Source organism: Pituophis catenifer, unplaced genomic scaffold (genome assembly GCF_029215685.1).
Source record: "Pituophis catenifer annectens isolate HBS135680 unplaced genomic scaffold, rPitCat1.0.hap2 SCAF_8, whole genome shotgun sequence".
Lineage (NCBI taxonomy): Eukaryota > Metazoa > Chordata > Lepidosauria > Squamata > Colubridae > Pituophis > Pituophis catenifer.
This window is the reverse complement of record NW_027256888.1, coordinates 38,193,521-38,430,362: the sequence shown is the minus strand read 5'-3', so window position 1 is coordinate 38,430,362 and position 236,842 is coordinate 38,193,521. Positions and strand designations below refer to the sequence as shown.

The following is a 236,842-nucleotide window of genomic DNA, read 5'->3' as shown; positions in this document are numbered from 1 at the left end:
ATCTATTTCGCCCATCCTCTTTTTATAGTCGGGCATGTTTAACAGGAGCAGGCAAGGCAAGAATCGCGGGTAACCAAATTCAAGAAAAGCAAATGTAACTTCCAGGCAGGGTTTTCACGACATCCCAGCCGCATTGAGTCCCACCGTCACACGGGATCTGCGGTAACGTCTGAAATGAGCGAGAGTGAACAAACGAGCATTAAGTCGCCTCATCCGCTCCAGATCGAGCCTCAAACTCCTCCTTGATGGCAAGAGTTAGGCCTCCTCTTCCCCCTCTCGTCCCACACCCCTCACGGACCCCGGCTCTAGTTAGGTGGCGCGATGTAATTAAGTCGAAAAAGGAGCAAAAAAGGTAAAACGATGCTGCTCTTAGGGTTCGGGAAGAGAAAACTAGCGAACTGACAGTTTTTTCTGTGGATTTAGACTGGGTTTTTCCTCTAATCAGCTTCCCGGGAAGAGTAAGCCGTTTGGTCGCGAGCTACCTCCGTACATTGTTACATTTAGCCATGGTTTTCTCTGGCCTGACTAGGGAAGGTAGCCGAAAAAACAGGAATTCCATGTTACACAGTAAACAGTATTTCTAGAGCAATATTCAGAAGGCTGCCAGGCTCCCTGGGACTGGAGGAAGGCGTGCCATAGACATAGACCTAGGTCAACCTGCTCTGGCAGATTTATGTTTTATATTCCGTCATTCGGAGAAACATCTCCCAAACGCGCTGACAAGGAATATAAAGTTACAAGATTTTAGTGCAAATATTGTTTGTCCTGTACACATGCAACAGCCCCTAAAACACGGACAAAACCCTTGCATTGGCTAATCGTAGAAAAATACAACCGCAACGATTCTACAATGATTCTTTCTACACTTTCCGGGACCGATTAAAAAAAAAAACATTGCTTTACAAGACCTACGTGGTTGCGATGCAGAAGTCGCAGTTAAGGCTCCGCAGAGGCAGCGGCCAAGAGGAAAAAAAAAAAAAAAAGAAGCGTCCTAAGAATGAGCCCCGTTTTGTTGGTGCGACCGCCTCCTTAGGAAAGGAGCACATGCGCACTACCTGCGTAACTATGGAGCTGACGAGAGCCCCTCCCGCACTCACCCGCTCGGCCCTGAGGGCTTCTTGGCGGAAGAAGTGTGAGTTTGCGAGAGGGTATAGCGCGCGTGAAAGCACGCGGCACTCTCTGCCCGGGGTCCGGGGACTTTCCCCTAGGCGGCGAGGAAGCCCAAGAGGAACAAGTCCTCCGCAAGTAGCCTAGAGAGCAGGTCTTCAGAACGCTGATATAGCAACACTACCATTTTCAGATTTATAAAACTCCGTTGGACTGGTTATCTTGTAGGTTATAGTGAGCAAAACGAAAACAGCGAAAGTAGAATATATTTTCCGGTTATTTGATTTCTCGAAATACGGGCTACTTCTTAAATCACGGTCTTTTGTTAGGGAGTGAGGAAGGACACAGGAGAACAATTCTGAGCAGAAAACCTCAGATTCTCATCTGTCATTTGCCTGCATATATTATGCAAATATTCGAGTCTTCTCTCCCCATTGCTTGAGTCAAACAATGACGTGCAGGCGGGTTTGGGATTGGTTGAAGAATGTAATTCCTGAGCAATTAACGAACTAGAAGGGTGGTTTGAAGGTTTGTGGCTAGAAAAGGAGAGTAAATGTGAAAAGTAAATTATGTTAAAACAATTTAAAATAAATGAAAACAAGAATAAAAAAAATAGCATGAAAACACGAATAGGGTGCATTCCATTAATAGCCATATAATTACCTGACAGGATCCACTTTTTCATGGGGTCCCCAAAGCTAGATGACAAAACCTTGTTTTGAGGGCCTTCTGGAAGCCCAACAGGGTTGGGGCCAGCCTCATCTCAGGGGGAGTTAGTAGGATAAGATTAATGAGAAACAAGCATTTCTCCTTGATCAATACATATTTTAATTAGAAATAGGGCTTTTATTCAGATAGTAAGATTGTCACATTTTATCTTCATAAAGGTTTTAATTTACTAGACTTTCAAACTAAAAGTGGGTACTTATTTTATCATCTATATTTATGTGGAATGTCAATTTAATTGAATATCAAATCATTATAGACTTCATTGAAAAGGTATGATAATTTTTATTACAGCCCTAGGACTAGAAATCCCAATATAATTGAAATATCTACAGGTAGTCCTCAACATTAATTTAGTGGCAGTTCAAAGTTACAATGGCACAGAAAAAGTGATTTATACCATTTTTCACAATATGGTGTAGCATCACCATATTATCCAACATATTTAAACTCAAAATTACTAATATTTATAATTATGAAATAAGTGGTTGGAATACCTGATAATGGAACATCAATGAATGCAAGTTTTAAAAAAATGTTAAGTTTGTATGTTTGAATTCCTCAAATATGTGCAAAAGATGGATTGTAGATTTTCTTTTGTGAGTGACATATGACATTTAAAATACATTAATTCATATTTTTTGGTCATGTCTGATTTGGTTTCTTTTTGGAGTAATGTTATATTCCAAAATTGTAGAATCTGACCATTGTTGAGGAATATTACCTATGTTAGATCCAGAGAATAGCCAGAATTGTATTGAGGGACTGATTTGGATATATCAGAGTATAGATTCAAGTAATGTGTAACTTATCTATTTTTAAGACATATTTTTACTAACTGAAAAAAATGTTATTTCATAACCATTTAGAAGAACAGACATTCTCAAGCCAAATTAGATACATTGATATGGATATAAACATGGTATATTTAAATGGCCTAGGATGTTTTTTCTTTTTTGCTATTATAATAATTACTATAGTGGATGGGTGTGCTTTTGTATATTTTTTTCTATTTTTTTAAAAAAATGGCAAGGTTTTTTTTAAAAAAGCACTTCCAACCAGGCTTAGCATTTCTGATATTGGCTGAGGTCTGTAAAGTGCTGCCACCTACCTTTAGGATATTGTAAAAACAACTGAGTTTTTCTGGAATCAAAGGAAATTACTAAGGTCATTTGGCTCTCTCTTAGGTAATGACAGCTACAAGCTACAAAGTTTACTCCTTAGACATAATGGAATAGAGCAGATAGCGAAAATAGAAATAGGATTTATTCTTTAAAACCATGTTGAAATTCATTTAAATTCAACTTTAATATAACTTTTAGTAAAGGGAATTGAATTACATGTTTAAATTCAAGTTTTCATCTTTCCTTATTTGTGCTTTCATATCATATATGATAAATGCCAATACTTTCCTGTCATTATAATTTCAACCACTGCTTGCAATACAATTTTTTAAAAATACCAACACACAAGCTTCAACCTGAAAGACCAAAAAATAAAATAAAATGCAGAGGCCCATGCAGCTCCTTTGAGTTTTCCCTGAGCATCACCAAGTTCTACATATGAAGCAGTTTTGGATAGAATGTCTAGCTCATAAAGCATTACTGGAGGAGGATCTTCTCAATTTAGAAATTAAGCAATCCAAGGCAAGAAAAAAGTATCTCCAACTTTTTTGAGAACAAATGGTTCTCAATTTCATCTGTTCTCACTACTTAAAAGAGTTCCTTACCTCATCGTAGATGTTAGGCCTGTAAACCAGTAGAAGACTGCTTCTTATTCCAGAGGCAATCTTACAGAGTAGTGAAGATATAACCCACTAAATATTTCTGGGGCCTAGTTCTTTTCAACAATAGGCAAAGGGACGAGAGTGTGGTAGATCAGCAATTCTCATCTCATGGATGTATGAAATAAGTCCTATATCACAAATCCTATACGGATACAGTATTACTATAATACAGGTATCTTCACTGCATCATCTGTTAATGGTATACTTTTGCATGTATATTGAGACAGAAGTTTTTGTTGAGATAAGAACATAAAAGTGGAAATAAACTGTATATTGTATTAAGCCATGGTTTGCTCCATTGAAGAACCTCAAATTGGCCTGACCCATACATGTCTATCCTTGTTTACAAACCACAGGTGCTCAATTTGCACAACACATAAAGCCAAAATGAAGCAAATCATGTTACAGTTTAATTCAATATATGAAGCCAGGCATTAGGGGTCTTAAAATATAGTGTACTCTAGTCTACTACCTTTATCCATTTATTTATTTATTTGATGAGTTTTCAGCTAGCATACCTGTCACAAAACTCTTAACACAAGGAAACATCTCATTAAAAATTACCATTCCATGACTATTCCTTGCATTCATTAACTCATTTTCATATAAACAAATATAACAATGGGAACAAAAGTATACATTTGTAGCAAAACATAGGTACAATCTGAAGTGCTTTTCACTAAAGGCACTGTTTTTCCTTTTTTTCTACTCTGATTCAATGTTATATATATATCTGATTTCAGGGTAATACACCTACATAAGCACTTCATTCAGGCACCGAAGGCAGTATTTATAGCATACCATTCTCCAATGTTTGTCTACATCATTAAATGGGTTAGCTTGAACAGAGAGATAGGGACTGGTCTGAAGTGAAGCACTGGGCTTCCCTGACTGAGAGCATCCCCACTCAGTCGAACACAAGTCAGATTGATATACAAGTCTTTTAGCAGAAAAAATGCCACAAAATATCACTAATCCAGAGCAAGTAGTATCTTTATCTGGCTTATGAGTCCATAAATATTTAAATTTCTTAAACATTTGTTTAAATTTGAACAGGAGCCAAACCATAGAAAATGCCTTTATTTAAGGTAATTTACACTGGATGCAACTTTAAAAAAAACAAAATGATCTCTTTTCTAGTATTCCTACACAATACTCATTTTAATTTGATTTGGAAAGACTGTTAAAATACTGCTTTGGATTATGAAGTTAAACAAAGTTCATTGAAGGGGTTTCCTATCCTTCTCTAAACCTTTCCAAAGGATCACAAATCCTTCTGAACAATGTGGATGTCCAAAAAGGTTACTGACAGCAAGAAATTGCCAAAATGGAATCTTAACATTAAATCTTAATAGAAAAACTATTCCAGTCCTTTCTTTTGCTAGTAGCTCCCATCTTCCTCTCATTTTTACTGCTTCTGACACACACACCCAAATTCTCTGGAAAGGTTTCCAGGGGCACAGGGCATACATGTAGGGACAAGCCAATCTGTTTCTAGAGGTCAGATGAACTGCATTATATTAGCAGTTCAAGCAATACTTTGCTGTAATTTCTACTTGTGTTTCATTTAAAACATGAAATGATAATATACTGTTTTTGTCAACATTTATATCCTATCCTTGATGTTCAAATCACTAATAGGCTATTCCTTAGATTACTTTAAGAAAAATCTCAATGTTAGGTAAAACTACTGATGGAAGTCTTATTTGTTTTTGTCAAAAGATATTCATGGATCATTCAGAACCTCCCAAAATAAATTCATTAAAACCAAATAGAATACACTTGCAAAAAGAATGCTTTAAAAATATATTGAATTTAAACAATAGTTTCCAAACTTTGACAACTTCTAGATTTATGAACTTCAAACCCCAGAATCCTCTGGCAGCCTAGCCTTTGCTAAGATGTGGGAGTTGGTCCACAAATCTTTAAGTGGCCACTGAGAAACATTGTCACTTAAATCAAATTTCTGAAAATCACCAAATCAATGACTAAAACTCAAGAGAAGCCATAATTCAATTCATAATTTTAATATTTAAAGTATTAAACTTTAAACTGAATTAAAAGAATGGTAGCGGAGGTCATACAGAGGATCCCCAACCATTGCAAAAAATCATTCCTAAAACCAATTCTTAGTGCTAACTACTTTTAAAACGTATCAAATTATATCAACAGCTACTAACTGGATCAGGAGACAAATAAGAAACTCTGATAAATGCTTGTGAATTACTGAATCACAGCCTGGGTCAGTAACATTGCTCTATTTTTCAGGAGCTGTTGCACAATGAAAGTGGTATTTGATTTTAATTTATAGAGATATGCTTGAAATGTAATGACTCTAGAATAAGCCAACATTGCAGAGAGAACACAATATATAGATCTGCTTTAGAAAAAAAGCACTGCCAGACATTTGTAACTACAAGCAAAAACAGCACTGCAGTGTTTTCACTCTTGCACAGTAAATTAGTGCAACAAGTTTCATCTGTTAAATCCTAGAAAACATATTTGAAAATACACAGATATAAGATTAGAACACAATGCAGATGTTTTAATAAAACTAGCACCTCATATTTGTTGAACTTGTTAATTTACAGCACAAGATTTAAGTTTTTAAGCAAATATCAAAGTTATAAAAAAGGGTTGAGATCATTAAAAGTGCTCAGTCAAAACAGTACATTACATAAATGCAAGAATTTTCCCCTAAATTATTAGACATAAAAATTTGCTTAGTATAGAAAGCTGTATTTATTTGAAAAAGTGAATGAGAGATTTTTCACAAATTTGGATATTAAATTTGAGGAACTTTAGTAAAATAAGAAAATTGAAGATTTAATGACAATTTGTAACTTTGATATTAAAAAAGGACCAGCATATACTACTTTGAATTAAAATTTAAATACCACTACTTAATTAAAACAATCCAAATCAATAGCTTGCTTTTTAAACAGGCATGTGAACAGTATGACCAACACATGAAGCAGGTGATTAAATATTTCTATTTTTAAATAACATTTTACCATCTAGGTACAATGGTTGTTGTTTGCGTATTTTATTAACGGTTTATAAAGGATCAGGGTTCAAAAATGAGCAATACTGTTACCAAATTGTAGGAGTTACAAAATGTGACCGCATTGACCAGCAAACTGTACCTTGATTAGTTAAAAAATATAAGAGTTCAGTAGACTATTTAGCAAATAAAACAGCACACTAGTGTGCTAAATTTAAGGCATATCTCTGCACACTTTACATCTTTAAAGAATTATTTACATTTACTACTGAGTGAAAGAACAATAATGGTATTTATTCTGCAAAACAGAACCAAGAAATAAAAAATATCTGGGACTCCTTTACTGTTCAAAGATAACACAGTTAATTGTGATAAAACATCATTTGCTAGTATAGGCTGTAACAGATTCACTGTTATGCAGTATTTCTTGAGGATTTCGTAGAGCAGGAGGTAAATTTAATGGTTTGGATTCTTCATCAAGAAGCACCAAATCTTCAATTTCTCTTCCTTTGTATTTCCTTTTACATAATTTCACAATAACTTTCTTCTTGAGAAATAGTTTCAGGGCTTCCCTTGAAGCAACTGCTTTGGCATTTTCCTTGCTTTTCCCGCAGCCAGTACCCAAATACACAGATTTGCATCTCAGTTCACAAACTATACTTTCCTGAGAGCTTTTATTTTGAGGTAAATCTGCAAGCTCTTTCAGTGGAACAAATTCAACATCTAATGTTGCCTTTACAGACTGAATGGATGAGTTTAAGAGTTCTACATGGTTGACACTTGGACTAAATCCTCCAGCAGCAACTAACTTCCAAGCAACAGCTTTGTAGAGTCTATTGAAAAATGGTTGCCTTTCTTTTGCATCTTCATGTGTCAACAATTTGCAGGGCACTTTAACTGGGGCTACACTTGTATGTGAACTACTTTTTGAAGCTAATACTGTAGTACTTTCCAAGCCAACCTTCTTTTCAGCTTGTAAGACATTTTCAGATTTGTGCTTATTAGCTGGTGTAGATTCATAATTAGCAGCTTTGCTTTCTATTCTTCCTCCAGTTAAAGGTGCTGCAGGAGCAATTTTCTGGGTCACAGTTGAAGCTGCTGCAGGCACTACATTGGGAGTCAATTTTGAAGTTGAAGCAGATTTTGCCTTCTGAGATACAGTTGAAGCTGTTGTAGGCTCTACCTTTTGGGTCAAGGCCAAAGCTGCTGTAGGCGAAGACTGAGTCTTCTCTGGGGTTTCTGATATATCTTTTTCTACGTTCTTTAGAGATTCCTTATCTGTTTCCACCTTCAGCTCTGCCTTTGTGGACTTTTCGTTATTAACTTCGAACGGTTTGTCAGCACCAACAGCCTGTTTCTTGCAAGGACCTTCTGGAAAGTATAAACAAATTATGTATGTAATTCTGAGTAAATACAAGTATCCTTATTACCATAAAACACTACCAAGAGAACTAGAGCCAAAGAATCTACTTACTTTTACCTTAACCGTAACTCTAATTAAATTTTGCAAAAAGTTTACATTTAATACAAAAGATAAATAACCTCTCCCATGAATTTATAATTTGGATCAAAAAAGATGGAACTTTTTCATGGAGGGGGGATAAAAAACCAAACTGAACTATGAATTGTAACTATTTAATGCTAGTTAACACCACCAACTTAAAAAGAAATCACCTTACAAACTTTAGAAGTTTTAAGAATTATCAGAGCAGTAATTAAATTAAATAATTTCTGAAGTATTAACAATTTTAACAAATAAGCTAACATGTATTTGGTTAAATATATTCCTATGTGTATTTGCCAGCTATGATCTGCTAACCATTGCTACTGGATATGCCTCGTTTCACCTTGGCAACCAGTTCATCTCTCAGAGTGTGGGTTGGAGCATTGGTCACTGTAATGCCTACAGCCATGTCCATCACCTTTTCCATCACTTGCGGAGAATATCTAAGCAGGAAAAGATAGAAATTAGCACTTTGAGGAAAACTGATTCTATATTCATAACATTTAGAGCATCAATGGCTTCTAAAGCAAAAGCATTGGGTTGGTGCATGTTAAACTATTTAGTTAAGCTATTTAAAACATATTTAGAATTTCAAGGTGATGTACAATTGTTAAATCTATATAAAGCACAATACATAAAAGCTCAAAGCCTTGATTTTTAAAAAAACAAATTTCAAGTCTAAGTACTTAGGCTAATAAAAAATACAGGTAGCCCTCTATTTACATCCACAATTGAGCTCAACATTTCTGTTGTTAAGTGAGACATTTAAGTGAGTTTTGCCCCATTTTATGATCTTACTTGCCACAGTTAAGTGAATCCCTGCAGCTGATAAATTAATAACCCGGTTGTTAAGTGAATGTGGCTTCCCCACTGACTTTGCTTGTCAGGTTGCAAAAGGTGATCATATGACCTCAGGACACAGCAACAGTCATAAATATGAGTCAGTTGTCAGCATCTGAATTTTGATCACATGATCATGGGGATGCTGCAAAGGTTGTAACTGTGAAAAAGGGTCATAAGCTACATTTTTCAATGCTGTTATAACTTTGAACAGTCACTAAATGAACTGTTGGAAGTTGAGGACTACCTGTATTAGGCTCACCCCAAGAGAGTACAGTGGAGGTATTAGACAAGCTACTACATGGATTTCTACTCATTGAATGTTGATTCAAAGATTGTGCTATAGTAAAGATTTCTATTATGTGAACAGAAAACATTTAGGATGACTTATCAAAGGTAACACCAATAGATCAAAAGCAAGAACCAAGCATTTAAGTGAAAAGAAAAATGCAATCCTCAAGTCAGTGGGGATAGTTTAATTGTAGGTGCCCCATAAGTATTATTACAGCAATACTTTTCCTACAATTCTCTAAATCTGGGCATAGAAGAAAAATAGTAAACAGGAAATTTATTTGGGAAGATTACCCAAGAATTATAATGTATTATTATCATTATATTCTGCAGAGGTCAGTTATACCAAATAACGGCATTGTGCTTTATCATTGTAGCAGCTGCAATAATTAGATGCAGTTGCACCAAAGATAGAAGACCACGTAGGATTTCCACATTTGCCACTGTGACTTTTGTAAGAAAAAGCAGAAGAAAAAAATGACCATCTTGCAAATTTTCAAAATGTGGGAGACTTCAAAGCAATCTTTCAATCCCTCTCACCCACCCGCTCCCCAATTGCAAATCTCATATGGTAAATAAGAGAGCTGTGGAAGCATTTGTATCGGGCTAGAAAAGACAGAACGACATTTAAAACAGAGAGCCAGTTCTATTGGCTAGAAATTAGGAGACTGTGAGCTCTAGTCCCGCCTTACCCGTGAAAGCTGGCTGGGTGACCTTGGGCCACTCTCTCTCTCTCTCTCTCTTTCTCCAGCCAAACCTTATAGGCTTATGGTGGCGAAAATAGGAGGGAGGGAGGAGCATTTGGTATGTTTACTGCCTTGAGTTGCTTATAAAAATACTTTTTTAATATTAAAAACATTTTTTTAAAAAACCCTAAAAACATCTATCAATCTTCTTCCCGCACTACTTTTACTACCCTAAAATACGCCGTTTCTTGAAAGCACATTACATTTGCAATTCTTCACCAAAAATATTACCGCCACCAACTTACCGACAACCCAGGAAGACGTGGTTGGCCCACACCCTGGAGAAAGAGACCAGGCGACGGAGCTCCGCGCGGTCGGCGTCGTCCTTTCGGCTCACGGACAGACCCTCCGCATTGCGAATCAAGAACTCCCGCCGGTACTGCCAGTGCTGCTCGGGCTCACACTCGTCGCGCAACTTTTCTACCCAGTCCACGCCGGCATCGCTCGCTTCTCCCGCTTTCTCGTTCCCTTGGCTAGACGCCGCGGCGGGCCCCGCTACCGGGGCGGCCTCCCCTTCGGCCATGGGCCGCTGGGAAGTGGCTCTTAACAACCGGCAGCTTGCAGCTCGCTCTCCGACAGAGGAGTATTTACTTCCGGCCTACGTTACCGCGACGCGAAGGAACTGACTTCCCGTTTAAACCGGAGGTAGCGCGAAGATCACCAACATCCCCCCTCCCCTCCGGAGGTGATCAAATCAGAAGCTGCCGAATTATCATAGACAAGTTCCGGCTATCTATTTATGACTTCATTTCCGCGCGACCCGCCGCTTCCTGTTTATGAAATTTTCTGCCCTTCCTTCCCATCGTTCCTCCCGACTCGATGTTCTTTCCGAGGGACGGAGGGTAGTAAGCGGTTGCTTTTTGACGGCTTCCTCTCCGGATTGGCTATGGGCTCTCTCGAGCTGTAAAGGCGGGGTGTGTAAAGTAAATGATCAAAGTCTCTGGGTCCACAAGTCGCTTTGGTTCCCCTTCAGTGTCTTTTGCTGAAAGTCTGTTGATTAAAAGGTTCTCTTAAGGTGTCTTTGGATCCCGCGTCTTCTTGGTGGTAGGAATGGGACTTTACTGGAACAATCCAACCAAGAATGTTTTTCTTTTTTTTGCAGACTTGAGCGAATAGAACCTAAAATTACAGACAACTTTAAGAAAGATTTTGAGATACTTAAACAGGAGCAGCAAAAGATAACAAGGATAATTAGGGGAAACTATGAAAATGCTTATCTCAGAATATACTCAGGTAGAGGCTGGGAAGACAGCTGATGGAGATCCTTTAATATTAATAACATACTCGGCAGGAAATGCAGTTGTTCTAAATATACTTTTCCAACTTTCCCTTTCAAGCTACAACACAATGGCTTTATTTCAGAGATACTCTATAAATTTCTGACATTTTAAAAAAATTATCTAAGGCTTCTATGCCAGTCCCTTCACAAGATTCTGAGCAATTTATGTTTCTACATTCAGTAATAGGTTAAACTAATTCAAACAATAAACTGCCTCAGTTCCAGTAGTCAGTTGAACCTGCTCCTAATTCAACTTTCCAACTTATGCCAACCATTTCCTGACAGCCAGATCTTCAACAGAAACATTGTACTGACAGGGCAGTCCTTACATTCAGGGAAAGACTATTACAGAGAAGGAGGGCTATCACTCAGAAAACTCAGTATTTGGATTGTTTTTTTTAATTTGATTTATATGCCGCCCTTCTCCGGAGACTCAGGGGGGCTTACAATGCGTTAAGCAATAGCCTTCATACTTTTGTATATTTATACAAAGTCAGCTTATTGCCCCCACAAACTGGGTCCTCATTTAACCTACCTTAGAAAGGATGGAAGGCTGAGTCAACCTTGAGCCTGGTGAGATTCGAACTTACAGTAATTGCAGACAGCTGGTGTTAATCACAATCCTATCAGTCTGCTGAGCCACCAGGATTTGTGTTGATAATCTTCCTTTGGCAATGGAAACCTTAATTATCTTTCTGATCTCACCAGGTAGGTATTCCACTTGGAGCAAGTGCACTTGGGGACAGTCAGATTCTGAGCTACGTAGGGCTTTAAAAGAATAACACCTTAAATTATACCTTGAAGTTAATCAGCAGCTATTGCAGCTTCCCTAGTAAAGGGGTCACAAGACAAGCCCGGGCAAACCTATAACTATTTGGGCCCCCATATTCTAAATCATTTGCAACTTCTGAATGTTCTATAGCTGTGATGGTGAACCTACGGCATGCATGCCACAGCTGGCATGCAGAACCCTCTGCGGGTTGCCTAGTTCAGCTCCACTGCAGATGTGTGCGCGGGCCTCCCGCCGGCCAGCTGATTTTTGAGATGCGCAGGGGCTGGGGTGCATGTGGTAGATATGTGCGCATGCGTGGAGTTCGCGTGTGCATGTGCAGGGGCGTGAGCGTGGGGGGGGGTGAGCCCCCCCACACAACCCATTTTTGGCCCAGGAGGCTGCAGAGAGGCCTTCTAGGCCCAAAATGCACGCATGCGAGGGGAGGAGCGTGGAGGAGTTGCATGTGCATGCACGGAGGGGCACGCATTGCATTATGGGTGCCGGCACTCGCACGTGCTTTTGGCACACAAAAAGAAAAACAAAAAAAGGTTATCCATTACTGTTCTATAGGAACGGTTCCATGTAAAATGAGTTGCAGTAATCCAAATCTAAAATGACAATGTGGCAATCCAGCAGTGTCTCCTGATTCAGAAATGGTTACACCTGACAAAATAGTACAAAAACCTTCTTTGCCATGGCCTCCAATTGCTGTTCTAGACAGACCTCTGAGTCCAAGAAAAATCCCAGATTACAAGCCAGCTGCATCTTGCAGGACACAATCCCACTTAGAATTACAGATGAATCAATCAGTCATTCTATCTTGCTGGCATTAAGCCTAGGTTTGTTTGAAACAAGTTAAGTATTCAAAATAACTATCAAAGGCTGACTTCATAAATTGGGAGTGCATCACCATCTCCTTGCCTAAAGATGCATTAATCACTCCTTGTACCTTGCCACTAACAACTCTTCAAGGCTTTCACCAATCAAGGACAACAATGATGTAATCAATAGATCACAGACTTAATCACACAGAGAATATTGTTCATTTTTTTCAGGATTGACAGGCTTAAATCAGTTCCAAATCACCTCAAAAGATGTTGCCTCTATCATCTCAGCTAGACTTGCCTGACCAGCAACCACTTCTGAGCAGATGCAAATGATGTTAAGAGCCAGATGTTTTGCAAACTTAAATTTCATTTGATTTTATTTATATAGCTATCCATTTCAGATACATCTCTGGGTGACTCACAACATTCAAACAAATAAAATATGTAAAATATTAAAATGAAACACATAGCAGCCAAACAATCATAAAAAGCCCTTGTCATAGCCGATAAATAGAGTCTGGCATAGAACAGTCTTCAAAGTCTTGCAAAAGGCCACTCTCAGGGAAAGGATGCAACAAGTGGTGCATGCCCATGGAAGGAAAAGCTCTTCTACAAGGCCTGCCAACTGATACTCCTTGGCTGATCGTACCCGCATATGCCTCTCCTGCCTTATCAGACAGGATGAGTAGGAACTGAGAAGAGATGGACTGTAAGTAACTTGGCTTTAAAGGTAGGTTGGTGAATCTAGAAAAACATTCATGGACATTATTTTACCAAGAATATAAAACTTTACTGAATAAACCACATTGGCACAGAAGAAGTGAAACCAGTTCTGGGTTTCCGGCACAAAAGCAATCATAGTTAATTCCCCTTTTTCCCTTTGGGCCACCCACAGTCCAATAGGTCCACCAATCGCTTCTGTTCATTTTGTTATGGGAACCAGCCAGCCCTGCTAGGACATCTGCTCTGTGTGTCCTTGAGATGCCAGCAATGTCTCACAAAAGCCAACAAATGCTTGAATACCATTCTCCCACCCTTGCATTCCATCTACCCCCTTCCTTGTTATTGTCAAGCTGTGAGTGAAGCAAAATGTAGATGAAAGTGCGAATCAGCCTTGACAAGCACCTTGAATTACATCTGGAAACAAACTGGTAGCCAGTGCAGCTCATGAAGCAGTAATGTCACATGTACCAAACAATTGGCACCTTTAACTGCCCATGCCACTGCAATTTGCATCAACTAAAGTTTCAAATACTTTAAAGTGGTAGCTCCATGTAGAGCATGTCACAGTAGTTCAAATAGGAGGTCATGAGGATACTGTTAAATCTATATGCTGCCTGACTCCCAGTGACAAAAGTTATAATTGCTCATAAACTAATCTAGCTTGGCATTCCCCATGTAACCCAAATAAAATGCTGCAGGGTGGCTATTTACAGATGCAATAAAAGCAGCAGACTTACTATTCAGTAGCACAAATCAGAGTATGGTTTGACCTAGTCATGAGATAATGTCAGGGGCTACATGCGGGAACTGATCTCAACTTTCCAATTTCTCCTTTCCAAAGCGGTCTTGTACCTTTGTCTCCTATCATATCTTTCAACTACCGTAATCTTTTAACTTCCTTTCTATTTTCTTTCTATTCCTCACTTCTTCAAGGCAACCTATACAGATGCCTGTTTTACTCCAGTCCCTCCAATTTCCAACACTCCATTCAATCCAGAACATCCATTCTTCTTGGGGCTGCTGTTGACAAAGTCACTCAGCAACCACCTCATATCTCCAACTATACCACTTTATACCTAGAAATAGCACCTTTCCTTTCACTTGTCTCTCCAGAACAAAAATCTTCCAGACCATAATCTCACCAAAATCATGCTGTGGTGGATCTCCCAAACTTTCACTCCAGGTGGGGAGCATTTCATTCCCACTCTTTACCTTTCATCTTGAGTTTTGCTTTTCCCCAGTAACTTCCCAACATCTCCCTGGAGTCCCATGACTTCCAGAAATCACTTCCAGGATTTCAAACATAGCTCCTACTACTTTCCAGTCTTTGCCTGCTTCTAATGATATCTTTTTTCTGGCAAGCAAACCAGTACTATGGAACAATGTTTATAGAGTATTTGGCTTATAATATGTAAGTAATTATATATACTATGTGCTGCATCTGAAAAATCATACAAATCAAGCAATCAAAAAATACAAGAATACCACTTTAATTTTTCAAAATTAAGGGATCATGAACAGAGAAAGATCTATGATACAAATTCTTTTTAGTCCCATAAAATATTGGAAATTGGATGCTTGCTTGCTCATATGCAAGCATAAATAAATGCATAAATAAACAATGTTCTCTAATCATGGTCCTTTATATTTCAGCTTTCTGGAAATATAAATAGATGCAGCTGTTTGTTTTTAGCTAACTTCAGGAGAAATAAATTTGTTCCATTCCATGGAACTGTTTTGTATCAGAAAAACAAGCTGCAATGATATAGCTTGTGTTGGTTGTAGGAACAGTTGAATGGGGGAGGGGGTATTAAAGTTCTAAAAGCTTGTCTTAAATTCTCCTATTCTCTGTGTACAATACAGCTTCAAAAGATGTGGCAATTAAAATTACCCTAGATATGGGCCATCAACCATGTCAGTTAGAATCATGCAGATAAACAAGTATAAGCAGTTTCGCTATTCATCTTACAGTTTAGGAAGACATTCTTTGTGTTTAAATAATCAGAAGTGGTTGGTAATGTGCTTATAGTATATATAGCTATATACTTCATAGTATAGCTATGGACTAGGCCCGTGATGGCGAACCTATATATATAGTAATAATTTTAATTAGCAATTTTATGATGTTTGTGTGTCTATATTTTTCTTGACTGTACACCGCCTTGAGTCCTACGGGAGAAAGGCGGTATAGAAATATAATAAATAAATAAATAAATAAATAAATAAATAAATAAATAAATAAATAAATAAATAAATAAATAAACCTATGGCATGCGTGACACTTGTGACCATATCACTGGGCACACGAGCTTAGCTCCGGTGCGCATGTGTGCACCGCCTAGCTGATTTTCGGGCCTTTTGGGCCCACCAGAAATAGGGAAACAGGTTTCTTGCCTCCAGAGGGCCTCAGAGGATGGTGGGGAAGTCCCATTTTTCTCTCTCATCTGGTTCCAGAGCCTTTCTAGGAGTCTGGGGAGGACGAAAATGGCCTTTCCCAGCCCCCGGAGGTCCTCCAGAGGCCAAAAACAGAGGCTGGACGGTAGGACTGGAAGTTGGCAAACGGGCTGTTTCTGGCCTCTGGAGGGCCTCTGGGGGGGGTGGGGAAGGCCATTTTTACTCTCCCCAGACTCCTAGAGAACCTCTGGAGCTAGGTGAAAGAGAAAAACGGGCCTACCAGGCCATCATGTGTCAGAAGCGAGGGGAGCGGGGGGGGAGTCATGCGCATATGCACGGGGGCAGGGCGCATATGGCAAAAATGGTTAGCCATCACTGCACTAGGCATAGTAGCTTTGTGGAAGAGTGACCACATTTTCAATATATAAGAATCCAATATGTGAATTGTTTTGCATAGGGCTTGTCTTAAGAATTCTGATATTTTCTTCTTTCCTTTAAAAATCAATTCATATCACTCATATAAACGAAAGTGCTTTCATAGACCCACTTCACAAGGCCTCACCTGATAAAAATACTGGTCTTTTTTATGTACAATTGCTGTTATCAGTTCAATATGAGGTAATTTCTTTGAATGTGGCTAAATTTTGTTATATTGTCTGTAGAATTAAATAGACTTTGACTCCCCAATGACAACCCATCACTAATTGTGATATCTTCTCTTTTTTCCTTTTTAATGCTTTTTATTTGTAATGCTGGTCTGTGACCATAATAAAAATTATATCAGTATTAATAATATTTCTATTTACAGAGAAACCTCTTCTACATTTCCTCTCATAACCTAATAATCATATATAATGCTAAATACTAGATGTCTGTGCCAATCTAGTAGGGATGGTATTGGGAAAAAAGTGAGTGTTGTGTTGGCTCAGAATGCATTTTAATGGAAGTGTGTCATCTGAATGTGTGTATTCAGACTTTGGGAAATGGGACAGGTAATGCACTAAGCCTCAAGGTAATTTATTTAGCTTAGTGAAATATGTAAACCAAAGTATGGGTTATTCCTAAATATGTTGTTTAAATCCAGCCAATAATATTTATTTAATACAGTAGATCATTAAGCCATGGATTGTAGAGGGCATGAACTCAGTCGTTAAGTCCCGTAATTCTACATTCTTACTTTTCTTTCTTTTGGCATTTGCCAACAAGCATCATTTATTCATTAGGATTTGAAGATAGATCAAGGTAGTATAAAACTTTCCCTTATTCTTTTTGAGGATAGTAGAGTAAAATTTAGCCAACTATTTAATTTCAGGAAAATGAACTGCCATTGATTGTTAATCATTTTTAAAATACAATTTTTCACATTTTATATCTTAACCTTGTACAACTGTGATATACATTTATTCCACTGGATGGCACTGAAGGAAACTGGATCACATATATACATTACACTGTTGAAGCTGAATTCAGGGGTTACACTTCATTTACGGTGCTGCTCGACTACCAGGCAAATACGATCTGAAGTGTAATTCTGCTAGATTTGTAATAATAAATATTGACATGATCTCCAATCGACTTGATTCCTGGTGACTTAATGGATGTATGCATGCAATTTTCCTGGCATCAGGATAGGCATGGCTTGCTATTGTTTTCTTCTGAGAGGCTCTTAGATCTTCCCGGTCTTCCCAGTCTTCCCTACAGGCTGGTATCCCCTGACAGTCTCCCATTCACCTATTAACCAGGATGACTCTATTTAACTTTCAGTCCCAGAAAGGTCACCTGGGGCTGCCCCCTGCTGTCTGAAGAATAGGAGTATGAATTGTGGTTTCCAGGATATCAATGTATACATACTATATGAGAATTAGTTCAGGCTGGATTCATATTTAACATTTTATAGCATATGTGTAATATAGCATAATCATTGTAGGCTACCTTGTAAGCTTTTATGTCTTTCAAAACTGTGGCATTCATTCTAGAATACATATTATATTTGTAATGGGATGCTGTATAAAATAACAGCAACATTATGAGTTCTCTTTCCCTGCCGAATTAGCAAGGAATTCTTCCTCTGTGCCACTGTAGGAGAAGGCATGCAAAGTTTTTTCCTTAGCTTTGCCATTGTAATTCAGGCAACCCTTCACTGAGACTGAGAAAATACCTAAAGTTCAGAAAATGACACAAATTGCTAACACTACTCTTTCCCCCAGATTATCAGAGATGCCCTATTTCCCCTATGCTTCTAACCCCCTGATCTATTAACTGACTGAGCTTTTTCAATACAAGTAGCAGAGGCCCAGACTTAGCATGACTCACCGGAGAAACAACATCCCATTCCAAAAGGAATTAATTAGGGAGAAAAATCAAGTGTACACTAACACACACACCCCTTAAAACCCTGTAAAAATATAGGCCAGTTTCACTAGCTGGCAAATTTGGGACATTAAGAGCTTTGGTGAAGCAGAGCCATGGTGGCACAGTGGTTACAATGCAGTATTATAGGCTAATTACAGACACGGCAGTGGTGGGTCTTATCCAGGACGACAATGAAGATGCTTATAGGTAAGAGGTGAAGGCTCTGGTGGACTGGTGCAATAAAAGTAACCTGTTTCTAAATGTTAATAAAACAAAGGAGGCAGTGGTGGGATTAAAGTAATTTAACAACCGGTTCTCTGGCCTAATGATTTCTTCCAACAACCAGTTTTCCAAACTGCTCAGAAAGATAACAACTGGTTCTCCTGAAGTTGTGCGAACTGGCTGAATCCCACCACTGAAAGGAGATCATTGTTAAGGTGACCAGATTTTAACATTGGTAAAGAGGGACATTGTGGGCGTGGCTTATTTTGTGGGTGTGGCTAGCTGGTCATGTGACTGGGTGGGCATGGCTAGCTGGTCACGTGACTGGGTGGGTGTGGCTAGCTGGTCATGTGACCGGGTGGCCATGGCTATGTGTATAGGGTAAGGTGAACAGATTTTAACATTGGTAAGAAGGACACCATTGTGGGCGTGACTTATTGTGTGGGAGTGGCTTGGAGGCCATGTGACAGGGTGGGCGTGGCTAGCTGGTCATGTGACCGGGTGGCCATGGCTATGTGTATAGGGACTACTCAGAGGGCTGAAAAGTCATTTCTGACAGGTCCTCACACTTTTGACTGGTCCTCACACTTATGACCATCCTCACATTTATGCCCGTGCAGAATTCTTAACAACCATGTCACTCATTTCACAACTGCTTCTCTTCACCATGGTGACAAGATAGGGCAAAAACGTAAAATGTGAGGACAGTCGTAAGTTCGAGGACTGGTCAAAAGTGTGAGGACCAGTCAAAAATAACTTTTTCAGCCCTCTGAGTAGTCCATATGCACAAAAGGACTAACCAGAGGGCTGAAAAAAGTCATTTCTGACAGGTCCTCGCACTTTTGACTGGTCCTCACACTTATGACCATCCTCACATTTATGCCCATGCAGCATTCTTAACAACCATGTCACTCATTTCACAACTGCTTCTCTTCACCATGATGACAAGATAGGGCAAAAATGTAAAATGTGAGGACAGTCGTAAGTTCGAGGACTGGTCAAAAGTGTGAGGATCAGTCAAAAATAACTTTTTCAGCCCTCTGAGTAGTCCATATGCACAAAAGGACTAACCAGAGGGCTGAAAAAAGTCATTTCTGACAGGTCCTCGCACTTTTGACTGGTCCTCACACTTATGACCATCCTCACATTTATGCCCGTGCAGCATTCTTAACAACCATGTCACTCATTTCACAACTGCTTCTCTTCACCATGATGACAAGATAGGGCAAAAATGTAAACTGTGAGGACAGTCATAAGTTCGAGGACTGGTCAAAAGTGTGAGGACCAGTCAAAAATAACTTTTTCAGCCCTCTGAGTAGTCCATATGCATTAAAGGATACAGCAATAGAGAGGGATGAAGGAATGGAATTTAGAGTAGGAGTGAGGGTAAGAGAGGGAGGAAGAGAGGAGGAGAAGGAGAAAGGAAGAGGAAGTAGGGAGGAGAAAAAGAGGGTGGGGGGAAGAGAAAGTAAGAAGGAAAGAAAAGAGAGAGGTAGTAGGTTTGAGGAGAAAGATTGCTGTACAATAAAAAAGATGAAAGGGAAGAAAGCCAACCCCAAGCAAATATAAAGATATTAAGATTAAGAATGAATTGTTAAACTTTAAAGAATAAAAGAGAACAAATATGAATAAATAGCAATAATTAGAAACACACATACAAACATACAATGTATTTTCTTTGAACAGAATATTTGGCTGGTTCACAAATTTAAACAGCATTTAGTCATTTCAATTAAATTTACAATTTCTATATTTCCTTTTTGCCATATTTATTCCTCATCTATTTTTTAAAAAAAACAGTATTACCCTTCATCCTCATCTCTAATCTTAATCAAATTCAATTTTTCCCTTCTATTCTATATTATACCCCTTCCCATTGTCATCTATTTTTATATCCATCCTCATATTGGTTAATTATGTAATTATGTAATACAGTTGTTTAATATAAATTCAACATTTTAATATAAATCAATTAGTTATATAACTATCTTTTTTGTATATTAATCAATATGAACATGAATATTCCAATTATTTCCATGCAATCCAATTTCTTACAAATCAATTAATTATATTTACCAATAATAATAAACCAAATAATTTCCCCCATATATTCCTCCAAACCACAACTTAACCATTTCTGCTTTCAACACAATATACAATTATTAATAGTATCTCAATTATTACAATTCCCTAGTTAAATAGAGCTTTTTTTCTTTTGTGTTTTAAAATCTTGAACTCTGCTCTTTTGCCCAAAATTTCCCATTGTTTGCAGTTTTGTACCTACCTTTTTTGGTGAGGAAAAAGAAAAAGAAAAAGAAAAAGAAAGAAATCTCTCTCTGCCTCATTTTGTCACCTTGCAGCTTTACTTTCCCTTTCGCCTTTGTTTTCAGCATAGCTAGGGGGAAAAAAATCTGCTCCAGGAACTTTTTGCAGCTTTTTGCAGCTAATTAACCTAGCGGAAGCTGTTAACAGGGGCTGTTTTTTCTATTTTTGCAGGCATGGGTCTACTCATTTTTTTTTTAACACTGATCAGCTGTAGGTCGGCCCTTTGAAGCCCTGCGGCAAGAGTTTAAACAGTTTTTTTTCCCTCTAGCCATCAGCGGGGATTCAGGAGGCAGCCGGGACTCAGGAGGCAGAATGAAAAATCGGGACTTTTTTAAAACGCCGCGGGACGTGGGACAAATTGCTCAAAAGCGGGACTGTCCCGCCAAAAGCGGGACGTCTGGTCACCTTAATCATTGTAGATTTTAGAAAGAGCCGGCATGGTCATACTCCACTCAGTATCAAGGATGTAGCTATAGAATTGGTCAACAGTATTAAATATCTGGAGTGCAGATAACTAACAATCTGAGCTGGTCTCTCCACATGTCATCCTTAGTGAAGCGTGCAAACCAGAGTCTGCATTTCTTGCATCTGATGAGAGCACATCTTTCTCCTTCTATCCTGGCCACTTTTTACAGAGGCACAATTGAGAGCATTTTAATAAACTGCATCACTGCTTGGTTTGGTGGCTGCAATGCCTCAGAGAGAAAGTCCATTCAGAGAGTGGTGCGGACAGCTGAGAAGATTATGGGAATTTTCCTCACTTCCTGTCATTCAGGATACTGCTTATAAGCGCTATGTGCTTAGAGCTCAAAGCATTGTTAGAGACCCCACACACTCACCTCACAGTCTGTTTCTGTTGCTCCCCTCTGGGAGGAGGTTTCGAAGTATTTCTAGCAGGACTACAAGATTCTGTAACAGCTTTGTTTCCTATGCCATCCGTCTGGAAAAGTCGCAAGATTTGCTTCTCTCACCATGTACGTATATAAATCCAAATTAAACTTTGTTGTTTCTCCGTGTCATGTAATATAGGTGGGTATATGCAAAACTTATTTATTTATTTATTTAGTCATGTTTATGTAGTGTATATTAGAGGTAGAGACCCTTGAGAGCTGTATGCAACGAAATTTCATTTTAATGTATGCCGATTAATGTATATTCAAAGTGACAATAAAGTTATTCTAAGTCTAAGTTCTAAGTCTAATTTTGCTGCCTGCCGGCTGCCTGCAATTTGGCAGTTCAAATCTCACCAGGCTCAAGGTTGACTCAGCCTTCCATCCTTCCGAGGTTGGTAAAATGAGGACCCAGATTGTTGGGGGCAATAGGCTGATTCTGTAAACCGCTTAGGCTGTAGAGCACTGTGAAGCGGTATAAAAAAGTCTTAAGTACTAAGTGCTATTAAGAGATCCATGTCCTTGGCTTTGCTGTTTTCAAGAATACTTTCAAATGCCTTTTCATGGAAGCATGAAGAAAATTTATTAGCACTCTTACAACAAGAACAACACCCCTACCTCCACTTCTATTGTAAACTAACACAACAAATGAAAAATTAATAACAACTCTTTCCTTTCGTTTATTGACTCTCAGCATGTTTTAAAAAGAATCTATTTTTTTTCAAGGGAAATGGTTAATGTACCGAAAGGCACATTTCAGCAAATTCAATTCATATAAGGGAAGATTTGTTTGAAGTGAGGATTTTGTTGCAATGTGCTGCAATTTTTAAAAAGGGGAATTCGTGAAAGCTGCTTTTCCAAAATTGTACAATTTTTCCTCTTTATTTTAGTATCTGGCCCATAGGTGTTCCATGTTTATTTTTCTGGAAGATTATCTAACTCTGGGGCAAATTTTGGAAAGACATTTGAGTTTTTTTTTTTCCTTTTTAGAGTAACTGAAAGTGGGAACATCCTTTCTATGAATAGAAGTCACAGGATACTGCCTAGAGTTTAATACTACAGTAAGATGAGAGACTTACTACAGTAGTAAGAGAAACAAAAAACAACAACTATTTTTCAAAAAGAGAATTGGAGGATGATCTAAGAATGTTTTCATGAGAATGTGTTGGTATCATATGATTATGTGCCATTTTCTCCATACTTTCATAGTAGTCTGGTTCACACCTTGTAATAAATCTGGTTATTTTTAATCCTGTTTTGAATTAGGCCAAATCCATACATTACATTAAGCATGCTGGTGGGCTCAATACTCTAAGACAGGGGTGTCAAACTCACGTTGTCATGGCAGTGTCACGTGATGTATTGGGACTTTTTTCCCATTTGCTAAACCAAGCGTGGGCACGGCTAGTGCATGACGCATCTGGCCCATGGGCTGGGAGTTTGACAGCTCTGCTCTAAGAAAATACCAAAGAAACCATACTTCTCTTTAACATACTTTAGGCTATCACAGACTAGAATAAGCATAGCATGTAGTTTTGTTTTAAAACTGTGTTGCACCAACTGCGAATCATGTAAAATATAAAGCATTAATAAATTGATAACACTTTGCTGCAAATCATTACACTATTGCTTTGGGAATAAGATTATGTCAATATCACAGACAAAAATGTCAGTAATTAAATTATGGTAAATATTTAAAAATAGTTGTTAGCTTTAAAATTCATCACTTAGGACTTTTCTCATCTTTCAAAGAAAACACAGTGGTATTTTTAGGAAACAAGCTTGCATTTTTGAGCAACACTTTTTGATATTTCAAGGAGCTCTGCTTTTTTATTTATTTTAAAGCCTAACTACAATTGATACATACCATGTGTAATTCTGTTTTACAATCAAAGCCACAAGTATCTACCTTGTAGATTGGGATCATGTCAGTGATTGAAATAATTCTGTTTTGCATTTAATTTCTCACAGGAACTGGGGTTTTTTTGGTCCCTTTTTCCCTTCTCAGTGAGACATGACCTATGACTAAATTATGGAAACATTCAGTACTGCAAATTACTGCTGAAGCAGCATGAAGCTGAAACTACAGAAGAAATCAGAAGCTTAATGCTTTGATAATACTGTTCTATTGTTTTAGAAAAGCCACTGTCGTCCAATCCTATGTCTATTACACAGTGTTGTTTCTTTCCTTACTCTTCTAGTTATCTAGTTATTTAGCTTTCTTGACCATAATTATATCAGGCAGCATTCAACAATTCCCAGTGAAGTTCTGCCTCCTTTTCCAAATGGGTGACACTGAAGAAGTTTCTCAGGTTGAATCCTGTTACAGATATGATCAGTACCGTAGTCTGGATTTCCCTTAGTCCTGCTATGTGATGCTCTCCAAACTCTTGCCACTCCAAATGGAAAATAGAGGAGCAAAGGTAGAAAGAATATCTGCAAGAAGTTTTTATTTAAACATGGCATTAAAAAAAGAGGGAAGAAATGCATTGAATATACATAAACAAGAAAAACACAAATATTTTGAGTGTGAGAAAAGAACCTGAGAGATCTAAAACTCTCATAGCTTTAATTGTGGCTTGATCTAGTTAATTATCTGGAACAGCTTGCTTCTCAGAACCATCCACAGACTTAGTATGGGGCACAAACTGCATTAATATGGACACTTGTGACTTAAGTCAATAGTAAACCAGTAGAATGTCAGCATTACATTAACAATTTTTTAGGATGAATAATAAGATCATCCTTTCAACATCTGAGACCTTTGTTTCATATAGAAACCAACCATGAAGATACTGCAGGGGAGAAATGCTACCGGTTCACACCGGTTTAGGCGAACTGGTAGTAATAAAAGCTACCGGTTAGGGTGAACCAGTAGTTAAAAAATGCTACCGTTTGTTTGAACCTGTATTTCCGATGATGAGCTGTGCTGCGTGATTTATATTAGCTAGAAAGCAGGAAATCCTACTTTCTAGCAAATCTAAATTGCATGGAACAGTTTCCCCCCTCGTGTTCTACTTACCTTCTTAAGACTCTTTTTTCCGTGCGAAGCGTGTACTTGGTGCATACTGTGCACGTGCGCGCAGCAAACCAGTGGCGAACCTCAGAGGATTTCACCACTGAGATACTGGTTGGAAAATGCATGTTACTGCTAAGTTTCGGGTGTGGCTTTATGGTTCCAGAGTTACCCCCCTTTTCCACACTTGCGAGCAATATGATTTATTTATCCTGCCATGTCCATATGCTACTATTTTTATTTCATCCCAGCCCATGAATGAGATAAACATACATTACAGAAGGCTTTTCTCTTTAAGCTACCTGCCTCCAATTACAGCTGCAAGGGGTATACAAACCATCTCTACATACGGGCTCAGAGAGGCACTTACTGGCTCTTTTAGGCTGATCCAGGTATATTCACTCCCTCATACACTGCTATTCTACGGTCTTCCTAAAAATGTGGATGGGGAAGTGCATGGAATGCAAAGGACACTTTGCATATTGGTGAAATGGTGAAACAGATTATCCAGGGATACTCCTCCCCACACCCCATCCTGAAATAGATGTGTTGCTAGCATAAAGAAAGAAAACTAATCCTAAATAAAGTGCTTCGTTTTATAACTCTTTGTGCTGAGGAGTTTAAAATAGGAGTCATGTAAACTAAGATGATTGAAACTATTGGGGATTCAATCTCTTCCTTAATATATTTTATTACTGTAAACATTATCTTATAAAGGCCATGAACCTGCCATGATTTCAACTGAACTGATCTATAGTGATTGTAAAATCTTCAGTATATTAAGGGTGCTAGGGAGGAAATATTCTCAATCAAAACTATGCTGTGAATTGTTTTCTCCATCCTGGAAGGCTAGCTTTTATAAATCTGGGGTTTATATCACCTATTTTTATAAAATCCTTAGGGAACAAAAATAAGTATACTTGTTTTTATATTTGACAGGAATCAAACCTCCTACAGAAATGTTATTATTTCTCAATCAGGTTATAGATCTGGAGCTTTCCCAGATTGAAACTGGGGATCAACCAGGAAGATAATTTAGTTAGTTTCAGGGGACCCATCTTGCTTGAGGCAGCACTAAAGTTACTAAAATGCTTGACCCATTTATTTTTCCAGGGGAATTTGGTGGAAGGTGACATTCCTACCTATCCGCAGTAGTCCAGGGAGGTCATTACAAGGTTTGCTTAAAAGCCTTGCTTGGGTGATAAGCTTCCAAATAGGATGGGCTATGGCTGAATTGGGGTGGGGTAGGATGTGGGGAGGAGGGAAACAATACTAAAAATTCACATATTTGAATTTTTCACACATATGTGAATGAGAAAGGAATGGAGTTTTATTTTACTGACTTAAATATGAATACACTATTTCTTAACATTTTAAGTTACTCAAGACTTTTCAAGGCAGATTACCAAATATATATTTCAATCGATGATTCATCAATTTTATTTGATTAATAAATATTTTCACCAAATCTTTAGAAAACTATGTTAAATAGATGAACAGGCAACAGCAATGCTTTTTTTCCTGTTCCTCTTTCAATAATTTTGACTGTTAGGAGGATGAAAGAGATTTTATAAATCAAAATTAGCTCATGGCAAGTCAATAGAGAGATATGCAACATAATATACTGAAACAAAGCTGGATCAAACTTTGACACCTGCAGTATTTTAAGAAAAAATTAACATTAATAGCTTACTGATATTGAGTTGGTGGTATCTTTTGTTCCATTCATTTTCTTCCTTGTGTTTGTTAGCAACAGAAGGGGTGATTATTAAAGTAACAACTGAAAAAGAAAATGAAGCTTGATATTTTTTCATCTATTTTCAACAAACCTTCCAGATTATATCTTCAGCTAATTATTTTCCACTGTTTCTGCCAGGAAAAAATATGCAAGCATGAACTGCTGACTATTGAAAAGGAGGTTGACAGGAGAAAGTATGTTGTTTGTATTACCTTTACTTATCACAAATTTTAAAGAGACATAGTTACAACTGAGTAAAAGGGAACACAGTTTATCTATGGAGTAGGAGCTGGTTTTTTGGCATGTTGAAATTGAATTGGAGAGTCATATCAGAATCAATAATGTCTTTTTTTAACTACTTCTGACAACTTGACAGATGCCTCTTTTTTTCTTTGTAAAAGCTCCAGCAGGTGACAGGCTGTGATTCATACGTCTTGATTCAACATATTATGTTGAATCTTAGAGGTCTGACACTTGAAGCTATTTCTTTCATCAATGATCCACTCTCATTCTGCTCTTCATGACTACAATGCTCTGGATTGAATATATAGAGGGGGTGGTTAAAGTTATTTTTTCCTTTAAAAAAAAATCCTGATATTGTATTTCATTAATTTCATGTCAGTGCAGGCCAGGGAAAAAAGAACCTGAAATAAAAAGATACACCCAGACACACAAACTGTCAGACATCCTATGAACAAAGCCTTCTTGAAAAATGTGAAAATACTGCATTTTGAGCCTTATCTCTAACAGACAATTTCCTTTTTGGAACCAAACATTTCTGAGTAATTTAAAGTAAATGCTGAAGGTACTTGTAAGATCACACAGGTTTGAGTCTTTATTCTAGCAGCATGAAAACTAGTTCTCCAGAATCTTCTGTGCTTCCAGAATAAATAAGAAACGGATCTTACAGGCAACCCTGGTTTAGCTACCACAATTGGGATCAGCAACTAAGTCATTGTGAAGCAGTTGCAAACAGTGACTATGCTTATGATCTTACTTCAGCTTTCCTTTGCTCTATAGACATAAAAAGTTGTAAATGTGAGAATGGACATAAATTTTTTTCATAACTTTTTCATAACTTCAAACGGTCTCTAAACAAGGCAGTCAATAAATGAGATCTACTGTTAGTCCTTGACTTATGACCATTTGCTTATAACAGCACCGAAAAAGAGATTTAAGGCCAGTTGCCACATCATTAATGACCAACACAGTCACATGATCATGGTTCAGGTTCTTGACAATTGGTATGTATCTATGATGGTTGCAACATCCCAGTCATGTTATCACCATTTGCAACCTTCCCAGCTAGTTTCTGACAAGTAAAGTCAATGGGGATTCTGGATTTGCTTAATGACCATGGCAAAAAAAAAAAAAAAAATGACTTCAGCAACAGAGTGGTCAATGCCTGGAATGCACTACCTGACTCTGTGGTTTCTGCCCTAAACCCCCAAAACTTTAACCTTAGACTGTCTACTGTCAAACTCACACCATTCCTAAAAGACTTTAAGGGGCATGCATAAGAGCACCAGCGTGCCTACCATCCCTGTCCTAATGTTCCCTTTTATTTGTATCCATTTCATGTATTCATAATTATGTTTATACTTATATCTGTAATCTAATACATGTGTGACGAAATAAATAAATAAATAAAAATAAAAATAAAACTCATTAAAATCAGGCACAAACACAGGATGACTCTTTTCAGGACTGCATCGCTTAGTGATTGAAATTCTAGTTCCAATTATGGTTTTAAGTCAAGGACTATCTTTACCTGCATTCAGAGTCAGTCATGCTCTTTGACTGAATCATCTGTGCTGTCATAACCACATTGAAACGGTTGCTACATATATTCATATTTTGGTGGCAATTCCACAAGGTTTGGACCCTAACATCTCCATATCTTAAAGCTTTGCTACATCTTGAAAATACTGTAGTATCTTTTTGTTTGAATTGGCATTTAGCATATGTGTCCATTCATGAACAATACATTAATCAGTGCCTAAGTTGGTTTGTTCAGTTGGTCAATAGCTTTGAGAACAATTGACTAGGCTAAGAAAATGGAGCTGCATATGATTGTGACAGTCACTGTGGTGTTGTGTTTAAGTGTTGGATTAAACTGGGAAAACCCAGGTATAAGTCCACCCTAAAATGTGGAAGGTTACTGGGGGAAAATAATTTTAATATTAAAATAGCTAAATTCATTTTTAAGCATTTAAAAGTAATGTATTTTAACATTGTGCATCTTGTAATGTCTTCCGGGCAACATTTATCGCTACCTGTTAATCCTTTTGCCAAAAAATAATAATAATATTAGTTTGTAACAAAATGGCTCATACAACTGCTACTTTCTTGAGAGCTGAACATCTTCCTAACCCAAAGAATCATGGCAAAGCTTCCCCTCTGTCCATATTTCTACTGATTTAAAAATAATAATAACTGGAAGTATACAAAAAATATTTTGAATTGAAATGTTTTCAATACCAGAGCAAATCAGGTAAGATTGAAACACCTTCAAAACATTTCTGAAGAGATCAGAACAGATGTTTCACTTTGCATACCTCATTTAATAAGTTATTTGATCAGATTTGGTTTGTCTGGGATTTGCAGTAATGATGTCAGCCCTTTGAGGTAGACCAGATTAGGAAACCAATAATCTAGTCTAACGCTACTGTTATTATTAGGTTAAAATAAAAGAATCATTTAAGTCTCAGTGTGCTTTCCCCCTTTCCCTTTATCACTGTGAGAACTAGAAAGGGTTGAATATGAGACGCTTACTCAGGTTACAATTCTAGCTCAGAGTCAGATTTCTTTTATCTGGTCACTGTTTTGGTGGCAGCTCATCCTTATGTTCCTTCTGCCTCTTACAACTAAGTAGGTGTAAGGCAGCACTGGTTGGAGTTGCTAGGCAGACAACCTCAGATATTAATAGGCCAAACAATAGTACGACTCCACTGAGTTAGAAGAGAAAAAAATACAGGGGTTAGAATACCTTTACTCAAACTAATTCTGGATTTCTATATTCCATTATCCTCATTGCTTACTGCCAATACTGAATTTCAAACAAAGGCTTTTTCTATCTATCTATCTATCTATCTATCTATCTATCTATCTATCTATCTATCTATCTTCTATCATCTATCTATCTATCTATCTATCTATCTATCTATCTATCTATCTATCTATCTTAGATCTATCTATCATATCTATCTATTTTAGATCTATCTATCTTAGATCTATCTATCTATCTATTTTAGATCTATCTATCAGATCTATTTATCTATCTATTTTAGATCTATCTATTTTAGATCTACCTATTTTAGATCTATCTATCTATCTATCTATCTATCTATCTATCTATCTATCTATCTATCTATCTATCTTAGGGAGAAATCAAGGGGAGAAAACTGCTTGTTGGGCAGAATGAACTAAATTCTGGCCACTGCAACAAAAAGTATTTAATCTTTGTTGTTATAAAAAATAAAACTGATCCAAGAACTGCTAGTAGTTAACAATTTGGAATACAAATTATATATTTTTAAATCTTCATCCTCTAACAATTTTCAGAGAATAAAGTACATTTCATGATTACGATAATGGACAGGCTCCAAGAAACCATGTGAGGGAGATGGAAAGATATGTGGGTGAGATCATTACAGGCAATGGCAAATTCAGGTGGAACAGAATTGACCTCCTGAGGTTTTTTTTTTTTTTTTTAAAGCAAAACAGTCTGATCAATTGTTAGCTTTCTTCCCGGTATTATATCCCAAAAGCAACACAGTTCCATGTAACATTTTCTTTGGTCTTAAGAATGGTTGCTAAGGACAAAAGTTGAGTGAGATAGATGGATGAAAGTAAATGAAAAAAGATTTAATATAGATAAACATAAGGCAGCACAACTAGGAAAAAATAGTCATCATTGATACAAAAATGGGACACAGTTTAGAAAACAATGATATAGGGAAGCCCTGGAAGATCTGTGAATAATTAATTGTTGCCAACTTGAACAGTAGCCTGATTCCAGAGTAGGTTTGATTTTTGTGCGTTTGTCTAAGAAAGCATAGAACAGATATATTTGAATAATACTGCTATAGTACCAACAGAAACAGAGAGAATTGTAAGAATTATGTTTTGCCACAAAAGGTTCTCCATGTATGACTTATTAATTCACAATTGCTGTTGTGTGCCTAGTAGTTTGCAGAATGCTGTAAATGGTCCTGCTTATTCAATACGTTCAAGAAATTACAAATTTCTTAATAGAATGGTACAAATTGCATCTGAGAACTGACATCTAGAGTAACATCAGCTCTAAGGCATTTTCTTCTCTTGCATTTTTATATATTTAAACGTGTGTGCACACACACATTCATAATGCGCAGTGAGGAAACACTAACACCGAATCAAAATATTTATTGTATCTCCACCAGTATTCATCAGAACCTGACAGACTATTTTTATGTCTATATATAAAAGTTAATCAGAAGTCTAGACATGTATTTTCTGTATCTTGTGAGATGATGATAATGTACTGATGATCACTTTTAGTCTGGTACAAAGAGATTTTTTTTTTGGTAATTTATAAATTAAAGGTTAGGACTGGCATGAGATATTGCTCTTAGAGTCACTATTCTCTACTAGCTGCCTAAAGCATTCCTTACAAATAATGGACACAGTTCTATTTCCCCACTTGATTGATGCATGTTTTCCTTTAGAGGGTTGGTCAAGTTTGTGCAATCCATATTTTTCAGATATATTGGATTCCAACTTCACTGATTTTCAGCATATCCAGAAAGCAAGAGTTTGGGAGAGCTACGTTGCTCTTTATTTAGACATCCCCAGTTAGCTCACATCCTGGTAACTGAGTTCCAGCCTCTTGTTTATAGTGTCTATCTGGGCCTATTGTTTAAAATATATTTTCCCCTCTTCTCCTCTTAGGTTCCCATAGTGGCTGCTAAGAAAGTTTCAAGGATACTCTTGTTTCCTCTTTATAGCTTGCAAGAGACTTTTAAATGCAGAAGAAAGTCAGATTTGCAAGTTTTCCTCATTGTAATTAGTGAAGGATATTTTTTACAAGCAACTCAAAAAAACATACATAGAAGCGAGGAGGGAGATGCTAGAAATGTATTTTCTTTTCTCTTTTTTTGTATAATGAGGGGTGAGAAGAAGGATCAGCAGTAGCTCAGAAGGCAGAATATCACTTGATTGTACTTTTTTTCTTACTGCTGTTCATTGCAATAAGAGGCGAATGCTGAATAGCTCTTAAGTGCTGCATATTCTTGGTATTTTGAAGCTATAAAAAAAGGTTCGCTTTAAGCTACTTTGGAGGGATTGAGGAATGGTCCCAGTGATTATGTAGAAGTACCCAAAATCAGCTAAGGAATAACCCTATTTCTAGCCTGATGGGACCTCCTGTAGAAGTTTTTTAGTTGAGCTATATATAGCTGACTGGAAGTTGAGTCATAGTAACTGGACTTTTCTTGTTGGTTTGAAATGTTTTGGTACTTACATAAGTAGCTTCTTCAGTCTGGGCAAGTAGGTTAGGGGGACCCTATACAATAGATTGATGAGGTGAGTAGAATGGAGTTGTTGGGATATAGATGTTCCAACAGCTAAACTCCTTTACGCCCAGATCATTAAGAGTGGCCTCCTTGGTGAAGTGGTCTTGATCTTCTAGTTCTGCCTTTCCTCACTTTTACCATTCTTTAGGTGGAAGACGATAAACACATTTAAAATTAGGACATATTAATTATATCTGAGCATTATAGTGTTGTTCTAAGTATCTGATATCTCTGACAAATGTAAGAAGTAGCCAGTAAGTCTGTCCTGCACCACAGGTATTCTAAAGAAGAAAAAAAAATGGAAGGGTGTGGAACTCAGAAAAGTTGATGGTGACCTGGAACTAGAGCAAAATACTTCTCAGTTTTTCAGAGATCTTCAGAAAGAAAGGCTATCAGAGGATATATAAGCACAGTGCAGATAATGGAACTAGTATTTTTAAAAGCTTTCATAATCCTAATTAAATAATTAAAATCTAAAATACTGTAGATAACACTAATTGAAACATGTCAAAAAATCTTAAAACCACTACATTTTCATTATTAATAAAACACAATGGCAACTCTTTTCTTTGTTAATTATGGTCACTTGATTATAAGTAAGTAAACTTATAAGTTAAATTCATTTACCTTTTGCATAGAAGTCAACAGGGCTAGTTAATTTATGGTTGTCAACCTCAAATCTCAGTTTAATAAAGTCAGAAGAAAGAGGGTTTTTATCCCAAGCCTGCTTATTTTCTGTAAAAGCAAAAATCAGACTTTCAAAAAAATGTTCTAATTGAAGAGGTTTTATGCCTTATTGTAGGTCTCCTGCTCTGTGTAAAAAATACCTAGAGCCATCTTCAAATACAGTTGTAGACTTGTAAATTGTAATCACTATAATGCTGAAATTAAGGGCAAATATAGTTCGTATTTCAGTCAGAAAATGCTGTTTTGTGATTCAGTTCAATTATTCTGCATGTGATCTTTGGGAATATAAATACCTTACATAATGCTCCTTTTGCATAGAGTTAAAAGAGATACAGTTGAAAATCATAGAATCAATGATCTGATACATTTATGGCAAAGATATTTGAAAACTTGAAAAAAAATAATGGAAATTATTATTACAAACCATGATACTGTAGTACCAATACTTTAGACCTCCTTAATAGACTCCTAAAATGCCATAATATGAGATTTATTTTCTTTCATTCAATTGTTGGAATGAAGTAGACACATTTCTTTCAATGTAAACCTGGAAACTTTGCAAAAATGACCAGAGCTTATAAACAATATGAAAAGGAAAGGTTGCTGGGCAGCGACCTCATTAATTATCTTTTGGCATGGCTACCATTTCATATATTAGGATTTCCATAAAGAAACCAGGCTGACTGACCGTTCTGGAATTCCAACCAGGTATGAACTGTATTATTGAGATTTAGATGATATAGACATTATTTTGTCTTGAAGGATCTTGTTAGTGAATAAACCTGTCATAGACATAGAAACATAATTCCCACAATCTTTCAACCATGACATTATATTTTTAGCCACATGCAGTATCATATTTCTAATGCTCATTTTGGTTGTTAAAACTAAGTACATGTCCTCCTGCATCTCCCTAAGAACAGATGACATTCTGTTTTCTTACCATGGAAATGGTGGCCAGAAACAACTCAACTACAAGGCTTTGTTTATTTATTTATTTATTTATTGGTTCGATTTATATGCCGCCCTTCTCTGTTAAGGTGTTTCCTCTGTTTTCATGTCTCTCTGTTAGGATAACTAGGATTTCAAGCTAATAATAAAAGTAAGGAATAGTAAGTCTGCTACTTGCCTGCTCCTTTCAGTCCCGTTGCACTACTAAAAAAAAAAAAAAAAAGAATAGTGCCCCATAACAGACAATAATTAGTAATCAACAAAAAATGCAGTAATGGCATCATAACATGTAATATTAATTTTTTTTAATAAAATCCAGCTTTCTGGATTATGACAATAATCCTGAGCATGCAGCTATGTGGATATACACGGACCATCACCAAAACGACACCAATTCAAGGCCAACCCAGTTCTGTAGCTTAGGTTGCGGCAATTGACATTCTTATTTCATTATTTCTGCCATATCTTATTTTTTCACAACCCTTATCTGAGATGTGTGAAGCATTGTGCTGTTATGCTGGTACAAGATCTATTATGACATTACATCTATGCAGTTTCAATCCCTTCCAGGATGCTTTCCAGATGAAGGTGCTAGCCTGATACTTGTGCGAGATGAATTTCTGTTTATCTCTTGATCATAAACAGAAATTTGCAAATATAAGCTATTTTTATTATATTCCTGCCCCAGTGGGAATATATCCATGGACAAGAAAATGTTGTTTCAAGGAAGTAAACGTTACTTCAGGAATGGTATGCCTTGAAGTGTTAGTTGGTGTTCTTACTGGACACGATATGTCTGCCTTGCCTCCTATTAGAGATTTACCATTTTGAGGAGACAGAAGTCCAATTGTCTAGAAGTGTCCTGTGTATAAGCTAACAAATCTATTTATTTGCACCCATTTATTTGAAGATAGTATTTTTCTGTCAAAACAAGGACAGTTCTTGCCATCTTAGACGGGAAAAGAGGAGCGTGTTATTGCTATTTTTGGACTAGATTGCAATTCACATTAAGCCTTTCATCAGTTAACAAGAAAAATTGGACTGAATGTATTTATGACTCATTTTTTTTACCTTTAGAGCACTTGGATTAATCCTTTGAAAGCCTTTGATATTTATTTTTCAACCACCAAGAAGAAGAACTGATCTGTACCTTTACAGAGCATGTGTCAATGGAAAGCTAACACTGCAAAGAGTGTTGTAAGAAGACAGGACCATCTTGCAAAAAAAATAATTCATCTTGCAGTCTTAAGCAGGTGGGACATTCTTCCTCTCCATTCAGAAGAAAGCTGCTCTCTTGTGAATGCAACTAATGAAGGCTGTTATTCTGAAAAGGAAGAGATTGCATTTCCTATAGATAGGCAGTATGTATCAGTTTACTTTTTCAGTCAGAGGCTTTGGAATTTATACAAGTTGATGCCTACCACTTTTATTTCACTTTAAATTCTACTACAACAATAACAAGGTTGTGTTTATAAAATGGGCTCTTTTCTCCCCTACGGGTTATCTCTAAGCATGTGCATTATCATGCGTTCCAGTTCATTCAATTTCAAGGAAGTGCTTTCCTTCCTTTGATAAGTTTTCTTGCAATGCAGACATTTTCAAACAAAAGTTAATTAAATATTTTCCACCCAAATTAGCAGTCACAAAAAATAATTATTTTCTAAAGCAAGGCGTAGATAGATACTATAGGTCTCCAAAAAGCAGAACAGTACAATTCTGAAGAACCCAGAATGCTTTAAAAATATCATTGTTTTGAAATATAACAGTCATACTATGATAGCATTCAAGAATATAAAGCAAAGATAACAGCATTTTATGTTTGCCTTTAGAGTGACATGAAAAAAATGAGTTGTAATTTTTTGTAGCACTTATTATAGAACAATAAGAACAACAATAAGATAATTTTGTTTTTTCTTATTTGAGGTATATTATATTCAATAACATATGTATCACATTTGCAATCCTCCTTCTTTAAAGGTGATTTAAGTTAATATCCTATATCAGGGCTGTCAAGCTCCCAGCCTGTGGGCCGGATGTGTCACATGTTGGCCACGCCCATGCCCATTTTAGCAAAGGGGGGAAAAGTCCCGATATGTCACTTGATGCTGCCGTGACGATGTGAGTTTGAAACCCCTGTCCTATATGATTTTTTAATAGGATTGATTGTATTGATCAAAACATAAGAATTTTATTTCCAATTCCATAGCATTGGAACTTGTGAGTCAGATCATTGATCCATATAACATTGTATTGATTATCTCAGCCTTCTCTAACTTGCTGCCCCAGAGGCAAGGGCATTTGTACGACAGGTCAAATCAGTCAAGATGGTATCAGCATCAGCATCATCCAACAGTCTGATTCCAGAATGATTCTAAGTGGCCCACAGTTGAAATCCATAAAAACAATAACGAGAAAATCTGAAGTGTTCAGACAGCCTCATCCCATATAACAAAAAAAGAACAATTAACACGAGTCATCAAGCACCATATCCCAAGGCCAAAGAAAGAAGGCAATTTTTAAAAAGACTTCTGGAATATTAGGGTAGGAACTGCATAGATCTGTACCTACATTTATATGTGATTGAACCCCCCCCTCTTTTTCATGTGCAGAGCAGTGGTGAAATTCAATTTTTTTTACTATAGTTCTGTTGGCATGGTTTGGTGGGTGTGGTGTGGTTTGGTGGGCATGGCAGGGGAAGGATATTGCAAAATCTCCATTCCCACCCCACTCTGGGACCAGCCAGAGGTGGTATTTGCCGGTTCTCTGAATTACTCAAAATTTCTGCTACCGGTTCTCCAGAACCTGTCAGAACCTGCTGGATTTCACCACTGGTGCAGAGCTTTGATCGTACAGTTGAATCTGTGTCATCTTGGTGTTTTTTGACCTCTTGTGGATGCCACATCCCAAATACCTTAAGACAACTGGTCCTTGAGTTGGCCATATTAATTGAAAAATGTGGCATGTAACACATCTGGAGAGAATTGTATTAACAAAAAATGTCCTCACTAATTAACAAATCTTTAGCAGAGATCTTTTTCAGCTGTGTGACTAACCATAACTTAAAGAAAGATTAATTAAATATTAAATAGAGATGTCTGGTAGTTTTCCAAACATATGATCCCTATAAAAAGTTAAAGTTTGAATCTCCACATTCATTACAACTTAACCATTGTGTGTAACTAAATCATAATATATAAAAGTTAAAAAATGATCAAAGACTTTCTTACCTCAAAAGTCATCAAAGTTAGGATGTCAATGAACTAGTTGTGACCTAGGCTTACTGAATCATTACAATACACAATTAGTCCCAAACAAACCTATTTTATTGTAACAGCTGAGAATTACGTTCATTCCCAGCTGAGTCCCAATTAGTTGCAAAACAAGTCCTTCGGAAGAATTCCTTCGGGATAATCACCAACTGTTTATCTTCTTTGACACCCTGCCAAATGCCTTACTTGACAAAGCCCCACTAAGTTCAGAAACAAACAAGAGATGCCGACTGGAAACAGAGTTAGCAATGTTGCTTTCCTGCAAAAGGCCCAAGTGCCTTTGTTTCTCTTTTAAGCCTTATGGAAGGAACCAGTCATTTCCTAGCTTTACTCCTGAGTCGTCCCTTTTGCTTTAGCTGCTCTTGCCTTCTGGCAGCTCTGCACATACGTGCACTAGGAACAGACTCCTCCTGTTTCTCTGCCTCTCTGCTGTCCAGCTCTGGGGACTCCAGAGTCTGCGCATCAATCCCAGATGGCCCTGGCCCCATCTCTGCCTCCGACACAGAGCCCTCATCTGGGCCTTCCTCAGACTCCAGGACTGGTCCATGTTCCTTCCCAGCCTCCTCACTGTCCAACTCCACTGCCAGCTTCTCAGGCTGCTGGCAGACTACAACAGAACTCTTCCAAGGTAACCCAGTTAAATTATTAGAAATGAAGCAGAAACAGCTTTGCATAAATTAATAAAACAAGTGGTGTGTCTCTAAAGTAAGAAAAGAAGTAAATATAATAACCATTTCAGAAGGAAAGATTCTATTTGTGTAACTAAATTTGGTTTGTTTCAATTCCTAGAATCTTCAGTTCCCATAAGTTTGCTAAACATACTGTCTTTCTTGAAAATCATAGCTTTTTCTATACTCAGAAACTGAAAATTTGAGGATATGATGTGTGAGAAATGTCACATCTGGAAACTAAACTTGCCACATTTGTCAGATATATCTTGGACTGATAACCCATTTAGTCAACTTTACCTCAGCTTAGCACCAGCATCTTTTCTGCTTACTGTCAATATGTTCATAAAGTGGGATAAGCTTTAGACCTTCCTTTATTCTTTTTAAAAGACAAATATTTAACTTATAAAGCATTTAAAAGTCAAATGACATGTTGCAGAAATTGCTAATGGGATAGTGCCCCCCCCATCCCCAATAAAACAAGGGGAAATTTGTGAGAACAAGAGGCCTTGTTTCCACCAAATGTGTCAGGGCAGTAGGTTTTTTTTGACACTACTTCTCTCCCCCTTTTTTTCCTTAACATTAACTTTAGAAACAGGGGTGGTCTCAATTCATGCCATTGAACCAATCGCTCTGCTGGAACACAGATTACAAAAGGTAATTGTGTACAGTTTTCAAATCCCATTCATCGCCAATGTTTCTTTTCTGTAAGAAATGACTTTTTAATATAACAGGAGTGATTCCTCACAGCTCTGGTAGGATAATAATGAAATAAAAGGCTTCTTATTCTGCACCTGAAAGCATAAATTTCCCAGTGACCCATCCACCCACTGGCACTTGACTTCAGATCTGGCAGGTACAACAGCAGGAGATTAATTAAAGCAAGATCCTCTTTTCATATAAATGGCCCCAGTGTAATGCCCAGCTGTGCTTTCTAATGACTTAATATTGCTCCTTTCGTAGTAGCAGCTGTGGAGTCATACTATGAGAGTTTGGGTAGGAAAGAAAAGGAATCCTATTTCTAAAAAGTAGTTGCAGTGGGAAGTGGAGTGAAGAATGTGGATAGTATCAACATTTTAGAAAACTCAAGACTCCTTACCCCTTCCACAAATCTTAAAACTGACAACCAGTAGGCCATTTCATTTTGAAAGACAATGACAGCCATCAGATCTCCCCAAATTGGGGCTTGTAATTTCTCTGCATTTCACTTAATCCAGGAAAAGTCATGCCAAATCTATGTGGATACAATTATGCTTTTGTATGGTTGTATTGAAGTAAATCAAGATTAGTTAAACCAAATCTAATCTTACTTTCAGGGTGCATTCAGGAAATGAACTAATAAATTATGAATTATTCCATGCGACTTCTATTGGTTAATCATCTATGCCATGGGTGTCAAACTCACGGTGTCATGTTGCCGTCACGTGATGTTTTGCAACATTTTTTCCCTTTGGGGAGCAGGAGTGGGTGTGGCCTGCACATGACGCATCCAGGCCATGGGCCACCAGTTTCACACCCCTGATCTATTTTATGGTGGGAATACAATACACAGCCGTCTTCATTAAACCAATCTCCCAATGAGGTAAGAACAGGCCCACTATGTCTTTCAAACTGATATACCGTAAATACAACATAAATAAAAATAATGGGTGAAATCCAGATTGACTTCTGTTTATAGTAAACTCAAGCCAGTTTAGTGTAGTGGTAAGGCATCAGGATAGAAACAGGGAGACACAAAGCCAGCTGAGTGGCCTTGGGCCAGTTCTTTGTCAATCCTGGGAAGCAATCAATGGCAAACCACTTCTGAAGTCTTGCCAGTAAAGTTTTGCCAGGCATTTACCAGGAGTTAACAGTGACTCAAAGGCATAAAAACATGGTAAACTCACTCGATTTGCAGGATATTAATATTTCTAATATATTAGCACTATGTAGTACTTCATACTTGAACGAGAAAAAGTGTTTTTGGATAATGCAGGAATGCTCCTTTAGTGCCTTTGGGCGACTTAAAGCAAATATAGTTTTTGCCAAGATCACATTGCCCTGCAGTTGTCGAAGGTAGCAATCTGAAATTGTCAGATACCTGGGAGACTACTGAATTAAATGCTAAACATAAACAACTAATAGGGAGTAAGAGAATCTGCTGGTAGTTTATCTCTTAAAAGGCAACTCCAGGCAAGAAACCTGGGAAAAATATTTAATACTCTCTAAGAGATTCCACATTGATGAATAAATGGGAGGTGAAGATATCTCTTCCCACTTCCCCAAAGCAAATCATCTTGGAGCAGGAAGAACACCCTCCTCTGAATGGTTTAACCAGTTGTACTCACCTTCAGAAGTTACTCAATTGATTCTTGGAGAGTAATGGTTTTTTTCCCTATGTTGTGTCCTCTTTTTCCTAAAGCCTTTCTTTCCGCAGTCTGGCACCTTCCAGCTATATTGGAATAGGAAGGTTGCTTTGAGCATATTCGTTCAGCAGTGCCTTTATTCATTCAACAACCAGACAGCACTGCTATAATGTTTAAGAGCAATTAATATCTACTTGTTTGGCCGCTTATCACCTTACCGGAGGTGTTTGTTTACTCTTTTAAAATTATATTATATTATTGACTTTATAAATAATTTAGAGGGTGTCTCATATTGGAAAGGTCAAGCAGACAGTAAATAAAAGATTGCTCAAAGCACAGAAGCATCTTTCTCCTCTGCTGAAAAAGCTGCTTTCTAAAAGCAGTGAAGATTTTCAGAGAGTGAAAACCCAGCAGACCTGGGAGGGCAAGGAGAGATACGAAGCCTTCATTCTGAGGTTCCAATTACATTCCCATTATTTCTACTCTTGCTATAATATGGGAAAGAGGATAAGATATTTTCATGTGGCTCATCCAGTCCTAAAGTAAACATGGATATAAGTCACAGCTACTGAATGCTCTTGTGCCACTACCAATGCCTCATTCTATTAGAGCATCTTGATTGATAAAATGGACTATGCCAGACTTTGCTTTCAGGTGTAGCAAGCTGGCTGGCAAAGAAAATACAGTACTGCCAATGCTTAAGGGCTATACGAGTTGTGGCACTGTTTGATTGAAATAGGTTGCATTTTTGTCTCAACACCAAATTACTAGGTTTGGTGCTAAATCTTATTATCAAAAAAAATAACTGAATTTTCTGCTGTATTTTAGCCATTTTTTCTCCCAGAGATGCTGTCGGTAAAGCCTACCTATACAAACTCAGTTAATTGGAAGCACAGGTAATCTTGCTTATCTGTTATCCAGTGGTGAAATCCAATTTTTTTTACTACCGGTTCTGTGGGCATGGTTTGGTGGACATGGTGTGGCTTGGTGGGCGTGGCTTGGTGGGTGTGGCAGGGGAAGGATACTGCAGGGGAATACCCATTCCCACCCCACTCTGGGGCCAGCCAGAGGTGGCATTTGCCGGTTCTCCAAACTACTCAAATTTTCTGCTACCAGTTCTCCAGAACCTGTCAGAACCTGCTGGATTTCACCCCTGCTGTTATCTCAGCCCAAACTCATTTGGACCAATGGGTATGGCAAGAATGTGATATATTGTATCATATAACAGCCAATCACTTCTCTACAAAACTAGATTCTAACTCTAGGTTTGTTCAGTTCAGCCATTCTTTTCCTTGTTCTTTTGATGTATTGCCTGAATTAATCTGGGCAAGATGCACTTTTTGAAATGCAAATGTAATACTATGTTCTTCAGATAAGAGAAAAATAAAATGAAATACATTATATCCTTTTATAAATGCAAATAAATGCTAAGGGTTGGTACTTTCTGTCAGTTGGTTTTGAATAAACATTCTAATCTATTTTGTATATATTCTGAAAAAATAAAAGGCATGTTACTACCACAAATTCATGAAAACATTAATGTTCATGTGAAAGAATGCAAAGTTTGCTAAAAACAGTTTAGAATGTGGGAATGTTTTTAAACAGTTCACAAAACTAGGATGAATCAAGTGGCCTTTTCTCTGTTAACTAACACTGAAATCTGATAGTTGTGATATATTTTAAGTGGTTAAAGAAGACGGATTCTGACTTGTCTCTTTTGAACAAGGGGAAAAAATAGTTGAGTGGCTTCCCCTTAAAAACTGATGTTGTATTTGAAGAGCACAAAGACCAGAGATTTAAAAAATCTAAACTGTTTGTTTCTTTCACTATAGTCAGAGATATTTCAAGTTGAATCATTCATCTTTTATCTCTATGCTTTAAAAAATTCTACTCAGGCTGCCAAGGCATTCATAGACAACATAGTACTTTTACAGCTAGTCCTCAACTTATGACCACAATTGAGCCCAACATTTCTGTTGCTTCCTTGCCGTAGTTGCTAATTGAACCACTGCAGTTGTTCAGTTGGTTGTTAGGTGAATGTGGCTTCCCTGTTGACTTTGCTTGTCAGAAGAGCACAAAAGGCGATCACGTGACCCTGGCCATGGCAACAGTCAAAATATGAGTCAGTTGCCAAGCATTTGAATTTTGATCACGTGACCATGGGGATGCTACAACAATTGTGTGAAAAATGGTAATAAGTCACTTTTATCGATGCTGTCGGTTCAAACAGTCACTAAACAAACTTGTAAGGCAAGGACTACCTGTATTTTTCTTTTTGAGTCAGCACTGTGGCACCTTTACCTTCTTCCCAAGCCTCTGTATGATTTGCAAATCACATCAGAAAAACACTCTTTAATTTCCTGCAGAAATCCTCAGTGTGGCTGGTCATATTTAAAGATATTTGTAAAGAGGGAAACCAAGCAAAGATTAAAGTATTTGTGGTATCACATCCAAAGAATAAATTAATGACATAGTATTAATGTATACTAACTCCAGTAGTATCTCTGAAACTCTTAGCCTCTAACAGAACATTACCAGAAATTATAGATTATAGTTAATTCTATGCCCTAACCAAATCTATATATTATTCTCTTCTGGTTCATTTATGTCATAAATTTTGCTTGTCCATATCAGAATGGAATCTGTTGGAGTCATTCAACCTATGAATGATGGCTACTGTATCTACAGTTTAAGATTCTACATTATGAGAAAATGGTTCCTTTCTAGGTTCCTATAGAATGGCAATGCACTCACTATCATATACCATGAGCATTACCATGTATTCAGCATGAAGCACATTCAATATTTTGAATATTTTTACACACTTAAAATAGGATTCTAGGAAAGGAAAAATGCCAATAAGGAAGCCTACATACATGGAAGACTTCTGCCTAAGCAGATCTTTACATTGTTTCCCTCTTTGTCAATGACAGCAAAATAAACATGATTAGGGCATAGGGCCAATTGGGACGATTCTATACTGTCTCCTATGAATTCATTAAATGGTTACACATAGAAGAGTTGCCTAAAGATTTTTGCAATGATCAAAACAAAAGCTAGCTTTAAGCAAACAAGACTTCTTAATATGGGTGAATAACTTTTTAATGTCTGAAGCAATGCATTTAATGGCCTAGCTCAATGGTTTGGGGATGGCCAACAGCTGCAGAGAATGGACTGATGATGCTAAGCTTGCATGTATACATTAGTGGAGCCAGGATTTGATGCAGGGTGGGGGTGGGGGGGGTGTCTATGTTAAGTCTATTTTAGGTTTGTGCTACATTTTCTTCCACTTCCCATTTTAAGTTGGCAAAGACATTTAGCTTGTTCACAAAAAACAAAACTACAAATAATCCTTACTCATTTTTAAAACAATCTATAATAATAAAATATTTGAAATGAGTTCAAATTATTAGATTTTTTTTCATTTAAAGCTCCCTCAATCCTTTTTTATCTCACAATATAAGCAATTTGGTAGTGGGAACTATCATTTTTCTAAACCTCTAGTCCAAAGAATTCTTGGATGCCTGTAAAAAGTATCTTTATGGTATTCCTTGTTAATTTTATGTTATTATCATTTAATATCAGTGTATTTTTGAACAGGAGAAAACTGAAATGATGGCCATCTATCTGGTCTGAAACAAAAATGTACTTTTAACACCAAACTTGTTCAAACACACATTTTAGAAGCATTGATTGTAGTTTTTTGCTATTGTAGCTTTCCACTTACTTCCTCTGAAGGAGGCAAAGGCAAGAAAATGACCTGGTAAAAACATTACACTCAGAAGATCAAGATGCTCTAGGAAGTCACACTTTTGTTCTTGTAATGTCCTGTGGTGCCACTTATATAAAGTTTTAAGACCATAGCATTTTCTTTCTCTTCTGGTAAAGAAATTCTTTTACTTTTTCTGTTAAAAGACTTTCACAGTGTCTCTTTGAATGGAAGATCTATTTCTGATGCCCGGGGCTAGACAGAGTCACAAGGGTACAATATTAATTATTGAATACATACGGTTGCTAGTCTTTCAAATAATCTTTGGTATGTTTCAATTTGCTGTATTTTTGTAAGACACTTCAATGAAGTCACACTTGGATTTTTTTCATTTCACCATCCTGAAGTGAGTTTGATGGATGGATAGATGGATGGATGGAAGGACTGCTGCTGTTGGACCTTGAACATATTGTTTTTGGCATTATCTTTTAAATCTAACATTTTTTGATTGACCTTGGCAGACATATCAAAAGTATTGTCTTGATCTCGCTGAATATAGCTGTCTTTTCCCTTTTTAGCGAATATTTCAGTTGGTTTTGGTGGTTTGAGTTTTTCAAATATTTCCAGTTACAATGAAGTACTTAACAATGTCAGCCCTGTCTTGGATCCTCTTATGATTTCCTTTCATCAAGTTTCAAAAGATATCAAGTCCTTCCTTTTTTCTGCCCCTGGAAAAATTTCTTGGCTCTTTTCCATGAACTTCATTATTTCCATTCACATTGTTGTATGCTGTCATCAAACGAATGGACTATTCATCATGTGTAAACAGTGAGTTACAAATGGGATTTTGACTATACTAACCTTTGTGTTTTACTAGTAGAGCAGAAAATACTGTTTCTGTATGAAAGGGGGAACTTACATATGCATGATGGTGCCTTCAAGTGTTCCTTTGGATGCATGAAATGTCTACAGATCAAATGGAACAAACCAAGCATCATCTTACATAACTCCAAATACATCTGAATGAAAAAGTCAAAGTACTGGTGGTCTCACAAAATAAAGCACTGGCTCAGGGCTTCTTCAACCTCATAATCAGGATATCAAGACAATCTGGAGAAGGCGCCCAAAGATTCTATTTAGTTGACTTACAGACAATAAACACTGAAAACCTATTTGATAAATAATTATATAATTTGGCTAGAATTTTGTCATCCGTTTATTGGAGTACGATATGGCTGAGGAAGTAGTTAAAGAACCGATGTTAGCATGGGCCAAAAATATCAGACAGAATATAAATCTGAACAAATGGGATTCAATATGGAATAATAATCTTAAAATGACAAAGGCGATGGCTTACAAGGAAAACCAATACAAGCTGTTTTATAGATGGCATATGGCCCCAGCTAGGATAGCGAAGATCTACCCAATTCGAGCCCTAAATTTTGGAAATGTGACCATCAGCAGGGTACTTTCTATCACTGCTGGTGGACTTGTAATCAGGCACAAAAATTCTGGAGGATGATATGGATGTGGATTAGAGAAATAATAAAAGAAAATTTTGATTTCGAATCAAAAGCCTTTCTCCTGGGAATTCTGAAAATTGAATATGCAAAAAAGAAAAAGTACTTAATTATACATATTCTGACAGTTGCTAGAATTTCCTTTGCCCAGTATTGGAAAGAAAAACAAATACCACGTCAAGAACATGTTATTGGGAAAATACTGGAGTGCGCCGAAATGAACAAATTGACTTCAGAAATTAATGACAGAGAAGATTCGGAATTTTATAGGGTGTGGGACATGTGGTATGAATGGATGGGGAAAAGAAATAAAGAAGGAAATAGAGTATAGAGATTAAGTATTAATTAATCAACAAAATCCATGGAGAAATGAACAGTATTACATTTAGTCTTAGAGATTAGAGCACTATTATCCTTAAATGTCTTAAAATTAAATTTGGCTTTAAGAAACAATATCAAATAAAAGACAAGTTAAAATGCATGTAGATATATATATGTATATATTTGCACCAATGAACCGAAAATGTATTGAATGTATCACTATATGTTATAATAAAAAATCAAATAAAAAAAAAAAAGAAAGAAAAAACCTATTTGATAATTTACTTACAACTTAGTTATATTAATTGGATCTAACACTTAAGACTGTGAGACCCAGGGGGCAATGATCATTCAAGGTAGTTTGACTCAGCCTCTTCCCAAATACCCCCTTGACAGAAAAAAGAAGCTTGTTTCTTTTTTCAGAGATCTAAAAAACAAGAGCTGGATTATACTGAAAAAGTAACAGGGACAACGGTTTATCTGTTGCAATATCAATGCCACATATCCTCTGGTGGTGAAGGTATCTATAATGGATTTGTTTAATATTCGGCGAATATAACTAGTAGTGTGCTGGACCAACTTACATTATGTCATGAAAGCTGATAGTTAATTTTCTGCCATTTTGTTAATCTGCTGAGAGCAGAGCTGAGCCTTGACATCTAGAGTGCCAGTCAGCTCTTCCTCATCTAGTGATGCTGTGTGGCAGCAGCAACGGTGCTAGCAGAGCTGATTTTTGAACATTTAGCAGCACACCACTAAGTATAACTAACCCACATAAAATATATAGAAGTTATTTTGAATATCTGTGCAATATTTCATCAATAATTTTTATTATTATTATTATTATTATTATTATTATTATTATTATTATTATTATTATTATTATTATTATTATTTTGAATTTGTATACCGCCCTTCTCCCTGAGGACTCAGGGCGGTGAACAGCCAAGTAAAAACATCAAGTACAAATATTAAAATACAGTTAAAATATACATATATAAATTTGGCCCCATTAATTAAAAACAATAAACAAAACACTTAAAAACACTTAAAAAAATTAGGCCAGCCCGGCTTGCTGGAAAAGGAAGGTTTTAAGGGCACGGCGGAAGGCACCGAGGTCTTGGATACTCCTTATCTCTGGAGGCAATTGATTCCAGAGGGTAGGTGCCCCCACAGAGAAGGCCCTCCCCCTGGGGGTCACCAGCCTGCACTGTTTGGCTGATGGCACCCCGAGGAGGCCCTCTCTGTGGGAGCGCACGGGTCGATGGGAGATTGTCGGTGGCAGCAGGCGGTCTCGAAGATAGCTAGGCCCTATGCCATGGAGCGCTTTAAAGGTGATAACCAACACCTTGAAGCGCACCCGGAAGACCACTGGGAGCCAGTGCAGCTCGCGCAGGAGCGGTGTTACATGGGAGCGCCAGGCTGCTCCCGTCACTACCCGCGCTGCTGCATTCTGGACCAGTTGGAGCCTCCGGGTGCTCCTCAAGGGGAGCCCCATGTAGAGAGCGTTGCAGTAGTCAAGGCGAGAGGTGACGAGGGCATGAGTGACTGTGCACAGGGAATCCCGATCAAGAAAGGGCCGCAACTGGCGGATCAGGCGAACCTGACAAAAGGTCCCCCTGGTTACAGCCGTCAGATGTTCCTCCAAGGACAGCTGCCTATCCAGGAGGACTCCCAGATTGCGAGCCCTCTCTGTGGGGGCCAACGACTCGCCCCCAATAGTCAGTGATGGAGTCAACTGACTATATCGGGATGCCGGGAGCCACAGCCACTCAGTCTTGGAAGGGTTGAGCCTGAGCCTGTTCCTCCCCATCCAGATCCGCACAGCCTCCAGGCACTGGGACATCACTTCAAGGGCATCGTTGGGGTGGCCTGGGGTGGAGATGTACAGCTGGGTGTCATCAGCGTACTGGTGGTATCTCACCCCAAAGCCACGGATGATCTCGCCCAGCGGCTTCACATAAATGTTGAACAGGAGGGGCGAGAGGACCGACCCCTGATACTATTTCATTTAATAGTAGCCACGCCAGCAGAAGTAGCAGCCATATCACCAGCAATGTTATTCAACATCATTACTGGTATTCAATATTGCTAAAGATGAGCATATGTTACATGTATGCATTTCACATTTATTCACGTGTCATGATAAATGTGGGATACCAGGCCTTTTCCCAGAGATGTGATGGGCATATTGTCCATTGTACACTGCATTTCTGCAAAATGAATATATAATACGTTAGCTAGAGAAAATTAACTTGTGATTACTCAGAGTAATCGTTGTATAACAGATTTCATAACAGATACCTTAGAGAACAAAGCAGGGTTGAATATTCTGTAATCCTAGAATATGAACTTGTGAATTGGATAATAATGACAATGTCAGGAAAAAAAAATAAAAGCAGGCAAATTAACATTTTCCAAAGAAAAACTGTGAAAATATTAAAGAAATAACATGAACGTTTTGGAGGAGCTCCATGAGGACCCAAGTGTTGGCAGTGATAATAAACCATGTGGAATAGAAGCTTTAAATTTAGAGCAAGGAGAAAGATAAAGAAACAGACACAAAGCAGTTTTATTTTCAAGGAAGGATCTCACGGTTATTTGGGAGCACACAGCAGCTACAAGCTATTTTCTGGGCTCCAGCTTTTGATTACAAATTTAAGACTAGGTATTAGCTTCAATACATGCCAGGATTTTTGTGCAGCTACAGGCACTGAGGATGATGGGAGGAATAGATGCCTAGGCATGCAATTCTGGGACCAGGGTAATGTACAGCAACACATAAAAGAAGGATGGGACTTGGTTTGTACAGTTTTGGCTATCATCTTGTCTTTTTTTTTTTGTTTGGTTTTTCTTCTCCACCCCAGGTTGCTGCTGCTGGAGACAAACCAAATGGTTGCAAAACATGTAATTTAGAGTGGAGAATCTAAAAGTGAGACTTCTGGTACATTCTAAATATTCTCAAGAGAATAACAATGACTTGGAGAGAAATGAGGAACAGAAACAAAGAAGAAAACAAGCAAAGAAGAAAACAAGCTGCAACAAAGACTTTACATACCTGTGAATTTGTAAGAAATTGAGCTCAACTTGAAGACGACTTCATGTGACTTCCACGCTAACCACGGCAATGCACAGTTAACTCTCATTATAGGAGTGTATTATGTTCTCAGCATTTCCAAGAGATCAATCACAACGCTAATTATTCTTAGGCTCACCTTAAAGAGAATTGTGTCATATTCTATGTAATGGAATCTTTTTTAGGATAACAACTTCTAATGGCTAGTCTAGATATAAGGAGAAAAACAAATAAATGTGTACTGAAATTAATGCAAGCAAAACCAACATTTCTAATATTATTAGAGGTATAATTTTAGCCTTTAAGCATTTCATATGTTCATCAAATTTTTCTGAGACTTTAGTTCCTTACTACAAACTACAGGATTTTATACAGAATTTCAGAAGTTCACAACACAGGATACAGCATTACCGGTGAAGGTTTTTTTTGTTTGCATTTGCCTCCTGTTATATAAATTTATTTATTTACTTACTTACAATATTTCTATAGTTCTGTGTGGTTCCCAGTGGTTCACATATTAGGTTATAAAAAACAAGAACAAAATAAAACTGTTAAAACAATTGCATCAGTTAAGAATAATCTATATCTCTGCAGGGGCTGATCGGTGACCATAACAAATAATTCTTGAATTACATTGTCTTTACATCCTTTCCAAAGGACATCAGCATGGGCACTAACCAAATCTCAGAAAAGAGGCACTTTCAGCACTGCAGAGCAGAAGCATTGAGTCTAACATCCCTCTACAAGATGAGAGCATAAGATGTCTATTTGCAGGAGACAAACTGGACTGTTTGATGGCCAAGCTGTGATGGGCCTTATAGCTAGAGCCAGCATTATGAGTTGTACTCCAAAGCCTACTGGTGTTTTAGAGCTGTTGTAGCTCTTACTCACTAGAAACGCAGGCCACAATATTTTGCTCCAATTGCAGTTTCCAAATAATCTTCAAAGGCAGCATCAGATAAAGTAGATTGCAGTAATCTATCCTGGAAGTGATGAGAATGTGTTTGATTTTGATCAAACAGGATCTCTATCTTGGCAAATATTCAATTTCCTTAAAGACAATTCTAAAACTTCACTATGCAAATATTATACTGAAACCTAGTTGTAATCCTACGCTCAGTAGTAGGGCAATATCATGAACTCTAAAAAAAAAAAACCCCAGTACTATTTCTATGAGATCTACCACAACCCCGCAAGAGAGAATGGGCAACAAACAGGACAAAATTTGCTATCACTGCCAGTATTATGAAGAAGTGGAAATTGTGAAATTCTTCCTCTCTTATCTTAAACTTAAAGAGTGTTTTTTTTTAAATGAAGAATTTAAAGCCATTTTAGCCACTTTTGCTAGCTGCCATTGCAGAACGAAATAAAGCAATGACACAGTCCTTAATCTAAAGTACATTCTCTGTATTGAGTTAACATTCTTGATGATGAAGAGCCTGCTTTTCCTATGTGTTAGCAAGTATAAGCATATTATTAAAATAAGAAAATCAGTTGTGCATGCATGCCCTAATTTGCATAGCTCATTCTTTGCACTCCTAGTAGAAAAGTTTTAAGGTGTTTTTGTGACAGTAATATAAACGAATGAGACCTTAGTTATACCTGTTGAGGAAATGGATTACCAAACAGTCACAAATGCCTCTGTTTCAATCTCTAAGATTTATATTTAAAACCTGCTAATGAATAATCTTTGTCAATGGTAGATTCTTGAGTACTACTAGACATCAGTTGTATTCAAACTTCTATTTTTGAAAAAGATATTTATCTTGCATATTATTTCACATACAGCTCAAAGCAGCAAATATACCAATACTCCTTCCTATCTTCTCCACAACAATAACCTGTGATATGAGTTGGGCTGAGAGTGATTGGCTCAAAGTCACCCCCCTGGTTTTTCATGCCTAAGGTGGGACTGAAACTCATAGTCTGCTGCTTTCTAGGTCGACATCTTAACCAGTACACCAAACCTTTTGTTCTTGAAGTACTCAGATGTAAAGAAAGCCCATTTAAAAGTAACTTCAGACAGAACAGAAAATCAATATATCTCAAAGCTTTCTTTGCAGAAAAATGATGAGAATGAAAGATAAGACTTAATGTATACATTTAACTAAGGAAGTATAGTAGTACAGAAGATAGAAAAACAGGATCCCTTTTTCTACAAGGCCTTGATTTGAAGCCCTGAAATCTCAAATTTAGCTATTACAATGAAGGCCTGTTGCAGACAGACCTGTTTTTTTATCACCACTTAAAATCTAATTAATCCGTATTGAAGCACAAAGATTTCTGTTGTTTTTTTTTAGGTGAGGGGTCATAGAGCTTTCTTTGTTCATCCTCAGACTTGCAATCATCAGGCATTGGGATATAATTTTACCAAGCAAATTGAAAGGTAACAGATCAAATCCTTATCACAAAACCCAACTCATGGTTAAGCAGAGTCCTTCGTCCTTTGCAAGAAACCTTATATTCAGGAAGAACAAAAACATGTTTCAGAGTTCTTAAAGGGTTAATAGTTAAAGCTTATATCCAGGAGAGCAAAGAGCAACCATCATTGGAGCTGCAGCCACTATATAAAGTCAAAGTTCCAAAAAACCTGGCCAAAAGATTTTCCAGCCAGTCGATTGCATCCTTTGCAATGGCTTTAGTGAACCGAACCATAATGCAGTTAGCAGGGATTTTATTTTGCCTGTTAGGATGGGTCTTATCCTGCCTCACTACTTATTTACCACAGTGGAAAAATCTCAATTTAGAATTGAATGAATTGGAGATCTGGACAATGGGACTCTGGCAAGCTTGTGTGGTCCATGAAGAAGGGGGAATGCAGTGCAAAGAATTTGATTCCTTTTTAGCGTTACCCCCTGAGCTCCAAATTTCTAGGATTCTGATGTTCATATCCAATGGATTAGGACTTTCTGGTCTCTTACTCTCAAGTTTTGGATTGGATTGTTTAAAGATTGGAGAACAACAACAGGATCTAAAGAAGCGGTTATTGTTGCTGGGAGGAATATTCTGCTGGATATCAGGAGCTGCAGCCTTAGTCCCAGTGTCTTGGGTTGCTCATACCACTGTGCAGGAATTTTGGGATGAAACTATTCCAGACATCGTTCCGAGGTGGGACTTTGGGGAAGCACTTTTTATAGGCTGGTTTGCTGGATTCTGTCTCATTTTTGGAGGCTCATTGCTAAATTGCAGCGTCTGTTCTGTTGATACTCAATCGTCCTCGGTCCATTATACAGTGGCAGGTGTGCTAGATGCTTGTCAGCACTTGGAAAGTAACAACAGACCCCGAAGTCTAAGAGTCTGAGAGACACAGGAGACCCTATTTTTCCTTTCAGGCACTTAAACACAGTGTGCAGAACCTTATTCCAATTAAGATTAAAGGACACTTTGTTCCTTGCTCGATTAATTACACTTGAGTTTCTAATATTTTTCCTGAACTTTTTATTTCAAGAGTAGTGTTATCCTTCTTATTACAAGGCTGGCTGGCTTCACAACAAGAGTAGATTAAAATGACTATAGAAAATGTCATCATATATTTTTGTCTACTTCAACTTAAAATGTACTGTAAAAATAAAAATGCCCAAAGCTCAAATAAGTCATAAAAATATGAATCCTCATATTACACAATCATACCCTGCTAAATTTGGTACTTGATTTTCAGAAAATGGCTGTTTTTGTTTCTCTACTGTCTTAAAATTCAAAGACTATTCTCATTTAAACTTTCTGCTACAAATTCAAATATGCAGCAAAATCTTTAAATAAACCTTCAATTAGCAATACTGGTTAATAGATTCCAGTTCTATCTACAAACTAGGATTCATGTTAAAGCATGGAAAACACCAAGTTTTCCCCCCTTATTTGTATGCTGTTGCCTCTACCTATTTTTAAGATATAAGGGAATAGCTAACAAAATATTTTAATTAGATGTGAAATACTGGTACTGTAAAGAATCGGTTCTGTTGTGTTATGTGTTGATATTTGAGTGTTAAGTATATATATGATCCCAATATACTTTCTAAAGTCTGAGAAAGACTGTATTAATTTTACTGTGTGATGACAGCATTCTTTTTTTTTTGTTTACATCTTTTAAAAACTGGATTGCTTCTGTGCCATCCATTTATAATGTGTAATGTCTTTTATTAAGCAGCTCCAAGTTACATAATTGAATTTACAAACTTAAGAGTGTTAGGTTAATTATATTTGTACTTACCTGGAGGAAAACATTATTGAACTCTGTGGATTTGCTTCTGAATGAATATGAATTCAATTACATAGTTAAATCTATCCAAGTAAGGATTGACTATTGTTTCCTAAATAGAAGTAAAATATTAATATTTGAACTGTATTTTCAGTGTAGAATGGCTCTTATGAGTCTAATACTTTTGAAATCACGATTTGTCATTTTTCTCTATTAAAATATCATTGGAATGAACAAATAATCTAAATGTGAGAACATTTACTGTACCTATTTACAAATAGTAATAACACAACATTTCTTCACTGATCCTCAAACTCAAAGTATATTCACAAATGCTAAAACTTGTATACTTCTGATTATATTGCTTAATAGAAAAGTTAATGGTATTTTATAAGAAAATATTGTTAAACCTATTAAGTGGCTTGCAAGGCTAGAATAGCCTTATTTTTTATGAAATGAAGGAAGGTGCTCTGGAAAGCTACATGGGTAGTACGAAAAGGAAAGAAAGGATATAATGTAAAATGTATTTTTTTTCCTTTTAGCTTTGCCTAAAGAAGTCAAGGTTTACAGAATTTTAACACTCTTCACAAATGGACAATTGTCTGATGACAGAACATCAAGAGTAAAAGCTACAAAAAGTGCTAGTTGTATAAGCATTGATGTGCTCTATTTCTCTGAAGTATGCCCATTGTTGAAATTTGATAGGCGGCTACTCAAAAGATAGCTGTCAGATGGGAATATGGGAACACACTGTTCATTGGTTACCAGTGGATTTCTACTTCTCTGCACAGAATTGATCATAATTCTTTTTGTTAGGCCACAGAAGAAATGCACAGAAGAGTTAGTCTTTTTGACAATAGCTAAATCATTTTAAACTAAAAAAAAATCTGCCAAGTATATTAAAATTAAATTTAGGATGAAAATTACATCTATTCCTTTTTAGGATAATCTACATTTATGTAGTTTGATTTGTATTATTAGTTAAATAGACACGTTTCAATGTATTATATAAACAGATTTAAGATATTATTATCTTATCTATCATATACATATCTGTTAATATTGGAAGAATCCAGATTTCCAGTGTCATAAAATGTATTTTTAAAAATGACTTCTCTGTATTACAAAGTCTGTTTCCCATTCTGAAAATAGGGATGGACCTCAGTTTCCATGAAAATCTGCATTTAGTAATATAAAATGAAAACAGAGCATGGACTTGCTGCATTTCAGAGTTTCAGATCCAGTCAGTTTTATATTATATCTTAGTGTGTAAAATGTTATCAGAAAAAAAATCATTCACTGTCATGGATTATGGTTTGTGTAGGACCTCACATAAGTACAGTTTACATAATCATTGTTACTCAAGAAACCACCCATCCATAATGCTGATTAATGGACCACCATTACTGGTGAATGTTTTATGTGAACATTTGCACAAATCACATAAACTTGATTTAACTGGTATTGGTAAAGAATAGAAGCATGCAAAAGTTACTGTTAAAAAACTGTATTTTTCCAAATCATTGAAACAATTGAAAAGTGCAGAGACAAAGGTTAATCTGGATGATGTGTACATATACAGGCAATATTAGGATAGAAGACATTTGTGATACAACTTGATTAAATATTGAGTTCAGTTCTGAGCATTTAATACTTAAATATAACATAACTGTATAAAAATTGAAGTTTAGTTTCATCCAATAAAAGATTTGCTAACTTTGTTCATTTGGCTAAACAATATTGTATAATACTTGTAATACGACGTGCAGGATTGTACTGAAGTAATGATAATCAAGGTATTATTACATTTGTTCTATTCTCTGATAGGTAACTTTTATGATAAAAATGATATTAGTGTAGTATGAGACTTGACTGGTATTTGTCCATGATCACAGTTTTCAAAATTGTTTCAAATGCTAAACAGACTTTGTGTAAGACTTCCAGGACTTCAAAATGTTTTCTTAAGTATTAGTTAAGGTTGCTGCAATTTTAGTATGTGAAAGAAGACATGGATGGAAGATCCTTTTTATAAACATCCAACAAAATTTGTCTTGCCAATATATTATTCTTTTTGTTTCTCTCTAAATATTGTGGCATAACTTCAGAAGAAAAAGAGGGAAGTATATTTGTATGTGTCCCTAAAACAATTTGCACAGTAGCTTTCTTTAACCCGCAAATATAAATGTGCAGAACTGAACTATATTATGTTGTACTATACATAAATAAGACTGAAAATAAATAAATCACAAGATACAACTCTATACATCATTCTAAAACATTATTATACTGTAATGTCAAACTGAGAAGCTGAAATTATCAGCCTTCATTTCTATATTAAATAACTTTGCGACTTCAGCTTTTAGACAATTGACCTTGACAGAGTAAATGGCATGTACATGTTTAGTTCACTTCTAAAAGATGGGTTAAAAAAAAGAGGGGCACCCAGGAAATATTAAGCAGTTTCCTACTTCCAAGTAGAAGCAATATTGAAAAGATCTGAATAATTACACATAGTTGTGCATAATAATAGGACCCTTTGGGAGATTTACAAAAATAAATTAAGACACAATAATTTATTTCCTTTTGTAATTCTAAGGTTGGCAATGAACATACTGTAAATGTTCTCCTATTTTTTTCAACAATACTATTATATCCTTGAAAAATAAAATACAGCATGTCAATGTACAATTATGTTGCAAAATGAACAAGTACACAATTAGTCTTTTTGTTTCCTCGGGGTCTTTTTGTGTGTGTATGTGAATATGTATCACATACAGAACTATATGTCACTTTCATCAAATGGCTTTAAAACTGCATAAATAACTTTTATTCTCTCATTATCTTATGTTCCATAGCTTGGAAGCAATAGTTACATTGTTTAAATAGCCTGTTCTTATAAACTGAGAAGTTCTAATTTAGTCAGTGGGGAGTATGGCATGCAGATTAAATTTAGTAAAGACACTTATCACTACTAGTTCTTCAATCCCTTCTTAAATAATTAGATGCCTTGCTTTGGTCTGTTCTACAAAACTGTGACATCACCACTGAAACAAGGCGTTAATCACCATGTGTTCCATGATGATGACATCAAAACTAATCAGTGCCTGGTTATCAGATGAGAATTACCAAGGGAAGTGAGGATGCCAAGAAAACCTGTCCCTGTACTACAGCTATGCAAAACGCCTTGATGGACTGAATGAAGCAAAAGTCCTTGAAGAGATTCTTCCAAAGTTTTGGCACAGATTTTCTAGACTTTAAACTTGTTCACAGACTCTGCACATGTGGATACATGCATGATAACTGAAGGTCAGCTAGAAAAGTACCTCTACCTAGAAGGATGATTGATAAAGCAGCCACTTCCAACTTGAGCCTCCTGGAAGATGTGCAGTAGTTTCCTCAGCAATTTGAGAAAGAACAATTTGGGGTGGGATTTCAGATGTGCCCACATGGGCTTTGTGAAGCACCTTTTAAAATCAGAATGGGACATCTCGCCACAACCAATTCACCATGGCCAACTCGCCATGGCCAATTAACTATGGCCAACTCGCTGCGGGACAATTTGCCATTTAACAATTCAATTTAATTATTTAAAATAAATACTTAAAAATTTTTTTTTGCCATTCACACTTCATTTTGTCTGTTCTTTTTCATCCTTTCTTTAATGATTCTATTCCACAATTTCTTTGATATTAGTGTAACTCTTGTCCCACAATGAGTTGGCTGCAGCGAGTTGGCCAAGGTGAGTTGTCCATGGTGACTTGTCCATGGCAAGTTGGCATCAAGTTGGCTGCAGCAAAGTCATAGACCCTTTTCAAATACTTTGCCTAGAACCTATTGTAAACTTGTAGCCAGAAGCTGATTTTGGAGAATAACCAATTAAAAAAAAAATCACCTTGTATTAAACCTGTTGCTGGTTAAACAAACTAAGGTTATTGATCATGTTTAATCCTTATTGTGCCATAATTAATTTAGGAACCATTTTACATGGTCTATTTAATCTTAATCCAACTAATATTATTTTAAGTGCTCATTATCAAGGTTTCTTAGAAGAAATCTCTATAACAATAGTATACAATGGGTGTTTAGATCATTGTTTCTCAACTTTGGCAATTTTAAGATGCGTGGGATTCATTTCCAAGATTTCCCCAGCATTCTGGGAATTGAACTCCACGCATCTTAATGTTGACAAGGTTGAGAAACACTGCCTTAGAGAAATAAATTTGTTAAGAACAATTCTTGTGAAAATGGATATGTTTGGGCTCCATGAATGTAACTATTTTAATAAGCTCTTACTAGATATATTTACATATTAGTTTTAATTTTCATTCTTTGAATACTTAGGTTTAAAAGTGAATTTGAGTCCATTTTCCTAAAACAGCTGCCATTTGGGTATTATCAATTTTAACACATGGAGGGTTATACATACTTCCCTCATATTCTCTCCAAGCTCTTAGATACAGTGAGATTTGAAATACAGCCCCAAATTCAGTACATTCAAAAAGGATACTATTCCAGCTTAGTATTCTAGGTCTCTTCCTTCATTCAAGAAAAAAAAAAGGTAGAAAGGGAAAAAGATTTTTTGTCAGAGTTGAAAGTTCCCATGTAGACAGCAGAAATCTAAACAGAACCTGTATGCACTAAACAGACCTGCTGGCATGGAAGAGGACTCAACATTTCCTGAAAGCTATGTACATACTACTACTACTACTACCACTTTTTTTTTTTTGCAAAACCTATTAGATGGCTCAACAGCCATTTTCACAGTCTGTCCTTGTGAAAAAAAATAAGCAGGTAAATGAAACATATGGGATACATTGCATGATATAGAGCAGCAGTGCAGTTCATACATACTAGGATTTCCTTTGTTTTTACATATACAAACTGTACAAAGTTAGACTCATTGGTGTATCAGTGTATATTTTGCTTTATATTTCTAGAGAAAAGACAAAGGGAACAGTCTGCACATTTGAAATGTTACATTAGAGAATAGTATATGCATTTTATAAACAATATCTACAATTGAATTCAAAAATATGTCTTTAAAAGATTGTAGAACAATAATATAAAAGCATTCACTTAAAAAATGAACAACACCTTTGATGCAAAATATTGTTAGACATCATCAGCTGGTAGAGCTGGTATGCTTATTTTCGCTCTTGTGAAGTATGCCATCTTCTCCCTTAAAAATAAATATAAGGGAAACAAAAATGTGTTTAATTTATAATAGACTCCAATACTAGATAACATATAATAGACTCCAATACTAGAAGATAAAAGAATAAAGAAGCAATTTGCCTCAAAGCACTATATAACAAATCCTTAGGCTTTTAACATAGTGATTAGAAATACAATTTAACTGAGTTCAAGTAGGGTAGCACTCAAATGATATTTCTGTAAAAATATTTAGTTTTGCGATAGGCCACTTAACTAGTTTAGAAAGTTATGGGAGACACAATGTGCCTTTCTTCTACCAAGGGCTTCCATAGTTTCTCTTCCTACCTGGTGACAACATGGTGAATAAGAACATAAATGTTGATTTTACACATCAAGAGTTGGGATTTGTTTTGGAAGTCTGCTTTGTAGATTGGATGGATGAAAAAAATGAGATTACAAGTGTGTTGCATTCCAAGGAAACAGAAGAGACGGAGGCAGGAGGCACTTAGTAACCGGGGAAGTCAATATAGAGGAGGGTGCAATGAGATATGCAATCCAGCAGAGTCAGCTTCATTACTCACCACATTGGATTCTGTTAAGTACTTGGGCAGCATTTGGAATGTAATGGTGGTGGTGGAGGTTCTTGTCTACCTTAACTGGCACTAGCTGGTAATGATGCGCTAGCTGGTAATGATGGCAAGGTTTGCGTAGAGCAGGGGTGTCAAACTCACATTATCACTGTGGCATGATGTGATGTATCGAGACTTTTTTGTCCTTTGCTAAACTGGATGTGGGCGTGGCCAGCACGTGATGCATCCGGCCCATAGGCTGGGAGTTTGACAGCCCTGGACTAGAGTGTCTATCTTTATGCATAAGAACAGAGTAGATCCAGTGCAGCAATGCCACTAAGTCCCTTGTTACCTTTGCTCCACTTTTGCTACAAGAAGCAGTGCAGAGTAGAAACCTGAGATATGGCTGGAGAGAGCTGGGGCAATTGGAACAGAGACAGCTTGAGTCACTCACCTGAGCCCTGCTAGGGCTCAGATATTTTGCTGTCTGGGATCTGGTCCAGGGTCCTGTTCACTGAAGTGGTCTTTTTTTCTATGTGCAGACTTGGAGTGTTGGCAGACATGATCAACCGCCCACTTGGGAATGGGCTTTTTGGACATGGAAAGAGAGGAATGCAGATGTAGAAATGGATGGTGAGGCTAGTTACTAGGATCTATGGTGGGGAATGACAGTGGTTAGATAGGTTCATTAGCCAAGAAGGGTGGGGTTGAGGGGGAGTGGAATTGAGGGAAAGTAGAGGCAGATAGTAGCCTTAAGGTTGTAATGAGAAGAAGAATTTTTGGTAGACTAGATCCACCATGGAGGGAACAATTTTGACCAGATCTCGGAGTTGCTTGGTAATTCTGAACGCAGCCAATCACTATGATCTAGAAGGATGCAATGACCAGATCCCATCTTTTGTTTTCATGGGAACAACCACACCAAATTCTGAGTCGGGAAATGGACAATTTTCCAGCTGGAGCTTACCAATGGGACTAGTGACATCATAGAAGAAACTTATACAAGGACAGTATTTCTTGAGACAAAATCAAAACAAAACACTCCAACTCTTCTGTTCTCTGTAGCAGCCAAAGCAGAAATGGCCATGGACATACAGAGCCCCATGGTCAGATGGAAAGGAACAGTCCTGCAGTGGGTCAACTGCAGGTCACTGACCCTCTGAAGACATTTATCTGACATAAGAAGTTCATTTCAGTCTTTTTCTGTTTTCTGATGGAAAATACTACTTTCCTGCCAAATTACCTTGGTCTGACTTCAGCCTCCTCAGCAGCAAGCTGTCTCCAAGATGGAAGATCCATTGTTAGAACATTTCTTTCCAGCCACCTTGGGGGCTGGGTCAGAGAGGTAAAAGCATTTACTGTGAATAGGGTCTCCTAATCCTGTACAGTAACAGTTCCCTTATCTAGTGGTTATAAAGAAGAATGGCTAACATTTAGGGAAGAGGTCAGGGAAGTTTTCTAATAACCAAAATGGCCATGGTTTTAATTTGAACTGTAACCACTATTTCATCAGAGAAAGGCAGACAGATAGATAGAACTTTATTCTGGTCATCAGTTTCTAGCCAGGTGAATTACTTAGGAAAAACTGACTATTGACAGTCAGGATGCTGAAAACAAGTGTAAATAATTTCTGGTGTAAATAATTTGTTAATTGGACAGAAATGTCCTAAGATCGGCCAAACTTTTTTCTCTAATCCTATTCCCGATAGAAATAGTAGATATATTTCTTTAAGCTATCTCTGAATATAATACCTACACATTCAATTTATCACATTCATATGCAGAACTGATATGATCCTTTGCCCACCCCATAAGTATTTCAGAAAAGTTATAGTGAATTTATTTTTAATAGACAATAGACATAAAACAAGAGTATTTTACTTTTATTGAAAAAAACTAGTTCTTTATCCAAAGAGTTGGTTTAGGACATGGGACCCCAAAGCTAAATCTTGGATCTTTGATCATTTACTTCAGAACATTTGAATTAATTTATCTTGTAAATGATTGAAACTCTGGTGAAATTTACCACAGAGCTGTCTAATTCTAGAACGATATGCTGCATAGTGAAACTGAAAATTTCAATGTAGAAATTGCTGAACAGTTTTACAAAACTCATAGAGATACAAATTCTCCTCACCTGAAAGACTGCACCTGTAATGGCACTTTCTGGCTTTGCTCTCGTAATCGGCACACGTCTTTTGAAACTTTCCTCATCAATTTTTCTGCATTTAATCCCTGTTTCTTTTTGTCCTTTGACTGTTCGGCCTAATAAAAAAAAATTACAAGCCACATTTAATAACTCATAATATTATAGAGGAGTTAAGTAAGCACCTTGCAAACCATCTTCAGCACAAATAAAAGGAAAGGCATCTTGGCACTGCAATTCAAATGACTTTGGTCTGATTTAATTAAGATGTTGATGAATAAAAAAGGTCTACCTAATTCTTGACAGTTTCTTTAATGCACTGTAATCCGTGGGCAAATGTTTGTACACCAGAAAGTGATGCCCCAAATAGAAGCTCTATTAGCATGCCAACCCTTCCTATTAGCACCTGTAGATGGATTAACAGCATCTAAAAAAGACAGCAGGTCACAAAAAACCTTGCATGGCAAAGTGGCTTTGCATACCCAATAAGCTATCTAATTATCCTTTGGATGAGCTAAGAAAAAAATACCACTGGAATTTTATAATCAGTTTTTAGCTAAGGGTTTAACTTTTTTTCTGACAATTAAAAGTATATAATACACAGTCTAAATTATATTTTTTATCTGCTCCCTGTGATGTTGATTGGTTTTGTTAAATGCCCTCCTTTTGTGTTAATAGAATACTCCACTGCTTTAATACTTCCCTTAACTTTTTATATTAGTATATTAAAAGCCTTTAAAGTGTCTACTGACTTCGGCATTGTAATAGGTATAGTATTTCTGCAGTAGGCTGTTTCTGTAAACATATTGCAACTGAAGAGGGCACCCTAGGAATGCTTTTAACTATTCAAAGCAGTACACGACCATGAAAATATTTAAAACAGATCTGGCCCTGCTATCATGTGCATTTCCAATCTGGTCTGGTCATTTACAAAGAGAGAGACTCCTCTTCTCATAACTTAAATGGACTGTGGGTAAGACAACAGGAATTTTCTATAGTAGCCCCCATTTTATGGAATTTTCTTCTGTCATAAGATCATGAGGCTCCACTTTCCTGGTTTTTTTTTTTATAACATAGGAAAATAATCTTATTTCACTGGGCCTTTGACCTAAAATGATTGTGAGCATCATCAGTGCAGATTAAGAATAATCTCATATTGATGAAGTCATGTCAGGGAATTATTTTTTCTTTATCATTTCTGTCCAAACAAGCCAGTCTGGCATGGGACAGGGTAAAATTTTTGCTAAACAAACAAACTAACTAACAAAGAAAAACCCAATCTAGGTTTCAAGAGATGAGGATATGCGGGGGGAGATACTTTTAAAAATATTGAGTATGGAATATAGAGGTGTACAGGTAATCCTCAATTTACATCTATTTGTTTAGTGACCATTCAAAATTACAATGGCTGTGAAAAAAGTGACTTATAATCATTTCTCACACTTATGACCGCTGCAAAATACCTCTAGTCATGTGATCAAAATCTGAGTGCTTGGCAACTAGCATGTATTTACGATAGTTGTACTATTCCAGGATCATATGCTCACCATTTATGACCTTTTTACTGGCTTCCAACAAGCATAGTAAATGGAGGAAAATGGTTTCACTTAACACTTGGTTCACTTAACAACTGCAGTGATTTCCTTAAGCACCATGGCAAAAAAAGATCATCAACTCAGGCACAATTCATTTAACAATTGCCTTGTATAACAATGGAAATTCTGATCCCAATTATAGTTGTATATTGAGGACTACCTGTGTTCTGGATCGCCTATATGTCAAACTCACTTTAAGTATATCAGCAAAAATGTTTATATTCCTTTTCCTGCCAGAAAGGCAAATCTCTTATTAAGCAAGATTTTGCCAGAATAGGATAATGTACAGTATTTCCATGGTAGGCTTGCTTCTGTAAACAAATTACAACTGAAGATGGCACTACGTGAGTGCTTTTTAACTATTCAGAGATATACATGACCATGAAAATATTAAAACAGATGTTGCACTGTAAGAGTGTACATTTCCAATCTGGTCCAGTCATTTTAAAACCAGAGATCCTGTTCTCATAAAGTAAATGAGGTGTGGACAAGGCAACAGGCCATCATGGGGCTGATGATACCCCACTGCCTAGGGAACAACATTTGGTGGGCCCTTGGCAGTGGACTATTTCTGCTGTGGTATCCACATTGTGGGATCTTCATCCCTGAGGTGAGATTGGCCTTATGCTTCTGAAAGTCCCTCAAGTTACACCAGCAGGCCTGGGGATCCCAAGGAGATGGATGAACTAGTGAGGTAGTTCCATTACTATTAACATCTCTTTGTCTATTATTTCTTAGTTTTAGCTTTGTTTTTATAATTTTTAACATTTTAAATAATCAACATTGACTATTATTTTAGATATTTATTATTTTAGCTTCATTGTACACCACTGTATATTGTTTTGTGATATGAGCAACTATGTAAACTGGATAAATAAATAAGATGATGTGAGTTTGGTTATAATGAAATTCCTTAAGAATCTAAAATGTCTTGTGGATTTTGTAGATATTTAGTCATTTATAGAAGTAGAAAGTTGTTTAATAAAAAACCCAGCTTTAATTATCTGGTTTTCCTAAATTTGAGGCAACATGATCTTTCTATATTTAGAATGCAACAGTTTTACAACCAGTTCTGCCATATTCTTAAATGTTTTTAAAAACTAGGAAGCAGTTTCTTAAAGGCAGAATGGAAATAACTTTCCCTCCCCCCCAAAAAAATAGCTATCCTCTTGGTTAAATATAGAAACCTCCTGAGACCCTGTAACATCTAAAATTAATCCTCCTAAGGCAATTCTGTGATTATTGATATCCAAAGGCATTTAATTACTAAATTAATTTTTAGCACCATCATGATTATTGGACTCAATAATTTGAACTATACTAATAAGTTCTGAAGTGTTAGAAAAAACAGGAAAGTTCTCAGCAAAAAAAAACCCACTGTAGGCTGAATGGAATGTGGGGGGGGGGATGCTTTACCACATTAAACCAGTATCCATTTTTCTGAACAATTTGTTTAAATGCCTGCACTCTTCTAAGACAATAAGCCAGTGACTTCTGAACATTTAAAACCACTGAAACCCCATGCAAATCAGTACCTGGCAGTAGGAAAAAAAATTACCAATAATATAGAGATAGTATACATTCTGAGCATTTCAATTTTATATGAACACTCGGTCAAAACTGTACATGCAGACACTAAAACATCATACATTTGCCTCTTTATTAGTTCATGTTCATACCTCTTTTTCAGCTTGCTTCAAAAGCTTTTGAAATCTTTCATCCTCCAAAATACATGGAGGAAGGTCCGTCTGCCCTGTTGCTTTCATGTCTTCTAACTTCTGCCTAAGAGCACGAAGTGTCTGTAGTTCATCATTCAGGCGACTCTGACGGGTCCGGGATGCCTGAAGATCCAGCTCCAAGTCAAGAGAAGTACGCACCAGGCGCTCTCGCACTGCTCTTCGCAAGTTGGACTGGCAACTGGGCTATAGTTGCCAGGAATTCCATAAAATAAGAATATAATATAATACATGCACTGCATGAGAACAGCCCAATACTCGTGTGAAACATAACAAATTTGCTATGGGCACTAAGATACTATTTTTGTACAAATGAAGTTGCAGCAGACTAAACTCTAAGGGGTGGCTATTCTGCAGTTGTTTTTATACAACTGGAATATTTTTCAGCCCCTATAAGATAAGAACCTGTCATACAATTTTCCTTAGGCAACATAAATGAGATAACACAGTAAAAACATATTCTGCAACATCTTTAAACTTTATTTCAATATCAAAACACAACATTTTTGGTACAACTATGATGAGGGGTATCCCTAAGGGGGGGGAAATAGAAGCTTGTAATATTTCTAACTCTGAGATTTTAAAAGCGGCTGACTTTTAAAAAAAGATTGTGAACATCTTGCTAATGCATGCAAGTAAAATACATTACTATAGCAAATGGCAGGACAAAAGCTGAGAGATTCTGAATTCTACCCGCCATCATAGAAAGGCCTCTAGTGCTATGCCTATTTATGGGAGAGGAAAAAATGTTATATAATGTTATAGAGAAGATTCAGGACCACCCGGAGGACAATATTTTATAATAGTTGTACTGGAATTCACTGCTAGCAGTTATGGAAGATTGTCAAATTGGAAGATTTCTTAAAAGGGATTAGACAGGTTCACGGAGGATCATGCAATCAACGACCATGAATAGGCATAGTTTTTTATTACCCCCTGAATCCTTAAGCAGCATGACTTAACTGCATTTGGTTGGACAACATCAGGAAAAGAGAGTTATAGCCCTGCAGTCCAAGCTTGTAAGCTTTCCATGGGCCATTCCATGACAGAATGCTGGAGTAAATGAAACAATGGCCAAAGGACTTTTCTTATTAATTCTGTGTCTGCTACCCAGTCTCCTAGAACGGTTTTTGCTTAGGGAAATATTAGTGGGAACACTGCAATTTAGCAGTGCAACTCTAGCAGCAATTTATTAAAGATTGAGGGAAGGTTCTGGTATATGCATATATAGTGTTAAGAAAGAAAGAAAATTTTGGATTTTCAGGGTTGCTTCTCTCTCTCTTAACACTGGCTGTACAATATGTGGCTGCTCTGAAATTCATGTATTGTCGTGTATTGTAAAGAATTATGTTATAAAGTTATGAAACTCTTGAATTTATTTTAGAAAGCAAGCCTATGGGTAAATTTGTGCTAAATACATCATTGCATAATTAAAGAAAGCCAAGGAATGTATTTATTTTTTTGTTAAATTTTCATCCCACCTTTCCTTCACAAATGGTGCTCAAAGTGATTAGCTTGTTCTGCCTTTTAACTAATCTGGAAGGGTTCCATGTAATTGAAATTAAGCATAAATCTATAACAATAAAACATTGTTTGAGGACATATCAGTTTCCTTGGGATATATTTGGAAGTAAATTGTCTGGATGTTAACTTTACAATCTGAAAAAAATAAAAGAATATACCTTGTTTTGAGATGGATCTATTAATCTTAGTAGCAGCTCTCCAATCTGCTATGTCACTAGAACTGGAAATGACAGGCCTGTTCTCTGACACTATCTGAGACAATCTCTCCCTTTTTTAATTAAATGTGTAAGAGGATATAACATTCACAGTTCCAGGAACAAAACACAATTCTAAGAATAGCTACGAGTATAAATTTGTTAGTTGATGAGAAAAAGTGTCTGATGAACAATGTGAAAGTTAAAATTCTGGTCAAGAACATTTCTCTCCACCTCAATTTCTTTGATATATATATAGTTGTCTTTATGATTCTTTTTAATTATAAATTGTCCAGACTTGCGGTGAAATCAGGTGGCCTCAAAATTGAAATATAAAGTTAAATTAAACTAAAAAGAATTTGCCACTGACTGCTGTGATAAATGTCTAATTTGAAGGAAAGATTTCCATCAGTTGCAGAGTCTTTGCTTTGCATGCTTAGATTTAATCCTTAATCTCTCCAAGTAAGGCTGGGAAAGATTCCAATCTATATCTCTGGGGAGAAAGGATAAACAATAGTGAACTTGGACAAAGATCTGAACTAACATGTAGCAGTTTTTTTGTGTCCAAGTCCTACATTTTTCTTGACAAATTGGGTTGCATTGTCAAATTTATGAAAAAGATTGCCAGAAAAATGTCCACATACAAAAACAACTGTAAAGTATATTGTGGCAAATTAACTACAAGTTATGATCATCCCCTATATTGCAGCCTCACTCCTACCCTGGAAAAATCCTTTAGATGCCCAGTTTTACTATGAAAGTTCTCAGAAAAGCAGAAATGCAATGTCAAGAAACTTCCTTTGCTACTTCTTGTTCTCAAAGAAATAAATCGTTGTTTTTTTGTTTACCAGAATACAACCTTGGAATAAGAGAAGAGGCAAGATAATGATCTACATCTTCAATAAGAGATTGTACATGCATGCACATCAATCTGTGTAACATGCAAAGCAATGCTTTATAAATAAACCTTTATTATAAGTTTGAATATATTTGATGAAAATAAAGAAATGAGTAATAAATGATCAAACAATACCTACCCTTTTGACTCTCAAGCTCCGCCGTTCTGTGGAATTTCTCACAAAGAGAGTTCTTTTGGCCAATGTTGAGCTATCGCTATCGCTTCTATTCAGCTGTCAAAATAGAACAGACAGTAATTGAAACAGAGTGGGTAGAACTAAAATAAAAAAGCTACTGGTATTAAAACTAGCAAAAATAACCACTGCATATTCTGTTGGATTTGACTACAGTTTTGCATAAGAGATAATTAATGTAATACTGATAAAACAACACAGTTCAAACACCAATAACTTAATATACAGAAAAAATATTCACTTCTTGATCTTTAATGAGGCAGATGCTGTTAACACTACTGTTTTTTTGTGTTACTAATGGCAACAATGTAGGATCCTACTTGGAAGGGTGTGATCTAGGATTGACATGGCCCAAGGGGATGATATATGCAGTGAGTGTTGCCATTAGTAATTTTATTTTTCAACTGGACTGATTGCTATGAACGCATACCAGATAAATCCCAAATTGCTTCCAGTATGGAATGAAATGTGCAAGTGATCTGAGAGGAAAAAGAGGTTTTGTCTAACAAGGATTCCCATTATTAAATAAATGAAAGCACAAATAAAAGGAGGCAGGTGGCTATACAGAAAATCTGAACCATACAAAATGATTGTCCTTGATTGTCTTTTTCTTCTTACATTTGAGTTTTTGATGTTTACAGATCTTGGTTGAGACTGATTGATCATCCTGGTACTGGAGGGAGTTTGGATGGAAGAATTCATTCCACTATGAAGCCCTATCAGGAAATGATCAATTCCTCCCATTCTGTTTTGTAACAGCCTGAGGAGGAGAGTCAAGTCTCGATCACATGGTTTCCTTTAAGTAGATGTGTGTATCAGGAGAAAAAATTGCTGTTACAGTGTCAGAGAACTCCTGGAGGGGTACTACTACTGCAGTCAAAGATAAACTGCAAGGACAATGGAAGACAAATACACAAGTCTCTTTCAGCTTTAGAAAATTCTCAAAAGAGCACTGTGCAAGGCCAGATACCAATAGGAACGATTCACAGACTACAATGAAGAACCGTCTTTTGCATTGGAGGGCAAATAAATGTTGAAAATACTGAAAAGCAAATTACTTGATGACTCATCTGCAGCATAGAGTTTTTGATATTTTGTCCCTGTCGTATGAACATATTGTTCCAGATTACGCATGCACACAGCACTTTATTTGAAGTATTTCATTTTTGTCAGGAAATTAAAAAGCAGATAGATTCTAATTTGTTGAACCTTCTTCCTTCTTTCTTTGGGAAAGTATTCTTAGAAGAAGTGCTATTTTCATTTGGCAAATCATATTTCAAAAATTGCATGCTGCTAGACATGTCATAAAACAGCAAAATGAATATAAATATTTGCACTGAAATGGGTATCAACAGTAAAAAAAAAACACGAAAAAAATATTTTTGGCGTCTGCAAGCCAATTCTACACATGACTATTGAGAAAGAATGACTGGGTTCATATATTCCACTAAATGTAGCATATGGTGCAAACACAGTCAATTGCAATTGTCTTCAGTAAATCATGGTTAAACAATTCATGCCTTAGCATCCTGTTCAAACCATGTGTTTGCATGTCAGTAAGTGGAAGAGGGGAAGAGTGAAGGAATGTTAATTGTGACAACTTTATTCTAGCTTAATACAAAGAGATAAATGCTAACATCCAAATAGCTGAGAAGTTACATATTATTTTATAGGTGAAAGCAATAATTTTCATAGCCTCATAGCTGACAGATGGACACTAAGTTCTCTAGAGGTGGCCCACTGCCAGCAATGAGCCACTGCCAAAGAAATTAAATGAGTCTTTAGTTAGCAAGAGTTCATTGAGAACACTCTTTATCTTACCCTACAGATGTACTGGTTCCGCTCGCCTGGAGAGAACGTCTGTGAACGTACTATCATGCTGTTTCTGACAAAAGGATGCTGTTGAGACTTCAGGCTGGCTTTGTCCTTGGGTTGCATAGCTACACACTCAATCCTATCTTCTGTATTTGTTTCTCTATCAACCTGTGGATATATTATACATCATTTCTAATATTGAAAACCAAGACCTGCTCCCCAAATTATATCAATTTATGCCATTAGGACACTAAGTTAAATTCAAACCAAAAAACCAAGGCTCAAAATACATTAATTTCTTAAGAAATAAAAAATAGACAGACATTTAATGCTCCACAAAAATCTTTCTTTTATCTGGACACTGTATATTTCACTAGATAAAGCACCATATACTAGAAAAAAAATCTTTTCAGGATTCTTAAAATGAATTCATTCTAAACAAACAAATCCCTTGTCCATTTAAAACTACAACTAGGCTTTCTTTTAAATGGTGATTATTATTGCACTTTTAGGAATGTCATATGGACCGAATGTAGGACTTTTGTAGCAATGCTTGAACTCTATTTTTGACTACATCCTTTCCCAAAGAAAAGATTTAGCTAACCTAATTTCATGTGATCCTCATTTGTGACTTTCCAATCCAGTTTCTGACAAGCAAAGTCAATGGGAGAAGCCAGATTCTCTTGCATGATTTACTTAACTGCAATGATTCACTTAACAACTGTGGCAAAAAAGGTCGTAAAATCAGGCACAACTCACTTAACCAGCGCCTTGCTTAGCAACAGAAATTCTGGTACCAAGTCAAAGAATACCTATAATATGTTTCTTGGATTAAATATCAGTATTTAGGATTCTGGCATATGGAATGCCTGAACAATGTACATTTGAAGAGAAACAAATTGATTCACACTTTCTGGTGAATTAAATTTCCATAATTTTCTAAATGTTGTATTGTAGTTCTAAATTCCAGGCTTTAAAAAAAAATCGCAAATCATATAAAATATGTTTTTTTAGAAAAATATAGCCAATGTAAATATTTAAATACAGATTTTCATATGGATTATTTTTTAAAAATTCAGTTTAAAGAGGGAGTAGGGCAGAACAGATTTAGAAATGAACATATGTAAAATTTATAGTTCATGGACTGAAAATGAACTGATTCATCCATCCATCACATATATAACCGCCCGCCCCCCTTTCTAGCACTGTTTTTAAGAGCTTGGCCCTTGTTATTAAAACTTCAAAACAGTTGCAAAAATAAAAATATTAAGTGTGTATGCTAGTATAATTTAAACATTAAATAACTTATTAAATATTTAAAACATCCATTATTAAACATGAATTATCGAACAAATAAGCATTAAATGTTAACTAGCAAGCTAAATATTTTCTGTGGCTGCTCTAAGGACTTTTTTTCCTTGCTGCTACTCTTTTTTGTACTATGCAACAAAAACAGTACCAATTCAAAATCACTACATATATTAAATGCTATACTAAGTTTCTACATTTATCTGAAAATGTTTTGAGAAGTTTGCAATGACAAATATTATGGCTCAGCTATAAAAGGCATTCTGGGTAATATAGGAAATGTAATTTAAAATGCTCACCAGTATTGGGGATACTATTGTTTTTTTGTTGAGATCTACTTCTGTAAAGTTGTTGCCTTTCTCATGTTCAGTACCACCTGCCTGTTCCAAATTAAAGCTCATTCTCTTGCTATCTGTGCATTTGTCTTCTTTGGTGTCTTTGATTTTATTCTCTTCATTCATTTCTCTGGATACTTCTGCCAATATTCCTACCCTGGGAGAAGAAATCTATCCTTAATTTACTAAGGTATTTGGAAAATAAAATACCAGCATATTTGGAACCTAATATTCATACAATTAATGTGACATTATCAACAACTTATTTTCGCCAGAGGTAAACTTCTACTGAAACATTTCTATGGTTTCAGTATTCTCTTCTTTGGAAAAAGCAGAAGGATCTGTTATAAATTTACTGTGTTAGAACATCATAAAATTAAATGTAAATTTAATATTCAAGGTTATTTCTGAAGATAGATATTGCACCCTCTGCATAGTCACTTGGTGGAGCCCATGGATATTGCAAATAGATAAAATAATAACAATATCCTGAGTGGATAGAAAGTCAGAGCATCCATTCATCTGTGAAAATATCTCACCCAGCTAATTATAACCCAACAAGTCAATCATCTTTCAAACAACTTTACAGTAAAAGGAAGGTCCAAAAATTGAATCAACTATAATGAAATGTCTGCACCTGTCACATACCTTTTTTTCTTACTCTGAATATGGAGCACACAAATGGTAGGAATACATTGAAATTTGAAGAATGATATCATGTTGAGATCATGTCAGCTTTTGTTCACTTAGGGATTCATTGAAACATACACTTTGACCAAAGTAGCTTAAAGTTTGTATTTTTTATACACCCTGCACCTGTATTTTTTAACCCAGTTAATTCTCCACATGGTAAATTGGGGGGGAGGGGGGAAGCTAGGATGTTTCTATATAAAAACTTGTTAATCCAAGTAAATTGACACATTTTGGATTATATGTTTCATGAAAGATCCACATTCCAAATTGTGGTTAACAAAAGGCTGCTTAGAAACAACTGATTCACATTTTCAGAAACAAATGCTACCAATAAGCATTTCTTAAAAGAGAAGAGGCAAGAAAAGTCTACTGCCTTCATGCCCAGCTTAAATTTACCAGAAGTAAGATACTATATGAATGTTTGTTCTGATCAAAAATAAAGAAGCTCATGATAACAAAAGCAAAAGCATAATATAGACAGGATACATCCCCAGTTCATACCTTTTGCACATAGTCTATATTTTGTTAGCTAGATGCACGCTCCCCTTACTTGCTGGCTCCTATTTAAGGAGAATGATTATGCATATTCACCAGGCTGTATCCTTTTGAGACAAGAACACAGAACCCGAACATTGGATTGGAGACAACAGCATGGCTCCATTCGCCAAGCTGCATAGAAACTAATATTATTCATTATTTTCCTTGTTGCTTTCCCTATAATATTTGTGTTGTGTTTCTGTCACTGAGCAAAACAGCAGAAAAAAATATTCCTCCCTAAATTGCCAAAGGAATAATAGGTTTTCTTCCTATTTTTCTTACCTACCTACTGCGGAGGTCAAGCAACATTTTCTGTATTTTGCTTTTTTATGCTTCATATTTTTAAATGCTATTTTGTGAACGACCAATAAATAAAAATAGTTCAGCTTACCAGTCTTCCTCAGAACTTCGTGTTTCCTGAGTATCCTGTGCTTCCTCCTCTTCCTCCTCCTCCTCTTCCTCTTCCTCCTCCCCTTCCTCTTCGTTCTCTGCCAATTCTTGTTCTACAGCTTGTAGCTCAGCTGATGTCCTTTCCAACAATGCTGAGACTGCATCCTAACGAAGACATGGAAAGCAGCTCTACTTATACTAAAATATGTAAGAAGTAATGCCAGTAATACACCTGGTCTGTAATGATAGTGTAGATGGACCGAGCCCAGAAAAATCACAAAGCTGCTGAAACCTTTCAGATTAAATTTAATAAGCACACACGTATCTACAGAGAGTAGGATTACATCATGAAACACTCAAGACTGATTTAAACCTTGAATTGCTGCATGACATCATCTTAGAATTCATTAAATATATTGTGAAAATTATACCCTATAACAAAACTTTATATTTAAATATAATAAATAAAATTATTTTCAAAAATAGCATAGACAACAAAAATACTGACATGCAGATTACTAAAGACTAAGTTCTAATTCACAAATTGTAGGCAAAAGCAACAAGTTATATTGGTTTCTGACATTTACAAATCATTAATCCAGATTTTACAATTGATTTTCTAGTTTAAAACTGGGAATTGTCTGTATTATGAGATTCGTATGACCTAGATTTTGCATATACATTCTTTAAAACAATATTTTGTTTTCATTCCCTATCATTCAAAGGAAACAGAAAAATATATTCACTAATTTGAAGTCTGGTGTAAATGAAGTACTGTATTAATCTACATTTAGTTGTATGGAATAGACGCTCAAGTATAATGAAATTTAAATGGGGAAAATAGAGTAGACCATAAACACTTATGTTACATTCTGTGAAAAAAATAATCAGCTGCTTGCCAGCAGAAACATAGCATTTAGAAAGAGCAGTTATATTTCACTACTCTTCATTTATTGATTTATTTGATTGATTGATATTTCATTTTTCCATTGTTGTTGTTCCATTGGTTGATTGTTCTCACCATTAGGAAATTTCTCCTTAGTTCTATGTAGCTTCTCCTTAGTTTCCAGCCTTGTTTTGCATCTTGCCTTTTGGTGCTTTGGAAAATAGTTTGACCCCCCTCATCTTTGTAGGAGCCTCTCAAATATTAGAACATTGCTATCGTGTCTCCCCTAGTCCTTCTTTTCATTAGACTAAACATACCCAATTCCTGTAGTCATTCTTCATATGCTCCCTAATCATTTTTGTTGCTCTTCTCTGCACTTTTTCCAGAGTTGGAAAGGATTGAGAGTAGGATTGCATTTGCTTTTTTGGCTGCTGCACAACACTGTTGGCTCATATTTAAGTGATTGTCTAAGATTCCTCTCACAATTATTGGCACTAAGCCACGTTTCACCTAATCTTTATCTATACAGTTGGTTTTTCTTGCCTAAGTGTAGAACCTTACTTTTATCTACGCTGAATTCGTTTTTGTTATATAGGGCCCAGTGTTCAGGTCTGTCAAGATCTATTTGATCTTGAGCTTGTCTTCTGGTGTGTTGGCTATTACTGCCAGCTTGGTGTCATCTCCAAATTTTTATGAGTTTTCCTTCTAGTCTCACATCTGGATCGTTTATTTAAGAGTATTGGGCCAAAAGCAGAAGCTTGGAGTACCCCACTGCTTACTTCCCTCCATGTAGATGTAGTTCTGTGAAGGACTACACATTGAGTATGATTTGTCAGTCAGGTACAGACCCATCTAGTGGTGATGCTATCCATACCACATTTTTCTAGCTTGCCAAAGAAGTAGGTTGCATTACACTTCATCAAATGTTTTCCTGAAATCTAGGTATACAGTGTCCACAGCATTTAGTCACTTTATCGAAGAATGAAATAAGATTTGTTTAGCATGATCTATTTTTGATGAACTCATGTTGACTACTGGTTATACCTTTATTTGCTTGTAGATGTTCAATGTACAATGAACAACGTACAATGATGTAGGTTGGACTAAAAGATAAAAAGTGGTCCAAAATTAGTCAGTGAGTTGCCTGACAATGGACTTGAACCTGAGTCTCTGCAGTCCTCTCAAATCCCTCAACCATTATACAAGTGAGCAAACTACTGACAAAGAAAGTTTAATGTGGCAATATGCATTTTACATGTGATTCCCTTGTACTCCAACAAATAATGTTTGAATGTTAAGATAAGCACTCTGTTCCTTATAATGAAGAAGTTGTACATAAGCTTGACTGCATTTGCTTCTGTTTTTTAGCAATACATTCTGACAAGGAACTCTGGCTTATTGCTTTCCTCATAATCAAGATTTATCAATTCATTTCTAACGTTCATTGTTTGTTTAGCCATTGCTGCAAGCAGAAAAAGTCAACCGGAAGCCTAATTATACTTCTATTTATGATAATGAGACATATAGCAACTGGAGGCTACACATAATAATGTAGCACAACTATTTAACTGGTGCCACTTTTTTTTCTAGCAATCAACTTACCAAGGAACCAGGTGATGGATTGGCTGCCACAAAGACTGAATACTTCTTTGGCTTCACATTCCTTTTTCCAGCAGTGTGCTTAGAAGATAGCAAATTATACCACAGAGTAGATATCTCATTTGAAAAGGACACATCTCCCAGACTTATCTGGATTCCACCCTACAAAACAATGTATATTTGTTACAGAATTTTAATTTATGTAAAAACAAATATCATTAAAATGTTTTGTTTGTTTTGGCAGTCAAAAATTATTCTCCAAAGCCTTTTTATATTAGAATTATTAAAAACTTCATTTATATATTTATATCTTTCAGATTAAAATACAACATTTAAGATTAATATTACAACTGAAGTCAAATAACAATGCAACAAAGTTTTAAAAGTATTAGGTAAGGAAGACTTTCCACGTGATACACTTTTTATTATGGTTATAATGCAATGTGTGAGGTAGCCATTCTATAAAAGCCTGATGAATAGGATTCATCTATCTCTCAAGAGGGAAATTGCAGAAACATGTTTTAAAATGAAAAGTGAAGGGGAAAGCACAAAGATAAAGAAAGAGGGAAGATGAATGGGATTTACTTGGAGCAGTTGGCACAAGTGTTAAAGTAATTCTGGTTCATGATAAATCTTGAGGGATTAAGGACACAAGAGTCCTTGGCTTGTAAGATAAAAGGATGTAAAGCATTAAAGTGCCAAGAGAGTAGTCAGGAGTTGCAGGTGAAAACAGAAAAGATTATGATATTGATATTTATCTGGTGATTTTATTTGGTAAAATTTTTGTTTTTGTTCTTACTTGTTGCTCAATCTGCATTAAAATGGAAGTTTAAGGGGCATATTTTTTAAAAAAATAAACAGATCATTTGTTTAATTATAGATCAGACATACAATACATATCCAAAAAGAAAACAGAGTTATACACTATAAATCTGATCTACAGTGCAATAGATCGATGCAGGAGAAAGCACTGGCTAGGTTAATGCCTGAGGCAAAATATAGTTGGCCTCAGTCCATCTTATTCATGAGGAAAAAAATGGCCTTATATGCAAGAAAAGAAAATTTAAGCTCATATTTAGAGTCTTCGATAGCTTTATTGTATAAAAATGCCTTGGGCACCATCAATTTATATTCTGTCAATGTCTGAAATTATTAATCATTACACTTCCATTTTACAATCAACTACAGGTAGGAATAATAACTTGAAGAATATTAAGAAAAAAAAAGTCTGCTTCTAACTAGTAATGTTATATACAAGAAGTGGAACATTTTCGCTGGATGCACCTTTGCCATTGAAGTCAGATACAGTTTTGCATGAATGAGGTCCTAGGTTCAATGCACTCGCATGAGAAATCCCAAGCATGGAATTGTTAAATTTCCTGGCTAATATTTGGGTAAAAGAACACTTCTCAAAAATAGTAACCATAGTTTCCATGGACGAAAGTCACTGCAAAACACTTTCAAATAAATTAAGCACAGTTATGGATGGATGGAAGTTATAGACATTCAATTGGCCACATTGTATGTCCTGACTGCTCTTTGAAAAGGTTCACCACAATAAATATTAACCCAGGAAATTGCATCATCATAAAACCCACAGAGAAAATATTTATCTTCTTCCTTTCCTCATTTAAATGAAGCCTATAACAACCAAAGCCTTGCAGTTTTTCTCTGCAGTGGCATCAGAAGTGCTTCCTTCATTATCTTGAGTGTGAAAAACTATTCAAGCATTTAGCCTCTCAAGTAAATGGGGCAAGGAAAGTAAATTCAATTTCTATTTATTTAGATATTTGTATACCATTTCTCATTTGCATTAATACCAGAAAGAGTTAATGCTATAAAACAGTGCTAGAACACTAGTTATTAAAAGGACTAAAAATATTAATAAAAATAAGGTGATTGGTGAAAATCCCCCCTAAAAAGAAGAATGGATTTTTAAAGGAGTAAATGGTTGCATAGGAGTGATGTTTTGCAGAGGACTGCTGAGAAGGTTTACTTATGCTGTGCGCGGTAGAGAATGTAGGACCTCACCTTGAGAACATTAAGTGCCAGGAATATTACATACATGAGGATGCTAAGATAACATGCTCCCTTTTTAGGAATAATACTAATTTCATCATCTTGAATCTGTTTATTATCAGAACAACAGGTAATACAGATTTGGTATAGGTGTGATGTATCTACAGTATTCCAATCAGCAGTGGAGCTGCTATATATTAGATTAGTTGTAGCTTCTAGACCAGCCCACAGTGCAGGCCTAGGAACAGTGCAAAACATAGCATAGGAAATAAAACATGAAGTGCAAGTGGGGGAAATCACATTTAAACCATCCTGCTGAAATATTTACACTAGGTCCTTGCTATTTAGGAAGTGTAGTTCCCATGAAAATGGCAAGAAGAATCACCTAGGATCAAAGGTGACTATGCCCAAACCCAGGGGTGGGCAGCTATGGCCCTTTTATGACTTGTGGACTTCAACTCCCAGAATTCCTGAGCCAGCCATGTTAGCTCAGGAATTCTGGGAATTGAAGTCCACAAGTCATAAAAGGGCCATAGTTGCCCACCTCTGCCCAAACCTATAAAGATTGTTAATACATTACTCAAAAGACTCTTATACATCCCAAAAAGGGAGAAAAAGATCAAAATAAATCAAAATATTAAGTAAAGATACTTACTAGACATTCTTCTTGGTGACTTTTACTGACAGAGCAGATATCTACTCTTAAAGTTTTTTTCTGCAAGACTGCCTGGGAAAGAACCGTTCTGAACATCTCACTAAATAAAAGAGGTTCAGTAGCAAGATGGAACTTTGTACGGAATAGACAGCTGATGTCAGCTGAAGGTGGAAGAAGTGCAAGTCTAAAATATCTAAAGGTAAGAAGAAAAATAACAGAAAGGTAACTTAAATTCATTATAAAGTGTCTTTCCATATTATGTTATGCAATATACTTATTTAGAAATGACATAAACGTATTTTTCCCATTTAAGGATGAAAAAATGATGGGAGACATCAGGCAGGAAATATAAGCTTCTTCCTTCTTCCATAGATACACTAAGTTTGAGTTTCTATTTATTTCACATTCAGCATGGGTCCTGTCAGATACAAGTGGTTTCCTACAGAAGAAACAGAATCTGTAAGATGAACATAAAGCAGCTTGATTTAAGGAGGTGAGCTCACTAAGTGAGCAAGGAGACTTAGCATGCTGGGGAGTTTCGAAGTTCAGTCCCTATTAAATTATCCCACTAAATTAGAAGGGAAGGAAAAGTTCCTGCCTCATTTTAACAATGTTCTAGTCATTGACAGTTGAGAGCATTGCTGCTATAGTCAACAGCAATAGGAGCAATGCTTGTGTGAGAGTAGCAACTCTACCACTTTGTCACAATAACAGGTGCATTGTGAATCAGTTTTCAAAACATACTTTCCTCCTTTCTTGAAAACAGCAGGAAAGCACATTCTCTGGGGGTTTATGGGTAAATCTCCAGAAGAGTCACAGTACTTAATGATTCACCACTACAGGGAATTAAAATAAATGTATGACAGATCAACCAATTGGCTTGTAAAGTCTTCTGTCTGTCAGATGCCAGGGTTAGGAACATGACAGAACAATTTCCAAGACTTATCAAGTCTACTAACAATGATCCTTTCCTGCCAGTACTGCTCAGGATAAACAATACTGCAAAGAATTTGTACAACAGTATTCTGTGTCACTTGAACATCTCTGCAGGAAGCATAAGACACTGCATCCTGTAAATACTGAGGAAATGAAGGAACTTTATGTTTTCTCCTCTCAGCACTCCTGCAGGGCAGGTATGATAAAACCTCAATAGCACATGAATGTGTACATGTGACAATGGAAAAGTTGAAGACATCTCACATGTCTTATTGTTTTGTGAGCTCTACAGGGACATCAGATCAATGTACATACTCCCTCTATTAGAGAGATTTCTCGGAAGAGCAGATAATTTCTATGCGCACCATCTTCTCCAGGACCCAAATCCAAACTCCACTCACACAGTAGCCAAATTCTAAATAATTTTAAAGGACATATATTTTAATGCATACTTTTATTAGATTAGAATTATTAGTGTTATGTAAATAAGTATATTATTATTGTAATATGGATGTTCAGATATACCATAGTTGATTTATTTTATAGTTGCTGATATATACAGTAATTACATCCAATTCTCCCTGTCAATCCTGGTTGTAATTGTTATCTTTTATTTCCTTTTTATGTTGCTGATCATTGACTGACTAACTAACTAACTAACTAACTAACTAACTAACTAAATAAATAAATAAATAAATAAATAAATAAATAAATAAATAAATGTTTTAATTGGAATTAGAAAGCAAAAATTAAATGCAGAGTTTATAGGATAGTAACAGAACTTCTGAAAAAGTTTACTGAAAACTGAAGATGATCCAGCAGTGTGATATAGCTGTAAATTTTAGGCTGCATCAGTGGAAATGCAATTTCCAAAGCATAAAAAAAATGCATTCCCTTTTTATAACCCTGTCATTCCTTAATTTGGGGTAGAGTCAGGATGACTGGATGGAGCTGAGCATTTACTGGCTGGATGCCCTTCCTGACGCCGCACAGTTTGCAGCAGGTATTTTTTCGTTGCGGCCTATGAGAGAAAAATTTGCTGCTACCTAGGATTGAACTTTCAAACTTCCAAGTGGGAGGTAAGTTCTATCACAAGAATTGGAATGAACTTGAGAAAAGACAACTGAAAGGATGCAGGATACAGAATAATGAACTGATTATTACATGAAGGCACATTCTGACTAATGTCAGAAAAACTTTCTAATAAGTAAGAGAAACATCTCTAGTACTGATTACTCATGGAATTGGTGAGCTTCCCTTCATTGAATGTTCTTAGATAGAAATTAGGCAGATAGCTATCTGTCTGCAGTAATTAAATTTGATTCATGTCTATTTTATGAGAAACAATGTACCGTTTTACTTCCAATTATTGTCAAAATGACAGAGGTATGCTGTGTCAACATCACATCATGGTATGGCTACTTGTTTCCACATTACAATTTAGCAATATGGGAGTACTTTTCATGTATTATTGAAAACAAAAGAGGGAATATGAAAACAAAATCAAACACATGTCAATGAAGATCTGTGGCTTTCCTATCTTTTTTCAAGCTCATGAAACATTTTCCAACATGAAATGAAGTTGGGGAGCAGACCTGTATCATATTGCTGTGTAAATAGTAGCTCTCACAATATTTGTAGACATTAAACCATCTAGGCTGAAATAAGTGCTCCTAGTAAAAGCAGAATTTCATGCTTTGCTCTTCAAATGAGAAAATGAAACTGTGTTTTCTTTGAAATGCAAATACAACTCAGACATTCAGACAAGGAATGCTTAAAATGTCTCCAGGTAGCATACAAATCTCAAACCCAACGCAAAAGTTTGTACACTTTAAGAACAGCTCCTTCTGGAGAAGTACTGTTACTCACTTTCTGCTCATTATCAAATGGATTTTATTTAAAGAGTATTTCTTGGAATCTATTAAAAGCCAAAAAGTCAAAATGCTCCTGACTTAATGATTATAAAAGATGAAAAAGCTGATGTGTTTTACCCATTTCACTCTGTTTTAATTTAGGTAGATTCAAGCACACCTTCCTACCTGCCTTTTGACAGTTGCTGTGGAGAGGCATGGAATACAAATCCCCAAAACTTAAAAACCTTATCACAGCAGACAAGGTTATTTATTTGAGGAAACCAGGAACTGGAACTGGTAGTCTTCAACTTGTACTGCAATTGGGAGTGGAAATCTGATCATGTCATTACATTCATAGGTTGAGGCACCCAATTGACCAGAAGTGTTTTTATGATATTTTTCTCCATAGCGGATAAGTGAACATGGTGGTGTTTAAGTGAATCCATTTGTTCAAATGGTGGAAATGAAAGAAACCTGGAAAAATCATAGCAAATTATAGTCATGTGACCGCAGGATGCCACACCAGATCTTTGCCAAGCATCCAATATGTGATCACGGGGAGGGGACAGTGCAATCATTTATGTCTGGAAAGTGCTTTACAGCAATAGAGCACTTGTTCTGTGGCTATCTTAAATGTGAATAGTCATTAAGCAATCAGTCATAAGTCAAGGATTACCTGTATGTGTCTGGACTGAAGAGAAAGAGTGATAATTCTTGAGAAAAGAAAGGAAGAATAAGAAAGAGATTTTCAGGAAAAAGAGGAACATAAACTTAAATTGGTCAGGTTTTTTTCCCATTCAGAAATTGCATACATTTTCATGTGGTTCAGTAATATGCAGTCATTCTTTACAGCAGCAGTTCCCCGACTTTTCTGGCACCAGACAGAAATTTTGTGAAAGACAATTTTTCCACAGGTTGCAGGAAGGAGATGGCTTCATGTGCAACCTAGATCCTGCGCATGCTCAGATAAAGCTTTGCTTGATTGGCCACTGCCTGTGTGGCTCAGTTTCTTACAGACTATGGACTGATACTGATCTGTGGCCTGGGAGTTGGGGACCCCTGCTTTACAGAATAAACCACAAAAGCAAAGGAAGACTTCAGGAAAACTATTGTGGATAAACTCAAGAAATATAAAAAGAAATGTTAATGTGGCAAATTTCCATTCTTTCCATTCCTGTCAAGAAGAATTATTCAACAATGGATGTTGCAGAGATATTTATAACAGAGACTTATGAACTTTGGAAATGAAATGCAGTTGTTGGGAAAGTTCCCAATTAAAAACTTAGGGAAAGGTTTCATTATTAAGAACCATACAAGGGTAGTTGATCCTGGATCCTGGATCCTGGATTGATCAGAGATAATAATAGGGTTATTTGTAGTAAATAAGAAACCATGCCACTTTCTATGAGTAAATACAATAACAGACTATTAACAGAAAGCACTGTTAACAGAGTGCTTTGAACTTTAACTTCATTGCTGTTTAACCTGTTAACTATTTTTTCTTTCATATAAGTACTGTATGGCAGGTCAGTTGGGTTGCAAATAGATGTAGGAGGTTATAAATTTTGGACCTGTTTTGCAAGGGTAGCGGGAAGCCATTATTGTTGTAATAGATTTGTCAGTGTTCAATTAGGGGGAAATATGTGTTTTTGTCTTTTGTTTTTTGTTTTATCACATTTTTAAAATCCAGTTTTGTTTTGTCTCTGTTTAATTATTATTGTATTTTATATTTTAATCTTCTGGATAAAATAAAAATGGTAAAGGGGACATTCCTGTCCTAGCTAAGAATGAATCATATCCTGTGCTCCAATTAGCCAGCAGATGTCTAATAGGCTCATGAAAGCACTGATAATCCAGATGAAGGTGGTTGGTTGGATGCACATTCTAGCAGCCAACACTTGCAGCACTTAAAAGATGGAAGAAAATTCAAGCTGACATATGCTCCCTGCAACCTGCGTGTTATAAATGCACTTTGATTTCCTGAAAAGGTAAATGCTTAATAATGAATTCCTAGACTTCAAAAAGTACCATTGTCAAAAAAGCATTTTACTTACATTTTGTTACCAGGGGATATTGAAAGAGCCTGAAGATTTTGTAACTGCATTATAACGATCACAAAACTTGAGCTCTTTGTATCATACCTGTTGAGAGGGGAAAAAACCTGCATTAGACACCACATATTTACAATGGTCATTAGAAACTTAATATCTTAATATATGTAGTGACTCACCGGAGCCCTATTTGTACTTGAGCGGTTTCCAGCATTGTGGTATCATTTTCACTACATGCGGCTTCATTGTTATTGGGTCTAGGGAACAGAGTTTTAAGATAGATCAATGGCAATGACAGAAATACTTTTGCTGACTGGGAATTGAGGTCAAACATATTAAAGCCCATAATTGGTAAATGCTGGTCAACATTTTATTTTATGAACGTTAATATATTTTATTTTTACTACATAGAAATAAATTTGTGTGGGGAGTTTTCTTCATAAATACTGAAGCTGTTGAAGTGTGATATTTAGGAAACAATGCTAAAGATTGTCTCACTAACAGCAATTTATTTGAAGGCCCTATCCTTTAAGATCATAATAATTTACATGATCTGCATATTGTTTGGCTATATAAAATGAAACTAGTTTATTTATTTATTTATTTATTTATTTATTAATCAAATTTCTATACCGCCCTACTCCCGAAGGACTCAGGGCGGTGAACAGCCAAGATAAAATACAGACAATACAAATATTAAAAATCCCTTAAAATTATTAAATATTTCGGCCGAAACACAGATTAAAACACCCAATTTATAAAAACACGAATTAAAAAATTTAAAATTTAAGAATTTAAAAGAGGGGAGTTAGGCCAGGCCAGCTTGCTGAAATAGAAAAGTTTTGAGAGCACGGCGAAACGTGCGCAGGTCCGGGATCTTCCGTATCTCTGGGGGGAGCTCGTTCCAGATGGTAGGTGCCCCCACAGAGAAGGCTCTCCCCCTGGGGGCCGCCAGTCGACACTGTTTGGCCGACGGCACCCTGAGGAGCCCCTCTCTATGGGAGCGTACTGGTCGGTGAGAGGCTATTGGTAGCAGAAGGCGGTCTCGTAGATACCCCGGTCCGATGCCATGGAGCGCTCTAAAGGTGGTAACCAAAACCTTGAAGCGCACCCGGAAGACCACCGGGAGCCAGTGCAGCTCGCGCAGGAGGGGGGTCACATGGGAGCGCCACGTCGCTCCCATAACCACCCGCGCGGCCGCATTCTGGACCAGCTGGAGCCTCCGGGTGCTCCTCAAGGGGAGCCCCATGTAGAGAGCATTGCAGTAGTCCAAGCGGGAAGTGACAAGAGCATGAGTGACCGTATTTAACGAGTCCCGATCCAGAAAGGGACGCAACTGGCGAATCAGGCGGACCTGATAAAAAGTCCCCCTGGCCACGGCCGTCATGTGCTCTTCTAAAGACAGCCGTGAGTCCAGGAGGACACCCAAGTTGCGAGCCCTCTCCGTGGGGGCCAGTGACTCGCCCCCAATAGTCAGTGATGGCACCAACTGACTATATCGGGATGTCGGAAACCACAGCCACTCGGTCTTGGATGGGTTGAGCCTGAGTCTGTTTCTCCCCATCCAGATCCGCACGGCCTCCAGGCACTGGGACATCACTTCAAGGGCATCATTGGGGTGGTCCGGGGTGGAGATGTACAGCTGAGTATCGTCAGCGTACTGGTGGTACTTCACCCCGAAACCACGGATGATCTCACCCAGCGGCTTCACATAAATGTTGAACAGAAGGGGCGAGAGGACCGACCCTTGTGGCACCCCACATACAAGGGGCCTCGGGGTCGACCTCTGCCCCCCTGTCAACACAGACTGCGACCGGTCAGAGAGAAAGGAGGAGAACCACCGTAGGACGGTGCCCCCCACCCCCAACTCCTCTAGCCGGTGCAGCATGATACCATGGTCGATGGTATCAAAAGCCGCTGAGAGGTCTAATAGGACCAGGACAGAGGAACAACCCCTGTCCCGAGCCCTCCAGAGATCATCAACCAACGCGACCAATGCCGTTTCCGTGCTGTACCCAGGCCTGAAGCCCGACTGGAACGGATCCAGATACGACGATTCATCCAGGTACTGGGGGAGCTGTCGCGCTACCACACTCTCAACAACCTTCGCAATGAAGCGAAGGTTGGAGACCGGACGGTAATTTGCCAACACTGCCGGGTCCAGGGAAGGTTTCTTGAGGAGAGGCCTCACCACCGCCTCTTTCAAGGCAGCAGGGAAGACACCCTCACTCAAGGAAGCATTTATAATCCCCTGGAGCCAGCCTCGTGTAACCTCCCGAGAGGCCAGCACCAACCAGGAGGGACACGGGTCCAGTAAACATGTGGCTGCGCTCAGTCTGCCCAGTATCCTGTCCACGTCTTCGGGCGTCACAGAATCAAACTCTTCCCAGATAATACTCACAAGACCTGCCTCTGTCCTCCCCGCTGAATCTACCCAGTCAGAGTCCAGATGTTCCCGAATCTGAGCGATTTTGTCATACAGATACTGTACAAAATCCTCGGCTCTACCCTCCAAGGGGTCCTCCCGCGCTTCCTGGTGGAGCAGGGAGCGGGTCACCCTAAACAGGGCAGCCGGGCAATTATCTGATGACGCAATAAGAGTGGCAAAATAGTTATATTTCGCCACTTTTATCGCCACCAGGTAGGTCCTAATATGAGACCTTACCAGTGTTCGGTCAGATTCAGAATGGCTGGCCCTCCAACCACTCTCCAGGCGTCTTTTCCGGCGCTTCATCTCCCTCAGCTCCTCGGTGAACCAAGGAGCCAGGCGAGATCGACACCGGGTCAGAGGCCGCAACGGCACGACCCGATCCAAAGCTCCAGCGGCCGCCCTATCCCAGGCGGCCACCAGCTCCTCAGTCGAGCCGTGTGCCAGAGCCTCAGGAAATGGCCCAAGCTCCGTCTGGAACCTATCAGGATCCATCAGGCGCCTGGGGCGGTACCACCTCAGTGGTTCCGCCTCCCTGCGGCGGGGTGCGGCGGTTCGAAGGTCAAAGCGAAGGAGGGAGTGATCTGACCATGACAAGGGCTCGATCACTATATCCCCTATCTCAAGATCACTCAACCACTGACCAGAGACAAAAACCAGGTCTAGCGTGTTTCCCCCCGTGTGAGTAGGGCCATGAACTAACTGGGTCAGGTCCATGGCCGTCATGGAAGCCATGAACTCCCGAGCCACCTCAGACGCCTCACCGACGGATGGCAGGTTAAAATCCCCCATGACCATAAGCCTGGGGGTGTCAACCGCCACCGCGGCTATAACGTTGAGCAGCTCGGGCAGGGCTGCCGTCACGTGGCAGGGAGCCAGGTACGTAACCAGCACACCCATCTGCACCCCATGACCCCACTTCACAAGGAGGGACTCACAACCAGCCGTCTGAGGAACAGTGACCTCCCTCGAACCAAGACCTTCTCTAATGACAACCGCCACCCCCCCCGCCCCTCCCCTGTGTCCTCGGCTGATGGAATGCGCGGAAACCGGGTGGGCACATCTCAACGAGGGGAACCCCCCCCTCCTGGCCCAACCAGGTCTCCGTAATACCCGCCAGGTCCGCTCCCCCCTCCTGAACAAGATCACAAATGAGGGGGGCTTTATTTACCACGGACCGGGCGTTGCACAGCATCAGCCGAAGGCCCAGGGCCTGAGGGTCTGTGCAACCTGGGGAACGAGAGGAGCATTGGAGGCCGGAGCGCGCCACCGCTTGGAGCCAGCGGGCGCGTGCTCCCACAACCTGATGTGGCCCCCTGCTCCCGCCATATCTGCCCCTCCCACCCACCGTACTGATGTAATGACCATCCATAACACAAGCTCTAACCCCCACCTTGACCCCGGTTCCCGCATCTCTAGTGCCATGCTCTTCAGCCGGCTCTGGCCTCCTCCCCGACAGGTTCTCCCCCAAACCCACCGAACCCACCCCCCTCCCAGAAACCTTTAAAACCTTATCTAAAAATTTCCCTAAAAAACCCCACAACCCCCTCCTCGCCGCATCCTAGTTTACATACTTTAATTACAAACAAATGGAATTTGAAAAAAAGACATAATAAAATGTAGTAGTTTGTACAGACATGATCTCATATATTTGAAATTACTACACTGGGATATAAGATTACTGCACTGGGATATAATTACTACATTGAGATATAAGATTACATTGGAATTTTTAGGTCAATATTGGAACAACTTTTCTGTTTTCTATTTCTTTGCTTAAATTAATGAATTACTTTTGCTATGTTTGTTAACCTTACTTGAGGTACTGTCTCATCCTGATGGGAGTGGCCCGTACCACCTGCGCTGGCAGAGGGGACATGCTGCAGATCGTGTCAGCCAAGGAATTTCAGCTGATGGGCTCCAGGAGGAGAGCCTTCTCTGTCATGGCTCCTGCCCTTTGGAACATACCATCCTCCTGTAATTTTGAAAGAGCCTCAAGACCTGGCTCTGCCAAGTGGCTTGGGACCCAATAGGGGAGCTTCATACTGGAAGTGGGTGATTAATTAATATCTAATCCCATCTCCCCACTTCTTGTGTGTCAAGCTTTCCCATCTGGTTTTAACAGTTTGCAATTGTGAATTTTATCTGTTGTGTGCCATGACTATTAATTTTAATGTCTTTTTTCTTTAATGTTTTATGCTGTAAACTGCCTAGAGTTGTTGGATATGAGATGGGCGGCAAATATTTTTTTAAAATAAAATAAAATAAAATTATTGTGCCTTATTTAAATGTTATTGTCTTTCAATAAATTAAAGCATGTACTCTCCATTATAAATGCCTGCATAATTAAGACTTGTTAAAAATTTATCTGAATACTTATTTTCTAAACATATTAGAATGTTCCATAATGAAGACTGATCAGTTCTCGAACTCTTCAATTGTATTATTTTAAAATTTAAATTAGGTCTATGGAGAATGTTTTCCAGTATTGATATTAATACAAATTTACACAGATTTTAAGGTGTCATTTTTACCTAGGAGAATGCTCATTCTGTTCCACTGACTCTTTATTCTCCTGATTGTTAATTTTTCGGAATCTTTCTTTTTATTATTCCTTGCCCTATTTGTTTGATTTGTTCTGAAATTGCTGGAGGGTACAAAGCCAAATGTTTGAATGTACTGTTAATTTTGTTCTCTGACAAATAGGAATATTCCTGGCTTTAAACCTACTGTTTTACAGAAGCTTCATATACACCACTGTCTCCAGCCATGGACTCATCAGATACAGCAGCAGATACACAGCCTGTCTTCTCATCAAGCAAAGGAGTTCTTGTTCTTCTTGAAAAGTCAATACCTAGGTAAAGGGAAAAAACCTTTATTTTGGGCTGTGAATAAGAAAAGCATTTTCAACTCCTGGTCAAACTCACATGAGAGATTCTGGGTTCCAAAAGTGTAATTAAATTTTATCACAAGCATTACATGTATTGAAATAATATTCAAATTTTTCAGATTTAGAATGAGGCTTCTTTACCACTATGTGCATTTTATAAGGCTGAAAAAAGCGACATATTATGGTACTTTTCTGCAACTCTTAAAAGTAAGGATCCCTATCATTCAGCCATCAATTTTTCCTCTTCTCAAAATCCAAAAAGCAAGAGGAGAATGTGTCAATTGAGACAGGTCCTAGCATTAGGTAGAATAAGTTGGCAATTTCAGAGTAAGGGACTATTTTCAGAGCCAACAGTGCTGAGCTCAATGGATTTTTTGGCAACAGAACTATCTTTATGCACTGTGTCTCGTCTTCCAACCATTAACCTGCTATGCAGACATATAGTTGCAATTTTGTTCCATAGCTACTATTGAAATTTCTTGATTTTTGCACACACAATATAAAAACATGCCTTTTTATCTCAAGCAACAAACATTTTAAGCTGTAATGCACCCCAAGTCCCAATTTACTGCTTAATAGGAAATAGGAACATATGATTTCATCAGAACATCTATACAAAATTGTTGAACTTCTGAGATTTAAACAGTTATGGCTTAAATTGGCTACAAATTTAAGTTCACCTTTATTCAGAAATCTTTCTCTGTTTCATTGTTGCCATTTCAATCATATTGGAGAAACACTGCAAATCACAAAGTTTGAGAGTGCTCAAATGGAATGCAGAGTGCCTAAATAAACTAAAGACTTTTGACAACAAGCAAATTAGATTCTAAATACTTTAAGTTTTTTTAAAAAATCTTTTCTGAAATTTCTATATGGTAAGATATAAATCCCAATTCTGCTTTGGATTCACCAGTGACAGAATCTAGGACTCTACCACAAAATTTAAGAGAAAATTCAAGTTTCTTTCTCCTGATTTGAAAATTCAATTCTTGCTAGTTTTCTTGCAGAAACCATAGTACAATCAATGCAAGCAGCACATTGTAATGTAATAACTTGCAAGTGCATGGAGTCCTTTTATCTATCAAGAAACTAAATGTATTGGTATGCATTACACCCCCCTCCTGAGTCATGACTTTACATCTTGTTAAGATGTTTAAATTTTAAGGCTTCAGATTAGAGGATTGATTGCTGCATTTTTCTTTTCATTTATAGCAGTAGGGATGCTTTTTCCTTGATGATGAAGTGCTTTTTCTTTCACCACTTTGAGAGAGGTGAAGGTGATGACATGATTTATTGATTACTCTCAGGAATAAGCACAGCGGTCTGGAATCGACTTTGACAATGACAGAGTCTATCTATGAAAGAACTTTACAGTTATTCTAAATCTGTTATTCCAAAAGATGCTCTGCGCAGAAAAAAAGCTGTGTGCAGGAGACAAAGTTTCCTCTGCCTGAAATAAAGATGCAGAGAAAATACAAGCATGTGCACCATTATCAAAGCTCTGTTCAAACCAAGTCTAGAACTGATTGATTTCAATGTGAGCAAAACTAAAAATCAGGTTTTATTGATCTATCAAAATCAATAGAATTACAAGATATAAATTTGAAACTGGACATAATCCAAATATTTTCATAACTTTTAGGAAGCTTTTCATTGCATTCGATTGATTATGAGACAGGAATTATAATAACCTTTCGTAACCTAGTGCTCTTTACCTACATTGGCACATTCAGTCCATCAGTAGGCCTGTAATAATGCCTGGTGTACAAATAATCACCAAAGTAATGTCTCAAATTTGAGAGCAGCTGTCTGTTCAGAACTTAAGTAAACCGCATTGCATTGCATTGCATTGGCATATACAGTCCATCAGTAGGCTTGTAACTGAGTGAGACCCTTGCAGGTTCAGGAATTTTAAATTGGAGGAGATGGTATAATGAATAATTTTTTCCAATGACAGTTAAAGAATTTTTACCGAATTCAAGAAATTAGAGTTTGTATAATGGAGAATGTACATTAAAAATACAGAAATAAAAGTCTCAAAGTAATTTTTAATATTAACATTAATATTGATACAAAAATAATGTTTAAGAGTCCAACCTCCGGACTTTTCGTCGGGCCCTAAAAACTTATCTCTTTCAGTTAGCCGGTCTCTCTTGATTTTATGATTTTATGGTTGATTTTAAATTTTGATATGGATTTTAAATTGATAAATTTTAAACTATGGGCCAAATTTAATTATTTTAAATCTATTTTTAATCGTACTTTATGTATAAATGTTTTATTTTGGCTGTTCACCGCCCTGAGTCCGAAAGGAGAAAGGCGGTATAGAAATTTGAATAATAAATAAATAAATAAATAAATAATATCCCAAAGTATATTATCTGACATGGGGGCTTTGTAATTTTAAGAATTAGATAAAACTTATTTATGCAATCATGTCTTCTAAATGTAATGGGTAGTTCTGAATGAATATACATGCAATTGTACTGCTATGTTCCAAATTGTTCTCTGACATTTCACTTTCTTCTCCCTCTCTGGTTAGCCTGCAATTAAAACTCAAAACTAAAAACAAGCAATATCCCATTTTGGAATTTTCATGAATGATCATGTGTTGTTGTTATTTTACAATCTAGGCTAACCTATAGTAAAATTACCTGATCGTCTATGTTCAAGAATTGACCATAGCTGACCCTGCTTAGCTTAGGTACCAGGCTAAAGACTGAGAGACCATGAGTTCTAGTCCCACCCACAGGAAACCAGATGGGATGACTTTGAGGGCGCCTCCCTCTTAGCCTAGAAAGGTGACAGTGGCAAACCAAATCTAAAATCATTGCCAAGAAAACAGCAGGGACTCAATGAGGCAGCTGCTAGGAATCAACATGGTCTCAAAGCCCCTTGACCCTAAAAGTTGACCACTATAGCTGCTGCCAACTGATGTGATAATTAACTAATCTAATAACTGTTATTAATGACAAATCATTTACTGTATATTTGTGAATGTATGTTTTATATTTTTGAATAAATCTTTACTAGTGGGATAACTCAAAACCTCAGATTGGGACATTTTGTGTTATCAGGGGAAGAGTCGGTAAAACATCATTAAACATTAATCTTGATCTGGCCAAGGGTGAGGGGAAATAATTATTTGTTGTGCTTTCATGTCAGTATTGACTCCTGATGACTGCCTGGACAAATCCCTGCAGTTTTCTTTGCAATATTTCATGGGTTTTCCTCCTGCCTGTTTCCTATGGCTGAAAGAGAAGGACTGGCCTAAGGTCACTCAGCTGGTCTCATACCTTGGACAGAACTTGAATTCATGGTCTCAGTTTTTAGGCTGGTGCTTTAACCACTACACCAAAAGTGGCATATTCATGGTCCCTTTAAACCATCACTCTTTCTCTCCTTTGTTTTGGCAGGATGTAAAACCAATCATCCCCTTCATGTATTACTGCCTTGTGCTGAAGGGGCTTGCGTAGCTCAATGAAGCTATGAGCTATGCCATGCAGGGACACCCAAGATGGACAGGTCATAGCAGAGAGTTCTGACAAAACAGGATCCACTGGAGAAGGAAATGGCAACCCACTCCAGTATCTTTGCTATGAAAACCCCATGGACAGTACCAAAAGGAAAAAAAGATATGACGCTGGAAGATGAGCCCTTCAGGTTGGAAGGTGTCCAATATGCTACTGGGGAAGAGCAGAGGGCTAGTACTAGTAGCGCCAGAAAGAGTGAAGCAACTGGACCAAAGCTGAAAGGATGCTCAACTGTAGATGTAACTGGTGGTGAAAGGAAAGTCCAATGCTGTAAAGATTTTTTCTCCATAGGAACCTGGAATGTAAGATCCATGAATCAAGGCAAACTGGACATGGTCAAACAAGAGATGACAAGACTGAACATCTACATCTTAGGAATCAGAGAATTAAAATGGACAGGAATGGGTGAATTTAATTCAGATGACCATCAGGTATACTACTGTAGGCAAGAATCCCTCAGAAGAAATGGAGTAGCCTTCATAATCAATAAAAGAGTAGAAAAAGCAATACTGAGATACAATCCCCAAAATGACAGAATGATCTCAATTCAAATCCAAGGCAAAGTGCCATTCAATTTCACAGTAATCTAAGTCTATGCCCCAACCACTGGTGCTAAAGAGGATGAAATTGACCGGTTCCATGAAGTCCTACAGCACCTTATAGAATTAACACCCAAAAATGATGTCCTTATCATCATGGGGAATGGAATGCTAAAGTAGGAAGCCAAACGATAACCGGAATAACAGGCAAGTTTGGCCTTGGAGTACAAAATGAAGCAGGGCATAGGCTGATAGAATCTTGTCAAGAGAATACAATGGTCATAGCAAACACTTTTTTCCAACAACCCAAGAGACGACTCTACACATGGACCTCACCAGATGGTCAACACAGAAATCAGATTGACTATATGCTTTGCAGCCAAAGATGGAGAAGCTCTATACAGTCAGTAAAAACAAGACAGGAGCTGATTGTCACTCAGATCATGAGCTTCTCATTGCAAAATTTAGGCTTAAATTGAAGAAAGTAGGGAAAAGCACTAAGCCACTCAGGTATGAACTAATCATATCCCTGATGAATATACAGCAGAGGTATACTACTAAATAGTAGTAAACTATACTACTAAATAGATTTAAGGAATTAGATCTGATAGACAGAGTGCCTAAAGAACTATGGACGGAGGTTCGCAACATTGTACAAGAGGTTGCAACTAAAACTATCCCAAAGAAAAAGAAATGCAAGAAAGCAAAATGGCTGTCTGAGAAAGCTTTGAAAATAGCTGAGGAAAGAAGGGAAATGAAAGGCAAGGCAAAAAGAGAAAGATGCACCAAATTGAATGCAGAATTCCAGAGAATAGCTAGAAGAGATAAGAATACCTTCTTAAATGAACAGTGCAAATAAATAGAAGAAAACAATAGAATAGGGAGGACCAGAGATCTCTTCAAGAAAATTGGACATATGACGGGAACATTTCATGCAAAGATGGGCATGATAAAGGATCAAAATGGCAGGGACCTACTTCTACTTCACTGACTATGCTAAAGCCTTTGATTGTGTGGATCACAACAAATTGTGGCAAGTTCTTAAAGAGATGGGAGTACGAGACCATCTTATTTGTCTCTTGAGAAACCTATAGGCGGGTCAAGAAGCAACAGTGAAAACTGAACATGGAACCATTGATTGGTTCAAAATTGGGAAAGGAGTCTGGCAAGGCTGTATACTGTTACTCTGCCTATTTAACTTATATGCAGAGCATATAATGAGGAAGGCGGGGCTAGATGAATCAAAAGCTGGAATGAAGATTGCCAGGAGAAATATCAACAACCTCAGATATGCAGATGATACCACTCTAATGGCAGAAAGTGAAGAGGAACTAAAGAGCCTCTTGATGTGGCGGAAGAAGGAGAATGCAAAAGTTGGCTTGAAACTCAATATTAAGAAAACTAAAATCAAAGCATCTGGCCCTCTCAATTCCTGGCAAATAGATGGGGAAGAAATGAAGGTAGTGACAGATTTTATTTTCCTGGGCTCCAAGATCACTACAGATGGGGACTGCAGCCACGAAATTAAAAGACACTTGCTCTTGTGTAGGAAAGCTATGGCAAATCTAGACAGCATTCTAAAAAGCAGAGACATCACCTGGCCAACAAAAGTGTATATATCAAGGTTATGGTTTTCCCAGTTGTAATATATGGATGTGAAAGTTGGACCATAAGAAAGGCTGAGTGCCAAAGAATTGAGCTTTTGAACTATGGTGTTGGAGAAGACTCCTGCGAGTCCCTTGGACTGCAAGGTGATCAGACTGGTCAATCCTAGAATAGATCAACCCTGACTGCTCTTTAGAAGGCCAGATCCTGAAGATGAAACTCAAATACTCTGGCCACCTAATGAGAAGGAAGGACTCACTGGAGAAGAACCTAATGCTGGGAAAGATTGAGGGCAAAAGAAGAAGGGGACGACAGAGAATGAGGTGGCTGGACGGAGTCACTGAAGCAGTAGGTGTGAGCTTAAATGGACTCCAGAGGATGGTAGAGGACAGGAAGGGCTGGCGGAATGTTGTCCATAGGGTTGCGATGGGTTGGACATGACTTTGCAACTGACAACAACAACAAAACCAATCATCCTTTTTGGATTATTGGATTATATATATTTTAAGTACATATAAGATTTGGGAAACAAAAATGAAACTCTACTATGTTCCAATTGATGTATAGTATATGGTAGAAATGGTCCACACTGGAGCAATTATTGCTGAATGAGAACTAGAGAAGGTTAGAGTTTGCCAATTAAAGTCTCATGCTGTAAAAAGTAGACATCTACAATCTTCCTCATCCCTTTCCTTGTAAACTAAATGAAAAAAAATTCTATCCCAAAAGTATCTGTCCTCAACTATCTGCAGATTCTACACTGTTAGCAATTTTGTGATAAGCTACAGAATGTACCATTTCATACCTAGTACATTCACCAAGTGTGTTAAACTCGAGCTAAATTATTATTATTATTATTATTTATTAGATTTCTATACCGCCCTACTCCCGAAGGACTCAGGGCGGTGCACAGCCAGACAATAAAAACACATACAATACAAAATTTAAAAAATAGAATAAAATCAAATTAAATAATTTTGGCCCCGACAAATTTAAAACCCCAAACTTTTAAAACCAATTTAAAATTGAATATATAAATACTAAAAGATATTTAAAATTTTAAAAATCTTTTATAAAAGAGGGGGAAAATTAGGCCAGGCCGGCCTGGTGAAATAGTAAGGTCTTTAAGGCGCGGTGGAAGGTGCGCAGATCCGGGATCCTCCGTATCTCTGGGGGGAGCTCATTCCAGATAGTAGGTCCCCCCACAGAGAAGGCTCTCCCCCTGGGGGCCGCCAGTCGGCATTGTTTGGCTGACGGCACCCGGAGGAGCCCCTCTCTATGGGAGCGTACCGGCCGGTGGGAGGCTATTGGTGGTAGTAGGCGGTCCCGCAAGTACCCGGGTCCTAAGCCATGGAGCGCTTTAAAGGTGGTAACCAAAACCTTGAAGCGCACCCGGAAGACCACCGGGAGCCAGTGCAGCTCGCGCAGGAGAGGTGTTACATGGGAACGCCATGTCGCTCCCATTACCACCCGCGCGGCCGCACTCTGCGCCAGTTGGAGCCTCCGGGTGCTCCTCAAGGGGAGCCCCATGTAGAGAGCGTTGCAATAGTCCAGCCGGGAGGTGACAAGGGCATGAGTGACCGTGCGTAAAGAGTCCCGATCCAGAAAGGACGCAACTGGCGAATCAGGCGAACCTGATGAAAAATCCTCCCGGTCACGGCCGTCAAGTGCTCTTCTAAAGACAGCCGTGAATCCAGGAGGACGCCCAAGTTGCGAGCCCTCTCCGTGGGGGCCAATGATTCGCCCCCAATAGTCAGTGATGGCGTCAACTGACTATATCGGGACGTCGGAAACCACAGCCACTCAGTCTTGGATGGGTTGAGCCTGAGCCTGTTCCTCCCCATCCAGATCCGTACGGCCTCCAGGCACCGGGACATCACTTCAAGGGCATCGTTGGGGTGATCCGGGGTGGAGATGTACAGCTGGGTGTCGTCAGCGTACTGATGGTACTCCACCCCGAAACCACGGATGATCTCGCCCAGCGGCTTCACATAAATGTTGAACAGGAGAGGCGAGAGGACCGACCCTTGCGGCACCCCACATATGAGGGGCCTCGGGGTCGACCTCTGTCCCCCTGTCAACACAGACTGCGACCGGTCAGAGAGAAAGGAGGAGAACCACCGCAACACAGTGCCTCCCACCCCCAACTCTTCCAACCGGTGCAGCATGATACCATGGTCGATGGTATCAAAAGCCGCTGAGAGATCTAACCGGACCAGGACAGAGGAGCACCCCCTGTCCCGAGCCCTCCAGAGATCATCAACCAACGCGACCAATGCCGTTTCCGTGCTGTACCCGGGCCTGAAGCCCGACTGGAACGGATCCAGATACGTCGTTTCATCCAGGTGCTGGGGGAGCTGTTGCGCGACCACACTCTCAACAACCTTCGCAACAAAGCGAAGATTGGAGACCGGACGATAATTTACCAACATTGCCGGGTCCAGGGAAGGCTTCTTGAGGAGAGGCCTCACCACCGCCTCTTTCAAGGCGGCGGGAAAGTCACCCTCACTCAGCAAAGCGTTTATAATCCCCTGGAGCCAGCCTCGTGTCACTTCCTGGGAAGCCAGTACTAACCAGGAAGGACACGAGTCCAATAAACAAGTGGTTGCGTTCAGTCTACCCAGAATCCTGTCCACGTCCTCAGGGGTCACAGGATCAAACTCATCCCAGATAACATTCTCAAGACCTGCCCCTGTCTCTCCCCCTGAGACTACCCAGTCGGAGTCCAAATCTTCCCGAATCTGAGTGATTTTGTCATACAGATACTGAACAAAATCCTCGGCTCTACCCTCCAAGGGGTCCTCCCGCGCTTCCTGGTGGAGCAGGGAGCGGGTCACCCTAAAGAGGGCGGCCGGGCGATTATCTGATGATGCAATAAGAGCAGCAAAATAACTACATTTCGCTGCTTTTATCGCCACTAAGTAATTCCTAATGTGGGATCTTACTAGTGTCCGGTCAGATTCAAGAAGACTGGCCCTCCAACTACTCTCTAGGCGTCTTTTTCGGCGCTTCAACTCCCTCAGCTCCTCGGTAAACCAAGGAGCCAATTGAGATCGGCGCCGGGTCAGAGGCCGCAAAGGCACGACCCGATCCAGAGCACCAGCAGCCGCCCTATCCCAGGCGGCCACCAGGTCTCCAGTCGAGGCGTGTGCCAGAACCTCAGGAAATGGCCCAAGCTCCGTCTGGAATCTGTCAGGTTCCATCAGGCGCCTGGGGCGGAACCATCTGACCGGCTCCGCCTCCCTGCGGCGGGGTGCAGCGGTTCGAAAGTCGAGACGAAGGAGAGAGTGATCTGACCATGACAAGGGTTCAGTAACTATATCCCCTATATCAAGATCCCTCAACCACTGTCCAGAGACAAAAGCCAGATCCAGCGTGTTTCCCCCTGTGTGGGTAGGGCCATGAATTAACTGGGTCAGGTCCATAGCTGTCATGGAAGCCATGAACTCCCGAGCCATCTCTGACGTCTCACCCACGGACGGCAGGTTGAAATCCCCCATGACCATAAGCTTAGGGGTATCAACCGCCACCGCGGCGATGACGTTGAGTAGCTCGGGCAGGGCTGTTGCCACGTGGCAGGGAGCCAGGTACGTGATCAGCAAACCCATCTGAACCCCATGACCCCATTTCACAAAAAGGGATTCACAGCCGGCCGTCTGAGGAACAGTGGCCTCCCTGAACTGAAATATTATTGTATGCATTGCAAAGTTTTTCCGCCCCTTCATTCTACTCAGGGAACTGAGCAAATGGCAGACTGTCAATACTGGGAGCCAAGTTTGGACAAATTGGCAAGTGACACAGTGTCAGAAGTGTAAACCAGCCTCTTTCACTACAAATATTTGCTTGCTAAACAATGTACTTTAATCCCAATATTCCCAACATCAACCTACATAATTAAGCAACAATGTCAATGACACTTCCATCCTTTACTCGAGCCACAAAGAGCAGAGTTAAAGATATAGGTGCTTACTTTCAAAGTACAATGGCTTGAGTTGAAATACTTGAGGGAACACCTGTTCTTACAATCTGCTTCCTTTGGCTTTGAGTTCATTGCTGCTCTGGGTATTATTGCCATTTGAACTGAGGCAGGTTGCTGCTGGACCAGGGTTTCTAGAATTCCTCTCATGGTATTCATTATACTGCCTTTATGGCAAACACTCCTTTCTTATTTCCCCATGCTTTTAAATTTACATATTTTAATTATTTAACTGACACACCAAGTGACAGTAACTAGTCATTCTCAACTGATTTGGGGAAAGCTAACAAGGGTCCCAACTGGTCTGTACGTAAAGGGAACCATCAGGAAACCACAGAGTGGCAAACTTCATTAGGAAATTAAAAAGACATCCTGTATTTTACCAAGCAAATAGGATGGCATGTTCATGTAGTCACCAAGAGGTCAGGCTTCGCTCAAGAGAGACTTTGAGCAATACTGTATGTTACATGTTACTACTCATTCATTATTATTGTTATTACTAATTCTTATTATTGTTTTGGGAACACCATTTGATTGAAGGACACTATAAAATGTAGTTTCGCCACTATATAATGTTCTTATTTCTACACATGTAACTAAATAACAGCGATTTCTAACTAAAAGAATTGTATGTGAAAAGGTTTATATTTGGTTGAAGTATTCAACCAAAATATGGCAATACATTATTCAAAAACTTGGGGTAAAGGAGCAAAAAGGTTTTGAACATGCATCTTCGATCTGTTTAAGTCAATATACTGATAAATCAAGTTCTTAGTAAACAACACAGGTGAAATATGCAAAACAATAATTCACAGCTATCAAAAAGTTTACTGGACACAGTGAGGTAACAGCTGGTGCAAGAAAAAAATGGTCCTTGCTGGCAGCCATGGGCATCATTTACTACTGTTAAAACTAATCTAGCATTGTTTAGAATATTTCTGTCATAGATTTCATTATGTTATATACTTCTGCTACCTTCCGGCTGCCTGCAATTTGGCAGTTCCAATCTCACCAGGCTCAAGGTTGACTCAGCCTCCCATCCTTCCAAGGTGGGTAAAATGAGGACCCAAATTTTTGGGGGCAATATGCTGACTCTGTAAACGGCTTAGTGAGGGCTGTAAAGCACTGTAAAGCGGTAAGTAAGTCTAAGTGCTATTGCTAAAATTTTAATCTCAACCATAAGTATAACAAGCACATTCTAAGAAAGTTCTATACTATGACATTTCCAGAATGGTTTACACTTAAAAATACATTCATTTTGGGACACATTTTACAGTGGGAAAAATGGCTGTTATTGGTTTTCTTCCTGTTTCCTATTTCCATCCCTGCAGCAGCCTCTCTGACTGTTCCTCCTTCCTGATTTTAAATAGGCCAATGGGATAAGTTCATTCACAATGACTTCCATTGAGATCAAGAACTTCCTTTGAGATACAAAGATACAACAATCTCCTCTTTCTTTCTATACCCTTTTGGTACAAGATGTGAGGGGTGGGAGCAAATCTCATCTCTATACATTTACATTGATCTTGTAAAAAGAAATAAAAATAAAGATCTTGTGATGTCAATTAACAAATCCAAATTCACTCACAACAAATTCATGCAGTTTACTTAAGTTCTGAACCGCCAGCTGCTCCCAAATTTGAGACATCACTTTGTGTGATTATTTGTACACCAGGTATTTTTAAAGTTTTCAAAGAACTGTCTGTTAAACTATTGTAAAAACTACAAAGAATCTTGCAGCATTTATTTATTGTGATATAATTTGTTGTAGAGCATGTGGTGCTTCATCAGATATATTAATACGAGGAAGAAATACATACAACCCTGAGGAATTGAGGGGGGATTAAATTTGAACAACATTAGATTTTTGAAGCTTTTAAAAAAGATTTGTAATACTTGGATTTTATGGCTGTTTTTAATACATTGTTGTAGGCTGCCTTGAATTACTTTAAGAAGCAGCATACAAATAATTCATACAAAAAAATAACCATGGCTAGAAGTAAATAATAGAGTAAGAGAGAAATGAAACGCAGAAATTGCAGACAGAAATGGAAACTCCTTGGTCAGTCACAATTGGAAGTCTGAAATGCATACATACTGTGAGATAAAACAAATATCTTGGAAAATGAAGGAATATTTGGAACTCCACAGAACACTGTGACTGCCTTAAAAGTGGGTATTTTTCAGCAGAATTACTAACTTCATTAAAATAGTTAGGTTTAAATTAAATTAAAAATATTGGTTTTGTTAATCCACTAAACACCACTTACCATACTAATGAATTTATAAGATTTCTAGAATGATTATGTCACATTCACACTTTTTTTTTGAATGACTGCTTTCAATATATACTTATAACCTTCTCTGCAACATGCCAATTCATTCCCCCACCTTTGGCCAGTCCTTGAAACCATGGATAGTATGTTCTCATCTGTCGACATCATACTTTATTCATTTAATGAAGTGAACAGTAATGAAGAAAAATCAAGCTATAATGGAAGTGTTATTTGTCTTTTAAAATGTCTTCCTTATTTTTAATTCCCTTTTGCAAATAGGTCAGTGGATACCCGAATAGGCTGCCAGACTGGAAGAATTTATCTTTTTCTTGAAGTTTCACTGCAGCAGGGAAGGACTATTAAACCCAGATAGATACCTGATTATTTTAACTTCAGTAATTAGTAGGTAGAAACAGATTGTAGAAAATGTGGGGAAAACGATGTGCAGCTTAAGATCAGATCTTTGGGGCACAAGCTTCCCTACCTGTGCTGTTAAATGAGCTGATTGAAACTACAGAATAGTGAAGATATTATCAACAGCACTGGCCCTCAAGGGATTCTATTTTGCCCATGGCAGCTCACTGGTTTTGTGAACATCTTCCTGTTATAAAGTTATCCAGTGTCTCTGTCTCAGTGCCTCTATTGTCAGTATATCTTCTTATGAGAGTGAAGGTTCATTCTCCGAGCCTTCACTTAAATCCTGCACCTGAGCTACAGATATTCACCACTATATCATATCTTCCTATTGCTGTGATATCCTTTCTAGTACATTTACTGCCTGTTTTTTTTTTTTTGTTTGCTTGTTTGCTGTTGCTGTTTCACCACAATTTTTAGAATTCTACCCACTTTATAGTAGTTTCTCAAGTTTAATCTCCCTGGATCTTTCATATCTAGTCCTACTTCTTAAAGTTTCATATAGAAGTGATGTGCTGAGCTGATGATGATTTTATTTGTTAACAGTGACTTATCAGCTTATCAGGAAAAAATGCACAATTTTTTGAGGACATATTGGCTGCTAAGTGAGTAAGTAACTGAGTTTGATCCAGAGAGGGAGAATTGGCTGAGTTTGAACAGCAAGACATATTTACCTGTATTTCTTGAATGTGATATGCTCTGTGAAACACTTTCATTGCGATATTTATCATTAAGTGATTGAGAAGATATTCTAGTTTCAGAATCCAGGAAAATTTGTTTCTCACAGGTAGTAATGCCTGTAAAGTCACTGGGTAAATCGCAGTCATCAAAGTCCGCGGTGAAATGATGTAATGGAGAATCTCGAGGAGGGACTGAAAAGCCACCTTCTAAAACCAAAGGTGATTCAGGAGGAGATAATGATGAAAGGGAAGATCTTGAAGAGAATGATGTGACAGATTTAGGAGGTTCAGTTATTTTAGGTGGATGCCTTGCTGCCAAAGAACTGGAAGAGTCACTGTATCCCATTTTCTCATGGGAGCTGGCCACTTCATTTTCATGAATGGTGGTAATAGGGCCAGAAGGAATATAACCACATTTCTCTTGTAATATGAAATCCAATTTATATTGATAGTCTAAATCTACAGGTTGATCACCTTGGTTGTAGTAGAGGTCTGTAGAGTTAAGAGAATTCAGTGACCCCCTACTAGATGTATTCAGGGACCCTCGACTAGATGCTAAGGATCCCAAGCTGCTCCCTGAAGACACTGATAACGTACTGGCAGAGAGGCTGCAACAAAGAAGCAAAGAGCTGTCATTCTATTCTATCAGTAGTATATTCAGATGATCTCAAATCACAGGTAAAACTTAAAATTTAATCCATGTTAGTCATTAAATTGACAAGTATAATAATATCTTTTAAAAGGAACACATTTTGCAATGTCTGAATACTACCAAAAAGAAATTTCAGATGACAGAGTATTAACTATAGCAGCAACATGACTTCCTTAGATGGCTCTTTAAAAAAAAACATATAAGCAATCATAAAAAAATTCAGTTATTTTAATTATAATTCTTTTTTTTAAAAAAAACCCTGATTTTTAAATATATCAATTTTGTGTAATACTGCACAAAATTGTGCGACAATCTCTACCACTTTAAAATATTGCTGATTACTGTAACAGTTTCATGAGGACACATTAGAAACTACAATTAGAACAATAAGAAAGTAGTTTTGTATTTAGCAATCCACAACTCCTATCTAAATTTAGATAGTCTTAGATCACTGTTTGAGATACCTTATTTTTCTCATTCTGGTATTTTCTACTCAGTTGGTAGGTAAAGTATATGAACATTTATTTATTTAGCATATGGCAAATACATGGACTTATAGTGGTTCAAATGGTAATGTCCAGTCCACCCAGCCATTCAAAGACAATTCAAGTATATGAACAAATAATACATAATACCTGAAGAGAAAGGAAAACAAAATACAGTACAGAAATGTCCATATAACATGGACATTTCTGAGTTTAAGGAAATACTGCTTTGTTCACTGGTTATTAATCATAGTAAACACTCTCTCAATAAATGGAATCACATTAGTGCAGTGCTGCCCTTAAAGAAAGACGGCACTATGAAATCAATAAAAAGAACATTAATACAAGCTATTCCTTAGTGATTGTCATTTGCATCTGTGCACAGATGTGTTGAGAAAATGAGCATTTGAAGTAAGATGCAATGTACTTATATTCATGATTTATATCTTTCATTTTTGCCTAAATGGTTTAGGTAGTCCTCAATTTATGACCACAATTGAGCCCAAAACTTCTGTTGCTAAGCAGATAATTGTTAAGTGAATTTTGCCTCATTTTATGACCTTTCTTTGTAACAATATTTCCATGTGCAAAACTGATTGTTACTCATAGTAGAAACAGCCAACCTATTTGTTTCACAATTTTCCACCAATGTAGCTTGAATAATATAGGGAAAGGGCTATAACAGATCAGTCATATATATTCTTTGCTGGGCAAAAAATTTGCAGTTCAGTACTTGGTTAACCAAACTTTTAGTAAGAAGACATTTGTGTAAGACAGCTTCCAAGTTAATATTCCACCTAAATCAAAATAGACAATTCAGAAATACAGTATGCCAACAGCAGTTTTGGACAAACTGTTATTATCATTTGTCAAAAATCTGGTGTAAACAAAGTTATCTTACCTTTTAAGCTGGGAATGTAAATGGGTGGTTAGATGACTAGTTTCTTCAAGTTTTTTAACCAATTTATTCTTTCTATCTTCTAATTTCAACCTAGAAGATGAAAGAGTTTGTCTGTCAATATATAAATGCATATACATTGTAAAGAGAACCTTATTTTAAAAGCATAATGACAAACAGCTGAAGGCAACTTATTTAAGTTCAACCAAATCACAAGTCAAATGGAAATTTTCAGGGCAGCTGAAAGATTATGGTACAGAAGTATATTTGTACTATACCATTAATATGTTTAATTGATCAGTGTTAGTGAATGGCCAATACATATTCTCTCTTTTGGGGGGGTCTAAAAATCTTTCAAAATATTTTCATTTTGTTCTCTTTCTCAGATTCTGACCATGAACTGTTTCTGGAAATATATTAGCCCTGGCTAATGGGTAAGGATATAATAATTCTCAAACTGCTAAAAATTAACTGATCAAATGAAAGTTATAGATGAAGAACAAACTACCATCAATGTTGGACTGTGCAGTCCATTAGCTAATAATCATTTGAAGGTACCTTACATCTATTATGCTTGCGCCTGTTTGTAATTATACTCTTATTTATCCTGGAGGAGCTGGTGAGCTACTAAATTAATTTACAATATTTTTAAAGATGTGGGCTGGATACTGCCAATTCTTGAGAACCATATTCTCAAAGATACTGTCCTTGTAATCCTATCTCTTAGTTTTTGTTTCGCTATTTATCTAGCTCAGTTATATCTATCCTTTACTGGATAGAAAACTCTCATTTGGATATTGTCCAACCTGCACCCTCCCTTCCCCCCAGAATATACCAACATTAAGTGAGACTATACTATGAGGTGAGAAATTCAGTTTTCTACAAAAACTATGATTTATTATTGCATCCAGGTATTTTTAAACAAACTTTATTAGGTCAGCCTGTAATTGCAGTGATATACTGAGACACACCACTCACTTGAAATACTTTTGTTTTGTTCGGAAACCTGGGCCAAAATATTCTCAAATACAGGTGTCTTATTTCCTAATCCAGCTGCACTGAATGAAGGAGTTATGTTAGGCGTCTGACCTGACTATAAAAGCTTAATGGCAGCCCTTGAATGAAAAAAAGAAAAAAAAAACTTTCAACCTTCTGCCTACAAAGAAATGAGCTTTCCAATTTCCAGTTGAAGAGAACATAATTGCTGAATAATTAAAATATGGCACTTGCTCAAGTCTCTGCCTATTAATAATCCACTTTAGGCTTTGGAGTCTTTTTGCAAACACCAAGTTCTTTGGGGTTTTTTTGTATATTCATCTTAGCTGCAGATGCTGGTATTTCCTATAGAAGAAGAGCATGGATTGAAATGTCCTATTTAGTCTTATATGTAATAGTGATACAATCACGGTATCATCTACATATAATACTACATACACCTATCTGAATTCTGCTTTTGATAAATAATTGACCATGGAATTTATGTGATAATTAAATAGTATTGGATGATGTTAATTAAAAATAAAAATGATGAATATAATGATGTTAATTAAAAATAAAAAAAATTATAATACACTGAGCAAAGGGCTGAACTGAAGGTAAAATTGAAGGTTGGAAACACCATCAAAACCTTTAATGACTGGGCCATACATGTGATATGATATACAAAGTGAACCAGGCAGTTTAGACTGCAAAAAAAAAATATTCATGATTATTCACTATACTACATTCCTACAATGATACAGATAGATTATATCTGCTCACAGAAATGAAACAGAAGTTTACTTCAAGTCAAACAAACTGTCAAAGAAGAAAAACATGCACAGGCTGATTATGTCACAGACAACCAAGAACAAGCATTGATGCAAGTTAAAAATTAGAACTTATTGAATGTGTAGGAAATGAAACATGAACCTCTAAATAATGTTTAGAAAGCTGACAAGGAAAAGCATTACATGGTCAATTTCTACAAGAGACTGAGATGAAAGTGGATAAAGATAAAACCTGGCAATGGCTTTCAACTGGAACAATTAAAAAAACCCTTGAAGGCTGGATTTTGGCTGCTCGAGAGTAAGCTATTCAAACTGATGTAATTAAGACCAGAACTGAAGAACCATCAAAATCAAAGAACAAGTAGTTCCATCAAAATCAAAGAACAAGTAGTGCAAAGGAGCAGAAGAAACAGTAGACCATATATTTGGCTCTTGCAAAAAGATTAATCAGACTGATTATAAACAATGACATAATACACTCACCAAAATGATTCACTAGAACACCTGTAAAGATCATCATGCACCAGTAGTGAAAAACTGGAATAATATAATTGGAAAAGTAGTTGAAAATGAGAAGGTTGAAATATTGTGGGATTTCTGAATTCAGTCTTGAATCATAATACTCAGATCTAACTGTGACTGAAAAGAAGATAGATGGATAATTGATGTGGCAATACCAGGGGATAGTATGAGCCATGGTGGCACAATGATTAGAATGCAGTATTGCAGGAAAACACTGCCGATTGTCTGGAGTTTGATTCTGATGAACTCAAGGTTGATTCACCCATCCTTCCAAGGTTGGTAAAATGAGGACCCAGATTTTTTGGGGCAATATGCTGATGTTATAAACCGCTCAGCGAGGGCTGTAAAGCACTATAGAATGGTATAAAAGTCTAAGTGCTATTGCTAGTAGAAAGGAAAACAAAGAATTGGGGGGGGGGAATCACAAAATATCAAGATCTGAAAACTGAAATTGAAAGAATATGGCCTAAATTGGCTATGGTGGTCCCATATTGACACACAGGGTACCAATACCAAAAATTCTTGGATGGCACTTAGAAAATATACACATTGACAAAATGTCCATCTGTAAATTGCAAAAGGCCATATTGCTTGGATCTGCACATATACTATGCCAATACATTACGACATCCTAAATTCTTGGGAAGAACTCAATGCGTATGAATGCCAACACCAGCTAAGAACTGGCAGCTGTGACTTCACGTATTTGTAAACAGATAATAATACTAGCAGCACTTTCCCATTTTCTTTCAGCAAAGCCACAGAAGGAGTTTGGAAGCTCTTATTATCATTTTATTTCCACACTTCTTTTGCTGCCACAAATGAACAAACCAGAGATTAACTTAAACAATATAATTAGTAAAATTTGAAGTGATATTTTCTCATATAAAATATTTTAGTAGTATTTCTGGATTTCAGAAAAGCCAATGTTGCAAAGGAATAGATTTCATTTTGAATTTAAATTTAACAAGCACTTTTAACTTTCCATTCTAATGTCTATATATCACAAAAAGCAGACTGTAACAGTTGAGAAGCTGGGTCGACAATAGTTGCCAAATGAAGGAATATTCAAGAGTGAACAGAATATGATTGAAGAGTACAATTTGTCTGAAAGGGACTGAAGAAGTAGAAAAGACGATATATCCACATCTATAGAGAATATTTAGATTAAAAGATATTATAAGGGTCTATTGTTGCTCATTCAATCAAGAGCAGATGAAGTTGCTATCTTTAAAAATAAGCAGATCTTCAAAGAGACATGGAATTGTAGAGATGGAGGACTTCAATTATATCTATTTGGAAAGAAAGTCTCTCATACATGTCCTTTTTGGAAAATTCCTACCCTATTTTTCTGATAATTTCCTTCTTGAAAAAAGTCGAAAAGGTATAAAACAATCAGCTACCCTTTACCATATTAAATAATATGGAAGACTTAATCAAGGAAGTCAAAGTAGCATTGACACCAAGGGAAAATGAATATTTAATTCATGAATCCTGATCATTAGGAAAACTAAAGCTGAATGTAGTCAAAAATATATCTTGGACTTTCACTGAGCAATGAAAATTATATACTATATGTAATGTTAATAGGAAAAAACCTGAAGGTAAGTGAGAACTCTTGAAGAAGGACACACTACAGTAAACATATATAACAATATCAAATAATTCCAGTGAGGGGAAAAAACAAAACAAGAAAAAACAACAATGCGGCTACTTGTGTTGTTTCCTTTTTACGATTTGGTGAATACAGACCATGGCAAATTAGTCAATGCTGTGACAGTCCTGTCTTGATGTCTGGAGGCTGTTGAGGTCTGGATGGGGAGCAATGGGTTAAAACTGAACCCTGGCAGGAGGGACGTTGGGAACAGGGCTCCTTGGCTCTTGGGGAATTATCAACTTTGGCCATGGATGGGATTGCACTGTTCCAGGCAGATAAAGTCCATAATTTGAAAATTCTCTTGGATTTATGACTCTTGCTTGAGGAATAGGTGGCCCCTACCTTGTTATTTTTTCTGAAAGGCCTAAAGACATGGTTTTGTTAGTAGGCTTGTAGATCCTACAGAATTAATCAAGTGCCTTGTTTATGTTTGTTACCATAGGGGAGAGGGTGGAGTTTGGGGGAGGATTCAAATTGTGTTTTTTTATTGTTTTATGCCAGCAGGAGTCACTGTGTATGATTTGGACAGCTATAAAAATCTGTTCAATAAACAAAAATATGCCATATAGAGGAGGTGGAAATAAATAAATAAATCATTTTTCTCAAAAATATTCATAAATTATATTCTAAGTGCATTTTTAAGGGCAACAATTAAAAAACCACAAAAGCAAAGATGAATGCCCCTCCCACCCACCCATGTTTATTTTCTCCTCAGGGTAATGTTTCATCTATGCTTGGAAAGCCAAATTTAATAAGGCTGAAATAACACAAAAGCAACTGTCACAGAATCAGCTATATAAGAACATGCATAAGAATGCTAAGCTAATACTTAGTTTCAATTGTTCTTTTTCTCAAATATTTGCTTTTTTTTTCCCAAAAAAAGAACTATATATATTTATTAGCCATTGAGTTAAAAATCCATGTCAATAGGTTTAAAGTTATCAAGTTCTATATGCATTATGAGCAAATAAGAGTTAGGGAAGAGATATATTTCTTTTTCAAGAGGCTCTTCAATTGTTTAGTCTTTGGCGTTCTTACCTGCCATAAATCATGTGTGACAATTTTTGTTAAAATATTTAACTTGTTAACTTTAAGATTTGTTCATTGTTGTAATGATTTTACACATACATAAACACACCCACACCCACACCCACCCCAGATTGTTATCTTTTTGCTGCAGAAAAAAATCTAAACCAAATAGATATTATCTTGAGGTTGATTTTTTGCTTTTTGCTTTTTGGTGTCTTCAGGTTAGCTTTGACTCCTGGTGACTGCCTGGAATTGTCCCTGCAGTTGTTTTGGCAAGATTTCAGAAGTAGTTTGCTGTTTCCTTTTTGTCGTGGTTGAGAGAAAGTAACTAGCACAAACTCACCCAGATGACTTTATATCTTAAGTGAGACTACAACTCATGGTTTCATGATTTCTAGCCTGGTGCCTTAATCACTACACCAAACTGGCTCTCGTCTTTATATTTATATATTGCAAGTTGAAAGCTCAGTGCTTTTCTGTCATATTCTTTTTATTCCATCTGCTCCTGGTTAGATACACAATCTTTCTTCAAAATTAGCCATTTGGTCAGGGCTAATCTGCTAAGAGCTGAAGATGGAATGGTATGAAGCAGAAGATGTATCTTATTTTGAAAGTTAAAGAAGCAAATTGCAATCTGGAGGTTCTATGAAATTCTTCTGGATCAGCTGCAGGTTGGACAAAGTAAAAGCTTGGAACAATTTTGTTGTTCCTAGTTTCAGTCAAAACAAAATCCTGAAGATTCTAAAAATATTTCATGGTGAGGTAGCAATGCTGAAATACATCACCCCTTTATATATTTAGACTTAGACTTATATACAGCTTCACAGTGCTTTACAGCTCTCTCTAAGCGATTTACAGAGTCAGCATATTGCCCCCAACATCTTGGGTCCTCATTTTACTGACCTCCAAAGGATGGAAGGCTGAGTCAACCTTGAGTCTGGTGAGATTCGAACTGCCAAACTGCTGATAAACAGCAGTCAGCAGAAGTAGCCTGCAGTACTGCATTCTAACCCCTGTGCCACCACAGCTCATAAAGAAGGAAATCCTTCAGAAAAAAGGATACATGGAGCTAATATTGTTTATTTTATATAATTGGTTCCTTGATGGTCTCAAAAATTCTCACTGTGGCATATTCCACTAGCCCAGTGCCTTCCTTTCTGTCCCTCCTTTACCTCACAGCACAGCTATTAATACAGTGTCCGTGAATGCATCTCACCAACCCATCTACTTCCTGATCCTTTTCCTGTGTCTTTCTTCCTCTGCTTCCCTTCAACCACTGCAACCTGTGTCTATGTGATGAAAAGGGTCCATGCCAGTGGTGAGATTCTATCAGTTTGCCCCGGTTCAGGCAAACCGGTAGTGATGGCAGCGGGAGGCTCTGCCCACCCACCCGGACGTCATCACGGACGCTCTGCACATGCACAGAAAGTTCTGCGCATGTGCAGAAGCACTGTGCGAGCTCACAGTTCCGAACCGGTAGCGAAGGTAAGTGAAAACCACTACTGGCATGTTATACAAAAGCAATGTGAATGGTTGGAACCTCCCCAATTTCATATTTCACTCCTTTCCTTATTATCATTGGCATCAAAAGCATTAGATTCTTCTAGCTCACTCTTATCCACTGTTTCAATTCATATCTAGACCAATCATGGTTGCTTCGATTTATGCACAAATCACATGAAACCAGTTGCTCCATTAATAAAAGTGTTCATGCACAAACTGTTTTGAATCTCATTAGCTGAAAGATAAGGAAAGCTGAAACAAGCAGAGGATTCAGACTGAGTCAAAAGTGAGTGGTGCACTGTTCTCTCTCAATCATCCCCCCCCTTTTTTTTGCAAAAGACTTATTGCAAAAGAAAGACGAGTTTCCTTTTTTTTCTTCCTCCACTCTTAATACTTTCCTCTCAAATGGTATTCCATGGTTATAGTCAGCATCCCCCTCTGGCTCAAATTACATTCATCTTCTGCTTTCTAAAATCCATCAATTGTTTGTACTCTTTAGTAATAAACAAAAAACATTTCCATAAAGTTCTGATCTGTTTGTATGTTTTAATTCCAATTTGTTCAAAAGCATTTTCATCAAAAAGTAACCTTTCTTATAATAATCAAAAATTACTAAGCTCTTTTTCCATTTTAAACTTTCTTACATCCAATCTTTGTTAAGCCTTTTGCCAAAATTTTTAAAGCTTTGAAACCTGGTTTTTCCTTTTAAACCAGAAAAAATGTTGACTCAATAAATGAATTTCTCTTAGCATACTGCTTAAAAAATCTCGTTAGCTGTAAATTGATTACAACTGAAACTGTTTAAGAAAGTGAGGCTTCTGCTAACCTTGTGTCCATAAAAGATGCATTAGAGCTGTGAGCTTGACTGAAATGCTTCAGCTCCCAGCTGCTCAATTCATGAGTTCACCACAAAAACCCCAGTTCCTGTAACATCTGTCCAGAGTGCAAGTGGGAGATCTCACTTTCTTTCCTTATCTGGTGAAAGAAATTCACTGTCTGGTCACTGTTATCCACCACAATGCTATCCCCACTCTTTCAGGAATGTCTAGTCTGCCATAGATCTTCATTCAGAAGCAGAACTACCTGTTTTGCTAGCAGACCACCTTGCCTCTGAAGATCCCAGTCACAGTTGCCAGTGAAATGTCAGGAGGATCAATACTACTATTGTGTTTCCCCAAAAATAAGACTTATCACGAAAATAAGCTCATGCCTGGTTTTTAAGCATGTGCCTAATATAAGCCTTATCCCCAAAATAAGCCCTCGTGAAGATCGTCATCAGCCTGGAGGATGGGTGTGGCAGCATTGGAGGTGGCGACGGTGCAGGGGGAAATGCAGGTGAGCTGATTACCTGTCCAAGCAGCAAGCGGAGGCAGAGGTGGGGGGAAGGCAGGTGACCTGGCCATGCCACAGAAAGCCAAGAGTAGGTGGGCTAGACCAGGCGGACGGCTGTGGGAGGTTTGTCTTCACGTGGTGGCACCTGCACCAGATGGAGGCAGAGGCACCCGGGGGAAAGCAGGTGATCCCGACACTCCATGCTGGCTGTGGGCAAGCCAAGAGATGCGAAGATAAGCCTCCCATAACCAGCCACCCACTCTGTCCCACTATCTCTCAGCTTGCCTGCGGTGCATCTGGATTGCATGCCTCCCCCCGTGCCTCTGCCTCCATCTGCTGCCAGTGCTGCCACGTGAAGATGGACCTCCCATGGCTACCCGCCCACTCCGTCCTACCATCTCTCAGCTTGCCTGCTCCATTGCGGCTGTGAGCAAGCAGAAGAAGTGGACCTCCTCACTTCCTGTTTGCTGCTGGCCGCCGCCAGACGTTCCTTTGGGATCGTCAGCTTCCACTGCCTGTCAGAGCCGCCTTCACAACGGAACGGCGGCTCGAAAAAAACTCCGTTTCCATGAGGAAACGGAGATAGAGCCGGCAGGGGTGGGTAGAACTCTCTGCAGAGTCCCAAAAGTTTTTCTTTTTCTTTTGGGACAGAGCGGATGAGATGCCCCATATCCCCAGCCGTCGCTCCGGGCTTTGGGAGACCTCTGCTAATGCAGAGCCAGGCGTCAAGAGCAAGCCTGTGAATCTAACAGATTACTTAAAGAAAATGTGAGCTGGATCTGTAATACTGAACCGCAAGTATTTTACTTATCTTTTAAAAATAAAAAATAACTTAAGAGAAAAGAGGAAAGGAAAGGAGGGGAAAAAAGTTTTTTAAAATGGCGCTTGCAGCAGCTGGAGAAGAGGCAGAAAGGAAAAGTCTTTCCGTTTTCTATTATTACAATGTAGCGGAATAAATACCACTGGCTACATTTGTAGACAAAACCTCGCTCCTGTGTTTTTTTTTCTTTTTTTTTCCTGGAGACTTGATATTGTTGTTGACTGGAAAGAAGTCTTTTTTCTTGCTTTTTTTTTTCTTTTTTTTTCTTTTTAACAAAGCCTGCCTGGGCGGAAACATGGCACTGAGACTTACAAAGTCAGATAAACAAGAAGGGGGGGGGGAATTCCCTCACCCACAATTTAAAGGAACAAGTTTTAACTCTTCAGTCTCAGAAACCTGATTTTAATATAATAGAATTTCTCTTAGAGGAGATTGAAAGAAGGGATGAGATTGTGAATCAGCATCTTGAAGAATTTAAGCAGGAAATTAAAGAACTGGTAAAATCTAAGTTTGACTTTTTGGAGCAAAAAATTTTAAAAGTGGTTAATGGTTTTTCAGAATTTATGATACAGTTGGATACAAATACTAATTTACTAGAGTCTAAAATGGATGAAATTCAAGATAAATTGGACAATAGAATTCAAAAAATTGAAAATGATTTGATAAACATTCAGGATAATAGCTCAGAAGAAAAACCTAAAATGGATGCTGACCAAAAGTTTGGTAATGTAGAAAATCTGCAACAGAGGATTGAAAAAGAGGTTCTAATGGTTCAACATAATTTTACAGAATATGCGATAAGACTGAGAGGTTTGCAGGAAAATAATAGAGATGATTTAAGGAAAATATCTTCTGAAATTCTAGCTGGGATTTTAAAGGTTCAACCTGACGAAGTGTTTTGTAGGATTGACAGAGTTTTCAGAATAAATTCCTGGATTGCTAAGCAAAGGCAACTGCCTAGAGATGTGGTGATTTATTTTACGGACAAGGAAATTAGGAATAATATTGTGCAAAATTCCTTTAATTCTAATTTGCAATTGTATGGAAGAAAAATATGGATCTACAAGGAACTCCCACCTAAGATATTAGCAGAAAGGAAGAAATTTGGTTTTCTGGTGTCTGAGTTAAAAAAGAGAAATATCTCATATAGGTGGAATGCCCCAGTTGGTATTATACTGAGACATCAAGGAGAAAGATATCAGTTAGATACTATTGAAAGAGCGGAAGAATTTTATCAAAATAGGTTGAACATGAATTTAACATCTTCAGGAATGATACAGGATAAGCAGAAGGAGCTGGAAATAAAGGGAAAATATCGAATTACAGAGACTGTACCAGATAAATTGCCTTTGGATTTACCGGACACCCCAGCTGGATTATCTACAAATTTGAGAGAAGTGCCATCTGATTTTAATGTGATGACTTATCAAGGCAAGCATGGAAACCAATTAGGGGATATACAAGGGATAAAAAAGAAACATGAGACACCAAAACAAAATCAACACGACCAATCTACAAAGCAGAATGAAAACCGACCAGTTGACACACAATCTGTAGAAAGGAAACCAGGATGGAAGTCAAACCCACAAAAAGAAAACAAAAAAAGAAATAGGTTGTATAAAAATAGAAATTTCTAACTCAAGCAACAGTGAAGCCAGTGACTTTAAAATATGAATAATTATGTGAAAACATAGAGGAGGCGACATATTGGTCAATATCATCCTGAGGATAGTGGCAGATCTCTGCATTGCCGTAATTTTGGGACGTGGAAAGAGCCTCAAACTGATGGATTTGAATTATCTACTTTGAAATTTCTTTTTGTGTTGATAAATATATTATAATTATCTTGAATCATAAGGCAAGAGAATCATGCTGGGGCATGCAGAAGATCCGGTTGTTACCCACTACGATGATGGAAATCAATAATCCTGATGAAACCCACAATTATTATTATATGGAATATAATTATAATGTCACTCGGGTGGTTGTTTTTACTTTTATACATATAAGAAGATATTTATTACTGATGGGGGCAGATATGATTGAAGATCTTGAATAAACTGTTGCATCAGTAAGCTATGTTACCCTATTATGGATGTTGGTTTTAACAATCCAGCGGAAAGACCTCAAAGAAGATATTATATGGACTATAAATTTAAAGTTATTGTCTTTTCTTTTTTTTTATTTAGATATAATGGAATATATATATATATATATTTAAGTAGTGTGGGCAGTGAATTAAAGATATTAAGAATTGTTGTGTATGGTAAATTTGCAGGACAGTGGGTGAATAAGCTAACTACAGACTGATTAGTTTAAGAAAAGGGATTTTTAAGTGATATATTTAGGGGAGTGGAGGAAATGGATAGAGTGGAATAAATGTTAAATTAGATTTTAAGGGGAGGCCGCTTTGAAATGTTATAGTAATATATATAGAAGATTAAATATTAAAGTAGGATTTATCGTATAGTTTTAAAGTGGAAGGTGGTTTTGAATTGTTGTAATAATATATAGATATAAAACACTATTATGTTAAATTAGAAGTTATTTTATAATAGTTATAGTATAATGTTTTTTTTTTTTTTTTTGTTCTCTTCTTTTCTGAAACGTATGGATAAAGGGGGATGTTATGATATTTATAATATTTTTAGTAAGTAAAGGTCAGTATTTTGAGGAGGGAGTAAGTAATCTGTTATGAATTAGGGGTTTTTTTTGTTACGAAGAAGTCACAGGGGGGGATGGGTGGGGAGGGGGGGTTAGGGAGGGGGAGGGAGAGGGGGGGGAAAAAGGGGGAAAAAATTTGTATTTGAAAACTTTTTCAATAAAGAAGTGGACCTCCTGTACATGGGGAAAAAATAAGACATCCCCAAAATAAGGAATGTCTTAGTTCTTATTTTGGATCCTAAAAAAATATAAAACCGGGTCTTATTTTTGGGAAAACACAGGATAACAGATACCAGCCATGGAAGCCAACACCAGTACATTTCACCACAGTTTTTAAAATTTCATGACTTTAAATTACAATTATTTACTTTAATTATAATTACCATGGTCAGCTTTATGATAATACAGTAAGCCAAGGATTACATCTTAACATACCAACAAGTGAAGGAGATCAAATTGCATGCTGCTTATTAACCTTCTCTTTACATAAGTGGGTAAACAAACTAGACAGCTTGGTATAACATCCAAGCCCAGGATTACATTTATGGTGTCCAAACAAGCCAGAAATGTGTTTAAATCAAGGTTTAAAGTATCTATCTTATTTGTGCACAGCAACTATACAAAGTTCACACTAACCTCTCCTTGTCTTTTCTTCACCAACAGAGAATAGAAGGAAATAGGCTGCATTTATAGACAAAATACAAAAACCCATGGCGTATACTGTAAGAGCATGATCAGTGTGCAAAACAGGCACAGCAGATAAAACGTGACACTTCTACAGTCATCATTCTCCCTTTATCAAAAGTTCAACATTTACATGCAGTACTTAAGGTTTTATGAACATGTCTTAATTAACATAAACCTACTCTGCAATTCTTAATATTCTATGGTTTTCCAATCCATTTTCTTCTTAAAAATACACTGTATTCTAGAAGGCTGAAGCATCTCGGTGTGGACCTTGATATAAATGAATAGAATCCAGCTGCCACAGTATACACCTTCTGAATTTAGTTAACTCCTTTGCACGTGTGTGGAAAAACATCTCTATCAACTATAAGTGGCTCCAGTGCAGAAGCAATGAGAATAATATTTGCAGTAAGAAGTTCATAAGGTCTCAGCTATTATCCCAAAACTTGCCAATGATATATTGCACTCTGCTGACTTCCTTCAGCTATTTAACATCAGGACTTGCTATTTTCATGCTGGTCGCAAATGAAGAACAACAGAGAGCTTGAAATAATATGAACTCTGTGCATTCTGTCACAGTGTGAAGGTCTTTCTGTATTACTGCCCACTAGACTAATTTTAAATTTAATTAAAATGTACATAGAACAGCTACTGAAAGAAAATGGCCCATTAGGGCACAACTCAGGCTCTCCAATAAGTATAAAGGTTAAGATGAATGAATAAAGAAATGATAGAGGGAAAGGATTTTTTTCTATACCTTTCTGTAAGTTCATCACTAGGTGTGCTTTTCATAGATAGTTCCTCTTCCAGTCTCTTCCTTTCTGCTTCTAAATGTTTCAATTCATCTTGCGTGCGTTTACATGAGGTGACAAATTGAAGTTCTTTCAGAAGCTCTTCCTTTTCATTTATCAGCATCAACTTTTCCTTCTCAATTTCCAGTGCCCCGGGCCAAGCTTCACTTTTTAACTTAGAAAGTTCTATTTTTAAGTTTGCCATTCTAAAAGAGACAGATAGACACAAAGAACAGATAAACAAGGACTTCAAAAAGACAAAAACAAAGGAAAAGCCAGAAGGTCTCTTATCTCCTGGCCTCCTCCACTTTCAGGAGCTCAATAATATAGTAGGACTATACTATACATAATATTTTATATAAAGCCTAACAAATGCAGGCCAAAATCATGCAGAGCATTTCTAATTATTTTTCTGGTTATTTATTTATTTAGGGCATATGGCATTTTTACAATGCTAATGCAGAGTAATAATTTGGCAGCCTGTTTAGCAGCTCTGTTAGGTACACACCAGTGGTGGGTTGCTACCGGTTCACCCCAGATTGGGCGAACCGGTACCAGTAGCAGTGGGAGGCTCTGCCCACCCGCCCGGACATCTCTGCACATGTGCACGCCCACAAGCAAACCAGTAGCGAACAAAATTGAAACCCACTACTGGTACACACTTGTGTGCTTCCCAAGGTGCACCACAGAAGGTGAACTAGCTTTGCACCAGAAAGAAAGATGAGTGGCTTTTCCTGAAGCACCATCCAAGGTTCTCTCCCTCCATCTCACAAATGGGTGTTGCAACCTGGAAAGTTGGGGGCCAATAGGATTTTAACTGCTGCATGAAGCACCGGCTTGTCTCCCCACCGAACAGGTACCTATTTATCTATTTGCATACAACATGCTTTTGAACTGCTAGGTGGGCAGAAGCTGAGGCGAGTGATGGGAGCTGATCTCACCATGCAGTGCTAAGACTTGAACCGCCAGAGCAGAGACCATATCCAGTTTCATTAAGCCACTGAGCCATCACATCTCATTTTTCTAGCAAGTCAATATATAAAAATATTTGAAACAAACATATCATGTAGCATCCTTAATTCTGATCAAGTTTTTCACGGTAATATAGACAGTTGGTGGAGTTAAAGGCCAGAGAATGAGAAAAAGTGCGCTTTTTTCACATGAAGTGAATGAATCAAATTCATATCATTTATTATTTATTTGATTTTATATCACCTTTATTATTTTTATACATAAAAATAGACAACACAACAATGTTGTGCTATGAGGTGGGTTGGTTGAGAGTGTGTGTCTGGCCCAAAGTCATCCAGTGAGGTTTCATGTCTAAAGTGGGACTAGAATTTGACTAGAACTCTTAGCACCTTAACCACTACACCAAACTAGATCTATAATCTGATCTGTCCAGGGCTATCTTAGTTAACAATTAGGGACAGGAAAAATAAGAATCCTTTATAAGTTCCTGAGAGTCGAGTGAAGTGCATTATTTACATGATGGTTGGTTTTATTACAAAGTGATTTACCCATTGATAAGGTTTTTAATTGCAAGACAATGAAAAGTTTTAATGAACAAAGGGTTTCATTTTATACAGTAATTACTACCACAGGAAATAGCAGCTGTCAGCCTTCTCTGACATTCATTTTATGGAATGTTCTCCTAAAGAGGTAATGTTTCAAATTCTTTCCAGCATAAAAATTCAAAATGTGTTGTTGGCATAGACTAAACCAAAAATCTGATCCACTATTCCATTTACATAGCCCCCCCTTCCTCCCCACCCCCCACCCCCATGGTGAAACTTAACAAAAGGTCATGAATGCACCAGTATTCTTACTCATGGATTATGGTATTACAGGAAATATATGGAGTTCTAATGTAACCATTAAGGCATTTATAATCCATTGATTATATAATCACTTTTAAAGTTGGTATCTACTATGTAGCAGTGATATCTACAGCTTAGCCTTCTAATTTTGATTTCTTAAATAGCTAAGTGGCAGTTCTAAAAGCTATGTACAACTAACATGGAAAAAGATAAAAATCATTCTGGCTTACTAAATAAAGGCCCATATTGATGGAATGCATCAGGTTTATTTCATTTTATCAATGGTTCGTATTTAGCCAAGCTTGGCTAGAAATAACCCTGACTATTCAGTGACATGCAAGGTGGGATGGTGTCTCAAAGAGTTTTTTTCTTCTTTAAAATGTTACTTATCAGTAATTGTTACTGACTGATCATCTCTCCAGCTACCAGAGTATGCTTCTTAGTTTCTTATATTAGATGACTAATGACTTGCCTTTAATATTGTACTTGATCACTGAATTAAGTTTTCAAGTCTTCTTCACTGATACTGCTTGTCAATTCCACATTTTATTTTAATGGCAGATTTCTATTATATTTGAACCATTTATATGTTTTGAATAGGATGTTGAAGGCTTCCTGAAGCCTTTTAGAAACAATATTCTCAATTTATTAATGTGATGAGAAAAAAGATGGTGAGCTGAAAGTATCATTTATGCTGTATACTTTACATTATTGTACATGTAGACCTACCGCCTTGTGTAGTGACTGTTCAAAGTTATGACAGCACTGAAAAAGCAATTTTACAACCAATCTTTGAATTGAAAACTCATGCGACACCCTTGCGGTCACATGATTTATATTCAGGCACTTTGCAACTGGCAGGAATTTACACATTTACATGGTCACATTTACATGATCGCCATCTGGGGCTTTGCAGAATCAATAGAGAAGGCAGCAGTAGACAGTCAGTTTGGTATTGTGGTTGAGGTGCTGGCCTAAATCCTAGGCGACTGTAAGATGACTCTGGGCTGATCACTCTCTCTCAGCCCAACCCCCCACACATGATTGTTGTATGTGGAATATAGAAGGAGGAAGGAGAATTATGTATGTTCACCACTTTGAGTTATTTATGAAAGTGAGTTGGAGAGACTGAGCAAGAGTGGATTGGCAAAGGTGTATGAGGAAGCCGTGTGAATCAGGGATGGCACAGAAGGGTATGGCATGAACACAGAGGTGGCTAGAGCAGACTGTGTGGGAGGGGATATTTATCCCAGTGATTTGCAACCTTCCCTGCCAGCTCCCCAATTAACTTTCTCAGGAGGATGGCAGTGAAGGTTGTAAATAGCAATCATGTGTTTATAGAGTGCATCAATTGATTATAAGTGTGAACTGGTTGCCAGATGCCCAGATTGTGATCACATAATTTCAGGGTTGCTGGGATGGCCAGAACTCCAAGGACCAGGTGTATCCACATTTGAACAGTGCTGAATTGAATTGAATTTGAATTTATTAAATTTTTATACTGCCCTTCTCCCAGAGGGACTCAGGGCGGTGAACAGCCAGGATTAAAATACATACAATATGAAAATTAAAATAATTTAAAACATAATTAAATCCGTGTGGCTTCCCCAATTTAAAAGCCCTTACCCATAAAACAATTAAAATTTTTAAGCCAGCCTGGCTTGCTGAAAGAAGAAGGTCTTCAGAGCCCGGCGGAAAGTACAGAGGTCCAGGATCAATCGTATCCCTGGGGGTAGCTCGTTCCAGAGGGCGGGTGCCTCCACAGAGAAGGCTCTCCCCCTGCGGGTTGCCAGTCGACATTGCTTGACTGACGGCACCCTGAGGAGACCCTCTCTGTGGGAGCGTATTGGTTGGTGGGAGGTTGTCGGTGGCAGAAGGTGGTCTCGTAGGTACCCAGGCCCTAAGCCATGGAGCGCTTTAAAGATGAGAACCAATACCTTGAAGCGCACCCGGAAGACCACCGGAAGCCAGTGCAGCTCGTGCAGGAGAGGTGTTACATGGGAGCACCATGTCGCCCCCATAATCACCCGCACAGCTGCATTCTGGACCAGTTGGAGCCTCCGGGTGCTCCTCAAGGGAAGCCCCATGTAGAGAGCATTACAGTAGTCCAGGCAGGAAGTAACGAGGGCGTGAGTGACTGTGCATAAGGAGTCCCGATCCAGAAAGGGGCGCAACTGGCGAATCAGGCAAACCTGATAAAAAGCCCTCCTGGCCACGGCCGTCATATGCTCTTCTAAAGACAGCCGTGCATCCAGGAGAACGCCCAAGTTACAAGCCCTCTCTGTGTGGGCCAATGACTCGCCCCCAATAGCCAGCGATGGCACCAGCTGGCTATATCGGGACTCCGGCAACCACAGCCACTCGGTCTTGGAGGGGTTGAGTCGAAGCCTGTTCCTCCCCATCCAGACCCGCACAGCCTCCAGGCACCGGGACATCACTTCAAGGGCATCATTGGGGTGGTCTGGGGTGGAGATGTACAACTGAGTATCGTCAGCATACAGATGGCACTGCACCCCAAATCCACGGACGATCTCACCCAGAGGCTTCACATAAATGTTGAACAGGAGAGGTGAGAGGACCGACCCTTGCGGCACCCCACAAACAAGGTGCGTTGAGGTCGACCTCTGCCCCCCAGCCAACACGGACTGCGACCAGTTGGAGAGATAGGAGGAGAACCACCATAACACGGTGCCTCCCACTCCCAACCCCTCCAGCTGGCACAGCATGATACCATGGTTGATGGTATCAAAAGCCACTGAGAGATCTAATAGGACTAGGACAGGGGAACAACCCCTGTCCCGAGCCCTCCAGAGATCATCAACCAATGCGACCAATGCCATTTCTGTGCTGTACCTGGGCCTGAAGCCAGACTGGAACGGATCTAGATTGACAGTTTCATCCAGGTACTGCGGGAGCTGTCGCGCAACCACACACTCCACAACCTTCGCCACAAAGCGAAGGTTGGAGACTGGGCGGTAGTTTGCCAAAACAGCCGGGTCCAGAGAGGACTTCTTGAGGAAGGGCCTCACCACCGCCTCTTTCAAGGCGGGAGGCAAGAAACCCTCACTCAAAGAAGTGTTTATAATCCTCTGGAGCGAGCCTCATGTAATCTTCCGGGTAGCCAGCACCAGCCAGGAGGGGCACGGGACCAATAAACATGTGGTTGCGTTCAACCTCCCCAGCATCCTGTCCATGTCCTCGGGAGTCACAGGGTCAAACTCACCCCAGATAACATTCTCAAGACCCGCCTCGAACATCCTGCCTGAACCCACCCAGTCAGAATCCAAGCCTTCCCGGATTTGAGCAATTTTATCATGCAGATGATGAGCAAAATCCTCAGCTCGCCCTTGCAAGGGGTCTTCCCGCGCTCCCAGATGGAGAAGGGAGTGGGTCACCCTAAACAGGGCGGCTGGGCGATTATCTGCCGACGCGATAAGAGCGGAAAAGTAGTTACACTTTGCCGCTTTTATTGCCACTAAGTAGGTCTTGATATAAGACCTCACTAGTGTTCGGTCGGATTCGGAACGACTAGCTCTCCAACTACTCTCTAGGCGTCTTTTCCGGCGCTTCATCTCCCTCAGCTTCTCAGAGAACCAAGGAGCTGGGCAGGTTCAGTGCCAGGTCAGAGGCCGCAAAGGCCGCAAAGGCATGAAGTTGCTGTCGCAACTTCAAACAATCACTGAAAGCATGATTGAAGATCTAGGACTATCTATTAAATTATGACTTCTAGTAACATTTTTTGTTGCTTTTTAATGTTTCAAGTAGCAATTTTTTCATCATTTGCAATTTCTGTAGGTATCAATAAGGATTTCCCATGTCATCTGATAAACAATTGCTATTCCTTTTTAGGTTGAAAAGCTCACTTTATTCAGATCTGACATTGCCTTTGAGTACGTGGTATGTATTTTGCACCTTGGTTCTAGTATTGAATTTAAGATTACTGTGTTACATTTTATGTCATTACAATTAAGATTATGTTCTTAAAGCTACTAGTTTATATATCCTAATTTTCCTGTTATCACCTAAACATACAGGCAATTCTGAACTGTTTGTTTTGCAAGTGAGGAAACTGCTAGTAATAACCTGTTTCCCTAAATTTGCTGTTTAATTTGGTTCACATTCTTTTGCTTACAATTCTTTTGTTAGTGGAAACAAAATAGCTCCAAGTATTCACTAATAGTCCAATATACAAAAATAAATGATCCAATATACACAAATAAATGATCCTGATAAGAATATTAAACTATGTTTTCAAGAGATGCATCCAGTAGATGTCACTGCAAGCATTATATTGGCTACATGGCTTTATAGACTGAGATACAAAATGTATATTGTAACAAAGAAATAAACTGTTTCTTTACCTTCTTTTAGCTTCTTCATACTGAAGACTCAATCTGACCTTTTCAGCTAAATTGGCCATGTTCTTTACACTGACCTGTTGAAAGAATCACCATCTCACAGCATATATCATTAAGGATACATGAAATAATTCAATTTATTTAGCTAAATAAGCTAAATAAATAGAAACACATTTCAAAACACTAATTGCTATTTTGTCAGCTCAACGGCTAATTCAAATGTTTTCTAAAAGAATATATGTTTATTACTACTAAATAACCCTAGGATATATTTTAATAGAAGAAAGTACAGTTCTATTAAGGCCAACTTTGAACCTCCATTTAATCCCAAATTGTTGTTTAGCACTTTGAACTCAGAATTTAAGAGATCGATGAAGCTCAAAGGAGGACTTCAATGAGACTGAAATTGTTAAAAACCACATTTAAGTATGGGCTGCTTCTAAGAAAATCCTAGTACAATCATTCACAGAGCCTTTTATGATTCCACCTTAAGAAATAGACCAAAGTTTGGAAAACATTTGTGAATATAAACCTATAGCAATCATTCCAGTCACTGAGAAATATTTTAAAGTGACTAAATTGGACTTTTTAAAATTGGACTTTGGGGTTTGATCATTGCTTTTTGGAGAAAAAAATAAATAAGGTTCACTTATATTTATATACATCAATATTCAATGAATACATGTCATTTTGGATAAGACCTATTTGACATAATGTGTTCGATGACTTCAAAAATGACTTTAGATTAAATTAAAATGTTTTTGAAATGTGATACCAATAGAGGGAGATGTGGTTAGACTGAATCTCACATTGTTAATCTAAATTGAGGATATCAGGAAGCCAAGAAGAAGAGGGGAGAAGAAGGCAGGGGAGGGGAGGGAAGGGAAGCTATCCAATGAAATTCTAGACTTAAAATAAATAATAGAAGATGATGACGTATTCCATAGTATAGTAGTATACTATACTACTATACTATATATATATAGTATAGTAAAGGTTTGTTTTTGTGCGAATAAGAAAAAAATGCAAGTTTTTAATGTTGTAGCTACTTTGCTAAATTAAAATCAACTTGGATTACAATTAATATTCTAGAATAAAATTTATATCTGATATATTGTCTAACATTTGACTCAGATCTCTTCAAGAGTATTCCATAGTTATTTTTTTTTATCCCCACCTTTAAATAATAGGAAAAACATACATCACCAGAAATGTCTGTCTGAGACCCTGCATCCAAAGTTTGCTTGGAGAGAGACCGTTGGGAATGTGCCAGGCTGCATCTCAAGTCTGATTCTGATTGGGCAATAGTTTGACCAAGAAGGAATCTTTCTCTCAACTTTGCAAGGCTCTGGGAACAACAAGAAACATCATTGCAGCTTTGTTATTACAAAAGAACAACAACACACAGCAAGAAATGCATAGGTAAAAGTGAGACAGAATAATTTAGAAAGGAATATCTTATAGTTGTTCATCAACATTTACCATATCTATTTTGAAAGACAACTAGATGCATGCTTTCTCCTCTCTGTCTCTCAAACAAGGTATTTAAAAAGGCATGGCGAGAAACTTTAGTTAGCTATGTCAATACTATCTTGCAATGGTTTCCAAAGCCTGGAAATGAAAATGGCAATCGGCAAACATTTTACAAGGCCAAAAGATATGCTCATAACACTGTAATCAATAAAACAATGCAATCAAAATACCCCTACCCTACCAAACGTATAAGAGATACTAAAATACACATATCCAGTTTCCAAGATCCAGTTCTGTAACTTAATCTCTCTCTTTTTTTCTTTTCTACAAATTTAGTAAGACCTTAGAAAGTACCTCTCTTACTTATTATGATGGCTATTAGGGCCTAATGCACCCTTATTCCCAAAAGAACACCACTACAAATGCTGAACAAAAATGATATCAAAATACCTTCATTAAATCTTGCTTTTCTTTTTCACCAGAGTTTATAGCTTTTTGGATAGACTTCAATTCATTCATAATAGCTTTGGCTTCACTTAACTCATATCCATTCTGGCCTCCAGACATTTTTTGGTCAATTCTGTAAAATAGTACATTGATAATAACTCTTAAAAAAACTGTTGTTCCTGGCATTTAGAAGAATAACCGATTGAGGGAAAGAGAAACAGGCAATTCTAATAATATTACCTTCCATAAATAGCAACTATTTTCAATCAAAATATAGGAGCATCAGAGAATACTTTAATCTTTCCAAATTCTATCCCTACAAATAGATACTGTAAAGTGGGAATAGAGATTTTGGCAAACTGACAGCACAAAGCTTCAAATCACCCGGAAATTAAAGCTACATTCTTATATGTACCTCCCTAGGAAAAAGCCTTTTTAATCCTAGTGAATTTTGCTTCTAGGAAATAACATAGTATTGCACAAGAAATTAGAAATGATTATAACCTCCGTAATGTGATTTTTGATTTGTTAGACCAATTTATAACACACACAGTAATATAGGATTTTTTAAACTTATCATTTCCTGGCTTGCTTCCCACAAAATACTAAATCATACTGAGTAACTTGAACTAAGGTCTCCTCCCAAAATTAAATGCTAGTATTACTGCGTAGATTAGACTTTAGTATCTAGTATAACGTATCTTCTTGAAAGAATGAAAGCAAAAAGAATTATGAAGTGTTTTACATATTGCTGATCAATTATTTTAAAGTATTCATCCGCATCTATAACATTAACTCCCAAAGACACATTTTAAAAAATAATTGGAATTTTAAAAGATTGATTTGTAAAATTTACAATAAATATCTTTATTCATAACCCCTGCCCCTGGTTCTGTCACTCCTTTTCCTACATCACCCTCCCCTTCAAAAATAGTCTCCCCCTTCTTCCATGGCATCATTATGCTTCCCCCTGGATATGCCCACTGAGGCTTTCAGCTACAGAATCCTCACATGGTGAAATGGGGGAGCCAGCAGCTTGGTCAGAAAATGGTGAAACTGCTGAATCAAGTCGGGGGACATAGACATACCTGGCATTCTCCCAGTTCATTGAGATTCTGAGTACCTTTTCCAATGGATCAGATACTGTGTGCTTTTGCCCCTTTGCCTAGAATCCTGGATTTCTTATACTTGGTATTCCTTTTATCCTTTCACAATTACAGACGGTGAGAGTGGGTGCTGGGAGCGTAAGGTGCTAGAGGGTTTATCTTTGACCAACAAGGATCAGTGAAAAACTGGATGCACTTTCATGGAGATATCTGTGATATACCACTTTCATGGTGGTATCTGCAAATTAAATGCTTCAGGACTGATCTGCTGGATGACCTTGAAGGGTCCCAGAAATTTAGCATTCAGTTTCTTAGTTGATTTTGTTCAGACAAAAAAATTGATAGAGAGCCAGACTTGGCCTATTCAGCTCTCACTGGCCCTTCCTGTCAATGGACGTCTGCCAGCTTCTTGTACAACTGCTTCAACTTGTTCTAGCTGCAGTTTCAACAGTGTTTGTGCAGCTGCTCTTGCAAAAATCCACAACTCTGGGATGGACTCTTCCTACCTTGGGTTCTCTGGTAGAACTCTAGGATGTGTGTCATACAAGGCTTGAAAGGGAGCAATTGATATGTGGAGACAGTTATTATATGAAAATTCTGGCAACAGCAGTAATGAGGACTAGTTATCTTGGCTATAGCTGCAGTAACATCTTAAATATTGCTGCAAGAATTGGTTTGTTTTCTCTGCCTTGCCATTCATTCTAGAGTGGTGGGCTGAAGACAAGATAACCTGAACATTCAAAAGTGGGAACAGTGCCCTCCAAAATCTGGAAGCAAGTTGACTTCCTCTAGTGGAGACTACTCGGGAGACCATGCCTCTATATTGATAGATGTGATTCAAAAAGAGCTGAGCTGTTTCCTTGGTAGTAAGCAATTACCCTTTACAAAGGATGAAGTAAGCCATTTTTGTAAAAAGATCCACTATGACTAGTATGGCTGTTTAGCTGAGGACTGAGGGTTAATCAACATCAGTCAAAGGGAGTTGAAAGTAGTTCATTTGTGGCTACGTAGTGATTTTAGGATGATCCCTCTTTTCACTTTTCCCTCAGGCTCTGCTAGTCCTTTTTCTATAAGAAGGAATGCCATGGTTTTATTTTTTCCAATATAATCTATCATTCTTACTTTACCAAGTTATATTTTCCAAGGAAAAGATTTACAAAGTTTAAAACTCGAAAGGTTTTACCTATACTCTTACAGAGGATTTTTGCATTGAAAATAAAATATTTTCTTGACTTTATTATGGGCTTCCAATTAAAATAATTACTCAAGAATTAGCTTAGAGCAAAATTATCCACATAATTTGATTTGTTAAATTTCATTAAAGAAAAGAGCCTTTGCACTGTAATGCGGGAAACAAAAATGACTATTTGTTGCAGAAACAGGAGATTAAAATATTATCAGTTAAACGACATATATGATGGAGATTAGTTTACCTATCCCAAACTAGAGAAAAGAAGGGAAAACACACTAGTCCAAAGCTTGTAACACTAAACCAGAATTTAACATTATGTTAAGCATGATCTACACCTGGATTCTATTTAAATATGCTATTGACAGCAGAGTATTTACTTCCTAATCATGTTTGATTTTTGTTACATTATCATCCAACTTGGATTAACTGCACATAAAAACAAGTGATACGAATCAGAGCTTTTCCAGCATGCTGCAGTTTTTGCTTGCTATTGCTTCAAAGTATTACATTTTAAGTTGCAACTACTTTTATAACAGATATGGCAGAAATGAATAAAGGGTCTTTCCAATATAAAATGTATTCTGACTCCCTGCTTTCAATAAATAGAATTAGTGCTAGTCATAAACTGACAGCCACAATTTTCATAACAAATGTTCATTGTTTATTTGTAGTACGCTGCTGAATGTTTCCCAAACTTGCTTTGGTTTCCTAATGAAATTACTTGCAAGCAAGTTGGTTTTCAAACAACATTTCATTTTACATTAATGTAACACAACCAGTGTGTTGGACTAACTTTAATTTTAATAGAAGCAGAAATTCTACAGCTTTAGGTATACATATGCTTTAAAAGAAAAAGCCAACTGGGAACAAAAAAATACCAGCATTTTTTATTATCTCCAACACTCATTTAAATTTTAAAAGTCTGTGGTTGTGAATTGCTTAAACTTTAATTCTATTTAATTTCATATTTTAAGATCATTTGGTATAGTAACAGGAATTATAGGAAGATTTAAATTCTTAACCATTTAAAAAAATGAAAAAGGAACACTTGCAAGAAATCTGCTCAACTTTCTTTTAAGTACATTTATTTAGCACTGGGTATTCTGTAATATGCCATCAGAGTTAATATAGCTGCTATTTATTTGCCACCCAGCCAATTTAGATGATTGACTTTTCTTTTTGGGCAGGGCAATCTTCAAGCAGATATTCGTATTATGCTTGTCTAAACTTTGCCAAATACAAGTAGAGTGAGCAGGCACTTAGGGAATGCATAGATCAGTGGAGCAAAAAGAACATGGGATTTCTCCAATTTCTGATTTATATCAGCCCCATCTTTCCTCTGTTTCAACCTTCTCACTGAAGCTTGTCCTTTTCCATGACAGTTAAATATTCAGTAAAGGTCTAATTATACTTAAAGGGCGCATGGTGCCAAATAACCAGCCTACAATACTGTTTCTCTTGTCTTTTTTGCTGCTTTTTTTGCTTTTCTCCATCACACAAGTGGCAGACCGGGACCTATTCAATTCTTTCACTTTTTACACCTTTTAAACAGCTTTCTACTTTTCTTTCTTAATAACAGGGCATTCTAAAGATGCTTAGATTTTCCATAGAAAATTGGTTGTAGATTTTTCTTACCTATTTCAAGAGAAATAATTATTCTATTTGATTTAGTTCTAACCAATGGGATGAATTATTTAAGTCAATTTCAATTATTTTCTTATACTCACTGTTGCAATGTTTCATAGCCTTGCTCCTTATATAATAATTCTTGCTTCATTTGCAAGAGTTCCCTCTTCAGTTTTTTAACCTTGTATGTAAAAATAAAAGTTTAAGACATTGCTTTTAAGATAGTGTAAAATAGTTCAGAATAATTAGCACCTTTAAACATGAACAATAAATAATACCTGGTATCTCAAATTGTCCTTGTTCCTGCTTTTTAAATACTACCACCATACATGTAAGACCACATGAAATTGACTTTATCACATGATATTCTGTGGAAAAAATGTTTTTCTTTCAAGTTTCTGCTGACTTGATTCAACATCATCTGATTTATAATATTAAAATGGCCCACAGCTATAGATGGTATCATAGGGCAGGAAAGCTCTTCCTTTTAACTCAGGGGTGTCCAATCTTAGCAATTTTAAGACTTGTGGACTTCAAATCCTAGACTTCTGGGATTTGAAGTCCATAACTCTTAAAGTTGCCAAGGTTGGACACCCCTGCTTTAACTCCTTTTCTGTGATTACACCTGCCCTGTGAAACAGCATTCTCCCTTCCAAGATATAGGTGCCCCAATCCTGTTCTTCTTTTGTAATACTTCTTTTGTAAGACCTGTTTCCCCAGGTGTTTGGGCCAAGAGGCTAGGTGAGCTCCCTAGTTTTGTTGTTGTTATTTTGAGGGTTTTTGTTTTAAAAAGGAAATGAAAGGTTGTATTCTGTAATGGTGGCTTTAATCTTTGTACACTGCACAGTGTCACTGCTGTGAGAAGTTAGCTTTATAAATCATACAAATGAATAAATCAACCCTTAACTAAAGATTAACTAAATCTTCAGGACTATTCTTCTCTCTGCAGAATTTTTTTTACACAAGAGAAGACTAACAGCAACCACTGACTCTAAATGGAAAAAGGAGGAAATCCTTTAAATATGAGAAAAACAATTATTTTGTGTTTCAACATGGAGAAAAAAAATAAGAGGCCCAAGAAGAACAACAACTATATATCAGGTGATTGGATGTATGTACTAAAATTGTGAGGGAACTATTTTGAATCCTGTTCCACATACTATATATGTACATTATGGTTTAGACATTTTACTAAACATATTGTATCTTCAAATACTAGTTACCCTGTTTCCGCGAAAATAAGACATCTCCTGATAATAAGCCCAATCAGGCTTTTGAGCACATGCGCTAAAATAAGCCTCCCCAAAAAAATAAACCCTCCCCGAAAATATTTAAACGCAGAGCTGGAAATCAGGCAAGAGGAGCCCCATATTGCTCCACGCAATAATAAGACTTCCCCGAAAATAAGGCCAAGCGCTTATTGCAGGGTTCAAAAAAAATATAAGACAGGGTCTTATTTTCGGGAAAACACGTTATCTCAAAGATTTAAATATTTAGTCAATCACTAGTCCAGCATTTTTTTTGGATTACTATTTTCAATCACATTCAAACTCATTTACCAAGGGTGCTAACAGTCAGCAATTCCAAACCAGATAGCTACATATATAAGTAATGTTCTTATTAAGTTCTAATAAACATGATGAGCAGGTCAAAAGAAATGCTTTTATAGGTCAGTGCTTTCTCCAGCAGACATACATAGATTAGACATAAACACTGTCTCTAGATTTGCCTATTAGTGTTCAGAATTCATTTCTACAGAAAAAAGGACCATTACCACTGTGGATATGCTAATGCTTACTAATATTCTGAAAATTAACTATTCATAAATAATTAATTAGTCTGAAAATAATTCTTCATATATGTGTACCACTGTTCGGCTCTGAATGCTGGCATAACTTGTGTTTCAATAAAGTCAGCACCACGACCTCATGTAAATAAACCATTATTAGCATTTGCTGAACACCAAGAAATTCTATTGTCCTAATGTTCATGACAAGCATCTGGTATGAGAGATATGCTGGATTAAAAGATGTATCTTTATTTGGATAACATCATTTACCATGAAATTCATATTCACTTGCTAAGTTAACTTGTCAATGCCTGTGTGTCTAAGGAAGCTATTCTTATTCAAAAGAGGATTTATCATCAATATAGCCATAGGGAGATAGCTTAAGACAAAAAGAGCACAAATAAGATCAGGGGAGAACTCCTGACAGGCATCAATGTGTGGGCAGAGGAAAGGAGTTTGCAGGGAAACAGAATCTATAAAAAGAACAAAAATTTCCAAATGGGCACACTAGACAATGTTCATTTCAAACATAAATCCTTAAGCAGATATCTTTGGTTTAATACTTATCTCCATATGTTGATCATGAACAAGTCCTAAAGCAAATATTACTTTAAAAATTATTAGCACTACAAATGTCCACAAAAATATAGGCTTGTATGTGTAGACTATTAGAAAACAATTTAGTTGAGTTATTGGGAGATTTCAAAGCATCCTTACCCTTAATCTTGTAGTGGAGATTTCTGCTTTCAGAATATCAGGATCATACTTTGTGCTGGAAGAGGAGCTGGAGAAAACTTATTAGGGGAATAAGGGGGGAAAGACAATGAACCATTTGGGAGATCATTTTATGTTTCAGTTCCCTAAAATATTCAAAACAGCAATTCAACACAGTTATAGAAAGCAAAATAAAAGATTGGTTACTATATTACAATGAAAACTACAAAATGTAAGGAGCAATTATTCTAAGTATTTTCACTTTTATCATTTGAATAGCATTATTTGTTTATTACCTTTATTTACTCATTTTCTCTAAGAGCTATTAGTGGTGCATGCACCTACTTTTATTCCCATAAAGCAACCCTTGAAGTAGGATGAACTAACAGATAGGCTCAGATTAATTCAGTGACAACTACAGCTGAAGGTAGCCTTGAATTTAGGTGTATCTTTCCAAATTTAGCAATAACCAAACAATAAACTCTCATTGATGCATTTCATCCAACTTCATTTTCAGAAGACTCGTTTGTTCATGGGAAGGCATTAGCAGAATAATTCAGAATACCAGAATAAATAATTACTTCTGCAAGTAGAAGAGATATTTATAGCAGAGGAATGGACATTTGTTTAGAATTATGGTGCTAAATCAGGACTAAATCTTGTGTGATTCGACATCTTCATTATATTCATGAACTTTAGTGAAATTAGGCACAAAGAGCCAAAATCCATCCTTCTGATCCCATTCATTTTTTTCAAGGAGACAAAGATAAGTTACTGTCCCACTCTACAGTAGTTTTCCTTGTCATATGAAGTGTGATAACATGTAGGATAAAGTCAGAAGTGCTGGGCTCCCACTTGTCATATGGAATTTTCCCAGAATTCTTCTGGAAAAATGTGCAAAAATGCTGAAGTCTTTCTGGGTAAACTAGATGAAATACCGCACCTAAATCAGTGGTGGAATTCTAATTTTTTTACTACCGGTTTTGTGGGTGTGGCTTGGTGGGCATGGCACGGGAAGGATACATTCTCACCTCACTCGAGGGGAAGGATACTGCAAAATCCCCATTCCCTTCCCCGCTCCTGGGGGAAGGATATTGCAAAATCTCCATTCCCACCCTACTCTGGGGCCAGCCAGAGGTGGTATTTGCTGGTTCTCCGAATTACTCAAAATGTCTGCAACTATTCTCCAGAACCTGTCAGAACCTGCTGAATAGCACCCCTGACCTAAATGTACAGCTTTGCCTGTCACTGCCACTTGGCATTTTCTCACATGCTTATACGTGTTCTAGCTAAGGTGTTTGCATTCATGGCTATAGCAAACATTTTGCATGGCACTTTTCTCCTTTTAAGAAGACCCAGAGTAGCTAAGATAGATTTGCCCTTAAAGATCCTTTGGCTTGGGCACTTTCAACATGCATTCTGACTGATAAGAATTTGGAAGATTCTCATTTAAGGATCTCATTTAAGGACCACAGCCAGAGTGTTATACCAGAGAGTCAGATTTGGCTGAGGGTCTCTATACATGCCCTGCAATGTCCACTAATTTAATATATAAAACCAACAGAGTCTATACTATAGTGTTTATAGTATAAGGCTTCTGGGAGACTTCCTTAGCAAACCTTTGATACAAATAGTCCTCGACTTACAACCATACGATCAATGATTGTTCAAAGTTACAAAAGTGCTGAAAAAATGGACTTAGGACCTGTGTCCAAGTTACAGCTGTTGTACTGTGCTTGTAGTCATATGATCAAAATTCAGGCATTGGGCAGCCTGCCCATATTTACAATTGCGGGGTACTACAATATCCCACCTCCCTCTCTCTTGTACCCTGTCTTGCAACAGGGATTGATGGCATTGCCATTGTAAATCATTGTGATTATGTGACATCTTGCTTTACAACTGCATCACTTTGTGAAAGAAACTCCAGTCCCAACTGTGGTTGCAATTGTATAATGTCTCCTGTTAATTCACTATTATCCTGAATCTAGCCTGCCCTGGATATCTGCTTTTCCAATCAAACAATAAAATTGTAGACTTTGACATTATATTAGTTTGCAATCTCAGGATTGGTTTCTGGAGGTCTGTTTTCCAGAACTGGTCAACACCATTTTTTTAAAAAATCAGCATTACTTCTGCCCCAATATCTGATCTCAGATCTGAATCTGAATCTGAATCTTCCAACCTTTCACCCTACATGGTGAAATAATTGTTTGTATAGGTAATCCTCAACTTACAACCAGTGGTTTAATGACCATTCCCACTCATGATAGTCTTGGAACAGGTGTTTTATGGTCCATAAAGCACATCTAGCTATGATAAAACCTTGTGCTAGGCACCCTCCCATCACATGACCACATTTTGCGTGCTTGGCAATCTGCTTGCATTTACAACTGGTTGCCAAGGTCCCTTGCAATCATATGATCACCATTTGCAATCTTCTCTTTCGGTTTTCCCTGAAAGTAAATAGGGAAGTGGAGGAAATATTGAATTTGAGATCAGTTCCCCCAATGAGTCAAAGAATTTCCCCTCCCCTCCATGCAGGGAGAAATGCTGGCAAATGCAACATTTTGCCCATCCAGAGGAGAAAACTCAAGTCATTCAGACCCTAATCATCTCATGGTTGGACTATTGCAATGCTCTCTATATGGGGCTACTCTTGAAGAGTATTCGGAAATGAGAGTACAGCGGTATGGGCAGTTGTGTGGCCCCAAGAATGTTCAATATAACACCACTGGTCTGTGAGCTGTATAGTCTGTCAATCTGCTTCCTGATGCAATTCAAGATGTTGATAATCATCTTTAAAGCCCTTCATGGTATGGGTCCAGACTACTTGGGGGACCAACTCATCCCACTGGGATTGGCCTATTCCACCGGTGCTGGCAGAGGAGGCATGCTGTGAGTCCCATCGGCCCAATTATTCTGGCTGGTGGGGTCGAGGAGAAGGGCCTTCTCTGTCATTGCACCTGCCCTCTGGAACATCTTGTCTCCTGAAGTGAGGTCGGGTCCAATTGTCCTGACCTTCTGTAAGAGCCTAAAGACCTGACTCTACCGGTTAGCTTGGGGCTCTAACAGTGAGCACCACAGTGGATGTGGTTGATTAACATCAGATACCACCTCCCCACCATCCTGCTTCCACCTTCCTCATCTTTTAATTGTGCCGCAGTGTTTGATTTTTTGTACTAACTTATTTATATTTTTAATTTTTATAATTTTTATCTTTTATGATTGTAAGTTATCTAGAGTTACCTTGAGGTAAGATGGGCAGCCAATAAATTTTAGAAATAATAAATCAATAAACAGATTTCTCTCCTTTCAGATGGAAACATGCTAGCTAACACAAGCCTTCTGAGCCTTTCAGAATAATGGCATTTGCTCACAGTTTTGCAGATTGGAAGGTCCATTCTTCAAGTGTACCAAAGGTTTATTGGTACCCCTTTGGTTTATTGTGGAGGTGAAATCCCTTGGTGTGCTGAAGGAATGCGCCTCACATCTGGTGAAAATACTAGTGAATGCCATATTTTTGGTGATTGTTTTTCCCAATGGAGCTGAGACCATTGGGAAGAGACAGAAGGCTTCCAGGGTGTGGTGGGAGGCCCAGGCACTCCACTTAACAATTGCAACTAGGAAAGCAGGGGATATAGTCATTGAATAAAACAGTCATGTAGCATCTCATTTAATGATCATTTTGCTCAACGACTAATATTACGGGCCCAATTGTGGTTGTAATTGGAGGACTATCTGTATGTATTTTATACAGATAAAGAAATGTTCAAATTCTCTGTAAAACTGAACTGGTTAGAATATAAGGACCCTCTGATTTACCCTTCCCAAATCAGTTTCTGCAGCTCCCAGGACTGGGATAGTTTAACTACGGCTGGCCACAATTGTTTCTTGAAGATAACCCAGATCTTTTAAAAAACATGAAAAGAGACGGATAGTATATTTCACATATCATACATATGTCTTTGATACATACGGCTTGTATATGAGCTTGATTTTTCCTTGTAAACATCATTCAGCCGTACATATTCACCCAAGGCAAGAGCCAGCCTCTGTTCTTTCACATGGAAAAGTTCTTTCTTAGTGCTAAGTGCATCTTGAGCTACAGTAAGATAATCTTTTAACATTTTTTCTTGTTCTTGTCGCCACTGCTTTCTTGGATCTTCTATCTGTGTAGTTTCTGTAAAGGTACAACAAGAAACGCTTCCATTCAGTTAAGACCCCTTAAATCTGTTAGTGTCTTAAATCTAAAACAAAACAAAATGAAAAACCCACCATCCACTTTTATTTTGGTACATGCATAAGGAACAAATTGTTATTAGGTGTTGACATGTTAAACTAAATTATTTATCAAATATCTTAGGACAGTGATGGCTAACCTTTTCCAGACTGAGTGCCCAAAATGCATGCGCCCACCTGCCTGAACCCCCAAAATGCAATGTGCGTATGGTCCCTGCGCATACGCCCCATCCCCTGTGCATGCGTGCGAGGTGCTGAACTGGGGCCATAGGTTCACCATCATGGCCTTAGGAAAACATTTGTACATGTCTTAGAGAAAAGAATCATTTTTATTTGTATTCTTTGACACATATTTTAAGATGATTCAAAAAGTACAATATCAACTCAGACCCGGCAATAACTAATGCTTTTTTGAGTTTTGTTGTTTCTGATTATTTGTAAATAGCTTTATTTCTTGCTCCCTATTTCTTTTCTTTGTTTCATTTATTTGAATCCTATTTAGGAAAATGAAAGCAAACTTTAATAGAGAAAATAAAAGTGCCGTCATTCAACTGTACTGGAGAATGTGTGAATTTATGTAGATAAATTGTCTGTTTACCTTTTGCAAAACTATTTCTTGAGAGTTCATTCAGACTGGAGTCTATATAAGTCACATCTATATCAATCCAAAATGCATTTTAAGCACTGGCATTAGCTTGTGTATAACAGTTGTTTGCCCAAGCAGTTTGAGAGGATCAGAAAGGAGAGACAACTCCATAATCAATTCAGAAACTTTTATTTTGTAATAAGATCAAAGGTGCAGGAAATCTAGTGTATGCCTGCACCTCATTTGCTTCCTATCTTTGCTATTGAAAATGAAAATAAATAGAAATCAAAATGTTGCCTCCCTTTTGTTGTTGTTAGTTGCAAAGTTGTGTTCGACCCATTGTGACCCCACAGACAATTTTCCTCCAGGCTTCCCTGTCCTCTACCATCCTCTGGAGTCCATTTAAGCTCACGCCTACTGCCTCAGTGACTCCATCCAATCACCTCATTCTCTGTCGTCCCCTTCTTCTTTTGCCCTCAATCTTTCCCAGCATTAGGCTCTTCTCCAGTGAGTCCTTCCTTCTCATTAGGTGGCCAAAGTATTTGAGTTTCATTTGCAGGATCTGGCCTTCTAAAGAGCAGTCAGGGTTGATCTCCTCTAGGACTGATCAGTTTGATTGCCTTGCAGTCCAAGGGACTCACCGGAGTATTCTCCAGCACCATAGTGAAAGGCCTCAATTCTTTGGCGCTCAGCCTTCCTTATGGTCCAACTTTCACAGCCATACATTGCAACTCAGAAAACCATAGCTTTGACTATACACATTTTTTTTGGCAGGGTGATGTCTCTGCTTTTTAGTATGCTGTCTAGATTTGCCATAGCTTTCCTCCCCAGGAGCAAGTGTCTTTTAATTTCTTGGCTGGAGCCCAGGAAAATAAAATCTGTCACTACCTCCATTTCTTCCTCATCTATTTGCCAGGAATTGAGAGGGCCAGATGCCATGATTTTAGTTTTCTTAATGTTGACTTTAAAGCCAACTTTTGCATTCTCCTTCTTCTCCCGCATCAAGAGGCTCTTTACTTCCTCTTCACTTTCTGCCATTAGAGTGGTATCATCTGCATATCTGAGGTTGTTGATATTTCTTCCAGCAATCTTAATTCCAACTTGTGATTCATCTAGCCCCGCCTTCCTCATGATATGCTCTGCATATAAATTAAATAGGCAGGGTGACAGTATACAGCCTTGCCGGACTCCTTTCCCAATTTTGAACCAATCAGTGGTTCCATGTCCAGTTTTCACTGTTGCTTCTTGACCCGCATATAGATTTCTCAAGAGACAAATCAGATGGTCTGGTACTCCCATCTCTTTAAGAACTTGCCACAATTTGCTGTGATGCACACAATCAAAGGCTTTAGCCTTCAATAAAGTAGAAGTAGATGTTTTTCTGAAACTCCCTAGCTTTCTCCATGATCAATTTGATCTCTAGTTCCACTTCCTCTTCGAAATCCTGCCTGTACTTCTGGTAGTTCTCGATTGACATATTGCTGGAGCTTCGCTTGTAGGATTTTGAGCATAACTTTACTAGCATGTGAAATGAGTGAAATGGTGTGATAGCTTGAATGTTCTTTGCCTTCCTTATTGTTGAATAAAACAACAACAGAGGAAAAAATTCTGAAACTACACTGAAAATTTCAAGATTAAAATACCACGTATTTAGATATTCAGCACTGAAGAAAACTTTTTAGTAAACTTTAAACACTGCACTATAAACATTGCATTCTTAGATTAAAAATTAATGCCAACTTGTTCAATGTAAACTTAGATTCCGAAGTAATACCAAAAGACCTATACAATACAGATTTTGTCTTTATTAATAAATTATAAGAAATACACAATAGAGTTTCAGTGGGCTCCCCTTAACTCGGCTAATCTTTTTTTTTTTTAAGCTTTAACACCTGGAGAATTTCAGAGAAAGATTCAGATTTCTAATAGATTTCAGTCAATGGGTTTAATTTCAGCTGATGAAAAGCATTCTAGCATATAGCTCTTAGGAGATATTTTACATCTTCACAACTCTCAAGAAGGCATTAATCTAAGCTACTGATTTAAGTTCCTCTCACCCCAAAAACATTAGTTACACAACCGCCACTAAGACACTTTTCTCTACTTTTGACTACTTAAATTATCCAGAGCAAACAGTAATTCAAATATGCTACAATAGTCTTTAAACATATGTTTGGTTAGCTTCTGCTGTGGCAGAGAAAGGTCCCTGGTGGTAAAAACTGCCAATAATGCTTGATAGTTCCACACACTTAATCTTTCTAGTGCAACATTTTGATGTGAATTCAAGAGGCAAATGAAAATAAGACAGTAGCTCTAAAGAGAGTGAGAGTAATAATCAGAATGCCTTTTCTTTGTCAATGCTAATAAAATATATTTTAGGTGTGCACATTTCTGTGGAAAAGATCTTTCAAAATTCAAAGAAATAGAGAAAAAAAGCTCATGCATTTTTACAGGTTCATAAAAGAAAAGTAAGCCAACTCAACTTTCTGATGTTGACTCCTAAGTGAAATCAAGTGTTCTTCTCTATATAAATAATGTTGGGGTGTGTGTGTGTGTGTATGTGTGTACAGTCATGTGAAAATGAAAGTACTTCCTCATCTGGTCCTTAGCAGTTCTTAAAAGTAGGTAAATATAACCTCAGGTGAACAACAAGTGACATATTACACCATGTCAACATATATTTTACAAAAAAAAAAAAAAAAAAGCCAAAATGGAGAAGCCATATGTGAAAAACTAAGTACTCCTTATGATTCAATAGAACTACTTTTGGCAGCACTAACTTGAAGTAATCATTTTCTGTATGATTTTATCAGTCTTTACATCGTTGTGGAGGAATTTTGATCCACTTTTCTTTACAACATTGCTTCACTTTATTGAGGTTTGTGGGCATTTGTTTATGCACAGCTCTCTCTCTCACAGCATTTCAATCAGGTTGAGATCTGGACTTTGACTGGGCCACTGCAACATCTTGATGCTTTTCTTTTTCAGCCACTCTGTTGTAGATTTGCTGGGGTGCTTGGAATCATTGTCTTGTTGCATGAGCCAATATCGGCCAAGCTTTAGCTATCAGACAGATGGCCTCACATTTGACTCTAGAATAGGAGTTCATGGTCAACTCAATGACTGCAAGGTGCCCAGGTCCTGTAGTTGCAAAACAAGCCCAAATCATCACTCCTCCACCACTGTGCTTGACAATTGGTAGATGTTTGTGCTGATATGCTGTATTGGGTTTTCACAAAGTGTGTGGCACTGTGTGCATTGTGGCCAAACATCTCCATTTTGGTCTCATCTGTCCAAAAGATAGTGTTCCAGAAATCTTGTGGATTGTTCAGATGAAATTTTGCAAATATAAAATATGCAACCATGTTCTCTTTAGAGAGAAGAGGCTTTTTCCTGGCAATCCTTCCAAACAAACCATACTTGTTCAGTCTTTTTCTAATTGCACTGTCATGAACTTCAATATTTAACAAGCTAACTGAGGCATGTAGTCTGAGATGTAAATCTTGGATTTTTTGCAATTTCTCTGAGCATTGCATGATCCAACCTTGGGGTTAATTTGCTGGGACATCCATTCCTGGGAAGATTGGCAACAGTCTTGAATGTTTTGCACTTGTGAATAATCATCCTCACTGTAGAACAGGGGTGTCAAACTTGCGTCGTCACGGCATCATCACATGACATATCAGGACTTTTTCCCCTTTGCTAAACTGGGTGGGGTGGGGCTACCACATGATGCATCCGGCCCGCAGACCGCAAGTTTGACATCCCTGCTATAGGACAATGACTTTAAATAAGTTGTAAATGGGCTTACAACTTTTCCCAGATTGATGGGCAGTAACAGTTACTTCTCTAAGATCATTGATGATTTCTTTATTTTTTGGCATTGTGTTAACCCACATTTCAATGCTGGAGACCAGCAAACTCCTAAAATTTCAGCTTTTATAGAGGTAGTCCCACTTGCTGATGATCAATTGATCAAAGGTACTTGATTAGCAGCATCTGGCTGCCACTTAGCCTCTTCATATCTATGGAAGAGTAAAGATGTATTTAGTTTTTCACACATGGCTTCTCCATTTTGGCTTTCTTTTTGTAAAATGATGATGATTATGGTGTAATATGTCACCTATTGTTGTTCATATAAGATTGTATTTACCTACTTTTAAAAAACTGCTAAAGACCAGATGGTTTTTACTATGTCCTGATATGTAAAACCAGAGAACTCAAAGAGGATGTACTTTCATTTTCACATGAAAATGAAAACTTTTATTAAGGTCTTTGACCAATATGTAAAATAGTGTAATAGCAAACATAAAACACTTGTGTTACTTAATGAGATTCACAATGAAACCTCCACATAACAAAACCATGTCATAATAATAAACATCAGGGCACTTCCTCTACATCAGGGGTGTCAATCTGGTGGTCTGTGGGCCAGATGCATCACGTGCAGGACATGCCCATCCTGGCTCCGCAAAGGCAAAAAAAGTCGTAATATGTCACGTGACATCACATGATGCGATCGAGTTGACACCCGTCCTCTACATAAGTAACTTTTAGGATTTCCAGGTGCCCTGAAATTCAGCTCCTGATTATTCAAATGGAGATACATGAATAGTTTTGGATCCCATCTTCCACAAGCAGGATTTTATAACTTTAAAAAAAAAGTTCTACATATCTCTTGTCAGGTATAGTTTAAGGATGAAACCTGACTGCCCAAGACTGATAATAAAATAAAAATAAAAATATTGCAAGTGTATCCTCCTATTTTATCCTACCCCATTTTCTCATAAGATTCCAGCCCTTTTTATCCTAACATTGAACTTATTGAGAATGAGCATAGTGTAGTGGTTAGAGAATATCCAACTACAGTTGGAGAATCCCAGTTTCACAAGAGTCATAGGAAATATTTGGAACATGCTGCCATAAGAATAAAAGTCAATTCATGCAGCAATGCCTATGTATTTGGCGTTAAGCATTCTGGAATAAAGATAAACAGAAATATTATTATTCTTCCACTGCAATTCATTCTTCTGTCAGAGGCTTAGTAGAATTATTCTGATATTGCAAAAAGAAATGATGGGAGTTAAACTTTGAAAGATAGGTTTTATGGAAAATAGGATCTGCGTCTCTAAAAATTTTGTTATATACTCTTGAGATTTTTAGCTGCTCCCTTAGAATCTTCTGATTAAGCAGTTAAATCTGAAATATCAAGTTAGAGCATGGGCTACTAGGTCAATCTATCAATTCTTTATTTCAGCATAAAAACAAAGCAAAACAGAAACAATCTAGGAGCCACACTATACAGACAGCATCAATTTTGATTACTTTCTACTTGTGGGTATGATATACGGCAAGTTTGGTGAGATAGTTAAGGCATTAGTTTAGAAAGTGGGAGGCTGTGAGTTCTAATCCTGCCTGAGGCACAAAGCCACATGAGTGAACTTGAGAGAGTGACCTGTGACTCTCACAAAGCCCTAGGAAGCAGGCAATGATGAAGCACTTCTGAAAAATCTTACCCTAAAAACTGAAGCGACTTATCCAGGCACTCACTAGGAAACATCACTGATTTGAAGGTACTAATATAGTGCATATATCTATATGATATATAGACATAACATACTATTGTTAAACAAAAGGGACCCAGAAATTTTGCTTAGAATAACCTTACAAGATGAGAGTAAAATTATGGTGTTGTTCAAAACAGTGACCTTGTCAGTAACTAAAGTTACATGGCAAAAGTCTGGAAAACATACTCAGATGAGGCCAGCTCTGTCTAGTTTTAAAAGCTGTAAAATACAATTTAGCAATATCAAAGAAATACAGTCTTATTGGTCTGAAAGGAGGATCTGCATGTAAAAAGAATTCATATACCTGGGGTATTTTGATATATGAAGGTAGATGAAACAAACCTGAATTCCTGATAGTAGCTGCAATATAAAAAAAAAATACAAGCAGTAGATTCCACACCACCTGTGCCACAGATTTGGTTAGTATAGACTATTTTTATACAGTATATGCTTTCTAGGATAGTAGATGGCAGAGCATTAAATTAGAGCCTTTCTTATCTTGGAAACTGATAGAATTTAAATAACCCACGGGTCTGAGTGAAGAAGATCAACTACTTCAGAAAATATTTTTGAGTACTGTAGTTGAGAAAATTCTAGTTGTTTTTCTGTGTCTAACACAGCGTATGTACATGTATCTTTTTAACTTGTTCGTGCCCTAGGAAAAGAAGAGCTTCTCTGGAGTATCCACAGAAGTATCATTTTTCAACGAGGTATCTCCTCCATTTAGTATTGAAATTATTTGCTATTGTCAAAGGTGTCAAGTCTAATCCTGAGCAGTTACTATGGAGCTCAGTTGAGCTACAGGAACTGACAGCATATTTTGGTCAAGAATAAATTTAAAGCAGCAGGAATGGGTAAGGAACTTCTTAAACACAGTAGAAAGTTTTGATTTTGGGAATTATAGACTACATAGTTTGAGCAAGCACTTCTCTCACCAAAGGCCTGAAAAGCAATTCTATTATATTTAAAAATCTTTGTTTGCTCATTTTTGTGACTGCTTAATAGTTGGTGGATTCTGGGATGTTTAGCAAATACTAGGACTTTTGTTTTTCATAATTACTAATTTTCTGTCCTTGCAATAAATGGTAAGGGATCTCAAAATGCATTTTAGCCCAACTGAGGTCTGATACAGAATGACATCACTGGTACACATATGCCCTTGAGCTAACATTGGGGAAAAGGTCAGGGCTATTCTATTGGTCAACCAAAGAATTTATATAAACATTGAATAATAAAGGTGCCAGTATGGAACCCTGGCTCACTCCCCTTATTGTAGCAACCTGTTTTAGTTAAATACCCTTGTGGAACAAAATTAATTTTTAACATAGAATTTTTAGTATATCAGGAATAATAGGGAATTATCTATCATGGAATTGACCAATTTGTCCCATAGCCTAATTCTCAATATTGAATCAAAGGCGAATCTAAAGTTAATAAAAGCAGCATATAAAACAGATCCTGTTTGAGCTGTATACTCCTCGCCCAGATGTTATAGAGCCGTGATGGTGAACCTATGGCATGTGTGCCAGAGGTGGCATGCAGTGCCCTCTCTGATGGCACGTGAGCAATCGCCTCAGTTCAGCTCTGCTGCGCATGCGTGTGCATCTTCCATCGGCCAGCTGGTCTTTGGGTGTGTGCCGCACATGTGCGGGGGTGCGTGCGCATGTGGGGGAGGTACTGCGGAGGTTGCACGCATGCATGGGGGCAAGGCGCATGCGGGGGGCTGCACACACATACATGGGGGCTGAGGCAAGTACACACATTGCATGTTGGGGGTTCAGGCGCATGTGTGCATTTGTGCGCACATGCACTTTGGGCACTCAGTCCAGAAAAGGTTAGCCATCACTGTTATATGATGACAGCAGAATATACAGGAAATGATGAGCTCTAAAGCCAATCTTTTCCTCTGCGAGGATTTGTTGTTTTCAAACAAATCATCAATTTTGCATTTATATTTACTGTCCAGTTTGCTGATGATTCTTAATAAATTGATAATTATCTGATAAGTCTCTTTTCCCCTCTTTATAAATAGGGATGATAAGAGCTGTGCCCCCAAACTTTTGGAACCATTGTAGTCTAATCAATAAAACAGAAAAGGAAGACTAGTACTGGAGTCCACCAATCTAAGTTACGGATATTAGGTAATCATTACCAGGCACCTTTCCTGGTTTAAGTTGGTTAACTAAATTTATGATTGATTTAATTTCATTTCTCCTTGTGCATTAAAGATACTAAATTGTGCGTCTCAAATTTCAGCTGGAATGGTAAAAGTGGGGCACCTTGTGTCTATCTACTGAACATTCTGAGAAGGAAACTCAAACCTAGAATTTTAGAAGAATTCTACACAAAACAGGATATATCTTGTTCCTACATCTTTTCAAGCTAATTGTGCCTATATATGCAAAGTAAGTTTGTTTAATAGAAGCAAACACAAAGTAGCAAATGTGATTTATAACAAATAGTCAAAGAGACTAAAGTCAGGAAACTGATGTATTTGCTGTGATTCTACTTTAAGAACAGCACTAACTGTAATGGAAAATAATCTTACCAGAAAAAACCATATCTGAACACATTTCAGGTAATTGCCCAGTAGGTTTAAGTTGAGATTGCTCAATATGTGGCCCAAACTGCAAGAATAGCCCGCAGAGTCCTAAAACGTGGCCCACAGCAACACTGTCCTTGTGATTGCTGGACAAGGACAAAGCACTTTCAAGGCAAGTGATGGGGATGGGGATTCAGTACTAACTGACTCAAAATCAAGCATTATATTTATTTCCACCTCTCTGTGAGAGCTCATACAGCCACAACACTTGTCTCCGAATGTGAAGAAAACAAAATCAGATATGGCCATCCAAAATTTGAAAACCTGGCAAGGAACTCTTTGAAATAAATACATACTAGGTTAGGGGAAAAAAATAAGGATCTTTACAAGAACTATTTCTAAAGCATGTTTTCTAAAGATGATTTTCATTCTGCAGCTGTTCAGAGAAACAGCATGGCCAACAGGTATATGAATTAAGGCTATATGGAAGAATTTCAGCCTCGTGGAGATTTTGCAGGCCGTCCATTCCTAACAGCAGGCTAATGTACTTCTATATCCATGAAGCAGCAGGATGAATGCCAGTTCTGCCTGCATTAAAGAAAAAGGTTTCACTTCCACTTCAAGATAGCTAACTCAAAGCTGAATATGACACACTGTGAGCATCTGCAGAACATTTCCCGCAACCTTGCTTTCCTTCAGATAAAAGCAATTGAGATGGGTCAGACATAATTCAGGTTTCCTTAGGTAGCAGGGCAGTTAGCACTCTAGTTATGCGACAGCAGAACTGCTATTACTAGGAACACTTTAAGACTAGCGGTGATAACAGAAATATCTTATTCTGTGGCATTTTTAACAGTTGCTAACACTCATATTTATAACTGACACATCCTTCTTTAGGAAAAAACACTTTTTCTTCAAAAAAATTGGGCAAATACAAAAAATGATAAATACAATCTAACACTGTAAGGCAGGGGTCTTCAACCTGTGAGCCATGGCCCACTATCAGGCCACAGCCTATTTGCAACTGGACTGTGCGAGCGGCTGACTGGTGTGTGCGCATGCATGCACAGTCCCACTTGCATAAGGTGACCAGATTTTAACATTGGTAAAGAGGGACATTGTGGGCGTGGCTTATTTTGTGGGCGTGGCTAGCTGGTCATGTGACTGGGTGGCCATGGCTATGTGTATAGGGTAAGGTGAACAGATTTTAACATTGGTAAGAGGGACACCATTGTGGGCGTGGCTTATTGTGTGGGCGTGGCTTGGAGGCCATGTGACTGGGTGGGCGTGGCTAGCTGGTCATGTGACCGGGTGGCCATGGCTATGTGTATAGGGACTATTCAGAGGGCTGGAAAGTCATTTCTGACAGGTCCTCACACTTTTGACTGGTCCTCACACTTATGACCATCCTCACATTTATGCCCGTGCAGCATTCTTAACAACCATGTCACTCATTTCACAACTGCTTCTCTTCACCATGATGACAAGATAGGGCAAAAATGTAAAATGTGAGGACAGTCGTAAGTTCGAGGACTGGTCAAAAGTGCGAGGACCAGTCAAAAATAACTTTTTCAGCCCTCTGAGTAGTCCATATGCATAAAAGGATACAGTAATTGAGAGGGATGAAGGAAGGGAAGGGAAATTAGAGTAGGAGTGACGGTTAAGAGAGGGAGGAAGAGAGGAGGAGAAGGAGAAAGGAAGAGGAAGTAGGGAGGAGAAGAAGAGGGGGGGAAGAGAAAGTAAGAAGGAAAGAAAAGAGAGGTGGTAGGTTTGAGGAGAAAGATTGTCATCTATTTTTATATCCATCCTCACATTGGTTAATTATGTAATTATGTAATACAGTTGTTTAATACAAATTCAACATTTTAATATAAATCAATTAGTTATATAACTATCTTTTTTGTATATTAATCAATATGAACATGAATATTCCAATTATTTCCATGCAATCCAATTTCTTACAAATCAATTAATTATACTTACCAATAATAATAAACCAAATAATTTCCCCCATATATTCCTCCAAACCACAACTTAACCATTTCTGCTTTCAACACAGTATACAATTAATAATATCTCAATTATTACAATTCCCTAGTTAAAAAGAGCTTTTTTTTCTTTTGTGTTTTAAAATCTTGAACTCTCCTCTTTTGCCCTAAATAATTTTCCATTGTTTGCACTTACCTTTTTTGGTGAGGAAAAGGAAAATAAATCTGCTGCCTAATTTTCCAACGTTGCAAGCAAACCACAAAGCCAACAGCCTGTTTTACTTTCAGTTTCGTTTTGAGCTTGGTTTGCACAAAGAGGAAAAAAATACTGAGCAATTTAGCAAGAGCAGAGCCCTGTACAAATCAGCTGAGAGGGGGAAGCCGAGCTAATTAACGTAGGGCGGCCCTTTGAAGCCCCGCGGCAAGAGTTTAAACAGGTTTTTTCCCTCTAGCCATCAACGGGGATTCAGGAGGCAGCCGGGAACCAGGAGGCCGAATGAAAAATCGGGACTTTTTTAAAACGCCGCGGGACGCGGGACAAATTGCTCAAAAGCGGGACGTCTGGTCACCTTACACTTGCACATGGCAACCGCTTGAGGCCCCACTCGTACAAGTGTCGTGGGTGTTCAGGGCCCCACTCATGTGAGCGCTCGGGGCTCCACTCACATGAGCGCTGGTGGCCTCACTTGTATGAGCATTGCAAGTGCTCTTGGCCCCACTCAGGTTGGTGCCTGCCCCTCCCACAAAACTTCTTCCTCCCTCCCCGGACCACCAACTCAGAAAGGTTGGGCAACTCTGCTGTAAGGTACTTCAATCAATCTGGAGAAAATTCAAGGCAAAAATCACTCTGTAATGAAGAGTATTTCTCTTTACTGTCTTAAGCTAAACAGAAATGCTATAACATGGAATTGATAACCATTCTTTGAGTTAACTGCTTTGAATAAAATATATAGTTTTCCTGGGGATCATTAACAATATTCTTATTCTTGAAGATAGTTCTAAACAGTTGGATCTATTTTCTTTCCTAAGCTTCTGATTCTAATAAAATTCATATGTGCTTATTGCAAGCAATGAGTGATGAGTTTTTCTTTCCTGTAAATAAAAGAAATAAAAGACTTGTTTTAAACAAGAATAATAGTGCTAGGTAAAAGACTAACTGTGCAGTAGCAATGGAATTAAGCCTTTTAAAATTAGGATGTCTACCTTATAGTTCCAGAGACAGCAAAGAAAACACTCAGATGTTATTGATTAACATGTTTAAGTGATGGCAGAACGAGTGATTTAATGGCACTTGATGAAGCAAATTGTGTTTCTGATGAAGTACATTGTGCTCAACCAAAATTAAACTTGCTAATTTTAAGGCATTACAAGATTCTTTGGGGATTCTACTGCAAAGGACTAATAAGATTATTCGATTGGAAATTGTTAATATTGCCTAATCTCTGTTACTTCAACTGCATAAAAAGAATATCTGCTGCACAGCTTCCACTCTGACTGGCATCCTATGCACAGATACAAATTATTATTTCTGCATACACTGGGAGGCACATATTTAGCCAAGCTATGGTTTTGAAGTCACAACAGCCCCATATAGCTGACTTTGGTTAACATTATGCTGGATTAGATCTGGTTAATATTTAGAATATTATACCATAAGTGGTATAAGTATACCACTTGGAAATCCATGGCTATAAAGTCAAATTGGTGCAAAAACATCCTAAAAGATAGCAATAGCAAACAAGTTCATGTTCCTAGAGAATAGGTCCAGATTTTACATGTTCTCCAATTCCCCCCTGCTACCTTTTCCCAGCATTTATTGACTGTGGCCATTTTGTCTTTCTTCACAAAAGATAAGGGCTACAAAGTTTCACACCACATGGTTTTTGAGGGGCACATGACAGGGATTTTGTAAATTGCTAACATGATTACTTTGTATTTTAATTTGATTTATTTTCTCTCTTTTAAAATTATACTCCTCCATCACTGCCGCATCCATCCTGTCCTCCATTCCCACTGCCATCCTCTGAAGCTCCCCTCCCTCCTTGCAACCCCAGAGGGTGAGGTGCTGGCTAGGTTTGTATGGAAAAGTAAGGAGAACTAACTTACTGTCATGTTCCAGCATTCAGCAGACAAAAAATGCAGACAATTATTATATAGTTTTATAGCGGAAGGTTGTTTTTAAATGATAGATTAATATACATAAAAGATTTGATTTATTATTATGCTAAATTAGGAGTTATTATATAATGTTATAGTAGAAAGTCATTTTGAAATGTATAGTATAAGGGGGATATGATAATCTTATTAGAAAGAAAGGGTCAGCATATGGGGATGGAGTAAGGGGATGGTAAAGTATTATATAATCTGTTATGAATTTGGGTTTTATTATGAAGAAGTCACAGGGGGAGGGGAGGGGGAGGGGGGTTAGGGAGGAGGGGGGAAAAAAAGGGGGAAAAAATTTTGTATTTGAAAAACTTTTTCAATAAAAAAAAAAAGAAATGCAGACAATAAAGTTAATTCGGTACTTTGTATCTGGCAATGTGGAAACCCGGCACAGAGTGACAAACAATAAGGAAATAAAGTCAGTGCTACTGTGGTTTAACCCTCCACCCCCCCCCCCACAGTTCCATTCCCTGGGCCCTGCCCCATATAATTCCCACCCTCACGTGCCGCCACTTCGCCAATGTCTCTGCAGCTGCAGAGCTTTCCATCTGGCACATCCTGACACATGCTTTTTTCTGGTATGCCAGGCTCCTTGCACCTGCAAGTGCTCCGTCACCCATCTGTTCTGCCGCACATCAGCTGTGTATGAATCCCGCAGCCCAGCTGGCCTTCTGCAGGCTCCATAGATGTGGCAGGCTTTTTGGGGATGTGCCTGTCCTCCCCGCAGCTTGGCAGGGGCCCCACGGCGTGTACACCCTCTGTAAGGCTCAGCTGTGTGGCTTCCGGGCTGTTGGTGGGCGTTTGTTGGGCGTGGTTTCGGAGGATGTGGACGCACGACCCAGCTGGCAGCTCTCCTTCCCCGCCTAAATGGCAGCCCCGGCGGGCTGGTGACCCAGGGATGACATGCGGCCCCCCCTACCACGGGGACAACACCTGGAAGGCAAAGGACACCATGAGACCTCTCCTGGGTATTTCTATAGCACAGTCTGTTGGAGAGTAGGGAGGAAGGACATTACACTCTTTCTCACTTAAAACTTTGGCTATATCTCTGTATAGTGCTGGGAAGGCCATTGCCTCTCCTGTGGCTTTGGCCCTGAGACTTGGGTTTCACACTTTACTGAATCCCCCCGACCGCAGTTGTTCATTTTGCGGTGGGTTGGGGCTGACCTCTATACACAGGTATCGACAATCCCCACCACCAGATGGTTGGGCCCCATTTATCCAGCCACGTGAGCCCCAGGATTACTTCCTCCGTCATTTTTGGGACCACTATAAAGCAGAACAGTTCCCAATGCTGGCTGAACTCCAGCTTCATCCATTCTGTGACATGTGTAGCCGGGGCGCCACCCAACAGCGATCCATCCATCTGCTCAAATCACATGGGCCTTGACAGTTTTTCACCCTCACCCCTAAATTGGCAACTGTTGCTAAGCTCATCAGGCATTGGGTACACCCCGAATCGATGAGCGTGTCGCAGAGGTGTGCTTTTGCTTTTGGAGCATGGGTGGTGCATTCAGCTGCCCGGTGGCCCAGTTTCCCGCACCAAAAACATAGCATAGGTGGCCGGGTGGGCGCAACCTTCTCTGGTTGGGCCACCCAAGGGGGTGGAGGCCCTGGAATGCTACAGGTGGTGTGGTCCAGGAACCATCATGGCCTCACGGGCACTTCCCCTTTTGGCCTATAGTCATGTAGCTCCACCTCCAGTTCCGTAGCTGCTTGGTACCAGGCACCCAAGTGGGGAGGTAAGCCCCGGTAGACACAGGCCTGGCACATGTGAGGTCAAGGTCTGTCTAAAATTGGTGCACCAGCAGCCGTTCTGGCCAACCCTGCAGCTTACCAGACAGCCATTGGAATTCACAAATGTAGTCCATGGCTGGCCTACCTCTTTGCCATAACGCCAGCATCTCTCCTCTGCTCTCTGGGCCCTGGTGTGGTCTTCAAATATCTCACGCAGTGCCTCCAAGAACAAGCCAGCATTTCCCAATTCCCGGCCATGTTCGCTATACAGGTCAGCCACCCAGTCGGCAGCCTCATCATCCAGCACCACTGCTAGGGCCATTACCATGGCCCACTGGGAAGTGTAAAGGTGTGTGTATCAATCCAGATGGTCTATCACCTGGCAGAAGAAGAGAGCCACTTTATACAGACTGCCGTCGAACGTCACTCGCACTGCTGGGGGTCCCAGGGTCCCATGCCCATGCCCGATCCCAGCCAGCCAAGCATGTGCTGGTAGTGGGCTAGCAACATTGAGAGGCAACCACTGATGACCACTTCTCCCCTTTGGTGTTCCCCTAGGTAGTAACTCGGGTGTCCAGCAGTGGAGGAAGGCTCTGGCGGTTGTCCCCTCATGGGCTTTCTAGTGCATTCTTGAGCTGGCTCCAGTCGCAACTTTGGGCTGGCCAAGCGGAAGAGCGCAGGTAGAGCCGTCGGTTATTAGGTTGATAGTGGCAGACATCGGCCAGTCGGTCGGTCCTCACCCTCCCCAGTCCTTGCTGTACCAGGACCCGCCATCTTGGAAACTGGCCTTTCCAAACCTCTTTCTCAGCCAGTCCATGGTTTGGCTGCCCAGTGCAGTGGAGTACCTCCATTCCCCTTCATCGTCCCACTCCATCAGTTGCTGCTCCTGCCATCGGGTTAAATGGCAATGGAACCCCAGAACCTGTAGCCACCGATGAATTCTTCCACCACTCCCCTGCAGGAGCCGCCTTCTGATCTGCATCCCTCATAGACTTCACTGTTGTTCTGACCTAGGCTCCCTTAACAAGCAAGAGGCAGGAATTACTGTCAAAACCTCTTTTATTTATACGGACTGTGAATTACGTTCATTCACAGCCAGCAAAGTTTGTCCAAACGGTTTTTCAAAGGAATATTTCTCAACACACCTTATCTCGTTTGGCAAGCTGCCACGTAACTTGTTTCCAACTGCAGTACAAAGCAAAACCTGTCACAGAGTCTCTCAGAGTCACGGAGTGAACTAATTGTTTCCTGCAAAAGCCCACTCCCTGTTCGCTCCTCTTTTATTTCCAGGAGCCCAACCCACAGCTGGGCTCCTGACCAGCTGTGGGTTGGCTTGAGCCTGCCCGCTCTTTGGGATGCACATCCAGGGCAGGGTCGTCTCGTGGTGCTGACAAGCCTTCCAGGATGGATGGCTCCTCCATCATTGCCGCATCTGTCCCAGCCTCCGCTCCCTCCGCCATCCTCTGAAGCTCCCCTCCCTCCTTGCAACCCCAGAGCGTGAGGTGCTGGCTAGGTTTGTATGGAAAAGTAAGGAGCACTGACTTACTGTCACATTCCAGCATTTAGCAGACAAGAAATGCAGACAATAAAGTTAATTGGATACTTTTTATCTGGCAATGTGGAAACCCGGCACAAAGTGACAAACAATTAGGAAAACAAAGTCAGTGCTATTGTGGTTTAACCCTCCATTCCTTAAATGCCCTCTACCCCACCCCGATTCCACCCCCTGGACCCGAACCCATATAATTCCCACCCCTCACACTTTGCCAACGTCTTTGCAGCTGTAGAGCTTTTCATCCGGCACACCCTGACACATGCTTGTTTCCGGTATGCCAGGCTCCCTGCGCCTGCGTGCGCTCTGCTGCCCAACTGTTCTGCCGCACATCAGCTCTGTACGAAGCCCACGGCCCAGATGGCTCCGTTGATGCAGCAGGCTTTTCGGGGATGTGCCTGTCCTCCCTGCAGCTTGGCAGGGGGCCCGCAGCATGTACGCCCTCTGTGCGGCTCAGCTTTGTGGCTTGTGCACTGTCGGTGGGCATTTGGTGGGTGTAGTCTTCAGCAGATGTGGATGTGCGTCCCAATTGGCGGCTCTCCTTCCCCGCCTGAATGGCAGCACTGGTGCGGCTGGCGACCCAGGGCTGATATAGCTTTCACCATTCCCAAACTGATAAACAGGTTGGAGACTAGCTCCGGATAAGAAAAAGATTGTTAGTACAAATTGGGGTCTGGTTTATCTCTTTTGTGAACTTCAAACAACTTTTTTCCTTACAATTTACATCCTTTCTGATTTCAAACCTCCATTTAATGAACATGTGTGATATTATGGGATGCAAATATGTAACATGTTTGACTACATGTAGCTGATTTTCTATGCAAAGGGGAGGTTACTTTTATCCTGTCCAATCAACTTTCCTTTTGCATTTTCTTTCTTAGGTTAACTCTAAAAAGGAATGTAACATGAGGCTCCTTTTTCATAGAGAGATCCCACTTTATCAGGGTACCCCAATAAACTGTTTTTAAATTATCTTCCAACTTGGTTGCTTATTGGGAAGGTAAACCGAGGCAGAACCTAGGGCTATATTTGGCTATCAGTTTCAATCTTGCTTGCAATAAAATGTTTTTTTCTAGCTAAGCTATTTTAGTGAGACTTGTGCCAGCTCTAACTGTTAGACCAAACTAAGCCATAGGAAATTTATGGTTTTCTGGCAAATTGTAGTCATGGAACTTGAGAAATTTATATAGTATCTTATTCACTCACTCACGCCCAGTTCCTGGACATCTCATTTGAAATCCTAAAACTATAATAGGCTAAGAATAATAAATTAAAGCAAACAAATGAATAACTAAAATGACCCCATGAAAAACACCCTTTAAGCCCAAATGCTTGAGAGTTGATCTTTATTGTCTGTCTGAATGCCAAAATGTTTGACATTCTACCGGCCTTCAAAGGGTGAACTGTCTGAACAGATAAAAAGGCTGCAGAAAAGGACTGTCTCTTCCCGCCATCTCAAGGAGACAGAATCCAAAACATTTTTCTCTCAAGATAGTTGCACAGGCAGATTAATTCTACCTGCAAAAAATAAAATAAAATATGGTATTGGATAACATGGGCTAGTGCCATAAAGGACTTTATAAATCAAAACCAATAATTAGAATTGCATCAGAAACATATTGGCAATCAATCCAGGGGTACAAAATATGTGTTGTTATGTTGAAGCACTCTCACCCATCAGCAAATGGATTACCATGATTTGCACCTATGGAAGCTCTCTTCAAAGGTAGTGCCAAATAATGCGTAATTGTCAGACACAAACAATCAAGTGGCTCTGGAAATCAGACTCAGAGGTTCCTTATTGTTGACTCCACTGTAATACAAGAATGTCGCTAGACTGCCTGCTTTCCTTTGGGCCAGATATAGGCCCAAGTGTTTGATTTCATATGGATCCTCCCACCTATAAAATCCAGACTGCCATATCTCTTAACTTCACCCACCAGGGCTTTCTTCCTTCAGCTGTTCATTCCACAACAATAATGCAATAAACCAGTTTTGAGTTTAAGAGGGCATGACTATCTGTTACTCTCAATCCAAAAAGGGCTGCAACTGATGTACCAGTTCCAGCTGTGCAAAGGCCACTCCAGGTTTTGCTGTTCAATCAAAAGTTATGAATCCAAGAGAGCTCTGAAGTCATTGACCTGTTCCTTCAGGGACGATACTGTATGGCACAGTCCAAAGCAAATGTGAATAGGAACTAGGTCTTGCCAGTGACCTATTTCAGCATATTTTACCCCATCAAATTCTTATAGCCTTCAGACACCAGGTGACCACATTTCTTGTATCCCCTGTTCAACCCATAACAGAGATATGTAACTGTACATTACCAGCATATACTAGATGTCTCATCGCAAACTAAAGAAACAAGCAAAGCAATGCATTTATATTGCACTTCTCACTGAGGCACAATCTAACAACAGTAAAAATTAATAAACAAGTATTAACCACCAATTAAAATTATACAAAAAAATATTAAAATTAATGCCTACCATAATATACAGTATTTACAATTATAATAAAAATATTGCCACACAATTATAAAAGGCTACACGTAACTACTACCTAGTTTTACTGATTCAATTTACAATAAAATAGCCCTACTAAATAAAGACAGACAGACCTCCCATTGGGACTTCATGGGTTAAACAGCTTAGACCAGTGTATCCAACCTCTCCAGCTTGATGGCCTGGCCCAGCACGAGAAGGAGGGGAGGAACGTGTGAGTGGTAGGCTCACACACATGTGCACAGCTCCAGTTGTGTGAGAGGCAGATGGGCGCACTGTCCACTTGTGCAAATGGAGCTTTACCCGCAAGCAGAGGACATTTGCTCTCATGGGTGAAGCTGCACTTGTGCAGAGTGCTCATGTGCAAAACTCCATTTGCGCAAATGGAACTTCTTATACAAGTGCCCTCTGCTCACATGAAGGGAGCTGCGCACATGAGCATGAGTGCCTTTCACTTAATCAAGTGGAGTTTTTTGCAAGAGCACAAGGGCCCACCCACCATTCGCAAGAGTGAAGCTTTGCACCCATGCCTTTGCCTGCGACTCAGGTGAGTGGAGCTTCACACACATGTGCTTGCCCGTTGTTTGCATGCCCCAGTTTCGAACAAGTGGCAGCCCAGTAATGGACCATAGCCTGAGACTTGGGGATCCCTGGTTTAGACCTGGCATTTTGCAGTCCCTGGGCCACATCCAGTCTTTGGCTATCCTTATTCTGGCCTATGTGAGGTCAATTGAAAAATTAGAAATCAAATATAAATAAGTTCACCGCAGGGGATAGAAGAAGAAGTCGAACCAGGTCCAGCTCTATGCAATTGCCATGTGCTCCTTCAGTTGGCTGGTGGCCATAGGTGGTGAGGGGAGAAATGCTTTTCTGTGCCTACACAGCACTCATCCCTCACCTGAACCAGCCTGAGGAGATGGCAATGGTGGTCATCACATGAAGGACCTCAGGCATGGTAATCCACTGCCTCAGTCAAAGTGTAGCCTTGCAGGTGAGTGGGCAGAGCACAGCCAGGAGCTATCAGTTTGGCCCTGCACAACAATCCCAGTTCCTCTGCGGCCCCTTGGGAAAATTAATTGCTCATCCTTGGCTTACAAGAGAGAGCCAAATTCTGTTGCGCCCAATATAGGTGTGATCAAGGCCTTCAGTACTCACCCAGCCATAGAAATGTCCTCATTAGGAAGAAGTAAAAACACTGTACTAGAACATTTCAAACCACTACAAGTAGTCCCTGAGGACTACTGAGAGTTTTAATCGGACCAGGTAAGTGTGTTCACCCAGAGTCCAATGGAGATCATCCACAAGAGCAAACAATGCCATTTCTTTCTCATATCCAGGTCTGATGCCTTTCTAAAATGGTTTAACATAAAAGACTTCATCTAATTCTCTTCTAATAACCTTTTGTGAAATCTTGCTTTATAAATGGAAAATTGGGCAGAAATTGTATAATACTACCAGACTGAGAGGTGGCTTTTTTAGCAGGAATACTCCACTTCTTTAAGACAAAAAGTATTACCACTTCCTCAAAAAAGCATTAATTGTCTTGCGAAATTTGCATATGCTACTCAAAAGAATAAAATATGACAAAAATCTGGACTTGTTTAAGGAGATTCTCAATCATCTAGGTCATAGTTGTCCCAAAGGTGCTTTTCAAGAGACAACTGGACTTTCTGGTTATTCTTTGAAGATTTTTCGCTTCTCATCCAAGAAGCTTCTTCAGTTCTGACTGGATGGTGGGGAATGGAAGGATTATACTCCTTGCAGACATCTGGTCATTTACATTCTTTTGGTGAGTGATTAAGGTCATTTGAAGGTTTATCTGTGTCATCAGGGTTACCTGAGAGGTGCAAATGGGTGGAGCCTTCTTGGTACTGTTGAAAGGACTGTGTTGTAGACCAGAGATAGATGATGTCGTATCCCTCACTCTCTGCTGAGAGAGGACTGTTTAATTTTGATATGGATGGGCTCTTTGACCCTTCTTTCAAACCAGCGGTCCTCTCTGTCCACAATGTGAACTTTGCTGTCTTCAAAAGAATGGCCTTTGTCTTTTAAATGCAGATTGACTGCTGAATCTAGCCCTGATGTGTTTGTTCTTGTATGTTATGCCATGCATTTATGAAGTGTACAGACCAGAACATGGCTCACTGCATTGTACTGCATATACCACATTGCTCAGTTTGTGTCTGGGTGTTTTATCCTTGAGGTGGACAAGCTTCTGTCTTAGTGTATTCTTGGGTTTGAAGTGTGCATGTATGTTGTGTTGACTGAAAATCCCCCTGAGCTTTTCTGATATTCCTGCAACATATGGAATGACAATGTTGCTTCCTTTATTGTTCTTTTTGTTGTTTGTTATGGAGGAGCTCCTGTAGGGTCTTTTTTGAGATTTGATGAAGCCTCATTTGGGATAGCCAGATATTCTGAGGGCTTCCTTGATGTATTTTAGTTCTTTTTCTTTCCCATCTTTGCTGGTAGGCAGGCCTTCAGCTCAGTATGTAGGCTTCTGATGATTCCCATTTTGTGCTGCATTTCCCACCCTTGGGCTTATACTCGAGTCAATAAGTTTTCCCAGGTTTTTGTGGTAAAATTAGGTGCCTCGGCTTATATTCGGGTTGGCTTATACTCGAGTATATACGGGTAAGTTATTGTTTACAGACGTCAGTCAGCTCATTCCTCCCAAACCAAATAGTCAAAGAACAAGATCTTATTATACATATCATAATACTAGCTGGATACCTGTGCTTCGCTATGAAACTATGTGATGGAGCCAGTGGTGAAATGTAAAATTTGTTACTACTGGTTTTGTGAGCATGGCTTGGTGGGGGGTAATGTGACTGGGTGGGTGTGGCCAACTTTTTTTTTTTTTTTTTTACTTTTAAAACCATTGTTTCTACAACCTCTTCGGCTGAAGAGGTTGTAAAAAAAATATGCTTTTAAAAGCCTCTGACGATCAGGTAACTCAGCTTGTAGAAAAAATGTTTTTAAAAATAATTTTAAAAAAGCCTCTGATGATTATGTGGCTCAGATGGGCATGGGGGGGACAAGGATGTTTCCTACCGGTTTTCCAAACCACCCGGCGCCCTTGCTACCGGATCAGGCGATCCAGTCCGAACCGGAGCATTTTACCCCTGGATCGGGCTTGATAAATTGACACTTACAGCTTGAAAATTAATGAGTAGTTACAGATCGGCCTCTCCTCTCCCCTTCTCTCCCTCAGCCTTGCCCCACAGAAACCTCTCCTATCCTATCCCCTTCTCTCCCTCAGCCTTGCCCCACAGAAGCCTCCCCTATCCTATCCCCTTCTCTCCCTCAGCCTTGCCCCAAGAAGCCGCCCCTATCCTATCCCCTTCTCTCCCTCAGCCTTGCCCCACAGAAGCCTCCCCTATCCTATCCCCTCCTCTCCCTCAGCCTTGCCCCACAGAAGCCTATCCTATCTCCTTCTCTCTCTCAGGCTTGCCGCACAGAGGCCTCCCCTATCCTATCTCCTTCTCTCCCTCAGCCTTGCCCCACAGAACCCTCCCCTAATCTATCCCCTTCTCTCCCTCAGGCTTGCCCACCGAAGCCTTCCCTATCCTATCCTATCCTATCCTATCCTATCCTATCCTATCCTATCCTATCCTATCCTATCCTATCCTATCCTATCCTATCCTATCCTATCCCCTGGTTGCTGTTGTGAAAGTAAAACTGAAACTTCTCTCCTCTGCTTTGCATTTGGAACAGATTTCATTTGAGGTGGGGAGGGGGAGTAGAACTCCTTAGTATCAGAGGGCTGTTTGGAAAGTGAAACAGTATTTGTTGTGTGAGCAAGGAGGAGACCGGAAGGAGCCTGGCCGTGGCTTAGCTCAAGTGTTCTGTTTAAAGCTGCTTCCTGCTGTGAAAGTAAAACTGAAAGTGAAACTCCTCTTCTCTGCTTGTGTTTTGCATTTGGAACAGATTTCTTTTCAAGTAGGGAGAGGGAGTAGAACTCCTTAGCATCAGAGCGTGTTAATAATAATATAGGAAATACTAATGCTCTGATGGTCATTTTGAAAAATCCTGTCTTAGTGAGCACCTAGAGGCCAAGAGGAATATATGTGGCAAATTTCAAGTTTGGAGGCTTTATGGTTCTGGAGATTTTGTGATTACAGCGTGAGTGGTTTTCGCTTTATATATATAGATTTGCTAACAATAGTTTATTTGTGAAAAATGGCCTGTTTGATTTATTATTTTTAATCTTCAATGGAGCCTGTGAAGGGGCAGTGAATAACAATGGACACAAATAACCAATGTGTGTTTACAGTTCAATACCTGTGTTTTCATTTGGATGAGAAGACATCCAAATGAACAAACACCATTTATATACCACGATCATAAGCTAAGATTTGCCTACTTCCAGTAGAATCTTATGAGCTGTAGTGGCACAGTGGTTAAAATGCAATATAGTCTAACTCTGTCCACAGCCTGGAATTCGATCCTGATGGGGCTCAAGGTAGACTCAGCCTTACATCGTTCCAAGATTGGTAAATTGGGGGCCCAGATTGTTGAGGGCAATATGTTGACTCTGTAAACTGCTTAGACAGTGCTGTAAAAACTATATAAGCACTATTGCTATTTATAAGCATTATAAATGGTATATAAGAACTATTGCTATTTCTATTTTTCACATGTACAGTATGTGAACATGTGGAACAAGACAGTTGTTTTTCAAGAAACCTCAAGAAGCAATACATGCTAAGCATGTTTTAACATACGTTAAAAGTGGCTTATTTGGCCATAAACCATATTATATAATACTTCTAGTCTATTTTGGGTGAGTCTGAAACATTAATAATTGCATGTAAAAATTTAAGCATAAACAAATGATATTTTCCAATGAATCCTTAGGTGAACAGAAACTAATTCAACTTCTACATTTTTTCCAACGTTAACCTTTTGAACAAATCCACTAATTGCTGTATGGTTTATTCAGTAAATAGTGGTTAAACAAAGTGAAATTGTAATTTACACATCATAACTGAAATAATGTTTCATAACTTTCAATCTTAGCCATGATATTATAGTTTATAAGCTGTCACAAAACAATGTAGGCTACAGAAAAGTTTGGTATGAATTATTTTCTTAGGGAAGATTAAGAGGTTTCTTTTAAAAAGCAAGTCATTCATACACTAAAAGAAGCAAGAGTGAAATATTTCTGGAGTTGAAACAGTACAATCCTTAACAGTTGTAGCAGTAACTGCCAATGCAAACATATATGATTACACAGGTAAAAAGGTACTTTCCCTTAAATCACTATTTCTACAGTTAAACTTTAATGAAACATTTCGTAAACTCTTGAGCAGCGTAGTTCATAATTATCAGACTATTGCATTCCAGTCAGGTGAATTAAAAGCTATAATCTCAATTTTAGCCTGTAAGACATGTGACCTGCCTCTGACCCTTATCACAGGCAGCTTACCTTCCACTAACTCAAACAAAGGGTGTTCTCTTCAGAGCACCACTCCTATAGCCAACATACCGATGGTGACTGCACTCCATAAAAAATTCACTCAAATTGCAACATCAAATGGATTAATGTATCACTGAGAATGCTTTAAGTATCTGATTCTTCAGTCTGAAAGGATGAGGAAAAACCAGTTTAACGGAAAAAAACCACACCAATCTACCACCCTCCTCAAAATACATCTACTAAAAGCTCAAGTCCCTCTTTTCCCAAAAGCCCACAGTAGGTGAGGAGATAATTCTCCACAACTCTGATAACTCTCCACATTAGAACTCCACAATTCTGTTCTAATGGTTATTATATCCAATGAAAACAAAAGCAAAGAAAAATTCAAAGTGTAATCAAATTCCAATCTAGCTTTTTTATTTATCTATGTGTAATTCATACTACTACTGTTTGCTCATCTTCTAAGCTTTAAGAATGTGGTGTAAGATCTCGAAAACATTTGATTTTACATTTAATGTTTTATTTCTAGGGTCAGTCTAATATTCTAGAACAATATCTCCCAGCTAGTCTATTGCTGTCCTTTTTAATCTGTAACCCTAAATATATAACTATTTTTTGTCAACTTTTGAGTATTTATTTGAATCAATTCCATTAAAATATTTTAACAACTCACATTCTTATACTGGTGTTTTCTTTAAATAATGAAATTGCTGTTATTCACTATATAATATAATAGTTCTAGTCTATTTTGGGTGATAAAAGAAATTATGTTAATTCTTTCATCTATTCGTTCAAATTATTCCCTGAATTTTTATTCTGATGAGTATTCAAAGTAGTTAAAAATAATATAAAGATAAAGGTAAAGGTTTCGCCTGCCAGTCATGTCCTAGGGAGCAATGTTCATCTCTGTTTCTTAGCCGAGGGAGTCAGTATTGTCCAAAGATACTTTTGACAGCATGACTATAAACTGAGGTGCACGGAATACTGTTACCTTCCTACCAAAATGGTACCTATTTATCTACTTGCATTTGCATGCTCAGATTGCTGTAACAACTTCTTTGTTATGTGTTTGGTGCCACTTTGACCATCTCTACAATCATACTAAAAGCCTAAAGAACAAGAATATAGGGAATTTGATATAACTGTAACACAATTTTGTATGAATATATTTCTTAGAAGGTTCTTCAACATCTCCTAGTTTTGTCATTGAGGAAAAAGTAGATTTGCGGGATTAATTAGAATGTTTTGTCAAAACCTGGGGAGTTCCTTTCACAAACAGAAAACATAATGTTTTAATTGGTAACATGAAAGTTTAAGGTTAATAGACAATTCTAAGTAATTCTGAAATCCACTTGATAGGATATAACAGCACTAACAAAATGAAGTAGGAGGAAAAGCAGCAGCAGTAGAAGCTATAATGTTTTTCCTAAGGAAATAAACCAAGTGAATTGCTGTGGGGAGTTTCAACTGTCTCATAAGAAATCTTCTGTTTTCAAGTCCTTGTTAAGAGTCTAACAGCAGAGTCTAATCTGGATAAGCCTTCTTATATAATCAATACAGCACTTACAGAAAACACTTACGGTTTATGTGGTCGATATAGTAGACACCAATCTGACGATCGTATGCAGCTTCCCATCCCCATGGTAGCTCATCTCCGACACAGTCTGCAAAGGATAATGGCTTTGTTAACCTAAAAACAAAATAACAAAATAATTGAATTAAGATTATAGAATTTTTTCCTCGATACAGACATAGAGAAAATTAAGCAATTTAATTCAGAAGTGCCTCTTCAGGCACGACCCTGTTCAATATCTCCACTTTAAAGAATAAGTGAGAAAAGGTTGATTAAGAAACATTGACAAGGGCTAAATGCTTTTTTTAAAAAAAGATCAGTATGCAGAAAGGATAGTCCATGCTCTTTCCTGCATTTTATTTTTAGCTGAACATTAACTGTTTTATTTTTGCATATTTTTTTCTTAATAATTCCCAGCACTGAATTCTTTTTCATTACAGCTCTCTTGGGCTGTGCTCTAAGTCTACAAATCCTGAAGCCAATGCACAATTGGAAAAATCAGGGTGTTTTTCAATTCCTTCAAGGTGGAGCCATTGTCTCTAACTCACCTTGTCTCAGATTTTAAATTCTTCATGGTCTTCATATAAATAAATTGCCTTTGATATATAAATCAGAGCTTAGCATTTCAGGGAAAAGAAGGCATCACATGCCATCATGGCTGAGAATTTTTTTTTAATGCTACCTTTTGACCTTTGATGGAAAATAGAGAACAGAAGTGGATTCAATGAGTGGTAAGTCTGCCCCTGTAATCATACAATATACAGACATCTATTGCTTGCCCTAATCACAGCATCTTGGTAAGTATACAGGGAGAACAAACGGAAGATGGTACTAGACATCAATAGGAAAACTCTTTTCCTTTTATTCTCCTAATCTGAATAACATGCATGTAGAATGATGCTTGTGACCTGCAGAGGTTATGCCATATTCAAATGCTGCAAGTAGACGCTAACTGGTTCCCCCTGGAAGAAAAGATGAAAAGGCTAGAATCAAACCTCCAGTTTATCTACAGTGAAGGGAAGTAAGCAGTGGGGTATCCCAAGGTTCCATTTTAGGCCCAGCACTCTTCAACATCTTCATAAACGATTTAGATGAGGGAACAAAAAGGGAAGATTTAGATGAGGGAACACTAAACTGGCAGGAATAATCAACACCCCAGAAGATAGGCTCAAAATCCAGATGGATCTCGACAGACTTGAACACTGGTCCTTATCTAACAAAATGAAATTCAGTGGTGAGAAATGTAAGGTTTTACACTTAGGTAAGAAAAACCAAATATACAGGTACAAATTAGGTGAAACCTGGCTCAATAGCAGTAACTGAGAAAAGGATCTTAGAGTCCTAGTGGACAATCACTTAAATATGAGCTAGCAATGTGTGGCAGCAGCCAAAAAAGCCTATACAATCCTAGGCTGCATTAACAGAGGGACAGAATCAAGATCACATGAAGTACTAGTACCACTTCATAAAGCATTAGTAAGATCACATTTAGAATACTGCATCCATTTTGGTCACCATATTATAAAAAAGATGTTGAGATTCTGGAAAGAGTGCAAAAAAGAGCAAGCTGAAAGCTAAAATATATGAAGAACGGTTGCAGGAATTGGGTATGTCTAGTCTAGTAAAAGAAGGACTAGAGTGACATGATAACAGTATTCCAATATTTGAGAGGCTCCCACAAGGAAGAAGGGGTCAACCTATTTTCCAAAACACCGGAAGACAAGCCAAGAAAAAATTGATGGAAACTAATCAAGAGAGAAGCTAACTAGAACTACAGAGAAATTTCCTAACAGTGAGAACAATTAACCAAGGAACAGCTTGCCTTCAGAAGTTGTGATTACTCCATCACTGGAGGCTTTTAAGAAGAGACTGGATAGTCACTTGTCTGGAATGGTATAGGGCTGTGATGGCGAACCTATGGCATGCGTGCCACAGGTGGCACATATAGCCATATCAGTGGGCACACGAGCTCAGCTCCGGGGCACATGCGTGTGCCAGCCAGCTGATTTTCGAGCCTTCTGGGAAACAGGCTGTTTCCTGCCTCCGGAGGGCCTGGGGGGTGGAAGGCCTGTTTTTCTCTCTCACCTGGCTCCAGAGCCTCTGAGACTGGGGAGGGCAAAAACGGCCTTCCCCAACCCCCCAGAGGCCCTCCGGAGGCCAGAAATGGCCCCTTTCCGAACAAGCTGACCAGTTGGTTGTTATCCGGATCCTCTTTTTACTCCTGTTTGAAGACAGGACTATTTTCTCTTCTCTGCCCCTCAATTCAAACCTTTTCCTTGTCCAAGCTCATAATAAAAGTGCTGTGAAAATAGTTTATTGCAAAGATGTTTTGGCATGAAAGAGCCTTTCAGAAAGCAAGGAGTTTTTGGTATAAATGAAGTTATAAATGAAATGAAAGAGAGAGCAAATGTGCAGGTACTGTATAGAGGAAAAATGTACCAGTGAGGAGAAACAAAATTGGAAAGAAAGTGGAGAACATAAAAGAGAAGGAGAAGAAAAGAAGGTCTTCTTTGAACACCAGAGAGAATCAACTCAGCAGGTATAGATAAAATACAAAAAAAAGCATGTTGTATAAAGACAGAAGTGGAAATAGAAGAAAAAGATGGATTGGAGAAGTGAATACAATGTGGAGTCTACAAGAAATGAGGCAGAGTGGAACCAAAGAACGGTGGATGAATGAGACAAAGAGCTGAGTAAGGAGAACCAGAAGAGGCTTCAAAATGGCTTGAGTTTACAATTTATGGGTGTGAAGTAAAAAAGAACCTTGTCTTACCTGAACGTTCCTTTTCAGGGCACTCGACTGCAATCCATATCTGGGTTGTTTTCCTCATCGCTTAACTTTGACTGGGTGACATTTTTTAATTGTCTCTCTCTGTGCTGTGGCCACGCCCCACTTTCCCATGATGCACCAGTCTTTGAACAAAGGCGTGACCACCTAGGTAAAGGACACAGAATAACCGGCAAAACGTAGAAGAACCAAGAACTCAGGAACCAGTGTAATACCAGAACAGACAAAAAAACTAACAGGGTGGGAAGGGATTGCAGTCGCAGTGCCCTGAAAAGGAACGTTCAGGTAAGACAACGTTCTTTTTCCAGAGCACTGCTCCTGCAATCCATATCTGGGATGTACCAAAGTTCAGATCCCATGGGTGGGAGACAAATTGGACCCAGAGTCCTGGACCACAAGGACACTTTGAAGAACACGCCGGCCAAAGGAAGCTTCGGTGGAGGCAAAAGCATCAATCCTATAATGCCTGATGAAGGGTGTTACAGAAGACCAAGTGGCAGCCCGGCATATATCCGAGACCGATGCCTGCGTAGCCCAGGTGGCTGACATTGCCGCACTACGGGTAGAGTGGGGTAAAATCCAACCAGGAACAGGTCGTGACTGTTGTTTGTATGCCGTAGAGATGCACGCCTTAATCCACCTTCCCACGGTGGATGGAGAAATCTTTTGACCCAAGGAAGTCGGATGAAAAGAAACCAGAAGGGCTTCAGTCTTCCGGAATGATTCAGTTCTGCGAATATAACGACATAGAGCCCTGCGAACGTCGAGGGTATGCCAGTCCTTTTCGCGTTGGTGTTTGGGCGACGGGCAGAAATCCAGGAGGATGAGCTCCTGAGCACGAAGGAAATATGAGTTCACTTTAGGCAAGAATGCAGGATCCAGGTGCAGTATCACTGTGTTAGGCTGGAAAACGCAGAGATCCTTTCTAATCGACAAAGCTGAGAGCTCAGAGACTTGTCTGGCCGAGGTGACCGCCAAAAGGAAGGCTATCTTGAAGGATAAAAACTTGAGGGGAATTGATCCCAGAGGTTCAAAAGGAGGAAACATAAGGGCCTGAAGGACAAGAGGAAGGTCCCAGGTCGGGTATTGATGAACAGGTGGCGGCTGTAGATTCATAGCCCCGTGAAGAAACCCTTTAAGTAGTGGATGCAGAGACAAAGATGAGTAGGGTGGACACCTTATGACTGTAGACAGCGCATCAGTCTGACGATGAAGGGTAGATGGTAACAAACCCTTGTCTAGACCGGATTGTAAAAAACACAAGACGTCCTCAATCCGAGCCGAGGTAGGGTCCACCAGGTTGGTAGCACACCAGGAACAGAAAGACCTCCAGGAAGACTCGTATATCCGCGATGTCGATGGTCGTCAGGAAGCTTGGATCGTATCTATGACAGAGTCGGGGAGACGGTCCTTTCGTAAGAAGACCCGCTCAAACGCCAGACGGCCAATTGGAGCCATTCTGGCTCTGGATGGTCTATGGCCCCCTGACACAGGGAGATACGGTCCGGCGGAATCAGTCACGGTGGAAGGGTTGATAGTGCCACAAGATCCGGGTACCATTGTTGACGTGGCCAGTTGGGAGCCACAAAGAGCAGCTCGGCCCGTTCCTCCAACAGTCTCCGAATCACCTGAGGGATTAAGGGAATCGGGGGAAAGGCATACAGGAGCCCGGGAGGCCAATGGCACCTGAGCGTGTTGTGATCCTCCGCTGTGTGGCACGGGTAACGAGTTACATAATGAGGAAGTTGGGCGTTCGATGGGCTGGCGAACAAGTCCACGAGGGGCACGCCGAAGATGAGAGTGGCCTCTCAAAACAGGCTGGGGTGTAATTGCCATTCCGATTGATCGAGACTTTGTCTGCTGAGCCAATCGGCCCGCACATTGTCCACTCCCGAAATGTGATCGGCCCTCAACGAAAGAACATGGGACTCCGCCCAACGGAAAAGCTTTTCCGCTTCCAACATCAGAGGTCTCGAATGTGTGCCTCCTTCTTTGTTTATATGGGCCTTGGCTGTTATGTTGTCCGTGAGGACAAGTATGTGATGGCCCTCCAACTGAGACTGAAAGTGGCGGAGGGCCAGTCGGATGGCCCTCAGTTCCAACAGGTTGATGTTGTGACCTTTTTCTGAATGAGACCAGTGCCCCTGCACAACTTGATTGTGGAGGTGGGCTCCCCAACCCAGAAGGCTGGCGTCTGAGGTCAGAGTCTGGAGCTCCAGAATCAGAAAGTGCGAGCCTTTGTGAAGAGCCGGACCCATCCACCAATGGAAGGATAGGCGAATCTGAGGGGGAAGAGACACCTTGTGGAGGGAGTCGCTGCGGCCCGATCGTTGGAAGGGGAGCAGGAACCATTGTAACGGTCTCATGTGACAACGTGCCCATGGCACTATTGAGAAGCATGAGACCATTTTCCCCAGTAGTTGGGAGAGATGGAGGAGAGGGACGGACCGATGTGACAGAATTTGACAGATCAGTTCGCGAATGCTCAGTATTCTGTCTGGGGAAAGAAAGACCTGTCCTTGAATAGAATCGATCACCGCTCCCAGATGCAGTAGCGAGGTGGATGGATAAAGGTGACTCTTCGGAAAGTTTATTGAGAATCCGTGGTTCTGGAAGACGTCGATGACGAACTGAAGATCTTGAGATGCTTGAATCCTGGAAGATGACAGAACGAGGATGTTGTCGAGATAACATAAGACCCTCACTGGGATTTTTCTGAGGGAAGCCGCTACAATAGCCACTAACTTGGTGAAAGTCCTTGGGGCCGAGGACAAGCCAAAGGGCATCGCGCAATATTGATAATGGTCCTCCCCAATCTGGAAACGCAGAAACTTGCTGTGTGCGGCAGAACCGGGACGTGCAGATATGCCTCCCGGAGGTCGACCGATTGAAGGAAGTCGCCATGACGAACCCCTGCCAGAATGGACCCAAGGGAGTGCATCTTGAATCTGCGGTAGCAGACGGAGAGATTGAGATGTTTTAAGTTCAGGATGGCCCTCCAACCTCCAGAGTGTTTCGGAATCAAAAATAGAGTTGAATAGAAACCCTTGCTGTGTTGATCCGGCGGGACCTTCTCTATTGCCTTGATGCGCAGGAGGTGGAGTACTTCCTCCTGTAACAGGCGTTCCATTTCGAGCGAACGTGAAGCAGGGCAAGAGATGTGGCGAGATGGAGGGCGACCCAGGAACTCGATGGACAGGCTGGAGGACACCATACGAAGAATCCACGCATCCGTGGTCGACTGCTCCCATTGGTGACGAAAGAGTTGCAGGCGACCGCCGATGGGATCTTGCGACCTGTAGTCATTTTCCCCTGCGGAAGTGTCGGTATCCGGACCCACGGAAAGGATGCTTGGCTGCAGAGGAGTTTCTGGACCGGTCACAAAAACATTGGCGATCAGATGAATGGTCGGATCCGAGAAATTGCAAGCGTTGTGAGTAGGGATCCCCTGATCCCGACAAAGCTCGAAAGGGCTGCCGCTGGTAGTATGGTGTATAATGCCGTTCAGGTCTGCGATAGGAAGATGTCGGCATAACCTTCTGTTTGTCCTTGTCCTCGACAAGGACAGGGTCAAGGGCGGAACCAAAAAGATTTGGAGCCTTGTATGGGGCCGCTGCTAATCTCCATTTGGCTTTGGAGTCGGCTCTCCAGTTCCGAAGCCAAAATAAGCGTCATGATGTTACAGACGAAGCCAGGGCCCTTGAGACGAATTTCACTGAGTTCAAGGAGGCATCCGCCGAATACTCCGTAGCAGCCACGATTTTGTTTATATCTTGGTGAAGGCGGGTATCTTCCGGTGGTAGTCTATCCTGAAGTTGCCTCAGCCAAAGCAGTGTGGCCCGATTAAAAAAGGATGTAGCGGTTGTGGTCTTGATCACCCATGCTAAGGCTTGATGTTCCTTACGAAAGGAGAGCTCAGACTTCCTGTCCTCTGATTTGAGACCGTCCAGGGAGTCGGTGGACAGCAGCAAAGACGAAGACAAATTGGCAATTGGTGGATCCACCACGGGCAGAGTCAACATGGCATCCAACTCCGGAGCCGCACAATACAGCTTTTTATCTATGCTATTGGGGCCCATCAACGAAGCAGGTTGAGACCAGGGAGACTGCAACACGTCAGAAAAAAGTTGAGGACAGGGGATGCAGTCTCTGCCCGGCTTGGATGACGAGAACAGAGCCTCGTGGGGAGCTGACGAGGTCGCAGGCTCAGAAGGCAAAGGGGCTGAAGCAGACATGTTAGTGGTTTGACGTGCTTTATGTAGGAGGGACTTAAACAAGGAGGGCTGAAAAAGGCCAGCAAAGGCAGGGGCATCAGGAGTTAGGCCCTCATCTTCCAAAAACTCTAAGTCTTCCATTGCTTCATCCCCATGATCAGACTCATCCGATGACTCGGGTGCCAAACGAGAGGGAGATTTTGAAGGAGATGGCACAGACGAGTGAGGCACCTGAAGGGGAGCCGCCTGAGCCTGTAGAAGAGAGGATTGGTGGATCCCAGCGGCCAACAGGGAGGACAAGGCATTAGAGAGTAAGGACTGCAAGACCACCTGGGAAGGAAGTAACTGGCCATTTGAGCCACGAAGGCCGGCAGCGGTTGGTGTAAAAGTCGCCTCAGGTCGAATAGGAGGCTGAGGGATGGATCCACCCAGGCCCACTGTTGAAACATCAGGCAGCGAAAGAGAAGTCCTCTTGGACAGCTGTCCAGAGGAACCTGACTGTACTGCAGTGGTGGCAGATTTGAGAGTGGTCAGTAGCGAAAACAGAGGCCAAGGTAGCCTGTCTGGCCTTGTCATATTGATGCTCAAGTGCTTTGTGGCGTCGTTGAGCATCCTTATCTGCCGCCGACGATGATCTTCCCGTCGTCTGGCGGGAATCATCAGAAACGGAAGCTGGTCTCCCACATGACTTAGACTTGGGTTTGGTTGGAGCCCTAGGTGGACTGGGCTCGTGTTCCATATCAGATGATAGGTAGGCATCCGCCATGTTAGCCGAAGTGATGGTTTTTTTTTTAATTTTTTGCCGCTAAACACCGCTGAGGTTATCCTTTTCTATTTACCTTGTTGTTGTTGGTTTTTTTTTGTAATATTATTTTACATATATATATATATTTATTTATTTATTTATTTTTTGGAAAAAAAAGGAAGTAACTATTTACAATCAGACACCAATAATGCTGAGAGGTGATGAAAAATAGTCAAACACAGTCTAAAAAAATGCTCAACTGAAGCAGCTAAGCAAAATCCGCAAAGGTAGGGAAAAAGGAAAAATGCTGCTTAAGGTGTCAGAGTATGCCTGAGGACCCAAAATCCCTGGGACAACAAGGCAACAGTCACAATAAATGAAGTAATTGAGCAAACGGGATGGCAACGTAAGCAGGCCCCAATCCTGTATCGAAAATGTTGGGGCGACACAAAATGGCGGCCGATGTAAAGAAGGCAATCCCGATCCTGCTGCTAGCTGTGAGTCAGACTTGTTACAAAATGGCCGCCGAAAGGACAAACAAAATGGCGGCCGCCAGTAATCAACAGACACAAGAAACAGTTGCCGATATCACAGGCGAATGGCCGCATCTGAGGAAGTCCCGAAATAAAACGGTTGGCCAGAGGAAGCGGCAAATGGCCCGGTGCCGCCTGAAGGATGGGCGCCAACAATGCTCACCACTGGTAGAACGACAGCGCTCTGGGATGATCTGGCTGCAGGCTTGGTGTTCCTAAAGCTGCCTCGAACTCCAGAAGCTCAGAACAAAAGGCTTCAAGCCGGAGGGCTACAGCAGCGTGGTCTCTCACAGGAGAAAAACGGTGGAGGAGATTAAACATCAGAGCCTGCAGGGCAAACCATGCGGAGAGCTCCGGAGCCGCCCTAAGAGAGCCAAACAATATCAAAAAAGAAAAAAAGGCATCGAGAAGCAATCGGCAGAGGTGTAAATGGTGTGGGGGGGTAATATGGCAAACCGCAGACCCCATGCACACACCGGCGGCTAGAAAAAGACAGGGAACCGCCCCGAAGGGTCAGAATCCCGAGCTGCAGGCTGACAGGTGGCAGGAACCCGGGCAAAGGACGGGCTGGAGCCCCAGACACGTCCCACCCGCCCTGCAGCTAATCAAAGGGTTCTCACCGAAAGAAAAAGGAAGTAAGACAAAAATAAATGAAAAACCTAAGCACAATTGAGCTAAATAGCAGAAATTTTCACCACGAAGAGAAATCCACACCAGTCAGTCAGCGACTGGTGCATCATGGGAAAGTGGGGCGTGGCCACAGCACGGAGAGAGACAATTAAAAAATGTCACCCAGTCAAAGTTAAGTGATGAGGAAAACAACCCAGATATGGATTGCAGGAGCAGTGCTCTGGAAAAGCTATAAAGGGTTTGTCCCAAATAGCCAGCCAGCAAACATAGGAGAAAAATTTGGGCCAAAGAGAATTTTCTTTTGTACAGTTGCTTGCCTAAAGTCTTCCATCATCTCTAAACTATGACAGTACTTCACCGAAGGCTGTTGTGACTTACTAACCAACTAGGAGACTTGGTAGCGATGCTTAAAAATCTGATGCCTTGACAACTTACCATTTTATATATGGGAAAGATTCTCACAAGATAATTACATTTCAGTATGTTCACTTTAAGTAATCCTCTCAATTGTTATTCTCCAAGATGAACAGAAAAGGGAGAAAGTTCAAGAACTATACCGGCTGAACAGCATACTTTAAAGTCCTTAGCGCAAAAAAAAAAAATTAAAGAAAGGAAAAGAAAACTTTTTTCAAGCAGATAATTTTTTTCCTGGTAATCCTGAACAGACAATTGATCATAATCACATGCACTGATTGAAATAGTAGACTGATACTTTGCCCCCTGCTTTATCCAAGAAAAAATCAAAATGGTGGAGGAGGGTGTCCTTGTAGCTATGATACAAAGTACTCATATCATTAGAAACTGAGTCACACGGTCTGAAAAAAGTTTTCCAGAGAAGAGTCATGGCCCTGAAACATAGGACTGTGAACAAATGTTCTTGAAAAAATGTAAAACTGGTGTTTAGAAAATTGTAAAATCATTGTGTAGGATAAGTAAAATTGAGAAAGATTCCATCCTGTGTAAACACCATAATATATATATATAGTTAAGAGAATATTATTTTTTTTATTATTTACTTACTTATTTGTCAAGAACATATTAGGTAACTTATATAATTATAAGCATGAATTGAATACATAAAATAGATACAAGTAGAGGAAACATTAGGACAGGGACAGTAGGTATCATGAATTTACATATATACACCAAGATCTAAATTTTTAGGCAGATGCTTTCATGTAAGAATTTTATATTGTATGAAATGAGGTTCAGAGTGAAAAAACAGCACTGAATCAATTAGGGACCAAAAAATGGGGATAATATTTCATTGCTATGGGAAAAAAATTAAGCACTTCCAGTTGAGTAAAGGAAACTTTAACCAGAGATCAGATATAAATACACACATCTAAAAAGGAGGCTTGATTAGAGTTTAATATATAACCTATTCTTGACATGGGAGCTGTAAAAGCATTCATGTGTTGACAGACTCTGCACAGAATTCAGCTTCCAATCTCTCTCAATTCTATTTTTATACAAGTTATCAGATCTTGCAGAAAAGAATTAATTTAAGTCTCAATTAATATGTAATGTGCTAGTTTTCAATCATACTTTAAAGTGTATGATAAAGATAGAAGACGGATTGCTATATTTCAAATTCATTAGTATGCTGAAGCCAGATCCTGAGAGACTGCTACAAAGATTATTGAGAAGATATTTCATTGTACTGTATGCAAACAAAAACTAATCTGATTTCTTAAAATTCCTTACCAACACAATCCACTGTTAGCACATAGAGTGAAACCCTTCACTTACACTTACACACTTAAAGAATATTCAGTATTCCTTTAATTAAGTAAATTATGCATTGCTGGCACCTGCAAAAAATTTTAGTGCCAGTAGGTGAAATCCAAACATTTAGTTTTCCAGTATGGTTCTAGATTCTAGATTCTATGATTCATAGATCAGCTATGCTGATATAATAAAAGTGGTCAATTCTTTTTATAGTTCAGATCATTGCTGAATCATTTTGCCTTGTCTAGGTCATCAAAATTTTCAAGGACATAGTAATACAGTATATATTAAAGGTAAAATAGGATACAATTGGTAAATATTGTAGACATCTTTATAAAAAATAACTATTGTGTCAATTAGCTCCTGTAGTTAGATGGAATCTTTATGTTCCCATCTTCCAGGACATGGAATACCAAGAGATTTGAGGCATTTCAGCTTGGGAAATGTAAATTAAGAGGAGAGCTAGATTGAGCCATTTTATAAATTTACTATAAACTTTCAGAGGGTTATGGCTGTTTACTTTTGGAAACAGAATTCTGAATTAAATTGAATTTTAATTCTTTCCAATCCTGCAGGTTATGATAACACTATAGCAATAACGCTTAGATTTATATACCGCCCCACAGTGCTTTACAGCACACTCTGCGTGGTTTACAATGTGAGCATATTGCCCCCAACTGACCTCAGAAGGATGGAAGGCTGAGTCAACTTTGAGCCCATCAGGATCGAACTCTAGGCTGTGAGCAGAATTTGCCTGCAATACAGCATTCTAACCCACACCATACCACCCACAGCTCCTGCATTACCAGGGCTCCTCCACAATGTTCATTCATTGCGCCAAACAATGGTGTGGTTAAACCAAAATGGAGGACATTATGTGTTTTTTGAGCCAAATCATATTCTTCTGATACTGATTGAAGAGTTAATTCAACTTTATGTTGCTTCTAATTCACATTAGAATTCATCTAATCATTTTGAAGAAAGGAAACAGCAGGTTTTGCTAAAAGTATTTTTTAATTGCTATCAAAATAGCACAAGCAACTTAAAATACAGAAATTAATTTTGATGGTCTGTGTTACCGTAATAAAGATGGATCAATTGACAGAAATTAACACATATTATAAGATTATGTTATAAACACTGGAATCAGAGAATCATAAAACTGGAATAAATCTTAGACATTAATCTACCCCTATTAAATATAGAATCCACTACCATCTCTGACAGATGACCACTCAGACCTTTAGCAAAGGAGAATTTACCACTTCATTGGGCAACCTTTTTTACTAACTAAAAATTGGTAGAGTCAGGAAGTTCCTCCTGATGGCCACATGTTATCTTGTAATTTAAATCCACTCTCTCTCCTGCTTTTAGACCACCTAGTAAGGAAGGGAAGGGCCCTTCCATCTAAAGGGATTCACATGTTTAACATCTTGTTTCGATGATAATGTTAATACACAATCATTTGTATATTAAAAATGGGGGGCATACAGATGCTGTCCCACCATCTCTAATTAAAAGAATATATTGGATCAACCTAAAATGTCAGCATATGTTTTCCTATCTTCTTCCATGAATCTTTTCCCCATTTCATAATCTAGTCTAGAATCTGTGTAGTGCACCTGGAAGTCTTTTATCCAAATACTGATCAGATTTGAACTTACTTAGCTTCAAAGCTCAGACAATGTAATCCATTTATTGAAATTACCCTTGGTGGGCGGGTGGGTGTTGGGCTGCTTTTTTGTTTAATGTATAAAATACCATATTAATTATAGTTTTTTTAAAAAATAAAATAAAACAGTGATATGGAAAAATATATTCAGCAATTAAATAGACTAATTATCAGAGCATAACCAACAATAAAGTATGAATACAAGATCAGTTAATTAAAACTTGACGCATTTGATTATGTTGTTCAATATGAAAAAGCAACATGTATACTATAAACATGTCAGAAAGGGTTCTCTAATATTCAGAATTCTTCTGAATGAAAGGAAGCAATAGTAATATTGTTTATCTCCTAGGATTCCATATAACAGTGTGAAGTAACTTTAATTAGGATGAACACTGAGAAAAGGCATATGATCAGTTTCAGCCATTTTCTCATCTTGTTTTGCACAAGGAAGCTATAAAACATTAAATCCTTCCTTTGTTTCCAATTATCACTGCAGTTAGGATGTCAAGAAACAGCATGTCTCATCATCCAAACAGGTCAGGGAACAGTATGTCTAATAGCCCATCTAGGATAAAAGTCTATTTGACTGAGATTTGGCCTCATTAATTGGAAGAAAAAATGAATTAAAAACATGGTTATTGTCATCCTCCAATCACAAAACACACTGGATTGGAAACAGGAAAGATATGCTGACATTTTAGGCAAGGATCCAATGTATTCTTTTAATAACAAAATTTAGACCCATTTACATGACAGGTTTTTTTGACGTAATTATTGCGTGATAACACTACAAACACAGCAAGATATAATAGAAAAGGTACTGTCAAATACCGGCTCTTAATATTTATATATAAAATTAAGCCAGGATTTTTAAAATCTTGTTTCATTGAACAAGTAATGTCTACTTGTCGGTGTTTTTATTTATTTGCTAGCAGCACCCATGGCAATTAAAACTAAACAGCAAATCATAAGCAATTAGAATGTCACAGAAACAATTAAAACTGCTGTTAAAACTAACTTAATTGAAAAGCCCTGGCTGAAGAAGAACTTGATTCCTTCCCTAAAAGCATAAAGAGTGGCAATTGAATACAACTCTGGAGGGAATGCAATCCATATTACACTAAGTTGTAATATAATGCTAAGTTGTAATGGATCTGATCACGTATCACACTAATCCCAAACCAAACAAACCACATTAGAGGTTGAAGTTATGTGCTGATGAGACTAATGTATTTCATCAGGGAAGATAGTACCCGTCATATTTACTGATGAGAAATTTCAAGGACTGCATTCTCTCATCTGATTTTTATCTACAAACTGTACTTTGACTGGACAGCTCTTAAATCACAACAGAAGTGGGCAAACTATAGCCTCAGCTCAATTTTCCAAAGCCTTCTGCAAGCAATCACTTCTGTTATCCATACACTGCTGCATGGGAATACAGAGTAAAACAGATAAAGAAGAGAAATACAAAACTAGGAAACCAAACTGGATTGCTAGTAAAAATCTTTCTAGGCAGTTCACAAAAAATTGGACATATTTAGATCTTGCTACAAATGAAAAACTCATGCTTGTGAAAAAGAAGATCCATATCAAATTATTTTGCAGAACTTCTAAGCACCGTAAGCACATGAAGGATTATAAGGTTCTCTTTTCCCTCTTCCATTACTGTTTTATTTCCCCCTCTCTCATTCTCTCTTCTTTTCACAAAGAATGTTGGAAAGAACTTATGTAATGTGTTTGGGAGTCTTTCTATTAGGAGGATAATTTCATGCAGTGAAACAAAAATTGGGTTAAAAATGGTATAGAATGTAAATTAGGCTAGAGGTTTAGAGGAAAAATTCTAAAATTCCCCTAATGCTGAGTGCTCCTTTTTAAACCCCCACCTCCCTGTTTACAGGACAGAATATATAGAGCCTATCCTGTGTTTTTCACTGCACACATACAAATACTGAGACGCCATCGAGGGAACAACAGAAACATTCATACATGCACAGAGGCAATATATACAGTCCCTATGATTAGACACTCTCTCACACCTACACAGAGACAACACAAATGCACATACCTAATCAATCTTTGGGAGCAAATATACAACTACTCATAAATATATGTATATGCATATGCATATCCATATGGGGAGAGAGAGAGAGAGAGAGAGAGAGAGAGAGAGAGAAAGAGAGAGAGAGATAACAAAGATTTTGAAGTACAGATTACTTCACAACAGAAAGACAAGCAATTGTCACATTATGTAAAAGCTGTCAAGTTTTTATACACAATAACATTGATACCAGGGGCGGGTTTCAAAATCCGTCGCTACCTATTCGCTTGTGGGCGTGCATGCACAGAAGCATCCAGGCAGGTGGGCGGAGACTCCCGCTGTCACCGCTACCGGTTCACCAGACCTGGGGTGAACCGGTAGCAACCCACCACTGATTGATACATACTGTATGTCTATCCAGTGGTGAAATGTAAAATTTGTTACTACCGGTTCTGTGTGCGTGGCTTGGTGGGCGTAGCTTAGGGGGGGGGTCATGTGACTGGTAGGCGTGGCCAACTTTTTTTTTTTTTTTTACTTTTTTAAAGCATTTTTTTACTACCGGTTCCGGCGAATAGGTAGTAAAAAAATGCTTTTAAAAAGTAAAAAAACGGTTCCGACGATCACAGCTGTGCCGCACAATGCTCAGAACTTTTTTTTTTCTTTTTTAAAGAATTTTTTTACTACCGGTTCCGGTGACTAGGTAGCAAAAAATGCTTTAAAAATGTAAAAAAAAAAGGTTCTGATGATGTGGCGCCATCGTCGGAACCTCTTTTTTACCTTTTTAAAGCATTTCTTTACTACCGGTTCGCCTGATCCAGTAGTTTTTATCACTACATGGGCCTGGTGGCTCAGCTGACTAATAGCATTGTGATTAACACCAGCTGTCTGCAATTACTGTAAATTCGAATCTCACCAGGCTCAAGGTTGACTCAGCCTTCCATCCTTTCTAAGGTAGGTAAATTGAGGACCCAGTTTGTGGGGGCAATAAGCTGACTTTGTATAAATATACAAAAGTATGAAGGCTATTGCTTAATGCATGAGTCTCAGGAGAAGGACGGCATATAAATCAAATTAAAAAAATAAAATAAAATAAAAATAAAATAAAATAAAAAACTACCAGTTTGCCTGAAGCGGAGCGTACCAGTAGCATTTCACCCCATGCCTATCCTTTAAAAAATAAAGTAATTAAGGACTTACTCACTTTGCAACCTCTTCCTCCACAACCTTGTCTACTCTTTTAATTTACCAAGACAGAGTTCACATGTATATAAAAGGTAAAGGTTCCCCTCACACATATGTGCTAGTTTTTCCCAACTCTAGGGGGCAGTGCTCATCTCAGTTTCAAAGCTGACGAGCCAGCGCTGTCTGAAGATGTCTCTGTAGTCATGTGGCCGGCATGACTAAACGCCAAAGGTGTATGGAACGCTGTTACCTTCCTACCAAAGGTGGTCCCTATTTTCTACTTGCATTTTTTACGTGCTTTCAAACTGCTAGGTTGGCAGAAGCTGGGACAAGTAACGGGAGCTCACCCCGTTACGCAGCATTAGGGATTTGAATCACTGAACTGCCAACCTTTCGATCAACAAGCTCAGCGTCTTAGCCACTGAGCCACCACATCCCTCACGTATATATATTTGCATGTATATATTTGCAACACAAACGCTTAAAACAAAATGAAAAATTAAGTATGCTATTTGACACTGCATGCAAAATTCAAGAGTTTTGCTCCATTATTTGAAGATAAACATTGTACTATGCATGTAGAAACTTCACACATTAATGTAGATTTTAGATTTAGATTTTATTGAACTTCTATACCGCCCTTCTCCCAAAGGACTCAGGGTGGTGTACAGCCATATTAAAACACATATAAACCACAAAATTTAAGAACAATTTAAAAACAAATATATAAAATTTGGCCCACGAAGTTAAAAACTAACAAACACCCAATTTAAAAATTCCTATTAGGCCAGCCCGGCTTGTTGGAATAAAACAGTCTTCAGGGCGCGGCGAAAGGTACGCAGGTCGGGGATCATACGAACCTCTAGGGGCAGCTCATTCCAGAGGGCTGGTGCCCCCACAGAGAAGGGTCTCCCCCTGGATGTCGCCAGTCGACATTGTTTGGCTGACGACACCCTGAGGAGCCCCTCTCTGTGGGAGCGTATTGGCCGGTGGGAGGCTATCGGCAGCAGAAGGTGATCTCGTATATACCCCGGTCCTAAGCCATGGAGCGCTGTAAAGGTGGTGACCAACACCTTGAATCGCACCCGGAAGACCACCGGCAGCCAGTGCAGCTCACACAGGAGAAGTGTTACATGGGTGCACCATGTCGCCCCCATAATCACCTGCGCGGCCGCATTCTGGACCAGTTGGAGCCTCCGAGTGCTCTTCAAGGGGAGCCCCATGTAGAGAGCGTTACAGTAGTCCAGACGGGACATGACGAGGGCATGAGTGACCGTGCTCAGGGCATCCCGGTCCAGAAAGGGATGCAACTGGCATATCAGGCGAACCTGATAAAAAGATCCCCTGGCCATGGCCATTATATGATCTTCCAAAGACAGCCGTGCATCCAGGAGAACACCCAAGTTGTGAGCCCTCTCTGAGGGGGCCAAGATCTCGCCCCCAATAGTCAGCGATGGAACCAGCTGACTATACAGGGACACCGGGAGCCACAGCCACTCAGTCTTGGAAGGGTTGAGTCTGAGCTTGTTTCTCCCCATCCAGATCTGCATGGTCTCCAGGCACCGGGACATCACGTCAAGGGCATCATTAGGATGGTCCGGGGTGGAGATGTACAGCTGGGTGTCATCAGCATACTGGTGGAACTTCACCCCGAAACCACGGATGATCTCATCCAGTGGCTTCACATAAATGTTGAACAGAAGGAGTGAGAGGACTGACCCTTGTGGCACCCCACAAACAAGGCACCTCGAGGTCGACCTCTGTCCCCCTGCCAACACAAATTGCATATGGTCAGAGAGGAAGGAGGAGAACCACCGCAAAATGGTGCCCCCCGCTCCCAACCCCTCCAATCGTCGCAGCATGATACCATCGACCATGGTATCAAAAGCCGCTGAGAGGTCTAATAGGACCAGGACAGAGGAACAGCCCCTGTCCCGAGCCCTCCAGAGATCATCAACCAATGCGACCAATGCCGTTTCCATGCTGTACCCCGGCCGGAAGCCCGACTGGAACGGATCTAGATAGACAGCTTCATCCAGGTACTGGGGAAGTTGTCATGTCACCACACTCTCAACAACCTTTGCAACAAAGCGAAGGTTGGAGACTGGACGATAGTTTGCTAATACAGCCGGGTCCAGGGAGGGCTTCTTGAGGAGGGGCTTCACCACAGCCTCTTTCAGAGAGGGAGGGAAGAAACCCTCACTCAAAGAAGCATTAATAATCCCCTGGAGCCAGCCTCGTGTGACCGCCCAGGAGGCCAGCACCAACCAGGAGGGACACGGGTCCAATAAACATGTGGCAGCACTAAGCCTACCCAGAATCCTGTCCACGTCCTCGGGAGTCACAAGGTCAAACCCCTCCCAGATAACATTCACAAGACCCACCTCCGTCACCCCATCTGGATCTACCCAATCTGAGTCCAGGACTTCCCGAATCTGAGTGACTTTGTCATGCAGGAATTGCACAAAATCCTCAGCCCTGCCCTGCAATGTACAAGGCAGAAGTTCTATTACAACATGAGATGCCTGGTTCTTTCCTCCCTGGATCTACCTCAGTTGGCTCCTGAGAAAAATAGATTTTATTTAGCAGTCTTAACAGGAAAATGAGATTAAAAGAAGTGGTTGAAATGATGAAGAATGGAAAATCTGGTAATATATAGATTTCCCAATGAAGTGTATAAAAACACATGTTAGCCCACAACTTTATTTCCCTAAATCAGAATGCTTTGAAACATACCACATTAAGTCTCTCTCTCTCAATCTGCAATGCCCATAATATAGTCATCCCTCTACTGGCCAAATGTAATATCAGAACCTGAATTATAATAACATCTAATCTTCCTTATTAATGGGGATTTAAAGAGTCTAATGGCTGTTTTAGTAAAAGATTTGATTGCCACTCTTATCCACTCCAGTAAAGCTGGTTAATTTGTTAGCATCAGACTGCAAACAATTTAGCTGCCAACAAATTTCATAGCTCTAAATGATTAAAGCCAGGTGCTGTAACTTTGAGTGTTTGTTTTTTAAAAATGAAAATGAAAACAGATTATTTAAAAATGCATTCTAAAACACTTTTAAAGCTCTGAATCATATGCTGTTATCCTATACCTCTACCTCCCCCAGTTACAAACTAAGCCAAATAACATTCTTTCATCTCCTTTGGGGAAGAAAAAAGGTATTAGATAGGGATGCTCATTTTTTTTCTTCATTTTTTTTCAATCTCTAGAACTCTAGTTTGCACCAGTTGGCAAAACAACAAGATCCAATCATGGGTTAGTATATAGAGAATTTAATATATTATTGCACACATGTGATTTTTATATATACAGTTTTACTAGTATACTGGTAAAATATATACAAATAACCACGATTTCAAGAGTGAAATAATTGGGGGGGGGGGGTGTCAAGAAATTATTATACATTTATTTGGAAGACAGGAAAGAACACAATCTCCCCTCTGATATTGATCCTTCTTCTGATTAAATAGAAATTAGCAAAGATGAAACATTCAAAGTAAAGTTTCAGAAAGAGGCTCTCATCTATCTCTTAGTAGAAACAAGCAGCTAGTATAATGGAGCTTTAATGAGGAAGTGGGGGTATAACACAACTAGCAACTATAAGAAGCTGTAGAAAGTCAGCGCCAGCCCCCTAGAAGAATGAAATATTTGGGAAATATTAAAAAAGGCAGAATATTATATTTCCCAAAAGGGAGAATTGAAGAAACATGTTTCTTTAGAGGCAGAAAGTAGCTCCCACTTTCCTTAATGGTCCACAGCAGATGTCAGCACTTAAAAGATAAAGAGCTTATTGAAAGAGGAAAACAAGTATCTAGATAGCTCTATTCATAGGCAAAACAAATATTCAGGCAGAAATCCATTCAGGACAGGATATTTTGAAACTCCCTGCAGCAAAGTCTGAACAAAGGCAGAATGGTAGGATTAGAAGCAATCCCCTCACTCAAGATCCAAAACAGGACGAAAGCCATTAAGCCACAATAGGAATTGCCCAACACCCTTTCAGAACACAAGTTCCTTCATTGTACCATCCCAGAGCAGTCCAAACTTCACCTGGGAGCTCAGATAAACAATAAACCAGAGGCTGACCAGATTAGCTCAGACAAACACCTAGTATTTGCATTTCCTCTTTTGCCTATAGAGCCAGCTATGACCCCTACATAACCCCATAGGAATCTGACAACAGCCAATAGAATACATGTGCTTGCATAGGAACAGGAAGCAAATCCCAAAGAAGGTATAAACCTCCCACCACTCAATTCCATTTTGTCAGCTGCCCAGAACCACAAACCCATGTGGTTCTGCTTCATCAATAAACCATCTTTCTAATCACCCTCCATGTTTTCAGTGTCTTTCTCCCAGCTTGGAACTGAACCAGATGGATATTTCTTCCCACAAAGCCAAATTAAACAGAATCCTAAAATGGTTTGCAACCATTATAGGAAGGCAATAGTACAAAAAGACTTTATCTTAACACAGATGTACACATGTTATTTAGATTCTTCCTCTAAACAAATTGTTGAAGGTAAGACAAGTCTGCATTTGTTCAGATTGTAGCTAATGGGAAACAGAAAACACACATTTTGTAAAATGAATATTTTTGGTCATCTCTCACATGCTACGCATTTTCTAATTCTGATCCCCTGCCAGGCACAGTTTTTCAACTATCAATAAATAAATGTATAGTAATACAATATTATATGCTCATAAATATATATTTGTTCTTCTATGTGTTCATAAATATATATTTGTTTTATATTAGTACAGCCTTATTTTGAACAATCATAAATTAATTTATAAAAGGAAGTTGCTATTAAGGGACCTGGATAAAATGTGGCATTTTTCTCCTTTTAATGCTACTTTTTCTACCTATGAAAACTCTGCCATACATCCAGGTATAAATAAACTGACAAATAAATTGTAGTTGGGCAGCAAAAGCAAAAGGAGGGCAATGAATCAGTTCCTGGGTGGAGCAGCAGGAGTCAGAGCAAGGCCTTAGTTCTCTACCCAGAGTTTATAAACCATAGAGGGCAGTTGTGATTAACAGCAGAACATTGTTTTAGACTTAGTAAGAAAAATGTGCACCAATTGATCAAAACATTTTGCAGCAAATTAGTCCCAATAGACCAATTTATAAAGAGGACACTCAGGCAAGATAAACTATTTCAAGCTCATTAATAAACATACTTTTTGCTATCATTCTCACATAAATTCAGAAATCATCCACCAGTGGAATGGGGAAGAAATATTGTGACTTGCATTTTTAAAAGGTTAACTATGTATGTCAGCATGCTATTATCATTAATGTTCTTTTCCTAACATTCCATGGAATTGGCTATTAATCTCATAATTCATTACAGAGTAATATTTTCAATTCATGACTTTTCACGTGGATAAAGGTGTTATTAAAAGCAACAATAGTTTAGGGATTATTTAGTTCATTCCCATCCTCAGTTGTTTCAATTGGCAAATATACACAAAACAAGAGCTTTTATATCTCTGGTAGATATGAAAACAATTCAATACAGGTCCCCAACTTATCACCATAACTGAGCCCAACATTTCTGCTGTTAAGCAAGACAGTTGTTAGTTGAGTTTTGCCCCAGTTTATGATCTTTTTACTACAGTCATTAAGCGAATCACTGCAGTTGTTAAGTGAATCATGTGGTCATTGAGTGAATCTGGCTCTCTCCATTGACTTTGTCGGAAGTAAGCTGGGAAGGTTACAAATGGTGATCACATGACTCCAGGAAAGTGCAGTTGTCATAATTAGATGCCAGTTGCCAAGTGCCTGAATTTTGATCATGTGACCATGGGGATGCTCCTCAGTGGTGAAATCTAAAATTTGTTACTATTGGTTCTGTAGGTGTGGCTTGGTGGTGGGGGAATGTGACTGGGTAGGCATGGCCAATTTTTTTACTTTTAAAACCATTTTTTCTACAACCTCTATGGCGAAGAGGTTGTAAAAAAATGCTTTCAAAAGGCTCTGACGATCCCAGCTGAGTTGCCTGATCGTCAGAGGGTTTTTTAAAAACCCTCTGGCGATCAGGCAACTCAGCTGGGATCGTCAGAGGCATTTAAAAGAAAAAAAGCCTCTGATGATCGCACGGCTCAGCTGGGCATGGAAGGGGGGCAGGGATTTTTGCTACTGGTTCTCCAAACCACCTGCCTCCATCGCTACCGGATCGGGTGATCCGGTCCAAACTGGGAGCATTTCACCCCGATGCTACTGTTGGAGGAAATATCCAAGAACAGTTCCAAGCCGGGAGAGAGGTGCTGGAAACAAAATGGAGGCTGGGGCTGATTGGAAAGAAAGTCCATTTATTGGTGAACAGAACCATCAGGGTTTGTGGTTCTGGGGCAGCTGACAAAATGGAGTTGAGAGTGGGTGGTTTTTATACTTTTTGGATCCCTATGGAGTCATGGCTGGCTCTATAGGCAAAAGGAAAAATACAAAATCTAAGTGTTTGTCTGAGCTAATTTTGTCAACCTTTTGTATCTGAGTTTCTGTCTTGACCCAGTCTTTCTGAATGGGTTACCAGACTTGCATTTCTAAAAGCTGGCTTCCTCAGTTTCTGCTTGGGGCAGGGAAACTGGGACTGGTTTCTGCCTCCCTTAAGGTTTTTCCCATTTCTCATTTATGGGAAATATTCTACCCTGCCTTTTTTAATATTTTCCAAAATATTTCATTCTTCGGTGGTGGTGGGGCTTCCCACACTACAAAGATCTTAATTGTGAAAACCAGTCATAAATCACTTCAGTGCTATTGTATCTTCAAATGGTCACTAAAAAAGTGGTTGTAAATCAAGGACTACCAATATAAAAGGCTAAAAAATAATGTTCTACATCAGCACACTGCATTAAGACAGTGCCTATTGGCACTTCCCATAATGAGTGCATTCACAGTCCAACACATCTAGAATTCCAACTGGCGGCTATAGGGTCAAATGTCAAGTGAATCCTGCACTAGGAAACCTTCCAATTTGTTTATTCTATGAGGCAGCTCAAGAAGAATTAAAATATTTAGTAATTGGTCTGCACAAACCGAAATGAATTAGCTAGGCAACAGTCACGTGATTTACTATATTGTTAATACTTCAGATGAACTGCAGAACTGCCCATTTTATAGCAAAGCTTTTTCATGTAAACAGAATGTAAAAATGTTTCATTTTATGTCAGTGACAGCACATATATATTTGTCATATTTGCACAACAAAAAATGTAAAAACATATTATTGTGATGACCCAGAACAAGGAGCAATGGATGGAAACTAATCAAGGAGAGGGTCAACCTAGAAATAAGGAGAAATTTTCTGATTTACAATTAATCAGTGCAACAGCTTGCTTTCAGAAGTTGTGGGTGATCCATCACTGGAGGTTTTTGAGAAGAGACTGCACAGCCACTTGTCTAAAATGGTATAAGGTCTCCTGCTTGAACAGAGGTTTGAAATAGAAGACCTCCAAGGTCCATTCCAACTCTATTATTCTGTTATTTTCTGGAGTTGGTCCTATCTTTAGGCAAAGTTGAGGTGGTAGCCTCAAAATGAGACGTTGAGGGCACAGTACTGGCAGCTTCTATATGTCTTCCTCTTTGAAAGAAGAAATCTGTATGTCCTATTCAGCTTGTTTTCTATCTTCTAAACTATATTCCTATTTATAAATATGGCAGTGGATACCTCCTGTTTTGTCAGTACTGTGCTGATGTAAAATTCAATCAGCAGTTCTATACAAGGAACTGAAGCAAGATGCAACACAATCTTGTTCTTTCTCTTAGCAAGCTATATCAATTTTGAGATGGCCTTGAGCTTTTCTTTCCATGAAAATGCTTTATGTCCAAAGAATGCAATGTAGGAAGCAGTCACCACCCAGCTACATTTAAGGTTAATTCCTGGTAGAAGCTATTGGATACAAAGGTTAGCAGGTCATACTAAGGCTATGGAACTGTGGAAGGTGCCTCCAGATGGCAACTCCTAGTGCTATCAAATCATTGTTTTTTAACTGACAGCTACATATGGCTAGGATTTTCTGCATTTTCGCAGGGGGTGGGTGGGTGTGGAAAAAATCTTCTCTATTTACACGCCTTTATGTTGTAATTACACAAGGGGCATTATGAGTGGGAACTAGACATTTCATCAGGTTATTTTTTGAGATTAAATCTGTTTTAACATATATCATTTTTTGCAAATGGTATTTTAAAATATTTTTGAAGTCTTTTAGAGCAAAGCAACAAATTTAAAGGACTCCTGCAACATTTGTTTTATATATATATAGCCAAGGCTGGAAATAATGTGAGTTTTTCTCACTGAGGCATCAAACTACTTCAGCAACTTGGATACACTTGAGCAGAAATTTCAAATACATATCACCGCAAGTGCATAAGATTACCACATTAAAACATTTTACTGCACTGATAAAATATTTCTAGTTAGTCTGAAACAAAAAAAAATATCCAAGTATGCATGATATATGAATTTATTACCTTAATTATTATTGATTAAAAACCCTATGATCAGCTCCACCCCCATGATGGCGTGCTGAATGTACAGAGATTCTTTTTCTTCCACTGACGAACAGCTGATTTTGGTGCCAAAGCTGGTTAACCTTCAGATGATCATGCACTGATGATCATCTGAAATGACAAAAAGGGGGTCTAGATGCCTGCAATTTTCAGTTAGGAGCAATCAGAAAGTCTGGTCTCTTGCTCATTTTTCTTAAGCACGCCTGGGTTTTAACTGCATTTTTTGAAGCTTTACAATCTTTTGATTTATGACTAGTTGACTATTTTATAAGCCCTTGCTGGACTTTTACAACTTTTTTCCTGTTTTTTCAAACAATTGCTACCAACCTGCCTTCCATTGAGGATCTATATACTGCACGAGTCAAAAAGAGAGGTGAGAAAATATCTACAGACCCCTCATATCCTGGACATCAATTGTTTCAACTTCTACCCTCAAAATGATGCTATAGGGCAGTGTATACCAGAACAACTAGACAAAAGGACAATTTTTTCCCGAATGCCATCACTCTGCTTAACGACTATTCCCACAATGTCAAACTATTTACTAAGATTTTTTTACTATTATTCTTCTCATCCTTTCTATTACCTATCTCCTCCCACTTATGACTATAACCATGTTGCTTGTATTTTTACAATTTACCGTATTTTGCAGACTATAAGATGCTCCAGACTATAAGACGCACCTAGCTTTTGGGGAGGAAAACAAGAAAAAAAAAACAGCCTCTGTCTCCCAGTATCCATCTAGCCCGTTTGCCACAGTCCATTTGCCATGGCCTATTCACCGCAGCCCGTTCGTTGCCACAGCCCATTCACCACCGCCCATTCAACACGGCCTATTCACAGCCAGCTGTTTGCTGCCGTGGCCCATTCACTGCAGCCCATTCACCACCGCCAATTCGTTGCTGCCCATTTGCCCCTGCCCTGTTTGGTATGGCCCATTCACCACCACCGTGGCCCATTTGCTGCCGCCATGACTCATTTGCCACCACCATGGTCCATTCGCCACCACCGCAGCTCGCTCACTGCCCCTGCAGCCCGTTCTAGAACAGCTTATCGGCACTGCACCAACCCCCCTCCCCCTACCACAATATTTGCTGTATAAGACGTACAGACATTTCCACCCACTTTGCGGGGGGGAGTGCATCTTACACTCTGATGTTTCTAGTATGATTTGATTGCTTATTAGTAACCTATGAGTATCACTAAGTGTTGTATCTCATGATTATCTATCTCCTCCCACTCATGACTATAACCATGTTGCTTGTATTTTTATGATTTATAATGTTCTGTTTGTTTCCTAGTATGATTTGATTGCTTATTAGTAACTGATGACTATCACTAAGTGTTGTATTTTATGATTCTTGATTAATGTATTTTTTTTTATTTTTTTCCTTTTATGTACACTGAGAGCATATCCACCAAGGATAAATTTCTTGTGTGTCCAATCACACTTGACCAATAAAGAATTCTATTCTATTCTATTCTATTCTATTCTATTCTATTCTATTCTATTCTATTCTATTCTATTCTCAAATTTTAAATTATTTTTTTAGCTGTAATGAAGTTGCAATGGGACTTACATTTACACAGGATTATACTATAAACTTTGTCTTTCTAGCTTTTTTTTTTTTTAAAAAAATAGCCTTGATATTTATCTCTTAATTTTTGATGGGAAAATTCCCCTTTCTTTAAGCCGGGGGGCGGGGGTGGGGGGGTGGGACAGGGATCCTTTCCCTGTGGAAGCAGTTACACTTATCTGCTTCTTTCATCCTTTCATTCATTTCTCATGCCTCTAAAAAGAGATAAAATATTTTGGGCAGCAACTGAAAAAAGAACGCCCTCCAAATTACAGGTTTTATTTGAACACATAAACAAAAAATTGGATGGGTCAAAACAGATATGCAAACACAAAATGATATCCGAAAGCAAGAAATAACAGCTGGATCTGTTTGCAATTTGAGGAATTGGAATCTGATATATTGTTGTCAGATCTGAAGAAAAAAGTGTTTGGTTTGAAAAATATAACCTGCCATAAAAGGTTGAAAAGAATACAAATATAAGAAACGTTGAGATAATGAATGTGATGAAGGATGGGCTGGACTTTCTTGAGAAGAGGAATGTTGTACAGTCAGGGAGAATTGTTCAAAACGTATGTTGCAAAGATGTTTACAACAGAGATTTATGAACTTTGAAAAGGAGATATGATTGTTGAGAAAAATCCCAATTAAAAACCTAAAGAAAGATTTCACTATTAAGAACCAAACAAGGGTATTTGATCCTGGATTGATTAGAGATAATAATCAGATTATTTGTGGTAAATAAGAAACTGTGTTGACTTTTTACAAGTAAATTACAATAACACACTGTTAACAGAGGGCTTTGAACTTTTAAGTGCGCTTTTGTTTAACTGTTAACTATTTTTCTTTCATATGACAAGTCAACTGGGCTGCTAATAGATGTAGAAGATTATAAATTTTGGACCCGCTTTGCAAGAGGGGGAAGTTATTATTGCAATAGATTTGTCAGAGTCCAACTAGGAGGAGTAATATGTGTTTTTGTCCTTTTTTAAAATTCACATTTGTCAATGTTTTTGTTTTGTTTTGTTTTGTCTCTCCTTAATTTTTTTTCTTTTGGGTTTTGTATTTTAACTTTTTGAATAAAATTGTTGCAGGAAAAAAAACTTCTATGGTCTGAAATCCATACAGGTAATCCTTGTATTACAACCATTCATTTAGAGACCATTCAAATTTATGATAGTGCTGAAAAATGTGATTTAGCAAGGACAGTACTTGGGTACAATTCAGTCAATGACTGAATAATATTATTTGGACTAATAAGAAAGAATCTGACAAATTTTTGATCAGGTTTAATCTGAAATCAACAGAATATGCAAGTAAAATGTGCAACTTGTTGGAAATTGAGATGCCAAAAATGAAGAAAGATTAAAAACATAGTTGGATTGTATAGTTTAGGAAATTAAAATGAAGCAAGAGGTGACATCAATTTTTCCAATCAATTACTTTCTTAACTGCCAAAATAATCTTCCAACAATCAAAATGGTGTGAGTGTGTATGAACACACACACATAATTGGATGGAGTACACAGAAATCTGTGGCTGTAACTGTATTGGTACAAGAAGGTAGAAAAATTCAGGTATAGTAACAAAGACATTGCCAGGGGCTGACTATGTAACAGATCACAAACTGCACCTTGTTTGCAAGTTTCATTTTAGCAAAAATGGAAGAAGAAAGCTAATCCATTTCTATGATGTGATCTTGAGAAAACACATACCATTTTCAAGAACAACTTCAAGAAGTGTTTTGAAATCCTGAACCTTTTTGGTAGAGAACCAGAGGAACTATGGGATGAAATCAAAAAAGTAGCTAAAGATGAATATGAATAGAAACAGCCAAAGATCAAGAAACAACAGAAAGCATGGTCAGAACAAAACACGGAAATTGCTGTGAAGAGAAGCCAAAGCCAAGAAAGACAAAAAATATCAGGAAAGAATTTAGGAGAATTATGAGAAGAGATAAGTAGTACTATTATAAGAATAGAAATCTTATACAGATAGAAATTTTCTATCTGTAAATAGAAAAAGAAGAAAAATCCTCCAAAAGATCTCCAAACTCGGGAGGAGATTTCAAACTATTTATCAGTACAGGTAGTTTTTATTTAGCAACTACAATTGGGACCAGCAACCTGATCATTAGGTGGGATGTTGTTAAGTGAAATTGAGACTGTGCTTTTAATCTTACTTTAGCTTTCTCCTTTGCTTTACAAGCCTGCAAAGGATGTAAATGTAAGGATTATTGGTCTCAAAGTTGCTTTTAATGATGGTGATGCTTATCAACATTGTAACCAACAATCTCTGTATAAGTCAGTCACTAAATAAGGACTACCAATATGCTAAAGAACACCAATTGACAGATGGTAACTGATTCAAAGATGATCTACAGAATACAGATGTCACTATCCAAGATATTTAGAAGATATTTCCTCTAGTACTAGATCTCCAGTCACCATCAACTTAGAAGGCTACAGGAACTGATGCAGTATCTACAGAATATAACAAGCAACAGAAGTAGCATCCATAAATGTTCCATCCAAGCTATGCCAGGAAATTCAGAAAACGACACAGTGTCCAACAGATTGAAAGAAGTCAGTCTATATACTGTATTAATACTAAAGAAATAGATTTAACAGTGTACAAATTATAATATTTTATCCTTAATTTCACATGCTAGCAAAATAATGTTTAAAATCATCCAATGCAGATATGGAAAGGAGATGCCAGATCTTCAAACTGACTTTGGAAAATCCTAAGGAACAAAAGACATTATTGCTCATGCATGCCTGATAACTGAGAATTAAAATGATAATTAATTGGTTAGAGAAAGCCTTTCAATTATGTCAACCATATCAAGCTGTGGATTGTGATTAGAGAAAATGGGAACCCTAGACTATCTCATTGTCAGTATTAAGAAAGCAATGGTTTTTCTGTGACACTCAATGGAAGCAAAAGTTGGACTATTCAAGAAGCAGGTTTTTAAAAATTGACATATTTGAACTTTGGGGTTGGAGAAGACTCTCGAGGATACTATGAGTAACTAAGAAAACAAACAAAATGGATAACTGAACAAATAAAGTTCAGAATTTTCATTCCAGGCACAAATGACCAGGCTTAAATTATCATATTATGAATACATTATGCAAAGACTTAGCACTCTTGAGAAATCTTTAATGCTGGGAAAGGTGGAAGGGAAGAAAAGAACAGGAAGACCAGCAGAAAGATTGATAGACTAATTAAATAGTGTCGGTGGGTACACTGTTGGAAAAACTGACGGACCAGAATACAACAGATCATCCTGGAAAAAAATCTACCTATCTGGTTGCTAGGAGTTGATACCAACCTGATAGCACATAATCAATAAATTATATAGAAAAATATAAAACTTTGATTCTGCTTAAATTTGTGCCCTATGCAGAGAATTGTTGAAGCAAACATCCCACACTGGCTGACACATTTTGAAAAGTGTTGCTGAAGAAAGAAAAATAGGAAAAGTGCAAAATACATTTGTTCTCTGGCTGCAGTTATACTTGTGATGGCAATAAATCAATGCTTAGTTTTTAAATATGAATTTAAACAGTGTGAGAAATGTCACCACTTACTGAAGCTTCCTTTCTACATTTAAAGAATGGAAGATGTTGCCATTATTAAACATTGATGAAATTTATTCCTGCATATATTGCTATTTTTATTTTAAAATGTTTTGTTTAATAATTCTGTGCTATATTTTTAATATTCTAACAGTTTGAATTATTAGAATTCCAAAATTCTAAAAAATGTCTAATTATTTGTTGTTTTCTATTGATATGTTTTGCAGCTCTAAAACAAGCCCAGCTGTGCTTGTTGGGCTTGATGGGCAAACCTGCTCACTTGTATGAGCTGGTTTGTACAATTTTGGAGTACAAAACCACCCTTCAGCTTTGAAGGGCATTCTGTAAGAAGCATAATCTCAAAAGTTAGCAGACTAAGCAAAACTAAATAGCCTGCTGACCTGCTCTCTGCTGAAAGAGGAGCCAATGACCACACCAGATTGGAGAGTCCACGAGTAGACCAACACTTTGCAATTCCTCTCTAGACAACAAGAGGACTGGGATTGTCCACAAGTGCTCCAGACAGCTTTTCCTTTTGAGGAGACCACAAAATAGTAGCATCCGGCGTGTTTGGAACACTGGAAATAAGATAATGCTATTGTAGCCCAAACCTCAGTTCAGAACCTTTAAAAAGGACACAAATTTGCAGGCTTCTCTTCTTATAATCACTTTTGAAATTGTTAATTGTACTGCACTGTAGAGAATGACATTCTATAGTGGATGCTCTATTTAAGATGGAAACATTTCCAGCTGGTACAAAATGTCAGCAGATGGAGAAAGTCTCCACTGTACATAAAAGGACTGAAAGTAGCCTGTGAATGATTCCGGTTTATATTTTCTGATATAAACCACTGAATTCAATGGAAGTTAATACAGAATAAGCATACTTTGCTTTCTTCTGCTTCTTAGCCCAGCACAAAGGTCTCTATCAAGATATTTTCTTGTTGCAGGCAGAAGAATCTATTCTTCAGCCTTTCCCAATTTAAATAGAGTAAACTGAGCTAAACAGATCAATTGTGCAACCACCAATGAATATTTCCCTGGAAACTAGAAAGCCCTAGTAAGTTTCTATGAGTAGGCATCCATTGATTTCTATTTTCTGGCCCCAGATTTCCAATCTTTCCAAGTATCTATTCTGCATTTGTGTATACATGCAGATAAGAGACCAAGTAATTTTGCAAATGCGATGCCTATTTTACAGGCAATTAACTTCAATACTCAATGTTTTTATAATAGCTTTATTTCTTTTCAGGTGCATTTACACACTCACACACAATTGTCTGAGGAAAAATCTTCAAGCATGGTTTTAATAGAAGTTGGCAACCCTAGTTTATAAAATAAAGAAGATAAGATGATCTTCATAAAGATTTTAATTTTTTAAAAAAGGAATATTTTTAATTTAGGGTCCCCAACTTTTTGGATACCTGTGGCAAAATTCCTTTAAAAGTTATTTTTGCATCTATATTTATAGTTACATTTAACAGTTTTAATGTATTTAAATATTATCATAAACATGAGTTTCAGTCATTCTCTTAAATATCTATGATAATATTTCTTTATTCCTATTTTTTTCAAATGAGTTCAATGTATTTGTCTTTTGGAGTTGTATCATTAATGCTTTAATAAATAAAAACAATAAATAAATAAATAAATAAATAATTTTATTTCTATACCGCCCTTCTCCCGAAGGACTCAGGGCGGTGTACAGCCAATTTAAAAACACAACACACAACAATAATTAAAAATTAAAATAATTACATAGATTTGGCCGATTTAAAACCCCAAACATTTAAAATACCCCAATTAAAATTATTAAGTTGATAGCCCTGCCTGGCGGAATAACAGGGTCTTCAGTGCGCAACGAAACACTCGGAGGTCGGAGATCTTGCGTATTTCCGGGGGCAGTTCATTCCACAGGGCTGGGGCTCCCACAGAAAAGGCCCTCCCCCTGGGCGTCGCCAGCCGACATAACTTGGCTGATGGCACCCTGAGGAGACCCTCTCTGTGGGAGCGGACTGGTTGGTGGGAGGCTATTGGTGGCAGAAGACGGTCTCGAAGGTACCCGGGTCCTATGCCATGGAGCGCTTTAAAGGTGGTAACCAACACCTTGAATTGCACCCGGAAGACCACTGGGAGCCAGTGCAGCTCACGCAGGAGGGGTGTCACGCGGGCACAACGAGTTGCGCCCATAACCACCCGCGCGGCCGCATTCTGGACCAGTTGGAGCCTCCGAGTGCTCTTCAAGGGGAGCCCCATGTAGAGAGCATTACAATAGTCCAGCCGGGAGGTGACAAGGGCATGAGTGACCGTGCGCAAGGCGTCCCGGTTCAGAAAGGGCCGCAACTGGCGGATCAGGCGAACCTGATAAAAGGCCCCCCTGGCCACGGCCGTCATATGCTCTTCTAAAGACAGCCGTGCATCCAGGAGGACACCCAGATTGCGAGCCCTCTCTGTGGGGGGCAAAGATTCACCCCCAATAGTCAGCGATGGCACCTGCTGACTATATCGGGACGCCGGCAGCCACAGCCACTCGGTCTTGGACGGGTTGAGTCTGAGCCTGTTCCTCCCCATCCAGACCCGCACGGCCTCCAGGCAGCGAGACATCACATCAAGGGCATCGTTGGGGTGGTCTGGGGTGGAGATGTACAGCTGAGTATCATCAGCGTACAGATGACACTTCACCCCAAAACCACGGATGATCTCACCCAGTGGCTTCACATAAATGTTGAACAGAAGGGGCGAGAGGACCGACCCTTGTGGCACTCCCCATGCGAGATGCCTCGAGGTCGACCTCTGCCCCCCTGCCAACACGAACTGCGAGCGGTCGGAGAGGAAGGAGGAGAACCACCGCAGAACGGTGCCCCCTATTCCTAACCCTCTTAACCGCCGCAGCATGATACCATGGTCGATGGTATCAAAAGCCGCTGAGAGATCTAATAGGACTAGGACAGAGGAGCAACCCCTGTCCCGAGCCCTCCAGAGATCATCCACCAACGCGACCAATGCCGTTTCTGTGCTGTGCCCCTGCCTGAAGCCCGACTGGCACGGGTCTAGATAGATAGCTTCATCCAGGTGCCCGGGCAGTTGTCGTGCCACCACACTCTCAACAACCTTCGCCACAAAACGAAGGTTGGAGACCGGACGGTAGTTAGCTAATTCAGCCGGGTCCAGGGAAGGCTTCTTGAGGAGGGGCCTCACCACCGCCTCTTTCAAGGCGGCGGGAAAGGCACCCTCACTCAGAGAAGCAGTTATAATCCCCTGGAGCCAGCCTCGTGTAACCTCCCGGGAGGCCAGTACCAACCAGGAGGGACACGGGTCCAATAAACATGTGGCGGCACTAATCCTACCCAGAACCCTGTCCACATCCTCGGGAGTCACAGGATCAAACCCCTCCCAGATAATATTCTCAAGGCCTGCCCCTGTCTCCTCCCCTGGACTCATCCAATCGGAGTCCAAGCCATCCCGAATCCGAGCGACTTTATCATGCAGGAATTGCACAAAATCCTCAGCGCGGCCTTGTAAGGGATCTTCCCGCACTCCCCCCCGAAGAAGGGAGTGGGTCACCCTAAACAGGGCGGCTGGGCGGTTCTCTGCAGATGCGATAAGAGCGGAAAAATGATTAGATTTCGCCGCTTTTATCGCCACTAGGTAGGTCTTGATATAAGACCTCACCTGTGTCCGGTCGGAATCAGATTGACTAGTCCTCCAAATGCTCTCTAGGCGTCTTTTCCGACGCTTCATCTCTCTCAGCTCCTCAGAGAACCAAGGAGCCAATTGAGATCGGCATCGGGTCAGAGGCCGCAAAGGCACGACGCGGTCCAAAGCTCCGGTGGCCGCACTCTCCCAGGCGGCCACCAGCTCTTCAGTCGAGTCGTGTGCCAGAGTCTCAGGAAACGGCCCAAGCTCCGTCAGGAACCTTTCGGGGTCCATCAGGCGCCTGGGACGGAACCATTTGGTCGGTTCCGTCTCCCTGCGGCGGGGGAAAGCGGTAGGAAAGTCCAAGTGAAGGAGCGAATGATCTGTCCATGACAAGGGTTTGATGTCTAGGTCCCCTCTACCAAGATCATTCAACCACTGACCAGAGACAAAAATCAGGTCCAGAGTGTGTCCCCCTATGTGAGTCGGGCCTTGAACTAACTGGGTCAGGTCCATGGCCGTCATGGAAGCCATGAACTCCCGAGCCGCCTCTGACGCCTCACCCGCAGACGGAAGGTTGAAATCCCCCATGACAATAAGTCTGGGGGTGTCAACCGCCACCCCGGCAATGACGTCGAGTAGCTCGGGCAGGGTCGCTGCCACGTGGCAGGGAGCCAGGTACGCAAACAATGATTGAGGGGGAGAGAATGAAGAAAGTCATAAATTTATTTTTTTATCTTAGGCAGTTGCTAAGTAGGGTTAAACACTAGCTGCTGGAACTGTTAAAAAAAGATGTGTGACAAATTTTGGCTTTTTTCTCTGTTGAGTCAGTAATTATCTTCCATAAGAAAAGCATAGTTCTGAAACCTACTAAAGTTTTTGCTACACATTTCTGAAGACTGCCAAAAGTAAGTTAGTTAGGCATGTATAGGCATGTGAAATTTACATTTTCAGATCACAAAAGAGATTTATGCCAAACACTTGGTTCAAAGTGGAGAAAATATTTTGCTGAGCTTTGTTTTAGCTCTTGCCAATTTTACTGCATATCTGAAAAAAACCCAATACTCTATATGAGATGAATATAAGGTCTAAATGTTAGACAAATGGAATGCTAGGAATTTCCCTATGTAGGCATCAGTCCATAGCTATTAACCAAATGATGTGACCTTTGAGCTTTCCAGATGAAATCTCTGAAGAAGCAGAATTATAGAAGCCATTATGTAGAGAGGTATTCCAACTAATTGAATGTATAGTGCCATGTTATTTCTAATATAGACAATAATAGATGTATTAAAATAATTATATGAAACAACTGACTCTTAAGCATTTGCAAAACTATATAATGAACAATGAACAAAAATATTTATATTTTAATAAAAGATCACTGCATGTCCAATTTGCTGGGTTTTTTTGAAAATGCAGTTTTTGTTAATGTTTGTTTTTAGTATGATTTCTTAAATAAAATTGGTTTTTAGAATCACTACCCTGTTTCCCCAAAAATAAGACATCCCCTGATAATAAGCCCAATCCAGCTTTTGAGCGCATGCGCTAAAATAAGCCTCCCCCCCAAAATAAGCCCTCCCCAAAAATATTTATACGCAGAGCTGAAAATCAGGTAAGACGGCAAGAGAAGCCCCATCTTGCTCCATGCACCCCAAAATAGTAAGACCTCCCCGAAAATAAGGCCATGTGCTTATTTCAAGGTTCAAAAAAATATAAGACGGTCTTATTTTCGGAGAAATACGGTATCATTTACAATGTTTGGGTGCAATAAATCATAGAAAAACAATGCTATATCTGAGAGTCAGACAAATCCATTAAGCATCTTCCAGTTCTGTGGAGAAGTATTCTTTCTCCTTTGGATAGGAGAAATAATATTGGATATAAGTGTTTGAATTTTGATAAATCTTTACCGTGAATGTTATCAGAACTTCACGTTGGTCATTGTAATGTAGAAAGAGCATGAGTAATCAAGTGACAACAAAGTCTCAGTTTCATTTATCTACTGGTAATTTTAAAAAAGTATGCAATATGCAATGTAAACATAGGAAATGATAATCACTCCTCTCCCCCTCCCCCGCAAATCTCCTTCAATCAATTCATTCAAAGAGGAATCTAGGGCCAGTGGTGTATATTCTTAAACTATCAGGGATGATTTAGGCCAGTCCCACCATACAGATTGTTACCTATAAAGCCCTTATAGGTATAGAATTCTATGGCATAGAATCTGAACAGAGGAAACATTTGCCTCCAATAGTTTCTACCCATCCAGTATATGTTGGCAGAGTGGATGTACTCCAAATCTATTAAAGATTGTCAATTTATAAGACCAAGGAAGCCTTGTCTATCGCATTCTCCCCCCAGAGAGGTGGACTTGTCCTAAAGTTCCAGAAATCTCAGAAAACCTGGCCTAGAATTGATTTATTATTATTTTTGTAGGGTACCTGTTTTGTTTGATTTTTGTTGTATGTAAGGGGTTTTTTTTAGCCTGGGCTGTCTCTTGGGTTTGATGCTTTCATCTGTTTTTAGGATTTTTCTGATTTTATATGCCATCCAGAATCCACTAGAGTTGGCAGCTAATACATTATTTTTTTTAAAAAAAATATAAAGTTGCATAAACTATTAGACAATTGATAAACTAATAGGTGGTGGCTACATAACACAAAGCTAAACAAGAAAATGTTCTGCATATCTGAATGCTTACAAGTAGTCCGCACATTAAGAGCATAATGGAACCTGCCTATTATGGTCATAACTCATGACAGTTTTATATTGAATCAATAATTGTTAATTTTCCCATCCTGTCAAAATTATTCCAAGTGTAAGGTTTACATGAAAATTGTTCTCCTTCATATGCTATGAAGATTTTCTCATATAAAAGATGTTTCAATGCACAGAAAGGAAATGACATGGGAAATGTTTCTGAAAGAACCTTCCCCAGTTTTCCAAATTTGAAGGAAAGGAAAGGAGAAATATTTTCAGTCTTGCAAGTGTCTATTAATATAATGTAAGGACTGACATATGCCAAAAATCTAGCACAGGGGCCCCAAACTCTAGTTGTCCTGAGGGATATAAGAGGAATCACATATAGGACAAATGGCTGCAGATACATAGTTTTTTAGGACTGTAAGACTGCCATGACTATAATATATTAAAAAGGAAAGGCACTGGGAAATAACTGTCTATATTATTACCATTCTAAGATGTGTCTCACATTCTGTTGCCATATTTGTAGACAGATACCATAAAGTGGAGTACCATCAGTACGCTGACGACACCCAGCTGTACATCTCCACCCCGGATCACCCCAACGATGCCCTTGAAGTGATGTCCCGGTGCCTGGAGGCCGTACGGATCTGGATGGGGAGGAACAGGCTCAGGCTCAACCCATCCAAGACTGAGTGGCTGTGGTTTCCGACGTCCCGATATAGTCAGTTGACGCCATCACTGACTATTGGGGGTGAATCATTGGCCCCCACGGAGAGGGCTCGCAACTTGGGCGTCCTCCTGGATTCACGGCTGTCTTTAGAAGAGCACTTGACGGCCGTGACCGGGAGGATTTTTCATCAGGTTCGCCTGATTCGCCAGTTGCGTCCCTTTCTGGATCGGGACTCGTTACGCACGGTTACTCATGCCCTTGTCACCTCCCGCCTGGACTATTGCAACGCTCTCTACATGGGGCTCCCCTTGAGGAGCACCCGGAGGCTCCAACTGGCGCAGAGTGCGGCCGCGCGGGTGGTTATGGGAGCGACATGGCGTTCCCATGTAACACCTCTCCTGCGCGAGCTGCACTGGCTCCCGGTGGTCTTCCGGGTGCGCTTCAAGGTTTTGGTTACAACCTTTAAAGCGCTCCATGGCTTAGGACCCGGGTACTTGCGGGACCGCCTACTACCACCAATAGCCTCCCACCGGCCGGTACGCTCCCATAGAGAGGGGCTCCTCCGGGTGCCGTCAGCCAAACAATGCCGACTGGCGGCCCCCAGGGGGAGAGCCTTCTCTGTGGGGGCACCTACTATCTGGAACAAGCTCCCCCCAGAGATACGGAGGATCCCGGATCTGCGCATCTTCCGCCGCGCCTTAAAGACCTTACTATTTCACCAGGCCGGCCTGGCCTAAATTTCCCCCTCTTTTATAAAAGATTTTTAAAATTTTAAATATCTTTTAGTATTTATATATTCAATTTTAAATTGGTTTTAAAAGTTTGGGGTTTTAAATTTGTCGGGGCCAAAATTATTTAATTTGATTTTATTCTATTTTTAAATTTTGTATTGTATGTGTTTTTATTGTTTGGCTGTGCACCGCCCTGAGTCCTTCGGGAGTAGGGCGGTATAGAAATCTAATAAAATGAAATGAAAAATGAAATGAAAAGCTTAGATCTTGATGGGTCCCAAATTGACCAAGTCATGAAACTCCCTAGTCTCCCTCTTCCCTGAACTCCATCCTCTGTTATCTGAGGATAATGGAAATGTATACTTGACAGCTAACCTTTGGCAAAGTAAATCTTCTACATTAAGAAAATAAAAACTAATTTGTTTAATGTTGGTGCACTGCTAAAACTGAGGCATTGTAGACATGGTAGGTCACTATAAGGAATATAATTAGGAGTAACAGAAATGAAATATTTTCAGGATTTAGAAAATATGAACAATTTAAAATCAATCAAGAAAGAATTATTAGCTAAAAGGATGAGTTCTCAAAAGAAACGGAAAAAGATGGTTAGAAATATACTTTTGTAATAGAAATGTATCCCTTTTAAAAATACGTATAATCTCTCAATTCATACTAAAAATGAGCAGATTTAATGTGATATAGTTAACCAGTAGTATTATTTCTGCTTCTTAAAAAGCTCATACATACCAAAAAATAGATCTCCCAGGGATATCAAAACCTTGACTTGTATGCACTGAAAATAAAATTATTATTAACCAAAGCATATATGCTAAAAACAGCCATTTCAGATTTTATGTGAAGAAACAGAGAAGTGGCCAAAACAAGCTATTTCATAAAGTAAAATTCTTCTCAAGATTTTGTAAAAGTAGTTGAGAATGCTCAAAAAGTTGACTTTGCTGGGGTCACACTGATCCAGAGCTCCTGCTTCAAGACTGAGGGAGTCCTCAGGCAAGATACTCTCATTAGGCTCCTAGGAAGAAATTAGACATGCAGCTTGTGAACCTTCTTATATTGCCTCTGACCTTTTCTCTTCTCTGTGCAAAGTGAGACTGAAGGCATCCTTGGGGCAGATGAGCTTTTTTCAGCTTTATTTTGCATAAAGAAAGAAACATTTTACACTGTTTACAGGTTTCCAGTTTCTACTTTACATGTGTTTATCTTATTTTGCCTATTTCTCCAAATATTTTGTGAACACAAATTGATTCCTTAATAATAATGATTATTATTGATGATGGGGCTTTGCTTGTATGCGCAGTTTGGTTGCTGGCATGTCCCGGCCTGGTACCAGTCTACGGACCAGGATTAGGGATCCTGATCTATACAATAGAGGTTCACCAGTAACAAAAGGCTGGCATCTTCAATGAAACATCAGGAACTTCAATAATTACCAACAGATACTGGATATATATATAAAACCTCTGCTTATTGAGTCTTGTCATAAATTTCCCTGCTATCCTGTTTCATGAAAGAAATTAAAATATAATATTGTTTGATATAGCTAAAGAAAGTTTTATTTGATTGAGTAGAAGTAGTACAGTCATCACAAGTGATTTTTGTTGTTGTTTACCTTTTCCTATAGTCTTCAGGAACACATTGCAAACATACCTCAAACAGGGAAGAAAAATATAAGGGAAATAACTCTTCCAAAACAGAAGATTCTGTGTTCTAATCCTGCCTTAACCATGAAAGCCAGCTGGATGACCTTGGACTATTCACTTCAGCCCAAATCACTTCACAGGTTTGTTGTGGGGAAAATAGGAAGAAGGAGGTGTGTTGGATATGTCCACTGCCTTGAATTATTTGTAAAAACATTAAAAGTGGGATATTAATCAATAAAAATAAATCAATAAATCAATAAATTTTTGCCTGCCAATATAGGTTAAACATGGAAATGGCAGGAATGGCAAGGGGTGAGATCTTTCTCTTGTTCCTAAGACAATTCTCCCAATGGACTGCGGAATGGTCCAGAAGTGAGTTGATGCTGTGCAATCTGCCCAGAGACTGAGTCGTAACTTTTCAGGCCATGCCCCCTCGTGACCGTTGGGGCCCAGTTCTCGACTCAGTCTTCTGACAGAGACACCCATTTCGTAGTTGCTCCTGTTATCATACTTCTGGACATTCCGCTGGTCACTAGATCAGGTTTTCTTTTGATTTCTTCATTTTTGCTACTGATTGCATGAACGAGCTCAATCTGACTGTCACAGCTGTCAGCTTCGAGGCGGCTTGAGCCTCCACCAACGGCTTCGACCAAGAGCTCGCCACAGTTATGGATTGGAAGGGGGGCGCTTCGATCTTCAGATCGTTGTTTCTTTAATTTTATCAACTGCGGTGGGGCTGCTGACTAGACCGTGTGGTTGCTTGTTGCCGCGCCGCAGCCATCACCTCTGTCGTTGGGCCACTCAGATTTGGTGGTTGAGGGAGCCGGCGGACATTTTGAATCACACTGCGCATTGTGGCGGCAGCAGTGATTGATAGCCTTGTGGAGCAGCAGCGAGCAGATAGTTTGGCTCAGCTTCTTTAGCCTCCACAGCTGCTTTCAGCCCCTTAGTTTGGAACAACCTCTTGCCTGCCATGATTATTTGCAGCCCTCATCAGCGCTGAGCTGCCTTCTTGTTGCGGTGGCGAAATGGCACGATCTTGCAGTGAAGCGCTTATTTCAGCGCCCCCCCATCAGATGCCTCCGGTTGTGCTCTTTCTCCCTCAAAACGTTGGGATTGCCTCTCTTTCTCCCTTTAAGGAGACGATTATTGGCTGCGGGAACTGGCAAGACCTGGGTTCGCCCAGGCACGCCGCCCCTTGATACTCCTGTGCAACCCTTGTGTGCTGGCTCATTCCTGGGCTCAGGCACAGCTACCACAGTCCCTGCCGATTTGATTCACTGCTGAACATGGCTGACAAATCCAAACCCAGAGAGAAGCACAGGACCAAGGAGGATCCTTCTTCCTCAGGAGGCAGGAAGGCATACAGGCCTTGGTGTCCCAAATTCAGCTTCACCCCACAGTCACCTTGGCCAGCCTCTCTGAACTGCTAGGCAAGATGATCTCTTGCATACAAATTGTGTGATGGGCTTGGCTACACGCCCGAAGCCTTCAGTGGTTTCTGTTGCCACATCAACGGAAGGGCTCTGCCAACTCCTAGACAAAGGTCAGGGTTCCCCTCCCTGTCTAGAGGTCTCTCCACTGGTGGGGGTCACCGGCTCTTGACAGAGGCTCTCTCATACAAGAGTCCCGACAGACCGTTCTAACATCCAATGCCAGCCTCTACAACTGGGGACCCCATCTGGACTCGCAAGTAGCCCAAGGTCGCTGGTCCCCTCACAAACTCGCCAACAACATAAATTGGCTAGAGGTCGATCTGGCTCTACGGCACTTCCAAGGATCAGTTCAGGGGAGACACATCCTCATTCTGATGGACAACGTTGCCACAAAGGCACACGTTAACCGCCAGGGCGGGACACAATCCCGAGCACTCATGACAGAGGCCTTACAACTGGGCAGGGGGGCGGAGGCCAACCTGGCTTCTCTCAAAGCGGAACACATAGCCAGCAAGGCAAATGTTCAGGCAGATCTCCTAAGCAGTATGACGGTGCACAACTCCGAGTGGTGCCTCCGCCCAAGCATCTTTAGGGACATCTGCATTCGGTTCAGAACGCCACTAGTGGATCTCTTTGCCTCCCATCTGAATGCTCAGCTTCCTCAATTATCACACAGTTTCCGACCCAGGGTGCGGAGAACATCAATGCCCTCCACTGCGATTAGCCTCCCGGTCTCCTTTACGCATTCCCCCCTCTTCCCTTGATCCTTAGGGTGATAAACAAGATCATCGAGGAAGGGGCGGATGTCATTCTGGTGGCCACTTACTGGCCTCAGAGACCGTGGTTCACGGACCTACTCAATCTATTCGCGTCAGAAGTTGGAGATCCCTTCAGAGATGATCTCCCTCAGCCAGGGGGTCATGCTACACCCAGAGCCTCAGTGGCTCCAACTGACTGCCTGGCTCTTGAGTGGGTTCTCTTGAGGAAGGAGAACCTTTCGGACCAGGTCATCCAGACCATGCAAGCGGACAGGAGGCAGTCCACTATCAGATCTACAATTCAACCTGGAAGGTATTTATGGCTTAGTGGGCCCAGCACCACCTTAACCCTGTTTTAGCTTCTGTTTCACAGGTATTGGATTTCCTACAGGAAGGTCTCAATAAAGGGCTGGCCCCCAACACCATCAGAAGGCAGGTAGCCGCCCTTTCCACCGTATTGTCGACTGCTGGCAAGGAGAGTTGGCATACCACCCTTTCATCCACATGTTCTTGTGGGGTGCAAGTAACATCCAGTCGCCAGTCATCCACCTGGGACCTGTCCAAGGTGCGTAAAGCCCTGACGGGTCTCCTTTTGAGCCCCTGCACATGGCGAGTCTCCGATTTCTCACCCTTAAGGTGGCATTCCTGGTGGCCATCACATCGGCTAGGCGCATTTCTGAACTTGCGGCCTTCTCCGCCTCAATGGTCACAAGAGGGGGCATGGCCCGAAAAGTTACGATTCAGTCTCTGGGCAGATTGCACTGTATCAACCCACTTCTGGACCATTCTGCAGCATTGGAGAAGAGGCGTTCATGTAGGACCAACACCTTTTCTCTCAACTAATAGTTAAAGACGTTTTTCAATTTCTCAAACATTTTAGGTGCATTTGCTTTATATATAGGGATAGCCCATTTTAAGATTTCATGTCAATGTTAATAATCTGGCTACGATCCATTGATTTTTCCTTTTATACCGAAGTCCCATTTTCATATGATTTATATGTCTAAAGCAATTTATTTGGGGAATTATCAGCTTTAGAGTGAGGGACAGAAGTTTGTGTATTGCAAGTAGATTACACCTGTACTAGTAAAACCTTAAGTTAGCCAGTATAACAGAAGGATTATTCACTGTTGGTTTTCTTGTTACAGATTGTGGAATTTGTGTTGGCTATGGAGGTAAGATTTATAGTACTGTGTGTTTACCCCATTTTAAACACCTAACACGTACACCATTTTATAATTTATTTTGTGGTTTGCATCCCATTTTCGTTCTATTTTAAAGATAGCATGAGCAGAGAATAAATGTTAAATTTTAAACTAGTAACTATTAACATATATGTACAGGCTGTAATTCACTATGATTTTTTCACCACTGCAATTTGCCACTATCATATATTGTTCTCTGTTCCTTTGAAAACAGGTAGGAAAGATGAAGCATTCAGAATGTGTCCACCAACATTAATACCAATGCTTGAGTCTTTAAAGGGAGAAGACACAGTTTGCTGAATTTAAAAGTTAAGCAAATGTCCCCCATCCACAAAATCCTAAAATTTTAACTTGCAATGTAAAGTGGTACTTTGAAGAAGTGTATCCATTTTTGGTGATGATCATTCAATACTCAGCTTAATAACTCTGTTCTGACCCAAGTCATGCTGGCAAGTCAGAGGTCAAGGGTAGTCCATTTATTGCACAATTAACACAGCATCAAACAGCCCACCAATGGTGCCAATGAAGTGCCACCCTAGCCTACAATTTCCCCTCAGTCCTGGTTCCAGGAACTATATCTTAGGTGACCCACAAGGCAAAGAGAGAAATCCCAATAGCCACAATTACCAAGTCCACAACACAAAGTCCAGGATTCCAAAAAACAAAGCACAGTCCCAGAGTCTTGAAGTCATAGAACCCAGTCTAAAGTACACAATGAAGTCTGAAGTTCAGACTCAAGAAACACAAATCAATATTCATGAGGCAGCATGCAGAAAAGTTCGGAAGGTATTCCCACAAACATACCTTCCCCCCAGTGTCCAGCTAAATTGTTCTTTCCAGGTGTGGACATGTGAATGGGACATGGCTGTTTTCTTATGAGCAACCTCTGAGACCTCCTCTGTGCGTCCCTCTACACTGCTCTCTGCACCTGCGGATCAGACAGGGGAGGTAGCTGTCCCACATCAGAGGCGATCTGTAGCCTGTCATCACCGCTGATCCTCCACATCTGATCCACTCCAGTAGACAGCTCCCTGTCCAGTCGGCCATCCTTTCAAATGCTGGATGGGCTCAGGACTGCAATGTCTTCAGCCATGGGATTCTCTGGACATACTGGGAAGAGTGTGCCATCCCTGTCAGATGGTTACTCCTCCTCCTCCAAATTGGAGTCCAATGGGGTCATCATATACTTCGGCTTCACTTCGATGATGTTCCATTGCAAATAATTCCACATCATTCCATCTTTACATTTCAATTTCTTAAACTTTAAAGAAATACTTAATTACTTAAAATAATAAATATTTAATTTAATTTGGCTAAAGTTTATTTAATTTAATATTATTTATTTAAATAATAAATTTAAATAATAAATTAAATAATAAATTAAATAAATGAATTTAAAAATATTAGATACTTAGTTACTTAAAAAACATCATTATTTTGTGTTTTTTAATAATTTGTAAGTAGAGTTGTAACTTAAGCCAAACATTCAAACCCCAAATCATGTTAGTATTTAAAAGTATTTAAAATGTAAAATTATATTCTGAACAGAAATACTGTTTTCAAATATAATCTCAATCTATGGAAATACATTTTTTTCACCAAAAATGTAATGAACTACAAGAAAAATAAATAGGTTTATGAACAAAAGCAAGAAAAACAGAATACAGAGAAAGACAAAAGATTTCTATGATGTGAAACCACAGTGAGGCAAAGAGAATGAGAAAGCTGAAGACTTAAAAAAGTATTCTGAGAAGAAGAAGAAGGAAAGCTGAAACTGTAATGGCTGGCAAGTTAAAATGAACCTTAGACAGCATTGTCTTTTGAAGATGGGGCAGAAAACTCTGAGACAAAATTTCTGAAGAAAATAGGTGAGCATTGCGGGGCAAATTTATCCAACACAGAGAAGACAAAAGAGAAGGAAATCACATTGTAATAACTTAAGAAAATGCCAGCCATCGTATTTGACTTATTTTTGGAATTTAGGAATACCAATACTTATGTTTAGTCCACATAAGGCTTCATTCATAGTCAGAAGAGCTCACTTGAAAATGCCTAGCAATACCTTAAGCCAAGCCTCTTTTTACTGTTTTATTGCTACTTATCAGCTGCAGAATGGCTGGGAGAAGCCACTGTACTATAACAAATTAGTGCCTGAAAACAAAATCAGTAGCTTGCTTTTTTTTGCTGGAAGTTAAGAACAAAAAAAAAGGAGGGGGAAGATATGGTGTGTACTGTGAATTGGATCAGGTCCCATTAAGCTTTTCAAATGAGAAGCCTGAATTTTTGCCAAAACTAATTTAAACAGCTAAGTTTGCAGGAATTATAACCTCTCACTCTCACATGCCAAATGGGTCTGTTTCTTATATTTTTGTACTTGATCTTGGGTCGAACGATTGAGAGATATAAACTTTAAATACCGTATTTTTCGGAATATAAGACGCACTGGAGTATAAGACGCACCTATCTTTTTTGGTTGTTGTTTTTTAAAAAAAGGTTTTTTTTATTTTTTAGACAAACACACATACAAATATACAATGTATTTTCTTTGAACAGAGTATTTGGCTGGTTCACAAATTTAAACAGTGTTTAGTAATTTCAATTAAATTTACAATTTCTATATTTCTTTTTTGCCATATTTATTCCTCGTCTATTTTTTTAAAAAAAACCAATATTACCCTTCATTCTCATCTCTAATCTTAATCAAATTCAATTTTTCCCTTCTATTCTATTTTATACCCCTTCCCATTGTCATCTATTTTTATATGGTTAATTATTTAATATTACAATTGTTTAATACAAATTCAACATTTTAATATAAACCAATTAGTTATATAACTATCTTTTTTGTATATTAATCAATATGAACATGAATATTCCAATTATTTCCATGCAATCCAATTTCTTACAAATCAATTAATTATATTTACCAATAATAATAAACCAAATAATTTTCCTCATATATTCCTCCAAACCACAACTTAACCATTTCTGCTTGCCACACAATATACAATTAATAATATCTCAATTATTACAATTCCCTAGAGCTTTTTTTCTTTTGTGTTTTAAAATCTTGAACTCTCCTCTTTTGCCCTAAATTTCCCATTGTTTGCACCTACCTTTTTTGGTGAGGAAAAAGAAAAAGAAATCTCTCTCTGCCTCATTTTGCCACATTGCAGCAAAGAGCCTGCTTTACTTTTGGTTTTGTTTTTCAGCATAGCTAGGGGAAAAAATAATCTGCTCCAGCACTCTTTGAAGCAAGCAGCAGAGTCCTGCGCAAAACAGCTGAAAGCAAATCAGCTGAGAGTCGGGAGGCTGTTAATTGTGCTAATTAACCTATGGTGAAGCTGAAAGGAGCTGTTTTTTCTTGCTGTTTGCTTGCAAGGAGGTAACTGCTGCGAGGCACAGGCCAAAGGGTGGGGGGCAGTGGGTGGGCAGGGCTACATTCGGTGTATAAGATGCACCTAAATTTTCACCCCCTTTTGGGGGGTAAAAAGGTGTGTCTTATACTCCGAAAAATACGGTACTTCATTCAAACTACAAAAGTATCACTCATAGGATGTGGATTTGTCTTATTATTGTCATGAAACAATATGTACAGAGATCAATATACTATAGATGGGAATGTAACATGAATTACATATGCAGTAAAATATAGATCTTATCAATACATAAAGAATTATTGGAATGAGGAACATGGGAATTACTTTTCAGTGTTGGAAAGATAGGGAAACCTAAATTTACAGTCGTGGGATTACATTTATGTAGTTTTTGCTTAAGAGCTGGATTTTAGCAATATAATAGGATTTTTTCCTCCTTTGGCATAGCCCTGTATTCATATATTTTGCTTTTTAATCACAGTAATTTCTACTACTTTCTGGCTTATTTCAACAAAACATACTGTGTTTCCTTGAAAATAAGACCCTGTCTTATATTTTTTTGAACCCTGAAATAAGCGCTTGGCCTTATTGCCATGCACTCAAAAGCCCGATTGGGCTTATTATCAGGGGATGTCTGATTTTGGGGAAAACAGGGTACTATCCACTCTTGTTTGGAAATATGATTTTCTGAGGCAATATATAATTCTAGCCTTCATTATGTAAAGGTCTATCAAAATGATACTTGAAAACTGAGACAATTACTAGTTTGATACAAAAGAAAATGTTTGCTTATAACATAAAAGACAATGTTTAAATTAGGTGACTTTCACATATGTTGTACATGAAACCCTTCAAGTCTTTCCTTAATCATTCTAGTCCTGATCTATGACAGTTACCACCTAGTGAAATTATTATACTCAACTTTTCACGTATATGTATTGTCTCTTTGTAGTCTTTATGGTTACTGATTTTGATGTAGGCTTTAGATTACACAGATGGTTAAAATCATACACAATATATCCTTTTACATAACAGTAAATTATGAATAAATGTAAATGATTAATAGTTAACAGTAAATAAAAATGATGAATTAAATAACTAAAATAAAAGAAATTGTGTGGATGGTATAAAAAGCTAACACAAGGTAGACCTTCCAGTTTGCAATTTAGGATGGCAGATATGCAGGCCAATGGAAAGCTATTGAAAAAATATAAATCAACGTGAGTTAGCAGACAATACAGTTGGATATACTGTTTAAAGAAACAGAGACAAAACAGAGTGAACAAATATTGTTATTTGCTTCTTAGGGTAGATAAAACAATACCTAACTTCTTCCATCATAATGTTCATTATAGCTGCTTGGCCTATCAACTGCCAAAATAAAAAATCCAGGAGAATAATGAAAACAGACAAACTTCACCTACTCTACTGTCCAGAAAGAAAATACATCTGAGTAAAATAAGTATTAAGTAGAATACAATTTTAATAAAATTAAATATAAACAATATTGCAACTATAAATCAAAATCAATCTGACTCCATTTTGTTCAATAATAATTTCTATCCAGTTAATGAATTATCATTTAACTATCAATCTCAAATGTTAAAAGTTTTATTATTCATCCATGTAATAATCATTTATTTAGGAAATGTTTGGTAAGAAATAGAAATTTCTGATGATAGTTTTTAACCATATTCAGTTAGAAAGTACCTTGCATAGCTCTAGGGCAGCCTCTATGTTTCAATTTAATCTACCATACATCAAAATATTATTCTGAGAATAAAATAGGCACAAAGAATATATACCACCTGGATTCCATGAAGAAAAGGTGATGTAAATACCAAATATAGTTAATGGTAACCACAAAAACTTTAGAACTTTCTTGTTTTCAATTTTTTAAAAAATGATTTAATATTATAAACAATATACTGTATATGATAAAGAAAAAACTATGAATATTGTAATAATAGCAATAGCACTTAGACTTATATACCTCTTCATAGTGCTTTATAGCCCTCTCTAAGTGATTTACAGAGTCAGCATATTGCCCCCAACGATCTGGGTCCTCATTTTACCGACCTTGGAAGGATGAAAGGCTGAGTCAATCTTTAATCAGTGAGACTCAAACTGCCAAACTGCTGACAGTCAGCAGTCAGCAGAAGTAGCCTGCAGTACTGCATTCTAACCACTGTGCCATCATCTACTCATAATAATAATTGGCTCTTTATAATAATAAAATAATAATAAAATCCTTCATTTCAGTACCTCTAAATGTTATGTTAGTTACAATTAAATTGCAATTTAGTTACGTTAAAGTCCACCAAAAAGTGTTAAAGCTTTATTTCTTTTTGTTTCCATAATAAAGTCTCTAATCATCTGAATATTATTTTAGGAATGTTTGATGAAGTGAATCAGATTATTATTAATCTCCCAGTATTCCTTTGTTCATTCTAAATTCTTTACCATTTTGTGTACGGCATTGATCTTAATATAATAACAATATTATATATATAATATTGTTGGCAATACAGTTGACTCTAAGAAAAGAACTACGTATTTTTCGGACTATAAGATGCACTCCCCACCTCAAAAGTGGATGGATATGTCGGTGTGTCTTATAGAGCTAATATTGTAGTGGGGGGGGGTTGGTGCGGCGCCAATCAGCTGTTCTAGGTGGCAGGGATCACTGCCACCTATCACCGCTGCTGCCACCCGTTCACCACCAATTGTGGTGATCAGCGGTGAATGGGCTGCGGCAAATGGGCAATGATGGCAAATGGGCAGCCACAGCGAACAGGTCATGGTGAATGGGCTGCGCCCCCTAGAACAGCTGATCAGTGGTATTCTGGGAGGCCGATCCAACTGCCAATCAGCTGCTCAGCAGCGAAGGCTCCAGTGTTACCCGCCGGCGGCAGCAGCTCAGCTCAGTTAACCAGTGATGGGCACAATGGAGCAGAGCCCTGACGAGCCACGAGCTGGCGCTGCAATAATGTGCTGAAGCTAACCAGGCTGTTTGCTGTTTGCTGCAAGGACGCTAGCCAGATGAATACTGGATGGATGCTGGGAGATAGAGGCAGGTTTTTTTTTTCTTATTTTCCTCCTCTAAAGCTAATCTGCATCTTATAGTCTGGAGTGTCTTATAGTCCGAAAAATGCAGTAATAATTAAAACCAGTTAGAGAGGACCCATCCTTTTTAAATGTAGTCATTATATGCACTGGAAGGACTGAAATTACCCATTTAACATTTACTCCATTAACTCCTTCCTTGATTTAAGAACATCAAAAGTTAATTCATTATTCTTATATCAAGAGTTAATCTCAGGCTTATTTACAATGGAACTAAAATCAAGAGATATTAGCCATATGTTTTTGCACAATCTACTGAATTTTCTCAAGTAACCATGTGCCACTATTACTTCTGAATTGTCATATTTTCCAATCCTACAGTTAAATGTCTTCCACTGCCATCAGATATAACAATGACTATTTTTTACAAATGTAACAGAGAACTGAACAAATTCATAGAGGGCAGTCTATCAATGATTATTAATCTTAATATCTGTTTTATGAATTATATTGCTTAAGGAATCACAAAGTGTATTTTTCAAATATTAACTGGTGGAGAGCAATCGCTGTTACACATCCATTTCTAAATATCTGGAAGGTGTCTAGCTTGCTTTACTGTATGTAGCACAAAATACCAGTGTACACATGCCTTTTGTATATCTAACCATGTGAGCACTTCTGAAGTTCTTATTTTTGAATAGTTAAAGAGCTGCTCATTTACAAAGTGCATATAACTGCTTTAGAAATTATTTCAAGGTAGATTGCTGCATTACATAGTTGAATGAAGCAAGAGAATATGTGTACTTGGTAACTGTTCAACCTTTCCTTTCAAAATGGCACCCTCAGCTCTTAACATATTATCTCAAGTGACTGAGAAAAACTAAATAGTATAGGGAAATTAGCTAGGAGAAAGCGAGAAAGCAAGAAAGAGAGATCTTTCTACAGGGTTTTAACCTTCATTAGAAACCCATTGACTCAATGTGTGTTCCTACCCCTGCAAAGTAGCCAATGAAGTGCAGAGGTCAAGTCTGTAAAAAAAAAACATTAGCCAAGCAAATAGGAGCATCCAAGACAACATACAGGTAATCAATGAGTTACAACTAGTGAATTAACAACTGTTTGAAGTTACAATGGACTTTAAAAAGGTTACTTGTACCCTGTTCTTAAAGTTTCTATTGTGCTGCACCATCCCCTAGGATACACAATAACATTTTGGGTCCTTGGTAAGTGGCTCGCATTTACAACATGTCGTAGTGTCCTGTGGTCACATTATCAAGTTTTGCTGTTTATTGCCATTTTCTAGCAAAAACCAGCAAAAAAATTCCATTGGATAAAATGGGTTCCCACTTAAAACAATGTAGTTCACTTAATCACCATGGAGACTTAGTTAATGACTATCATAAAAATGATCATAAAATCAAGTCTGGTTATATGGTGCCTTGATTTACAACTGCAATGACTTACAACCAAAATTCTGGTCCTAACTGTGGTTGTAAGTCTAGGCTACCTGTGTAGGAAAAAGAATAGTTCAAAACCACAACAAGAATTTGCAAGATTGCATTTACAATAGGAAGAGTGAGCACAAAGAAACATCATCGTCCATTCTTGCCCTCCAAAAATTGTTGCTCATTCATTTAGGAAATGGAGAAATTGGACAATACAGTTAAACCCATAGAATTGCAGTATTTATGTTTTCACATTTGTATGTTGCATGTTCCTGCCAGTCTAGACAGCTTACATTATATAAAATTTAACACATATATAAAAATATGAAAACCATTAACAATAAAACTATATATTTATTCATTAAAAGCTGTTGCTACCATGAGGTAGGAATGCCTGAATCTTCTCTGAAAGAAGACTAAATTTATTGTTTTTTTCAAAAAGAAAAATATTGCAACAGTTGATGTATGATCTATGAGAGGGAACTTCTTTTGCTTTTCACTTCCTGTAGAAAAAAAAATGAAATAAAGCAAATGAAAGCAAATGAAATATCTAGCTATAGAATTGAAAGCTCTTGCACTCTACACACCTTACCCATTTCACATAGATTACACGTTTTGCATCTCTTCTCAGAACTCCTTTATATCTCGTTTTATCACCTATAAGTGTTATATTCTGACCAGCTAGTTTTCTTTAGTTTTGTCATGCCGCAAAAAGTGTCACAATATTGAGTTCGTTCACATGAGTGCCTCGACTTACAACCACAATAATTTACGATTGGAAAACCAGTTCCAATTGCAGTCGTAGGACTATCTATCTATATATTTGCATTTATATTCTTATCTGCCCAATAAATAAATACTTTGGCTTTTTATGTGTAAATCAAAAGAAATGTGCTGCATTTAATGTTGTTAATGTTGGATTATAATTATAGATGATGGTATAATTATGGTAATCAATAAGTATTGGAAATGTAAATTTGTATATAAGAATATGTAAATAATTTCTATTTTTACTTTCTGATTATTGGTGTATACCAATAATCAGATATTTTGGTGAAGTTACACCGTGATATAAAAACTATTATATATTTGGTTTTGGTTTTTTTGAACTATAATAAAAAATTATAAAAAAAAAAAAGAAATGTGCTGCACTTGGCTTCAACTCTGTCAAAATTATTAAATTAAGTATGACCAACACTTACACCTATAATGTTAAAGACTAGCAATATCAAGAAGACATGTTTTTCTTGAAGCTAAAATAGCTGAATTACATAGTGGTACTTCAGGAGGATTTTAAACAAATAGTTAATCATGTCATTCATAAAGCTTTAATGGGAGAAATCCTAATCCTAATGAATAATGTACATCCTGCAACAGAATTATGGATTTCCCTTTTAAGAAAAGTGCATGACCATAAATCACAATACTAAATTGCATGTTTGCTTTAGAACTGAAGTTTTATACTATAAGTAACTCAAGTGAAAAGGAGCAGCACACCATCTTTTTAGAATTCCATTCCATTGTTACTGTGAATTATTAAACTATTTCTCTTTTTTCTCAACACTGATAAAATCTATTTCATATATCACTCTGGGCTCTTACAAGTTATTCTTCCTGAACACTAACAGACTGCTGCTTTGAGAAAAACAAGAAACCTTGAACACTGCATGAAAGAAACCAAATTGACAATCCCCAAAGCAAAGGAGATGCTACTTACAGATAACAGTATGCCCAATTATGTTAGGTGATTTTTGTACAGGTTATCAGAATGTATTGCATTCAGTTTCTAGTTCCAAAGATTACAGGCAAAAGCAACAAAAAATTGCTTATGCCCAGCTACTTAGACTATATTATCCAAAAGTATAGATCAGTGTTTCTCAAACTTAGTAACTTATAAGAGGGAGAGATTTCAATTTCCAGAGGGTGGAGGCTGGGGAGTTGAAGTCCACCCATCTTAAAGTTGCCAAATTTGAAAAACATTGGTATAGATCAATAATTTAAACCTTAAAACCAGCCGCTAAATTAAAATGTGCAAAGTATTCTTTTTGCAACCTCATATTTCCTATACCTAAGTATAAAGGATCAGTTTATGATTTATGTCATTCAGGTTGAAGAACAGATTTTGGAATGTCTGTTACTGATACTACTTCATTTGCAGGTTTAATTGATCCTATAGTTTGTTTATTTTTTTATAACTTTATTAAGGTTTCTGAACGCAATTTCAAAAACTAACTAACCAAAAGCTAAGTCAAGAAAGAGACTAGAAAAGGAGTCAGAATACAGAGAGAAATAGATAGAAATGCAAAAAAATAAAAAAAATATATAGAAAAAAATCAAAGATAATCAAATGGTTATCCAATCTCTTCCTAAAAACTTCCAATGTTGGAGCATTCACAACCTTTGGAAGCAAGTTGTTCCACTGATTAATTGTTCTAACTGTCTGTCAGGAAATTTCTCCTTAGTTCTAAGTTGCTTCTGTCCTTGACTAGTTTCCACCCATTGCTTCTTGTCCTACTCTCTGGTGCTTTGGAGAATAGCTTGAATCCCTCTTCCTTGTGGTAGAGATATTGGAACACTGCTATCATGTCACCTCTAGTCCTTCTTTTCATCAAACTAGACATACCTAGTTCCAGCAATCTTTCTTTTTATGTTTTAGCCTCCAGTCCCCTAATCATCTTTGTTGTTCTTTTCTGCACTCTTTCTAGAGTCTCAACATTTTTTTTACATCGTGGTGACCAAAACTGGATGCAGTATTCCAAGTGTGGCCTTACTGAGGCATTATAAATTGGTATTGATACTTCACGTGATCTTGATTCTATCACTCTGTTTTTGCAGCCTAGAACTGTGGTGGCTTTTTTGGCAGCTGCAGCACACTGCTGGCTCATATTTAAATGATTGTCCATAGGACTCCAAGATCCCTTTCACAGTTACTACTATTGAGCAAGGTACCACATACCATACTTTTAGGAGTATAAGATGCACTCCCCCTCCCCCAAAAAAGTGGGTGAAAATTGTGGTGTGTCTTGTACACCGAATGTTGCCGAAATGCCACCCGTCCACCCTTCGGCCATTTTTGGCCTCCGCGCATCGTGTTTCCGGCCTCCACATGCCCCATTTTTGGCCTCTACACGTCCCGTTTTAGACCCAACCCATTTCAGGCTATAAGGATCGCCAAAGCACATTGCTGCAGATCACCGCCTCCGCGCATCGCATTTTTGGCCTCCGCACATCACATTTTGGGCCTCCGCATGCCCCATTTTGGCCTCTGTGTGTCACATTTTCGTCCAGCTCCAGGCAGTAGGGATTGGCTGTGGTGGCAATCCCCGCCACCTGGAACTGGCCGAAAATGTGACATGCTGAGGCCAAAAACAGGGTGTGTGGAGGCCAAAAACGTGACGTACGGAGGTTGTGATCGGCGGCAACGTGCTGTGGCAATCCTCGCAGCCTAGAACAGGTCTAAAACGGAGTGTGCAAAGGCCAAAAATGTGATGTGCAGAGGCCAAAAACATGACGTGCGGAGGCGGCAATGGGCTCTGGCGATCCCCGCAGCCTGGAACAGCTGATTGGCACTATTCTGGGAGGCCGATCCATCCACCAATCAGCTGTTCGTGCTAAATCAGGCTGCGCTAACATGCTGAAGCTAACCAGGCTGTTTGCTGCAGCAAGGACGCTAGCTAGATGAATACTGATGGATACTGCTAGGCAGAGGCAGAAATATTTTTTTCTTGTTTTCCTCTCCAAAAACTAAAGTGCATCTTATACTCTGAAAAATATGGTAATTTGAGTAATTTGATTCTGCAGGATTGGTGTACTGTGGGTTTCTTCAGTTAAATATGCCATCTATCCAGAAATCTAGAAATCTGCCTTGTCTATAGCAGCACTTGCCCTCTGAAACAATTTGTTTAGAACAGCCATGAGAACCTGGCACTTCACCTAGGCCTTTGGAAAGAGAAAATAAGACGTCATTGTGCATGCCATATTTTTTCTTTTATCTCTTTTATCACATTTCAGTGATTTGATTGTAATTTTTTATTGTTGTGAGCCACCAAGAGACACTGAGTCAAATGGCATACAAGTTTTAATACTGCACATACGGGGGTCAAAAATTAATCATAGATACATATTTCCAAAATAGTTGATTTTATTAAGACCACTATGAACTTGTTGTATTGCAAATGACCACATTTCTGTTATATGAAGAGAAGAATATTTTAACTTTCTATTAGAAATGGCTCAGATTTATGCCAAATATTATATGACAATAGGGTCATCAATGCAACCTGAACACCCCATCATAAAAATAGTTCTAGCAACAAAAACAACTACTTTTTAAAAGAAGATTTTGGATGGATCTGGTCTTTATTATAGTAGCTCCAGACATCAAGACAAGTAGTCCTCAATTTATTTCCATAATTGGGACTGGAATTTTCATCATAAATAACTGGAAACATAAATCAAGTTGGAGCTGATTTTCTGATCATTTTTAAGGTGATCGTTAAATGAATCGTGTTGTTAAATGAATCACATAGTCATTAAGTCAATCAAAAAAATGAACATTTTTTTTGCTGAAAGCTGGCAAAAACGTTGCAAACTGTGATCAGTGGCCACAGGATGCTGCAATCTGTCATAAATGTGAGTCAGTTGCCAAGCACCACAATTACAATCATGTGATCGTGGGGCTGGTTTGACTGTTTGAAGTGCAAGTACAAGTCATTAGTCATGCTTTCTAAGGCTATCAAAACTTTGAACGCATGGCTGTAAGCTGAGGACTAACTGTATACATTCCAATTACAGGTTCTGTGTCTAATATAATCAGTTCTGAATGGCTTAGATGCCTAGTCCCGTGATGGTGAACCTATGGCATGTGTGCCAGAAGTGGCATGCAGAGCCTTCTCTGCGACCATGCCTGCTGTCGCCAGTTGCTGTTCTGGTTTCCGGCATGCACATGTGCACTGGCCAGCTTGTCTTCGTGCATGCCGGAAAACCAGAAACCCAAAGACTAGCTGGCCAGCATGCACATGTGTACTGGCCAGGTGGTCTTCAGGTTTCCGGAGCTCCGGTGTGCTCACACACACACGTTCCAGTTTGGGCACTTGGTGCTGAAAAGGTTCACCATCACTGCCCTAGTCTATACAATAAGGCTTAAAGTACACATAAAAATAAAATAAGTAACAGACAATTCATAATTCCAATAAACAAACCCAATTCAAACGAAAGGCACAATCAACTCATCTACCCCAAGGTACAATTCTTAGGAGGAATGCTGTTTCAAAGAACAGGATCAGCACATGAAATGTCCCACCTTCAAGTTCCAAGTGAAGGGATTCTAAAGAAGCCTTTTTTACCTGGTATTTTGTATGGGCATAAATAATTGGAACAAAGCAATTCCAAAGATATGTAGGTCATAAACTACAATAGCCATGGATTTAAAAGTGAAATAAGTACCTTGAATTTATTTCAAAGCAAACTGGTAATCAGTGCAGTTCTAGCACCAGTGTAGTTTATAAGCAAATCACAATGGATCCATTCCATAATAATACAAGCTGCTGCAATGGTATTATTTCCACGTGGTTTACAAAGCAGCCTCAGATAGAATGGATTATAATAATCCAAATTACAATAGTACAAATAAGTCTGCATCTAAAAATATGCCAACTATGATCCAACATATCTAATAAGGGTTGAAAGTAGACTCTTTACTTCTGTGTAACTATACAAAACAAACCTGCATGTGGGTATACATTTGTGTATATTTTCTTGGGAGTAAGTTGCATGATAACCGTAATAAGCTTTCATTTCAAAGTTAATCACATAGAATTAAAATAGGAACTTCACCTGTTAAATAGACTGTGTATTATAGAAGAATGAAAATCAAACTAGGTATATATTGAATTCAGATAAAAGGGAATGAATTACCTACTTTTCCTTCTTTTTGTACATAATTTTGTCTGAAGTCAAGACCTATACATTAGTTATCGATTATCTCAAGTACCAAGTACAACCTCTTTCTGTTTGTTTTGTAACAGTGAGCAAAGAGATTGACAGGCATTAATAGAGTTACTCCAAACACTGTCTCCTACACTATTTAAACAAGGACTTCACTTCATTAGCTTTTCTGAAAGAAAATACAGTCAAGCTAAGGACTGAAATTGTCTCAAGTCTTCTGAAATAAGAATATTAATGACATAGTAGTTATTTCAAGCCTCATTATCACAAAATATGTTATATGTCTTTCCTTTATTGAAAAAAACCCCCATGATTATGGAATTGTATTTGTAGTTCTAGGTGAAAAGAAAAACCAAAAATAGGATTAGTTGTAATCACAGTTTTAGCCAACATAACAAATCAGTATTTAGTTTTAGTCTGAATATCAAGAAATCTGAATGTGCACCACATACTATATTTGTGTTCAGAAAAATATATGCTTAGTCTATAAAAATCTGTAAGATCAGCTAAAGTGAAACAATTGAAAATGCCGAATAAGTTAAAATACTAAGTATGTGTATATTTGAATATCCAATCATGTCAAGGATTGGTCCTATTTTGTTTAATAAGTTCTAAGTTTTCAGAAACAATTTCGTATCAACATTTCTAAATATAAATCCATTTTATTAATCCATTCATCAGGGAAGAAGTTCTGACACTGCATCAAGGCATGTAACAACTTTCATATAGAAGCAGCCTGACTCTGATAGTATCAGAAATGTTACAACTACCCTTTCTTATTTCAACCAGGAAATTTAAAACAAGTCCTTCATTAATCATTCAGCATGGTTTGTGACATAAATTTCTAATGGCTTTTATTAGTTAAACGATACTGGATTTTATTAGTTTAATAAAGATAAGCAGCACATAAGTCTGAAAAGTGAGAGAAGAATTATGTATTTTACTGAATATTATAGTATATACTAGAACAATTTTCCTTAATTTAAGTAATCTCTTAGATTTCAGTATCACTTAATTTGGTGGTAGCAATTAAAAGAAAATTACTTTCTTCATAAAAAGTATTAAATATGAGGCATTCTATTGTAAAATGAATATAGACTTTCCCCTCTATTTTTAAAGAAATGTTTAAACTTCCTCTCTTATATTAATAAATCTCTCTTTTTATAATCTGGGGAGACCAGAAGAGAGAAAAGGATTCAGTTGAGGCCTACTTCTAAGAACTCAAGTGCCAGGCCTGATTAGCCTTCTCTCAATTTCAATACAAGGGCTTCACCTTGAAAAGGATGAGGTGGTACAAATCTGAGACTCAGAACAAGGCAACATGCTTTTGTCTGGAATAAGCCAGGTTTTCAGAAAAATAAAAATGTTAAAACCCATTACAGTTGAAATCTTCAATTCCAAAAATAGATGAGCAAATGGCCTAACTAATTTCACCCTTTTAATTGTGTACCTAGATGATTTGTTAAATATATTTTACCTTTTCATCAGGGAGATGGTTTCTATTCTAACCAAATTTTCAAAACCCAGAATACCAATATCTCTGGAGATCCAGCATCTTTTTTCTTTGTGCTGTAGTATGTAAAGAGAAAACTATGTTTAAAACTCCTCTAACTTGACCCAATTCTTTTAATAGCCACAGAGAAAGATTGCAAGGGCTTCTATGAAAATTAAATATATATATTTTTTTTAAATCAGAACCTGTTTTTTAAAATCCCATAATTTCACTTAGGAGTTTTATAAAAAGAGAGAACTTGTTTCAGTTCTATAGGCAAATCATAGTCTGATGGGAAACATTTCAACACATACTCATTAAATAAAATCTGGAACGACAAATTGATCCGTGTTTGGTTCCAGTCACAAGAAAGAGAATGTTCACCGGAGTTCTTGCCTTTTCTTACGACTCTCTTTCTCACTTTGCACCCTCCAATACACTTTCCCTCTCTGTCTCCAATACACACCCTTGCCAGACAACGCATGCCAGAAATACACAAACTTGCACGCTACCACCCTCCTCTCCTTCCAAGATAATGCTGGGGCGGAAGGGAACACTTCCCCTTTCTTCAAGAGCAGGTTGTTGTTGTTGTTATCACTATCTTTATTATGTAACTATGTGAGACTCTCCCTTACACCGGGGAGGGGACTAGAGAGGTGTGGGGGGGAAACAAACTCAACTCCTCCTAAAGTTAGGAGGACAAATGCGCCTGACGCCAATTTCCCCCTCCCCCCCCTGGTTCAACCCCCTCCTCTTCGCGCACTGGGATTTGGAGAGGCGATCTACACCCACCTGTCTCTAGGGTCGATCCAGCTGGTCTGCTTGGTGTTGTGGTCGATGTAGAAGACTTTCCCATCGTAATCCCTCGCCTCCTCCCAGCCGTCGGGTAAGGGCAATTGCCCATTCCCCATTTTTCTAGGCATGGTCGAAGTCGGGGTATAGCTGCTCCATAGGGACAGCAAACAAGAAAGAAAAGGAGGGAAGCGGGAAAAGACGCCCCCTCCTTCCCCTGGAGCTCTGGGCGGGTGGAGGGAAGCAGAATCGTGCAATGGGCCAGGAAACTCTCCTGAGTTTCAGTCCACCATGTCTGAACGGAGCCTCCGCCTTCGGGCCTTATTCCGTATTGGCAGCAGGGGGTCAGGGGGTCCAGGCTAAGACGAGGCGCTGCTTATGTTCCGGGGGGAGGGGGAGAACCGGCTCAGTCCCGAGCGGCGGCGGCAGCCACTCATTAGCATGAGATTAGCATCCATCTCATCTGCATGCACATTCCTGGCGGGTGCATTCCTGAGCGTTAACCCTCTCCGTGCCACCCCGCTACTCGAAGGAAAGACTGGAAGAGCCCCCGTCCTGCAAAAATGTGCTGCGGGGGAGGAAGAGGCACGCGCGAGCACGCACATCCCGGGGGGTGGGGCGGACCAGGAGTGGGACAGATTGGAAGAGACGGAAGGGGGGCAGAACTGAGCAGCGCAACTTCTCCTAGTGACTTTTTAAAAAGTCGCTTGGAAAAGTGAGGGGGGGGGGAGAGGACCGTAAGTTCCAAAAGGAGAAAAAGGTGAGACGTGCGCAACTTTTTCAAAATAAACAACGTATATCTCCCCTTCTACAGTTTTTCTGTTGATTTGATGGTGAAAATCTAATAATTTTCGGCTCCGATTATTTTTCCCCCCACATAACCCTGTCATTATAGTCGTGTGAGTGCTTTCCTGTCAATTCAACAGCTAAGGAGATAGTTTCTGTTTTCCAGAAGACTTCATGTTTTCCCAAGTTGTTGCCGGAATAGTGAAATACCCACAGATACACTGAAACCAGAACTGCCAGAACTGTTTTTCTTCACCGTAATGTCTTTACTTTATATTATTTTTGTTTACGGGCAGGGCAGTACATTATTTATAGAGGTGCTCTCAGCAAAGAAACATATTTCAACATAAAGCTTAGCTTTAATAGGAAGGCAAAGTTAGTAGTCCTGTAACAAACAGGTGGAATTCAGTACTTGAGACTAATAGACTGCATCACCCAGCTTGGTATTTCCCAGATGTGTTGAGGTGCAATTTTCAGAACTTTAATTTGGGTATTCATGCTGGGAGTTGTGACCTCTACCCCTCTGCTGAAGTTTTGGTAGAAGGAGAGCAATAGACATTCATATCTTGGGATAAGTCATATTGAATTAACATTGACATACTGCCAATATGCCTAGTGTTAATTCTACTAGATCATAAGTTGTAGCTCAGTGGTGGATATGAATAATGGAAAGCACAGAGAAAAAAAAATTAGTACCCTCGGTTCTGGGAAATCCTGTGAACAAATAGAAATCCCATAGTATTTCATTTCAAAAATAGCAATTACTTCAAAAATCAGAGACCAATTGAGGAGAACAAACATTCAAAATTTCCACAAGCTTGTGTGCTCATTCACTATTATGATTCTTCTAGTCTTTTCTTAGGAAATTTGAGAATAGCTACGGTAGTACAACATTCCACAGCCTAACTCTCTGGAATTTTCCATACAATTTACTCAATTTATTTTTAAAACCCCTTTAAAAGCTATTCATTTTTATGTACAAACACCCACACTTATGTATATCCCAGAAGTTAATCAGTTTTATTATATTTTGTGACAATATCTACCCATTCTCCATATAATAGTCTAGGCTACAATTCTTCCCGAAGTCTGTATTCACAAATGATAAAGACTGATATGGCATATAAATGAGATTATTGTGTGCCATATTGCAACAGTTAAAATGCCTGCTGTTACCCCAAAGCTCCACTTTCTATAATAAGAAAAAAGTGAAAGTAGCTGCCTAGTTTGGAGCTACAAACCTTAGTACTCAATATTATAAAGATAGCTTTGTGGCAACATAGTAGTTATTTTAATGATAATATATATGGCTGTTTTCTGTACATTACGCAAATTAAAATTTTATTTCTATTCAGGACTATTACATCTGGGCTGCAAGAATGCCAAATGTAGAAAAAAAAATGTTATTGCCATACATGTTGTAGGTCAACACTGATCATTCTATTCCTGCCTTATCTATTATTTGCTTTTACCCCCTTTCCTTTTATTAACACATAGTACTGAACTTATCATTTACAAAGCAAATTTAAGTATAATTTAAACATAAATGCTGCAGACCCCATCAGTTAAAGAATTCTGACTGGTGGGGTCTAGGAAAAGAATCTTCTCCATCGTTACCCCTGTCCTTTGGAACATTTTCCCACAGATATGAAGAAGATCCCCAGTCTCCTGGTGGTTTAGAAATATCTGAAGAATGCCTATTCACCTATGGCCTGCAGAGGAGCATACAGCCATTGGGCTGGTTAGTGCCCTGAAGTTACTCCCTAGCTTTTTTTTTTTAATTATTTTATTCTTGTTTTCAACTGCCCTCTCCTATAATATTTATATATAGATTTTTACACCTATTTGTACACTGCCCAGGTTTACTCTGTGAGTCAGATTAGTGGTTTCTAAATGCAATATATAAATATAAATATAAATGAATAAGAAATACTAGGGATGAAGGTAAGCAATGTTTTGCTTTTCTTTGCTAAAGAAAAGCAATATGGCAAAGAAAAACAATATAATACTGATCTTTCACATATTTATTGATAACATATCATGCTGTTATAGTATCATTATACTGTTACAGATATACATAAATACATAACTAGAATTGTGAGAAGTGAAAGCAAAGACTGAGAAATAGTGAACTAAAGAAATTATAGGCAGGAGATTTTTTAAAAAGGGAAATCTAGCTAAACACAGTCTATACCAGTGATGGCTAATCTTTTCCGGACTGAGTGCCGAAAGCGTGCATGTGAGTGTGGCCCCTGCATGTGCCCCGCCCCATGCATGCACGTCCCGGGGGCCCTCATGTCCTGCCCCCCGCGCATGCACGGCAGAGACCTGATGACCAGCTGGCTGTTGGGAGGCGTGTGCATGCACGGCGGAGCTGAACTGGGGCGCAGCTCGTGTGCCCACAGAGAGGACGCTGCGTGCCACCTGTGACATACATGTCATAGGTTTGCCATCACGGGTCTATACTGATACTGTTCAGTATATTCACCATAACTTGCATCTTTGTAAGCCATTCTTCCTTACAGGGATACACATAGGGAGACGTTAAAAAAGTCAAGGAGGCAGCATCCCTTTTTATATATATCACAATGCAAGTAGAAAATATATGTGGACTTCAGTCATGTGGTTATGGTCACTCTTGACTTATTAATAGTGCCCTTGTTCACTTTCATCTTGCCCATACAACCATTTTGTACATTTCTCTTTGTTACTTTTCTTTCTTTCTATGCTCCATCTGAGTGTAACTTCCTTCTAGATTGCCCTTCTGTCCTCTTTCTTTATGAACTACTTCTTCGTACATTTTTTGTAATTTGGTCCTCATTCGTTCTGTGTGACTTTTGACTTCACATTTGAATTAAATCTACATTCGTGCATCAATCATTCTCCATCCTAACTTTTTAATACATTTCTTAATTTCTTTATTTTACTATATACACCCCATTCCACTGTGTTCAGGTTACTTTTTTGTTTATACTATCATACACAATCTTCACTTTCATATAACAAAGTGGGCAGAATCAATCAAAAGACATTTTCACTTCTTTTAATATACATTATATCCTGTCAAGTAATCATTGGCATGTTTTCTTAATCAGTATGATGTCAAAATGATCAAATGTATGTTAAATTATTACAGCACAAGTTTTGCATCTTTCATATTTGCATCATGATATCATGTTTTGTGACATCACAATCCATATTTCATCATTTGCCATTCCCCCAAAGCCTATGCACATTAGAGTACAAGCTATGTACTGTCTTTCTACCAATATCTGATAATTTGTCCATCTGTTTTTAATAAGTCTACTAATCAATATCTTGTTATTTATTTTCATCACCACAGTAAATAGAGAAAAATACAAAAAAAGAAACAATGGATAATAATAGATATATTAAATAATGATATACTGAAGCTTTTTTATTTAATTGAGGTGTTCCAATAATGTATCAGCATCTTCCATTTTATTTCTGAAAGAAATCAGGGAATATAATTTTCTTTCTTTTTTTCAGTATGATCAGGCATGCACAAATTGTTTCCCATAATCTTTGTAATCTTATTTTATCAAAGTAAGTTCCCAATTTCTACTTTTTGCCTTTTGCGCTCATGTCAAAAGCACAGAGCCACTTCTGGGTTGAAAAGATTAGGTGGTGACATCACCGTTGCCCAGGCAATGTCCAGTTGGGCGCTCTTTTCATGCCCCCTGCAGGAGCTGGAGCAAAGGATGAGAGCTCAACTTGCCCCACAATAGCACTAGGGTCTCAAATGTGGTCTTGCTAACCTGTTCTAATGTTCTAATGAGCCACCATGCTTTTTAATTTTTGTGTTAATAAAGCACAAATTAGGTATAGCTCAAATAATAAAGCACAAATTAGGTATAGCTCAAAAACATAGGAATAGCTTTGTACTTTATATAGGAGATTTTAATCATTTTTTTCTTCAAATAGTGCAAGAAGTAATTTCCCCTTTTCTTAGAAATAAAGATATTGCTCAGGAGTGAAGATTTTTATGCTCAAGATTTTTATGATCATTTTTTCCCAATTTTATGATACACACTGCCTTATTGAAGTCTGCTAGGGATCCACTAATCTTCCAGTCAGAGCTGAAGTGGTTGAAATGGACCTGATGGATCAACAAATGGGGCTCTACACTTTGTTCAGTGCAACAGATAACTTAATCAGTACAGAAAGATTACATGAATCTGCTTGTTAACGTACAGTAGAAGAACAAAAAGTGAAGAATAGACAGTGAAGGAAGTTAAGGGACATTGCCCAGAGAATATCAAGCAATCTAAATTTAAATGGTACTACATATATGCTTTTCATACAGATTTTATACAACAACATACCAGTTTAATTTAATACACCACATTTTAATTATCATTATTTTCATGAGACAACCTACCGTATATGATAGAAAAAGCAGAGGGAAAATTTCTGTTAGCTGATTCTGGTTTCTGAATTCTGATTCTGAATTTGCCCTACTATGTAAAAAGAGATTAAATTTATTATAGCATGAAAAAGTAACCTTTTCTCCAAGTAATACACATTCTAATCCAAAGAATCTTTGTAATTATATGCATGATCTGTAAAATAAATAATGCAGGCTCAATGCAGATATCTCATTTACTATATTCTTTTCTTGCAATTAATTATATGATGTATAATTTCCATATCTGAATAAGAAGAAACTTTACATTAATTCCTCTACTAGCTTCAAAAAGTCAGGATAGGGTCTGGCATACATGTTCTATGAATCAATTCAATACCTAAAATGTATTTTTTCTATAAAAGAATCCTCTGTATTGGAGTCCAACTGAATTACGATTGTAATTTACAAGTAGTACTGGGGAAGAATTAAGAGAATGGATTGATAACACAGGCACCATTAAATATATAAATAGAAGTCTTCTTTTGATTTTAAAAAAAATTCCTATAGATATTTAACATATATATCAAGGTAAAACTTTCAGTAATTACATGGACACATACATATAGTTTTCTTGAAATCAATGCTGAAGTTTTGCAGACTACAACTTTTTTCAGGTTTATTTGTTTTTAATCAGGTTTAATCAGTTCAGCTATTTATTTTACAGCATTTGTAGTTAATCAGTCATCAATCAGAACCATACAAGCCATAATTTCAGTCATGAACTTTTAATGAGAGTATTTATTATATTACCTGTTCCCTTACTTTCAAGAGGAAATGATAAGAAACCCATCCTTTGCATCATATAGATGCACGATATCACTATTTGATGGATTTTACTGAGTTCAGAAGCTAAGCAGAATCAGTTAATACTTGAAAGGGAAATCTCCAGGTAATATCATGGCTTTAGGCTAGAATAATTTCTCTGTCTCCAGGAACAATGTCAAGCTCCTTCCATACTATTAGCCAGATAGCTAAATGAAAATGTCCATGAAACTGGCAAAAGTTAAGTTCAACTTGAAGAAGAGTCCTTTTTAATACAGTATCAGTTTTCCAAAAAAAAATCAGGAACTTAAAGATAGGGACAGAAGATTAATAAAGTCTATGGCTTCTCTCTTCAATTGTCCCCATTTCAATCATATAAGCTGTGCTAAGGGAGCTTCAGCAAAAGCACTGAGTGGGAGACTTTGTGCATCTAAGTCCATTGCCCTCTCTTCTTTCTTTTCTCAATGCAAGGAACTCATGTTCTACAAGTAGAAGATAATGGGGATGTGAGACTTCCTGTTCATTCAAGAAACCTTAGGCATCTCTGTGTTTATAGCCAAGAAAAGGAATTCTGTTAAGTATACTGGAATGTCTCATATGTAAAGCTGCAACAATAAGAGACTGGATTAAATCCTCTGCTGTTCCCTTTTATTTCCACTGTAGCATTAAGAATTCAGTATTACTATGCACTGTGCAGCCAGAATAATATATGTTAAAAGTGTCTTTGCAGCAGTGCCTTAAGATACATTAGATTTTTTTTTCAATAGGAATGGTTCTTTAATCTACTGCTTTTGAACATTGTTTAAAATTATAGCACTTATATGGCACACAGTTTTTGCTTTTTACCATTTATGCAATAAATATAATTATTTGCAGGAAAAACTTGTCAAATACACTTAATATTCCCACTGAATAAACCCTTAGGTAATAAATCCCAGAATAGCAGTTATATCTTGAGAGTTTATATTTTGTTATTGCTTTCTTCAGGGAAAACCTTAATAATATTTAGTAGTATTTTTTCTCTTGAAAAGCACTTTCCAGAACTGTTGCTAATTAAAACCTTTATATCTTTTAGACAGTAAGAGTGGCTTTTCAAACCTGAAACTATTATGTAACTTACTTTATTAGGGGTTCAGTTGCAAAGCTAGATAAACCTGTGATTTAATAATTGACACTCACTGACTACATTTCCCCCATTTCAAGCAGTTTGCAAACATTAATTAACTAATTAATCCTTGAAGGACTCCTATAATTTAGATAAGTACATCCCCACACATTTCCCTGTAATTTAGGTAAATAAGTATTGTCTCATGCATTTTACAGAGAAAACAATTAAATAGGCACAAGGAGAAAAAGGGAGACCAGGACCAAGTCATTATTCTAATAAGTGGCTTATATTTTGATTATCTAATTGCAATGCAAGATCTTTATCTTATGTTCTTTAAAAAATAGAATCTAACAAATTCTCTAGTGGCTTGATAGCAATTTCTAATTTAGTAAAATTTGGCTTATGAAGTTAACAGATATGGTTTGGTATTTCCTAACAAATTTAAAATGAAAAACAGAGAACCATTATTATCTTTCCTAGTCATTTTTTCCTGTAATACTATTTTTTTAAAATAGTATTTTTTTAAAATATATATAAAGAAGCTATGCGAGATCAGAACAGAGAACCCATAGCTTCTAAATGAAACAAGAGCCTGAAGATGACAGGGTTGTGAGCCTGTCGAAACGTTGCTATAAGAAAAACTTTTAAAGTCACTGGTAGGATTTTAGCTGAGATTTTAAAGACCTTGCAGAGTGCTCTGTAAGGATTTTTAGAAGATTTTAAGCTGGGATTTTAACCAGAATTTTAAATATTTTAACCAACTTATTTACAATGATGCAGGAAAACACCTGAGATTTTAATTTTTTGCATATGCACACCCGCAAAACTTAAGAAGACAAATATATATATATATATATATATATATATATATATATATATATATATATATATATATATATAAATACTTCATAGAGTTTACTGGTTAGTCCATCATAAATAATAACTGCAATAGTTTATTTTTTTATGCACGTAATATGGACAATTTGTGCAAAATGCACAAATATTCACCACTGCAGGCTAGTGCAAGTTGTCCAGTGTGCATTAAGCTATTGCTTTCTTAGAATTCAGGGCTGAATATGTTGTCCCATAACACAACCTATGGAGACACTGTGAGAAATTACTTGAACAGGAATCAGCTGTGAACCATCCTATCAGATAGGCTGCGTATTGCTATGGGTTTCCTAGTAGGCAGTGATGAGAACTTTTTGGAATGCGGTATTTTGGAATCAGTTCTCTTTCTGGAAGAATAGCTATTTATATATTAAGCATAGATTGAGACAGTTTCATATTCTGCTGTCATAGATTTACTGTTCTCATTGTGTTTTTTTAGCAGACAGTTCTTTAAAATGTTTGTATGGTCTTAAAATGTAATATGCCTCCAAAATTGCTATTCTGTCTTTCATAACCACAGCTAAGCAATTTGCAAACCATTCTAGCCACAAAATTTGATGGCAAACTTCTAAATTGAAATGGTTCCTTCCCCTTTTTAAAATAAGCAATAAAATTTATTTATTTATTTTATTTTATTTTATTTTATTTTATTTTATTGCAATTTATATGCCGCCCTTTTCCCGAAGGACTCAGGGCGGCTTACAAGATAAAAATTCAACAATATGAATTAAATATAAATTAAAATCCAATTAAAATTAATTAAAATTACTACAATGTAACCCCCCCCAACGGGTCAGTCCATTTGATAAAAAAGCCACGTCTTCAGTTCGCGGCGGAAGAAGAGGAGATCGGGGGCTGTCCTAAGCCCGGTGGGCAAACCGTTCCAGAGGGTCGACGCTCCCACAGAGAATGCTCTCCCCCTGGGGGCCGCCAGCCGACATTGTTTGACTGATGGCACCCTGAGGAGGCCCCTCTGTGAGAGCGCACAGGATGATGGGAGGATGGCAGAAGATGGTCCTGCAAGTACCCCGGGCCTAAGCCATGTAGGGCTTTATAGGTGAGTACCAGCACCTTGAAACGAACCCGGAGGACCACCGGCAGCCAGTGCAGCTCGCGCAGGAGAGGTGTTACACGGGAGTAACGAGAGGCTCCCATAACAACCCGTGCGGCCGCATTCTGGACTAGCTGAAGCCTCTGGGTGCATCCCAAGGCAGCCCCATGTAGAGGGCGTTACAGTAATCCAACCTAGAAGTAATAGAGGTGTTTAACCTTTGTAAACCTTTTATGCAAACAAAGTAACACCAAATTAAAAAAGACTCTCCATATTCGCAGCCTACTTTCCATATAATGTTACCACATCGCTACCAAGACCTGTGCAATTTGTATCAGCTAAAAAAGAATAAAAACAATGCAGTTTCCAGCCACAAAAGGATATCTGTCTTTGTTCAAAGTACAGGCATGGACAGATAAACAGAAATGACATGATTCCCTACCAGGAAAAGATAAGCTATAGTTCTTGCCTTCTAAAATCATCATGGCAATTGGTTTATCTTAAAGCCATCAGCTATACTTTATAAAATAAAATAGAGCTGCTTTGTAAAGACTACCAACAAATTCAAGGCTTTGAATAGGAATGCCCAAACAATATACTGAAAATGGAAACTTGCTTAGGAAGAGGGTAAAATCATCAACTTGGAAGAGATGCTGAAAGATCACACAATCTGGTTCTGAATTCCATAATTGTACTTTGATTTTTTTTTCAGAATGCAAGGCATCTACAGTTTTCCAGTTAGTATATGAAACATTGATTCCTTCAGTTCTTCGGCAGTCAAAATGCAAATTTACATCTGTAGTCTTACAGAATATCTCCTGAGGAATCTTTGTATCATGACACTCATAATTTTAAAACATTTTAATAATGGAATATATTTTTTAAATCATTGAGAAATTATTCAGCTTAATCCCTAGAGGGAAGTTGCAGGATTTTTTTTTAGACTGAAGATTTGATTACAGATGAGCTCCTGAAGATCACCTGAAACAGATCAGACTGATCAAAAACCTAATTGTTTCTATATTTTTCTACATTGCATATTGGCTTCCTTTTAGCTTTAAATTCGGTCTTTAAATTTTCAGTTTGAATAATATGCCATAACAGCATTAGTTTAAAGTTACACCTCATCTTTCTTCCAATTAATTTTTTCCAGTTGATTTTCCCTATTAGAGTTACCTTATCAGTGAGATAGGCAGTATATAAAATAAGTAAGTAAATGAGTAAGGTAAGTTGGACTGAGAATGATAAGCACCATCTAGTTCCTCCAAACTCTAGAAACTCATTTAGTGAGTTTCTATAGGATAGGATAGGATAGGATAGGATAGGATAGGATAGGATAGAATAGAATAGAATAGAATAGAATAGAATAGAATAGAATAGAATAGAATAGAATAGAATAGAATAGAATAGAATTTTTATTGGCCAAGTGTGATTGGACACACAAGGAACTTTTCTTAGTGCATATGCTCTCAGTGTACATAAAATAAAAGATACGTTCATGGTTGAGTAAGATGTTCCTAGTCCAACATCTTAATCGCTATTTTGTATTGGTGGACATTACATAAATATCTTAAAATAAGTAATATATATTTTGAAAAGCTAAATTGGGTCACCACAGAGTAGTACTTATATCTGGAAATCAGGGCTGCAGGCAAGATTGAGAAATTGAAAAATATCCAGGAAGAAAGTACTGATAAATCACATTGACAAACTACTTCCATATTATTGCTAAAAAAACCTTTTAAAATATTCACGAATTCAGCTTAACTTGAAGAAGGCTTTAGTTTTATTTTCTATCTATTATCCCTTTAGGTTTTTATTTTTTTCTGTAAGATTTATTGAAATAAATAAATAGGGTCTGGAAGATGCAGATTTAAATCCATTCTCAGACACAAAAGCTCATTCAGGGATAGTCACTCTCTCAGTTCAACTTACCTCACCACAGAAAAACTTGAGAGAAATACTATGTAAACCATCTCTGGCTCCTACATGTACACATTAAAATTAAATAAAAAGATAATATTCTGTTTTGTAGTTAACCATGTCAACACAAATGTAGAATTGGCCCTTTTGTTGCAATGAAGAGGGAAAAACCCTTAGACCTCTATCCAAAAAAAAAAAAAAAAAATCTAGATTCAAAACACTATGCAAAGAACATGGAGCTTCTAAGGATTAAAAGAAAATAATTATTGCAGATTATGGAAAGAAAAAAAAGCCATGATTTAGTTTGTGTCATCAGAATTTAGGGACCAATGGAAAACAACAGATGATTTTCATGATTTTGTATCCTGCCTTCCAAATTCAATTTCTCTATAGACCTGAGCAGATTTGGGGAAGAATAATTTGTTCTTTTAGTGTATTTATAATTAGCCTTCTGCAAGGATAAATACTCTTTTTCTTTCAGCAGTGATGCACTGACTCTTTCATTATAGCAAAAATCCATGACCCCCAGTGTTTGACTGTAAACAATGGTAGTTACTGGCCTCATTAGGCAACTAGCAGATGGCTTATGAAGTTCTCATTGGAGCTTTTATCCATTTGTGATTTGCCATGTGCAAATGTTTGTCTTTTCTACAGAATGAAGCCATGCCAAATGGGACTCTTGTTTTCCTGTTTTATTAGTGTTAATATTTTCAGTTCATAAATGTGGAAGGATTTTTTTTTTTGAATTATATATTCAATCTGCTCTTGTTCCATCAGGTGAACTGCTAGTTAAAGCTTTAAGGATGTAACTTTGAAAGATATGAATAGAATATTGGCCAGAATGTTTCCAAACTGCAGGCATTCCATTCAGAGGAATTTGATTCCAAATTCCAGTCCCCATAAGCTCCAGGCTTGTTTAGATCCTTTCCAAAGTTTACATACTTGCCAGTACTTTCTCCTCTATGTGGCTATTATGTCAATCTTGCAGCACTGGGGCCATTATTTTTGTAGAGATAAATGCAATTACTTGTTATTGATACTCTCAGATCTTTCTACTGCTGATAATTAGGTGTTAATAGCACTATTCCATTAAAATCGCATTTAGTTTGTTACTTATTGGTTAAGACTGCTTTAGTTTTCTACTTGAAATCCCTTTCATGCTCCCCCCTCCTGCCCCAGCTTTTTCTTCATTTTCATTTTTTTTTTTTTTGTCATGGCCAGTAGCAATATCCACCATCTGGCAGCCATCATTTTTATTTTCTCTGGAATGTTTCTGTACTCAAAAGAATAATGGTCCCTCCATTATTTGTTTTAATTCCACTCCAACCCCATCTCCTTTACACATGCAGTATTTATCTTTACATGGTACAATCTGAATCAGCTGCCTTGTCACAGATTTTCTACATATCAGTATTAAAGTGCTGCTGATCAATGTAGGAGCAGGGAGATTGCATTTTTAATTCCCTATTCTGTCTTAACAAGGAAGTAGATGTTCTGTCCAAAACACAAGTAAGGGGAGAACGCACATAGGGTAGGGCATTAGCGGCATTAGTGAACTGGCATTAAAGGAGACATGTTCATTTTGGGTCAGGTTGGATGAATGGAGAAGCTCTTATTGCTGCTTTTGAGTTTTAAGATGCTAGCAATTTAATAGGTGCCTTCATTTAAGCTTCTCCAATTCTTTGGTTTATGACTATGATACAATGGGATAATTATTCTCCCTAGACAGCATTCAGATGTTTAATAATTTCAGTGCCCAAAGAGTCAAGACTTAGTCTCTTTCCGTTATTATTTTCCTGTTTGTAAATGAAACACAAGTGGCCAATAGTAGCTATTATTAATTCAGAATAATATATAAACACAGACACGCATAATGCAATCATCTTTGCAGATATAATAACTTGCCCATGGGGAGTTTAGGAGAGTGGGAAAAGTTTTTCAGAAAAGAAAATGACTCTACTAGGACTTTCATAGGGAAAATGGAGAGGACTCATGAGTCTCAAGCAGTCTGCTATCTGCAACTCACCATGGAGTTGTAGTTTTAATTTCCTCCAGTACCCTGTGTGATACTACAATATGGTTATTGCAGAGAACAAATATACCACTACCATGGAATACTACGTATTTCCAGTATTTAAACTTTTCTGTTACTATTACTTTGACCAAGGTTTTCATAAATGGGTTACAAACATTTGGATGACAAACAGTGAAGAACAAGAAAATATGATAGCCTAATTTTGACTAACAGAAAAGCTTGCCAAATAGATAAGATCTATCTGCCAACCACCAGTACCTTGCTAATAATTTAAAATATGCCTGAATGTATTTTGCCCAAGTCTTTATCCCAAAAAAGATACTTTATTAAACCGGTATCTGTATCTGTTTGTAAGCTTAATAGAATTCTTTGGGTTCTGGTTTTGATTTTTTTAAAAATAAATAAAAGGAATATTTTTACCAGTGGGACTGAGGCCAATAAAAGTCATAATCCTTCCTACTTCATTCCTCTCCAGAGTCTCATATGCCTTTGATATTATACTGTGCTTTTATGTTTTATTCTCTGTTTTAAATTTTAACACTCCGCACTGAGATTGCTCTTGTGAGACACCATTGTCTCTTTTAAAAATGCCATTACTTTCTATAGAATGTATTTTCTGTTTTTATCTTCACCTGCTTTTATTAGAACTAAATTTGCATTCAAAAAGATCTTTGTTTCTTAAGAGCACATCTGTTCCTTCTCCTTATTGCTCACCTGAAAATATACCATTCTGCTTGTGACAAGTTCAGAAGCAGATGAGCTCCTAAGAAACAAAGATTCCACTTTCATGTAAATGTCCAATTAATTAAAAGCCAAGGGGAGGGGAGAGGAGAAAAAAAATCATAAAATGTGATGTCAGCAAAATTTTAATCATGCAGTGCAACCATATCCGTGTCTTAGCACCTATCCAAGGGAGGCAGGATTTCCGCAGTCCTAAATTCTCTTCTCCTGGCAATCCTACACGAACAGGAAAATTATGCTTGTGTTGCAGTTCCTTTCTGCTGATATGAAGTGCTCATCAGTGTTAAAAACAGGTGGCTTAACTTTTAAGTACTCCCACTGAAGTTACTGCTGTATCTCAGATCATTTTTCCAGATGCTTATATCCCAACACAGCCCAAAGACCCACAGGATTCCACTGATCCCAAAGCCAATCGTGGCTCAGCACCAAGAATACTTTTAAAACCAAATAAGAGATCTTTAGTCGTATGGGGCAACATCATTCTGCTCCTGTGATTAGAACTCCTAACACGGAAGTAGAGAGCGATGGGACAAATATTAAAACACCTGATAACCAAAGAATGAATGCTATATGTATGTATATAACATTAAAAGTCTTTAGCAATGCTTATATGAAGACAGTTATGATGGCACTAGTAATAATTGGTCCCTCACAACTTGATTGTGTTAACAGCTCCTAAGTCTCAAGGAAATTGTGATTTAATGAGGTGGTTGCATTGTATGTAATATCTAATGCTCCCTCTTATTCTTTTAATAATATTAATGATTTAATTGTGGAATGTTTTTTAAGATTGTCATTTTATTGTATGCTGTCCAGAGTCATGTTGTGTGAGATGGGTGACTACACACACACACACACACACACACACACACACACACAGAGTAGACTATTTGGAAAAGAAGGAAGACTTTAAACTGAATGTCATTCTAGACTTATGGGAATTATTTAACCATACACTCATTTTTTCCAAATTTATAGAATCATATTTAAGACCTAAGTATGTTTCATTTGTTTAAGCACAGTTGGAGCACAAGATGAGAATTCTTTTTCATTGAGATTTGTGATGCAGTGAATTTATGAAGGAATTAAATTTGAAATTACTATTAGCAGAACTGAAAATGTCATAAAAGTATTAAGCTCGCAAGATAAGCCCAATCATTTATCTGTAAAAATAACCAAAATGGAACTACAGGAGAAAGAACAGAAAGTAAGGAGATCAATAGCCTTCCAGTAACTGGGCCTCCTGTGGCAGTCAAATTAATCCAAAGGAATGTTTTTGAATAGGAGCCAAAAAGAGAGGAAATGACACTAGTTCCATACTTAGGTACTGACTGATATGTAGAGAAACCCCTAAGAGATTAAAGAATATAATCATGAAAGAAAGAATAAGGCATACCAATTAATATCTACATTTAAGGTATCTAATATATGTACCATTTTAGCTTAGAAAAGAGATGCACAAATATAAAAATTGGCATTCTTGTGCCCAATATGAATAGGTAGAAGTCTTTCTTTCCCTCCCTTCTTATATAATACTAAAAGGTGAGATCATTCAGTTAAAAACAAGAAAAATTTCAGAAGACAAAAAAAAAAGTTATGTACGTATCAAGGATTTAGAAATGGCCAACAAGATTGAATACATTCATGGCACATAAAACTACCAATAGCTGCTAATTTTAATGGACATCGCATTATATCTAATGCCTATGAATACAAGTTACATCTGAGCATGAACGGGGCATTTACTGTGCTCATTTATGCCATGTGGCATTTAGTTGTGAAGGGAACAAATAGCTTGATTTGATTAAATCTTTGTTCTCATCAGGAACATTGTGATGTTCTCTTCGGAAGGAATTCTGAAAAAACATGATTGGATTTCCAGGAACTATAGTGAAATAGAATAGATTGAATAGAGCTGCCCGTAACTTGGGAACCTATCAGGAATATTGTGAATTCTGAGGACTGAAGGCAGCCAAATTAAGCAAGACTCATCTAGAGACTCTGTTTGTATAGCCATGGACCAAATTAACAGTTAATGCTATACATATGTGAATCATGTAAGCAGAATATAGTTGTTCTCAACAAAGTGATGTCAGCTGGGACAACAAGCAACTTCTTGGCATCAAAACAATTTCTTTATTGCATTACTCTACTGTAATCTATTTCAGTCTTAGAGCTTATGTGGCATAAACAACACTTTGAAACATCCACAATGGGCATAAAAATAAAGCCAAATCTTAATAATTGTAAAATAGCAATGCAAGAAAAGTAAAACAGAAGATGGCCCTATCTAGTTAGAATGCTCTCTGGAACAACTCAATCTTCAGCATCTTCCCAAATGCAAGCAGATTATGAAGCACAAATCTGTTCAAAGGAAAAAATAATGAATTATGCTGCCATGAATACAAGAAGGAATTGCATCCTTCCACTGACACAGGGAAATCAGCTCTTTAACATAATGTCATAGTAGCTTGCAATAACGATTCTATGCCCTGCGAAGAATATGAAACATTTCTGTCAAACCTACCAGTCGTTAAGCCAGGTGTCTGATTTACAGACAAATTCTGATTTGGAGTGATTGTAATATATGTGGCAGTAATTGTATTTCAAAGTTAAATAGTATTCTTTGCTTACTGATTTCTCTTCAGCACCAACCCCTAATCTAAGACAACAGCAATGAGCTCTGTTAGAAACACAAGAAAATAAAAAATAAAAAAATTCAGGAAAAAGTAGAAAACCGCCTGTGAAATGCACTAGTATATCATTGAAAATTGCTTATTACATCATTATATACACATATACAACTTGTTTGCATTTGTATTCTTTTTTCTTCCTAAAAACAAAAATATTCAAAGATGTTATTTCAAATTGGGTTCATCTATGTTACAAACACTGAAACATACTTTTTCAAATTTTGGAAAAATAATTTTATGCTATGAAGTAGACCCATTATAAAATTGTTCTTCGCAATACCAATTTCTGAATTGGATATATATAAAACACCGATAATTATTTAAACTTAGACTAAAACATTATGCAAGATAGAAATCCCCACGTTCTACAGGAATGGAATATATAGCAATTCAGGCCATATCCCCACATATCGTTTAAATTGTTTTTGCCTGTGCTCATGTCAGCTTGATTCTAAGCTAGTTTAAGAAAATTCTGTTGAGATTTAAGACACTTTCTTGGAAGGTACTCAGTCTGGAGTACAGATTAGCATGTTTTCACATTTGCAGTTCTTTTTCTCCTCTGCCCTCCCATCTTTTTGTTCCAGAACATCAATGGATTAATCTTTCTGGTCAGTTAAATTGAATTTATACTTGCAAAGTTAGAAGCATCAAAATGTACATATATCCAGGTATAATAAGCAGTTTCTTTTTTTAAAAAAAAAACCTTTCTTATTGTTCTGTTTCTTCTAAAATCTTTTAGAGTCACCATTCACAAGAATATTATTGATAGTACAATGGCCTTAACTCTTGCCTTATAAATAGAAAGTTGCTGATTCAAAGCCTACAGGAATGCTTTTCAGGAGACTGGAAAAACTGAAATGCTGCACTACTTGACTTTTTTAAAAAAGTCACTGGAAAAATCAGGAAGCTCATGGAAAATACAAAGTAATTCAGTGGTTTTCAAACCATCAATGCTCTATTCATACTGAAAATATTGTAATCCATGAATGAACAATAAAATATAGCTTTAAGAGATATCAGAGCATTGTAAGAATTGACTCAGCTGTGTACTTTCCTCTGCAGAGTAGCTGCTAGTGTTTAGGCTACAATAAATTGAAATCCACTATGTAAATGAACAGGAGCGTTCATGTGACTTAACGTGGATACCTGTACTTTGAATGGAGCAAAACAAAGAGTGTATTTTGATGGTGAGGGGAGGATTAACAGAGGTAAATTATCTGTTTTTATTCTCTAGGCGTAGCCATGTGGCTGTTCTAGTGACTAGGCAACCAGCAATGACGATAAGATGTCAGTCACAATTGCTGCCCAAATAGACATTGATGGGGGAAGGGAGAGATTTTAAATAGAGACTGAATAGCTGTCTGTCAGAGATACTGTTGATATATACTGAATTGAAGATTATGATGATTTGTAGGCTGAATTAAACTTCCAAAATATTTTCCTTTTTCTATTCCATTATTTCATGTACTCTAACTATATTTAGCAATAATACAATGAGTAACATTGTATGGGAAAACATTAAAAAATGTAAGCTTTCACCAGCAATCAGAAAATGGGAAGGCTGGAATATAGGGTAGTAAGAAAGAATTTTATGAATATACCCAGAATTATAGCACATTTTAACAACAGAAAATCCTGTTTCTCTGCTAAAACTCAAGTTTTCAGTTGCCTTAATCTCTCTTCATATTTATCATTCTACATCAAGAATTATACTACTTAGCAGCCTTCTCGCTTTGCTTTTATACCTGGTCTTACTTTGTAGCCTGTAGTTACAAATATAGATTACTGGTTTTGTAAAATTCTCACAATGTTGCACTGAAACTACAATCTCTGTGAATAACATAGAGGAACTGAATGATAATCAGAATCTTCTACATCTAATCTAGTTTTCATATTTTCCTAACTGATCACAATTGAGCATGGAGCTACTAGCAAGATTGGATTTGCTGATTCACTTCCAACTCCACTCTGATCTTATAGTAAGTTGTTGCTGTTGTTAATGGTTAAAGTAGTTTTAATGTAATTAGCTATCATGACATTAACAAGTAACCCTGCTACTTTACATCTGTTACAGGGAATATAAATTTGCATACTCTACAAATACAGAGAAAACATTAAAAATTCTGTTTCACCATTTTGTTACATTAAAGATGTTTTATTAAATGTAAACTTTTATAAATAACAGAAATAAAGATACAATACATTGTGCATTACTGTTTGTATTATCCTGCAAATTAGATTTTAAAAGCAATCTAAGATGAATAATATACTGAATAAAAGCAGCAGGACTTTAATCAAATACCTATCTATTCTATTCATTTATGTTGTTAGTAGCTCATCAACTTTTTTCTTTTCCAAAAGAAAAGTGGGAAAAAAATTAAAAGGATAATGGTTAATGCCAGCTGGAAATAGTACATGACATCCATCAAAAATTGTCTTACATTAACAGATTTTTTTAAATTGCATAATTAGCAAAAGGACACATAGCTTTATTAATATTTCTTTCAGCTTTAGGGCTAAAAGCCTGAGCTCGCAGGAGCCCAAGTTATGTTCAAATAATCTATATCACATTTCTAGATATATAACATTTTGTCCCATTAGAAATAGTCTGCAAAAGCTCTTTTGAGGAGCATATGCTCCATTTATATTTCACATTCAGCATTTGACATCCATAACCAAGCCTCAAATGTAGAAAAATTGATCCCTGTTGTGCCTAGTTCAGTACCATCTCTTTCAGTTTTTTGCTACATTTGTTAGAGATTTTGTGTAGTCTCCTCTGATAACTCCATTAGAATT

At 38.4% G+C, this 236,842-nt stretch overlaps 3 protein-coding genes across 4 annotated transcripts; 1 reads left to right on the top strand and 2 right to left on the bottom strand.

Moving 5' to 3' along the window:
- Positions 1-5,630: 5,630 nt before the first annotated feature.
- On the bottom strand, positions 5,631-10,621 carry CDKN2AIP (CDKN2A interacting protein). 2 transcript variants are annotated; one of them, XM_070948842.1, is made up of 3 exons: positions 10,250-10,621; positions 8,443-8,570; positions 5,631-7,994 (listed from the first exon to the last, which is right to left on the bottom strand). In XM_070948842.1, the coding sequence occupies exons 1-3, from the start codon at positions 10,525-10,527 to the stop codon at positions 7,003-7,005; spliced, it is 1,398 nt and encodes a 465-aa protein (XP_070804943.1). In that variant the 5' UTR covers positions 10,528-10,621; the 3' UTR covers positions 5,631-7,002. The 2 variants fall into 2 exon arrangements, with proteins under 2 accessions (XP_070804943.1, XP_070804944.1); XM_070948843.1 differs by having other exon boundaries at positions 5,631-7,991.
- A 40,654-nt stretch (positions 10,622-51,275) lies between these two features.
- On the top strand, positions 51,276-51,944 carry LOC139320511 (claudin-22-like). Its single transcript, XM_070948861.1, has one exon. It carries the CDS (start codon positions 51,276-51,278, stop codon positions 51,942-51,944), a length of 669 nt encoding a protein of 222 aa, XP_070804962.1.
- A 5,988-nt stretch (positions 51,945-57,932) lies between these two features.
- On the bottom strand, positions 57,933-217,853 carry WWC2 (WW and C2 domain containing 2). The gene is made up of 23 exons (XM_070948153.1): positions 217,628-217,853; positions 159,483-159,592; positions 133,579-133,782; positions 129,603-129,679; positions 127,198-127,277; positions 123,176-123,305; positions 122,454-122,600; positions 121,256-121,329; positions 115,041-115,280; positions 102,304-102,393; positions 100,260-100,873; positions 87,083-87,206; positions 82,104-82,181; positions 81,928-82,014; positions 77,085-77,277; positions 74,414-74,572; positions 71,927-72,090; positions 70,270-70,462; positions 68,669-68,830; positions 66,794-66,886; positions 63,982-64,224; positions 60,699-60,826; positions 57,933-58,017 (listed from the first exon to the last, which is right to left on the bottom strand). The coding sequence occupies exons 1-23, from the start codon at positions 217,756-217,758 to the stop codon at positions 57,951-57,953; spliced, it is 3,588 nt and encodes a 1,195-aa protein (XP_070804254.1). The 5' UTR covers positions 217,759-217,853; the 3' UTR covers positions 57,933-57,950.
- Between the last annotated feature and the right edge of the window lie 18,989 nt (positions 217,854-236,842).

Excerpts from the sequence above, each read along its gene's own strand:
- WWC2 (XM_070948153.1), bottom strand. The coding sequence starts at position 217,758 with ATGCCTAGAAAAATGGGGAATGGGCAATTGCCCTTACCCGACGGCTGG. Across the intron at positions 102,394-115,040 it reads AGTGATGAACTTACAGAAAG|GTTGAAATTAGAAGATAGAA; the intron begins GTATAGAAAAAA and ends TTCATCTTCTAG. Across the intron at positions 82,015-82,103 it reads CAAGTACAAATAGGGCTCCG|GTATGATACAAAGAGCTCAA; the intron begins GTGAGTCACTAC and ends CCCTCTCAACAG.
- CDKN2AIP (XM_070948842.1), bottom strand. The coding sequence starts at position 10,527 with ATGGCCGAAGGGGAGGCCGCCCCGGTAGCGGGGCCCGCCGCGGCGTCT. Across the intron at positions 8,571-10,249 it reads CACGTCTTCCTGGGTTGTCG|ATATTCTCCGCAAGTGATGG; the intron begins GTAAGTTGGTGG and ends TTTCCTGCTTAG. Across the intron at positions 7,995-8,442 it reads AGGCATATCCAGTAGCAATG|AAGGTCCTTGCAAGAAACAG; the intron begins GTTAGCAGATCA and ends TATACTTTCCAG.
- LOC139320511 (XM_070948861.1), top strand. The coding sequence starts at position 51,276 with ATGGCTTTAGTGAACCGAACCATAATGCAGTTAGCAGGGATTTTATTT.